Genomic DNA, 262,045 nt, shown 5'->3' on the forward strand with positions numbered 1-262,045 from the left:
AATAGTCAGAAACAAACCAGAAGAACTTATACTCACAACAACAGCAATGAGACACACATGCATGCTCTTCAGCTACCAACTAACGAGAACTGAATTCCTTTAAGCTGCTCCTGCTCATAATGAATTCATGCCAAAATCCCTTTCAGTCAAACAAGAGCGGTCCACATAGCATCACAGTCACTCTGCACCTTTCCCTGCTGAGGCAGTGTAGTGGGAAAGTTTAAAAGAGCCCACTAAAAGATTCAACGGTTTTTGACCGTTGACGACACAGTGATGCATACTTACCCCTGGCCACATATGACAAACAGCTAAGGGAACAATTCAATTGGTTCCTATGGCATCATTCAAGCTAGAGGACAAAAATCTTTTTAGGTTTCGGCATCATTTGAAAAGTCTCCTTTTGCTCTGGCGGGCTCATACATAGGCATATATGCAGTGTGAACTTGTGTACACTCCCTCACTTTCAAATACTTTTAAACACAAACACACACACTAGGTCATGCTTGTCCGTTGCCCACAGTCACAGGCAAACAATGTCCTCCTCTGCCTTCCACCGCCCCCTCCCATTAGCACTCTTGCTCCTCTTTGTTGCACCCTCTTCGATAGACAAATTCCTTTCTTGCTGAGCAAGCTGATGGGATGTGCAGCCAGTGGAATCCAAGATTTCTACAACATTCCACTTGTTCCCAAGTCAGAGAATCTGCAAGGTATCCATTTAGAGGTCCTGGTTGAGTTCCGTTTGATTCATAAGCTCCTGGCCTGGTGTATGAACTCTCCAGCTCTCCTGTTTCTCTTGTGCCAGACGGTTGGACAGCGGAGCACTCCCTCATTGCTGTCTATCCTTCCTTCCCTCCATCCATTGGCCCCTCCCCCAGTTTCTCTTTTGGTTCCCAAACTCCATGCTGCTTGTTGAGAAAAAAAGGAAAGCGAGAGAATCGGTCTATAAGACCCCAGGCTGCCCCCAAATATTCACATGTTAAGTGACAGCTGCCTCCCACCCTTCTTTTACCAGAGCTATTCTCTGTTTCTCCCTCACGCTGCAAGTGCACTGCTGACCAGGGCAGCCTACAATAGGAGAGACCCCCACTTATTCAACCCCAGACACAACCCCCTTTTCTATTCAAAGCCCTGTGGACTACCTCCACCAAAACTACAAAGAAGGCTAATTACTGTAAAACATCTCTGATTACTTTTCAACTCGCTTCCAATCAGCAAACTGCTGAATAATAATAAAATGCTAAAGGGAGAGTTTTTTAAAGGTTAGGTACATCTCGTCAGGTTTAAGATTTCCACCCAGTGTTCTTACAGAATCTCAGAAGAAAGGAAAGTTTGTGCAAGTACATGACCCTAATAATTTCCTTCTGTGAAAAGGGTGTCCTGTAGCATTTAGGGGGCTTTAAATAAAACCTTTGTTTCCTCCACAGGGAGGAGGGACTGTTATCACCACTCTAGCAAGGTGTCAGATCTCACATAAGCTTTGTGGGTATGAGAAAAAAAGAGAAATGGAGAAAGAGAGTGAAGAGCTTGTGGTGGGCAGGTGTACAAGCAGGTGCAATATAACCCTTGAGAGAAGGAGCACAGGTGCAACACACATACACAAATGCTTTTTTGTCTTCTCATAAACTCTCTAATGCCAGTGCGCTAACGCCACACCAATTATCTGTAGCTTATCTTTCACACACAGCCAAGCAGATGGGCTGTGCAGTTAATTGGCCATATAATTTCATGTAAAGCAGCTCTTTTAAGTCAGTAATTAACCATAGATATGTTGACTGATCTTGTAAATCACAGCTACAAAAAGCTGTCATTGCTATGCTCATGTTGTCACACATAAGATTATACACAGGATTTCTTCAAAGGGTGTTTATTTCTTTAACTCGCACCTCAATACCTTTTACATTTCCTGCCTTTGTCCTTTATTCTCACAGTGCATAGTGCAGGGTGGGACTCTACAGGAAAAAGCTGATGCACCTGTGTTGGGGGTGTCTATCACAAAACAATGAAACTATAGCTTAGTGCACTCTAAGACTGTGTCTACATACATATAGATATTTGGAATTCACAGCTTTGTCTGTGGATATATCTGTGGTTGTGGTCTTCTATCCACATATAAAGATCCAGATTTCAAGATCAGTCTGGCTGGTAAACAACCCTGTGGCTGTCGGTGAAAAACTTCATGCTACAAAAGCAGCCAAACTGTAATCAGTCCTGATCCTGCATGACCTATCTGCAGCCTTTAATAAAGTCAAATGGGTGGTACGGTGGCTCAGTGGGTAGCACTGTCGCCTCACAGCAAGAAGGTCCTGGGTTCGATCCCCAGGTGAGGTGGTCTGGGTCCTTTCTGTGTGGAGTTTGCTTGTTCGCCTCGTGTCTGCATGGGTTTCCTCCAGGAGCTCCGGTTTCCTCCTACAGTCCAAAGAGGGCGGCACAGTGTCTAAGTGGGTATCACTGTCGCCTCACAGCAAGAAGGTCCTGGGTTCGATTCCCAGGTGGGGCGGTCTGGGTCCTTTCTGTGTGGAGTTTGCATGTTCTCCCTGTGTCCGCATGGGTTTTCTTTGGGTGCTCCGTTTTCCTCCCACAGTCCAAAGACATGCAAGTGAGGCAAATTGGAGACACTAAATTGTCCAAGACTGTGTTCTATATAACCTTGTGAAGTAATTAACCTTTTGTGAAGAGTAACTACCATTCCTGTCATGAATGTAACCAAAGAGTGTAAAACTTGACGTTAAAATTCTAATAACTAAACAAACAAACAAACAGTCCAAAAATATGCAAGTGAGGTGAATTGGAGATACAAAATTGTCCATGACTGTGTTTGACAATAACCTTGTGAACTGATGAATCTTGTGTAACGGATAACTACCGTTTCTATCATGGATGTAACCAAGGTGTGTAAAACATAATGTTAAAATCCTAATAAATAAATAAGTAATAAAGTAAATCACATTATTTGCTTGTCCACCCTCTCCAACCTTGAATGGCTTCTTAATTGGAAGGCTGTTTCTACTAGGTGTCATGGGGGTATCGATATCCTCTAATGGCTTCTCTTACCATTTATATACAAATAATACTCAGCTCACTCTGTCATTCCTTCCTTCATATCTACATATCTCATATTTCAGCATGTTTGGCGGATATCTCGTTATGGATGTCAGGATGTCACCTGTAACTTTACCCCAGCAAGACTAAACTGATATGTATTCCTGGAGATCTGTCTTGATGCCAAGACCTAGTCATTTCTCTCAACGACTCACAGATTAAATTGTGTAATAATGTACAAAACATGGTGTTGTCCTGGACAGCCAGCTGTTCATGTTGCTAACATGACTAGGTCATACTGGTTCTTCCTTTACAACATCAGAAGGATTCGCCACTCAGATTCTTATCCGAAGACTAGTATTCTTGAGGCTGAACTAGTGCAGCTACCTCTTGACAGGTGCTCTAGTGTCCACTCTCAAACTCCTGCAACTGATACATAATGCATCTGTCTATCTGGTTTTCAACCAACCCAAACACCCCATTATTGTGCTCACTTCACTGGCTTCTTGTAGCTGCCAGCATTCATTTCAAAACAATGATGCTTGCCTACAAAACCAAAAATGGACCATCTTCAATCTACCTTAGAGAACCATAAAAACCTTGTTCGGTACCAGACTCCCTTCAAGCCACACGTCTAGCTTGGCTTGATCGATCAATCAGACATCGAGGAAGACAGGGATCAAGGATATTCTCTGTACTAGCACACAGGTGGTGGAATATACTTTCCCTGTCGTTTGAAGAGCCAAGTCTCTCGCCATCTATAAAAGATGATTAAAGACTTAAATCTTTACTAAGCACTTAAATGAAAACTAAAATGCTCTTATTTCTACATAATTAAAACACTTTGTACCTGTAACACTTTGTACATCTGTTCCAACAGGTTTTTAGCATGTGTTCTTAGACTGTTCTAAAATAGGAAATGTTTAATGAAGATGCCCTTCTGTAAGTTGCTCTGGATAAAAGCATCTGCTAAATGTTAAAAATCTAAATGTAATTATTATTTAGGTTATTAATAATAAAGAATTATCTGGCCGCTCAGGTGGTGCAGCGGTAAAAACACACACTGGAACCAGAGCTGGGATCTCGAATACATTGTATCGAGTCTCAGCTCTGTCTGCCTGCTGGGCTGAGCGGCCACATGAACAACAATTGGCCTGTTGTTCAGATAGGGGTTGGATATTAAAAGCCGGATAGGGACTCTCTTATAACTAATGCAATGACGACCTCTGTTGGCTGATTGATGGTGCCTGCACAGAGACGAGGAAAGAAAGTGCTGTCAGGGTGTGTCTCTCCATACACAGTACTGATCTACATTGCACTCATCAAAGTGTAGGTGACAAAATGCATACGGCTGCTGCCCATGTGTCAGAGGGGGCGTGGGTTAGCTTCGTTCTCCTCAGTCGGAATGGGGATCGGCACTGGTGGAGAGGAAGCATGACACAATCGGGCAGTTGGACTCACTAAAAAGGGAGAAAAAGTGGAGAAATGCATAAACAAAACATTAAAAAAATATTAAATTGTATTTTTCTTTTTTTTAAAGAAATGTTGGTTTCACATTAACTCGTTTTGTGGTCGCTAATATTGCATTTCACTTCATGTTATTATTTTAACATACCTTTACTCTATGCTTACACTATCAGGACACACTACAATGTGCTACACCTAGTACTACAACACTACACAACCTAATGACTTAAATTACACTATGCACTAGAACAGATTACAAAAGAGTACAGCAACCAATACAAAATAAGATTGTATATACTGGTGTATTAACATTAAAAGAAAAACCTAAATAAATTAGTGTAAAAACTTATCAGGTTCAAATACCTCAGATTTATAAAAACAAATTAGTCTTTTGAAAAGTATTAGAAAGCTTGAGTACATTCTCAGCTTTGATCTTAAAATTTTGTTCAATCCATTGGGACATCAATATCGCAGGGTTACACAGCGTGAACCTCTAATTTGAACTAAGAGGACCACCCCTGTGGGGGAGGCACCAGCACAGCAAAAAAAAAACAAGCAGCAGAAAAAGAGAGATTCAGGAATAAAAGCTCAGAACAGAGACCAAGTGCACATGTCCTCTTCACATGAATCTTTCATTCAAATCCTAAAGGAAGCTATGATGTATAAGAGGGCTCTCCAGCTACTACACACAGAACTTAAATTATTAACATCAATCCACCCACTGAAAAGGAACAGTAGACGATATAAAAGAGACAAAAGGAGGAAGAAAAAACAAGTGACAATGCCTGTTGTTCACACTGTCCTGGGAAAGAGAATTCTATTGAGGAAACCCAATGAGGTCAAGTAACTTAACCTTTCTTGGATCTGATTCAGAAACCGGGTATTCCTGTGTGTTTTGTTCAAAAGAGCTACTTTTTTTACTGTCCAGTGTATTTTTTACAAGTAATAAAACATTGTATTTTTGTTAAATACCAACGTTTTTTACGATAAAAATCACAATAAGGCAAAAGTGCAGAATGTAACCAGTGGAGTACCATTTGAGCAACAGATTTAATTAAAGTGTAAAGATCATTTTTGTGTTTTGAAGAACATACACATAATACTTGTTGTATAAATGTACAATGTGTACCATGGAACACTAAAAATTGCAACCTTGTCACACAAAATCTACTTATAAATAAAGGTATTTGTCTGTCATCAGCAATAAGTAACATATAAAGCCATACACGTAGTTAAAATAACATTTAAAATAGATTTCTATTCATGATGATGGTGTGAAAATGATAAACGTAACAGATATTGTCAATAATTAAAAAAAACAACAATAAAAAATTGGCTAGTTTTTAAAACTTCCTCGTTACATTCCTTATGTTATGTAAAGTGACCGCATATTCATTTTTAAGAGCAAATAAACTGATGCAATGAGTTATTATGAATAGAAAACAGATACGTGTAGCGTGACAAATGTTTAATACCTTATTTAACAAAACTGTATTTTCTATAATGTCTAGACATGTATTTCTGTATACAGTAGACCCTTGAGTTACAAACGGTTTGCCATACGAACATTTTGGGTTATGGACGATCTTTTTCAACAGAGAGAAGAAGAAAGTTATTCTTTCGTGAAATTACACCTACAAAATACAATGCTATTGAAATAAAGAAGGAAATAATAGAGAAATATGAGAGTTATTGTTGTTTCTGGTAGATACATTTTATAAAAAAAGAAGGAAATGTTTGATGGTGTATGGTACAGCACACATACTCAACTGTGTATTGTTGTTTATTATTGTTTATTACAGGAATGTCTATTCTATAATTTAAGATTAAGGGAAAATATAGTTGTATTTATAACAAAAAAGACCATGTAAGACATTAGAAAGGTTAGGTAAGGGGGTGGTTTGGGAGGTCTGGCACGGATTAATTCTATTTACATTATTTCCTATGAGAAAAATAGGTTTAACTAACGAACATTTTGACTTAAGAACAGCCCTTTGGAACCAATTAAATTCACAAGTCAAGGGTCTACCGTATTTTGAACTAGTCATAAGATGCTTGTGTGGTGCAGCAATTCATTATGTTAGTCCACCACTGCTTGAATCTCAGAGGTGCAATCAGGTTTCTACACAGGCATGATTGGCTAGAGGGATAGTATCCTAAGTATTACTGCCTTGAGTGTAACAATTCCCTCTGGAACAAGACCTGCTGTGACCCTGTCCAGGACCCCTGTCCAACTAGTCATTTTTTAAAATAAACATTGGTTATAAAATACTCTGGTTAAATAAATTAACTCTACATTTATGCACTTTAAAGCATCTGGAATTTTAATTGTTGCAAATATCATTTGCTAATCCTTCTTATTAAAGGACAAATGTTTATTTTAGGCATGCTATGGTACAGTTGGCTATCCAGTATTATTAAGTTTCTGAGATGTGTTTTTGTTTAACTCTTGCTCTTTTATTACAGTATAAAATGTTCTCATAGTAAAACTAGACAATACTTAGACTAGCTGGTTTGGGGCTATGAGTCTACATTAGCAGTAAACTGTAGGCATAGCTCCACTTTGTTCTTGCCAAAGGCTGCAGTCTACATGACACCTGATCCTTGCTCTGTAAACAACACCCTACTCACTGTGCTAACTGAATTGTTACTACTGACAAAGTCTTCCTCTGTCTACTGTGTCAGACCCAAGTTTTTATGGTTTATTACTACCACCTTACCCAAGCTGTGTAATTGAGGGTGATGGGAAATTTTTTTTAATTACTTTAAGTCACAAGAGTTTAAGTCACACTGCTGAAGACAAACAGGTAACAGCAGTTCCAGCATGACTGTGAATTTAAATGTTGATTGCAACAGTTGGCAAATGGCACAATTGACTGGGCAACAAATTCCTGCAGATACACTCAAAAAAGTAAAGACTGTTATAGTTGCAAAATGGTGGTGGGGTTCAACTTATATAATATAAATAATAATACAGCTGGTTTTGGAATGAGATGTTCAACAAGCTCATGGTTTGTTGTCCATGTACTTTTGGCCATACGGTGTATTAATAGATTGGCATTTGCAACTAACTGCATATAAGAAGATGGTTAATGTAACATCATATAGATTTGTATTTGGTGTATAAATATGCTAGTCAATGAATTGGTTAGTTTGTTTACAATGCAGAATGAGGGGGTAAATCAGTGAGTTGCGATATGGGCTGCAGATTTGATCAAACCCCATGTGTCTGAGGACCTGAGAGCACCAAAGTGGATTAATCCTACTAGTGTGTTACCCTCCCCCACTATTTCACTCTTTCCCCTGCCTTTAAATTCAATAAGACCATGATGGGTCGTACAAACCACCATAATTAGCACTTGAGCAGCCCATTCTCTTTCCGTGCATTTCACACAAGGCCTTTACTAAGTGATAAATGAACATGTACAAAAGGATCTCTTTCGAGCAGTGGGTCAAAACCAAAGCACCATTCGGCAAACACAGTAATTTATCACCCAAACGTTCACTTTCCAGAAAAGTGTGTGTGAGAATGAGTTCCTTTCTGCTGGGGTGACTGGGTTACTGGAAGTTGAGTCACTGAATGGGAAATAAAGGCTTTAAATACCTCCGGTTTTATCTACTGACCAAGTGTAAACCTGACTGCCTGAGCAGGGTTTTTTTTCTTACAATTCCCATGACAGACATACACAACATTTTACAGAAATGTAAACAAACACTGAGACCTATTTTAATTCAAATACTGGCTCCAGGACAATGGATTAAATTGAACCCCTGAACTTGAATTTACCTGTACTGGTTACTGACACATTTACTGAGGAAGCGCTTCTGTATGTTGCACTGTATAAAAGTGTCTGAAAATGATGTAAAAAGGTAAATGATGTAAAGGTAAAATGTAATGAAATGTAATTAAATAAAAGCTATTATAACAAATGCTGACGATAAATATAAAAAAGGACAGTATTTCTTTTCTTGGCTCAACTCTACCTGTTGTGCCACCATGCCACTCTTGTTGGATAGCACAGTGTGTGTAACAAATCAGCAATTAAAAATGCTATAGCTACTCTTATGTTCTTAGGTTTCTTAAATTGGAACCTTTGGTACCCAGGTGGTGCAGCGGGAAATTCCGCTAGCACACCAGCGCCGAGATTCTGAACTCCTCGGTTTGAAACTCGAGGTTGCCACCGGTCGGCTGGGCGCCATCTAGCGGGCATAATTGGCAGTGCCTGCAGCAGACATGATTCTGCTAGGGCGGGATGACTTCAAACGCTGTGTAAGGACCCTGATAAGCAGATAGAGAGGCACCTACGCAGAATGCATAGGTGAAAAGGGTTCCGCTAAGGGCTGCACGCGGGTCGGAGGAGACGTGAGCAGCAATATACCCACCTCGACTGCAATCAGGGATCCCCCAGCAGCAGAAGACAAATTGACTATGCTAAATTGGAAGAAAATGCATAAATAAAATAGACCAAATCGGCATTTAGCAGACGCCTTTTTCCAAAGCAACTTACAGTACTGTGACAGTATACTGTCTAAGCAGTTGAGGGCCCTTCCTCAAGGGCCCAACAGTGACAACCTGGCAGTGGTGGGGCTTGAACCAGCGACCTATTGATTACTAATCCAGTACCTTAACCGCTAGGCTACAACTGTTAATCAGTAACACATAGTAATATTTCAGAACATGTTTAATCTCTGATGGTTTAGTCACTTCCTATACATGTCACAGATTAAAAGAGGATTTGATACTTAAAATTACATTTACAGTATATGGAAAGTCAAAGTAAATCTTTGTCTCCAGGCCAATTCTAAACATATGCAGGCAGTGTAGTGCTAATTTAGGATGCAGACATTGCTTTACAGAGCTTAATGAAAAGAAAAACGTTTAAGTCACACTGCCTCTATCCATTTATTCAGCATCAGCAGGAAGTCAAAGGAAGGGGAAGAAGAGGTCCCCCATTGTAGTATGTGCGTATGTGGCTACACAAACATTACTGGGAATCATTGTGGTTGCAAAATATGGTTGTCACAATTAGACATGAACAGTGTATGGATGTTAGTGCAATTAAAACTCCAAACAGAAGTGTCCACCATATTTAGGTAATGTATAAAAAACGCTGAAGTGCATTTGTATACAGAGAGGTCAACAACAGTCCCTCCAGACTGTTAACTGAGGAGCAGACATGGGTTATTAGCATAACAAACGGAGTAGAGCAGGGTGAAAAGGGATAGAGATATCAGAACTGGCCAAAACAATGTGAATAGGGCAGTTGTAGACTAGTGGTTAAGGTAACCAAAAGGTTGCTGGTTCAAGCCCCACCACTCCCAGGTTGCCACTGTTGAACTCTTGAGCAAGGTCCTTAACCCTCAATTGCTGTAAGGGCTGTAAGTCACTTTGGATAAAAGCGTCTGCTAAATGCCAAAAATGTAAATGTAAATGCACTACAGCTTTCAATGTCATCCCATTAAAGATACAAATTGATTGACCTAAAGAAAGTAATTCCAATGACTACATCCATGTGCCATCCTAAATTTTAACATTTACATAAACAATCACTAAATGTTTATTACTAAAGTATTAATTTATTACAACTTTAGTTACAGGCATCATCACAGTGTGAGTGTCACACAGATGTAGGTTTCCATGGGCTTTAGGTTCAATACTCATCTCTGCTCCAAGTCTGTTGGCCCTGAATTCTGTAAAGTTGCTTTGAGACAATGTCCATTGTAAAAAGCGCTATATAAATAAATTTGACTTGACTTGACTCATTGTTGTGGAAAGGTTGCCATGTTGTCCCTGTGGGTTTTCTCCTGCAGTAGGTGGATTATGATTGAGTGTGATATGTCCTGCTATGGATTGGTCCCCTTATGTTTCCAGGTAAGATGAAGCAGTTAATACAGATAAATTAATGAATTATGATCCAGTTTAATTGAAGCCCACCTATTAGGAAACGGAAACTACAATCCAATCACTGTCAGCTAACAGAGAGGACGAGCTCTAGTGTGGGAAGATCACAGGACTCCCTCTGTAATATTAGATTTGTTGTCTCTCTCCTTCCTCATCCACCCATCTGTATCTAATGTGCTTTTTGTGTGCTCTCTCATGTGTAAAGAGGCCTCCAATGAAGTACTGCACCCCACTCTCCCAATCCACTCGCAGCACAAAAGAGCATGCCTGGACATGCCATCTCTTCAGAGGAATTGCACCTTACTCTGTCTTTCTGCGGTGCCAGGCTTCTAAGGTTATAATGTTAGGGTGTACTGCAACTGAAGAAATCCCGCCATCTATTTCATTCTGTGCCACAGGATCAGTGTGCCACACAACAGAGACACTGGCTTTCTTTTTTTCTTCCTCTTCTACCCTTTTTCCTTCTCATACACAAAAAGACTCAGTTGGTGGGCAGAGTTCAGGAAACGTTTAGGAGCCTGAAATTGCTTACAAAAATAGGGTGGACAAAATGACAGAAACAAAACATGACTTCTAAGTCATTAAGTCTCAATTACAGTTGCAAATGCAGGTTATGTTAGGCCATGTGTCAATTCATAGCATGGATCAGCTACATTTAAATTCATAAGTTTACATACACCTAAGCCACATTCATTTAAACTCCGAGAACACATTTCCTCTGTTAGGTCAGTTAGTATCACTGCTATATTTCAATGTAAAATGTCAGAATAATACTCGAGACAATGATTAATTTCAGGTTTTATTTCTTTTTTTTGTCACAGTCTGAGTGGCTCAGAAATGTACATACAGGTGGTTGGTAATTTGGTAGCTTTGCCTTTAAATTGTTCAAGTTGGGTCAAACATTTCATGTAGCCTTTCCACAAGCTTCTCACATCAGTTGCTGGAATTGTGGCCCATTCCACCCAACAGAACTGGTGTGAGTCAGGTTTGTAGGCCTTCCTGCTCGCACATGGTTTTTCAGTTCCGCCTTTAAGTTTTTTTTTAAGGGATTAAGGTCAGGGCTTTGTGATGGCCACTGCATTATGTTCACTTCGCTGACCTTAAGCCATTTTGACTGATGTTCTGAGATGTTCCTTCAATATCTCTGCATAAATTTCCTTCCTCATAATGCCATCTATTTTGTGAAGTGCTTCAGCCCCTCCTGCAGAACAGCACCACCACAACATAATGCTGCCATCTCTGTGCTTCATGGTTGGAGTGGTGTTGTTTGGCTTGGAAGTCTCCCCCTTTTTCCTTCATACATAACAATAAGTTCCATTTTTGTTCCATCAGACCAAAGGACTGGCTTTTTTATGGCGGTTCTGAAGTAGTGGCCTCTTCCTTGCTGAGCGGCCTTTCAGGCCACGTCAATATAGGTCACGTTTTAATGTTATTGTTGATATAGATTTTTTTGTACCTTTTTCTTCCAGCATCTTTACAAAAATGTTTGCTTTGGTTCTTGGATTGATCTGTATTTTTCTCACCAAAGTACCAAGTACTCTGGGAGAAGGAATGCGTCTCCATCCTGAATGGAATGATGGCTTTGTGGCATTATGTATAGAGTGAACACTGGTTCAAAGGGTCAAATGATGCTGCACCGGGTCTTGTTCGGGGACTTGTTCTCTCCTTTTTTTGCATCACTTAATACCAGAGACATTTTGACCCCTGTTCAGAGGCCATGGAAGAGGAACTGTCACCTCCCAAGACACTGTAGGTTTGCTGCCAAGTAACCTATGGGGGCAATGAGGCATTGATAGGAAAGTGTGTAGTTCTGTAAATAGTGTGTATTGTTTGTAAGGAGCCTGTTGGAAATGTCCATGTACCTTGTTCTGTTAGTAAGTATGTGGGTTTTGTCTGGGGGCAGAGTTTCGGGGAGAACCTTCCGTTTGTGTGTTCATTTTAGTTAGGCTGTTGCCATTTTACATATTTTCATGGTTTGCTTTAGGGTTGAATTTTGCTTTGGTTAATAAGTGACCTCTGGTTATGAATCCAAATCTTGACTGCTTCTTGTTGATCCATCTCAACGCTACAACATAAATATATTCTGTTTCCCCTATGGGTACACTCATCCCTTAACCTCTACCTTTTCATTTTTTTTGTTTTAAAGACTGCATGAGTTAAGATGCAACTATACAATAAATGACCAACTTACAGCAGGATCCATAGACGGCAGCATCATCTCCATCCTCTTTAACCAGTGGCGAAGTGCCCGTATCTGCCCTCGAAACTCGTTCTGCCACTGGCTCCACTCCTCTGAGTCCATCCTGGGAAGGTGTCAGGAGGCATGCACTGCACCTTCTGTTATGCAGTAAGGCTCTAATTCCATCATCTTATAAATCTTATACACTATATGGCCAAAACTGTGTGGACAGTTGACCAAGCCCTTCAGCTGGCACCCCTTTCAGGTATAACCGTTTTTTTTTTACCTCTTTGGAAAGGTTTTCCACTATATTTTAGTATATGCCCGTGAGAATATGTGCCCATTCAGTCAAGTGCCACTAATGTTGAATAAGAAGGCCTGACTCACATTTGACATTCCAATTATCCCAACGGTGTGCAGAGGAGTTAAGGTCAGGGCTCTGAAAAAGGCTTTTTTAAACTGTTGCCACAAAGTTCATTTTTAATTTCATTTTCCTGAATTGCTTTATCTTGGTTGGGGTTGCAGCAAGTTTGATTTCACTGGTAAAGCACAAAGCAGGCATACCCTGGACAGGGTACTAATCATAGCTTTGGCAAATCCCCCCCACCCTCAGACATAACCCATTATGTCTTTGTAGACACCCTGGATCTCAGCGGTGGTGAGCTAGCATAATAGAGGGTCTTGCCACAAAGTTGAAAACATATTATTATATATAATTGATTACCTTGACCAATTAATTGACCTCTACATAACTTTGGCCATATAGTGTACTCTCTCTTTAATAAACTACACAATCCATTTACATAAAAATGCCTAGTATGTACAGTGGTACCTTGTAACTCAACGTCCCCTAAACTCAAAACCTTTGAAACTCAACGCCCTTTGTGGAGACATTTGTACCCTTAAACTCAACGTGTTCAGTGTGTTTTTAAAAAATGTATTTATTTCATTTTAAACTATCAATGAACAATCGCTTTGTTTAGCGCTCGGCTTGAGCGGTGAGGTAACACGTCATCAAAGTGTGAATATGAGATGAAACTGCATTTGTTTGAAATAACCGTCAAATCCAGTCTGAAAGCATTCACATGTATCTGTGTTTATCTGGATTTTCCTCACTGTTTCACTTTTAAACTTGTATAGCTTGAGGTTCTGAGAAATCAGCTGTTTATTTCAGTGTTTTTATATTATATTTGTGTTCAGTGTATAAGTGTCAAAAACAACACCATAATTTTACATAAGACTAAAATATATGTAAGTCCATGAGACCATGAAACGCATTAACAGGTTTCTCATACATCCTTATGGGAAAAAAAAAATTGAAACTTAACGTCTTTTAAACTTAACACCACTGCCAGAACCAATTGACGTTGAGTTGCTAGGTACCACTGTATATCAATCCTTCATTGGTCTTTTTGTCAACATGTATTAAATCACTGATCACTATGGTGAGTTTAAAACTACTTTAAAACATTTAATAGCTAAAGGAATTGTTGAACTGTTTACTGGACAAAAGCATGGCTTGCCTTACCCGTACTTTCTGCCTTTAAGTATGCCTGCTCCCTGAAATACACACATTTCTTGTATTACTTTTTTCCCTCTAATTACTTGCTTATTACTGTTTTGTAAATTTTTGTATTTGATTGTAAACTAAAAAAGAATTGTTGCTTGCAATCTTTCTTCTATAGATATTCCTACACCTTTTTGGGGACATACCTTATAATTTCCATCTTGGAAAGGTGAAAGTGATGGCATGGACAGAGTTATAGCAGAAATGCCAGCATGGCAGTCAGTGCTGTGAGCAGATAAAGCCAGTCCATCGGTGACTGTCATTACATTTGGACTCTCTCTCAATGCCTTTGAATATCCATGCCATATAGAGATTGGGCCATGAAATAAACAGAAATAATACTTATAGATTTTCATACTTTTCCCCACCAGATTTATAGTTCACTATAGTTCTTCAGCTAACTAGACTAAATAAATGCAAAAAGAAATTTAAAAAAATGAATTTTTCAAAAGCCTTTTATTTACATTACCAGGTGGTGTTATTAAAATGAAATGTAATTTCGTCCACCATTATATCTCTTCAGAAACATAGCACATGCAAAGATAAGTTGTATTCATACATATCAATTAGTCTAGCAATGCTGACACTTGTCATTGGGATTATATATATGCACTTCATCTTAATTTTTATAACATCTGATAAGTTAGAAAACCATGCAAAGAAAATATATTACAGAATATATCAAAAACAAGAAAAACTGAAAGAAAATTATGAAGATATACACAAATCAAGTACTTAAAAAAACAACATAAACATGGATTTGTGAACCAAAAAAAAAACACTGGCTGAAAACAAATCTTTGCTGATGATGGAAATTTAAAAACAACAAAAAAGCAAGCACACACATCTTATGGGTGGTATTTGTGTTAATTAATATTGATGACCTCAAATTGGTGTAGAATACAGTAGCACACACTGGGTAAATTAAGACAAGGGGAATGCATTTTAAATGAATCACACAACCTAATGATACAGTGAAACTGAAAATTAAAAAAGTTATAAGATATAAAACTTGAATGTCAAAATGTGTCTTAGTGACTGTATAGTCAGTCTTCAACATGAGTCCATTAAATGTGCTTTTTAACCCCAAAAATCCAAATTGTAGATGGTAACGGTAGAGAATGCCCATTCCATGACAGTCAGTTCCTGGTATGATATCCAAAGAAAACTTCAGGGTAACCCTAGCCTCAATTTTTGTGCAAATGATACAGCAGAAGCAACAGAAGAAAGGAGTGAAAACCTCACTGAAGATCTAAAATAAAAAAAAATAGAAAACTATGAGGTAACGAAAAGCAAAAAGATGGCAACAAAAACAAATGTTCAAAACAAAATGGGCACTAAAGATTCGTTCAACGGGAACTAAAAACCTACATACCTGAATGTCTGTAGATGAAGATTGCTGGTAAACTTCTGTTTTAATACTGTCTTCTATTGTTTCATGTTTGGTTCTGAATAATTTCTGTTAAAATATGAACAAAGAAGAGCAGAAAATTCATTGAATTTACTGCAGAATATTATCATTACAAAGCTTTTTCATTAAAGAGCCTGAAAAATATACATTTAATAAACTAATGCAACATACAGCATAAGTGTAAATGTCTGCAACTAAAAAACAGTAGACCTGTGGGCTAAGTGTCATTAAATAAAAGGAAGAAATTGGAATTAAAAAAATACTGTTAATAGAACTTACAAGTACCAACTGTTCAGCATCACATTTAGGTTCTTCCAGATGTTATGAGTGGAGGTAGGGTCAGACATCCTAAATCTTCTTGGAACAATACACCAGGACCACTTGAATGAAATTACTGTTTGTGACTGTTGGATTGTTTCATGGTGGCGAGGGCTGATGGTCAGTTTAACATATGAGGCATGTACCTTCATATCATGGCATTGACATGGCAGTGTAATGTAACAAAGGTCATGTTACATTAAGTGTGCTTTCCTAGTCCAGTGTTAACCTGAAATATCACTTAATGTTTTGCTTTCATACATTCTGCAATATTAACAATTTGCACATCACTACATTCCATGGCGGATAATTACAATTCTCTGTTACCATTAATATACATAAAATAAACATACATAAAAAATAAACATATAAACTTTTTAATAATGTTAGCAGTTGTGGCATATTTTTGGTGCATTGCCTTGATTAATTCAAATAAAGAAAAAAAACATAACATTTTAGTAGAATTGCAGGTTGTAGTAGTAAATTAAAGCATTAGCTGTATGGCTTTTAAATGTTTTATTACACAATTAGTGTTATTTACCATATTAAAAGGTCTTATAAAGTCAGCTGTGCTATTTAAGTTTGACATTATTCTTAAAATTGGAACTTATTTAAAGGCATAAACATTGTAGCAGAAAATAAATTAAATGATGAATTATTGCTGTGGTTAAGCATATATTGTATACTTTTAGGCACCCAAACTACATATATGAGGGGACCCTGCTACCAGTCCCCAATAAGAACATACCAGTAGATTTTGGAATGCACCTTTCTATAGCAAAAAAAAAAAAAAGCAAATCAGATTAATATATATATATATATATATATATATATATATATATATATATATATATATATATATATATATATAAGCTGTAGGGTTTTATATATGACTTTGAGTTAAGAGTCTTGGCAAGTGCATAGTGGGGGGGGGGGGGGGGGGGGGGGGGGGGTGTTGGTGGGTTTGGGTGGGTCAGTATTAAAATCTGCGAGAATAACCGGAGGATGTGTAGGAAGATGAGGAGAAATTCATGCTCAAGCCAGAGCCAGTGGCATCAAAACTGCCTCTTCTTGAGCCTGATCTAGATCCTGTCCTAGATCCAGATCTTGAACCAGCTGCAGACCCAGAACCACTGACATTGTAAGGACTGTAAAGGCCTTTACTAGACTGTGAGCAGGCTTCCAGCAGTCTCAGTCCTGTTCCCTCTTCAACCATGCTTCTGTCCATTGCATCCTTATAGGAAATCTTCAGTTTGGTTTTGGGGCATGTGATGTATTTAGAATAAGAACTTGCATCCCTTAGCTTTTGAGCTGTACGACCATCTATGATGCCTCTCTTGATAGCTTCCTCCAGAGAAACTCTTCCTTCAGCCTCTGGTTCAATAAGGCCACCAGTAAGATACTGCACCTCCAGAAAACGCTGACCAGCCTCATAATAGAGCCAGCCTTTCTTGAGGGCCTGAGCAGCAGACATTTTTGCTTTGGTTTTAGGATCCTCAAAGCCATTAAAGGCCTTCTGTGCTAGGTTGATTCTGTCAACCATTATCCTCTCTATAAGACCCTTGCTGGTTGCTTCTGCAACTGCAAACTTTTCTCCAGTTGTTGGGTCAATTATTCCACCAGTGCAAGCTTGTGCTTCTAGGAGTCTCTGGCCTGTAATACTGTCAACTAAGTTACGATGCATGGCTTCAGTGATTGAAACTTTCTCCAGAGTGTCTGTATCAAGAATTCCTGCCACAGGTCCAGTCTCTTCAGTTGGATCATTCCATATGGTTGTAGGCGTTTTGATTGAGGGTATGGGACTCATTGGATAGGATGAAGTGGATCCAAAGGATGACGAGCGGGAACGAAAGCCACCCATGTTTCCAGACAACATGTCAGCAAATTCGGTAATTGCAAGGTTGCCAGTACGATACTGCTCAAGTGTAGATTGATCAATTAGCCCTCTTGCCAGAGCATCAGCAATGTCATACTGGTGACCTGACCTTCTGTCAATGATTATAGACTTTTCCTCACCATCAGATGATGTAATTGTTATTTCCTCCCATTCACATTCCTGCTCTGCAAGTTCAAGATATGTTTGATGATCAATGAGCCCTTTGCGATAAGCCTCATACACAGACATTTCTCGGCCTGAGTCCGGATCAACAATAACGACTCTGCGTTTGCGAACTGAGGATTTGGATGATGTCTGTTTCTCTCTTTTCTTTTCTTTTAGTGGCAAAAGCAAAAGATTAGTCTCTGGGTCTCGAATACATCTGTCCTTTAGCTGCAGATAGGTTAGATTCTCCTCTGTATTTGGGTCGAAGAAGCCCTTGGTATCATCAGAAGGATCAGAGAGAATGTCATTCATCTCTTCATCAAAGTGGCCTCGGCTGTAGGCATCTTCCACAAGCAATCGGTGACTCTCCTCTGGGTCAATTATTCCTCCAGTGGCAATCTGAGCTTCAAGGAGACGAATGCCATGGTCCTTCAGAATAAGATCTTTTTTCATAGCCTGGAAGAGAGAGATGGTTTTACCGGAGTAAGGATCTTTGTAGCCAGTAACAGCCCGTTCTGCAGACAAGAGCTTGTCTTTGAACTCTGGACCCACAATTCCCATTTTGACAGCTTCAATGACAGTAAGTTTTAAGTTCTTGATCGGGTCAATGATGTATCCTGTAGCTGCTTGAGCCTCCAGCAATTCAAAGGCTGTTCCTGGCCTGATCATGTTCTTTTTCATTGCTTGATATATGGAATGCCGGTCTTTAGTTGTTTCCACAAACACACCAGCAATACATCCCGTTCCTTCAAGGTACTCCTTGAGCCTGGAGTTCATTTCTTCAACTGTCACCAAACCCTCATTAAGCTCTGAAGCTGTTTTTGCATCAATGATATGTGTGCGTAATAATTCTTCCAGTGAGACATCTTTTCTGAGACCCTTTAACACTAGTCTTTTTTCTGCTAAAGGTAGCAGATAAAATCCATCTGTTTCAAATCGGCATCTCTTGAGCAGCTGTGCATACGAGAGTTTTTCATCAGTGATAGGATCCACATATCCCTTAGTTTCATCAGAAAGTTTTTCATACGTTTCCTTGTTGATGTAGCCACGTTGTGTGGCAATATCTGCTGGCAGATGGAAATTATATTCTGGATCTATGATACCTCCCGTGGCTGCCTGAGCCTGAAGCAGCCTCATAGCATAGTCCTCTGGCACCAGATCTTTTTTCATTGCCTGAAAGAGGGATATTATTTTGCCACTGTATGGATCCTTGTATCCAGTGACAGCTCTTTCTGCTGATAAAAGTTTATCATGAAGTTCTGGTCCTACCACTCCTTTACGAACTGCTTCATCAACAGTGAGCATCTCATTTCTTACGGGATCGATGATAAAACCAGTGGCTGCCTGTGCTTCCAAGAGGGAAATGGCATCTTCTGGCTTTATTAGTCCTCTTTTCATTGCTTGGTAAATACTCGCTTTCGTTTTGGGATTAATTGCAACACCAGAAACACTGCCAGTACCATACAAATACTTTCTTACACTCTGCAATTCCATGACCTCACGTATTGTCATTTTCTCCTGCTTCAGCAGGTTGTAGGTATCCAGGTCAATGACACGGGCACTATAGAGTTCTTCAATAGTAATCCGACGTCTGATCGTATTGCACGTCTTAATGTTCTCACCTCTGATAATTTCTCTCTGCTCCATTATTTCAATGATTATAATTATCATTCGCTCTTTAGTAATTTTTCCTGAGCGATATTCATCCAATAGTTTTTTCCTTTCTTCCTCTGGTAGTAGGTTTGAGTTCATGATATCCCAGAGGGACATTGAGCCTTGAGTAAGACCTTCAATTGGGAGGTCAACTGGAGTACTGGATAGATCACTCTGGCTTTGTTCTTCGGTATAAAGGAAAGTCTTTTCCACCACTGTTGGTGACTGTGGTTTAGACAGACGCAAGATGTTTAAGCCTGTCTCTGGGTCAGTCATACATCTGTCTTTCAACTGTTTATATGACACACTTTCATCAGTTTCTGGGTCAAAAAAGGTCTTGTTTATATCTGAGGATTCAGCAATGCTAGTAGCCATTTCCTTGCTGAAATATCCCCGCTGGTATGCCACGTCAATAGGAATTCGATGACTATTGACAGGGTCGATAATGCCTCCAGTGGAAATCTGTGCCTGCAAGAGGGGCACTGCATGCTCTTTGGGTATGAGCTCTTTTTGCATGGCTTGGAACAAGGAGATGATTTTACCGGTGAATGGGTCTTTGTAGCCAGTAACAGCTTTTTCAGCAGTGAGAAGTTTTTCATGAAGCTCGGGTCCCACAAGACCTGCTTTAACTGCATCATCAACCGTGAGAAACTGATTTCTTACAGGATCCACAATGAAACCTGTAGCAGCTTGGGCTTCAAGCAAAGCAATCCCTGTGTTCTGTCTCAAGAGTTTATTTTTCATTGCTTGATAGATGCTAAGTTTCTCCTTTGTAGGTTCATGGTATATTCCAGCAATGCTTTCTGAGCCTTGCAGATACTTATTAACAAAGTTGTTTTTGCTGACTTCATTTGGAGACTTCTTACCTTGTTGAAGCAAGCCATATGTATCTTTATCAATTATGTTAGATTCAAACAGAGACTTAGCTGGGACAGGTGCCCTGAGACCTTTGAAAGCGAACTGCTCTTGTTTCTTGGATTCTTTCTCATCCACAATTGTAATTAAAATCTTTATAATCTTCTCAATTGTCACCTTTCCAGACCTGTACTGCCTCAGCAAATCAAGTCTTTGCTCCTCAGTGAGATATTCAGAGTTGATAATCTCCCAGATGGTAACTTTTCTTCCTTTGAATGGTCCACTTTGAACCTCTACTGTTCCCTGGGTCATGGCTTCCTTGGTCTGTGCCTCAGTGAACTTCTGTTCTTGTTTAGCTTTAATTGCTTGTTCAGACAGGGGTAGAAGCTGAAGTCCAGTCTTTTTGTCAGTGATACATCTCTTTTGAAGCTGCAGATATGTGACATACTCCTGTGTGTTTGGGTCATAGAAACCCTTGATGTCATCTGTTGGGGTACTCAAGACCTTAAGTGTTTCATCATCTAAGTAACCTCGCTTACAGGCGATGTCCTGTGGAATGTGATAGCTTTTAACAGGGTCTATGATGCCTCCTGTGGCCAACTGTGCATCAAGGAATCTGACTCCCTGGTCTTTGTTAATCAATTCTTTTTTCATAGCCTCAAATAAAGAAACGTTTTTTCCAGTGTAAGGATCTCTGTACCCTGTGATAGCTCTCTCTGCAGATAACAGTTTTTCGTGTAACTCAGGACCAACAAGACCTGCCTTTACTGCTTCGTCTACTGTAAGCTTCTGTTTTTTGACAGGGTCAATGATATATCCAGTTGCAGCTTGAGCTTCTAACAGACTTAGGGCAGGCTCTGGTCTCATCATCTCTTTTTTCATAGCCTGGTAGAAGGACATTGTTTCTTTGGTTGAGTCAATGACTACACCTGCAATGCAGTTCGAGCCTTTCAGGGCTTTATGCACAGGCTCAATTTCAGACACCTCTTTGACAGTTGTATTTCCTTTGTGTAGCTTGTTATAGAGGTCTTTGTCAATAACCTTGGATTCAAGTAGCTCTGCTGCAGGAACAGGTGCTCTAATGCCATCAAATTCAAGCTCGTTCTTTTTCTCTTTTTCCTCAGCAACACTGATTATAATCTTGATAATCCTTTCAACTGTAATCTTGCCTGTTTTGTACTGGCGAATTAGATCTTTTCTTTGGTCCTCTGTAAAGTACTCAGAATTAATTATTTCCCAGATTGTAACAGTCTTTCCTTTGAATTTTCCAAACGGCACAGACACAGTTGTCTTACTAAATATGTCTTTGGTTTCTTCATCAGTGAATGTTTTGGCATTCAAAGCAGACTTCTCTGAAATTGGTAGAAGGAGAAATCCTGTTTCAGGATCATTAATGCATCTTTTCATTAACTGCAAGTAGGTGAGATTTTCTTGGGTGTTTGGATCAAAGAATCCTTTTGTGTCATCTGAGGGGTCCTCGAGAACTTTCTTAATCGCGGCATCAAACAGACCTTGCTTATAGGCCGTTTCAACAGTTACACGGTGACTATGGACTGGGTCAATGATTCCTCCGGTTGCAATCTGAGCTTCGAGCAGTCTGATGGCATGGTCTTCCGTAATTAGACCTTTCTTCATGGCTTCAAAGAGTGAAATCTTTGCCTCTGTGTAAGGGTCCTTGTAACCAGTAACAGCTCTCTCAGCAGACAACATTTTGTTATGCAGTTCAGGCCCAATGAGACCCTCCTTCACTGCCTCATTGACAGTTAGCTTCTTGTTATTCATAGGGTCAACAATGTATCCAGAGGCTGCCTGTGCCTCAAGTAATATTAAACCAGTGCCTGATGCAATTTTTTTCTCTTTTATGGCTTGATAGATAGGCATTTTACGGTTGGGATGAACAAGCAAGCCACTAATGCAGTTTCCACCCTTTAAAAATGTCTTAAGCTTTTCTGTCTGGCTAAGCTCTTGCGCTGTGATCTTCCCTTTGGTTAAGCTGTCATAATCCATTTTGCTCAAGAGGCCTACATCTAACAGACGGCTTGCAGGAACCTTTTCACGGATGCCATCAAAAAGTAAGGCAGAGTCTCCATTTCTGCTGTCAACTTCGACACTTTGGCCATTGAAGCCAACAGGTTGGCTCACAATTTCCTGAGTGCGAGATATTTGTTGTTGATGAACGACTTCAAGCTGCTCAAGTTTTTCACGTAGTTTCTTGTTTTCCTCAGCAAGGTGTTTCTCCTGATCAAGCTTTTTTCGTTCTAGGTCTTGCATCTCTTTCAGTCTTCTGCGCATTTCTTCTTCGGCTTCTTGTTGTTTCTTAAGAGCAGCATCCATGGTGGCCTGAAGTTTCTTTTTCTCTGCTTCCATCTGTTTTTGCTGACGCTCTTGTTCGTCCTTAAGAGCTCTGGATTTTTTTACTTCTTCTTCAAACTGGTTTTCCAGCTTCTTTTTATCATCTTCAATTTGCTTTTCCTTCTTTAACAGCATTTCTTTTTCCAAGGTAAATGTTTGATGAAGGATTGTTTTTTCTTGTTCAATTTGTTCCTGCTTAGCATTAACCATCTAGAAAGGAAGAAAAAGATCATTATTATTTCAAATGCAAATTAAATAGATCACCAAAACATTCAAGTAAATGTTCAATCTAATTGTAAATAATAGATTTTTACTAAAAATAACAGTGACAAATAATATAATTTAATTTTTGATTTAGCAATGTTAGTTTTTAGGAAAGGGATTAATGACATAAGCTGCATATTTATACCATGTTTAATTTAATACCTCTTTAGACTTTTTCTGCAAATCTTCAGCGTCTTTTTTCAATTTAGCCTTTTCTCTTTCAAGATCAGCAATTGCTTTGCGTAGATCATCCGCTTCTCTGTCACTGCTTAATCGCTGCACTTCCAGTTTTTCAACAATAGTCATTTTCTCTGTTGTGGCAAGCTTAGTCTCATGAAGACAGGCACTGATTTCATCTGCCTGCTTTTTAAATTTCCTTGCCTCTTTTTCAGCCTTTGTATGGGCATCACTTAACTGAGACACCTGGAGCTTAAGTTTCTCGGCTTCGGCGGCTATCTCTAATTGTCTTCTGCGCTCAGCTTCTAATGATTTTTGGAAGCCCTCTGTTTCTGCTTCGAGTCGTTGCTGCATTAGCTGTTTGTCTTCAAGCAGCTTTTGAGCCTGCTCTTGAGCAAGGTCTTTTTGTCTCTGAAGCATCTCTGCCTCAGCTCTCAGTTTGGACGCTTCCTGAATAGCTTGCATCTTTTCCTTGAGCATTTTTTCAGCAAGGGCCCTTTGCTGAGCAAGGTCAGACTCTGCTATCAGTCTCATGCGTGCTGCCTCCTGAGCCTCTACACTGAGTCTAGCAGCTTCTTCTGCTAACTTTTTCATGTTTTCAGCCTCCTCGGCCAAGAACTTTTGAGTGCTATCTTTGTCCTTTCGCATAAGACGCTGATTTTCTTCTTCAATTTTATACTTGAGTTTGATTAGCTCCTCCATTTGAATCTTTACCTTGAATAGTTCGTCTTCCACTTGGGCCTTCTGTTTAACAGCCTCACTGACCTCATCCTTAAGGCGATGAAGCTCCACATCCAAAAGGGATTTTTGTTTGTCAGTTTCATCCAGCTGAAGTTTTACCTTGGTAAGCTCTTGCTCCACTTGCGACTTCTGCTTAAGAGTATGCTCTACTAATGATTTGTGCTTTGTCATTTCTGCATCAGCTTGTTGCTTTTGTTTCAGGGCAGCAGCCTCTGCCTGAGCACGTATGGTTGCCTCTATCTCAGCCTCCTTTCTCAGTCTCTCAGCATCTTCCTGGGCCTTTGCCTGGCGTGCAGCTTCAACTTCGGCAGCTTGGCGCTGATGTTCAGCGTCCTCTGCTTGTTGACGAAGAAGGGCAGCTTCTTTTTCAGCCTTTTCTTTGGCTTTATTTGCTTCATCTGCAAGTTTTTTAGCTTTTTCATACTCTTCTTGTAGTTTCTTCTGTACAAGACTATCTTCCTTCTGTTGGACAAGGACACTCTGGACTTGCATTTGGGCAGCAGAACATTTCTGAGCTGCCTCTTGTGCAACAAAAATTTGCCTCTCAGCTTCTTTATCAGCATCCTCCTTTTGCTTTTTGGCTTCTTCTGCCTTCTTTTTGAGACGCTCCACCTCCTCCTGGGCAGCCTGTCGTTGTCGTGCTGCTTCCTGCTCTGCCGCAGCAATCTTTTTGACCATTTCCTCAGCTTCTCTCCTCCTGTTCTCTTCCTGCAAGGCCAGTCTACGGAATTTTTCTGCTTCCCCTTCAGCTTGTAGCTTGCTCTTCTGAGTTTCATCTGCAATATTCTTTAGTTTATTTAATTCTAGCTCCAAATCAAGTTTGCCAGACGATGCCTTTTCGAAATTAAGTTTTAAAATGCGAATCTCCTCTTCAACAATTCTTCTTTGTTTGAGAGTTTCATCTACAATTGTTTTCTGTCTTTCTAATTCCATATCAGAAGATTTTTTAAGCAGGTTGATTTTCTCTTCAATGTCTTGTTTGTGTTGGCTAGCCTGATCTTCAAGAGCCTTCCTTTGGTATGCCTCATCTTCTGCTTGCCTTCGGAGGCGCTCATTTTCTGCTTCTTTTTCCTTAAGTGCTATTTCTGCCTCTGTTTTAAGGCGAGTAGCCTCATTGATTGCAGCAAGTTTTTCCTTTAATATTCTTTCAGCTTCTGCTCTTTGTCTGGCAGCTTCCTCTTCAGCTACCTGCCTCTGTCTTTTTGCTTCTTCAGCAATTGCGCGAAGCTTGGCTGCCTCCTCTGCAAGATCCCTCATTTTAGCAGCTTCAGCTTCAATAAGCTGCTTACTTTTTTCAGTGTTAGACATACTCTCCTTCTCAGCTTTGGATTTAAGCTGTATAAGTATGTCCATTTCACTTCTGACTTTTGCCAGTTCATCTTCAAGTTGTTTCCGTTGTTGCACAGCAGCATTTACCTCATTTTTCAAGCGATAAAGCTCATCGTCAAGAAGAGATCTCTGCTGTTCTGCATGTTCAAAGTCAGCCCTTAAACGAATAAGCTCCTGTTCAGCTGAGAGCTTCTGCTGAGCTGTATATTCAGCTAGTTTCCTCTGCCTCTCCAATTCTTCCTCTGCCATATCCTTTTGCTTCAGCGCAGACTCTTCAGCTTTAGCCCGTTTCTTGGTCTCCCGTTCAGCCTCCTCTTTCTGTTTTTCTGCCTCTTCCTGGGCAAGAGACTTTTTGTGAGCTTCTTCCTCAGCCTGAAGCCTTAAGCGAAGGGCCTCATTGGCTTTTTGCCTCCATTTTTCTAGTTCCCTTTCAGCGTCTTCTCTTGCTTTGTCTGCTTCAACCTGCTGCTTTTTCAGGCGTTCTGCTTCCTCTTGCAGTTGGATGACAGTTCCATGCTTCTCTTTAAGTGATTCTTCCAGTTTTGATGTCTTGTCAACAAAAGACATGCGCTTGCTCTCAAGCTCGGCAGTAGCACTTTTCTGTGCCACTTCATGGGCAAGCTTGATCTGTTTGTCTTTCTCAACCTCGGCCTGCTTCATGCGCCTGTCTGCTTCTTCCGCTTGCTTTTGAAGTTGATCAAGGTCCTCCAAGGCCTTCTGCTTTTGTTTAGCAGCCTCTCTTTCTGCTTCAAACTTAAGCTTTAGCTCCTCCTCTGCTTTGCGCTTCTTTAGAGATTCTTCATTCACCTGTTTGCGAAGCTTCTCCGCCTCTTCTTGAGCTGCTTTACGAAGTCTCTCAGCCTCAGCGGCATTGTCCCTGAGCTGCTTTAGCTCCATCTCTGCAGTAGATTTTTGCATTAATGTTGTTTCCAATTGCAGCCTAATAACACGAATCTCCTCTTCTATTTTGACTCTACTCTGAAGGGCCTCCTCCACCTGTTGACTCTTAGCATTGATCTGCTGCTCTGAAAGGGTTTTAAGTTCGTGCAACTCTTGCTGAATATTGTGCTTTTGCTTCTTGGCATCCACAGCAACAAACTCTCTTTTGCTAACTTCTTCTTGCATCATGAGTTTGAGTTCCTGTGCCTCTTTCTCTGCTTTGGCAATGGCTTTCGCATGGGCCTCAGCTAGCTGCTTCTGTTTCTCTAACTCGGCTTGCATTTCAGCCATTTTTTTCCTCTCCTCCTCTTTAAGTTTCTCAGCAGCTTTCTGTATTAGTGAAAGCAAATGGTAAAGAAAATTATGACAATGAGCAAGCATGACAGGATGTTATGGTTAAGGTAGTTTTTAGTTTAAAGAAAGAAATACATACATGACAAATGTTAGGATGAGTTTTTTGTCAAACAAAATGCAATCACAAGGTATAGCAATGTGATACTGTTAATGTATGGATTAATGTATGGAGACCCAAGACAGTTTTTTTCACAACCCCACACAATTTAAAATTTCATGCCGACAAAACATTAGCTTCATGTAAAGACTTGATGTAGTATTTCATAGTTGTACTGATATGTAGTGTAAATCTGAAAATAAAGTAAGTGTAATTGTGTGATGTGTAATTTATGAATATTTTTCGAACATGTAATAACGGTCTTGTGACAATTTAGAATACTTTAGGATACAGAACACATAGTAATTAGTTTATAGATGTGTGTATAAGAAATTACTACAGCATTTACATTTCATCAGGTGCATTATCTAGCTGGAAGTAGCCATAATATGATGGGCAATTTGTGGCTAAAAGGGATGCACACCAGAGACAATACTAGACTTGGAATTTAAACAATTACTAAGGATTTGTAGTATGTAAAGAATACATTCCATAACAATACCAGCCTGAACTACTGACACAAGTCAACAAAATTCATGCTGTTTACACCAAACTAAAAAATCTCTATATATCTGTTTTTTCATTCTTTAACTGCTTAGTTACAGTGTTCCTGTGCCCACTACAGGTAATAAAAATGGAATTTAATGTGGTCTTTTGCTGTTGTAGACCATCTGGTACAATTTATGAGTAAATTTTCTGCCTACCAAGGTTAATGTTGCCTTCCTATTGACTCAAACCAGACTGGCCAGAGGCATTTGCAGACTGCTGTGTATACAAGTTTGTTCCATGTAAAGTTAAGTTATCTTATTTGTACTTAATAACATCAACAAATCATAAGCTAATACTTTTTATAATTCATTACTGTTGTATGCTGATGAGTAAAGCTCAGAACATTTATGGGCATTTCTGCATGTTAATAAATAGTATCATAAAGAATAAGAAAACCCTGGAAAAAGTCCCAAAACACCCTAAATTGTAGGACTAACCCTATTGAAAAGACTGTAACACTGTAGATGATGTAAAGATTATACTACACAACATAGCTGAGTAATTTTAAGATATATTACCTTTAAACACAAGTGAATATGATATGTAAAAGTAAATAATAAAATTTTATACAATCTTCTTATCTTTTTATAAGCTTTATCTGCCAAAAGAGGCAATACAGTACAATTATTCTAAGCCTAATATGATCTTGATGATTTTATAGAATATATTGTGCTCCAGTAAAAGTACCGATTAGGGTATGGATCTAGAACACATTTACACTTTATTTTTTATTCAATTTTAATTTGTAGTTTAAAATATTTTATACATATCATGAATAAGGTAATGTAAGGTAACACTGAAAGAACTACAAATACAGCACACTGTGTTCCATATCCTAAAGTGTTAGAAAGGTCATTGTATTATGGTAACAATTACAGTAAATAAAACCCCTTATGAAAGGTATAACTGTGAAGGTAAAGAAAATAAGGATAGTAAAGGAATAAGGTGTAGAAAATGGAAAAAGTATTATTTGAAAGATTGCGTGTTGAATTAAACTGAGCAAGTCTAACAAGAACCATATTTCCTAACCAATGCAGGAAAGCAGAATAGCCAGTGAAATAAAAAAGGTGAACTAAGGTGTCTAATTCTTAGTCTTTTATTCAAAAAATTAATGTTATTTACTGATATTTTACTTTAAAATTCTGTGTTTCTTTCTTTTTAATTGTCAAATCTGTATGAAAGGCAGTTCTTTAGACACCAAAATATAAAGATAAGGATTAGACAATTGCAGGAAAAGTTTAATAAAGACGTATATAAAAAGTGTTCAAATACATGAAGCATAAAATACATAAGCAGAGTGAAAGTTTTACCTCTTTAGTGCCCAAACAAGATAAGTAATCATCATGACAAAGCACTGGCAAGCAGTTAGGAAGCAAAGAAATAAAAAGGTTAGGGTTAGAAAAACAGGGGAAAGAAATCTGTTATTCAGTGAAGGGTAAGAAACTGAATAAGATCATGGCTTTGACTGAGACAGAGTGAGAAGTGTGTAAAGGGAAAAAAGAATAATCAAAAATATTTGTATATAAACAATTTTGAGGTTTTAAGATTTTAAGGTTTTATTTGGATATATGGATAGGAAATGAAATGTGACCTTTAAGATTTTAAGGTTTGATTTGGATATATGGATAGGACATGTGCACTACATTGTAAATATTAAAGCTGCAAAACAATAATTAAAGTCATATACCATGGAATTAAGACAAAAAGTGAATGAATCTTTAAATTAGAATTTAACACCATCTACTTAACTGTATAATTAAACCAAATGATACAATTTCTACTTTAGAAATAAATAAAAATTGTATCAAATCAGAATTAAGGTCATTTAGGGTTGATTTCCCAGACAGGGATTAAGGCTAGTCCAGGACTACATTTTGCTTTAAATGGAGAATCTCCATTCAAAATGCTGTGTAGTCTAGGACTAGGCTTAGTGTCTAAACAAGGTAACCTTAAGGTGAATGTTGGTTTTTAAAATTTTCATATACTGTATATATACAGGGGTTGGACAAAATAACTGAAACACCTGGTTTTAGACCACAATAATTTATTAGTATGGTGTAGGGCCTCCTTTTGCGGCCAATACAGCGTCAATTCGTCTTGGAAATGACATATACAAGTCCTGCACAGTGGTCAGAGGGATTTTAAGCCATTCTTCTTGCAGGATAGTGGCCAGGTCACTACGTGATGCTGGTGGAGGAAAACGTTTCCTGACTCGCTTCTCCAAAACACCCCAAAGTGGCTCAATAATATTTAGATCTGGTGACTGTGCAGGCCATGGGAGATGTTCAACTTCACTTTCATGTTCATCAAACCAATCTTTCACCAGTCTTGCTGTGTGTATTGGTGCATTGTCATCCTGATACACGGCACCGCCATTGGATGCACATGGTCCTCCAGAGTGGTTCGGTAGTCCTTGGCAGTGACGCGCCCATCTAGCACAAGTATTGGGCCAAGGGAATGCCATGATATGGCAGCCCAAACCATCACTGATCCACCCCCATGCTTCACTCTGGGCATGCAACAGTCTGGGTGGTACGCTTCTTTGGGGCTTCTCCACACCGTAACTCTCCCGGATGTGGGGAAAACAGTAAAGGTGGACTCATCAGAGAACAATACATGTTTCACATTGTCCACAGCCCAAGATTTGCACTCCTTGCACCATTGAAACCGACGTTTGGCATTGGCACGAGTGACCAAAGGTTTGGCTATAGCAGCCCGGCCGTGTATATTGACCCTGTGGAGCTCCCGACGGACAGTTCTGGTGGAAACAGGAGAGTTGAGGTGCACATTTAATTCTGCCGTGATTTGGGCAGCCGTGGTTTTATGTTTTTTGGATACAATCCGGGTTAGCACCCGAACATCCCTTTCAGACAGCTTCCTCTTGCGTCCACAGTTAATCCTGTTGGATGTGGTTTGTCCTTCTTGGTGGTATGCTGACATTACCCTGGATACCGTGGCTCTTGATACATCACAAAGACTTGCTGTCTTGGTCACAGATGCGCCAGCAAGACGTGCACCAACAATTTGTCCTCTTTTGAACTCTGGTATGTCACCCATAATGTTGTGTGCATTGCAATATTTTGAGCAAAACTGTGCTCTTACCCTGCTAATTGAACCTTCACACTCTGCTCTTACTGGTGCAATGTGCAATTAATGAAGATTGGCCACCAGACTGGTCCAATTTAGCCATGAAACCTCCCACACTAAAATGACAGGTGTTTCAGTTATTTTGTCCAACCCCTGTATATATATATATATACAGTACAGGCCAAAAGTTTGGACACACCTTCTCATTCCTGTGGTTTTTCTTAATTTTTTTTAAATTTTCTACATTGTAGATTAATACTAAAGACATCCAAACTATGAAGGAACACATATGGAATTATGTAGTGTTAAAAAAAAGTGTTAAACAAACCAGAATGTGTTTTATATTTTAGATTCTTCAAAGTAGCCATATTTTGCTTTAATGACAGATTTGCACACTCTTTGAAATTTTCTCAACCAGCTTTATTAGGTTTCCACCTGGACTGGTTTTCAATGAATGTTTGTGCCTTGTCTAGAGTGAATATTTGGAATTTGTTGCTTTTTTAATGTGTTTGAGACCATCAGTTGGGTTGTGCAGAGGTAGAGTTGGTAAAATATAAAACATATTCTGGTTTGTTTAACACTTTTTGGTTCACTACATAATTCTTCATAGTTTGGATGTCTTCAGTATTAATCTACAATGTAGAAAATAAAAATAATCAAGAAAAAACATTGAAGAGAAGGTGTGTCCAAACTTTTGACTGGTGTGTCCAAACTTTTGGCCTGTACTATATATATATATATATATATATATATATATATATATATATATATGGTTTGTTAAATTTTTTTAATCTATTTTTATTCTTATAATGACATGACATTTAATGTATGAATGTGTTTATTGCTCTGTTAAACCTGAGATTACTGTCCAGTCATCCATACATTAAGTATGTACATTTATGCCATTCTGTTGGTAAGTGCTTTGGGTTAGTGTGTTGGTTTTGATTAGTACAATTCAAGCCCCTTGAAATGTCACGCACCTCCTCGTCCTGTAGGCGGCTCTGCGTGTCTGTGATGAACTTGATGTACTGGCTGGTCAAAGTCATCAACTCACTATACCGAGTTCTCAGAGTAACGTACTATTAGGAAAAAACAAATATTAAATCATTTTTAAAGGCATTCATCAATAATATACAATAACAGAGTCTAGATGCTGGTGTAATTTAAAAATAATTACTTTAAAAAATGATGTTTTTAAGATGTACAGTGTATCACAAAAGTGAGTACACCCCTCACATTTCTGCAGATATTTAAGTATATCTTTTCATGGGACAACACTGACAAAATGACACTTTGACACAATGAAAAGTAGTCTGTGTGCAGCTTATATAACAGTGTAAATTTATTCTTCCCTTAAAATAACTCAATATACAGCCATTAATGTCTAAACCACCGGCAACAAAAGTGAGTACACCCCTAAGAGACTACACCCCTAAATGTCCAAATTGAGCACTGCTTGTCATTTTCCCTCCAAAATGTCATGTGATTTGTTAGTGTTACTAGGTCTCAGGTGTGCATAGGGAGCAGGTGTGTTCAATTTAGTAGTACAGCTCTCACACTCTCTCATACTGGTCACTGAAAGTTCCAACATGGCACCTCATGGCAAAGAACTTTCTGAGGATCTTAAAAGACGAATTGTTGCGCTACATGAAGATGGCCAAGGCTACAAGAAGATTGCCAACACCCTGAAACTGAGCTGCAGCACAGTGGCCAAGATCATCCAGCGTTTTAAAAGAGCAGGGTCCACTCAGAACAGACCTCGCGTTGGTCGTCCAAAGAAGCTGAGTGCACGTGCTCAGCGTCACATCCAACTGCTGTCTTTGAAATATAGGCGCAGGAGTGCTGTCAGCATTGCTGCAGAGATTGAAAAGGTGGGGGGTCAGCCTGTCAGTGCTCAGACCATACGCCGCACACTACATCAAATTGGTCTGCATGGCTGTCACCCCAGAAGGAAGCCTCTTCTGAAGTCTCTACACAAGAAAGCCCGCAAACAGTTTGCTGAAGACATGTCAACAAAGGACATGGATTACTGGAACCATGTCCTATGGTCTGATGAGACCAAGATTAATTTGTTTGGTTCAGATGGTCTCAAGCATGTGTGGCGGCAATCAGGTGAGGAGTACAAAGATAAGTGTGTCATGCCTACAATCAAGCATGGTGGTGGGAATGCCATGGTCTGGGGCTGCATGAGTGCAGCAGGTGTTGGGGAGTTACATTTCATTGAGGGACACATGAACTCCAATATGTACTGTGAAATACTGAAGCAGAGCATGATCCCCTCCCTCCGGAAACTGGGTCGCAGGGCAGTGTTCCAGCATGATAATGACCCCAAACACACCTCTAAGACGACCACTGCTTTATTGAAGAGGCTGAGGGTAAAGGTGATGGACTGGCCAAGCATGTCTCCAGACCTAAACCCAATAGAACATCTTTGGGGCATCCTCAAGCGGAAGGTGGAGGAGCGCAAAGTCTCGAATATCCGCCAGCTCCGTGATGTCGTCATGGAGGAGTGGAAAAGCATTCCAGTGGCAACCTGTGAAGCTCTGGTAAACTCCATGCCCAGGAGAGTTAAGGCAGTTCTGGGAAATAATGGTGGCCACACAAAATATTGACCCTTCAGGAACTTTCACTTAGGGGTGTACTCACTTTTGTTGCCGGTGGTTTAGACATTAATGGCTGTATATTGAGTTATTTTAAGGGAAGAATAAATTTACACTGTTATATAAGCTGCACACAGACTACTTTTCATTGTGTCAGAGTTTCATTTTGTCAGTGTTGTCCCATGAAAAGATATACTTAAATATCTGCAGAAATGTGAGGGGTGTACTCACTTTTGTGATACACTGTATGTCAAAAATAAATACACACAATTTCTGATTAATTAAAACATAATATTACACAAGGGAAACTTGAGTAAAAAAAAAATAATTTTATGTATTTCAAGTTCAGAAAGTTCCAGGATGAGTTTTCGCTGAGCCATTGGGGAAAAACTCATAGGTTTTTTCCATTTAATGATAATGGATTTAGGTTCTCTAAGAACTTCACTAAGAACTTAATACATTTTGATATTTAACTTTTGTTGCTCTACTGTATTTGTCTTCATCAAATATTGTTCCCTTACGACTAAGGTCAGACTCTCTAAGATTAGGGCAGACATAGATCCTACATGTGATCGATGCAGACAGGCTCCGGCCACTCTACTGGCGTACAATCTTTGAAACCTTCTCTAAAATATTTGAGAGAGTAATTGACCCATCCCCGTTTGTTGCCCTGTTTGGTGTAGCACTGGAGAGTGGAACCGTCAGCAGAAACCCATTTCTTGCACATGTTGGGAAGGCGGGGGCTAACAGCAGGACAATATAATTAATATATGTATCTTCAATTCAAATATTGTTCCTTTAGAAACTTCACTGATGAGGTTGAATGAAATTAAACCTGGCTATGTTCAAATAAATTTATTTACTGTTTATGTTAATAAGGTATATATATATACAGTGTATCACAAAAGTGAGTACACCCCTCACATTTCTGCAAATATTTTATTATATCTTTTCATGGGACAACACTATAGAACTAAAACTTGGATATAACTTAGAGTAGTCAGTGTACAGCTTGTATAGCAGTGTAGATTTACTGTCTTCTGAAAATAACTCAACACACAGCCATTAATGTCTAAATGGCTGGCAACATAAGTGAGTACACCCCACAGTGAACATGTCCAAATTGTGCCCAAAGTGTCAATATTTTGTGTGACCACCATTATTATCCAGCACTGCCTTAACCCTCCTGGGCATGGAATTCACCAGAGCTGCACAGGTTGCTACTGGAATCCTCTTCCACTCCTCCATGATGACATCACGGAGCTGGTGGATGTTAGACACCTTGAACTCCTCCACCTTCCACTTGAGGATGCGCCACAGGTGCTCAATTGGGTTTAGTCCATCACCTTTACCTTCAGCTTCCTCAGCAAGGCAGTTGTCATCTTAGAGGTTGTGTTTGGGGTCGTTATCGTGTTGGAAAACTGCCATGAGGCCCAGTTTTCGAAGGGAGGGGATCATGCTCTGTTTCCGAATGTCACAGTACATGTTGGAATTCATGTTTCCCTCAATGAACTGCAGCTCCCCAGTGCCAGCAACACTCATGCAGCCCAAGACTATGATGCTACCACCACCATGCTTGACTGTAGGCAAGATACAGTTGTCTTGGTACTTCTCACCAGGGCGCCGCCACACATGCTGGACACCATCTGAGCCAAACAAGTTTATCTTGGTCTCGTCAGACCACAGGGCATTCCAGTAATCCATGTTCTTGGACTGCTTGTCTTCAGCAAACTGTTTGCGGGCTTTCTTGTGCGTCAGCTTCCTTCTGGGATGACGACCATGCAGACCGAGTTGATGCAGTGTGCGGCGTATGGTCTGAGCACTGACAGGCTGACCTCCCACGTCTTCAACCTCTGCAGTAATGCTGGCAGCACTCATGTGTCTATCTTTTAAAGCCAACCTCTGGATATGACGCCGAACACGTGGACTCAACTTCTTTGGTCGACCCTGGCGAAGCCTGTTCCGAGTGGAACCTGTCCTGGAAAACCGCTGTATGACCTTGGCCACCATGCTGTAGCTCAGTTTCAGGGTGTTAGCAATCTTCTTATAGCCCAGGCCATCTTTGTGGAGAGCAACAATTCTATTTCTCACATCCTCAGAGAGTTCTTTGCCATGAGGTGCCATGTTGTATATCCAGTGGCCAGTATGAGAGAATTGTACCCAAAACACCAAATTTAACAGCCCTGCTCCCCATTTACACCTGGGACCTTGACACATGACACCAGGGAGGGACAACGACACATTTGGGCACAATTTGGACATGTTCACTGTGGGGTGTACTCACTTATGTTGCCAGCCATTTAGACATTAATGGCTGTGTGTTGAGTTATTTTCAGAAGACAGTAAATCTACACTGCTATACAAGTTGTACACTGACTACTCTAAGTTATATCCAAGTTTCATGTCTATAGTGTTGTCCCATGAAAAGATATAATGAAATATTTGCAGAAATGTGAGGGGTGTACTCACTTTTGTGATACACTGTATATATATATATATATATATATATATATATATATATATAAGTGACATAGGTGTTTTTAATGTGTTCTTACTCAAGCTCCATTAAGATTCCAGATTTATAAGTATTATTTATTTGACTAAAAGTTTACTAACTTCCTGAATGATGTCATCAGAGGCAGAATCCATCTTGGTCTTCTTTACTGGTGAGGTGAGGGGTTCCACCTGGGCCTTGTAAGCAACCAGCTGCAGTTCATAGTCCTTCAAAAAGGGTTATAAATATATTAAGGATTTGATACTATTTAATCAACAGCTTATAAGTACAGTACATGCATGTGTATTTGTCACAGTTACCTTAATGGTATCAATGTAAGTCTTGGCATATTTCTGACATTCGTCAACTTTATCTTTGTTTTTTTCAATCTCCTCCAAAAGCCTCTGTGAAGTAGATATCACACCAAGAATGTTTTGAGCAAAGTGCAACTGAATCGCAAACCATAGTACAGAATTTACTAGATTAGAATGATGAGACTATAATCTGGTGTTCTTACCTTCTCCTGAGCCAGTTGTTCCTTTAATGTCTTGCTGTCAATAATGGGCACAGCCTGGATCTTCTCCTGCCTCTGTCTTGCGTCTGCGATCCAGCGGATGAGCCAGTCATAGCTCTCACGGTAATAGCCAAGTTGCCTGCCGAGCTGCTCCAGTTCACGTTGGCGCAGGTCGATTTGGGTGAAGATCGCATGCCAGCGCTCCTGCAGGTTGGAAATGAGCTGCTTGTAGTGGTCCAGCTCAATGTCCCTCTCTCTGTGTACCTGGGTCATGCGCTCGCTCACGGAAGTGGCCTTGGTCAACTCTTCCTCAAGGGCGTCAAAGACAGGCTTCTGGCCCTCAGCTTCACTTCGCATTTTCTATAAATAATAAAGAATAAGGTTTAACATAAATAAAAAACTACATTATTTTATTATTAGTTATTGTTAATTCTATGGTTTTTGTACAGTTCATGCACTGGTTTTCTTAACACAGAGTAAACAGGCAATATAAAAGCTGAAATCTCAGTTAACCTTGAGCTCAGTCCGATGGGTTTCTACTTCCTTGATATCTGTTGGGACAGTGTAAACTGTGCGGAGGCGATCTTCATACTTCTTGAGAATGTCTTCAGCCCCTTGTGTATTGCGAATCACCAGTTCAATTGTCTTCAGCCTAGAGCAAAGAAAGTACTAATAAGTATCATTTATTCATTTTTACTAAATGCTTTGCCCTTGTCAAACCTGCATCAGATCAAATGTCAGAGAAGCTGCCCTTACTAAATATATATACAATTCTGAGAAGAGTATTTGCCCAATTTATTCATTCAGTTTTTATATATTCATTATGGACAAAGATAACTCATGTTAACAATGATTATTTTATTTATTGTAGAAAAATGCTGTTCTTATGCTGGTCTTGTGTGACAAACTAACTGTCCCTTTGGCTACTAAATAAACCAGTTAACTAAATGTAGTTTATAATTGACACCCAGGCATATTTACTGCCAGACCTGTTAATCTAAACACCACTTAAATAGAACCTGTCTGCCAATGTGAAGCAGGCTTGGTCTCAAATTAGCAGCACATGATGCCACATTCCAAAAAGACTGAAATACAGAACAATGTCACTGAAATTCACCAGTCTGGAAAGTGTTACAAAGCTATTGCTAAAGCTCTGGGACTCCAGCAAACCACACTGAGAGCTTATTAACAAATAGAGAAAACTTGGAATAGTGGTTACAGTATAAATATATATATTTTTAATTAGTAAAATACCCTTTAAACAGAAGTGTCAAACACAATAGAATGTTAAAAATAACAAACTGCACTGTTCCTAATAAAATGACTTGCATTCTTAATGAATAAAATTGATTCTTACTTGTCGAGGTAAACTGAGGACAGGTTGTATGTATTGCTCATCTTCTGAATGGTGATATCCAGCTCAGACCGCAAGACTGGAGTGCTGGACTGCTCGGGAGAAGCTATTACCTCTTCTGCCTTCTGAGTCACCTTATCCAGGTTCTTCTTAATGCCATCCAGTTCGACATGTACCTTCTGCAAGAGTAAGATGGAAATGTAACAATTATTGCACTACTCTGTTTATGCCATCTTGCTAAAAAAATGGAATTAGTAACTACATAAATGAATAAAATGAAAAAAAAAAAAAGTCCTTACTCTCTGGTCAGTGGCTTTTTGAAGGCAATCCTTGAGTGGGTCCTTTTCCACTGGCTGGCGAATGCGGGCTACAGTTCGTGCCTCACAATCCTCAATCTTTAAGCGCAGGTCTTTGATTTGTGTGATGTAGGTCTTACACACAGACTCATCCTGTTCACCTGTGAAAAGTATCAACTAATTATTACTTATCTGTAAACAACGCTGACTGATGCATGCCCATCTGAAGATGTGTTGAATGATTTATGTGCAGCAATAAACATGCACACACGTGACTTCTCAGCTCATTAATCATTCAAAAAAGCATTTACTTGCTTTAAAAAAAGAATTATTCAGTTCTCCAGATCTGGAAACGCAAATCCATGAATAAGACGTGTTTTGAATGTATTCAGGATCAAAATCACATGGTGATATTGCAATGGGACGAGTCATGTCTCGCTACTGAGTTGCCAGGTGTAGCCAATGAATCCAATTTGCTCCGGAAAGGGCCAAGATACTGGCCAATTTCCTCAGAAAGGATAAAGCATACTGGCATCTGGATCGGCGGAAAATCAGACCAGATTAAGCATTAAGGTTTCAGAGAAAAGCAGGTGGCGAACAGAGGCATCTGTAAGTAAGGCACCAGTATAGACAAAAACACTCAACAAGGTGCAGGTGACTGTCAGTTAAGAGGATTTGACACATCAATCATCTGCACCTCCATGTCCCCTCTGCTGGCCATAAATAGAATGGCAGATGGACAAGATTACTTCTATAAATTGTGGTCCAAATATTAGATATTTATTGTGACTAAATTTAGTCTGAGTAAATGTTTTACCTATTTTTAATTTAAATTTTACCTTGAGCAATGCAAAGGATGTGTTAAAAATTAGACAGAACGAGTGCCAATGCTGATGTATTATATATTGTTCAGTCCTAATATATGTTTTTTGTGACCTTGTGAAGCAGCATACACTTTGTCAGCAGAAAAGCACATCCGTGACTGAATAACAAGCTGCTAAGTGATATGAAAAATAATATAACATGCGCTCACTTTAATCAAAAGCTAAGCAGAATAAAATCTGCAAGCAGATGAAGTAAACTAATGAAAAGCTTCACAAGCTATGTTTTTTTATTTATTCTTAGCACTGCCTGCAAAAACAACCTACAGTTAACTCACCCTTAGGTCTAAAAACTGGTCCTGTAGGGTAAATTTTACAGTTACCACTTGATTTACACTAATATTACCGTTACTGTCATATGTTCTTTTTTAACTACTTCATTTAGTTACAATGTCGAAAGGATTTAACAGGTCGTACCTTTTTCCAAAGTATGGAGCAGGTCCTCATAGTACTGTGTTGTGGTTTTGTATTCTTTCTCAGTCTGCATGCGTTCATTTGGATTGAAGATTTGAGAGTTCTGAGTGTCGCGCAGGAAGTCCTGGTAGTGAAGCTCCAAATTCCGCAAAATCTGCCTATACTCATCCACCTTCATGGTCTTTAGCTGAAAAAAATCAGATTAACCAAAATTCATTGTCTGTTTTACCACCACTTTATCCTATTCAGGGTTGTGGTGGGTACAATTCACTTAGCGAAAGGCAGAACACACCCTAAACAGTACATCACAGGGCGAACCTACTCACACACACACTCATACCTAGGGGCAATTTAGTATCTCCAGTTAACCTGACTGCATGTCTTTGGACTGTGGGAGGAAACGAGAGCTCCTGGAAGAGAACATGCAAACTCACACACAGAAAGGACTTTTTTGCTGTAAGGCAAAACAGATCGAGCCACTGTGCTACCAATCAAAATTCAGAAAATTCCAAAGATTATTCAGGAGTTAATATAGATCACAAAACAACCAGTTCTCTGAATTTCAAAGAAACCACAACAACTTCGTTTGCATTTAGCTACAATATTTTAACCTCAAAAAAGTTCTGGTTTGAAAAAGAACAAACACAAACACTATGAGTTCACCGTAGAGTTTGAAGTGTAAAATTTGTGGTCGGCCACTCTAATGGCACCATTATAGAGAATGAGAATGGATATGAAAATCATGCCTATAACATCCAAAACATAGCAATATGTCAATATGAATTAAATGCATAATAAACATATAAATGTGTGAAAAATGTGTAAAAACTGACCATGGTAATGTTCCAGGAACGGATAAGCTGGATATCCCTTATTAGGTACTGCCAGGACAGCAGACTCTTCATATCACCATGCAGTCTCTGCCACAGCAACGTCATCTGCTGAACACCAGCATCCATACTAAACAACAGAGGAAAAAGGTTATTAGAAATTAGGCTAAAAACATGAGGGCACCTCTCCTAATTATTAAGCTTAAGAGTTTAGCCACACCTACTGCTAACAGAAAAAAGTTCAAAGGTTGTGTTGATGGTTCGGCAGAGACCCTTTCCTATTCTAGTGTGACTATTCCCCTTGTGCACGAAGCAAGCATTCAGACATGAACTCAAGTGGTCTGCACACAGCTCTGACCTCAAGCCCACAGAACACCTTGGGGATACCCTGGCAACACCCAGGACCTTCACATTTTACATTAATGTCTGATGTCAGAAATGTTCTTTTAACTAAATGAGCACAAATTTCCACAGACAATCACATAAAAAGCCTTTCCCAAAAAAATGGAGGTTGTTACATTATATTTTATATGTTTTTGGAATGAGATTATCTTCTCATCACATGCATAGCTGTACATATCCACACTACTCAGAAATCCATTTCAAATCAGTAGTATCAAAAGTATGAGGGCTCACCAAGCTTGTCAAACCATGTCCTTATGGAACCTGCCTTGGCCAGTCATGCTGGACCAGCTGTTTGCAACAGGTGTGGCTGAGACATCTATATATCTACATACTTTGAAGTGACTAACACTTACTTAGACACACTCTCTACAGCATCTTTGTTCACTGGTGGCACAATAAAGCACACAGAAGGTACGCTGGCCTCATTGCCGGACTGGTTCAGCACCTTCCACCTTTGGGGCTGTGAGTTGTTAAGGAGCGCACATTCATCTCCCTTGTGCACGGTGATCTATACAGAAACAAGGAAACAAAATAAATGAATTAAGCAAAAAGGACAGGGTTAAAAATGTAACATAAAAGCAAGTGGGTTGGTTTACTAACCTCCATTTGTTTGAAGTCACACACTGCTTGAACGGGCAGTTTGCCTTTGATGGGAGTGGTGGGGTTGCGGGGTTTAAGCTGGATGATGCTCTTGGCTCTCTTGTTCAGGCCAGCCACGCAAGTCTTCAGCTCATTCAGCTGTTCATTCTCATCCTGACAGAAATGACAGAGTGTAAGAAAGGCTTGTGTACCCTAGATAAACTTGAAGGTAAACAAAATGGTATAGTGATACAGAAGTGTCCATGCAGGAGGTATTAACCATAGCGTCTTGAAGCAGGTCTTCTAGACGGGTTGCTGTGGTAGAACGATCGCATGTGTACTTTTTCTTCATGGCATCCTGCATCTTCTTAATCCTCTCGTCTGTCTCTTTGACGTCAGCAAAGAACTGCATGGATTGAGTTAGATATATGGTTATTTTTACATATATAATTTAATGTTCAGTGCTTAGGGTACTAAACTGGTTTAAGCCCCACTGGTCATTGGTCATATTTATAAGTTGCTTTAGATCAAAGCAGTAACATTTCATATGCAAAACAACATTTTGATGTTGCACACTTTTTGGTAAAATACTATGGGGAGGTTTCTATGTCCTCAAGTCTAGAACCAATGATCTACTGTATTATTTGATACAAAATATGTGTTTAATAATGCAGCATGAAATGTTAAAAAATGGATTGTTAAAGGTCATCATCCAATGTTTATTTCCACTACAGCCAAAGCCTTAGATTGCAGGGATAACACAGGTTTAATTCTATACATATCTGGCAAGAGTCAAAATTTCAAGTCAAAATTTCAAACTTAAGGGTATTCCATGTTATACTTGGAATGTTTATGATACTGTGATACTACACATACTACTTCATCCAAGTGTATGTACATCTACTTTCTTTGTATGTTCTATGTTGAGCTAGCGGAAATAAGCTTTTTGTTTTGTGAAATCACTACATATATTATATGTTTTTATGTTTTTATACATCACTACATAAATTAAAAGGAGCTAAAAGACCAACCTGGTAGTATGCAGTGTTCTCCTTGAGATGAGCTTCAATACAGCAGCAAAGCTGGAGGATCCAACTCCACTGAGTCTGCAGGGCTGCAGTAAAAGCCTGAGACATAAAAAAACACAAATAACAATATACACATGCACACTTACACTTGTACAGACTTGCCCACATGTGCATTGTGAAAATAACATAATCAAACCTATACCTCTACGGTCTTTTTGCCTGGATGGCCCTCTTTAATGAGTCTGTCCCCAGTCGCCTGGATGTCAGAAATCTTCTTCTCTTTAAGCTCCAGCTCTCGCATCAGCCCCTAAAGTATCACCAAAAAATCAAATCTAAACTTTCTATACAAAATAAAGTCCTACTACCATTCACTAGAAACACAAACTAAAAATCAGTGAACTGTATCTCTCTTACTGAGTAGTTCTCTTTCTTTGCAGTCATGTTGGTGTTACGTTCGCTCCAGTCATAGTTGACCTCCTCTTCTTCCTTATCATTCAGCCACATTAGCTCTTTAGTGGCGGCAGTAACAAAAGCATGGAGCTGCTCAAGGTGCCTCAGGCGTGATTTAGATGAATTCTGAAAAGTAGAAGTATCGGTTTACTGATAATCTCTGCAGATTATTATGCATTTAACCAATGACAGCAGATTGTAAGAACAGTGTGAGCTGTGTTTACCAAGAGCTTAGCATACTGAAGATCCAGTTTGCCAAGGTACTCTCTGTAAGTGTTCTTGCTTACAGGAGAGAGCTGATTCTGAAATACACAAGACATAAAAAATACTTTAAGATTTAAGATGAAAGACTTAAACATAATTAAATGTCAGTACTGCTAATATTATTTTATTATTTTTAAGCAAAAACATATTTAAAAATGTGGTAAAAGACATAGATACAAGCTTGTGCATGTGCTATGTTTTAAAAACAATAGGGGGAATTAACTTTAGGTGCTGAATTATGTTCTCAAATCAGGTTTCCTTCAACAAAGGGCTTTTAAAAGGTTTTGTAATTACAGCATTTTATGTAGCTTGTGTGCATATACTGTATTGTTTAATATGACATTTTTAGATTTTTGCCTTGATTGATATTGAATAAGCTTGGCTAATAATGAATTAATTAGCTAGCCAGCATAATAAACCAAACAGATCCAAAACCACTGAAAAATTGGGCAGAGGCAATGTTGAGCTCTGTACGTCTGGGATAACATGGTTATAGTAATGTGAACTTTAGTGATTAGTGGCTTTCTCTAGGTTTTTTTATTATTATGGAGACAGTTGTTTTTTGTTTTTCCTTCTCTTTTAATTAGATAATGCTGGACTAATTTTCTTGATGCTTTCAATCATCTACCAAATTAACAAATAATAACTAATAAGTAATAGCATTTTACCTCATCAGCTCGAGCACGGTCAATCTTTGATTTGAAGTCTTCCACTGTCTGGTGGAGGCCTCTGTGGCTGCCCAAATTCGACTCTACAGTGGGTAGGTCTGAGCCCCACTCAGCAGTTTCAATCCTGCGCTGGTTCTCCTCCACCCAAGCCAAAAGGTCCTGTGCGTAGCGCAGTGTCACCTCATCCAGCTCAGGCCGCAGACGTGAACTCTGTGCCTGACTTTGAGAAACTTGAGCAGCCACGAGTCCTGATTTTAGTCTCAGGTTATAGTCACTGCGCAGGTTCACCAGACGGTCATGAAGACGATAAACCCTAGATGAAGACATTTTACAGTTATTATAGTTACCTGAGAATGAGAGGATGGCAAGATCCAAAAAAATGGAAAGCTTTCTAAACTATTCTGTTAGATGTGTGCTATCCAGATTAAATTGTTTACCATCGTATATTTCAACACATACTAATAAAGTGTTGGAAATATAATGACGTAAACTGAGACTCCAATACAGAAATCAATACCCATAACCAACAAGAGCTGAACTAATTAGCAGTAAGGACCAATGACCTTAACACTCGACAATGGCTTAATGTGATTATTTATTAGCATACAAAATGATATCTCACATAAAAAGGTATGAAATGTCTTATACCTGCGGTACATCTGTTCGGCTTGAATATGGTGGCCATCTTTAAGAATCTGCACGTCATTGAAGAGGAGACGAATCAATTCTTCAGATTTGTTTAAGCCTCTGTCCAGCTCGACAGCATGCTGGGCTGTCTTGCCTGCGTTTAGGAGTCTGATATCCTAGAGCATAATGAAAACAGTGAAATTATTAAATTGTTGTGTTATTCACTCATTGACCGATATGACAACAGCATGATAAACAGATATATTGTTTATTCTTGGGTTTAAAATCAGAGTTATAACAGAATGTGCCTTAGAGTGAGTCAGAAGCACAAGTAACCATATTAAGATTAGATTTGCTGAATGCCAGCTCAAGTTGTATCCTAAATGTTTGGGAAATAGGTTGTTTGTGTGCCTATTTAATGACTGGTTACTGAGGTGACTAATCTATTTTACAGCTAAAAGGAATTAAAACAAAGGGCATTGTTTATTTCAGGATGTCGTGTAATGAAGAACTGATGCTAGAATAGTCCATGGCTCTGGTATTTAGACGTAGTTCTGTCAGCAAAGTAGGTTCAATGAACATTTTAATGTTCAGTTTTAATACTAGTGATGATGTGAACTTTTCCTAACAATTTTATTAATTAAATCCTTAACGTTTTTTAAAGTTTTTTGGGGGTAGATAGACTTAATACGTCGAACAAGCAGAGCAGCAGAGATACAGACAACATTTGTTATATACTATTAATTTTTTTCAAAGCTATAGTCAAGTGTGTGTGAATAGAATTGTCCATAAATAGTCCATACCACTGGGACAGTGGTAGCCTAGTGGGTAGGGATTTGGGCTATCAACTTAAAGGTTGAGAGTTTGAATTCCAGCTCTGCCATGGAGCCACTGTTGGACCCTTGAACAGGGCCCTAAACCCTCTCTGCTCCAGTGGCGCCGTACAATGGCTGACACTGCGCTCTGACCCCAGCTTTCAAAAAAAAAAAAAAAGCTAGGATATGCGAAGAAAGAATTTCCTAGTACTGTACACATGTACTGTATATGTATATATGACAAATGAAGGCACTCTAAAGTCCAAGAATCAAATTATAAAATTAGATGAGATAAAATAAAATAGATGTCTCGAATCAACTATAGGCTCATATCTAGTGGCACATGCTGGGAAGCAATGATTGGGGTCTGGGTATGAAAAGCCTGTGTTTCACAGTCCTAGCTCACCCCCTGTAAGAGGAGTTTGTGATATTGCCCACTGAACAGTGCTATCAGACGAAATCAAGATCTGTTTAGAAACTCATCTAATCCACCAGCCACAACAATAAACAACTCTGTCAGAGCGATTGATGTGATTGCTTTGAAGCAGAACTTTCTGGTCTGTTTTGTTATTTTTTAAAATACGTTATGTCTGGTTTTCTGTGATTGTTTTTAACATATGCTCGCAATTTATATTTCACATGTGGGATAAAAGAGAATCAACTGATATATTGATTAACTTACCGACTGCAGGAGAGTCTCTAGCTGGTTCAGTTGCTCCTCACACACGCCGGACTCCAACTGCACTTTACTGACTATCCGCTGTAGACGCTCCAACCTGATTCATACAGAGTGACGTGTCCCATTAAATAATCTTTTAATTTTTTTATTGTTTTTACCATTATCACATTTAATGAACAAATTTAATTTACATGAAAAATAACTTAAATAGAGAAAAAAGACAAAAAGTACTTTTTAGGTACAAGCCTACATATTTTTTACCTCCCTGGATGAAGCAAGTATTCGAAGCCATACGGGTCTGTCACGAATGCCATAACAGAATGTCCAAAAGCTTACAAGTTTTCATTTAAAACAGACACACCCTTCCCTAAGAGTCCCTCAGAGACTTGTTGGCACTCTGCAGCACCAACCTGCACATCTGACCGAGCTAAGTGTCTATGGTGCTTGGTCAGCCATTCTATTTTATGAATTGAGCCACATATTACATTACTTACTTATCTAGAAGCTAAAACCCTGCCTTGTGACAGGGATGAGCCATTCCCACTATGACCTATTCTTCTCCATTTTTTATCCCTCCATAGCAGGCAAATACACAGGACAGGCAAATACACAGGATATTTTATAACGTATAACAAAATACCTATATTCTCTTTATTCCCCCTGTTATTTTCACTTGTAAAAAAGAGAAGCAGCCTTTAAGAGCTTGCTTTAAAGTTATTTATGTGAAATATAGAATTTCCTTTTCTAAAAACCATAAAAACACACCCTTATCTTACAATCTAGTCATTTCCAGTTCCCAATTGTGATTGTGTCCCAATTGCTGCCTGCAAATCCCCTGATCTGATCAAGAAGAGTGTGATACACCACATGTCGCCTCCAACTGGTCCAATCTTTAGCCGCTTCTTTCACCTGCCAGTGTTGGGTTCTTACTTCTTCTTCTTCTTTCGGCTTTTCCCTTTTTCAGGGGTCGCCACAGCGAGTCATCCTCATGATCGCTCATTGATTTGGCACAATTTTTACGCCGGATGCCCTTCCTGACACAACCCTCCCTAATTTATCCGGGCTTGGGACCGGCACTACAATGCACTAGTGCATCTAGCGGCTAGGTATCTATAGGACAATTCAGTGTTTCCAATTAACCTGGTGGCATGTTTTTGGACTGTGGGAGGAAACCGGAGTACCCGGAGGAAACCCACGCGGACACGGGGGTGAACATGCAAACTCCGCACAGAAAGGACCCGGACCGCCCCACCTGGGGATTGAACCCAGGACCTTCTTGTTGTGAGGCGACAGTGCTACCCACTAAGCCACCGTGCTTATTAAGTATGGAGAGCCACGCTAGGCTCCATGTGACGCAGCCCCCACCCCCTCCCCCACACACTCATACAGGTGCCCCAATCTGTCCCAGAGATTGACCGTCCCTCCTTCACACAAGGACTGTGTTTGAGTGAATGCCCGGCCAGGTCGGTGGCTCTGCTGACATTTAAACATGCAAGTTCAAACACTCTGCAGTGGTATGCTAGCGTGTTAGACTGCTGTGTCTCCCACACACCTCAAAAAACACTGTTAAGTGCATGTATCCAAGACAAAAAAGACAATTTCCAACAGATGTCGGTAAATATAAGGCATATTAAGACAAAGTTATTTTTAGTCTACATTGAAACCTTTAAATATGTGAACATTCCAGATGTACATTTTGCAGACTCTACGGTATCACTCACCTCTCAAACTCAGTTCTAAGCAGCCTCTCCCTTTCTAGGATGGCGACGTGAAGTCGCCCCCATTCTTTTTCAACATCTATGGGGTGGTAACCAGGTGGCACTTTGATCTGACGAGCTTGAACTGCACTCTGTGTTCAGGCAACACAAATAAAAAAAAGTTAACTCACTTTCAGCATTGTACCGAACTTAAAGAAAGCAGTCTTAGGCACAACTTATAATTTAAGGGAATCCATAACGCTTGGAAAGGTGACACAAACCTCAAAGGATTGGTAGATGAGTTTGGAGCGGTTCTTGTCTGACTCCTTGGCTGGAAGTTCAGTCTCTTTAAATCTCAAAAACTGACGCCAGAGGATCTGTAATTCAGAAAACAAATGATTTCATCGTCTAATACTTTGAGTTCAATTTAAGTATGAATATAAAAAGCATGAACTCAATCATTCATCAAACAGCCTATTAGTGGTCTTGACTGTGACTAGTCTAGTTTTTTAAAACTACACACTACGTGTTTATTTATAGTCAAGAGGTCAACAAAATTCTGGACCACTTATTGGGATAACTACTGACAATTTATTGTATCATTATACTTATAAAATAGTTAGAGAGTTGGTGACCCTGAACTGAATTTAGTGAACAAAAAGCAGTTATACACTACATTTCATTAACCATTCCACTGATTAATTTAAAATTTTTAATTCACATTTATTAAAAGAGTTATTTATGAAACATAAATGAAATTTAAAAGTCAACACTTAATAGGAAAAGTTTGGTAAAAACACTACTTGTTGCTGTAGTTTAAGCTGTATGATATGAAATCACTAATTATTATAATTTTAGGCTATTTGGTAAAACTGTTATAGTTATTTATATGATTAGGCAAAACATTATAAACAGCACTACTGATGAAAGAAGTAGTAGTTAAAGTAACTATTATGCTTAAGGGAGTGACCAAACTTTGCATGTGCTTTAGACAAAATGACTGTGAAAAGAAATGAATTATAACCAACCAGACAACTGGTGCAGGATTCACCAGATGTTTCTTTATTGTCAAAAATAATAGAAATGATCAAAGTGTATGCAGATATTCATAATAAAAGAATCAAACTATCAGTTTAAATCATGTCCTTTACCTATATAAAAATGTTCTCTGATTTACATAAACACTTCATCTAAGTAACTCTTTTTGGCCTTTGGATTCTCTTAAATGTAATGGTTTCTTCCAATTCTTTTAAACATTCTGGTTTAAATATTTTTATTCTGTTTTCTGTCTTCTTCAATCAGGATTCAAGTTCCATGAACATGGTTATAGAAATCTGTTTTGTTCATTTGGCTTTTTACATTGTATTGGATTGTGGTCTTAGAAAATACACATAACTTTTATTTTTTTAGATAAGGAAGGTAAACCCTTTTCAGTGACTAAGTCTTACATAACTATGGTATTAGTTTTCCAGTAGGGAGTGGCATGGAGTCTGTTTCAGCAAGAATAAAACCTGCCTTGAGGTTGATTTTTCACTATAGAGCTGCCACACCCTTATGTGGGTGGATTATTCGACTTCCTACAATAAAGCATGCAAAAGCCAAAGCCTACATTGTTTAATACACTATTGAATAACATGATTCATTTATTTACCACAGAGACTGCTCTCCTGTGCTAACATTTCATGAGATTCTTACTGGAAATTTTTACTTTATACGTTTATTATTGTTCTCATAGGACAACATTATGTAGCTATAAACAAAGGCACTTGGTAACTACTATTTATCTCTTCTGGGACAGAGAAAACACATCAGATAATAAAGAAAGTCCTGTTCTAAATGTGCATGTTGCCAGAACATGACTGCCAGTGGCACAGAAACAACACACTATGTGGAAATGTAACATACACTGCTAAAAACAACATTATAAAAAATAAACTTACCTCAATCTCCTCATAGCTGGCTGGAAACTTTCTTTCCTCAAAGATGACAATATGGTGTCTGATCCACTGAAGAAGGATGGTGATCAGTTCATAGTACTCCTTCCAGCGCAGCTCCAGCTCCTGCACACAAACATATAGCCATATAAAACAAACAAAAACCTATCGGTCCCAACATAAACTCACTACGACATCACACTGACATAATTCAGTGAGAACAGTCTTGCCTTTACCACAATCACAGAAAGGGAGAGATATAGTTATAGTCAGAATCTATCTGTAGCTTAACAAGGGCATGATTAAATTGTAATGGGTGGACAGTAAGAGAAACAGAGACAATAGCCACCCAAATCAACCAAATTAATCAAGTTTACATGATAAGATTCATCTTGAAAAAAGAGAAATTATTTTAATAACTGGTTTAAATGCCCCTTTATTGTGGTAGTTAAGGTACTGGCCTAGTAATCAAAAGGTTATGATATGGCTCAGTTCAGCTTTTTTCACTCTGCACTAATTCTGTACACAAAAGTGATGTTGAATTTCTAAGATGATGGCTTTGCTTTAAATAAAATGTTTGGTTATGCTGTTCACAAGTAAAATGTCTATAAATAAAATCTAATAATAATTACATAATTACCATTCATGTAAACTTACATTGATCCTGACACCACCGTGAGCTTCAAGTGAGCGAGGCATGGCATCATAGAGAGATGAAACATATGTGATGATGGACTTCTCATCAGGATGAGCCACATCGACATCTAAAAAACATCAAGCATCAAGATTCTTAAACTGAAAGTCAGACCATATGAATGTATAAATGAATCTAAAGTTGACTTAAAGTTGAGTTCTTTGATAGCTACAAACTTATCAAAACGTTTCTCTGTAGGTGTGTGTGTTAAAAATGATTTAAAATAATGCAGTGTTTTAAATACTGTGCAGTAATAGAAGACAAATAACATGAAGCTTAGAACTTACCCTCTGGGTCGAGCAGACGTGTGACACCGAGCTCTCTCTCAGCCACGCTGAAGGCCTGCTCCAGGTTCTCCAAGTTTGTCTGGCGGTACACTTTTGACATGTCGATGAGTTTGGGTCTGGACAAGAGCAAGCAAGAGTGGCCAATCAGAAGCTGTGTAAGTTAAATTAGGGCACTAGGGCTAATAGTTAATGCCACAGGCCAAAGATTCTATATGTTCTTTCATACTTATGTTCTCCTCTACCACCTAGTAAAGGGATATTTTAAATTCAGAATGAATGACAAACCCTCTTTCTGTTGTGCAAGGAACCTGTTGGAACATTTAGCTGTTATGAAATGATTGCTTACCACAATAACCATTAACAATCCAAGAATTCTTGAAGATCATTTACCTAATACAGCTGTATACTAAGTATATAAAGGTGGCATACAAAATTTCTAGGACGGTAGAATACAATTATTTACAATTCTAAATTTAAAACACTGTCATACCATAAATCCTGACTCTTAACTTATCATATCTACTGAAGTCAAACATAATCCACCCTGCAACAGTATGTGTCACTGAACATTTGTACACCACACACTGCTATTTTCCCCCAAATCATCAGCAATGAAAAAAAAAAAAATAAAGCTACCAAAAAATTTGCAATCCAGAAAACACCATACATGGATGCTGATAGTTAATTAGTGGACATTTTTACAATAAGGACGACTCATAGACCATACTCCTGGCAGTAACAGTTTCAATGGATGCAGTCATTAATAGGCAGATTCGTGTTTTTAGTCCTGATATAGATATGAATTTGACTAATGCTTCAGCATTCAGTTTGGGTAAATATTGAATACTGATTGTAAGTTATTAGTTATATATAGTTATTATTTTAGTTATATTTATTTATTGTCTGTTTTCCCACCACTTAATCCTATTTTAGTAATAATTAATGTGTTATTTTTTTAATTGATATAATATTTGTAAACGAGTTTATCCAAAGGTGGTAAAAGTTTAATGTTAAAACAACTTAAAATTATGATCATTTACATGTCAAATGCTATATATGCATAAACAAATTTGACTTTGAATAATTACAATAATACACTTTTTAATTGATTTTGTACATGTCAAATTAAACAGCAGATCCTTATTTTGTATGTAACTCAGTCAGCCCACTACCGCTGGGATCCAGGATTTGAATCCCTAGTGGTGCTAATAGCTTATTGGCTGATTGGGCGTCTACATACAGACATGATTGGCTATGACTGAGGGGAGATGGCCGAGGCCCCACAATGGATGCCGCCCTGTCAGGGGTGTGTTGCGCGTAGTGAATCCAGGGAAACCAGATCCACTGCAAGCCTGACCAGGATAAAGTGGTGGTAAAAACTTATCCCAATCAAACAACACTCTACTGCTTAAAATGACTCATATCTTAAAAATAAGGTGAACAAAAGTACACTCTAAACATGACTCACTCTAAACAAATCTTTGAATTCAAACCACACACTAATCACGCTAGGTAAAATGGTGTAAAAGGTGGATCTAAAAGGTCAGACCGGTACAGCTCTTTAACGTGTAGAGTGGAACGCACGGCGTAGTGATCTCCTGGGTTGGGTGCGGAGACAGAACCAGTTATATCATCTTCTGTCCGGAGCGAATACTTGTGGGTAAGGCTGCCGGAGCTCCAGCCCAATCCAGTATCAGCATCACATACTGAGGAATCTTGACTGGAGCGAGTCCCTGGGCTTTGGGAGCCTCTGCCCGAGTCTGCAGAGTACTCAGACGGGATCTCCTCACACACCATGATCACACGGTCTTCGGCATCACTCACTGAGTTACTGCTGCTACTTCTTCTATTCTTCCTAAATGATAGCTTCCTCTTCTTAAATCCGAACATTATGCAGGTAGGGATATCAAAAATGTCCAAAATATTGATCACTTATTTTTTTCTCAGAACTTTTGAACCATTGCTGGTGTGGTTTGTAGTCTTTATAACATCAGAGTTTTAAATATCAAAATGTCTTGTTATGAAGACATAAAAGTGTTTTGGTTGTCCTCCTGCTGTATTCCTTTCTCCCACGTGCATACAGTTCCAAACCTATTAACTGTGTGTCATGTGTAGGCGTCATTCACCATCGCTCCCTTGTACTTGCATAAAAACCATTAACCAGATCTTCCAAATTCCAGAAGTATACAAATAAATCATAGAAAAACAATGCCAGCCTCTATTGGCACAAACAACCACGAGACAGAAAAAAAGTCAAATATTTCCATCAGGTCGACCGTTTTCGCAGTTCAGTGGAAAAATGTTCCAGCTCTTTTCCGTAGCACTTTGAGCTTCGCTGTTTCGATCTGAGCAAAAGCTCTGCTGCTTTTGCTCTGAAAGAGTAAGCAGGGCGTACCCAAGCTTTGCAGGTACATGTTAATGCTTCATAAAAGGCTCCCTGCGGGGATGCCTGTTTTTGCTTTTTAAATGACACCCAATGTGCCACACCCAAAAGTTTTTCATTCTTTAACTCTCTGTCCTGCTTAGCCTTAAACAAATCTTTTATTCCAGCTAAATCCACCGCTCCCTCTTTTATTTTCCTTTGCTCTTAAGAATAATAACAATTTACTGTTAGCTTAGAGTTAGCTTAGAGTGAAAATATGGATTTACGCATGACTGCCTTTTCCCATGCCAGGCACTTGGCTCAGCCAGGTAGTTAGCTCACCTGTTTACACATTATTATCCTGAATAAACTCTTTTAATAACTCTTAATTAAAAAAAACATGGCTAGATTTTCAGACATTACATCTCTGCTGACTTAATATACTCCACCTAATAAATACTTCAGTGCTGGCAGACCAGGCTTGGGGCAATACTTCAAAATATTTTGCTTCTCATAAAGGAATTTTACTCATTTGGATTAAAGACAAGTCTCATCAAGTATAAGGCAGATGTGCCCAATATGTCTTGCATATTTACTTTACAATGATTTAGACAATTAGGACATATTTTGTGTTGATAATACAACTCAATAAAATAAAGGAGACACACTTTACATCATTTACTCTTTTCATTTGTACTATACCATTTTATACCAATTAATAAATTGCACAAAAAGAATACGGACACAAAAAATACCCAATGCCATACAGCTGTGCTGTTAAACATCCTTCCACAAGAAGTTTACATGTCATAATGACAATAAGATAATAAAATACCAACACATTGAATTGACCTGTTTTAAAGCAACCAGTGCATTTTCTTTATACAAACTAACTTTTGTATTGTTGGATAATGGAGTAGGAAAGTTGCTTTACTACATGCAAGTAACAGAAATGGAGCATTTCAGTGAAACAATCGGCTTCATTAATATGCTTTTACCAAGAATAAGTAAATAGAACAGTGGTACCCAACCTTTTTTGCACCATGGACCGGTTTCATATAAGATATAATTTCACGGACCAGTGGGGGAATTTAAAATAGAATAACTATAGAATGGAAAATCAGTGTGAATCCTGAGCTTTTTTTGCTGCAACGAGACGCTGCTTCCACCTATTGGGGACAATAACACCCGAAAGGTATTGGAAATTTAATTGCTCTTGTAGCAATCTCTAATTATTTGTTATTTCTGTGATAGTAATATCTGTAATAAATGACCCACGGACCGGTACCGGTCCATGGCCCGGTGGTTGGGGACCACTGGAATAGAATCTGCAGCAATCTGTATCAACTGTCAGATTTGCTAAAATATTTAGAAAAAGTTTATCAGATTTTTATAAGTTTGTAAGATTTTCTCGATGTTCAGTGGAAGATCAAATCAAATTGATCAAGTTTGTTCTGTGAGAGGCTCCACACTCATTAGTATGAGTTCATAAAGGTTCTCAGTATTTAACAAGAGTACTTACTCATGTTTGTGAATAACAGCATTGAAGAGCTTGCCATCCCTCCAGCTGGTGGTGAAGTTGTCACAGCGCAAACCTTGGTAGCCGTCCACCATTCTCTGGGACCAGAGCAGCAGCTTTTCCTTGGCTGACATGTCCTCAGACTGTCCATTTACCTGGATGTCTGAAATCTATTAAGTACCAAAAGATGTCAAGAGAATGAATGAGAATCCAAATATATACTCTACGCATGCATGTGCGTTAAAGCACTATGTGATGAAAAAAGTTCCAGCAAATACCATTGACCTCCTGACTTTGAAGTTGAGAACCATAATAAAACTTAAATTACTAGTTTTAGGGGATGCTGGGTAGATGATGTAACGCAGTGTTGGTAAGAAGATCTAGGTGACTTATGTTGTTGCCAACGCTTAGGTACTGAAACTCCACCCAAGGAACAATGTGTAATTTCTTTTTTGGCATTTTGAGCCAAGGGTCATGTGACTTTTAGCCCAATTCTTCATTTAAATCTGCTCTATTGATCAATAAATCTCACCCTAATACTGGTCCTGCTTCGTGCAGGCAATACTTCACTTATCACTGTCTTAGAAAAGCCTATTAAAACATCAGTTTTTTGTTTCTCCTTACAATTTAGTCATGTCCAAATCCTCAATTGCAACTTATTCTGCCACTGCACCACCCCAATACAGGGAGAGCCGAAGACTATCGTGCACCTCCTCTGACATGTGTGCAGTCGCCATCTGGTACTGTTCACCTGCCAGAGGTGGAGTCTTACAGAGAATCGTACCATGTATGGGTAGTCACACACTGCTGTCAGTGAATCATCCATCTCTTGTGCAGGTGCCTCGACTAGCTCGAGAGCACTGCTTAAGACTTTTAACCACCAGATTTTACTCATGGTGTGCTAGCGCATTAAACCATTGTGTCATCCGAGCACTTATTCATTAGGTTTTTTTAAATAAAGCATAGTGAAAAAAATTCTGTTCTTAGCTGCCAAACTAATTTCCTAACAGGCTGGAACTGCATACCAGTACATTAAATGTTTGTTGATAGTAAAAAAAAATCAGCAGTAAAATCTTTCCATTATGAAAAGTTCAGTTCATTTAGACAGACCAAACAGAACTGGAAAGTAGAACAAGGCTTTTAAAAGTGCCTTCTTAACATAGCTGTACACATTATACTTGATTTATTTTTAGATAGATTTGGTTATATTTTTATGACAGTGAACAGACCCATGATTTAACCATGTTTAGAAGAGGAAAAAGAAATTAATTAGTGGTAATTAATTAGTAGTAATTAGCTTGATTGGGACCATTATGACCCAAACCACCAAAAGAATTGAGTGAATTCCAGCTGACAACCCCGGACTGGACAGAGCGACGAAGGAGGTAAATGGTAAGGGAACTTAACACTGACAGAGCTTGAAACCTGGAAGTGAAGGATGATGGTCCATATGAGCCCAAGTGTAAGCTTGGGGTTGCCGTCTGCTATGTCATCATTCCTAATGTTCACCAGCTTGACCTGTTGTGATAGATAAAAATATTTTAAAATTGTATTTATTTATATTAAAAAAAAATTTGTTTATGCATTTTCTCCCTATTTTCCTCCCGATTTAGTGCAGTCAATTTGTCTTCCGCTGCTGAGAGATACCCGATTGCATCCGAGGAGAGCACGTCACTGTACACGCCTCTTCCGACACGTGCACAGCCCTCCTCTTCTCGCTCCTGCATTCTGCACAGGCGTCTCTTCCCCCAATCAGGGTCCTTACACAGTGTATGAAGATCCCACCCCCCACATAGTCCAACCCCCACCCTGCAGATACGGTGGCCAATTAGTATCTGCTGCAGGCACTGCCAATTGTGCCCGCCAGATGGTGCCCAGCCGACCAGTTTCGAACCGAGGAGTTCTCGGCGCTCAGAATCTCGGCGCTAGTGTGCTAGCAGAATATCCCGCTGCGCCACCTGGGCGCCTTAAAAATTTATTTAAATTTTAAGAAGATTTTATAAACTTTCTTAACATTTATTGTTATTCTGTGTTCAGTTCAGTTCAGTTTAGTTCAGTTCATCTTACCTGCCGGTGTTTGAGAAAATCCAGTGCTATCTGTACATTTTGAAGTTTGTGGAATCGCATGCGTCCTTTTTCCCTTGGCTAAAAAAATAGCAAAAGTTAGAGAGATCATTAAAAAACAGCACAAAGAAAATGCAGAAAAAAACTATGCAACAAACAAGTGAAACAAATAAGAGAAGTTCACAACAACAACAATACTGAAGTTCTTTCAGTTTCCGAAATGTTAATCCATGTCAGATGTCCGTGTGATTAAATACAATGATAATGTACATAATGAACATCTGAGTGGAACATTTATCAGTATTCAGGCCAAACAGTGCTACAAAAACTAATGTCTGATACATATGCCACATTGGTTACACACCCAAAACATGATTTTAAGGTTCAGATAGATGAGAACAGAATGAGAAAAAGCATTAATATTCATGCAATGGGCAAGCTAAATATCCAGTTAGTGGCAAATCATGTAGGCAGGCTCTTTCACCAAACCAATTCATCTAAAAGATGAATAGTTGTAATTTGGTAACCGTACTTGACTTTACTAACTTTATGCTTTTATTTCTGTTCTTTTTTGGCTGCTTTCACACTGGATCTTTACACTGGTCTGTTTTGAAGCAACCCTTCAGATTTTTTCGAGCTTGGGCACTGAGAGGGCACTGAGAGTGCACTGACGAGTACATCTCCAAATGGCTAGGCTGTTCAGCCACCCACCCATCATACATAGCCAATCATGTCTGTGTAGAGGTCTGACCAGTCGACAGCACCACCTAGATTTAAACCCAAGATCTTAGTAATAGTGGGCTAGCATGATTTACCACTGCACCACCAAGACACTGTAGGCTTTTAATAAGCAAGTATCTATAAAAACATACTCTTTTAAATGCTTTGAGCTCTCTGGCAAAAATATGGTATTTCAAACAACTTGCTGAGGAATGTTTTGTATATTCTGTATTACTGCCCACCCCTTCTCTTGTTTTTTGACCCAGTGTATGCACAGGGCAAACAAATACATCTTTAAGAAGTACTTAAGTAGTGTTTTAGGCTTTGTGGCCAATATAATATCCTAAGAAACTCAAAATGCGACCAGACAGCCTACTTTATTTTGATACTATTTTAAAAATAATTTATTTAAAGCACTTCTTATATATGATTTAAAATCAAACATATGGTAGATTTGAAATAATAACTTTTTTTACTTTTTTTTGTTAATTTAGATCATATTAAATGACACATTATTATGAAATCATAAAGTTTTATAGTAAAAAAAAATATGCCAATTTTACCCCCAACACCAAATCTTTTTGCCCACTGACATCAAATCTCTTTTATCCCAAGCCTAACAGAGACCTAATACCTGTTGTCATTACCTTTCAAGCAAAGTCAACAGTAATGTTGACTACAATGACAAGACCGACCCGCTAATGCGCCCATGCTATTAGAAAAGAGGAATAATCTCAATGACAAACCCACTCACCAACCGCAAGTTCCGCACAACGTCCCTCTCTCTCGCCTAGCCCCAGCAAAAGCGGTACAAAGAGAGGTCAGCAAACACAGGTAGGAAGGAATAAAAGGAGATAGAGGCAGATAAGGAAGATAAGGAGTCACACAGGTACCACACAGTTCAATGAGAAAAAGGCATAGAGTGTGAGGTTATGATTGTGTTACCACAGCCAAGAGAAAAAGCAGTACTATGGCTTGGCATCATGCCAGCAGAAAATAATTTATTGCGGTAGCAGTAGGTATCTGAATCCCAGTGTTTTGGGTGTGATTCAGTATTAAACTTAGAAATCAATTTTTTGTCTTTTGTTTTGGATAAAATACCTTTCTGATCGAATAAAATCAAAGAAATAGAATAAAATGATTGCGATCTCTTAAGGAACCACTTATCATGTTTATTATTTAAAGAAACAAATTAGTCCAATGATCAGGATTAGTTTAAGCTCAATAAATGAACAATCTAACGATAACACGACTGATCTGTACAAGATGATGAGTAGCTTTCTAATCCTGAACATGTCTGACAAGTACTTCATCTTTTCTTCAAGCCTGGGGTCAAGACTTTGGGTAAACGTTAAGTGCTGCTGGTTGTTGAGTTGGGCTGCAAACATTAAAAGGGTCACTCAGAGTTACACTCACCAGTGTTTCCCCGGAGAGAACCTCCAGCAGAGAGATCAGGTTATGTCCATCTCGCAGGTCTTCATACAGATCAGTCACGTGCCGTTGTGCCTAGGGGCGGACAGAACAAAGAAAACAATTCAGACCATGCCGGGAAAAGTCATTCATTCATTTTCATCAACAGCTTTATTCTTTTCAAGGTTGCAGTGGGTCAGATTTCACAGGGAGACAATGAACGCAAGAAAAGAATGCCAATGCATCGCAGGTCTTCGGCCATCTTCCCCCGGCCAGACATGTCTGTGTAGACGCCTGGCTGGCTGACAGCACCGCTGTGATTCATACCCCAATCTCAGCCGTGGTGGGCTAGCTTAACAGAAAGCTGCACCACCCGAGCTGCCAGAAAAAGTTATATGTTTATTAATCTTACTACTTCTTTCTGAGGGTAATGAACTAAGTCACAGTAAAGCTCCCTTGCATACACATGGAGCAGGAATGTATGCCTTGATGCAAAAAAGCAACCCTGCAACCCTGAATTTAGTACTGACACACCTGCTAATGTACCAGGTGTCATACTTTGACGTTTGATTTATTATTTATTTATTGGAAATTATAAAACACAAAAACAACCATTTTACTTTGGTTTAAAATTGCACACATAGACAACTGTGCATCAGGTCTACAGGCATAGAGTGAAATCAAACTGTGCTTGTAAGCCTTTATTACTTGCATTAATAATCTTTAAAGCATTTTAGCCAACCACAACAGCTCACACACGTGATGGAAGAGTGAAGGTGCTGAGAGCTAAATGGCAAGAAGCACATTCCTCATACTTTGTCAGTGACAGCATAAAACACTGAAGCAAAAAGCTGTAAGGCATGTAGTAACTCATGCAAAACAGAAAGTGGAGTGGATTCCAGTCCTGCTGGGGCCTGTGTGCAGATGTTACCTACCTCTGCTTTCCCGTGCTGCATGAGGAGAAACATGAGATGAACAAAGACAAATTACAATGCAAAGAATTAAACAGGAGAAATGATGGCAATGAAGCAACGATTGTATCAAGAGGAAGACACATTTCTGAACAGAATGAATCTCATTCATTTTTCATTTCTTTTTTCATCAATTGCTTTATCTTGGTCAGGTTTGGAGCAGATCCAGTTTAACTGGGAAACACTGGGAGCCAGGCAGGAATACCCTGGATTGGACATTTATCCATCACAGCTCAGACTTAACCAATCATGCCTGCAGAGATGGCCGGTCGGACAACGGCAGCCTAACAGACCGCTGCTCCACCCGAGCACCCCAATCACATTCAGTAATTATAATAAGTGTTTATATGAAGTTTTCCATTTCATAACTTATACAAGGTTGAATTGTTTCTGTGTTATAATCCTTATTCTGCATTGTTTGGCTGATTTTTATTTTTTATTTTATTTATTGCTTGTTTTGATTGATTTAAGTAATATTATAAATAAATGATTTTAATTACACTACTGTTTACTTAATGTTAATGTTGGATATCTTAATTTCTAAGTCCTAAATTTAAAATGATTGCAATTGTAATAAAATGCAATCTGGCTTATTCAATTGAAATTGTATGCAAGAAAATTACACTTGATGTTTGATATACTAAAAAATCCCACCCCTAAAATAAATAAATAAATAAATAAATACAATTATTTGTACTTTTTATGTACAATAAGGACATTTTTTCTATCCATTCGTGCATGAATCAATAATATATTTTTAAAATATATAGCACTGATGATCAGCATAATTATACTGATTGTCAGTATAGTTTCGATGCATATCTTCGCTATCTCAAAATAATAACTAAATCAGAACTGAAGTTGGTACATTAAATAATATAAATAATAATCTATTGTGCAAAATGTTAAAGAAGTCATAGCTTAAATCAGAATTACTCTCACAGTTGGAAACGCCTCTGCTGTTCTGAAAGTTGAAGGCAGAAGCAGTGAGGAGATTTAACCACTAGAGTTCACTGTTGCCACACATGTTTTCTTCTATCTGTAGCATTACATAAGAAGTTTCTCTACAGCGCAGGCTCTGACAACAGCTTAATTTAAACCAGTGAAATATTAGCTGAACTGGATACAAGTAGGTGTGAAAAGTAAACCACAATACAGAGGCTTTTTCTGTTCTCATCTGTCTACAATGACGTGGCTTTTACACAGTCTCCATACTTAATCAAACCCTTCAGTCAGCACCGGGCAATACAGCCCTTAAGGTTGAGACAGTGGGGAAAACTACACATCATCCTATTGTGTTCATTTAAAGCTGTCGACAGGTTAAAAACACAGTGTATCACTAGCACACTGGCTTTTTTACCATTTGCTCTTTGTTTGACTAAAATTACCGCAAACGGGCAGGAGAGTGGTGCGGTGGGGACCGCTGAGTGACCAGGGTGCTTTCTGTGTGGAGTTTGCATGTTCTCCCTGTGTCTGCGTGGGTTTCCTCCCAGTGCTCTGGTTTTCTCCCACAAGTCCAAAGACATGCTGTCAGGCTAACTGGAACTACTACAAATTTCTCTGAGTGTAAGTGTGTGTGAATGTGTGTGTTTGCCCTGTGGTAGACTGGCAAACTGTCCTGGGTGTTTCCTCCCCTTTTTGCCTATTGATTTAGACCCACCACAACTCTGACCAGGATAAAGCAGTGGTAAAACAAACAGTGAATGAAAATACCACAAATAGTGTTTATTGCCTGAGGGTTTGTGAACATTTTGCATTGTTGGTGTGATTTATGTTTAGAATTGTGTATACAGTGTATAACCTGTTTATACTCCTAACTGTGTAAAATGGCAAAATATATGTATTATCATTAGCATTTTCAATTTACTTCATTTTCTTAAACCACTTTATCCTGGTCAGGGTCAAGCGTGTCCGGTTCCACTGGGAAATACTATGAAGGTGAGTAATGGATACTGTATAATGCAATAGTTTGACCTCGGGACAATTCCCTGTTTTGGTAATTTACTAAATGGAAATTAATTTCACATCACACATGATCTACAGGGAACAACCTATTTTTAATGCACAGTTAGAGTTTAATAGGGCTGGACACGCCTCATTACTGAAGCACAACGTGAATCCACACGCCTGGAAGAATAAAAATAGAGCTCATGTGCAGATGTTTTAACCAATACTGTGGCTACAAAGCCACCAACAAAAGGATTTACGCAACAAATGAAAAACACCATAACATCCGCAGCCTGCAACGAGAAAGTAGATAAAACCGGGATTATGACGGGCTGCCCCGGCCATCTGTGACAACTCAGTTATTGGAAAAAATTAATAGATAGGGAACCCTCAGAACTAGCCGGTTCTGGCAATGTACAAGTGGCTCCCTAGTCTGACAAATTTGGCATGCCCCATGCATAACATGGATTTATGGGCGGAGTTCGCTCCTGAGAAGGCATGTCACATCACCTCTGGGGCGATCTGCTTTTCCGGGGCGGTTCCATCGTGAGGCCCAAAATGCAACAACACTAGGGTGAGTCCCCAGAAAGATACAAAATAACTACTAAATAATGACTAGACCAGGCAGCCTGGCACCACCGTTTCAGAGTAAAGCTTTCACCTGAAGTGATTTACATGGTGCAGGTGGTCAATTAAGAGAAACTGACACATCAATCATCTGCAACTTCGTGCCCCCTTTGCCAGCCAAAATGACAGTGCAGAAGGACATGACTCTTAATGTGGCTAACTGCCGAACCCATTCAGCAGCTGCCATGTTACATAGAGTGTTTTTGCTTTATTATTCTATAGGTGCTGGCTAAAGATTAAGCCTGGAGGACCAATGATTTATACAAATACATTTTTGGCCCTCTTATTATTTTGGACAGAGGATGGCCAGCAACAGCATGGATGGGGACGATTAGCAGAATAACAAATGAGCCACTAGAGAATAAGGACCCAAACATGTCAGGATTTGGATTTGAGGCACCTAATAATAATAATACATAAAACTTTGGTTTGTAATTGTTCAATACATTTTATAATATATAATGTTAATGCACATCTTTTTAATCAGTTGCAGATGATTCTGAGTTTGATAAATAATTTAAAAAATAATTTAAAAATGTATTAGGGTAAGATGCTGAGTGATATAATAGTTTGGTAGTATTTATTAAATCTAATATATCTTGGTTTGGTTGTGTCAAAAAAATGAACTGAATTGAATACAGCCAAGTCACTATGACAACAAATTTGTGTTTGATTAAAACCCTCGTTTTACTACCACTGTAAAGATCGTAATCAAAGCAGTGGCATTTTTGAAGGAAATTGGTATATTTGTAAGAACTAAGAGGTAGCAGACTGCTACTGCAAGCAGACAGACACCCGCAGTCAAACACACGCTACCGGAGGCCAGTCTGACTCCCGAAATGTGAAAACTGAATCCAGATGTTGGTGACTCACCCTCACATTCACAGAGCCAAGAACTTTCAAAAACGATCGTTAGTCCAGCACTGAGTATGTTACTACACTGGCCTTTTGGAGAATAGCCTATTGTACTGCAGGATCTTTTTTTTCTTGGGTTAATGAATGGACCTCTTTATTTCTTGAGAGTTTAAGCAGTAAAAATACAAACTCTTCGCTGTTACCTTTTACTTTGTAGTAGGTTTGCCTTTGTAGTCTAAGTAGAATGATAAATTAGCTGGTTAAAAATGAGTCTTTGTTACATTATTAGAACAGAGAGTAAGGTTCATCCCCGGATTTTCACTTACACTATATACAAGGATTGTATTCAAGAATTCTAATAAAGTATCTATCTATCTATCTATCTATCTATCTATCTATCTATCTATCTATCTATCTATCTATCTATCTATCTATCTATCTACTATCTATCTATCTATCTATCTATCTATCTATCTATCTATCTATCTATCTATCTATCTATCTATCTATCTATCCTTGCACATATTGTCTTTATTTGCACAACACCACATACAGTATTACAACACTATATACAGTAATACATATTACATTTAATACTATTTCTGGACATTCTGGAAATTTTGCAGTATGTGCATATATTGCATGTACTTTAATTTTGTATGTAAAAGTATATACAGTATAGTGTATTTTATTTTACAAGCTTCTTTATCCCTGCACTGAAATAATAGCTGGACATCATTTCATTATACTGTTTAACTTTGTACTAGCATAATTACAATAAAGCTCAACTCAATGAAATTGAATTAAGCCAGATGTGTTATGGAGAAGATGTTACATTTTCTTGGCCAAGCAGAGGTTTATACTATGACACCTGAAAGATTCTGATAGACATCCAGCAGATACTGGAATCTGAAGCAGTTTACAAGTAAGACATTGTACAATCAAATACCTATCTGCATTGCAAATTATTTGGGGCTGTTTGTTCCTTAAATGCAGAATCACCAGAGAAACAATTCACCTATTTATTTAGTAAGTGGTGTTGCTGTGGTATCAGGTGCTGGTCACTTACATTCCAGACTGACTGAGACAAAACACTCATGATTAGGAAATCTGTTCCAAATCTGAGCAGTTATTTATTAATAATAAAATAAAATAATGAATATAATATTAATATTATATATAAATGCTGATTAAAAAAAATAAAAAAATAAACAACATTGCTTGCTTTGTGGTTGGGCTTATTTCCTAATGTTACTTGACAAGCATAAGTGGAGCAAAATTATACCTTGGTAATCTTACAATGCACTAAAACCTAAATATAACCATTTTTACTTTTACAGCATGATCCCTCAAGCATAATCCTGTAATCCTGTAAAAATAAGTGCCTGAACCCTCCTTCTAAACTGTATGTTTTGCTTTTACCTGACTCAAATTTCTGTGTGCAAGACTTAATAATATCCCCCAGTATGCCATCCTTAAATTTTTTTTTAAAAGACTATAAGGTATCTATTTAAAAAAGTCAATTTTATATATATAAAAAAACTTGCAGTAAAATAGAAACAAACCAAATGTTTTTAGAATTAATAACAAATAGAAAAACAGAAATAATTACCTTTATCAGATGTTTGTTCACCCATTTTGTGAAAGTCTTCTTCTGCACTCGGTCCCTTTCATCTGCAAAAAAACCCAACACTTATAATCAATAACATCATTCAATACAACATCCAACACTAGAGCTGGAGCATCACTGTTTATGAAGACAAGTGATGACATCAATAGGCAGGGCTCTTCAAATAGGAAAAAAAATCAGCTGAATGGAAAAGAACATTCAGCTTGACCAAGTTCTCTTAATGCCAAGATGACTATTTAATATCTTCTCTTTGTACAGACATGTTCACCTCATGCCACTATACAAGCACAAACTGGCTCCTGGCACAGCATTTAAAAATGATGTTAAAGTGGTACATCACTAAGGCATTTGTGCATACCGCTGTGATTATAAAATGCCCAGAGCAAAACACACACATCCAGGCAGAATGTGAGAAGGTGTAACGTTATACACCCATAAAAAATACAGAATGGACAATATACACCCCTTATGAATTCACTAAAAATACTGCTAGCTATATATAATAGACAAACAAATGAACTATATTACGTATACATTTTCATATATTTATAATTGAAACAGCTGAAAGTGGAAGACAACTGGAGGTAGTTTGGACCAGTAAGTAAAGCCAAGTGTCATTATAATGAAGGTTACGCCGTTGTCCTACATGATTTATAGGTATGATCCCATATGATTGATGCATCATGTGGTCTACAATGTGAGCAGTAAAGTGAGTGATTTATGTGATCTGTGCTTGCTCTTCTCCTGACCAAGGCACATTCTGAGATAGCAGGCACAATCTACTAGATGCTACAAACACTTAATACTTAGGTGAGAAAATACTAAATATATAATTTCCAGGTCAACAAATGAGCTTTGGAATAAAAGACTTGAATAAATTGGTACTGCTACATTTATAGACATTTTAAATTAGATAGCACAAAGCTAGTAAGTCACAATATAAGCAAACTACACATTGCATCACATACTATTGAGAAATGTTGTCAGTTGCACTGCTTACTAATGGAATGAACAGGAAATTACAGTACACTTTTTGACTAAAACTTGTGATCTTTTTACTTATTTCCTTTTAGGTTTCAGCAAAGACCTAGATACTCAGACCATGTATATTAGCCCCTATTGATATTTACATCTAAGCTCTTTAATGAGTATCACTCAGAAGTCATCAGTGGAATGATGAACGATGAGTAATGGTGACTTGTGTTCACATTGGCTGCAGTACATGACAGAAACCAGTACGTTTCAAAATGGTAAATCAAAGCTATAGGCTATAGTTAAGTTGCATAAGTGAGAAGAAACATTACCCAGAGCCATTAAAATCCACTTATCTAGGGCCACCAATGACACACCCACAGGCTATACTTTCTACTGGGTGGAGTGAGGATCAAGTGTTATGATTGAGAGTTGCCATGGTGAGTACCCATTGAACTTTGACCATATAGATAGAGTGAAGTAATCCACCCTCATCAATAAATGACTTCCTGTTTGGTGCTTCCCATTTCAGGGAAAGTATGTAGATCATAAAATCTTGCTTCTTAGATACTTAAAGCTACTGACTTTAGTCATCAAATGTACTTTGTACTTACAGGTTTCTGCAATTACCTTTAGAAAGGACACCACCCTCTAGGCAATGTGAGGTCAAACAGTGCTTATCAGAGCCGAGTTAAATAGCCAACTATTAAGTCATTATAAGCTGCACTACTGAATACTGCAATAATGAACCATAAATGACATGATACAATCATTAGTGCATAGAAAAAACATACACATTAGAAGTTTATGGTACTGTTATAAGAAACATTACTCGTTTAGGATTGTTATATGTTTGTTCATCTAATAACAACCAAAATTCAACAACAGCAGCAAAATGCTACAAGGATATAGGGTCAAGGTTGTCTTTTTGTGCTAACCTTTTACAATAAATATGTACCTGATATAACTGATTTCAGGGGTTATATGACATTCTAATGCAGTACACTGTAAACTTTCCTTTTAAAACTAAGAAAAACCTTCAGATACAAGGTACAAAGCATTGTCTGCTGACAATGTATATATTTTTTTGGTCCTAAAGAGACATTTTATGATTGTTTGTAGTGACACTGGATCAAAAGTACAACTCTGGACCTTCAGCAAAGCACCCAAACATGCGTCTGTGATCAATAGAGAGTGGAAGACTTTCTCTCTCCAAGAGAAAACCACAAGCTATGCAGAAAGCCTTCAAATTATAAACTAGCCATTCATATGTTGGACAACCTCACAGATGAAGTAGGAACATCTAGGCCTTAATGGCTAAGTACTATAACTATTCTTTAACATAACTTTTGTAAAAAAATAAATAAAAAAAAACACCCAGCCAGCAGGCTGTCACCCAGGTACCTTTTCTGCCATCCATGGCTTTGAGCATGCCCTGATAGTAGCCATCCTCTGAGGGTGTCCGAGCTCTGCCATTGCTGTCAGTGGAGTAGTTCCTCTGTTTCTGAGTAGCGCTCATATTCTTCGTGTCAGGCTTATAAAAGTAAAGTCAGTCTACTCTTTCTGTGAGTCCAAACCAGAGCTGACGTCCTCTGTACAAAAATCTCCTTAAGTCTAAGGTAGTTTGCAGCAACGTGGTCGTACTCCAGCTAAAACTCACTTCCTCCTGGTATCACTTTGGTTTTGTTCTCTCGCTCTGGTAGCTCAGGTTACCTTACTGCTTTGCTTTCTCTCAGCATAAATGATGCCTACAGGCTACAGTGTCTGGGCCTGTCCCAGTGCTGCTCTGACTGTGCTTTGACTAAGCGTTCGGAGGACATTGCAAGCCTGGCTCTGCCCACCTCTTCTATGCCACAGCAGGAAAAGAGGGTGGGGCTAGGAAACCATGCACACAGGGTGTGGCTACCAGCATGCTTCATGTATCACCAACATTTACTCTGTGCACACACACCTCAGCAGAATTATAAAAAGACGTTAATGAGAATCGAGGTCAAGAGAAAGTAAGCTAGGGTGAACTTAAACAAACTATTACAATGAACTTCAAAATTCTTATAAAAATTTATTTGTTGTGTTGTTGTTTTTTTAACCAGAATGTACAGGTTATAATTTTGATCATACTTCATACGATCTTACTTCATACTTTGAATACAAGCACAAGCATGAAGATCTTTCATGATTAGGTCTGCATAAAATTCCACAGCAGTTGTTAATCATGAGTTACTCATAGTGCCAGAAAGGGTGGAATAAAAGGAGTGCCACTCAAATGTCCACAGGTTGGTACAATTAGTCAACCACCCAACCCAAGCATGCCTCACACACTAGTGCACCAAATATAAAATGAAGAAATATTAACTTCCATAGTTGTACTTCCTGGTAAATTAAAAAACATAAAAAACAAGTATAAACAGATCATTCAATTACAATATGTACACATTTTCCATCTCTATGACAACAAAACCACAAAGCTTCCTGTATATGTGGTTAGTCATCACCACTATTTTCAGGTCTGTTGGCACAACAAGAACAAAACTATTTTGATTTGAGTAACATGGACACTATGCAGCACCCAAACACAATCTACATCAGTTAAAATAATTAGGCAAGCAGTAGCCAAGTGGTTAAGGTACTGGACTAGTAATCAGATGGTTGCTGGTTCAAGCCCCACTGCTGCCAGGTTGCTGCTGTTGGGCCCTTGAGAAAGGCCCTTAAACCTCAATTGCTCAGTCTGTATACTGTATACTGTATAATGTAAGTTGCTTCGGATAAGGACATCTGCTAAATGCCGAAAATGTAAATGTATGCCTAATCACCATTACACATCAGTAACCCAAAAAGTTTAATTTAGAACCAAATAAATTAAACATACAAACTTCAGCTACATTGAGGGGAAAATTGCCCACCTGGTTTGTGTTAATTTGTTCCCTGAGAAGGAAGGATTACTGCAAACAAATATAAATTAATTAAGAATCATTACCCTAGCCATTAATATATAATATATTTTATTTCCATCTTGATGTAGAAGTGGTCTCCTGCAGGATTACCAACCTCCATACGTAGGTCAAAGGGGTACAAGGGGTCACCAAATGGTTTAATAATTATAATAATGTAAACCATATGCTTGGTCTTTCTTTATTAGCAGATCTCAACACACTTGTTGAACACTTGTAGGTGACTTTTTTTTTCTTCAGTCACTTATCCACACTGAAGTCAACTGTGTTTGTTGAGGAGTCACATGTTCATATAATTTTTAGCAGGTCCTACAGAGCATTTCAGGAAAATGGAGAGGTTTCTTATTGATAACTGGGCCAATATTATTAAAATCAATGTGGCATCACAATAAAGTCATAATTCTTAATTAAGGTCTTTGGATCTTTAGATAAAAAATGCATATAAGCCAATATTGGTTAAAACTAGCTGTAAATGGTGCAGCCTATTTTGATACAATATTTATTAGTTTGTGCTATAGACCATTGTCTATTGTTCTTTATGTATTTCAGTAGTATGTTTCATTTATGCCCTGCGTCCAGGGTGTTACTGTGTGCCTTGCACCCACCGAAAAGCTGGGATAGGCTCCAGGAACCCAACGTGACCCTAATTGGATAAATGGTTAAGAAAGTGAGTGTTTCATTTATCGTTTAATCATCTGAGGGATTTCTGTGGGCAGTTGTAGCCTAGTGATTAGAGTACTGGACTAGTAAGCAGAAGGTTGCTTGTTCAAACCCCACCACTGCCAGGTTGCCACTGTTGGGTCCTGGAGCAAGGCCCTTAACCCTCAATTGCTTAGACTGTATAATGTAAGTAGCGTTGGATAAAAGTGTCTGCTAAATGCTGAAAATGTTAATGTAAATTTCTAAGGCAGACAAGGTCAATGTGGCTGGAAGCTTTATATGTTCTTTGTACATATTTGCATTTTTACACTGAATTATATGTGTTGTACTAGAAAGACAAATCATATTTGCATTTTTACACTGAATTATATTAATGTCATACAGGAAAGACAAATCATTGAATCATTCCAGTGGTTATTCACGATGACTAACATGACAATCATCAAGGTGACAAATCAAGGATTAGGGTTAGAGTTAGGCATGCCTAGTCGGTTACTACAACACAAAATACCCCTGCAATAGAACACCTATGTAACATTACATGTAGTACATGCAGTAAAAGTATTCCACCACTTTCTCCATGAAGTCTAGCCTTTAGGTGTGTTTAACATCACAGATAGTGCTCATTATACTACCTGTTCAGGCATGACTTCTGCACAGTATGCACAGAATGTGTGTGTTTATTTTATGATGTTCGCCTCTGCAACAGAAGTGGAGGAACACACCTCAAATAATGACTTTAGTACTTCCACGCATGTGTCCCTACAAGTGCTGGAATTAAGGAGTGGCGGATGAAATTCAAACCTTATCCCCAGGAGCGTTTGAGCTCCATTGATATAACAGAGCTTCTGGCTTAACTGATCAAACCATTGTAACTTTCTTAATGCCACTGTGTGTTTGGAAAAAAGGCACAGCTAGCATTTAAATCACATCTAGGAGACACTTTAAAGGTCCCACTACTCATCCTGTCACAAGAATAAAGACCTGTCTTATTATATAGCTGTGTGAGGTTATGATATAATCCTACCAACAGCTGAGCTCAGATAATGGTTAACCATTAAATCAACCAACAGTGGATATGTGCTGTGAAAACGCAGTAGTAAGTCAGTTTATATAGAATAATGAGTTTCATGGAAAACAAAAAGGATTAAATAATTTAGCTTCTATAATAACCACAAGCAGAGTACCCAGTCCACCTTCTACATGTCTTTTGTCAGATGGGAGTAAACCTGGAGTTTCTGGAGACTACCATATCAACAGAAACTGAAGGTGAGATGTGAACCCAGGTCCGCAAGCGGGTGCTAATCTAACGTTAATAATAATTCACTGAGTTCATGCATAACCCTCTCGTAGAGCACTGGCTAAGGCAGCAGCATGGCACAGTTCGGGTGGAAAACAGGTATCCGAGCCTTATATGGCGATTCTACTCAGCCTTAAAGAATGTGATGGCCAAGCATTAACTACAGGCTCTCCATCCAAAGTCTGCCTCTAGAGATGGATTCACACAGAGACTGTGGAACAACTTGGTCATAAAACCATTTCTGCAATGGCCTGCAATGGAAACGTCCCATTACGTGAAGCAAAAGTGCTTATTATGTTACTTAAAGGCCAGATGGTACTTTTTTTTTAACAATTAAGGCTTTCATGTCGGTAGTTAGCCAGTCCCATGGTGTCTCCCTCATTTGTCAGTTGCTTGCGTCGTGTGGTTGGAAACTGGGGAAACCCCAAACTGCTATTTTGGAAGTGTATTTTTAACTTTTTCTAGGGCTTAAGCCAAGAATCCTACTGCTACAGACGTGTTTGTACACTAGCTAACGAATGTAGGATTTGTTTTAAGGAAAAAAACACATACAAGCAGGTCCCTACCCAATGACACCTTTAAATATATTAATATTCATAAAAACTGGTTATTCTAGCAATAAAATAAAGTTTTTAAGGTGTTTTAATGAAAAGAACAATATCACATTCGCTCCCAGTTTAGCATGTGCAAAAACGTATGTTACCAGATGTAGCTTCAGAATTTAAATACAACTAAATCAGAATAAAGAAATCTGGGTAAATTGTAGGTATGCAGGCAACTGAGACATGGAAAGAAACCAAACACTCATGAAACTTCAGACAAGAAACTGATTAAAAGGGTACCATTCACATTCCTTAGCAGGGCGTAACCCAATTCCTCCCCCACCACAGGTGAAACCCATCCTAACGCATTACTGCCTTGTCTCTCTCTCCCTTCTTTACTTGTGGGAGCTTGTGCTGAGCTGCCTGCCACACCCACATGATGTGGAATGTTAATAAAATAAGAAAGAATTAACAGTTTTAGCACAGAATCTAACTACATCCTCTAGCTTTACAGACACACCCTAAACCTTCTTCCTGTTTTTTTGCTTTTCCACTGAACGAGAGTAAAAATGATCTGACTTTTTAACTACACAGGGTTTGGTCCTAAAGATCAAGTGTGAAAGTATATCCTTCAGTTCAGGCATGTGAGGGCATGCACATGTCCTTTATTATATAACCTGAAGGGCCATTTTAATGGATCATATTTTTTAATACTAATAGCCAGCTAAATCCTCGGATCAGATGTTGGTGTATCAAAACTGAATCTATGAAGCAAATTCTTTGAAAAGGCAGCACAGGCACCGGCAGCTGGAATTTCAGGTCTTTTTACAGCTTAGAGTTTCTGCTAGCAAATACTTTTAAGATGAAAACCATAAGGTAAAAAATGGGTTAACTAATCTGCTGTCTCCCTCTAATGGACATGTTTAAAAAGAACATTCATAAGGTTTGCCCCTTCAAAAGTACATGAATAAACATATTGTCAACCCTTCTTATCAGAAATCAATGCCATGAATTGAACATTGAGGGGAACCAAATCTACCTGGAAGGAAGGGGGGGGTCCCTGGGTTTCTGCCAATCAACTTTCCTGCCATGTTAGCATTTTTACATCAGTATATTGGGGTGGGGGCAATATATTGTGATTACGGCACAGTCAGGAATAACTGTTATTTTGAATATATTATTTATTGATTGATTCATTTCACTGTCTACTTCATCATCACCAGGCTCAGTCAGTCCGGCACCACACTGGGAACAGGGTAAGAATACATTCTGGATGGGGTGCCAATCCAAATTTAGAGGAGCAAGTTTACCCTAAGGAGGGAAACTGGAGTAGCCAGAGAAAACGCACATAAAAACTGGAAGAACTTGCAAAACTCCTCTCAGACAGTGAATGGAAGCAGGGATCGAACTGTTTTAGCTGAATAATGCAATATTTTGTAGCTTGTTACGAAATGTAGAAATGACAATAAACCAGTCCATACATTTATAACATCTATTTTTTCTTTATTACGTGATTAAAACAGAACATTTAACGTATTATTATTATTATTATTATAAATATAACAGCAACAATACTAAAATGTTTAAATGAAAATATATTTCCTCTGCAGTTCCCATAAGCACCAAAAGGGCTCGAACAAATTTCTATACAACTGGGCTGGAATAAGAGCTCTTCACTTGATTCATTTTATTTCATTATCAACCGCTCTAGGTCAGGGTCGCGGCAGGTAAATACTGGGCGCAAACCCTAAACAGGACGCCAATCCATCACAGGACTAAGACCATCTTATTTATTTATTAGGATTTTAACGTCATGTTTTACACAATTTGGTTGGGCGGCACGGTGGCTAAGTAGGTAGCACTGTCGCCTCACAGCAAGAAGGTCCTGGTTTAGATCCCCAGGTGGGGCGGTCCGGGTCCTTTCTGTGCGGAGTTTGCATGTACTCCCCATGTCCGCGTGGGTTTCCTCTGGGTGCTCCGGGTTCCTTCCACAGTCCAAAAAACATGCCACCAGGCTAATTGGAAACACTGAATTGTCCTATAGATACCTAGCCGCTAGATGCACAAACCAGTGCATTGTAGTGCCGGTCCCAAGCCCGGATGGAATAGGGAGGGTTGTGTCAGGAAGGGCATCCGGCATAAAAATTGTGCCAAATCAATGCGGATCATGATCCGCCGAGGGCTGACCCCGCAACTGAACAGGACAAAGGCCGAGGAAGAAGAAGATGTTTTACACATTTTGGTTACATTCATGACTATCAAACACAGTCATGGACAATTTTGTATCTCCAGTTCACCTCACTTGCATGTCTGTGGGAGGAAACCCAGGGAGAACATGCAAACTCCACACAGAAAGGACCCGGACCAGGCACCTCAGGACCAGGATCGAACCCAGGACCTTCTTGCTGTAAAGCGACAAGTGCTAAGTCTTTACCGTCAGACACAGCCAATCATGTTTGTGTAGATGGCCGGGCAACCGACAGCACATTGAAATAATTTCAGTGAGTAGTGTAATAGACTGCTGCACCACCTGAGTGTTCATTAAATAATGCTAAAAATATAATCATCTTCCTGTGGATTTAATCATCGACCTGTGAGCTAAACAGTAGATAAAAACATGACATTTCTTTTTAATCCCTATGACTAGTTCACAAATGGAAGGGTGAACTGTAAACCATGTCAAATATCCCTCTACCAAATAAAGTCTGATTTACAAAAAACATATTTAGTAATAATTGTATTTTATTCCAGTTTATCAATCTTGTTTTTTTAACGGTTGTATAAAAGTTTTTAAATCCACCACTAGATGGCGACAACACAAAATGAAGCCAAGGAGCATTGCGTACGCAGTACTGATTAACAAAGCAGAACTAAACAGCACATTATGCCAGTTCTGTAACTAATAATTACTTGAAAATATGCCAAATATGTACATTTTTACTTAAATAATATCTCACATAGCATTCTAAGGGTGATTTTAAATTATGAAGTAGCAAATTGTATTATTGGCCAGGCTCTTAGCATTCCTGACTAGCGTGTGCACTACCTACCAAGTTCGTTTCATTTTTCTGCCAACTGTTTGGACCCGACGGCATATCCCCCCCCCAATGTTTTTGTAAAGTCATATCTGTATCATGAATATATTCAGTTTTGGTAAATAAGGTAGCAGGTGAAAGCTTAGAATATACACTTTTCAGCAATGTTAATTATTTTAGCTCATTGTATTTGATACCTTACCAACAAAACTAATTTCTGGTGTATTATAACATTTATTTATATATATTTTTAAAATTTTGGATCACTGTATTTGGATCAGGCTGGCACGGTGGCTCGGTGAGTATCGCTGTCGCCTCACGGCAAGAAGGTCCTGGGTTCGATCCCCGGACGGGGCGGTCCGGGTCCTTTCTGTGTGGAGTTTGCATGTTCTCCCCGTGTCTACGTGGGTTTCCTCCGGGAGCTCCGGTTTCCTCCCACAGTCCAAAAACGTGCAGTCAGGTTAATTGGAGACACTGAATTGCCCTATAGATGAATGGTGTGTATTTGTGTGTCTGCCCTGTCCTGGACTGGTGCCCCGTCCAGGGTGCCCTGTCCACGGTCTTGGACTGGTTTGTAGCTGAGGCTCTAGGCCATCCAAGAATTCGTCAATCAACTCTGACCAATCAGGAGGTGCATGCAGTAGAGGTTGCATAGCCATTGAGGTCACAAAGGTTTCATATAATGACACCAGTGTGCAATATAGTTTGGTTTTTTGTTGTTGGAAAGGTTTTGGTTAATTTTGAGATGATCAGGAGACCAATATACTCTTATTTAAATAATCCCAGATCACCATAAGTTATCCACAACTTGTATCACTGAAATCTAGATTTCGAAACTAAATGCTTTAGGGATTTCCTGTAACATGAGATTGTTTCTTATGTACATTCTGAAAGAACAGCCTTAAGTGCTGGGCATGTTATTTAGGTAGTTTTTACGAGTCAACACTAAATCCTGGAATAAATGAATCCTGGACCTTTGAACCAGGCTGAATTAACAATTTTGGAATCAATAGAAAATATAAGACAGAACTTTGTCTTACCTTTGCAGCACATTTTATTGTACAAAAACATGGATCTCTCGCCATCACTTATCTCATGCAAATATTTTATCTGCTTATAAAAACAATGGACACCGCACATTTCCAACACACTGTCCTGAAACCCTGTCGCCATCAAAGTTGTTCGTACTATCGTTTTGCAAGCGTGCTGTGTTCACTGAGACAGTGTCACACACAAAGAGACACACACCCAAATTTCATTCGTCACTGGAAAACAACGAATAAAATTGTCCAATGGAGTAACAGTATAAGTCCTTTAAAGTTAGAGTACATATTTGAAATCCTTTTCCAATAAGAGTTTAATCACAAAAAAGTATTGAAACTTCTGATATAATGCTACTCAATTCCAAAAAACTTATTTCAAAACAAATGAACAATAAGTATTATGATATGTAGGAAATGTTACATCAGTATGGGAGGTTTTGGATTATTGGTGGAACAGACATAAAAAGTGCACATGTACATACACACACAGGCAGAAAAGGATGCAAGAAACGAAATAAATTTATGCAGGTGTGTGCATGCTTTTGGTTTTTCTGGAATCTTGCCTAGCCAGGGGGGACGGGGGAGGCGGGGGAGGCATGGATGACAGTTTTAATGCGCTAATTTAATACAACCCTGGGACAATTGTGTCCCAAGAATTATAAAGTACCTCTGTCATAATGGCAGTTGAGACATGTCATGAAAATATGAGACATCATGAAAATATTTTCTCATATCTAAGTTTAAATGAGCATGGAATTCACATATCCAAGGAAACATCCAAGGAAAGTATGAGCGCAAAAGCAGGACACATCATTTTTAGTTTTCAACAAAATGTGCTGCACAGGTCAGGTAAAGTTCTTTATTTTTACATATGCAAACCCCTTTTCCAGAAAAGTTGGGATACTTCTGGCATTTAGGATTCAAGACTGAGCGTAAAAGGAGTTCCACCATAGTCATTGCAAACAAGGATAAGTTGTGGTTCAACCCTTCTCAGTGCAAGACTGCAAAAATTATGTATTTCAGCATTTACAGTTCATAATAAAGTGGTACCTTGTAACTCAACAACCCCTAAACTCAAAATCTTTGAAACTCAACAATCTTTGAAGAGAAATTTGTACCCTTAAACTCAACGTTTCCATTAAACTCAACATGTTCGACAAGTTTAAAAAAAAAATGTATTTATTTAATTTCAAATTAACAATGAACAGTCGCTTTGTTCAGCGCTCGGCTTGAGCGGTGCGGTAATACATCATCAAAGTGTGCATATGAGACGAATCTGCATTTGTGTGGAATAACCGTCAAATCCACTCTGAAAGCTCCACATGTATCTGTGTTTAGGATTTTCTTCACTGTTTCACTTTTAAACTTGTGTTACAGCTCAGGGTACTAAAATCAGCTTTTTATTTCAGTGTTTTTATATTATATTTGTGTTATTTTCAGTTAATGGAGCGCATTAACAGGTTTCCCTTACATCCTTATGGGAAAAAAATACGCCTTTTAAACACAACACCACTCCCAGAACCAACTGATGTTGAGTTTCAAGGTACCACTGTATAATAAAAAGATTCAGGAGATCAGGTGAAATCTCAGTGCATTAGGGCCAAGGACGGAAACTGCTGCTGCACTGAGCCATCAGGTGATATTATTAGAAGAACCATCATGCTACTGTGATGAACATAGCCAATTCTATATTTTGTACTTAAAATTGCTTTATTAATACATTTCATTATGATGCACCAAAATGTGATTACTTTGAATCATTCATTGGTGTTCATCCAACCCTATATACAGATTTTATCTGCTTCATTTTCCTCAACTGCTTTATCAGGAAGCAGAGCAGTAATACCCTGAACAGGGGGCCAATCTACTGCAGAGTTTCGGCCACCTCCCCTCAGACTAACCAATCATGTCTGTCAGGATGCCCGGTCAGATAACAGCAATGCCGGGCTAGCATTATAGACCACTATGCCACCCGAGAATATATTCTTATGCATTCTGAACAAAGTAGCATGGTATAGTTTCATTTTTTTATACTTTTTAAATAATGCCTGATTGAAACGTTATGCAAACCAAGATGTAGCGCTCTACATTTATTTATTTATGTAAAGTTGTACAATTTGATATTTCCTGTGTGATTAAATAAATGGTTCTGTGTAAATATATCTCTATTTAATATCATTATTACATTTAATTAAATTACATTTACATTTAATCAAATCTTGATTTTCTGTTTGTACATGCAGACGATGTAAACTGTGGGAATATGTACTTAAACAGCCTTAGGCAAACAAAAGCCACAGGTGTCATAATAATGAATGCTGTGAAGACATTATATTTTATTCAAATTGAGCTGAATTACAAGCCTTAACCTGTATCGAGCGTTGCCCTTCTACACATAAAAAACTAGTTGGCGCATCTATCAATCTGTGCCAACAGCATGGAGGACTTATAAGTGCTCAAATATATACAATATTAACCCTAATCTTAAGCTTCTACCATGGCCTTAGATCTGTTTAGCAGGCAAGTAAGTATTCATTCTTAAGAAAGGAACAGATTCTTTGTAGATCTAGTCAAAAGGTTCATCATAGTTCCATATTATTTCACCCGACCAATTATAACCATGTTGGGATGCAATAATTACAACAAGCATAAAACAAGGATGTTAGATCATATTCTTGTAGCAGTTGTAGCCTAGTGGTTAAGGTAATGGACTAGTAATCAAAAGGTTGCTGGTTCAAGCCCCACCACTGCCAGGTTGTCACTGTTGGGCCCTCGAGCAACTCTTAATTGCTTAGACAATATACTGTCACAGTACTGGTAAGTCGCTTTGGATAAAAAGTGTCTGCTAAATGTAAAAAATGTAAATGTAAATTTGGAAATCAAACACTTGAGAGGAATGTTAGCAGACAAGTGAGCATTTAGAATCCTGACAGAACAACAACAACATGAATTTAACCAGGAAAGAAAGCAATAAGCTAGAAGACCAGAAGTGTAACATTCCTAAATGTTGTACCTATTCATGAGTTATTTATTTATCTGCACTATTAATAGGCTACAGAATGAAAGTAAAAAACTCAAGCTGTTGATGCTGTTGATTACCAGGGCAACCACCACGCAGAAGCCAGGTTAAGGTTGTGGGACTTAAAACTTGTCTGACTGAAATAATTCCTTTTACGTAATTACAGGAAAGAAAAACGTACAAAACATATTTAGACTGGCAAACAGGAATGGGACGGTGCAGTGGGTAGCACTGTCGCCTCACGGTCCGGGTCCTTTCTGTGTGGCGTTTGCATGTTCTCCTCATGTCTATGTGGGTTTCCTCCTGGTGCTCTGGTTTCCTCCCACAGTCCAAAGTCATGCAGTCAGGTTAAATGGAGCTACAAAAATTACAACTGTTTTTGCTGTGGTTTTCTTTCTTTTAGTTGTAAATAGCGGAAAGGCAAGTAAACAACTTTACTATGGTGACACTAGGTTCCCCCGCCCATCGGTTGCTTCAGTGACATATTTGCTGGCTGACAACCTGTGATTTTGTGGTATAAAAGTTTGCCACCAGTGCTGGAACCATGCCAGTATAAAAGTGCTATTTCTGTCTTGCTTTCACATGATTGTTTTTATTTAATTAGATATGTGAGTAGTTAAAAATAAAAATCAATTTTAGAACTACCAGCTGAGGCTATCCAAATTTTGGATTCTATACACAGTAAACATACTCTGAATGTATTCTCATTTTTTCCACATGGGTTGATAGCTCTTCTTGTTTAATCACTGGACAGTTGCATTAAAACCCTGCACAAAGATGACAAATGATTTGTACTTATGATTATGCTGTAGCCACAATTTTTACACATGTGCAGAAATAATCTTCTATCAGTAACCAACTTATTCTGCTGGCAGGTGGCTCAGTGGGTAGCACTGTCACCTCACAGCAAGAAGGTCCTGGGTTCAATACCCAGGTGGGGCCTTTCTGTGTGGAGTTTGCATGTTCTCCCCGTGTCTGTGTGGGTTTCCTCTGGGTGCTCTGGTTTCCTCCCACAGTCCAAAGACATGCAAGTGAGGTGCACTGAAGATACAAAATTGTCCATAACTGTGTTCTATATAACCTTGTGAATCGATGAATCTTGTGTATGGAGTAACTACCATGTCTGTCATGAATGTAACCAAAGAGTGTAAAACATCCAAATAAACATTTAAATTCTGATCTAAACTGTGGTGGGTCTGGAGCTGTGGTGGGTATTTATTTTCTCAGGCTTTTGATTAGTATAGACAAAGGCGCAGAGCTTGGGGGTTCTTGGTCATAGAAACTTGTGGTGATCAGGGATGTTGGGTTGCTGTCGTTCTGCCTCTCTTGTCCGATCACTCAGGTTTGGTGACGGTGGGGAGATGGGCGCTGATGTCCAGTGAAAGCCTTCATGACCTTGTTACCTGCTCGCTCTCCCTTTTAGTTATGCTGTAATAATTAGGGCTGCCGGAGTCTAAAACTCTCTGTAAAACTGTTTGTCAACTAGCATTGTACATTATTAACTACATTCTCTGTTGTTTTACCCCGAGGGCATTCTGATGGAAACCTGTTTACCCGCCGAGGTTAAGGATTAAAGTCGAGACTGCCGGGACAACGATGCTGCTCCTGTCAGATGTGACGGGTCTGGAGTAATTGCAACGACAAGAAATCACTACAGACTTTATTGAAGACTAGAGCGGATAACAACTATTATTATTTAATTGTTTATTTATCTATTTATTACCAGTTATAACTTTTAGATCATTTAATTCTGTGTTTGTATGATTTGTGTAAATCGTGTATTCATTTAAAGTATCCTCCAGGCCACCCAAGAAGGATGGGCCCTGCTGAGTCTGGTTCCTCTCAAGGTTTCTTCCTGTAATTTTCAGGGAGTTTTTCCTTGCCACAGTCGCCCTCGGCTTGCTCAACAGGGGTTTTTGTATCTGTTGGTCCTGGATTTTGTAAAGTTGCTTTGAGACAATGTCTATTGTAAAAAGCGCTATATAAATAAAGTTGACTTGACTTGACTTGGAGCCCATTCCAGAAACTCTGGACAAAAGGTAGGGACACACCCTGGAAAGAAAGCCTATCGCATCTACCTCATTTCCATCTAACGGCAATATTAGATAACCAGTTTAACTGGAATGTTTGGGTGTAAAGAAACTGGAGTATCCATAGAAAATGGACACAAGGTGACATGGAAAATTCTGCTAAGACAACAACTTGTGCACATGTCAGCACATTTGGACCAGTTTAAAACTGATCTGAAATTCTACAGTTCGGTGACACCAGTATACCAGGCCAGTTAATCTGACACACTCAGTCATTCAGAAAGAATTTTAGGGACAGCTTAGCAATATCCTTTGTACAAAGCTTATTTAATGACCTCTTTAATGCAAGACAACTGAGAAAGGGGCATCCAAAACAAATAAAACACACCAGTCTAGGGGGGTTTCCAGTCATGCTTACTCACTGGGCTTCAACTGTTACAATTACTGGAACTTTCTGTCGTCCCTGTTCTTTTTCTGGGGAAATGAGTCACCTTATGGATTAAATAACTAAACAGTAAGAACCTGGTTACTCTATATAAAAGCAAAGCAGAATGAAAGAGAAATGATTGCTTTCAGGACACATAAAACTCTTAGGCTGACCATGACTAGACTGGCTCAAAACCACTTCTCTGTTTCATTTAACCCAGAATAACTGTTTCTAAATCATTTCTCATTCGAAACCTAAAACTGTACTTATTTACATTGATGTACAGATCACTCTGGGCAACGACCTACCCAACACAACCTTGTTTAGAATGAACTGGTTACTGAAAATGATCAAAGCATGAAAGTATAGCAGATAAAGTCGCATTTTAGTCTATTTTTAGTCCAAGTCACGCAATTTGGTTGAATGGCTTAGTCATTCAAGCCTGACATTTGAAGTCACCCGAACATGGGAAAGTCATCAGTAGGACTGTTAGTGAAACTGGACTTTCATGGCATGCTTGATTAACATTCCAAGTGTTGGCCAGTGGTGGTCATCAAATCTATTTCCCATCATTAACTGTGACTACTTCTTACATTCATACTTTCTGGTCATTTCTTAACATTAAATGGACTTCAAATGCTATTCTGTTTAATGCAGTAACTTTTTAATGTGACATTAATGCGAATATAATAATCATGACATAAATTGGCAGTAAAATAATTGGTGTACAATAAGCTCTTTAAACAAAGCATTGCCTTTGAGAGGGAACCAGCTGCCAGGGCATAACACTAGCCAAATTAGTCATATTTGAATTCATAAAACGTCCCTGAGCAAAGTTTCTCTTTCACTGAGAGAACAGATACCATCATAGTAAAACAAATACTTTATGTGGAAACCCCCAGAGTGAAAGCTTAGACATGAAGAGATGTAACAGTAGAAAGTGAAAGTAAATATAAGTTCACACCTCATTTAAGATCTTAAAATCTCTTCCACTCAATCTTTATTCATGCTGAACGTGTCCATGGCTCTCAGGCATTAACAAATGACATATTTTACTATCAAACATGAACACAACACATTACTACTGCTTATCTTGCGTGTAAGGGTTTGGAGGGGGAATAAATTTGTAAGCAGAATGCCATTCCAACAAGGGCACTTAACTCAAAGGTGACAACCTTTAGTGCTACTAAAATACTAACACGTACTCTGTGTACATTTTCTTTACACTGAAGGCTGTACAATGGTATGACCCACCCATGCATTCTGGGAATAACAAAGTGTAAAGTCATTTCCAGCAGCTTAAAGATTAATTAATACCACTATTCACAAATACACTATTCAGCCATAACATTAAAACCACCTCCTTGTTTCTACACTCACTGTTCATTTTATCAGCTCCACTTACTATATAGAAGCACTTTGTAGTTCTACACACATTCTCTACATACTTTTTTAGCCTGCTTTCACCCTGTTCTTCAGTGTCCAGGACCCACACAGAACCACCACAGAGTAGGTATTATTTAGGTGGTGGATCATTCTCAGCACTGCAGTGACATTGACATGGTGGTGGTGTGTTTGTGTGTGTTGTGCTGTATGAGTGGATAAGACACAGCAGTGCTGCTGGAGTTTTTAAATACCGTGACCCCTCACTGTCCAGGACACTGCCTATGGGGTGCTGTTGGCTGGATACTTAGTCCATAAGTGACAGTGAGGTGTTTTAAAACTCCGATCTCTGATCCACTCATACCAGCACAACACACACTAACACACCACCACCATGTCAGTGTCACTGCAGTGCTGAGAATGACCCACCACCCAAATAATATCTACTCTGTAGTGGTCCATAGCATATGTGGTCCTGACCATTGAAGAACAGCATGAAACGGGGCTAACAAAGTATGCAGAGAAACAGATAGACTACAGTCCGTAATTGTAGAACTACAAAGTGCTTCTGTATGAAGGTGGAGCTGATGAAATGGACAGTGAGTGTAGAAACAAGGAGGCGGTTTTAATGTTATGGCTGATCAGTGTACATTTACAGCACACTTGTACACATTTTGTTTGTATTTTTTTTTAATAAAATGCACAGTTATTCATGTTTTCCACCATTTTTTTTTTCTGATCTGACTTGTGTTGGATCAACATCCTATCCCTAGACACAATGGGAAAGAACCTTGGACAAGAAGCCAGATTATCCTTGAGAATTACACAATCATTCACTTTAGAGCAGCTGTGTTACAAAGACAACCACTAATAACCAAAAATGTATTATACAATAGACAATGTATAGACAATACACCTCAGGAGGACTAGGTTGTGATGCTGGAATTGTGTTTGTATGATTTGTGTAAATCCTATGTATTTAAAGTATCCTCCAGGCCACCCAAAGAGGATGGGTTCCTGCTGAGTCTGGTTCCTCTCAAGGTTTCTTCCTGTAATTTTAAGGGAGTTTTTCCTTGCCACCGTCGCCCTCGGCTTGCTTAATTGGGGTTTTGGTCTGTTGGTCCTAGATTCTGTAAAGTTGCTTTGAGACAATGTCCATTGTAAAAAGCACTATATAAATAAATTTGACTTGACTGGAATTTCACTTTTGGTGATGCTGATATTTTACCTGTGATTAAAACCTAACTGTGCCTAAAATGCTTGTTTTGTAAGATTTTCAGATCTGTAAATTGATTGTGATAATTGTACTGGGGTAAAATATATCTTATAAGTGTGTATTTCAATGTAAATAGTACTACACTCTGGCAGATGGTGAATATGAATCCACGTTTGGCAGCCACACCCTAGACAACTGTCTGCTCTCATTTATTTTAACATGTATGCTCTCATGGAATTAAAAACAGCATCATATAAACAAGAAAACAAAAAAGACAGTAGGAAGACATGGGTGCATGCCTATGCAAACTAGATCTTTTGAGCTTTGAGTAGACAAATGTAAAGAAGCTTTTCTTGAGGGTCTTTTTATCTGTAACCTCAACTTATGAGCAATTGTCAAATTCTCTGAACTCTGATCCTGAGGGGACTAGCTGGTATTAAAAGAAAGATTAGTCTAGCACAAGTTGGGCAGCAACAGGTGGAGGAGTATCGGGTAAGGTGGGAGGGGGTCTAACAACAAGAACAAGATCAGGTCTGCTTTAAAGAAAAAAGCCTGAGGGAAACTATTAGGAAAGTTCTACAGGTGACTGGATATTGTTAGATATGTGCTACTCCCAATGTTTGACATTCCACAACCTTTTCTTTCTCAACCCTTCCTTAGAACTTTCAATTTAAAATGCGCAACACTTTGTTCTGTGATATGAAATCTCAGTAGAATGTAAAACATGCAGGACCTGACACAAAACCTTGATCTTTGAAGCATTTACATATAATATATCCACAGTCCAGTAGAAATATAAACATGATTGTAAAATAGACTAGCAAGCATAGGTTAGTGAACTGAGAGCAGATAAGTATACGTTTTATGACATTATTAGGTAAGACATTTAATCTCATTGACTGACTTTCTAGTCTTTTACTGTTGTTGAAGACCTGTTGTTTACTAGTGCTTCTCTACAAGTTATATTTGGTATGTTGCACAACCCAGCCCATTACTCTGCTGCACTTTAGGTGGTACAAATACATCCTTAGTAAAATAGTAGGATAGATACTGAGGATCTTGGGGGAAAATCAGGTAAACAAAATACCAAAAAAAAAAAGGCATCCGAGAGCAATCAAGACAAGAAAAAAAGTCACATACACTGAAAAACTATAGAAATGATACTTGACACTCGTCTCCTCTGGCCTGGCTCCCTCTATATATATAATGGTAAGTTTAGAAAGCGTCTAACAACAAAAAAAGAAACATAACAATTCAAGCCAAGCATTAGTGTTGGGTTTAAAAATGGAATAGAATTTTAGCTAAAGGTCGTGCATGCATTTCCCCTCCTCCCATGACCATAACAACACAACTGTCCGGCTTTGCCAGAAACACCCAGACACAGACAACCTGTGTCGACACAAAGACAAACTTGGACGATAGTCCAGACGTGCTAACCTACCAGGTATGACCTTCATGGAGCAGGCTGCTTGGAAGCCAAGGACGACGAAGAGCGCAAGAATGTAGGGCTGAGGGGAAGGGAAGAAGCACCAGTTTGTTTGGTTTGTGCTGCCTTGTTTCTCTGCCTCCTTAGGTTTGACAGCACATGCCTGCTGCTTGGATATGTCAGCCTTTCCCCTAGTGTTTTGCTATTAGGTGGGAGGGTAGTTGGGCACACGAGAGAGGGCGGTGGGCTTGGTGAGGGTCCAATGAGCAAGTAAGCATTAGTGACTGCTCTGGATATAAATACCGAGCGAGAAGAGTGCTCATTATGGCACAGATAGAAACTGACGAAAGTGTGTCCTCTTAGCTTCCAAGGGCCATAGAGAGATCAAACTAGACTTGCATGATGAAAGAGCTATTTTGTAAGATTATGTTACAAATAACCGGATTAAATATGGTAACCTGACACATGAATCACCCCTCTTTATCCCAGAATTTCTCAGAAACTAAATGCCTAACACCTATCCATCTTATTTTTAGTGTCTTTGTAATCATAAGCTTTAAACATGATATCATACAATTAAGTATCTGCTAGTGGATCTGCAGTAGGACCAGGTCAAGATTTTATTTTTAATTTGATTTCATTTTAATTCCTTATGTAGATCTGGTGTAATGTACTTCATACATGAAGTATGAAAAGGGAAAGAAAATGATAAAATTATGCTTTTCTTTGTAGTTACTTTCAATCACAGATAAGCTAGAGCATCTAAATAAATCTTGTAAATGTTAATTCTACTACAATTAACAATGCAATGCTTAAATGCCAGGAATGGTCAGAGATCTCCATCCCTCTCAGTGGGTGCCCTGATGCCTTACAGACCTCCCATGGGGTAAAACAGACCCTAAATATAGCGTGCTTTAATAGACTCTAAAACCAACATATGGCATTGTAAATAATGCTGCTGAAAGATCTTTCTTTTAACCACCCTTATTATCCTGTTAGAGTTTACTTAAATAAATACTGTACATGCTTCATGGGCAATCTTGTCTGTGTTTAAAAGAATGTTTTAGTCTGCAGCTATCAGGGCTTACAATAACATACAGATCCTATAACCTGTGACCATTCATCAGACTCTCAATAACAGTTTTTCTATTCAGTTACCAAAATAAGTGCAATACAAAGATGCAATAACATATATGTATAAATAATGTAATATACAGTATTACACATATTATATGTGTATATAGTATATTTATAATAATATATAACAAACAAAATACATTACAGTGGTACCTTGTAAATCAACGTCTCCTAAACTCAAAATCTTTGAAACTCCACACCCTTCGTCAAGAAATTTGTACCCTTAAACTCAACGTTTCCCTTAAACTCAACATGTGTGCAAATTCCGCTTTTTTGTTCAGCGCTCGGCTTGAGCGGTGAGGTAAAATGTCATCAAAGTGCGAATATGAGACGAATCTGCATTTGTGTGGAATAGCCGTCAAATGTATCTGTGTTTATCTACACATGGAAACACTAAAACTCTTTTAATTATTACTGCTCATAAGTTCTCTCAAGTAATTAAAAAGCGTAAGGAAACAATAAAGAAGTCAAAATAAAGTGCAGGTTTTATTGTATTTTTTATTGATTTTTAACTGTTTTTTAAAATGTATTTTAGTGGTTTTTATATAACACTTGTGTTATTTTTACTGTATACGTGTCAAAAACAACCCCATTATTTTACATTAGCCTAAAATATATGCAGTTTCACGGGACCATGGAACGCATTAACAGGTTTTCCACACATCTTAATGGGAAAAAAATACCTTCAAACTCAACACCTTATGAACATAACGCCACTCCCAGAACCAATTTCAAGCTGGTTTCAAGGTACCACTGTACTTGTTTTTAAAAAAGTCTGTATTTTATGCTTTCCTTTCTGCTCGTTACCACCCTTTTCTTGTATTGCTGTAACAAGTTAATTTCTTTAGTCAATAAAGTCTTATCCTATCGTATCTCTTTACAATTACTTTGTAATTAGCAAAGCATTTATTTAATTGCATTTTAATGCACATCTTATGCTTAAGTAATAAAAAGTCAACCCAGCAAACTAAACAGGATTTGTCTTTCTGTTCATTTGAGGCATTTACATTTGCTTTTCACCCAAAGCAACTTACAAGTACAACTAAATACAATTTGAACAATTGAGGGTCTTGCTCATGGGCCTAACAAGGCAGTCTGGCGATGGTGGACCTTGAACTGGCAACCTTCTGATAGTTTCATTACCTTAACCACTGAGCTACAACTGCCCTTTTTATTTACTTACAGTAACCATATTGTCCAGATCAGGGTTGCATCAGGTCTGAAGTCTGGCTCAAGCCCCAATACTGGCAAGTTGCTCCTGTTGAGCCCTTTAGCAAACAGGCAGGCCAGTCAAACACTCACACACTCGTAGTATAGTTGTAGTACGCAGAATAAGGCCTGGCATTGTCTTATTGAAATAACCATGGACTTCCTAGAAAAATGTGTTGCCTTGATGGCAGCTTATGTCTCCCTAAAATCTTAATATATACCCTCATGTCAATGGCACATTCTTACATATGCAAGTCACCCATGCCATGGGCATTGCCACACCACAGAAGATGACAGAAGATTGATCTTTTGTCAATAACAGTATGAATTGTTCCTTTCATCTTTACTAAAGATAACTCAGTGTCCCAAAAGATAAGTGTCAGTTGTCCCCCCAAAAAACAGTTGAAACTAAGACTCATTTGGCCACAGCACAAATTTCCACTGCCTTTCAGTCCATCTGAGTTGAGCTTGGGCACAGAGAACCTGGCTGTGTCATTGCATAAAACTGATGTGTGTATTTCTTTTTGCATAATTTTAGTTTGCATTTCATGATGCAGTAGTGGACTGTGTCAAGTGACAACAGCTTTCTGAAGTACCCACAAGCCCATGTGGCTTTACTTATCACAGTAACATAACAGTTTTACATGCAACAGTATTTGACTCGTATATTTACCTACATTACATACATTTAACAGTACTGTCCAGCCTTGCTCTACACAAACTAAGATTTTTGTAGGTTTTATTATAATATTATGGACGGTAGATGATGAACAAACCTGCACTGAGAAAATAATTTGTTTAACAACAGTTCTTAGGTTTTGCACACAGTGGTGAGCCACAACCCTTCTGTTTGCAAATACTGAAACTGGATCCTCCTTTTATACCAAATCATGATACCACCTGTTAACAATCCACCCGCCTGCCTATTATGGAGTGTTTAATATCAGTGTAACTTTATATTATAAAAACTTTTTATTCTTATTCTGCTCTTTTTAAACTGTGTCAAAGGCATGTAAAATTTGTTTATACGTATAAAATACAATCGAGTGTGTCAGTCAAAACATTAAAAGTCATTTTTTCGTACTTTTGTCAGTTACATAAAGGTTCAAAAGAATTCAAGAGAAACCAAACAACAAATTCTTGTTTTTAATGTATTTTATAAAATGTCCCAACTTTTTAGGAAATGCGGTTTGTAGTAACTTTCCTTGTCTGCAAAAGTTCAAACACCCCAAGTTAAAATAGAAATTTAAGATGTAGTATTGTAACCTCTGCAGCAAACTCACTCACTTTTTTATCCGCTTATCCAATTAGGGTCGCGGGGGGTGCTGGAGCCTATCCCAGCTTTTTAATGGGCGCAAGGCACACAGTAACACCCTGGATGGGGCGCCAGTACATGGCAGGGCAGACACACAAACACACACACACACTTATTCACCTATAGGGCAATTCAGTGTATCCAGTTAACCTGACTGCATGTTCTTGGACTGTGGGAGGAAACCAGAGCTCCCGGAGGAAACCTACGCAGGCACGGGGAGAACATGCAAACTCCACACAGAAAGGACCCAGACCGCTCTGCCTGGGGATCGAACCCAGGACCTTTTTGCTGTGAGGCGACAGTGCTACCCACCAAACCACCGTGCCGCCCCTGCAGCAAATTATTCTTAAAAAATCTGCATTTCCTGCAAATAATAATCTAATAATATTAATATTTGATTTACCTACGAATAATGATGCACATACAAAATGTTGGTAATTATTTCGATGTAGTATTAGAGGCGGCACAGTGGCTTAGTGGGTAGCACTGTCGCCTCACAGCAAGAAGGTCCTGGGTTCGATCCCCAGGTGGGGCAGTCCGGGTCCTTTCTGTGCAGAGTTTGCATGTTCTCCCCGTGTCCGTGTGGGTTTCCTCCGGGTTTCCTCTGGTTTCCTCCCACAGTCCAAAAACATGCCACCAGGCTAATTGGAAACACTGAATTGTCCTATAGATACCTAGCCGCTAGATGCACAAACCAGTGCACTGTAGTGCCGGTCCCAAGCCCGGATAAAATAGGGAGGGTTGTGTCAGGAAGGGCATCTGGCGTAAAAATTGTGCCAAATCAATGCAGATCATGCGCAACCGAACGGGACAAAGGCAGAGGAAGAAGAAGGAGAAGAAGATTTCGATGTAGTATTAGCCTAGTAGTTAAGGTACTGGCCTAATGATTAGTAGGTTGCTGGTTCAAGCTCCAACACTGCTAAGTTGACACTATTGAACCCTTGAGCAATGTCCCTAACCTTCAATTACTTAAACTGTATTTAGTCAAACATTTAAGTTGTTCGGGATTAAAGTGTCTGCTAAATGCCATCAATCTAAATGTCTACTATGCATCCTAAAAGTTACCAAAATAATAATTCCCACTGTCTAAAGTTTTATTTCAAAATAGCAGTTAGGAAAACATGTGCCAGTCAAGGTAAAATGGGAGAGACAAAGTAATGAGTAAAAGTGGATACAACTGTTTGCATGCTGGTCAGTAGGTCAAAACAAAACCCCCATATGACAGCAAAGTATTTACAGGAAGGCTAAGTCAAGTTTTTACACATCAGTTGGCTCAATGTTAAAATAATAATGCAATGAGGTACATTTAGGTTGCTACACATCCATGGATTGCTTGCCTGGAGGTATGAGCATTAAGCTGGTAAAGGCCTTTGTTCATTACATAAAGACAACGCCCACCTTTCCAAGCTCATCACAATGAATACAGAGCCTTTGAATTACACTTTTAAATAAATGGACAATGATTTCTTTTGTATGTGCTATGTAGAATGATTTGCAGACTGTGGGCCAACTTTCGGATTCATGACCACTTACATTACAAATGTAACTTACCTATGTTAAAATGACAGATTTTAAACAATGTGGCAAGTTAGCCAAGAAGTTACCAATCTTCCTGCACACAGTTTACTAACTCCTCCTTGTGATTTTCTCCTTGTGAAGGTAATGCACTGGCAACATTCCTGCTTCTCAACTGGCTGATAGGTCACATCACAATCTATCTTAATATAGTTCAGCTGACCCTTCATGCAAGCCACCCACTATGTAAATCTAATAACAGAATATAACAGACTTTAACTAGCTCACTTTCTGAAATTGAATTGCGTTGTACCAACACGTTGAATCTCTTTCATTAGATTCAAAATCAATGTAGATAGAACTGAAACGTAGAAAGCAAATAAAAGATGATATCATGGTATCAAGGTGATCAGAGAAACATGAAGCAACCTGAACAACCTTAAAAAGGTTACCAAATCTTAGTTTTCAGCCTTACTGATAGAAGCACTTTGTAGCTCTACAATTACTGACTGTAGTCCATCTGTTTCTCTACATACTTTTTTAGCCTGCTTTCACCCTGTTCTTCAATGGTCAGGACCCCCACAGGACCACCACAAAGTAGGTATTATTTGGGTGGTGGGTCATTCTCAGCACTGCAGTAACAATGACATGGTGGTGGTGTGTTCGTGTGTGTTGTGCTGGTATGAGTGGATAAGACAGCAGCGCTGCTGGAGTTTTTAAACACCTCACTGTCACTGCTGGACTGAGAATAGTCCACCAACCAAAAATATCCAGCCAACAACGCACCATGGGTCTTAAAGATCTTAAAGATGACCAACTCAAACAGCAGCAATAGATGAGCGATCATCTCTGACTTTACATCTACAAGGTGGACCAACTAGGACAGCAAGTGGACATGGTATTTAAAAACTCCAGCAGCGCTGCTGTGTCTGATCCACTCATACCAGCACAACACACACTAACACACCACCACCAAGTCAGTGTCACTGCAGTGCTGAGAATCATCCACCACCTAAATAATACCTGCTCTGTAGTGGTCCTGGGAGAGTCCTGACCATTGAAGAACAGCATTCAAGTGGGCTAACAAAGCATGCAGAGAAACAGATGGACTACAGTCAGTAATTGTAGAACTACAAAGTGCTTCTATATGGTAAGTGGAGCTGATAAAATGGACAGTGTGTGCAGATCAGTTTATTTTCTCTTGTTTAAATTTGAATAGAAAAAAACGGCACAAAATGACTATAAGGATTTAAAGGGAATAAATGGTTTTTTTCCACATTTCAATGCATAACAATTTTATTAACACTATACTGGACTATGGGTGTGATGCACTGATCCTTCTGGCAAAACAACATTTCCTGCATGACTTTGGGTAGCCATTTGCTGGAAAGAATTTTTACAAGCTATTGATAGTGTTCCTGACAGAACATAACTTCTTAAAGACCAGGCTCTTACTGGCCACTGTGAATTCAGGCCTGAATGACTCATCTCCTGTACCACAGTCATGTGGCATGAAAGAAGGAGCTGTCATTCCACCCATGTCTCTCTGTTTTCAAACGTTTAGGAATTTAGCAAACGGGCAGACATTGAGAATCATAATGACCTTTCTAAGAAGCGACAGACAGTGATTCTCTGTTTGCATGTAGGAGGGCGTCAATACGCTTTCAATACGGTTCAGTCGCTGTAGTAATGTACACTGTACGAACAAAAAACCAACAATACCTATGAAACCTAAAAGGAAAATCAAAGTTCTAAAGAGTGACTTCATGAAAATGCTGCCATATGAGATCTGTCTAGCTAGTTTAGCTAGAACTAGATTTCCCAGTGTGCTTACCCAACAACAAACTAGACTTTCTGCTGATCCACCAAATTCAGGTAATATTCAGAAAAAGAGATCGAATATTCTCTTCTCAGTCTGACCATTGAAGATTAACCCTAGTGGTGATAAAGCAGGGGGTAGTAAATTGTGATCAAGCTTTAAATCCCTATTTTTTTTAAACAGGCCATCTGTATAACAGTACAAATATTAAAAACTGATTACAAATACTGCATATATCACCTACTTTTGCTGAAATCACTAAAATACTCAAGGCACGTTTGTTTAATTTAAATATTCAAAGCACTAAAAAACGGCTGACTTGTCAAATTGTGGACATACTGTAGGTTTGACTCCAAATAAACACACCCAAAGTGATGTGCCAACTATTAACACTCAAAACGTTTGCACCACCCAGAATCTGTAAGGGCATGAAACTCATTATGCAATAAATATTAATCCGGTACTAACTAAGAAAAAAGTTCCAGTGAGCTCTATTGCACAACGTGTTGACAGACGGTTTTATGGTAATAATTGGATCAGTATTCTGCTCAGATGCATGGATATCATTAAATGAAATCATGCAGGGCAGACCACTAGACAGAAACCAGAAGCCCCTTATCACAGACCACATGACGGAGCCAAACACACATGCTTCCTGCAACAGGGTCCCAGTCTGCTGAAAGCACAACACCCCTCTCCTAAACTGATCATTCCACAGCAGATCTGAAACACAGGACTCACACCTTTCTGCTGAATGCCTGAAGGATTGGATCATTTCTGATAAAGGAAGGAATGTTTGCAGTAAACATTTGCAGAGCTTTGAAGCTGTGTAGCACCAACATGTCCTGTTTAATTTAATAATTCAAATGATTTATGATCTAAAGCATATGATCTAACTGAGTTATATTCTATACAATATGTTCATATGCAATCCACTGAGTCACTTGATGGTGATATATCAAACTGATGTTTTGGGTGTGGATGTGGTATGTGGTATGGATCATTGCCAAAGATTTTAATTAAATTCTGTGTCTCTACTGAGGAGACGCTAAACCAGACGACCAGGATGGTTCAGGCTTTCAAAAAGTAATCAAGTTATATTATAAAAGACTTTTAAATGAGAATAAGTGGCAAACATACAAAGATTTAAACTTTAAATACTACATTTCATTCAGGCATTATGCACAAACTAACAGTAGGCAGTTCTGCTTTAAATTCTGCATGTTGATTTAAGAATTACAGGCTTTTTTATATATAAAAACAGGACTGCATTAGGATGAAAGTGAATATAAAAATTTGAGTGTATTTTCTCCCCAAAATATGTTAAGCATAGACAGCACATTTAAATAAATATGAATAAATTACAAAAAGCATTTTGCATAAGTGCACAAAGTTCAGGCTTCTTATGTCACACAGGTTATGAAGGAAACTCAGCACCTCTCATGTCACACCACTGCCCCTGACCCTCCCACATTGCAAACACAAACACAAACCCCATCACCAGTGACATCACAGATGATGGGCAAAGAGGAAAGGTACTTAAAAAAGCAATCATACCTTCTATGAAGTTGAATAATTTGGGGTCTGGCTCGTTAAGAGAGTGGTCCCAGGTGACCTCTTGGATAGGTTCCTGCACGAGGCCGCGATCCTTTGCCAGATCCTCCAGGACATCATAGTCCAAATCATCTCCTGCTATCTGGGGTATAGGGGGCGGCACAGTTTGGCTTCCATCTGCACCCGGAGTAGGAACCTGTTGCTGGACCTCTATCACCTCCTCCACCACAACAATTTTCTTCCGCATGGCGGCTTCGTCCTTTGACAAGAATCGTGTGTTACAAATGATCTCCTGATGAGTGGAGAGAGGGCCAGTTGTGACAGGCTGTTTGTTTGCCTTGCTCACTGAAAGCCCTTTTTGCTTCTCCTCGCTGCTCTGTGCTTTAGGAGCGGCTAAAAGTTGTGCAACAATGGGAGGCTCCCCCTGCTCAGGGTAGGGGCTGGCCTGGGCTGAGGCTGCCTGTGACGCTTGGGCTGTGTGTGCTTCCCTCAGCTGCAGTGAGAATGTATTTCCTTCCAGATCCTCCCGTTTTGTTTTCACAGCACGGAGCTGAGCAGGCTCCACCTCCTCTTTATGTCCAGGGGCCTCGTTCTGTACAGCTGCTGCCCTTCTGCTTTCTGCACTACACGCTATTTCAGGAGACATCTCCTGCAGCTCGTGTGCTAAAGGTGGTTTAGAACCATGTTGGGGCTGAGTTTTACTATCAGCCTGGGTTGTCACAGTCACCTCAAGGTCTTTGATTTCTGCCTTTTCTAAATGAGCTGGTGATATTTCTGGTTCATCAGCGGAAGTCGACCGCTTTTTCCCTTTCCGTTTTGAAGGCTTTGGTGCAACGTTAATTTTTTTCTTATCCAGATCTTTATCTGAGCTTTCTATTAGCGTTTCTTCGGCTGATGTTAGCTCAGGTTTGGTTACCTCAATTGCTTTTGTTGATGTTGTGGTTTGTTCCACAATGGTTATTTTCTTATGGATGGTAACTTTTTTCTGAGTAACGTTAGCCACGTCTGAGATTTCAGGAGCTAGACTGAGATCAGACTCCTTGGTTGCAATGGTAGATGTTACCTCATATGGAATTTCTTCTAATGTCACTTGGGTGTCTTTTATTTCTTTAATGGTTGTGGTCTTCTGAGACTTCTTACTCTTAAGAACAATGCTGGTTTCCAGAGTCAAAGTTTCTGTGGGTGGTTTTTCTGATTCAGTCCCAGGCTTGGTAGCAATTTCCTCCAAAGATGTTTTAGATGTTTGCTGTACAATATTTACCACAGCTTTTTCTTTAACCGTCTCAGCCACATCAGTAATTTCTGTGGTACCTTCATTCTTTTTTGGTGCAGGTGGCACTGCAGAGTCTTTTTCTTGCAAATGCTTGGAACTAGAACCTAAATAACTGACATCTTTAGACTTTGCCTTTAATTCCATGGGCGTAACATTCGATGTTAAGATTGTTTCTGTGTTTTTGATCATTTCATTCTGTAATGAACTGTCTTGAACATTCTTGGTCTTTTCTTCAGAGGAAGAAGGCACATGTGTATCCTTGTATTGTTTGCTAATGGTGAGTTCCTGTTGGCCCACAGTGGACGACTCCTCTTCATGTTTACTTGCTTCGCTGGGAAGATTGGCGCTTGGCACTGCAGCCACATCCTTCATCCCAGTTTTAGTCTTCTTCTTCTTTTTGGATACAGGTGGTTCCATGCTTGGCTTCTCTTCCACTGGCTGAATAGCAGACATTGTTGGTGTGGTTTCTATATTTATTTCTATATTTTTCGTAGTTTCCTCCTTAACTGGATGCTCCTGAATGATGGGTGTTTCCTTCACTTCTTTTTGAGGTGAAGAAGACATATTGGTCTCCACTGCTGACTTGATCATGGTGAGTTCCTGTTGAACTGTTGCACATACCTCTTTGCAGGGGGGAATAGCTGTTGACTCTGCAACTGTATTATTTACCAGGGTTTTGTCATTATTCTTTTCGGTAACAGCTGAATCTAAGAAGCCCGAAGATCTGCAAGACTTCTTTATTTCCATTGTCTTTTTACATTTCTCTAGGCCTACGTCAGTAATGTCAGAGGCTGATGAGGTGGTGATTGATCCAGTATTTTGAGGCATTTCATTCTTATCTGATTGCTTCTGAGCAGTCTTGTTCTCAATGGTATTTAATGTCTCTTGTTTCTGTTCTTCAGAAGAAGAATGTGGAGATGTGTCCTCGCTTGTCTGGCTAACACAGGTTTCTTGCTGGACATTTGCAGGAATCTCTTCTTCAAGTACATCTGATTTTCTGAAGGGCAAAAGTGACCCAACCACACCTGCTTCCTTCATCACTGTTGTCCCCTTGTTCTTTTTGGATACAGGAGCCACTTTGCTTGGCTTCTCTTCCACTGACTGAATAGCAGACATTGTTGGTGTGGTTTCTACATTTTTGGTATTTTCCACCTTAACTGGATGCTCCTGAGCAACCCTGGTCTCTGTGTTTTTTGGTGTTTCCTCCACTTCTTTTTGAGGTGAAGAAGACATATTGGTCTCCACTGCTGACTTGATTATAGGGATAGTTTCTGACTGTGGCTTCAGTTCTGTTTTCTGAACATCAGAAGTTGATGTGGGGATGATTTCTGCGTCATTGCTGGTTTCCTTTTCGACTGGACGCTCCTGAACATTCTTGGTCTCTTTAGTTTTTGGTGTCTTTTTCTTTTGTTTTTTACTGGAAAGAGGCACATTTGTTTCCGTGACTGATGTGCTAACCATGAGTTCTTGTTGAACTGTAGTAGAACCATCATTGCTGGAGGACACGGTTGTCGTCACTGCAACTGTATCACTTTTCTCGGTTTTGTCCTTGTTCTCATCGATTACAGGTGCCCCTGAAGATCCACTGATGTCCTCTATTTTCTTGGTGTTTTTGCTTTTTTCCAGGTCTACATCAGTAACGACTTTAGCCTTTGGTTGCAGCTCTAGTTGCTGAACAGAAGAGGCTGATGAGATGGTGATTGATTCTGTATTTTGAGGCATTTCATTCTTATCTGATTGCTTCTGAACAGTCTTGTTCTCATTGGTATTTGATGTCTCTTGTTTCTGTTCTTCAGAAGAAGAATGTGGAGATGTGTCCTCACTTGTCTGGCTAACACATGTGTCCTGTTGGACATTTGGAGAAATCTCTTCTTTAGGTATATCTGATGTTCTGGAAGGCGAAAGTGTCGCAACCACACCTGCTTCCTTTATCACTGTTGTCCCCTTGTTCTTTTTGTATACAGGTGCCACTTTGCTTGGCTTCTCTTCCACTGACTGAATAGCAGACGTTGTTGATGTGGTTTCTATATTTTTGGTCGTTTCCTCCTTAACTGGATGCTCCTGAGCATCCCTGGTCTCTGTGTTTTTTGGTGTTTTCTCCACTTCTTTTTGAGGTGAAGAAGACATATTGGTCTCCACTGCTGACTTGATTACGGTGATAGTTTTTGACTGTGTCTTCAGTTCCGTTTTCTGAACATCAGAAGTTGATGTCGAGATGATTTCTGCGTCGTTGCTGATTTCCTTTTCGACTGGACGCTCCTGAACATTCTTGGTCTCTTTAGTTTTTGGTGTCTTTTTCTTTTGTTTTTTAGTGGAAGGAGGCACATTTGTTTCCATGACTGATGTGCTAACGATGAGTTCTTGTTGAACTGTAGTAGAACCATCATTGCTGGAGGACACGGTTGTCGTCACTGCAACTGTATCACTTTTCTCGGTTTTGTCCTTGTTCTCATCGATTACAGGTGCCCCTGAAGATCCACTGATGTCATTTATTTTCTTGGTGTTTTTGCTTTTTTCCAGGTCTACATCAGTAACGACTTTAGCCTTTGGTTGCAGCTCTAGTTGCTGAACAGAAGAGGCTGATGAGATGGTGATTGATTCTGTATTTTGAGGCATTTCATTCTTATCTGATTGCTTCTGAACAGTCTTGTTCTCAGTGGTATTTGATGTCTCTTGTTTCTGTTCTTCAGAAGAAGAATGTGGAGATGTGTCCTCACTTGTCTGGCTAACACATGTGTCCTGTTGGACATTTGGAGAAATCTCTTCTTTAGGTATATCTGATGTTCTGGAAGGCGAAAGTGTCGCAACCACACCTGCTTCCTTTATCACTGTTGTCCCCTTGTTCTTTTTGTATACAGGTGCCACTTTGCTTGGCTTCTCTTCCACTGACTGAATAGCAGACGTTGTTGATGTGGTTTCTATATTTTTGGTCGTTTCCTCCTTAACTGGATGCTCCTGAGCATCCCTGGTCTCTGTGTTTTTTGGTGTTTTCTCCAATTCTTTTTGAAGTGAAGAAGACATATTGGTCTCCACTGCTGACTTGATTACGGTGATAGTTTTTGACTGTGGCTTCAGTTCTGTTTTCTGAACATCAGAAGTTGATGTCGAGATGATTTCTGCGTCATTGCTGATTTCCTTTTCGACTGGACGCTCCTGAACATTCTTGGTCTCTTTAGTTTTTGGTGTCTTTTTCTTTTGTTTATTAGTGGAAGGAGGCACATTTGTTTCCATGACTGATGTGCTAACGATGAGTTCTTGTTGAACTGTAGTAGAACCATCATTGCTGGAGGACACGTTTGACGTCACTGCAACTGTATCACTTTTTTCAGTTTTGTCCTTGTTCTCTTCGATTACAGGTGCCCCTGAAGATCCACTGATGTCCTCTATTTTCTTGGTGTTTTTGCTTTTTTCCAGGTCTACATCAGTAATGTCTGCAGTCTTTGGTTGTAGCTCTTTCTGCTGAACAGAAGAGGCTGATGAGATGGTGATTGATTCTGTACTTTGAGGTATTTCATTCTTATCTGATTGCTTCTGAACAGTCTTGTTCTCAGTGGTATTTGATATCTCTTGTTTCTGTTCTTCAGACGAAAAATGTGGAGATGTGTCCTCGCTTGTCTGGCTAACACAGGTGTCCTGTTGGACATTTGCAGAAATCCCTTCTTTAGGTATATCTGATGTTCTGGAAGGCAAAAGTGTCCCAACCACACCTGCTTCTTTTATCACTGTTGTCTCCTTGTTCTTTTTGGATACAGGCACCACTTTGCTTGGCTTCTCTTCCACTGACTGAATAGCAGACATTGTTGATTTGGTTGCTACATTTTTGGTAGTTTCCACCATAACTGGATGCTCCTGAGAAACCCTGGTCTCTGTGTTTTTTGGTGTTTCCTCCACTTCTTTTTGAGGTGAAGAAGACATATTGGTCTCCACTGCTGTCTTGATTATAGGAATAGCTTCTGACTGTGGCTTCAGTTCTGTTTTCTGAACATCAGAAGTTAATGTGCGGACGATTTCTGCGTCATTGCTGGTTTCCTTTTCGACTGGATGCTCCTGAACATTCTTGGTCTCTTTAGTTTTTGGTGTCTTTTTCTTTTGTTTTTTAGTGGAAGGAGGCACATTTGTTTCCATGACTGATGTGCTAATGATGAGTTCTTGTTGAACTGTAGTAGAACCATCACTGCTGGAGGACACGATTGACGTCACTGCAAGTGTATCACTTTTCTCGGTTTTGTCTTTGATCTCTTCGATTACAGGAGCCCCTGAGAATCCACTGATGTCCTCTATTTTCTTGGTGTTTTTGCTTTTTTCCAGGTCTACATCAGTAATGTCTGCAGTCTTTGGTTGTAGCTCTATTTGCTGAACAGCAGAGGCTGATGAGGTGAAGATTGATTGTGTATTTTGAGACATTTCATTCTTCTCTGATTGCTTCTGAACAGTCTTGTTCTCAGTGGCATTTGTTGTTTCTTGTTTCTGTTCTTCAGAAGCAGAATGTGGAGATGTGTCCTCGCTTGTCTGGCTAACACAGGTGTCCTGTTGGACATTTGCAGAAATCTCTTCTTTAGGTATATCTGATTCCCTGGAAGGCAAAAGTGTCCCAACCACACCTGCTTCTTTTTTCACTGTTGTCTCCTTGTTCTTTTTGGACACAGGCGGCACTGCAGAGTCGACAGATGCGCTAACCTGATCTTTAGTCTTTTTGTCCTTGTTGTCTACATCAGGGATAGCTTCTGACTGTGGCTTCAGTTCCGTTTTCTGAACATCAGAAGTTGATGTCGAGATGATTTCAGCGTCATTGCTGGATTCCTTTTTGACTGGATGCTCATGAACATTCTTGGTCTCTTTAGTTTTTGGTGCCTTTTTCTTTTGTTTTTTACTGGAAGAAAGCACATTTGTTTCCATGACTGATGTGCTAACCATGAGTTCTTGTTGAACTGTAGGAGAACCATCATTGCTGGAGGACACGGTTGACGTCACTGCAACTGTATCACTTTTCTTGGTTTTGTCCTTGTTCTCCTCGATTACAGGTGCCCCTGAGAATCCACTGATGTCCTCTATTTTCTTGGTGTTTTTGCTTTTTTCCAGGTCTACATCAGTAACGACTTTAGCTTTTGGTTGCAGCTCTATTTGCTGAACAGAAGAGGCTGATGAGATGGTGATTGAGTCTATATTTTGAGGCGTTTCATTCTTATCTGATTGCTTCTGAACAGTCTTGTTCTCAGTGGTATTTGATGTCTCTTGTTTCTGTTCTTCAGAAGAAGAATGTGGAGATGTGTCCTCGCTTGTCTGGCTAACACAGGTGTCCTGTTGGACATTTGCAAAAATCCCTTCTTCAAGTATATCTGATGTTCTGGAAGCCAAAAGTGTCCCAACCACACCTGCTTCCTTCATCACTGTTGTCCCCTTGTTCTTTTTGGATACAGGAGCCACTTTGCTTGGCTTCTCTTCCACTGACTGATAAGCAGACATTGTTGGTGTGGTTTCTATATTTTTGGTAGTTCCTTCTTTAACTGGATGCTCCTGAGGAACCCTGGTCTCTGTGTTTTTTGGTGTTTCCTCCACTTCTTTTTGAGGTGAAGAAGACATATTGGTCTCCACTGCTGACTTGATTACGGTGATAGTTTTTGACTGTGGCTTCAGTTCCGTTTTCTGAACATCAGAAGTTAATGTGGGGATGATTTCTGCATCTTTGCTTATTTCCTGTTCGACTGGATGCTCCTGAACATTCTTGGTCTCTTTAATTTTTGGTGTCTTTTTCTTTTGTTTATTAGTGGAAGGAGGCACATTTGTTTCCATGACTGATGTGCTAACGATGAGTTCTTGTTGAACTGTAGTAGAACCATCATTGCTGGAGGACATGGTTGACGTCACTGCAACTGTATCACTTTTCTCGGTTTTGTCTTTGTTCTCTTCAATTACAGGTGCCCCTGAGAATCCACTGATGTCCTTTATTTTCTTGGTGTTTTTGCTTTTTTCCAGGTCTACATCAGTAACGACTTTAGCTTTTGGTTTTAGTTCTATATGCTGAATAGCGGAAGCTGATGAGGTGAAGATTGTTTCTGTATTTTTACACATCTCATCCTTGACTTGATGCTCGTCAGCATTATTTTTCTCAGTGGCTTTCAGCGGATCTATCACCTGTGGACAGGGTTCCTTTTGGACCTTAGCAGAAACCACTTCTATAAGTTCAGGTGCATCTTTGTTTACTTGTTTACTTGTCGTCGGTTTTAATTCCACAGACTGACTATGAGAAGCTGTTGATGTGGAAATTGTTTCTGTTGAAACGCCCTTGCTTTTAGTGTATTTTAGTGTATCTTCCACTTGTTTTTTAGGAAAGGAAGGGACAGAGCTGCCCTTAGTTTCCTGTTTAGTGATGAGCTCTTGTTGAATCACAGCAGTGAATTCTTCTTTTGGTTTACCCTCTTTGCTGGGAGGAATGGTGGCCTCTAGCGCAACTGCGTCACTTATTGCTGTTTTATCTTCATTCGTTTTGTCTTCAGATACTCGTGCCAATGTGGAGCCTGCAGATTTACTGAGAGGTTCTTTCTTTTTCATTTCCTCAATACTTTTATCCACACTTTTCTCAGCATCAATTATTATTTTTGACTTTGGCTTCACTTCCACTGGTTGAACAGTAGAATCTTTCAGGGTCTTTTCTTCCAGTTTCGTCGTGGTAGAAGGCACAGAGGCAGTCCTGCTTGGTTCCCTAATGGAAAGTTCGTCCTTGAGTTTCCCTGCATTGGTGGCTGCTACTGCAACTTCCTTCTTTATCACCGTTGTGTCCGTGTTCTTTTTTAATACATGTGATCCAGCAGAGGTTGAAGATGTAATAAGCAATTCATTCTCCATTTTAACCTTGACATTCTCACTTTTTTCCAGATCCAGAGTAATTGCTTTTGATTTTGGCTTCACTTCCTCCAGAAGTGCAGAATATGCCTTAGCTGATGATGTACTTTCATCCTTGACTAAATGCTCCACAACATTTTTCGTCTCTGCAGTTTTCATTGTTCTTTTTACTTGTTTCTTAGAGGAAGAAAGCAGAAAACCATCACTGGTAAGTTCCTGGTGAATTGTAGCAGAAGCTTTTTCTTTGAGTTTAGGAGTTTCATGTTGAGACATGGCGACCATCATTGCACCTGTAGCTGCTACGCTAGCAGCTGCAATTTGTGCTGGGATTTTAGCACTTAGCATAGCTTTTGGTGTATCTGCTTTTAAAGCTGTCTCACCACTCACAGTGTAGTTCTGAGACACCATCTTCATCTGAGACTGTGCATTGCTGGGTTTACCAGATGTCCAATAGGATGTCGTATCTGTTGTTGTTTTCCTCACAGCACTATAGGTCACTTCTTGACTATAGTGAGACATGCCCCTGACTTGATCTTTTGATTCCCATGATGCACTTGATTTGATATGATCACCAGCAATTGGACGACCTCTAAATCTAGATGTTTTATCACTAGGCATAGCCTCCTCCTCAGTGTGCGTCCTTCTGCGGCGGTACTCTTGCCTTTCCTGGTTTTCAGCACTTTCTCTACCTACTTTGGGGACATAAGACGTCGGGCCCTCTACCGTCTGCACTTTTGCAGCCCTCTGCACAATGGACAGAGTAGCAGCTGGTCGGCGAACTCTTTGCAGCGGAGTGGGCACAATCTCGGCTGGCAGATGTAGGTAGTCACGCAGGTAGACGATGCCTTCATTAGTAAGGTACCAATAAAAATGTCTCCAGGCAAAAGTCTCCCTTACAAGCCCTCTGGACTTCAGGGAACCCATCACCCTAATCACCTGTAGGTTTTGAACCCCAGGTATCTCAGGGTGCATTGTCTGGGGACGCTTGTCTTTTTTGGCCACCATGACACCATCACGGAATAGGCGCTCATAAATGGCCCTCAGGTGGTTGAGGGGCATCAGCATTCCAGCAACCATTCTGATTCCTTGATTTGTCTCAAAGAGTTGAAATATACAAGAAAAATACACCAACTGCTAAGTCAAAGAAGAACAAATTACTGAATGACTCACTCCTCTCTCTAAAAGGGTCCAATAGCAGAGCCGGCTACCACGTGATCCTAACTGAATGAAAAATTAAGTCCTCCTCGATGTGCGTCCTTTCTCTTCTTCTTTTAATCCTTAGAGAGTTAGAGTGTTTGCCAGATTCTTCAAAAAAAGCAACTATAAAACCTCCAGAAACAAAAGCAAAAGGGCAATCTTTTCCTTCGCTTGCCCAGCCTTGCTTGGAAGTGAAAGGAACTGGACTGGCAGACCAGCAATGACTGAGAGGGGGTGTGTGCAGCACAGAGTGAGAGAGCGCTAAACTCAACTCTGCCCCTCCTACCCAATTCAACAGAAGAAACACTATGAGCAAATAAGTTCCACAGGATAATTATTAACAGTTGTGCTAAGATTGCAAAATAAAACATAAAATAAAATGTAGAGCTTTTTAAAAGGAAAGAAAATATTAAAAGGTTAAATGACACTAGCTAGAAATACTTCTCAGTCTTGCCTGACCGCATGTAAGGCAGTGACTAAGAGCACACAGCCACACACTCATGCATGCACTATACACACTCCCTGGTGTGTCATATTTTCTTACACTAGCAAAGAGGGCTGACCAATGAGGAATTAGGCTAAGAAAAGGGAGGCACCCCTTGGGCAAAGTATATGGGAAAGGTACACCAGTCATTCACACCCACTTTTTTTCAAGTTGACTTGACACACTTCATATCCTGTGACAGAAGACTTTTGCCCTAGAGACACTCTAGAGTTCTTTCACTACATTAAATAAATAAATACAAACTGTTAAATACAAATGGCTGCATGTGAGCTTGGAGTATCAAAAACAATAAAGGATGTACAAATGCACTTATACCTCTTAAAGCCCACTGGTTAGCAATTAAAATGATGCAATGAGCTGAAAGAACGACTAAAGAATTTCACGAAGGTCCATGACTCAATATAGCAAGGGCACTCGCCTGTGAGACACACTACTAAATAAAGAGCTGTATGTTACGCTTAACCTTTCTTAGCAGGCACAAAAAAAGATATTCAGTTTCACATCACATGATAATTTCTGCCTCTCACATCTGTCTCTTCATATATCTGTCAGTCTGAATGGTGGTAAGAGAGAGTCCGGAAAAAGAGAATGAAACTGGAATAAGTATTTATAGCCCATTGAACAAACTTACTAAAGCCTGCCTACCAAATCCCCAGCAATATCAAGCAATGATTTTCCTCTTTATGTTTATGGAATAGGACAGTTCCAAGAAAATTAGATTCATTCAGCTATAGGCTTTAACATATAATGCACTGCACAGCTACAGAAAAATGCAGCACCACCTAACAACAGCTGTGTAGAACCAAACAAAACTAAGTTACACAATGACACTAATATGGTATAATGTACACAATAGCTCAATCAAACACTCAAAAACTAAATAACCTAGGTTCTACACTGCAGCTCTATAACAACCACCTGCTTATACTTATTATAGTCTTCAACATGTCCAGCCATGCAACCGGCAATTTTGTTTTTTAATGACTAGATATATTATTATATATTTTAGCATTCAGAGAGAAAATACAGACTCAGTAAAAAGAACCTTTACAGTCATACAATAAGAAAATAAAGGCAATCTTTTTCTTTTATATCCTCTGCCATCAGACTCTACAGTGAGTCTCTTTACAGTCAAGCAGGCAGACCTGATGTTGTTAGACATTTTTTAGAACTTTTTTTGTTTTTTTTTAGAACTTACACCACTTATACACTGACGTCACTTTATTTTCTAGACCCCTAATTTGCTCAAGTATTATTATTATTAATAATCTAATAATAATAATAAATGTGTATATTGATACCTTACATTACACTGTATTTTACTCCATATTTGTAAATAGCAGTGCCTCTGTATATTCCTCCTTTACTGTTGTTTCTATATTGTATGGTTGTGCAATATGTGTAGAGTTCTGTGTTTCTGCTGTTGTAATGAAACAATTTCCTTCAGGATCAATAAAGTTCTAACTATCTGTCTATCTGTCTATCTGTCTATCTATCTATCTATCTATCTATCTATCTATCTATCTATCATCTGTCTGTCTATCTGTCTATCTATTTATCTGTCTGTCTCTCTATTTATCTGTCTGTCTATCTATCTATCTGTCTCTCTCTCCGTCTGTCGGTCTATCTCTCTCTCTCGGTCTGTCTGTCTGTCTGTCTGTCTGTCTGTCTGTCTGTCTGTCTGTCTATCTATCTATCTATCTATCTATCTATCTATCTATCTATCTATCTATCTATCTATCTAATACATTAGGGTTCTAATCATGGAACTTTAACAAAGCTATTATAGGTACAATAAATTCAGGGTTTATAAATATTATCCAGTCTTTGTCATCTTACAAAAAGTGGGCACGAAGCACCTGGCAGGAAATAGGATACATTCTATAAATAGTACCGTTTTATATGGCAAGCCTTTATAATTTATTAATATATACTTAAAATTGTTATTAAGATATAGCCAAAGTTAGATATGTCATTTAAAAACACCTAAATACAACTTAAATCAAATATTACATTAGTTCTATGTTAGTAACTTTCACCTACATAGTAACTTTCACTTTTTATCATACCATTATTTGACAACCAGAAAGAAACTTTAATTAAAAACAATCAATTAATACTTGCAAAATAAATTTTTACAACTAAATAGTTCAGTCCTTTCTCATGTTCATTGTAAACTGCCTGTAATCCCAGAAAGAAAAAGACCTGCTTGCAAATCCTTCTATTCTTTAAAAACTGATTAACTTTTTAATGCACTGAATAGAAACATATTAACATAAAACTGGTCTCACAAGTGAGCAGGGTTGTGCAACACACCTAAAAGGTATTTTCCACATTCCACACCTGACAGCACCTAACTGAAGTCATTCAGAACCATTTTACAAGACTGGTGTTAAAATGTCAAGGAACCCAATTATACAGATACATTTACTGAAGCTTACATTTTTCAACCCGAGGCATGTTTGCGGTTGGGCGTATCAGAGGAGTGTGATGAAATGTAGACAATAAAGAGCGTGATACTAGTAAAGAGAGCATGACAGAAGAAAAATAAAAAGCTATAAAATTTGCCACAGTCACAGCTTTTAAAATTATAATTCAAATTTAATCTGCCTATTTTATCTACACATACATACATACACCGATCAGGCATAACATTATGACCACCATCCTAATTATGTGTTGGCCCCCCTTTTGCTGCCAAAACAGCGCTGACTCGTCGAGGCATGGACTCCACTAGACCCCTGAGGGTGTGCTGTGGTATCTGGCACCAAGATGTTAGTAGCAGATCCTTTAACTCCTGTAAGTTGTGACGTGGGTCCTCCATGGATCGGACTTGTTTGTCCAGCACATCCCACAGATGCTCGATTGGATTAAGATCTGGGGAATTTGGAGGCCAAGTCAACACCTCAAACTCGTTGTTGTGTGGCAGGGCGCATTATCCTGCTGAAAGAGGCCACCACCATCAGTGAATACCGTTTCCATTATAGGGTGTACATGGTCTGCAACGATGCATAGGTAGGTGGTACGTGTCAAAGTAACATCCACATGGATGGCAGGACCCAAGGTTTCCCAGCAGAACATTGCCCAAAGCATCACAATGCCTCCGCCGGCTTGCCTTCTTACCATAGTGCATCCTGGTGCCATGTGTTCCCCAGGTAAGCGACGCACACACACCCGGCCATCCACGTAATGTAAGAGAAAACGTGATACGAGTATGTATGTGTGTGTGTGTGCTTTAAGGAGCACAACACTTTACATTACATTTATGCCATTAGTAGCTGCTTTCATCTGAGGTGACTTAACACTGTGACTGAATATAATGCATGCAATTGAGGTTTAAGGGACTTGCTCAAGGGCCCAACATTGACAGTTTGGCAGTAATGGGGCTTGAACAAGCAAACCTTTAATTACTACTGCTTTACATTCCCACGTCCATCATGATCTTTTGATTTCAGACTTGTATTCTACTTAAATGTTCTCAGACAAAAGGTCGACGTGATTAAGATCAGGGTGAGGCTCGAGATGAGCTGTCAGAACATTGTTTTCACTAGTAAGGATTTGTACACTGTTTTGCATAAACTGAGGTTGCACAAATCCTGATCCAACAATCAGTTGTTAAAGAGTATCAGTGAAATTTTTCTTAATGTAGTATTGCAGTGAGCATGATAGCCCTGATTGCCCAGAATAGACGTGTCAGGGCTGCGTCTGGAGGACTGGCACTCTGCCTACTGTAAACGCTCTATGGTGGCCCTGATTGAGACAGCTGGAAAAGGTCACCGTTTCTCCAAGATTAGTTTAGTGTGCAGCCATGACAACTGAGGGATTTCACCAGCTGGAATCAAACGCAAGTTTAAGTCTGCTTATGTTAGCATGAATTATTCCATATGTTTTCACTGACTGGTCGAGGGGAACAGGAAAGTACATAGGTGAATTGTAACTTGCTTGGTATTTTTATTTACATGACTTAATGTTTTGTGCAAATAAGCATTTAAATGTTTGTGTTGACATAAAAATAATAGCATTAGAAGACGTGATTGTAATTCATTCATAAATAAATGTTTAACTGTCTAAATGTAACCTTATTGAAACACTAAAGCTAAAAAAAAACGTAACCGCACCCAGGTGGAGCTGCGAGATATTCTGCTAGCACACCAGTGCCAAGATTCTAAACTCCACCGTTAGGCTGGGCGCCATCTAGCGAGCATAACTGGCAGTGCCTGCAGCAGACACTGACTGGCTACTGTTTCTGCTATAGGGCGGGATGACCGAACTATGTGGGTGGGGTCTTCAAACGCTGTGTAAGGTCCCTGGTTGAGAGGCGCCTGGGCAGAATGCATGGGTGAAAAAGGGTTCCGCTAAGGGCTGTGCATGGGTCGGAGGAGCTGTGAGCAGCAATATACCCACATCGACTGCAATCAGGGATCCCCCAGTAGCAGAAGACAAACTGACTATGCTAAATTGGGAGAAATGGGAGAAAATGCATAAATAAAACAAACAAACAAAAAATACTTAAACACATGATCACAGGGAGATTTGCAGAGACTAATTGGATTGGAATTAATATGTTTTTGATTGGGGAGGTTCAGCACTATCTGGAAACACTAGACACCATCTAGAAAGACACCCAAGACAGGGCTAGTTTAAAACAAAGCAGCATGCACTGACAACTACAGGTCTTGTAGAGCACTGTAACATAATGTACAAACAATAATACAGTATTAGAGGTGGGTTAACTCAGGTCCCTGACGCTCTACCTGCTGCACCATCCTGACATAGATTTGCAAGAACTGATTTGCAAATAAACCCAACATGCAAATCATCATGCATTCAGCTCTTACTTTCACTTTGCCCTATTACTCAGTGGCCAACATCCAACAACTGTTGGTTTGTACTTAACACATTTCATTAACATTTAATACATTTACCTTCATTAGTAAATAAGCCTAATTCTTGGAAGGTAGACTTGCAAAACATTTGGAACAGCTTAATCTGATCTTATTCTTTAAAAGAGATGTGTATCACTTTAAGGCAACACACATCTGTAAACAATCTGCATGCTGTCTGTAATTTGTTATTTTCTCAAACCCTTATTTAACTGACAAAAGGACAAAGAGAAGATTTCCCATGTTTTCACTGACCAACTTCATTCTATTTTGCAAATATAAACTAATTCAGAATTTGATGACTCCAAAAAACTCAGAACAAGTTGGGACAGAGGCATGTTTAACACTGTTTTCCTTTACTTGTCCTATAAACTACAATTTTATTGCTTGGGAACGGAGGATACTAATTATTACAGCTTTGCAAGTGGAATTTTTGCCCATTCTAGCTTGATATGTTTTTGTTTATTAGGATTTTAATGTCATGTTTTACACTTTGGTTACATTCATGACAGAAACGGTAGTTACTCATTACACAAGATTCATCAGTTCACAAGGTTATATCGAACACAGACATGGACATGGACAATTTTGTATCTCCAATTCACCTCACTTGCATGTCTTTGGACTGTGGGAGGAAACCGGAGCTCCTGGAGGCAGACGGGGAGAACATGCAAACTCCACACAGAAAGGACTCAAACCGCTCAACCTGGGAATCAAACCCAGGACCTTCTTGCTGTGAGGTGACAGTGCTACCCACCAAGCCACCATGCCAAAATGGAAGATGCTCTGCAGTTAGTGGTCGCCGTTGCCTCTTCTTGATGTGCTATACTGCAGGCAGGTCAGTTAAGCAAGCATATTCTTTGGGTCTGCCTGAAAACCTAGTGAGTTGCCTTGCTGCCTACTGCCTACCTAGGCAGATGCCGAAGTAGAGAGGATTCTAATAAGACATCAAACTCATAAGGCAGATTATTTAGATGCACTACTTGCGATTATGCCACCGCAGTTTTTGCTTACCAAGCTAACACAGTTAGCCTCAGGCAATTCAAATCAATGGGCTGGGGTGGCTCAACCCACTGGCATTCCAGCTAACATCTCCCTCAGTGTACCAAAAACAGTTAAATTGTCACTGATAAATTTAACTGAATTTGCAAATAAATCACACTTGTACACATGTATACAAGTTAAAAATCAATGAAAATATAGTAACATTTGAAAAGAACTCCATATACCGCCATATATGTATTTCTTTTTGTGAGAAACGTTGTGCAGCACTAAATGCTGGGAATTCCTTTACCGCTAAGGACATATTGGATGCTTCCTCGTTATTCAGTCAGAATTAGGGCACCTCAGTAGGCAGCCTTTTAAGGTATCTAGCAATTTGGACAGTTTTCTTTACTGGAGCATAAGTAGGATGACTGACTATATACATTTTCAGCATTTAGCAGACACTTTTATTCAAAGCAACTTACAGTACTGTGACAGTATACAGTCTGAGCAATTGAGGGTTAACGGTCTTGCTCAAGGGCCCAACAGTGGCAACCTGGCAGTGGTGGGGCTTGAACCAGCAAAATTTTCGATTACTAGTCCAGTACCTTAACCACTAGGCTACAACTGACCTATATAGAGAGCTTACTTGGTTTTCAGACAGACCTTTGTATAATGCCACTTTGTTATAGTCCATGCAGAATGTGGCCTGCCATTGTCTTGCTGAAATTATCACAAACTTTTCAGGAAAAGATGTCGCCTTAATGGCAGCATGTCTCTCTTTAAAATCCCAGTATATACATCAGTGTCTATGGGATCTTCAGACATATGCAAGTCACCCATGCTGTGGACACTGATGCATCTTCCACCAACTTATTTAAATGTAACTGTTAGTTAATATGTTACATTACTAAACGACCTATTAAAATGTCTATTTTATTTAGTTTGTGAACAAATAACGTGTGGAAATAGATAAAATGAATAAAATACAAAGACTTTAAAATAGCAACTTTTGTAGCATGGCATCTGGAGTTTGTATCACTGGTAAACAAAAATGTGGTGGCTTTGTAAAATTTGTTTATATAAACAAAAGTGAAGGATCTGTTTCCCACCCCCACCAGAGCCTGAGGTGAATGCCTGACTGTCCATGTACTAACATCTTCCATGGCTGGTTCTGACCTCAGTTTAAGACCTACTGACCTTTCCACTTTTGGTCATGCTCTCCTGCTTGGTAGCTAAGTAAAACCAGAGGGTCACCAAGAAATATCCCAAGCAGATTGTCACTGTTGACTTGAACACCTACACTGAACTTAAAAACAGATAGCAATACTAGGGTTATCTTTTCCCATCATGCTAACCAATTTACATAGGTTTGGCTCCAGGGTGTGGTTGGGCAAGTGTAACCAGTTAGCACTCTGATTGCTTCAGGGTTTATGCTAAGCTGGTAACAGTCAGGGTGATAGAATACCTCTGAACAGGGCTGAACAAGGGGGTATAGGCATGCGAAGTGGATGAAATTACAGGGAGAGAAAAGCATGCATTACTGCACTCAAAAACCTAGTCATTACCTCTCATTATGGTATAAAGTAAATTATTCAGAGAGGGTAAGCCATGGAAAAGCTGACACTTTTTTCTCTCTTTAGAAATGTACTCACAGAACAAATGGGTAAGGTTATAGAAGATTTCATTCAAATTAAATAACCTAAATCAGTGCAGTTCTTATAAAAATAAAAAGTGTCGTTGCTTTTGCTAATAGCCGTAAGCTCTGTATGTAATCACAGTTAACTACAAAGTCATTTTCATATTTTTCTTCTACAAATTTATCTTCCCTTTGCATAATTTTGTATAAGAAGACAAACCACTCTTTTATTAGATTTGAATGGGAATGGGATTTTTATAAAAAAAAAAATAAATAAAAAATAAAAAAAAAAAAACGTTGCTTCATGTATTTTTTCCTTTTTAACACAAAATTACTATAAATTATAATAACAAATTAGAAAAAACAAATTCATCTATTAATAAATGTTCACACTACAGCATAGAAATCTACAACTTAAAAATATAATCATTGGCTCACTTACAATGAAAATATTCGACCTAAAAATAAACAGCTTTTTTGAGACCAGTGCCAACAGCCAGTTTGAACTGGATTGGAGGGAGGGGTTTGCATAGTCCAGGAATAGCACAACACCTAACTAACTGCTCAGGCAACAGACTGTATTTTTTATTTTTTAAATAAAATCGGTTTGACTAAAATGCTTGTTAAATGCTGTCCAACGTAATTCAGGGTTTTCAACAGTTGGAATCAAATCACCACTTAAGGGGGAGGCACAATGAATGAATATTTTGGATTAAACACACATCAACGGTTTATGCAAATCAGTAACAAATGACCTAGTCACTAGTAATGAATCATACATTCACTTTGTTCTGTTAAGTACTAATAACAAATCCACTACTGGCCATTTGTGACAAATAATATATATACACTGATCAGCCATAACATTAAAACCACCTCCTTGTTTCTACACTCACTGTCCATTTTATCAGCTTGAATTACCATATAGGAGCACATTGTAATTCTACAATTACTGGTTGTAGTCCATCTATTTCTCTACATACTTTGTTAGCCCCTTTTCATGCTGTTCTTCAATGGTCAGGACCACCACAGAGCAGGTATTATTTAGGTGGTGGATCATTCTCAGCACTGCAGTGACAATGACATGGTGGTGGTGTGTTAGTGTGTGTTGTGCTGGTATGAGTGGATAAGACACAGCAGCGCTGATGGAGTTTTTAAACACCTCACTGTCACTGCTGGACTGAGAATAGTCCACCAACCAAAAACATCCAGCCAACAGCGCCCCGTGGGCAGCATCCTGTGACCACTGATGATGGTCTAGAAGATGACCAACTCAAACAGCAGCAATAGATGAGCGATCATCTCTGACTTACATCTACAAGGTGAACCAACTAGGTAGGAGTGTCTAATAGAGTGGACAGTGAGTGGACACGGTATTTAAAAACTCCAGCAGCGCTGCTGTGTCTGATCCACTCAAACCAGCACTAGTCACTGCAGTGCTGAGAATGATCCACCACCTAAATAATACCTGCTCTGTGGTGGTCCTGTGGGGGTCCTGACCATTAAAGCAGGCTAAAAAAGTGGAGCTGATCAAATGGACAGTGAGTGTAGAAACAGGGAGGTGGTTTTAATGTTATGGCTGATCAGTGTATATATTCTAGCACTTGAGCACTTGAGAGGCCTCTACAAGTTTACATCCAGCATGGGAAGACAGACATTGTAATTATTATTTTCAGCTCTCCAGTAATGATTAACATATACAGAGAAAACGGAAAAATGAAGTCATGCCGTAAGTAAAAATCATAAGCCTCACTTGTGTTCTCCTCAACATGAGTCACGTTTACTTCCCCTTTTCCATACTGGAAAGAAAAAGAATAAGTACATTTGTTTTTAATGAACACTTCCATCTCTAACTAACCCTCACTTACTCAGCACTTTCCTTCACGGCTTCTCTTCGTCCTTACTGTATAATATCTACGCTCTCCCTCAAACCTTTCACCAGTTAATACTTTTGTTAGATGATGATGTCTAAACAGCAAAGTCCCCTATAGCTCCTTCCATATTTTACTGCATGATTAAGAAAAAACTCATGGTTTTATTATTGCTGAACACACATTTATACATTCTTGGCTATTCCAAGGTTACTACTGAATCTAGGCAACAAACACACACACACACACACATAAAGAAAGAGCTATACAAGTAGGACCATAAATGAGGTTGGCAGCAACAATGTGGAACAGCTCTGACTTTTCCAGCCCCTCACAATGAAGCCTCAGAAAGACTCCATACTAAGTGCAGGCCAAACTATAGTGGAAAAGATGTGGCGCACCACTCACTCAGACTAACCAGCAAGAGAAATCTGGTCCCAATCACAGTCTGGATCCAGGCCTCCTAACAATCCAATCTAATGCCTCTGCACTTGAGTGGAAGCTAAAACTACAGAAAGTTCCCACATCACACAGAGAAAATGATCGATGACAATGTCAAAGCAAATGAAATGGAATCAATTTTATTTGAACAGCTCTAAACAATAAACATTTTTAGAATGCAGCTTACCAATGAGCAAGTCAATGCTCGGTTTTAGGCAAGAATAAATACAACCCCAAATCAGAAAAAGTTGGGACAGTATGGAAAATGCAAATTAAATAAAAATGCAGTGTTCCTTACATTTACTTTGACTTTTATAGATATTCAATAGATATAGATAAATATAGACTTTCAAGATATTTCATGTTTTATCTGCTCAACTCATTTTATTTGTTAATATACCTTCATTCCTGCATTTTAGGCCTGCAACACATTCCAAAAAAAGTTGGGACGAGGGCAATTTAGGGCTTGTAACGAGGTGAAAAAACTAAATAATGACGTGATTCCAAACAGGTGATGTCAACAGGTGATTGTAATCATGGTTTGATACAAAAGCAGCATTCAAGAAAGGCTGATTGATGAGCAAAGATGATCAGAGGATCTCCAGTTTGTCAACAAATGTGTGAGAAAATAATTAAAATGTTTAAAAACAATGTACCTCAAAGGAAGATTGGAAGGGATTTGCATATTTCTCCCTCTACAGTGCATAATATCATTAAACCATTCAATGAATCAGGGGTAATTTCAGTGCGCAAAGGCCAAGGGCGCAAGCTTAAGCTGAACACCCGAGATCTTCAATCCCTCAGACGGCCCTGCAAAATGCTTTACTGTCCCAACTTATTTTGGAATGTGTTGCAGATCTGAAATGCAGGAATGGATGTTTATTAATCAATGAAATGAAGTTGACCAAACAAAACATAAAATATCTCAGGTTCATCCTGCCTGCAATCAAATAAAAGTCAAAGTAAACGTAAGAAACTCTGTTGTATTATTATTTGCATTTTTTATTGTCCCAACTTTTTCTAATTTGGGGTTGTAGTTCTTGTTTTTGAAGGGTGTGGACTCTACTCTCAAAGAGATCCTAGCACTAGAAAGAAAGACACACATTTAACGATGACTCCTTAGATAACAAAGTTAACACTGATCCTTAGATAACAAAGCAAACCACTCATCATTATTTAACTAGAAGTCTCTAAAAGTCAATAACAGACCAGCTCCACATTGTCCTCCTACCTTTTTTGCTGCTGCGCCAGAAACGGTCACCCAGAATATCACCCATCCTCTGAAAATCAAACTATCCAAACAAACTCTTGTTCCACTCCAACACCACCACCACCACTGGTGCCCTGCATGGACAGAACCAATCTGCACTTACTGGCCCATTGAAATCTATCAGATATGAGAAGAACGAGAATGGGGGCAGGTCGGGGTGAACAGAAAGCGATGCTTGAAAGGAACAAGAGCTTGTTTTTTCCTCCTTTGTCCACAAGCACAAAACTGTATGCACTCTATAAATCTTTCCAGGTCAAAACAATCCCTCTGTCACCCACTTTTCACCCGTAGTCCATATATCTGTTAGCTACTGTTCCAAAAACACTGACTGCCTTGTTTAGTGGCACCAACAAATTTGGCGTGTAAGGAATGAGAAAAGGAGGAAAAGAATGAGAAAGAGGACAAGCACAAAGGGAAAAGATCTTAGAGTTTGGCTCCATGATACTTAGCAACCCAGCGAGAAGTCGGACATAAAACATGAACAGAAGTGGCTGAAAAGAAGAAGCTTGTGGACTCGTAAAGTCAGATCATTTATTCTTATCAAATTACAAATGTATCCACTGGGTTTGTGACCTATGCCGGAAACACTTGATGCAGGGCTTTCACAATCACATTTCATCACACATTCCATGGAACCTGACACTGATATGAAAAATGTCTTTGTACTATGCACTAGCACTCACATGCAGACATTTTTCTCCAGACAGTACTGCAACAGTATATATTGTCGAAGCAATTGAAGGTTAAATGCCTTGCTCTAGGGCCCAACAGTGGCAACTTGGCAGAGGTAGGGCTTGAACCAGCGACCCTTCAATTACTAGTTTGGTACCGTAACCGCAAGGCTACAAGTACCCTATAATTACTTGATCTAATTAAAAGAAACTCCATTCATATTTATTGCACTTGACAGAACTTACATGTTATCCACCATGTATAATAACTGAAACGATTGACAGATGACAGCTCGGTGATGCCAGGACTTGAACCTTTAACCTTAACCAATAAAAGTGCCCATCACCACAGAGCTATTACTCATTTATTCAACTATTTCTTGATTGTCTGTTTTATCACCACTTTATCCTATTCTGGGTCGCGGTGGGTCCGATTCACTGGGCGAAAGTCAGGAAACACCCCGGACAGGTTGCCAATCTATTACAGGGCAAACACACACATTCACATCTGGTGCAAATTTAGTATCTCCAGTTAGCCTGGCTACATGATTTGGACTGTGGGAAGAAACCAGAGACCCGAAAGGAAAGCCATGCAGACACGACCACTTGCTGTGAGGCGACAGTGCTACCCACCAAGCCGTCAGTACCATTATTTAGGTATTAAAATACAAAACAGCCCCCGAACTGGCATGCAAACAAGAAATCTAACTAACGGAGGAGAGTGCTAGGTGGCAACCAAGCAAGCTACTCGGTCCACCATCCACCTGATGCTTCTCTCCCATAGCTGAACTGAAAAAAGAACAGACAGCGAGAGGAATGATATGGGGAAGTCGGTTTTAATAACCGATTTATACTGAAGATCCAAAATGTAAGCAACGGCATCCAAAAAATGTTGAAGTGGTTTGCAGTGTTTACAATAAGCACCTGAAACGGTGAGAATAGAGAGCTCTAGTAGTCTGTTTTGGACTAGGAGGGGCCAATCTATGCTTCTTGCCGCAATCTGAAGCAGACAAAGGTAATCGACTTATTACACTGGGCGTTGTTTATATAACACATTACAGCTGAAGCCAATTAAAGGCGTATAATTAATTTTAATGGTTTAATCATGTTGTAACCCAACTTTATATAACTGTGACGTGGCAGTATTAACAACATACCCTGTTACTCTAACATAGAATAGAATGTAGAATGTCTTTATTTGTCATATATACATATACAGATGTACAGTACAATGAAATTCTTTTTTCACGTCTCTGCTCATCTGAGCACGGGGTCAGACATTGTACTGTGCCCCTGGAGCAGTAAGGGTTAAGGCCCTTGCTCAAGGGCCCAACAAGCTGGGATTCAAACTCTCATCGTTTTAATAGATGAGAGAGACTGAAGAAGTCATTCGGATTGAGTGACGAAATGTATCTCTACAACAAACTTGTGTCCAGATGAACTGATTCAACTTTGTGGATTTGTGTACCTGGATTATTGAGCATGCATCAACAGATTATGTCACAACAACATAAAAGATTCAACAGTGTAACAGACATCAACATGGAGAACTTCAGGAAGAAACCAGATGATATTCTGATTGAACATCTCTGTCAGTGCTGCTGGGCTCAGTGTCCATTCTGTAAAGCCATCTGCACCAACACAATGGAGAATCATGATGGAGATCACAGTGTCCCCTTCCACAGAGTAGATGGAATTATAGGATGGTACTACAGAAATACAACAAATCTCAGTGCTGATATTTGTACAACTTTAGTTCAACGTGATAAAGGTTTTTACACCAGTCATGATTCAGATGTGTCAGTACCCTACAAAATCTACAGAACAGCAGGAGGAAAATATGCTGAGTGGAGCATCACTCCTGATAATTCAGAGCTCCCATACTGGAAGTGGTTTGTGTGCAGATTGCAAACAGACCTGGAAAAGCACTATGGGAAAACATTTCAGGGACACAGAGAGATTCCCACTGAATGGAGACAATACACAAAAAAAGAAGCTATTGAGAGTTTGGATGAATACATCTGAAGAAGTACACACACAAACACTACACACATCTATTTAACATCTAATAACTGTTTATTAAAATATTTATGTGTTTTTATTAAGTTTTATGGGCAAGCCGTAGCCTAGTGGTTAAGGCACAGACAAGTAATCCAAAGGTTGCTGGTTCAAGCCCCACCACTGCTAGGTTGCTGTTGTTGGGCCCTTGAGCAAGGCCCTTAACCCTCAATTGCTCAGAATGTATACTGTAACTGTAATGTAAGTCGCTTTGGATAAAGGCGTCTGCTAAATGCTGAAAATGTAAAATGTAAATGTAATAAATAGTCCAAAGCTATACCTATAATATAATGCACATAGTAGATTATTCATTTTGTATGTTCATTTGCTGCATCATTCAGCTGATAAAATCTAGTTCTAGAGAAATGTTTAGTAATAAATCCTTATTTAACTGTTGATTTTAAAAGCTACATATCTTTATGACCACTGGAGTAATACTGGCTATTATAGTAGATAAAGTTGTAAAGATTTAAACGTTTACACCATAGCAACCACATAGTCAGGCTGCTTTTTACTACTGTAGTAGTTTATGCTTCAATGAAGTGTGTTGCTTTCTTTTCCAGGAGTAAAGGCCAACACTGTGAGTGAAAAAATTCTTCATAAGAAAAGAAATCTGCACACCATGTGTTGCTAATGCGGTATGCTTTAAACATCTGTGCTATGCAGCTAGAATTTTCACTTAAACCTGGTCTTGCTTGAACATGTGGTCAGGGTTGGAGCTTGTTTAACCATTTCCACCTAATATTCTACGAAACGCATAATAAATAAAGCTGAAAGATTACAGCAAAACTACACAGATTCTGGTAAGTGGTACCAAGGTAAAGCATACAGATGTGCAGTACAGTTAATGCAGGATATTCGTTGTGATTTAGCATTGATAAACAAAATATAAGCCGAATCAGACACAACGAATGACTGGCAGGGAAGACAATGTCAGGTGACTGGTGTGGGATCAAGCCATTTGTGCCACCCAGAAACACACGCCAGTGATGTTTACACAGCACTAAATCAACAGGTTCAAATATCACATGAAGATAAACATCAGAACACAACAGTACCAATGAAAAACAGCGATCATTAAAACTGAAATAAAAGTTGCAAAACTCAAAACATGCAGGAGACTGGAGAAGCGGTGGTGTGGGAGAAACATCGTAAAACACTTTACATGTTTGGCCGATGAGTCAGAAAGTGAAAAGCCACAGCAGGGCGTGTTCAGGCGGCTCCAGGGGTTGCTAGGGGAACATGTGAGACGGTAACTGTCGGTAGGGCAAATACACGGCCTGCGCTGGACTGTGGTGGGAGGAACACTGTTGTTACTCCTGGCAACGGCATAGCAAAACTGACACTGGATAGCCGGACTCTGTAAATGAGCTCCTAAAGCTGTGATGTCTATTTTTAAATGAGCATTCTGATAATCAGTAAGCAGCTTTCTCACCTTCCTCGGACAAGCTGACTGCTTACTATGAAGTACGTACAAGTACACGTGAGAATGTGCACATGTACGTTCTTAAAAATAAATGGGCTAAATGACACCACGAAAACGTGGCTATATATTATTTCACACTGTAACAATATACACTGATCAGCTATAACATTAAAACCACCTCCTTGTTTCTACTCACTGTCTATTTTTCTCTACATATTTTTAGCCTGCTTTCACCCTGTTCTTTAATGGTCAGGACCCCCACAGAGCAGGTATTATTTAGGTGGTGGATCATTCTCAGCACTGCAGTGACACTGACATGGTGGTGGTGTGTTAGTGTGTGTTGTGCTGGTATGAGTGGACCAGACACAGCAGCACTGCTGGAGTTTTTAAATACCGTGTCCACTCACTGTCCACTCTACTAGACACTCCTACCTAGTTGGTCCACCTTGTAGACGCAAAGTCAGAGACGATTGCTCATCTGTTGCTTCTGTTTGAGTTGGTCATCTTCTAGACCTTCACCACTGGTCACAGGGCGCTGCCCACGGGGTGCTGTTGGCAGGATATTTTTGGTTGGTGGACTGTTCTCAGGTGTTTAAAAACTCCAGCAGCGCTGCTGTGTCTTATCCACTCATACCAGCACAACACACACTAACACACCACCACCATGCCAGTGTCAATGCAGTGCTGAGAATGACCCACCATCCAAATAACACCTACTCTGTAGTGGTCCTGGGAGAGTCCTGACCATTGAAGAAAAGTATGAAAGGGGGCTAACAAAGCGTGCGGAGAAACAGATGGACTACAGTCAGTAATTGTAGAACTACAAAGTGCTTCTATATGGTAAGTGGAGCTGATAAAATGGACAATGAAACAAGGTGGTTTTAATGTTATGTATATTTTGTACCATTAATACAATTTATTTAGGACTATAGACATAAAGATTCTTTATTCTTTAAATTAAAAATGACATTTGACATTTCTATACAACCTTTTTGGCACCTTGACTTTAAGGGAGTTTGAATGCACATATACCACTCGAATGAGAAAGAACTGCTGATTCTCTCTCACAACCACACAGACTGTACATACTGTCCACATGAGAATGAACTGCACACACACACATTCGCAGAGTGATTTATGGAAAAACTACCCATAAAGTGCCCCCATCTGGAGAAAATCATTCAGTTGCATTCTTTTACCTTGGGCGGGTTGCAATTTGAAACAAAGCCTTGTTGATTTGCAGCCTCCCACTCTGTTTCTCATGAATAAAGAAAACTTCTATGCTCTTATCACAATGAGCATTCTCTTCATTGTATTTCTGTATTACTCAATCTTACAAGTACTCTCAGGCTAGTGAGTCCACCAGAGGGCTGCCTGCTATGGGCACTACAGTACAATAAATCTAAGCTACGTATATTTAGTCTTTTTGCCCTGTGATGGACCTACCTTTAAAGTTAAGTCAAATTTATTTGTATAGCGCTTTTTACAATAGACATTGTCTCAAACCAGCTTTACAGAATCCAGGACCCACAGACCAAAAACCCTGTTGAGCAAGCCGAGGGCGACAGTGGCAATAAAAAACTCCCTTAAAATTACAGAAAGAAACCTTGAGAGGAATCCATCCTCCTTCAACCAGTGAACTGCACCCACCATGACCCTGACCAGGAGTGGTAAAACAGACAATGAATGAATAAACATATTTAGTCTTATTTATTTATTCTTTATTTGTCTGCATTTTTTTTCTCCTTTCCTCAGATTTTTCCCACAATCGCCATGTACACAGAGAGTCACACCCTGATCAGCATTATCCCCCAACTCTGCGCAGGCGCCATCAATTAGCCAACAGAGGACGTAATTGCACCAGTTATAAGGAACCCTGGTTCGGCTCATCCCACCCTGTGAACAACAGCCAATCGTTGTTCATGTAGCAGGCCAGCCCAGACGGATGGCAGAGCTGAGATTCGATACGGTGTATTCGAAATCACAGCTCTGGTGTGCTAGCGTATTTTTCTGCAGCGCCACCTGAGCGGCTATTTGTAATATTCAATCCAGTGTCTGACAGCTAAACCTGACACTAATTTATAACCTGACAATATTCTATTGTTAGAAATCAAATAACAAATTTGTCATGGCACTACACCGTCATCACTTTGCAATGGTTGGCTGCGCAGATGGGTCAGCTTTCTCCAATGTCCTTGTATCGCTTGTAGCAGACTAGCTCCTGATAATGCAATCCACATAGTTATGTCAATAGGGCAGTTGTAGTCTAGAGTTAAGGTACTGGACTAGTAATCAAAAGGTCCTTGGTTCAAGCCCCACCACTGCCAGGTTGCCACTGTTGGACCCTTGAGCAAGGCCCTTAACCCTCAATTGCTTAGACAAGATACTGTCAAAGTACTGTAAGTCGCTTTGGATAAAAGTGTCTTCTAAAATGCAGAAAATGTAAATGTCAGACCAGCTTATTCTTGGTCTTCCTCATCATCTGAGTTTCTCAGATCTGTCATAACACTGCCTTCAATGTTGTCATGAGGCTGCCTCATCACATTCCCAAAGTAACATAACTGACAGGGTTTAATGTGGTAATTACTCATAAGCTTTTTAGCAGTTTTTTGATAACTTTGTTTTCAAAAGTCTGAATGCGTCTGTCTTCCTCTTTCTTCAGTGTCCAGGCTTCACATCCATACGTGGCTACTGGCCAGACCAAGGCTTATATTAATCATAGCTTGATGATGGTGCTAATTGACTTGATATTCCATTTCCATCACAATTTGATTATCGCTGCCTTGCCTATTGCCATGCTTGACAATAATTAGGGATCCTGTGCCATACTCTGCACATCTGACATTTATCATATCTTCTGTTTTTTTAACCACAAGGTATTTTAAACGTGTACCTTTACATCCATCAGAGGCCGACTGCACTGGACAACAGCCAGAAAGTGATCATTAGTCTTTTTAGTCTAAACTAAAGGATGATGATCTCTCATTACTTTCCTTAGGTTTTTATTCATAATAACTTTGTTTATAATTACTTTTCTTTTTACCTATATATTAAATGATCTTTCGTCTAATATAAACTTGAAATATCAAAATATCCTCTATGCCACACAGAAAGAATGGATCCCAGTTGGATCTGGTTCCTCCCAAAGTCTCTTCTTTGTAATATTTAGGGAGTTTTTCATGCTACTGTTGCACTTGGCTTACTTATCAGGGTTTTTTGGACCTGAAATATGTTAAGTTGCTTTGAGACAATGTTCATTGATCAAAATACAATTAAATCTGACCTGACTCTAAACATTCATCTTTGGTAGTTTTAGGGCCTTTTCCCCTATTCCTGCTTCATATCTGCAAAATGAATTTAACATTAAGCAGTTACATGGATCCTAGTTTCTGCAGGGTAAATATATTCAGGAACAGTACTTTCAACAGTTGTGTCACTTGTGTAAGCTAAACTTTGTGCCAAAAACAGGTCACAGTTTCATTTCTCATCTGGGACTAGCATGGATTGTATGCTTTCTGTTTAAAGCTCTGCCAAACATAATCTTTCCAAAACCTCGCCCTTACCAAAGAATGAGGAGTTTATAATGCACGACCCAGCCCAGCAAATTCCAAATAAATCTGCTTTATGGGTTTTATTATAAAACACAGCTTACTTTTTACACACAGTTATCACTGAAACTCTTAGGAATTAAAAACAAACATCTCCACCCTGTGTCACTTGACTAAAGAAATAAAGGTCATATTACTTCGCCTGTTGTATAATACAGTACAGGGGTGTGGTGAGGATCCTCATTCATCAGGTCCAGTGGACAAACTTAATCCCTCTCCTTTCATGTCAGGATAAGCTGCACCATGAATAAGGTTTTATAAACACTGAGTATTTATTTCCTAATAGTTTATTACAGGGTGAATCAAATTTCTTTCTATTCTTAGAGCCTTTTCATTGAATTATCTCCCAGTTTATTTCCTCCATGGAGGTAGGAAAGAAAAAGGAGTTGAATCAATGCCAGAAATGGCAAATGACTGCTCAATAAAGTGTCACTTTAAAACGAAATGACTTAGTAATGCTTTACTTTAACCTAGCTTTGTGTGTACTGTTAACAAACTCTAAAATAAAAGTAAACATTTACACTGTAGCATTTAGTCCACGCTTTTATCCAAAGTGACTTACAATTATTACTGAATACATTTTCAGCAGTTAAGTTTAAGGGGCCCAACAGTGGCAACTTAATGATGGTGTGGCTCGAACCAGCAACCTTACAATTACTAGTCGAGTACCTTTAACTCTGAGCTACAACATTAATGCTTACGCACTTAATTTGCTCAAATAATAATATTTTTGTATTGAACCTCAGCTCTGCCATCCGGCTGGTCTGGGTGGCTACATGAACAGACATCCCAAGTTGCAAAAACTCATTTCCGGGAGGTACCCCCATGTCTGCATGAACAACGATTGGCTGTTCAGGGTGGGAAGAGCCAGAACAGGGTTTCTCATAACTGGTGCAATTACGACCTCTGCTGGCTGATTGATGACGCCTGCACAGAGTCGAGGAATAATGCTGATCAGGGTGTGGCTCTCCGTGCACAAGGCTGATCCGCATATGAACTAGCCTCGTGCAGGTAAAAAAAGACAGTCGGTACAGAGCACATGTCAGAGGGGGTGTGTGTCTCCTCAGTCAGCAGTGGAGGGTTGTATCAGTAGAGGTGAAGCATGACACAATCGGGGTGATTGGATACGACTAGATAAGTGGAGAAAATTGGGGGGAAAATGTCTATACTTCCATACTTACACTGTCTATCAAATAAATTCTTAGATCTGGGATATATATTTGGATCTGTTATATTTATGGTTGTGAGTTTGTGAGTTGTTGTAAGTTCTGGAGATTCGAATCCCAGGCTGGGCCCACAAATACAGAAGGTGCATGGTGGTACAAGGTTGCATCAGAAAGGGCATCTGGTGTAAAACCTGTGTCTGTATCAAATATGCAGCTAAGCAATCCATTGTGGTGACCCCTAACAGGAGCAGCCGAAAGAACTCATCCTTATATTTATTTAATTACGGTTGATACGACATCTGTAATATGGACTTTGCATTTACTGTAATATCACAATAAAGACATATTATTTTTTGAGTTAAGTATTTAAACCAAACCCTAGTAGGATTAAATGAACCAACCCACGTTTTGACAGATTTGCAGTCCTGTGAATATAGATAAGATAATAGAATAATCATACACAGTTTTAAATGCAGACCAGGATTAGTCTCTGGTTTGTTTAGCTAGTCAAACCATGCCAGCATTTGGCAGCACGAGAGAACACCATAAATGTGAAAAGCAGAACATCTAGTACAAACCAGCTGTATTGAGGTGCGTTGCATTCCAGAAAAGAACAAGTCAAGGCTTCCTATTCCTCAGCAAAAAACACTTTTAAGTCTAGCCAGTAATCCTTTTTTTAAAAAAAATACACAAGTAAAGTGGGTGTGTATGGATATGCGTGTGTGTGTACATGTGCATACGTGTACTTTGTGTGAGACGAACAACCTTTCTGGAACCAGGTGCACCACAGTTCCACCTACCGGTTCTCTTGTTCATGTGATTCACTCCCACCGGATTAGTTCCAGATGACTTACCTTACTGCTCCAGTTCTACTCTCAGAGTTATTCACTGAGAGATATCTGGCTGGCAGGATACAAAGTCATCCGACATCTGCAAATGTGTTCGTCATTGATTTGGTAATGTAAATCATATCCGGGCACAAAGCAGGAAATATGGAAAACACACGAGGTGTGCATTGTGTGTGTGATGGTAGTTTGTGTGAGATGGTTCTGGGTGTGTGAAGGTGCTGTGTGTGAGATGGTTGTCTATATAGGAACATATGTAAGAACAATATTCACATTTTTATTATAAATGCATGCAGTCAGCAAACACTTTTATTAAAGGATACCTACAATCTAGACAAGATGCATTATAATCAAGTTGGGATTACTAGAATGTAGGTAGTAGGTTGGCCACTCCTGATTGTCCTGATTATTAGTCTAGTACCTAAACAGCTTAGTCACCACTGCCCAACATGGTTCTGGTGTGGGAGTGAGGTGGTGCTGTGTATGTGATGGTTCTGGAAATAAAATGCTTTTGGGTGGATGACAGTGCTGTGTGTGATGGTTCCTGCTGTGCAGTGGTGATGTTTGTATTATGATTATGGAGATGATTCTGTATGTAAGGTGGTTCTGTATTGTGTCTGTTGTGGACGTCAGAAGGTGCCTAAAATAAAATGGATCTAAATGTGAGATAGTTCTGACTATAAGATGCTTTCGGGTCAGTGACAGTGATGTATGTGATAGTTCTGAGTGTCAGATGGTTCTAGCTGTGCAGTGGTGATGTTTGTATTATGATTATGGATGTGAGATGGTTCTATATGTAAGATGAGTCGGTATGTTTGTTATGAATGTCAGAAGGTGCTTAATGTAAAATAAATCTAAATGTTGGATAGTTCTGGATATAAGATGCTTTCGGGTGGGTGACAGTGCTGGTTCTATGTATCAGATGGTTCTGGCTGTGCAGTGGTGATGTTTGTATAATGATTATGAATGTAAGATGATTCTGTATGTAAGATGGTTTTGTATTGTGTCTGTTGTAGACGTCAAAAGGTTCTTGATGTAAAATGGATCTAAATGTTGGATAGTTCTGGATATAAGATGCTTTCGGGTCGGTGACAGTGATGTATGTGATAGCTCTGAGTGTCAGATGGTTCTAGCTGTGCAGTGGTAATGTTTATATTATGATTATGTGCGTGTGATGGTTCTGTATGTAAGGTGGTTCTGTATGTGTGTCAGTTGGGGACGTCAGAAGGTTCTTAATGTAAAATGGTTCTAAATGTGGGATGGTTTTGGAAATAAAATGCTTTTGGTTGGATGGCAGTTCTGGCTGTGCAGTAGTGATGTTTGTATAATGACTATGCATGTAAGATGGTTCTGAATGTAAGATTGTTCAGTATGTGTGTTAGTTCTGGAAATCAGATGGTTCTAAATGTGAGATGGTTCTGAATATAAGATGCTTTTGGGTGGGTGACAGTACTGTGTGTGATGGTTCTGGCTGTGCAGTGGTGATGTTTGCATTATGATTAAGTGTGTGAGATGGTACTGAATGTAAGACAGTTTTGTACGTGTGTTAGTTGTGGAAATCAGATGATTCTAAATGTGAGATGGTTCTGAATATAAGATGCTGTTGGGTGGGTGACATTACTGTGTGTGATGGTTCTGGCTGTGCAGTGGTGATGGTGAGACGATTCTGAATGTAAGATAGTTCTGCATGTGTATCGGTTGTGAACATCAGATGGTTCCTAATGTAAAATAATTATTAATGTGACATGGTTCCAGGTGTGTGATGACTTTGGCTGTGCAGTGGTGCTAAATATGGGTAAAAGTTGGTTCGAAGTGAGTGAGATGAGTTCTGGGATCAAAATGCTTTTATGTAGCTGAATGTCTGTGTGTTATGGTTCATGTTTTGGGATGCTTCTGAATGTGAGATGGTTTTAGCTGTGCTGATTATGGATGTAAGTTGGTTTAAATTGAGTGAGATGAGTTCTGAGATTAAAATGCTTTTATGTGGATAAAATTCTGTGTATTATGGTTCTGGTTGTGGAAAGCTTCACAACGTGAGATGGTTCTGTCCGATGGTTCTGGTTGTGGAAAGCTTCACAACATGAGATGGTTCAGGCTGTGCAGTGGCTTGTTTGTGCAGTGATTAAGGGTGTGAGATGGTTAAGGGTGTGTGATGATTTTGGCTGTGCAGTGGTGCTGATTTTGGATGTAAGTTTGTTTGAAGTGAGTAAGATGAGTTCTGGAATTTAACTGCTTTTATGTAGCTGAAATTCTGGGTGTGTTATGGTTCTGGGTGTGGGATGCTTCTAAATGTGAGATGGTTCTGGCCGATGATTCTGGTGCTGTTTGTTAAGTGATTATGTGTGTGAGATAGTTCTGTATGTAAAATAGCTGGTTCTGGCTGTGTGTGTGACATGTTTAAAGGTGTGTGATAAGTGCTCACAAGGCTGGTGTTATGGCTAGACGAGACGTCTGCATACCTTCAGGACATTTTAGGACAATACAGTTGTACGAAGAAACAGCAACTCACCTGCAAAATACAAACACAATGATAATATTAGTGCACAGTTAATATGAGCCCTCTATTAAACATTTTATTATATATAAAGTCTATGAATTAAAGGTGGAGCTCTCAAAGAGCTGTACTGGGAGGAAACCATGCTATAGATAATAATGCTACGTGCCTTTATCCCAATATGTAAAGGGGACAAATTGGCAAACAGTGCCATCTGCTGAATATTTAGCTACTTAGCTGATTGTTCCCTGGAAATAAAATCCCATTTGACAGTCAGGTAAAACTGCTTCCTTACAAAAAGCAGGCAAAAGCTAAATGGTTATCTAAATTTGGAGAAACACTATCTGTATTTGGTTGTCAGGAGTTGAAATAGGCTTGACGGCACATAATAATATTAATAATAATACTAATAATAATACTACTAATATTAAATGTTACAATGTATTGTAGATAGAGTCAATTCCTGACATTTCTTTGCATATACTATCGGTAATAAACGGATAATTCAACAGTATATTACTATTTTTTAGGGGTCGTGTAGTTTGTTACCTGCCCCCTTAGACGAGCTATATTAAAAAAAGTCTTTTATTTAGTCTTATGGTCAGTATGGTCTTATCTGAACATTGTTTCATGTTAGCTAATGTCGCTTATTAATTAAACCTTAGGACGCAGGATTTATCTGTTGGTGTTACCTAATATTAAATTAGCCAACAGGGCGCCAATTCATCACAGAGCCTCAGTCATTCCCCCTTACTCAAACACAGCCAATCATGTCTGTAGGTAGATGCCTGACTGGCTGTTAGCACCGCTAGGGATTCAAACCTTGTATAATTTACTGCTGTGCCACCTGGGCGCCCAAACCTTATATAAATTTAAAATTAAAAAAATTGAGTACGATACAGTCATTGAAAATTAATACACCAAAACATTGTCTTTGTAGTAGGGTCACCAGTGTACTGATGTAAATGAATGAAAACACCCAGATCACTTGATAATTGCACCATAACTGCAATATTATATTTGCACCACACACAAACACACATATTTATACAAGCGCACCTCCCAATGGCTAGGCTGTTCGGCCACCCAAGCCCAAATTTTACTGGAGGAGACCATTCCTAAATATCCTGCAGTACTCTAATAGCTCCATAATTATAGTCAAGTAGCAAGTTTTGCTACAACTGCACACACACTAGTTATACACACTAAAATAAGTGGTGTAAACATTTACAACATTTCTAAACAAAGCCTGCAGTTGCTGACTTGGACTTCCATTCAGAAGCAAACGTTTCACTCCTTCACTCAGTAAGTGCGAACAGATTTGGGAAAATAAACATGTGCAAACTGTTCATCAAATGTACCAGAGAATGATCAGTAGCACAGAGGAGGAATGGTGTATATCAAGAAAGAAAAGAAGGCTGTCATGTCTGTCAGACCTCAGACACAATTCATCCCTAATGATTCAGTAAGAGGGGGAAAGAATTTAGATATGCACCACCAAGAGCTCTTGACAATGTATAACAAGGAGCATGCTTATCCCTGCAATAAGCAGTGATTAATCAGAGTCCAAAAGGATGGTGTTACATGCCTGGCTAAACTTCCACTGTATGACATCTTTGTTTTAGTAGCCAATAACAAATGGGTTTTTTTGGTTTGTTTTTCTCCAATTCCCCCACCCCAATTTTCTCCCCTAACCTAGTCGTATTCAATGACCCTGATTGCGTTATGATTCACCTCCACCGATACAACCCTCCACTGCTGACTGAGGAGCTTCGCAATTGACACACGCCCCCTCCGACACGTGTGCAGTACCGACTGCATCTTTTCACCTGCACGACGAGTTCATAAGTGGATAAGCCATGTGCACGGAGAGCCACACCCTGATCGGCAATATTCTCCAACTCTGCGCAGGCGCCATCAGTCAGTCAGCAGAGCACCAGTTATGAGGAACCCTGGTCCGGCTTGTCCCACCCCTGTGAACAACAGCCAATCGTTGTTCATGTAGCCGTGGTAGCAATGGATCCCTTGATGCCGTGCGGCCACGGACGAAACATTGATAATGTTGATAATGTTAAAACGGGTTAATGGTCTAAAGGTTGTAAAAGTGTTCATGCTTATTAAGATGTGTTCAAAATGATGCAGCACATAGCGCATTTTGTGTTCATGTTTATGTGAGTTTGTAAAGTTGCTGATGCCACTATATTCTAACATCACTCAGATTCCAAACCTATTTTAGTGGTACCTTGTAACTCAATGTTCCCTAAACTCGAAATCCTTGAAACTCAACGCCCTTCTTCAAGAAATTTGTACCCTTAAACTCGACGTGTGTGTGACTGCCGCTTTGTTCAGTGCTCGCCTTGAGCAATGTGGTGAAACGCCATCAAAGTGCGAATCTGAGATTAATCTGCATTTGTGTGGAATAACGGTCAAATTCACTCTGAAAGCTCCACATGTATCTGTGTTTAGCTGGATTTTCCTCCTGTTTCACTTTTAAACTTGTGTTATAGCTCAGAGTTCTGAGAAATTGTAAGAATCAGCTTTTTTCGAGAGTCTAAAACACATAATTAAAAAGCTTAATGTGACAATGTATTAAAAGAACGACACAGAAACACTAAACCTCTCTTAATTATTACTGCTCATAAGTTCTCTCCACTAATGAAATTCCTTGCTTGTTGTTTTAGTACAATAAGTCACTTTAAGCTTTGTGCACCATCACACTGACTAGGAAATAATGGCACAGCCAGTGCAAAAGCTGTTTTGCCACTTCTCATGTGAATGTGCCTTTATTGAACTCGCTAACGAATACAGTATTCCAAGATCAAGCATCTCCATGATTAAGAAGCATAAGGAAACAATAAATAAGTAACGGTAAAGAGCAGGTTTTATTGTATTTTATTTTGTTAATTTTTAACTGTTTTTCAATTGTATTTTAGTGTTTTCATATTATATTTGTGTTATTTTAAGTGTATTCCCATGGGACCATGGAACACATAAACAGGTTTCCCATACATCCTTATGGGAAAAAATACCTTGAAACTCAACACCTTTTAAACTTGACACCACACCCAGAACCAATTGATGTCAAGTTTCAAGGTACCACTGTACTGTATATACTTGATGGGAAAACCTGTTTCTTCTGGTTATTGTCATATAAAGAGTGCACAATCAAAATATGACTATGTTAAAACAGAGACCGTTGGCTGTGAAAAATAGAAAATATGCTAACATAGCAGTTTTTGTTTTTGACAGTGGAAGCCTAGTGGGTAGAGCTTTGGGCTATCAATAGAAAGACTGTGGGTTTAAATCCCAGCTCTGCCATTCAACCTCTGTTGGAGCCCTGTGCAAGGCTGTTAACCTTTTCTGCTTCAGAGGCGCCATACAATTGCTGACCCTGCACTCTAATCCCAGCTGGGATATGCAGAAAAAGAATTACATTGTACTATACATGTCTGTATGTATACATGACAAATAAAGGCATTCTATCTACAGGTACTCTATAAATTCAGGCATGTTTTGGGCAGAATGATTTGCAGCCACACTCAAAATTCCTGACAAACTGCTGGGCGTACCTAATGCTGAATGCCAAAACAAGCATTCTGGACGTTCTCGAACCAAGATCAAGCAGCAGGAGATAAAAACAGAATAGCGCTCCAGATGGAGTCCATTATGGAAAATATGCCCACCATCCACCAGTGCTCATACACAATAGTGTTAAACATGCACCCACACAAGCAGTCTCGCACAGACACACAGCTCCAGCCTTTTTACTGCTGAATAGCTGAGCATAGACGGGCAGAAGCCATGGACAAACTGATTCAAAGCTTCTGTGTGGATTCAGGGAGCTGACACTGTCTGCAAGCATCCGGATAACTATTTTAACATTTCCCAGCAATGCAGTACTGATGGCCTTTTAATGGCAATAAAATCCAAAGGGTCAAATCATAGATCGTTCAGCTGAACAGAGTGAGCATTTATGCTGGCTAATAACTTCTATATTCAAGAGCATGAAGTCTCAAGCTCTGCATGTAAGACTGCTTTCAACAAAGACTGCTTTCTTCTTGAAGTGTCATGGAAAATGAGGGGAAAAATTGATGTATTCTCTGCTTTTTAAGGCATAAAAGCCCAGACATTGGAAATGAGATTCTTTATACATCAGAGCAAAAATCAACGTCTTAATTTAGAAATACAATTTAGCCCACATACGTTTGAATAACGTACCAAAGAAGACAAGTGTCAACTTAAAAGTGGAGTTTGGAGTTTCTAAACACATTTTTGAAACACATTTTTAGGTTTATTTATTTATTAGGATTTTAACAGTTTTATGGGTACATTCATGACAGGACAGGTAATTACTGGTTACACAAGATTAATCAGTTCAAGTTCAATGTCAAACACAGTCATGGACAATTTTGTATCTCCAGTTCACCTAACTTACATGTCTTTGTACTGTAGGAGGAAAGAGCTTTTATAGCTAAAAAAGTGCAGTTAGTATTACATGTTCTTCTTGTATATGTGTACCTCCAGGTACTTTGGTTACCTCCAACACCTAAACAAGCAAATAACTTGCCAGCCTAAGAGTGAGACCAAAATTGTTGCATTTTATGTTAAGTGAGTTTTTATAGCTTAAAGCAAAAAAAAAAAATTGCAGCTAGTATGTCATGCTCTCCTTGTATAGGTGTACCTCCAGGTACCTTTACTACCTAAAACATGCAAAGGTGGACTGGCTATTTTTAATTGACCCTTAATGGACAAGTGTGTGATACAGCAGCAATGAACTGCCATCCCTTCTATGGCTTATTCCTTTTCTCCTGTACAATGCCCCGGAGGAGCCAAAGCAGAGAGACACTCCAGTATTTATTGGAAAAGCTTCCTAGGAGACTACACACTGTTATAGCTGCAAGGGGAGGGGTAGAATGTAGAGCAATTCTTGGTAATTCTTATTGTTTTGGCATGGAGGGTCCAGCAAAGCTCATGCCCATGTGTCCCCATACTTTTGGTTGTATATACTGGATAGTGGTATTATAAACTTAAAACGTGGAAAGCGTGTTTGTGCCATAGGGTGCACTTACTTCTGTAAAATGTCCTCATATTTATTTCTCAGTAAATGGTACTTGCCAATACATGATGATATTTTAGCGATCATCCTAAATACCTCACCTTAAATTAAATAAGTTAAATTAAATTAATGCAAGCAAAATTCATATGATAGATGAACTACATTATTAGGACCATCCGCAGAGACATGGACTCTACAAGACATCTGAAAGAGAGATAGGATCCACATTAGCCTGTTCTGTTGGTCTGTACCTGATGCTATAGCCTTCATGTCCTCTAGCATCAATGAGTCTTGGCTAGCCAACCTTGTCCACTGTCTCCCCACAGCTGCCTGTGAGCACTCTCGTTGTTTCAGAGATCCTTCAATCCAGTAGTTTGGTCATAACCATTTGGTCCTTATCAAAGTCGCTCAGGTATTTTTGCTGAACATAGCTGCTGCATTCAGCATGTGTACTGGTCATAATATACTAGGGTGACTATACGTTCTCTCTTTCATGGACATGTCTTCTTTTTTTGGACCTAAAAATGCATCCAGTCAGGATTTGTAAATCACCAAAAATGTTGGCTTTTTTAGTCTGCACACGCTATAGTTTGTGTTTTTGCACTGATTTCACCTTTCTATTTAGGTCCCGCCTTCTCGCACGTCTTAAAAATGCCCAAGCACAAATGAAAATTCACAGACGAAACAGAATGCATGACCTGCAAGTGTCAAATTAAGATGCCAGTTCAGCAAAACACAAAACTGCAGCCAAAGGAAAGAGATCGTCAGGTAAAGACAAGGTAACACATAAGATGCTGTTACTGCTGCAGAGGAAGTTTTTGCAATTTCATACCACGAAGCATCACAACAGCTACAGATCAATGGACTGCATGTCTGCCTTTTTTAAAAGTCTTTCCTTGATCCTGAAACAGTGTAAACATTTACAAGTGTGCGTACTAAGATAGAGATAATTGTCAATGGCAAGATAGCGCCAAATTCTGTCAAAATAGCTCTACTGGTCTTCTTCTTCCTCGGCCTTTGTCCCGTTCGGTTGCGGGGTCGGCTCTCGGCAGATCATGATCCGCGTTGATTTGGCAGAATTTTTACGTCGTATGCCCTTCCTGACACAACCCTCCCTATTTAATCCGGGCTTGCACTGGTTTCTGCATCTAGTGGGTAGGTATCTATAGGACAATTCAGTGTTTCCAATTAACCTGGCTGCATGTTTTTGGACTGTGGGAGGAACCCGGAGCACCCGGGGGAAACCCACACGGACATGGGGAGAACATGCAAACTCTGTACAGAAAGGACCTGGACCGCCCCACCTGGGGATCGAACCCAGGACCTTTTTGCTGTGAGGCGACAGTGCTACCCACTAAGCCACCGTGCCCCCCCCCCCCCCCCATTGAAAAATGAGTGATATTACACAAAGTGCAAAGTTTTAGTTCACACTGGCAGATTTTCAAATGCATTTTAGGGGTTCTCTTAGCCAAAATCAGTGATTTATAACAACAGTAGTAACTACTTGGGTTGATGCAATTTAAGATGCATGACTGAACAGTAATTATAGTAATGCAAACTTCCCATGGTGCATCAGCTTGCCAAGTGGATCTTTCACTGTGTCCTGGAGAAATGAGAACAAGCTGTGAAAAACACTAGGGAGAAAACTCTGGAGTCACAGATGGAACATCCCAAGGTGAGTTACTGCACTGGAAACGCCTTCGTATTCCAGAGATGTTTAATAGCTGTTTAAAGTTTAACCCCCTAATCTAAGCACGCTTGCTTAATGCACTGATAAACAAATGAATCTCTTTACATTTACAAATCTTGGCACAACCAAGTTACCGGACAATACTGAACGACGTAACATGACATTATATACGTAACTCTTCTCTTTTTGTTCACTCTGGTGAACGCACACAACCACACCTGTAAATCTGCTTGCTGTGAGGCACCAGATGTCTTACACCTGTTTGCTCTTTGCATTACGTTCATTCTGCTCCGGTTTCTCATGCTGCTCTCATGCTATTGTGCACTTTGTGCTGCAAACACAATAATGTCTTACCTTTAGCTGAGTAGTACGCGTCCAGCATTCTGTACAGTCAACACAGCAGTGAAAGCAAATAGACTTAAGTCTACGTTTTGCGCTCTATCCCCTCTGTTTCTTTTTCTTTTTCTCTCCAGGCTTCTATATCCCTTCCACTTCTGCCCACACTAAAGTACGTCATGGCTCACTGTGCTACAAAGTTACAGAGTTCCTCCCTCCGGTTATCAAAGCCCTTCCCATAACCTAATACCCACACGATGATTAGAACACAAATACTACAAAAGGGTCTTCCCACCATAATACTGCATGTTTCACAATGCCACTAAAGGCAGGACCAAAAATGTACATTTTTTTAGCAAAGTGTAACACTAGCACAGGTCTGAGTGAGTGTTAAAGGAAAAGCACCTTCAGAGAGTAAATTATTAACCAGTGCACAGACATGTTGCTAACATCAGTACAGTGCACAAGTCTGATGTAGAGGGTAATACTAGTATATTTGGGTTACTGGGTATTTTGTTTTCCCTCAGAGTGTACTGGAATTCTAGCTAGCTCTACTGGTTACAAAGTGAACTACAGCAACAGACTATCTAATCACCTGTAGTCATTGTGTTGAAAAATGCTATTCTGCTTTTTAATGCTAACGATAATAATAATAATAATAATAATAATAATAATAAATCAACAATAATTAAATAAATAATATTTCACATACACCGATCAGCCATAACATTAAAACCACCTCCTTGTTTCTACACTCACTGTCCATTTTATCAGCTCCACTTACCATATAGGAGCACTTTGTAGTTCTACAATTACTGACTGTAGTCCATCTATTTCTCTGCATGCTTTGTTAGCCCCCTTTCATGCTGTGCTTCAATGGTCAGGACTCTCCCAGGACCACTACAGAGCAGATATTATTTGGGTGATGGATCATTCTCAGCACTGCAGTGACACTGACATGGTGGTGGTGTGTTAGTGTGTGTTGTGCTGGTATGAGTGGATCAGACACAGCAGCGCTGCTGGAGTTTTTAAACACCTCACTGTCACTGCTGGATTGAGAATAGTCCACCAACCAAAAATATCCAGCCAACAGCGCCCTGTGGGCAGCGTCCTGTGACCACTGATGAAGGTCTAGAAGATGACCAACTCAAACAGCAGCAATAGATGAGCGATCGTCACTGACTTTACATCTACAAGGTGGACCAACTAGGTAGAAGTGTCTAATAGAGTGGACAGTGAGTGGACACGGTATTTAAAAACTCCAGCAGCGCTGTGTCTGATCCACTCATATCAGCACAACACACACACACACCACCACCATGTCAATGTCACTGCAGTGCTGAGAATGATCCACCACCTAAATAATACCTGCTCTGTAGTGGTCCTGTGGGGGTCCTGACCATTGAAGAACAGGGTGAACTTTTAAAATGACTATTTTCATTAAAATCAACTATTAAATCTTAAATTATGTTATTTTAAAATATATTTATAAATAGGCATTCGGGTGGAGCAGCAGTCTATTATGCTAGCCCACCACCATTGAGACCTGGGTTTGAATCTCTGCGGTGCTATTACTGGGCCTGGTCTACACACACATAATTGGCTATGTCTGATGGAAGGATAGCTAAAGGCCTGAGATGGATTGGCGCCCTGTTTAAGATATATACATACATATACAGGTGTAAGGTACAACAAAATTCTTTCTTCGCATATCCCAGCTTGTTTGAAATATGGGATCAGAGCGCAGGGTCAGCCATTGTACGGTGCCCCTGGGGCAGAGAGAGTTAAGGGCCTTGCTCAAGGGCCCAACAGTGGCTGCATGGCATAGCTGGGATTCAAACTCTCAACCTTTCAGTTGATAGCCCATAGCCCTACCCATTAGGCTACCACTGTCCCTAATAATATTCCTGCCTTGCGTCCAGTGTTTTCCAGTGGAACATGCAACCCTGACCAGGATGAAGCGGTTGAAATAATATTCGTAAATTCTAAAACATTGTTGCAAATAACTGCTCTGATAACTTCCATACACTAGAATTGATATACAGGTTTGAGGTAACAGTCACAGTGTAAGCAAGACCCCGCCCCCTTTTCTGTCTGATCAGCCGAATAAGTGGCCAATTTTGTCTGCTGCAGGCACTCCCGCCTGGTATCAGAGCTGAGATTCGAACTTGAGGAGTTAAGACTCCCAGTGCTGATGTGCTAGCGGAATATCCTGGGCCACCTGGGAACCCAGGTAATGCTTTTCTCAATTGGAAATCCAACAAAAAGACAGATATAAATAAAAAAAGACAGATATAGGGACAGATATGGCCTAGTGGTTAAGGTACTGGACTAGTAAGCGAAAGGTCCTTGGTTCAAGCCCCACCACTGCCAGGCTGACACTGTTGGGCCCCTGAGCAAGGACCTTAACCCTCAATTGCTTAGACTGTATACTGTCACAGTACTGTTAGTCGCTTTGGATAAAAGCGTCTGCAAATGCTGAAAATGTAAATATAAATTACGCTGCCTGTCTGAACACAGCCACATTGTACATTTTCAAGTCAACGTATGGGTCTGTCAGTTAATATGGGCAAAGCCTGGAGAAATCTTGTTAATGGTACTGAGAAAGTAAATAATAACTACATTTCAGAAGAATGTGTGCAGAAACAGTATTTAGTGTATTTAACAAGCAACAGATTAGGTTTGAGAAAGAAGAATGTTCCCATAAGCACTGTGTTTAGCTTGATGGCACTCTGCAATTATCCTGCAAATCCTGCTTGTTAATGTGAGTTGAGATTAACTGCAAACACATGAATAAGCAGTCTCAGATTAGTCGTCATACAGCAGCTCCGCGTGTTTGTTTTTTTAAAGCATTTTCTCCCCTTTTCCCCTGATTTTTAGGGCGTCCAATTTTTACCCAATTGCATTATGCTTCCTCTCTACTGGTGCTGACCCCCGCCTATGATTGAGGAGAGCGAGACTGACACACGCCCCCTCCGACACGTGTGCAGTAGCCGACTGCATTTTTTCACCTGCATAAGTCAAGTTCACTTTGTGCATGGAGAGCCACACTCTGATCCGCATTATTCCTCTACTCTGTGCAGACGCCATCAATCAGCCAGCAGAGGTTGTAATTGCATCAGCTATGAGATCCCTATCCAAACGTTGTTCATATAGCCCCCCAACCAAATATGACTTTTTATTAGTTATAACTCACATATGGATACTGAAATACATCCAAATATCAATATATTGTCTTCATTGTGTTAGTACAAAACCAAAACAGCAGATATTCATGACCAAATATTTCAAGACCCAAGGTAGGACTACACCCAGGACAGAATGTCCATTCATTGTAGGGCAACACACACTGACCTTTTGACTCACTTAGACCTCTGGGCAATTTATAGCAGCCAAAAAGTGAAAGCAAACCAAAGTACCCAAAGGAAATCAACACAAACATGAGGACGTGTTCCCTTGAACAAGCATTTCTTTATTCCAAATTGTGCCAGTTCAAAGTACTAAATAAAATATATCACCACATGATAATGCTGTTTCCAATGTATTATTATTACTAACAATTGTTGGTCTATTATGCTAGCTTACCAACTCTAGGATTCAAACCCGCTATTGGCCGATTGGGCATCTACCAACCCTGCAATGGATTGGAGCCATTTCCAGGGTATTCCTGCCTTAAGACCAATGTTTTCCGGTGGAACCGGGCCTCAATGACCCTGACTGGGGTCAAAAGTATTGATTAGACTTGCACCTTATGATCTGCAGACTATACATTTAAAAATTACATGCACATTTATCAAAAAACAACATCTTGTATGTACATTGTGTTCCAAAACAAGTAACAAAACTTTTCATGTTCATGTTTTACCACCTATTTATCCTAATTAGGGTCGTGGTGGGTCTGGTTTTCCCAGAAACACTGGCGCAATGCTGTAACCCATCCCAGACCAAACTTCAATTTATTGCAGGGCCTTAGCCACCCCCCTCAGACATAGGCAATCATGCGTGTATGTAGACACCTCACATTTAAACCCTGGATCCCAGTGGTAGTGGGCTACTGCAATTTACTGCTGCTCTACCCAAGCACACATAACTAATCATGGAAATAAAATACATTCTCATTTAAATTTTCATTTAAAAATATGATTAATTCAACATTAAACCAGTTAAAAATAATCTGAATTAATAACACTGATAAAAGCACCAAGGTGGTGCAGCGGGATATTCTGCTAGCACACCAGTGCCGAGATTCTGAACTACTCGGTTTAAAACACAGCGATGCCACCGGTCGGCTGGGCGGCATCTAGCGGTCGGCATTTTTGGCAGTGCCTGCAGCAGACATGGTTCTGCTAGGGCGGGATGACCGGACTATGTGGGTGGGGTCATCAAACGCTGTATAAGGACCCTGAATAGAGAGGTGCCTGTGCAGAATGCATGGGTGAAAAACGGTTCCGCTAAGGGCTACGCATGGGTCAGAGGAGGATTGAGCAGCAATATACCCACCTCGACTGCAATCAGGGATCCCCCAGCAGCAGAAGACAAATTGACTAGGCTAAATTGGGAGAAAATGCATAAATAAAATAGAAAAAAAAAACAAACATTAATACAATTAAAATGACAGGGTGGGCACATTTACTACAGTCTAGTAGTGATCATAATAGTAAACACAATCAACCTACTTCCTGAGCGTAGAATTAACCAGGATGCACCCTGCTCCAACTATAAATAGTACAAAGCATAAATAGAAAGAACGTTTGTTTTTAGAGGACCCCGGCCTATCCCATTAGCACACATCCTGACTTGTTGGAACAGATCCAGCCGGTTTTAATGGGATTCCCAGAAAGAGAAACAGGAGATCTCGGCTCCATCCACTACACGCTAGAGAACAATGGCAGGCAGTCCAAAGTCATGCAAACAATGCCTATTGTCTCTTATTGCTTAACGTTACAGTTAGATTTCACATCACTGAATCCTGTAAGGAAGAGACATGCATGTACACTCGGCCCAGGCTGTTTGCCAGAGTTGTACAAAAGAGACAACGGTTATCTGATTATGATTTAAACAATTGCTCTGTGATGTGATGTAGCAGTAGCTGTACAGTGTCAGTCTCATTTCCTGTCTTTGTTTAAAGCGCCTCTCAGCCGAAACAACAACGCACAGACGCACATGGAGCCATTCATTTAGACACGCACAAATACACGTGACTGTGCACACAATTCCCATCATTCCAACTTCACATTTGTCACTATAGTGGTTTTAGCCAGTCATAATGCTGCAGGTAATGCTGATGAATGGTATAGACGTGCTGGTAATCAGCAGCAGAGGGCAGTGCACAGCAGGCCAGAAAAACAGAAGAAACAGAAGAACCAAAGTGAGATGGGCCAGACTACAAATGACAGCTCTAATATCATAATATGGACATAATAAATATGTGGTGCTGATAGTATAAAAAAGGTTTAATTTGATCTCAGATTTACCTTCTCACAATTTCAAAGTTAGATTTGGGAATGGCTTACCCTATGCTCTGACCCCAGTTTTCCTCCCAAACTAGTTGTATCCAATTACACGATTGCATTACGCTTCCCCTGTACACTAACACACGCCCCCTCCGACACATGTGCCACCTGCACAAGGCGAGTTCATATGCGGATCAGCTTTGCACATGGAGAGTGACGCACTATCCCCATTATCTCTCGACTCAGGTGCCATTAATCAGCCAGAATCAATAATTGCATGAGTTATGAGCATGTAGGCACCAGCTGAGATTTGAACCAACGAGGCCTTGACCAGCTGTGAATTAACTGGAAGCAAAGACACTGTGACAAAGTTGGCTTTTTGCCAACAACAGCTTTGAAAAGAATCGTTCACAGAGGTATGTGGTACCAAACAGTTACATAGTTTGTAAACATACATTAAGTGCAACCATGCACTAATAAACAAACCATGCAATCAGTTCACTTACTGCATGACTCTCCTCAGTCACTGTCCAGCTAATTTTTGGGTCGTGCAAAAGAAGCTTGCCGTGCAACCAAATGACTCTCATATGCCTAATTTTTCTGCTCATATTGTTCCTTGCAGTGGTATAATTTGCGAGTTTGGTGTGATGTCTTTCAGTATTGCTTTAGAAGGGCAAAGGCTTATACACAAATTATATTGTAAAAACATGACCCTTAAACACTAGAACCTCTATTTTCTAGAATATATTTTCAAGTGTCAGATAAATATACCCCTGTAATAATAAATCTTTATTGTGATTTACTTATTTACTTTCTTAAAATTTGAAGTTACAATCTCTTTATTTATATAAACATCAATAGCAATATTTGAAAGAAAAAAATCCATTTAAAATAAATTGATTTAATTTTACCCACACAAACAACAAGTCAATGTTTTTTTTTTTTTTACTATATACTACAGTAACCATGACTAACCCCTGTAGTTGTACTAATAAATAAGTCAAGAAATTAATTGTACATGTTTAGCTAAAATGTTTTTCAAAATAACATCAAAACAATTCATGAGTAATGAGTATGAGACATACTCACATCCTGACAATGCAAAAAACAAAAACACATCTGCGTAACTCAGACGTACACAGTCTGTGACGCATTCACTGCCCTAATGGCACTTCGACAACAATTACTGTGGAAAAATGGAAAAAAGAGGTTATGGCATGGGTCGTCTCGGTCTCAGGAGACCAGCAAACAGGAAGGCATGGAATGCAGACAATTTTATGAGCTACCACAAGCAGGAAGGTTGGGGATTCCTTCCTAGGCTAATGGCTTGTTTTTCCTTAGCCTGAGAAAAAACTGATTCAACAAAATGATTACTTATAGACAACTATCAGACTAAACTATCAAATCCAGTGTAGTGTAACAGGCTTACTGTTACCGCTCTACAGTAATAAAACAGCTAACATTGACGGTTTTACATTAATTAACCCTGCAAACACAGTGAAAATTTTAATCACTACATAATACATGATACATTACCTATACATCCATCCATTCATCCATTCATCTATCTAGATTGATAGAGCCCAACAAGAGCCAAGCCCAACATGAGCTTATCTATCTATCTATCTATCTATCTATCTATCTATCTATCTATCTATCTATCTATCTATCTATCTATCTATCTATCTATCTATCTATCGAGCTTACCTACCTACCTACCTATCTACCTACCTATCTATCTAGATTAATAGAGCACAACAAGAGCCAAGCCCAACATGAGCCTGCCTACCTACTACCTACCTACCTACCTACCTACCTACCTACCTACCTACCTACCTACCTACCTACCTACCTACCTACCTACCTACCTACCTACCTACCTACCTACCTACCTACCTACCTACCTACCTACCTACCTACCTACCTACCTACCTACCTAGATCAATAGAGCCAAACTAGAGCCAAACATGAATACAGGGGACAGGGCACCAATCCATTACGGGGTTTCAACCATAACCTGTGTTATGTTCCATTTATTTATTCATTCACTGTCTGTTTTACCACTGTTTTATCCTGATCAGTGTTGCAGTGGGTCTGATTAAATAGCCTACAGTAATTCGAAGGTTGCTGGTCCAAGCCCAACAGCCACCAAGCTGCCCCTGTTGGGACCTTGAGCAAGGGACTTGTATTTAGTCACATTTGTAAGTAGCTTTTGATTAAAGCATATGCTAAATGCTATAAAAGTAGATTCAAACCATAAACAGGAAAACAGGGAGCATGGTGGCCCTGTGATGGACTGAAGACCTGTCTGGAATATTTCCTGCCTTTCGCCCAATGAATTGGACCCACTGTGCCCCTGACCAGAATAAAGTGGTAGTACAACAGGCAGTGAATAAATGAATAAATGTTAACGTCTTACAGATTTCTAAGGAGATGTCATGTGATCTGTCCTAAATGAAACAGCAATATCACCAAAACCCTGCAAAACAGGTCACTGCTGGACCTTATCTTCTGCAACTGATGGGAAAAAGCGAGGGCAAGGAGAAACCCTACAATATGTGTTTTTACAGAGGAGAGTTCAATCTAACACTGTCATGTGACTTAGTATCCGAGTTATGAGATTAGCACTCAAGTGCTAGACTTCACAGCCTGGTTACTGCAACTGCCTGATGGAGCCAGAGTTATAAACCTAACAGGACATAGTGACTGGACCAAACTCGTCTTACTGCTAGAATGTTCCCACGGATCAGTGATATTTCAGCTGAAGAGAATGCACTAACCTTTTAGCGATACAGTGATGACACCATAACAAATGACTTCACATCCAGAGGAGAAATGACATCTTTCAGAGTGGAGGCCAACCTGTGCTGAAACCACTGTATCAGACATGCCAAGGTATTCCCATATAGCGTATTACTATATACTACGATCATTACCAATTATTACCTTCTCAGGGTGCCCAAAATGTACTGATAACTCCAGAATTGCACTATTTTTAAACTGCATGTCAGAAAGACAGCTTAAAATAGCTAAAAGTTATAGTAAACAAGATTTCAATTAATTTCACTTGATGTTTTACCATCTCTTTATCCTGGTCAGTGTTAGGGAGGTCTGGCATCCACACACATCCTAGACAGGACGCCAATCCATCGTGGTGCTTCAACCACTTCTCTCCCTCAGACACAGCCAATTATGTCTGAATGTAGACCCCAACTGTCCAATAACACCAGGGATTAGAACCCTGAATTCTAGCAGTAGCCGCTTCCTTTGGGGGTGGCATGGTGGCTAAGTGGGTAGCGTTGTCGCCTCACAGCAAGAAGGTCCTGGGATCGATCCCTAGGTGGGGCGCGCCGGGTCCTTTCTGTGTGGCGTTTCTGTGCATGTTCTCCCCGTGTCTCCCCGTCTTTACTCCGGGTGCTCTGGTTTCCTCCCACAGGAGATACTAAATTGTCCAGGACTGTGTTCGATATAACCTTGTGAACTGATGAACCTTGTGTAATGAGTAACTACCGTTCCTGTCATAAATGTAACCAAAGTATAAAACATGACGTTAAAATCCTAATAAACAAACAAACAAACAAACAAAGCTGCTTCATTTGCTACTTACAGGAATCCTGCTGTTATATGGCTGGTTTTGATACCCTATTATTAGTAAGGCCCTACCTAATTTACGGCTGTGAAAATCGTGTTACAGACCGTGGAATGAGCCGTTTCTAGTGTAATATGCAATTTGCTGTAAAATTCAAAATTCAAGGTTTGTGTTTAGTGATTAAACATTTTTCATTCACGTAGCATATGAAATATGAGGCGCAATATGCAATAAGAGGTGGTCCTAGCAATCATACAGCAATTACGTTAGTGTAACAGACTCTTCTGTGGTGTAGTGTGCTCACAACGTTTAATGTGTTTACATATTGAGTGCATTTCATAATCAATGGAAAAGTATGCTTCTCTACACACATGATCATCTCTGTGCTGTGCATCAAAAGAACAAGTCAGTAAAGGATTATGCTCCTGATAGTTTGTCTATGTACGGTTTATTTCTGACTTTATAAACTCAGCAAACTCTAAAAACGCTCAGTTACACTAGCAATCTGTTAAACAAAATGTCTAAAAGTCTAAGGCAGCTAAAAACACGACTCAGGTAACTAAGTTTGGAAAACTCCCAACCGATTCTGTGGATGCTGAGGAGGGGTGTGTCAAAACATGGACATGTATTTTTTTTTTCTATTTTATTTATGCATTTTCTCCCATTTTCTCCCAATTTAGCGTAGTCAATCAGGGTCCATACACAGCGTTTGAAGACCCCACACACATCCGGTCATCCCGACATAGCAGAGCCGTATCTGCTGCACTGCACTGCCAATTATGCCCACTAGATGGCACGTTTCGAACCGAGGAGTTCAGAATCTCGGCGCTGGTGTGCTAGTGGAATATCCCACTGCACCACCTGGGCGCCTAATGGACAAGTATTTTAAGGTAGGCTGGCTGTGTAGCTTCTATTGATTTTATAATTCAATTTATGAGTGTAATTTAATGACTGCCATGAAATGTGCCGCTTTTGTTTAAAAATCAGTGATTTTTGAAAAACGAGGTCCGTGAAATTAAGCACATTTACCTGTGAATTTAGTAGGGCGTTAGTTATAAGCCATAACGTATTTTTTAATCAACTGCTTGCTATGCATAGATAAGAGGAATTCGCTGGCCAGGTATTTGCTCTCTGGTTTGCAAGGTAAATGTGAGGTTTGACTGCTTTGAAAAGAGAAGACCAAGCATTATGTGCTAACCTGTCTTATTACAAACCCCATTTCCAGAAAAGTTGGGACATTTTGTAAAACACAATAAAATAAAGAACCTGTGACATGTTAATTATCTTGAATTTTTAGTTAACTGATAAAAAACAATGATTTTTTTTTCATTCTCTTAATACTAATCAACATGAGTGTATTTTGTATTCATGTATGATGAAACATGAAGAGGAGAATCAGGTGACTTTTAAGCAGCTGAAGTCTCATATCAAGCAAGAATGAACAAAAATTCCACTTGTAAACTACAACAGTTAGTGTCCTCAGTTCCCAAACCATTAAAAAGTCTCATTAAAGCTCCCAGGTGGCACAGCGGGATATTCTGAACTCCTCGGTTCGAAACTCGGCATGGCCACCGGTTGGCTGGGTGCCATCTAGCATGCATAATTGGCAGTGCCTGGAGCAGACACGTTTCTGCTAGGGCGGTATGACCGGACTATGTGGGTGGGGTCTTCAAACGCTGTGTAAGGACCCAGATTAGCAGATAGAGGGTTTGCAAATTGGCAACTAGAGTTATTAATCACTATAAGAATATCTGCATTCAGCAAGGACTGAAATTGACAGAGCTCCTAAAAAGCTTTCACACAACCACATAGACACACACACACGTTCACACAAAACTTCTGTCTGTCTACCAGGGCTTCCGCTAACTCTGCAAACAATGCCACGGCCGGACACCCCTCCCCAAACACGCGATGCCATGCTGTGCTGTGCCTTGCTGTGCCGTAAAAACAATTCCTATTTGTACACACATTCTCGCTCTGAGTTCTCTAGTTCTTTCCACCAATAATATAATACAATAAAATAATATTTAAAAAGCTTAAATGAAAGAGTGTTCAATCTTCTCTCAGGCAGTACCATGAGTAGGTATAAGTTAAGGCACATGGAGAGAATAAAGCAAAACAAGCCGAAAACACACAAGAGTACACACAACTGGATGCAGATGTGCAGCAGACAGAGCGGAATGAAACGGAGCGTGTACCTTTAAGAGTAGTGATCTCTTTCTGGATGCATCTGGTTTCCATGGCTGGATCTGGAGGTAACGTGTTCTCTAAGTATCCTTGATATTTATGCTGCTTCTCTCTCTAAAGCATCTATAATCAGGCGAATGTGAACTCACACCTGCTGCAGGACTACACCACTCTCTCCTCCTTCTTATTTATCTTGTTCTCTTTAAAGTCTATCGATAGTTAACAGAACTTGTAGCTCTAACAGATCTTCTCTTATAGCCTGTCGTCCTCAAACATATGCTCACATGCCAGTACTCACTTACTCATTCACAGAGTGTTAATGGGAAGGAGCGTGCTCCTCCCTATGATTCTTCACTACACAGAGCCGACACTCACATGGAGCATCCTGTCTGAGCCAATCAGAGCTTTCACATTCACACAGGACAACCTTTTTACTACAACGTTTTAAGAAATATATTATAAGCTTAGTCAAAAAGGGAAAAACATGTTTTCTGCTTTAAATATTTCATTAACATGAACACATTTCTATCCAAAAAAAATTAAAAATTAAAAAACCAACTAAAAATGTTCTTATTTGAAAAGTATAAACACAAAGCTTGGATTCATACTTACAAACATTATACTTACTCTTCTCTCTTTTATTATAATTGTATAATTGTTTAGTTATATGTAAAATCCACATTTAAAATACAGTGGTACCTTGAAATTCAACTTCAATTGGTTCTGGGAGTGGCACTGAGTTTAAAAAATGTTGATTTTTAAGGTATTTTTTCCCATAAGGATGTATGGGAAACGTTGAGCAAAGACCAGTTCAGCAGGGCTGAACCCAAGAGACTCCTGTTTTGCATCTCTGATGGCAAAGAGAACCAAGGGGATGCCGTTATCCCAGTTTGTACCAGCTTCTAAACAGACTTCAAAGTCTGGTGCCAGCGCTCAAGTGCACCCTGTGACTGGGAATGATGGGGACTGGATACAGCATGTGAAATACCCAAAGATTGAAAAGTCTGTTTAAAAGTTTTGGACAGAAAATTGGTTCCCTGATCTGTCTGAACCTTTTTAAGTAGACCAAAGGTGGTAAAGAACTTTTTCAAAGCTTTTGTGATGTTGTTTTGGGTAAAGGTCCCACACAGTCTACAATGACATGATCAAAAGGTTCACCAACCGCTGGGATAGGACAAAGAGGTATTTGATGCACTATTTGGTTTGGTTTTCCCACAATTTGTGTTGGGGCAAGTTTTACAATAATGTGACACATCAGTCTGCATTCCTGGCCAAAAGAAATGCTGAAGTATCCTATTATATGTCTTAGTGACACCCAAATGCCCCCAAACACCCAAAAGAGGAGGGGGTAAAATTGTGTGTTATAACACAATTATAACAAAAAATAATCAACAAAAATACACTTTACCTCTACTTCTTTATTGTTTTCTTATGCTTCGCAATTAGTGAAGTGAACAAATAAGCAATAATAATTAAAAGAAGTTTAGTGTTCCTGAGTCGTTCTTTTAATACATTGTCACATCATTATTATTTTTTTATGATAAGTGTTTTAGAATCTCTCAGAAAAGCTGATTCTTACAATTTCTCAGAACCCCGAGCTGTAACACAAGTTTAAAAGTGAAACAGGAGAAAAATCCAGCTGAACACAGATACATGTGGAGCTTTCAGAGTAAATTTGATGGTTATTCCACACAAATGCAGATTCGTCTCATGTTTCCATGACATTTTAGCGCATCGCTAAAGCCGAGCACTGAGCAAAGCAGCAGTCGCACACACGTTGAGTTTAAGGGAACAAATTTCTCAATGAAGGGCATTGAATTTTAAAGTTTAGGGGACGTTGAGTTACAAGGTTGAGTTACAAGGTACCACATATTTAGTTTAAAAAAAAAATCTTTCTGTGTGACAAACTAACAACTAGTCTAGTGGTTAAGGTACTGGACTAGTAATCAAAAGGTCACTGGTTCAAGCCCCACCACAAACAGGTTGTCACTGTTTGGCCATTAAGCAAGGCCCTTAACCCTTAATTGCTTAGACCATATTCTGTCACAGTACTGTGATAAAAGCGTCTGCTACATGCCAAAATTGTAAAAAAAAAATAAAAAATGGGACATTACGTAAAATGAAATAAAAAGAAGAATCTGTCATTTGTTAATTATCTTGAATCTTTATTTAACTGCTGAACTTCATTGAATTTTGTGGTTATAAACACATTTTAATTTTAATGTCTGCAACGTTCAAAATAAAGAATATTGAAGATGCAGGATTTCGAAACATTGCGCAATAAGCAGGTGATTTGTTAACAGGTGAGAGAATCATGATTGAGTATAAAGGAAAGATCCACCAAAAGCTCAGGCAGTGCAAGCACGGATGAGTTGTGGCTTACTACTATGTGCCAAACTTCATAAGAGAATTGTCAATCACTTTAGCAAATACTTGGAAAATGTATTTAAATGTATGTAATGCCAAATCAAGTGTTCATTTCTTGTCTGGTTTACCACCACTTTATCCTACTCAAGGTCGTGGTGGGTACGATTCACTGGGCGAAGGGTAGGAAACACCCTGTACAGGTCGCAGTCCATCACAAGGCAAACACACTCACATTCGCACATACACTCATACCTAGGGGAACTTAGCCTGACTGCATGTCTTTGGACTGTGGGAGGAAACCCACACGGAAATGGGGAGAAAATGCAAACTTCACACAGAAAGGACCCAGACCGCTCCACATGGAAATAAAACCCAGAACCGTCTTGCTGTAAGGTGACAGTGCTACCTAACGAGCCACCGTGCTGCCTCACCGTGCCGCTATATTTCAGGTGTTAGTTTGTATGAGTACAAGGATTTAAAAGTATGTCGTTTTAAAACCTTTTTTATAGACACTGTTTCAAGGAGAGCCGTTGCTATCAAAAAGCTGAATCTATTACTGACCTTATATAACCTGTGTAAACTGTGGCTTATGCAAATGTTTAGGATGGTATTCCATGAGTAGATAGTTCACCGGTGCTCACTGTGTGCATTGTTCACACATTAGCATCTCTGGAAATGCTCTCAAATAAGTTCCCTCTTATCTCTTCTCAACACCGTTGACTCTTGATTATGATGTCCTAATCTACCAGTGACTCACTGCTGTTTTTCCAATGTAATCGTCTCCCAATTTTCCATTTCTATTCCTTAGCTACATGCATTACACCCTGTAACTGCAGGTTAACCCTAGCACATGCCCATCATCATTTGACACACATTAGCACATTTGATTACACATTAGGGCACATTAGCACTTCCCTAAGCGTACTTCCCTAGTACTACACACTACTGCCACATTGGTCTCACGATTTTTGAGCTTGCCATGGCGCTTCAAGTTTGACCCAGTCTGCCGCTGACCTTTGTAAAGCACCTCCAATGAGACCAACTGTTTGATATAACGCGGTAAAACCAACAGACAGAATGAACACAGACAGAACAAACAACGCTTAACGTGAACAAAGCTTAACATGACTTATTGTATTTAAACAACAAGCAAGAAATTGCATTAGTGGAAAAAACTTATGACCAGTAATAATTATGGGAGGTTTAGTGTTCCTGTGTTGAACACTGAGCTATAAACACAAGTTTAAAAGTGAAACAGTGAGGAAAATACAGTTAAACACAGACACATGTTGATACTTTCTGAGTGGATTTGATGGTTATTCAACACAAATGCAGATTTGTCCCATATTCGCACTTCCCTCTTCTTGTCTGGATGGATGGATGGATGGATGGATGGATGGATGGATGGATGGATGGATGGATGGATGGATGGATGGATGGATGGATGGATGGATGGATGGATGATAGATAGATAGATAGATAGATAGATAGATAGATAGATAGATAGATAGATAGATAGATACTTTATTGATCCCAAAGGAAATTAGATTTAGATTCGATCCATCCATCCATCCATCCATCTATCATGTGAATGCACCCTAGGGCCTGCAAATGCCCAGTAACACTAACCAGTAAAGGATTCCTCCAAAGCTTCATTACATACAGGGGATCCTGCTATGCTCTCTGTATTTCTCCAGTATTTGCTGGAACCTTAACTGAGTCGCTGACGCAGTGCTAAGGACATCATTTTCCATCCCAGTAGGCCAATTATGTCTGTCGTGTAGCCATTTTTCAGTGACAATCATATCAATTTAATTCAATTTGTTACAGACTTGATCAAAGAGCAATGTCATATGCCAAGCAGAGAAAGCAGACCCCACCCATGTTGTTTTTTGATGCTGGGTGTTAACGGTCATGGACCAGTGCCGTCCAATTGCTCAATTTTAGACGTCCAGGCTAACATTCCAACCATCTGAGGTCAGTTACCCCCATAAATCTCTAGAAATGGTAATGGCAACTTAGCACAGAGGACAAACAGAATGACCACCCTGCCTCTACCCAGCAGAGAGGGAGTGCAGTCATGAATGTACAAACACGCCCCACATACAGTTAAGGTGCCACATGCTTGAAGACATGCTTCAGTGAGGGTAAGAAACTTTATCATTTATGGACAACTGTAACAAATTTCACAGCAAGGTGAAATGTGTCAAAGGTGTGTGTGTGTTTAGGGACATGGAACACACCTAATCACTTCTCTTCGTCCCTACCCATTGTTAGCGCTCTAAAGCATTCCACCAGATGTGAGTATGAATTTTCTGTGACGGCATCTCATCCCTAGTTGGTTGGATAATTTTTCCCTACTTGATGTTTACCTACTCTCCAAACACATTCAAAATAAGTAATACTCTTATAAACATGCTTGTATATTAAAAGTAAAAAAATAGATTTTCTACATAAACAAGAATTCTACGTACAGCCTTATGTGAAGCAGCTGTTGAAGAATTAGGTTTTAAAACTAAAGAAGAACATGTTTTCAAGTTTTCTCAGGATAAAAGAGTGTGGTTACTAGGGGAAGTACTAAGAAAGTATCCTCACATAAATAAATTTGGCTGGAAAATCCCCTACCTGGCAGCTTTGTGACGTGCAGTCAACCAGTCAAGGTGAATAGTGCCAGTGCCCTCTGCTGTCTAAAGTGAATATCGATTCATCCTTAATGAATAACCGATTCGAATCATGGCACACCGTCTTGTGGTGCATCGTTACATCCTTACTGGTTACTGTAAACTGCGTCTAAGACTTATCAAAAGTAAGTCTCCACAGGTACTTGGTTGGCACAGCGGTCTAATGTGCTAGTCCACCACCAATGAGATCTAAGTTCAAATCTCATTTTTGGTTTAATTTGTATTAAGTTTGTGAAGTAACCATTTTAATTAATTGTAAGTGGGAGGGATCTGCCATATATCAGATTTGGCCTCTTTCTCTATGCCCTTGCAATTCAAACAAAAGCTTATTTTTCCTAAATAAAAGGGCTATTCTTCTTAATAAAAGAGCGTCATGTTTCCTTACCGCATGTACAGTGTATCACAAAAGTGAGTACACCCCTCACATTTCTGCAGATATTTAAGTATATCTTTTCATGGGACAACACTGACAAAATGACACTTTGACACAATGAAAAGTAGTCTGTGTGCAGCTTATATAACAGTGTAAATTTATTCTTCCCTCAAAATAACTCAATATACAGCCATTAATGTCTAAACCACCGGCAACAAAAGTAAGTACACCCCTAAGAGACTACACCCCTAAATGTCCAAATTGAGCACTGCTTGTCATTTTCCCTCTAAAATGTCATGTGATTTGTTAGTGTTACTAGGTCTCAGGTGTGCATAGGGAGCAGGTGTGTTCAATTTAGTAGTACAGCTCTCACACTCTCTCATACTGGTCACTGAAAGTTCCAACATGGCACCTCATGGCAAAGAACTCTCTGAGGATCTTAAAAGACTAATTGTTGCGCTACATGAAGATGGCCAAGGCTGCAAGAAGATTGCCAACACCCTGAAACTGAGCTGCAGCACAGTGGCCAAGATCATCCAGCGTTTTAAAAGAGCAGGGTCCACTCAGAACAGACCTCGCGTTGGTCGTCCAAAGAAGCTGAGTGCACGTGCTCAGCGTCACATCCAACTGCTGTCTTTGAAAGATAGGCGCAGGAGTGCTGTCAGCATTGCTGCAGAGATTGAAAAGGTGGGGGGTCAGCCTGTCAGTGCTCAGACCATACGCCGCACACTACATCAAATTGGTCTGCATGGCTGTCACCCCAGAAGGAAGCCTCTTCTGAAGTCTCTACACAAGCAAGCCCGCAAACAGTTTGCTGAAGACATGTCAACAAAGGACATGGATTACTGGAACCATGTCCTATGGTCTGATGAGACCAAGATTAATTTGTTTGGTTCAGATGGTCTCAAGCATGTGTGGCGGCAATCAGGTGAGGAGTACAAAGATAAGTGTGTCATGCCTACAGTCAAGCATGGTGGTGGGAATGCCATGGTCTGGTGCTGCATGAGTGCAGCAGGTGTTGGGGAGTTACATTTCATTGAGGGACACATGAACTCCAATATGTACTGTGAAATACTGAAGCAGAGCATGATCCCCTCCCTCCGGAAACTGGGTCGCAGGGCAGTGTTCCAGCATGATAATGACCCCAAACACACCTCTAAGACGACCACTGCTTTATTGAAGAGGCTGAGGGTAAAGGTGATGGACTGGCCAAGCATGTCTCCAGACCTAAACCCAATAGAACATCTTTGGGGCATCCTCAAGCGGAAGGTGGAGGAGCGCAAAGTCTCGAATATCCGCCAGCTCCGTGATGTCGTCATGGAGGAGTGGAAAAGCATTCCAGTGGCAACCTGTGAAGCTCTGGTAAACTGCATGCCCAGGAGAGTTAAGGCAGTTCTGGGAAATAATGGTGGCCACACAAAATATTGTCACTTCAGGAACTTTCACTAAGGGGTGTACTCACTTTTGTTGCCGGTGGTTTAGACATTAATGGCTGTATATTGAGTTATTTTGAGGGAAGAATAAATTTACACTGTTATATAAGCTGCACACAGACTACTTTTCATTGTGTCAAAGTGTCATTTTGTCAGTGTTGTCCCATGAAAAGATATACTTAAATATCTGCAGAAATGTGAGGGGTGTACTCACTTTTGTGATACACTGTATATGCATGTGTGTATAATTAAATTCTTATTAATGATGCCGTGGATGTCACAGCTATAGTTAAAATCTCAGGTCTGCTACTGGCAAGCCGTGCATCTATACAGACTGATTGGCTCGTGTAAAGAGTGGGATTGCTGTAGGGGATTTCTCATAACTACTGCAATTGTGACCTCTGCTGACTGGTCAATGATGCCTGCACAGAGACGGGGAATAATAGAGATCGGTGCGTGACTCTCCATGCGTGATACAGATCTCCATATCAACTCGCCTCATGCAGGTGCAAAAGAAGCGGTCAGCTGCAGCACATGTGTCAGAGGGGGCGAGTGCTAGGTCAGGAGTGGATGTCAGTGGCAATAGGGGGAGGTAGCGAAATGTGAAAAATATATATTACATTATTATATTATTAATAATTTGATAGTTTTTCATTTTGTTAGTGTTCGGGTAAGCATTTTATATAGTATATTGTAGGGCTGTGTTACTATTTGGTTTATTGATGATTCCTCAGACAATATTGAAAGATATTGACAAAACTTTCCCGCTGTGTCTTACTGTTTATACTATATGGCCAGAAATATAACTAACAAGTATAAAATCAACTTCATAAAATAATTATATCCTCTTAAAATTGTGGCCTAAGTTCGGGAAAGGTAAATTTCTGTTCTAGCATGCTTCTGCCTCTGCTGACAAAGCGAGGGCCATAAAACATGGTTTGATGAGTTTAGCGTCCTTCTCAGAACCCTGATCTCAACACTAACATATTTGGAATAACTGGAAAAATGACTGAAAGCAGACCTTCTCATACAACAACAGTACCTAACCCCAAAAATGTGCTTTAGAGGTAAGGCACTGAATTCCACACAGACACTCCTGTGGTCAAGATTTCCAGAAGACTGGGGGCTGGTATGCACACAAAAAGTGGGGACTTATATTAAGTTATATTATATTAAATTTATGGTAAAGTGTCCACATACATTTGACCTTGTAATGTAGCACAGGCTTGAGGCTTTTACAGAAACATTTAAGAGTAGTGTTATTGTCATACACACACAAGGCCACTAGAGGATGTGCTTACCCAGTTCATTGTAATAATCTTTGCAAGCATGTCAAACTTCACCACTGTGTAATAAACCAAAAGCACCTCTGTCAAAACAAACAGAACCAGTTCACACACTAAACCAGTTTACACCTTATTCATTCCAAATCTACAGACAAGCTAGATTAAAAAAAATAAGAGGTAATACAGGTTACACCAGTTATAGGTCTATGAGTTCAATCTTTTTGCCATCTAAAATCTTAATATAAGTCATTCAAGCAGTCCGTTATGCTAGTGGACCATTGCTGAGATCCAGGTTTAAATGTCAACAGTACTATCAGCCGACTGGGTGACTACACAGGCTATTTTGAACTCATGCCCTCCTGCCATGCTATTAATGGACAAGAAGGCACAGATGATGTCGGTCAAATGTGTCATTTTCTCTGGCTCATTGACGGTCACCTGCGCCTCACTGAGCAATCATTTGCTCCAGATGAAAGTGTATCTATTTATCATGGTTTCTACCTCACAGAGTTGCCAGCTCCTCTATTGGGAAACCATTGCTCTATGGCTGCGTCCAAAATCGCATACTTAAACAGTACATTCTAGATTCGAGGAAGTATGCACTGCACAGCCGGTAAAGCAGTAAGCTTTTTCAGTATACAAGTATGCAGCTTCAGACGTACTACGTCCGCCATCTTACCAACGTCACGTGATGCATGACGTTACATCGCCGCAGTTATAAAAATTTTAAAAACAGACAAAATTTATTCTGTAGTTCTCCACAAAGCTATTAATAACGTTACACAGGGTGGCACGCAATAATAACATTTTTAATTTTTGTCTTACTTTACACTTGTAAACAGCCAACTCTGCTTTTCACAATCTATCAGCTCCAGTTGAATTATGGGATACATTAGCGAACCGCAAGTGTGCATCGTTTGCATACTCAAAAATGGCTGCCCATGGAGTAGGTCATTCGGGTACTTTTCGCGTACTCTTTAATGTATACTACCTATTCGGACATACTAATCGCTCTCGAGTACTGCTTTCGCGTACTGTTCAGTATGAAAGTATGTGATTTCGGACGCAGCTTATATCTTTTTCTGGGAATTCAGCCAGCATCACGGCCCTTCCTGAACAGTTCCACATCTGGACCCATGTTAAAGACGGGCAACGGCAGGGTGGGGTGCTGCTCGTTTATTGCTATCCCTGGCTTGCTCTGGGTTTACTTACTTTATTCTAATTCCAAGAACTTGGTTGTCACAGGTGCTCTGAGTAGCTTGCCATATTGTCACAACCAGTTTTCCAGAAAGAACATGGACCACTTCACCTGGAAATCAAACCCAGGACCTTCTGGCTGTAAAGCGCCAGTGCTACCCACTGAGCCACTGTGCCACCAACAACTGCATTTTGAAGAGGATCCTTACATAGTCAGCAAATGCTGTTGTTTACATTCATCTGCCTCCATCCCACCTAAATAAATAAAAATAAATAAATAATCATCTATTTTATAGTTTTGGAAGGCATTTGAAGGCTGATTTATTTATTCTGCTTTTTAGCCCATCCACTAACACCCCAGGTCAATGTTTACATGCAGCATAAGACTCTGGAAGTGCTTTCATTTGTAGACGTGAAAACATGAAAAAAGCCCATCAAAGAATGAAGTGGTTTCATGAAACTTTATTGTTTCATTAATCTAAGGTTGAATGAAATCATATTAAAGAGCTACGAAGCCAAAACAAGTGATTCCAGAATGAGGAAAATTGCATGAGGAAATCTGAAAAGCAAACCCCGAGGAAAGTGGAAGACAACACTTCAGAGTTTTGTAAAACAGCTAGAATCAATTTCTCTCAGACACATCTGCGCTTTGCTTCTGTCTACACCATACAAACAATTTGTCTAATTAGCGGCGCTTTGAAGAGGTCAGCAGTAAACTGGGTCAAAGTTCTATTAGACTAAACTACGAGCGCAGTGACAAGTAGTAAAAACTGAGAGTCCAAGCAGCAAATCTGCATAACGCGCCATGCTAGGTAGCACAGTGGCAAAGTAAGTGGCACCGCCCAACTCCATAGGTAATAAAAGTACAGTCCACAAAAGTGGTTTTTCTAGTGTCATGTGATTGCAGCCTAACTCTGAATTATTTGCCCTTTTACACATAGGACTACTTTTCCCCTAGTTTGACTTTAATCCACAGATTGGTTTTACAACTGAATGTTGGGTAAAAGTACAAAGCAGATTGTGTAAGACATTCTGTCATGTCTGTCTCATTCAGACAATGTCATAACTCTAGTTCAGAACTATACAGCTGCATATTTTAAAAGTTTACTAACAGCCATAGCTGCCACAGACAGTCAATGATAGCTTCACTTTTATTTAGTACAGAAACAAGTAAATCAAGTTCAGTTCTTACATATGACATAAGATACAGCATGTAATAATGCATTAATGTATCATCAATTCTGGTGGTGCAGTGGGTAGTGATGTTGCCTCACAGCAGGAAAGGCTTGGATTTGATTCTTCAGCCGGTCAGACAGGGTCCTTTCTGTGTGGTGTTTGCGTGTTCTTCCTGTGTCCATGTGGGTTTCCCCCGGGAGCTCCGGCTTCCTCCCACAGTCCAAAGACATGCAGTCAGGTTAATTGGAGATACAAAAATTGCCCAAAGTGTGTGTGTGTGTGTGTTTGTATGTGACACAACAAAGTTTTATTCTTATTATTACCCAATAAGGTATTAGTCACTGTTACTATTTTAGTTGTTACTATTTTCACTGTTTATTATTTTTACTTTATTATTATTTTTTACGTCTGTAACTATGTTGTATATATTGTACTACTTTATAGTTATTTTCTTCTTCTTCTTTTTCTTCTTTTTTCCTAAAACTGTAACCAGCTTTGGCAATACGAATGTCCTGATTTGTCATGCCAATAAAACTTCCTTTGAATTTGAATGTGTGTTCCATGTGACGGACTGGCAACCTGTCCGAGGTGTTTCCTGCCTTTCTCTCAATGAATCAGACCCACCATGTATTTGATCAATGAATCAATGAATGAATGTAACTAAGAAGCCCAGGCCAAATACATAAAATACACTTAGACCAACCTTACTTCTCTGCTAAACTCAATTCAGTTAGCTAGTTGACTGCCATTCTATGATTTTTATATTAGATGGTGTGAGATTCATCAATACCAGTAAACATACTGGTAACGTTCAGCATTGTGAGTGGTGATTTTAAGCATTTACTGTTTGGCTGCTTAGCTTTTCATTAATTCATTCATTCAATAATGATCTGTTTTACCACTGCTTAGTCCTATTTATTGAGGTCGCTGTGGGTCTAATTCGCTGGGCGAAAGGTAGGAACCACACACGAAAGGTCGCCAGTCCATTGTCTTTTGCTGCTCCAAAGACTACTTGAAACTTAGTACTGACACTAGGCACATCAATGATTAACTGGTTAATCAAAAGCTGTTAAAAATGTCATTTATTTATTTATTTAGTTGTTTTACGCCATGTTTACCCAGCGGTTATACAGTATTTATGGCAGAGAGGGTAGGTCATTCCCACCTGCCCAACTATAGTCCTTGTCATGCACTGTTGTAATATGTTGCTGTCTAATTTTATCAAGTAATTGAGGACTATTTCCATTTGGGCTTGGCTGAAAATTTTCCCATAGTCCTTGGTGTGGCTAGAGATTGTCATTCCTGTAAGTATTCAGGACATTCAGTCATAAAGTATTTAAGACATTTAGGACATAAGGGGCCTCTTTCCTTACAAGATATGAGTGTGATAAGTGTGTGCGTCCGATGGGCATCTGGTATAGACCACCAAATCAATATGTTTCATAAGGTTTTTATTCTCTTTGTGTGTTCCATTCTATTTGCCACATATTTTAACGTATGTGACTGTGGTAGCTTAGTGGGTGGAGCTTTGGCTATCAATTGAAGATCCAAGGTTCAAATCCAGCCTCTGCTATACAGCCACTGTTGGGCCCTTGAACAAGGTCTTTAACCCTGTCTGCTTTAGGGAGGCCGTACAATGGCTGACCCTGCGCTCTGACCCCAGCTTCCAAACAAGCTGGAATATGCAAAAAATAAGGATTTCATCTTACTGTACAGGTGTCTATGCATATATGACAAATAAAGGCTTTCTTCTGTAGACAGATATTAGTAGTTTGGCATCTAAATAGTCATTTAAATAAATTTCCAAGAGCTAAGGCTTGATTCCAGTTTAGAGCGGAGCTGCAGTCTGTACAGAGTAATAGTGCTGATTTGAATCACACACTCACCCATTTGATTTCTTTACTTTTTTTTTTTATACAGTAAGACAGTAAGTGAAAATATGATACAATATAATACAGTAGAACTACTTCTTGCTTTATCATAAATGTCACATTTTAATATAGACTTCAATCATAAATCAGATTTATCAGTGTAGTCAGTATTTAATTTTAATAAGATGAATGCATTTTACAATTCATAGCTTCTGACTCTGCATGCAGTATTTTTAGACCGGACAGCACAACCCTCGGGAGCTGTACACTCGATCCAAGCATATGACGGAAATCTTGACAAAGCTGGACCAGGGAACTTGAGTCTTTGGGAATGTCCCAAAATGACTGCCCGGAAAAGTATGGTAGGAAATCCACACGAAATGGAAAATCCCTTAATGAGGACAAAGAAAATCCCTATGAGCATTTTTACTGGCACTGCTGTCCTTGACTGTGTGCACATCAGAAACAGCCCACATTCTCCCAAAAGACAGTACATGCCGCCTGTATTATCTCTAGTGAAAAGGAAGAGCCAACACCCATCTGACAAGGCTTTTCCTCTGTACACACTAAATGCAAACACAAACATACCACAGTCTAAACCACAGCATGATTTAAAGCCTTCAAAGCTAAATCAGCAGGTAAAAGACACCCAAAATGCTGACTGTAAATAAAGGTGAAGCATGAAGCTGGATTCACATGTGCAGAAATGTGTTTATTGTATTAAGGATTCATTTGCAGCTGTACTGGTGCAGGGTGTCATTGCAGCAGGTTAGTTTTTCTGCTGTAAATATTTTATTGAAGAATAGGAGTCTCCCCAATTTAGTCATTTCCAATTCCCAATTGTGAATCGGCTACCGAGTGCATGAGCCAGTTCACCACACGCCCCCTGTAACACGTGTCCAATCTGCGGATGCTTCTTATCACCTGCCAGTAATGAATTCCCAGAGTCGTGCTAGGCTTTACGAAACTCCCAGTCCGGGGATTGCATATCGCAGCGGGATGAGACCCCGTCCAAACTTCCTTCCCTCAAACTCAATTGTGTTTGTGTGGATGCCCGGCCGGTCATGGCTCTGCTGGGATTCAAACTCACCCCCTCACGCCCCTCGCGAGCTACCATATTAAGGATTTACATTTTTAGCATGAACACATATGGTAAAAACTAGATGTGAAGGTATCTCATTTGTATCAGATGTGGTCAAATTATGTTTTCTATATGCTCTGTAGAGACTAGCCAAAAAAGTACACTCTACCACCATGGCATTCCATTTTTTTTGCTTGGCTATAGTGAAACCATGGCAACAAAAGGTCAGCTCGAGTTTTGGCCACAGGCGATGATCACACTGCCGGTGTAAATGCATGGTGACAAAAGGCAAGAAGTTGGGCACCCAGGTGGCGCAGCGGGATATTCTGCTAGCACACCAGCACCGAAATTCTAACACCCTCGGTTCGAACCTCGGCGTTGCCACCGGTCGGCTGGGTGCCATCTGGCGGCCATAATTGGCAGTGCAAGCAGCAGATACTAATTGGCCATCGTATCTGCTAGGGTGGGACGACCGGGCTATGTGGGGGTGGGTCTTCATACGCTGTGTAAGGACCCTGATTGGTGGAAAAGCCGCCTGTGCAGAATGCAGGGGCAAGAAGAGCAGTAATGTGTGTCTGAAGAGGCGTGGGCAGTGACATGCTCTTCTCTGATGCAATTGGGTATCCCTCAGCAGCTGAAGACAAATTGACTGTTGTTAAATCAGGAGGAAAATCGTTAAAAAAAACGAAGGCTAATGGTTAAAAAGTCAATGGTTACGGCTCTAATCTCCTTGGATACAGCGGCTAATAAACATAAAATAAAAAGAAACTTGGTTAAATTCAGCAGGCACTGTGCACCAACATTTGCGTGAAAGAAAATCTATATTTTAGTTTGATTTCTATGAATGAAACATGCAATTTTACCAGAGGTGTCTAAACATTTACTTTTTTAATTTCATTTCACACATAAATCCATATATTCCATAATCCATCCTGTTACCATGCTCTGTTATAAATGTCTATTAATAGTGCACAATGTGGATCTGTATTCAAATAAAATGATAAAATGATAAAATGATAAATTCTTTCATTTCATTTCATTTTCATCGATCGCTTTATCGATTTGCTTTATCCTGGTCAGAGTCACAGCAAGTCTGGTCACCAGACAATAAAATCAAGAAAGGTTGCCAATACATAGCAGGGCAAAAAATAAATAAGTAAATAAATAATAATAAAATTTACAACCCCCAAATCAGAAAAAGAAAATAATAATAAAACAAACACAGAGTTTCTTAGAATTACTGTGACTTTTATTTGATTGCAGACAGGATGAACCTGAGATATTTCATATTTTGTCTGCTCAACTTCATTTCATTTATTAATAAACATCCATTCCTGCATTTCAGAAATGCTGATTCATCTGACCACAACACACGTTTCCACTGTGTGATGGTCCATACTAGATGCGTCAGAGTTTTAAGTGGCATTTGTACATGTGACTCTGTATTGTAGCGCTTGACAAAGGTTTGCCAAAGTAATCCCTCACCCATGTGGTTATAGGGTGTAGGGCAGTTGTAGCCTAGTGGTTAAAGTACTGGACTAGTAGTCAGAAAGTTGCTGGTTCAAGCCCCACCTATGCCAGGTTGCCACTGTTGGGCCCTTGAGCAAGGCCCTTAACCCTCAATTGCTTACAATGTATACTGTCATAACTGTAAGTCGCTTTGGATAAAAGCGTCTGCTAAATGCTAAAAATGTAAATGTAAATGGTTATATCAGCTATTGTTGAGTGGCGGTTCTTGATGCAGTGCCGTCTGAGGGATCGAAGATCACGGGTGTTCAGCTTAAGCTTGCTCCCTTGGCTTTTACGCACTGAAATTCCTTTTGTTTCCTTGAATGGTTTAATGATATTATGCACCGTAGAGGGAGAAATATGCAAATCCCTTCCAATCTTTCTTTGAGGTACATTGTTTTTAAACATTTCAGTCATTTTCTCACACATTTGTTGACAAACTGGAGATCCTCTGATGATCTTGGCTCATCAAAGACTCAGCCTTTCCTGGATGCTGCTTTTATACCAAACCATGGTTACAATCACCTGTTGACATCACCTAATTGGAATCGCATCATTATTAAATTTTTACACCTCATTAATAGCCCTAAATAGCACCCGGCCGAACTTTTTTTGGAATGTGTTGCAGGCCTGAAATGCAGGAATGGAGGTTTATTAACAAATGAAATAAAGTTAAGGAGATAAAACATGAAATATCTTGGGTTCAAACTGTCTGCAATCAAATAAAAGTCAAAGTAAATGTAAGGAACACTGCATTTTCCATACTGTCCCAACTTTTTCTGATTTGGGGTTGTAAATCACACAAATGACAGAACTTCTCATGGTAATTAAAAGAGTTCTGAAATGATAGCATGTTGCATAATAACTTCCCCTGTGGTTATTCTGTAAATATCACCCAGATGTGGTTACTACAGGAAGTTTCATATTAGCTGCTAACATATTTGCAGCAGCGAGCTAAAAGAATAAATGAATGTGGTCGGACTGAGGTAGTGAGAGAACCAAACAGCACCTCAGATAAGAATAGAGATGACCATGGCACAAAGCCAGCTGTTTTTACAAGTCTATCACGGTGCATATTACAGCTGACGGTTGGCCTTTTAGTCCTTATCACACGACAGATACTGACAGCTACACACATCACATTATACACGAAGCCCTGCAGTGCATTGCTAGTGAGATGCACAACACAGTTATTCAAAAATGTTCCAGAATGTTAATGGCCATCTTATTCAGTCCATCATATATAAAAACCACGGCATGTTAATGCATTCTTTTACTGACACTCCACACAGGAACCTATCCAACCAGATAGAGCAATAAATAATGGGGACATTACTTCCCATGATTTGGGGGCAGTGAAAGCCTAGTGGGTAGAGTTTAGGGCCATAAATCAGAAGGTTGTATGTTCAAATCTTCAAATCTAGCTCTGTCAGGCAGCCACTGTTGGGCCCCTAACCCTTTTAGCTCAGTGAACGCCACCAAATGGCTGCCCTGCGCTCTGACCACCAGGCAGTTGTAGCCTCGTGGTTAAGGTACTGGACTAGTAATCAGAAGGTTTCTGGTTCAAGCCTCACTGTTGCCAGGTTGCTACTGCTGGGCCCTTGAGCAAGGCCCTTAATCCTCAATTGCTCAGACAATATACGGTCACACTACTGTAAGTTGCATTGGATAAATGTGTCTGCTAAATGCTGAAAATGACCACAGCTTCCAAACAAGCTGGGATGTGCTAAAAACTAATTTATTGTACTGTACATGTGTACTGCATGTGTAAATATGACAAATAAAGGAGGGTGGCATGTTGGCTAAATGGGTAGCACTGTGGCCTCACAGCAAGAAGGCCCTGGGTTCGATCCCCAGGTGGGGCGGTCTGGGTCCTTTCTGTGTGGAGTTTGCATGTTCTCCGTGTCTTCGTGGGTTTGCTCCGGTTTCCTCCCACAGTCCAAAGACATGCAAGTGAGGTGTATTGGAGATACTAAATTGTTTATGACGATCTAGTTTATGTTCGATATAATCTTGTGAACTGATTAAACTTGTGTGTAATGAGTAACTACCGTTCCTGTCATGAATGTAACCAAAGTGTAAAACATGATGTTAAAATCCTAATAAACAAACAAACAAACAAATAAAGGCATCCCATCTGGTTTATGTTAACTCATTTAATGGTATAAATTAATAGTCTTTATAGAGTCTTCAAGTCTGCTTCTCTCTTGGAAGAAACAAAAAGGGATACTGGGAAAATAAAAGCAGACAAATAAACTAAAACAAACAAAGTAACAAATGAAAGACACAAAAACATCTGCAGCCTGCAACAAAAAAAATGGATTGAATAGAGAGAGAGCAGAATTGAAAGATGGTTGTCTCAATATGGCAAGCTAATCAGAGCGCCTGTGACAACCCAGTTCTCTGGTTATGAACAAACAAGCAGCCCACTCTACTAAGTGGTGCAGCCCACAATCAGTGTGGGTCCAAACGTGGGGATCACACCACCTCTGGGGCTGTTCGCTCATGAAAAAGTGCCACAACACCAACTAAGTTTCCAGAAAAAAAACAGCAGAAAACTGGACCGGATTAAACCTGGAATCATAGTTTTAAGAAAAAGGCAGATTTCCCAACAGAGGATCTGGCAACCCTGTAAGGAAGAAGCCATGAAATATAGAAACACTTCCACCTGGAGATAATTACTGCTCAACGAGGAGTAGGTGACTATAAGTTAATGCTAATTTTACACTACACGACTTTCAAAGTGTTCAGATTGCTGTACAGTTCACACTACACAACGTAATCTATCTGGGAGTCTTTTAAGTTGTGGTTTTCACACTACACGATTGATCGGTGATAGGTGGTTACACACTATACGATCTATCACCAAAAGGAATCGCAGATGAGTCTGTCTGGTCTCCCAAACTATGCTTTATCATGAAAACACACGAGACGTTAAAAGGAGTATAATGATACCATGTCCAAAAATGCATGTCAGAATGAAGCGAGCGATCAAAGTTGTTTGTGAGCTGATATGTAACGTAAAATCAAGGAAGAAAAAAGAAATAAATCTGGGCGAAGAAGTGGATTTGGCTACGTGACAGTTGGAGGTAAATAAATATTTTAGCAATGTAACATTGGTATTATGGTTTGGTGAACGATAAGGTCACACATACTGTAAAGCTTGTGTGTGTGCTGATGTATTCTAACAGAAACTATATTATGCCCCTGACCGACACATTCAAATCGGCTTCCCGGGTTTCCGATCACTCCATACTTTGCGTTCTCATTGGCTGTACCTCGATAGCACACTCACTGCCAGTCACAACCTGATTGCAACACTCACATAAGAGGTACCAAGATTACAACACTTGCCTAAAAGGAACCAAAAAGTCAATCATGTCCCCTCTGCTGACCATAATTGACAACTATAAAAAAAGTGATTCTGTAACTGAGTCCACTAGCTGGTTTCCACGACTGGTGGGACTCTTATATGAATTAACAGGCTCAAATACACTTTAAAACAAAAAAGGATACCACTCTACATCTCCCTCACTTCACACAGAGTGTATATGCATTCTTCTGATGTCTGCGCCTCAAGACGTTCTTGATATCTGTGCTTTAAATAGATAAGTCTCCCACTGGTATGAATTGAAAATAATTACGCAGTTGCTGTAGTGTCCTTGACCTTGAGTAATGAGCTCAGGTTTAGTGAAAAGTGTTTAACATTTTTTAGAGACGGACAGAACTGCTGCTTACAGAAAATAATTTAACGACAGGCATCTGAAGGCCTCCCGGAAGACTTCAGAGAATGAACTGGTTGACTGTGTCTACAGCTATGCAGTCTTGTGCTGGTGTAGAGATTTGTGTGTGTCCTGAACAACAGCTGTGGGGGGTGACCTGCTGTGACATTCGGGGTCGTTTGGTGACTCAGTCACTCCAGCTCGAGTTGCGTGACGTGCCACTGTGCTGTAGTAAGCTGCTAATTCCTGCTTTCTCTCTGTATTCTCGCTTGTCTGCATGCTATGCATCTCCCACAGCAACAGAACCCTGGTCTCTAACACTGTATGAAATATTTTGATTCCACAGTGTCCTGGGAATCTTTTGTTCTTCTATAATGGTTTGTTCCACCATAAAGTCGCCTTTATTATATTCGCTTCATCTATATATAGACAGAAGCATGGGGACAATGTCTGGTCTTTCACAGCAAGGACTTTCACAGACTCAGACTTCCACTACTGTCTCTGAGTAGAAAATTGACATTTCTGTAAATCAGGTTTGCAGAGGGTTCGAGAGCATCTGGAAATGCAGGGCATCACACACTCATTCTCACCCATTTACTTAACACCGCTGCGACGTCTAACTAAAAGCACCATACCTGTTTGACCTACTAATACATAGAAATGCAGGGCGCTGGTCATCTGATCACAGCCACCAAAAAAATCAACTAATTATTTGCACTCATAAATTCCAGGACCCTCCTTTTAAAAATGTCGGTTTTATCACCTAGCATGCAACAATTTTCAATACACATCAATACAAGGTAGTTTAAATCATTTTTGCTCTTATTTGTGTCATATTGCCTTTAGCCTTGCGTGTGACCGTATTATTTCCTGCCTTTCACAGCTTTTAGGTTGACACAGGTAAACCCAGCATGGCACTTCTTGTGGTAATAAGACACATTGGGGGCGCCCAGGTGGCACAGTGGATTATTCCATTAGCACACCAGCGCTGAGATTCTGAACACCTCGATTGGGCGCCATCTAGCAGGCACAATTGGCAGTGCCTGCAGCAGACTATAATTGGCCACCTTGTCTGCTGGGTGGGATGACCAGAATAAGTGGGTGAGGTCTTTAACACTGTGTAAGGACCCTGGTTAGCAGATAGAGGCACCTGTGCAGAAAGCATGGGCAAAAAGAATGGGTCTGCTAGGACTGCGCACAGGTCATAGAAGGCATGAGCAGCAATATACCCTCCTCCAATGCAATCAGGGATCCCCAGCAGCAGAAGACAAATTGACTACGGTAAATCAGGAGGAAAAAGGGGAGAAAATGCATAAATAAATAAAAAGATAAATAAATAAAAATAAATAAAATAAGACACATTACAGCTTGGTAATGGCCTGCAGAGTTCTGTGACAGTTTTATAGAGTGATGAATCAAAACTGTTCGGCCACATCAGTGGTTTGTCTGGTGCAAGAAAGACCAGAAGAACACTATACCCATGGTCAAGCATGGAGGTGGGTCAGTGATGATGTAGGGATGTTTGTTTTTATCTAAAAGGGGTTAAATATTTACAATTGCAGCTGTATACTGTTATCTCTGATACAGTCTCTGAAACCACTACCAGTGGTGGCATGGGATGCATCGCCAATAATACTAGAAAACTGCTTTGTCAACAGTGTTGCTAAGTTTAAAGGTTTACTCCAAACACTACTTTTCACCAGCTTATCAGTTATTCTGAGTCTAAAACAGTATGTTTTTGCTAATGTGTTTGCAGTTAATACATTAGATTAATTACATTAATAAATTTATACTATATCAAATGCATGTTTACTTCTTTTTAACTTTTCTATTTTATTAATTTGTCTATGTTAGAACCAGTAAATCAATCTAAAAAATACAGAGTTATTATTACAACACATTTTCCAATAATGGGCATGATGTCACTTTAAAAAACTACTTTAAGTGCTACTTTTACAGTATAAGCTACTCAGTTATCCAATCTTTAGTACTAATAACAACAATAAAGCTACAAGAACACAAATTGCTCAGTAAGCACTTAACAAATAATTCATAAGCTTGAAAATCCAGTTGGACATGTTTCAAAACACAGCATAAAGGATCATTGTTAACACTATATATAGATCAGTTATGAGCAGGACTCTAAACTGTGTGAAATGTGATATCTTCTCTACAGCTTGATGAGATGTGTCATTATGACACTGGACAGTTTTGTCCAAACTGGGTTTATTTGAAAAATCGTAGTTTTAAGCATATAAAAGCTGGTCAATAAAAAGCAGGACAGGAAGAACATTAGTGCTTTTGAACTTTGGTGCTGGCAGTCTTGAGAGAACCTTGGACGGCAAAAAAGACAAAACAAATGGATTCTCAATCGAATCAAATCTAACCTCTAACTTGACACCCAAAGAACTATTTTGGACACATTCAATTTTTCAGAATGACTTACAGAAGTGCTTCCACAGTAAACATTTCTTTACTCAGGTTTAAGTAAACAAAATAAACAAATTTATTGAAAAAGACAATTATGCTTGAAAGAGTTCTAGGTTAAAAAAAAGGCATTAGCCAAATAGCAACAAGATGTATGGACAGCATTTGAGGAGTAATGAACGAGCCATTAAAATCCTAAAGACTCAAACAAAAGACAGAATGTTCAGGGGAAATACTGTGTTTTTGGTAAGGATTTACACTGTCGAGTCACATTATCATGACCACTAGCTAATATCCAGAGTAACCGCCGTGTGCAGCACAGAGAGCAGCTAGACGGGTTAGTAGTGACTCAATAAGGTCCTGGTAGGTTGTCACAGGTATCTGGAGCCATGCTGACAGAAGTGCATCCTACAGCTGAGAGACAGCAAACACGACGATTGAGGTGGTCCCGCAGATGCTCAACTGATTTCAAGTCTGGGGAATTAAGGGGTCAGGGTAGTACTTGGAAGTCTACGTGATTTGCAAGGATGGATTCATACCCAAATTGGTTGAGAATGCCTTTCACATGGATGCATGGGCCCAAAAAATGCCAAAAAAGACTGTGGCAGACCATAACGCTGCCACAGTCATTGAAAGTAGGCAGTAGTCATAATAATATGACACGACAGTGTAATATCTGGAATTGTTTTTCGCCTATTGTTAGTTAAGTAAATACAACTACAATAGACCTGCTAACTGCTTTTGGAAGGAAAATCTCTCTTGTCTGTTTCATCCTTAAGACGTCTTTACTCCAGAAACTTGCCATTCATATCACTTTACAATGTTATGCATGTTATTTTTACCTAAGTAGTAATTTAGGAATTCCTTATGATTTTGCAAGCTTCATAACTACAATGTAATGTTACAAAATAACATTGTGCACAAAACTAGTTTCTGTACAAAGCTGTAATGGGGTGGGGCTGGTCACACCTTGTTACAGAGGCGTCAGATAGAAGCCCTGTACCTGTAAGGTGGAAAGATATCAACCCAACTGCAGCCAAGGTAGATCAATCAATACTGTGGCTAAACAGCCACAATCTTAAAGGAACTAGTGGAGAAAATAACAGAAAATAAAACAAAAAACAAAACAAAAGTGGAGAGTCATTAGAACACACAGAACACACATGTAAAGTAAGGAATATCACACTCCAAAAGCTCAAACGTAACAGTAAAGGAGGACGTTCTTCCCACAGGAAGATAAGCCTAAGCCGCCCCCAGTGACCGTCAGAAATGGCAGGAAGCCCTGCACTCGCTTACCAGCGTTATCTGTGATAACCCCAAGCAACACACAAGACCACTAAGACAAACCGGAAAGCAAAGATACAAGGAACAGAACACATCAACACTAATACCAGCTGCTCAATCCACCAGTTTAGCATCTCAGGCTCTTAAGAAAAAAGACCAAAGGCAAGGAACTCGGCAGCGACTAAACAAAGAACAAAGATATCCTGAAACCCCTATGCCTGATGCTCCCCGTGACCAGAAGGGATATTGAGTGGCAGCCAGCTCTAATGACATGAACAACTAAGTTAAAAAAGAAAAAAAAAATAAGAATGCCGGCATAAGAAACAGAGAAAAAGAAAGCTGAGCCTAGGGTGGCCCAGCATACCGGCCTAGAAGATTATGCAGAAGAGGACAAAACAATGTACCAGAATCAGGCTGTTCCGCAATGTTGACAATTAACAACATGTGACTCCTTAAGTCCTCTACACCTACACGGTCCTGATGGATGACAGGTAGAGATGCATGAGTACTGATACTGGTATCGGGTATTTGCCCGATACCGCGCTCATTAACTTGTACTCATACTCGCAAACGAGGCTCTGATACTAAACATCCGATACCGTGTGCCTAGTGCACGTTGCTGCGTTATGCCTAGTTCACACTACACGAACTTTGCCCTGATTTTCGCTTGGCGACTGGTCGGCGCTAGATTTGCCGGCTCGGTAGCAACTCGGCGTTCGCTCGGCGATCAAAACTCGGCTCTCGATCGCTAAGTGTGAACTATCCAACAACTCGATCCGACCGGCTCGCCGAGCGCTCACCGACCAGATCGAGTTTTCTAGCATGTCAGATATCTGATCCAATAGGTATTGGTATCGGTATCGGTATCAGCAAGTACAAAAATACATGTACTTGTACTTGTACTCGGTTGGGAAAAAATGGTATTGATGCATCCCTAATGACAGGTGACCCTGATAGTGTAACAACTACAATCCCTATAATGCTCTACACAACTGGTCAGCTCACCCTTCCCTCATCACCTGATCTTTCCCCAACTCGGCTCACGACACCTTCTATAAATAGCCTTCCCTTCACAGACTCCTAGCACAGCATTGTGGGTAATCGATGTGCTCATGATCAGCTGGTACTCCTTGCTCCTGCGATTTCTTATTGTTTCTTTTATTTTGCTTTACTGATGATTATTAATTCTATAGTTTCTTTCTCTGTTTATTTGTTTTGCATTTAGTTTAGTCTGTATTTAGTATTTGGTTGGAGGTCTTGTTGGTATTAGCATTGTTTCATTTAGCATAGCATTTAGCCTAAGGTTTGTCATTTATTGCAGGGACGTGCAAAAGTTTTGGCTCACGGGCCAAACTGGGTTGTAAAATTTGACAGACGGGCCAGGCCAGTAGCAGATGGGGGGATGAACTTAACTAAATTACATGTGAAAGTCATTACCTAAGAATTTAAAATTACCTACCTACCTTATTCAATTCCAGTTGGTAGTGTTTAGAGCAGTGTTTCCCAACCACTGTGCCGCGGCACATAAGTGTGCCATGAGAAATCTTCAGGTGTGCCGTGGAAGATCATCCAATTTCACCTGATTGTTACTGCGGTGTGTAGTTACAGGCAGAACAATTACATTCTCTTCCACTAGAGGGCAGTACCTTAGTATTTGCCTTCCTTCTTGTTTTAGTCTAGTCATTAGCACTGGCACTTAGTGTTTCTATTATCATATGGTGGTGGGTTTACTGCATTTGTATTTGTGAGTGTATATGTGTTTATATAAATGTCATATACGTATGTATATATATATATATATATATATACAGGGGTTGGACAAAATAACTGAAACACCTGTCATTTTAGTGTGGGAGGTTTCATGGCTAAATTAAACCAGTCTGGTGGCCAATCTTCATTAATTGCACATTGCACCAGTAAGAGCAGAGTGTGAAGGTTCAATTAGCAGGGTAAGAGCACAGTTTTGCTCAAAATATTGCAATGCACACAACATTATGGGTGACATACCAGAGTTCAAAAGAGGACAAATTGTTGGTGCACGTCTTGCTGGCGCATCTGTGACCAAGACAGCAAGTCTTTGTGATGTATCAAGAGCCACGGTATCCAGGGTAATGTCAGCATACCACCAAGAAGGACAAACCACATCCAACAGGATTAACTGTGGACGCAAGAGGAAGCTGTCTGAAAGGGATGTTCGGGTGCTAACCCGGATTGTATCCAAAAAACATAAAACCACGGCTGCCCAAATCACGGCAGAATTAAATGTGCACCTCAACTCTCCTGTTTCCACCAGAACTGTCCGTCGGGAGCTCCACAGGGTCAATATACACAGCCGGGCTGCTATAGCCAAACCTTTGGTCACTCGTGCCAATGCCAAACGTCGGTTTCAATGGTGCAAGGAGCGCAAATCTTGGGCTGTGGACAAGGTGAAACATGTATTGTTCTCTGATGAGTCCACCTTTACTGTTTTCCCCACATCCGGGAGAGTTACGGTGTGGAGAAGCCCCAAAGAAGCGTACCACCCAGACTGTTGCATGCCCAGAGTGAAGCATGGGGGTGGATCAGTGATGGTTTGGGCTGCCATATCATGGCATTCCCTTGGCCCAATACTTGTGCTAGATGGGCGCGTCACTGCCAAGGACTACCGAACCATTCTGGAGGACCATGTGCATCCAATGGCGGTGCCGTGTATCAGGATGACAATGCACCAATACACACAGCAAGACTGGTGAAAGATTGGTTTGATGAACATGAAAGTGAAGTTGAACACCTCCCATGGCCTGCACAGTCACCAGATCTAAATATTATTGAGCCACTTTGGGGTGTTTTGGAGAAGCGAGTCAGGAAACGTTTTCCTCCACCAGCATCACGTAGTGACCTGGCCACTATCCTGCAAGAAGAATGGCTTAAAATCCCTCTGACCACTGTGCAGGACTTGTATATGTCATTTCCAAGACGAATTGACGCTGTATTGGCCGCAAAAGGAGGCCCTACACCATACTAATAAATTATTGTGGTCTAAAACCAGGTGTTTCAGTTATTTTGTCCAACCCCTGTATATACAGTGTATCACAAAAATGAGTACACCCCTCACATTTCTGCAGATATTTAAGTATATCTTTTCATGGGACAACACTGACAAAATGACACTTTGACACAATGAAAAGTAGTCTGTGTGCAGCTTATATAACAGTGTAAATTTATTCTTCCCTCAAAATAACTCAATATACAGCCATTAATGTCTAAACCACCGGCAACAAAAGTGAGTACACCCCTTAGTGAAAGTTTCTGAAGTGTCAATATTTTGTGTGGCCATCATTATTTCCCAGAACTGCCTTAACTCTCCTGGGCATGGAGTTTACCAGAGCTTCACAGGTTGCCACTGGAATGCTTTTCCACTCCTCCATGACGACATCACGGAGCTGGCGGATATTCGAGACTTTGCGCTCCTCCACCTTCCACTTGAGGATGCCCCAAAGATGTTCTATTGGGTTTAGGTCTAGAGACATGCTTGGCCAGTCCATCACCTTTACCCTCAGCCTCTTCAATAAAGCAGTGGTCGTCTTAGAGGTGTGTTTGGGGTCATTATCATGCTGGAACACTGCCCTGCGACCCAGTTTCCGGAGGGAGGGGATCATGCTCTGCTTCAGTATTTCACAGTACATATTGGAGTTCATGTGTCCCTCAATGAAATGTAACTCCCCAACACCTGCTGCACTCATGCAGCCCCAGACCATGGCATTCCCACCACCATGCTTGACTGTAGGCATGACACACTTATCTTTGTACTCCTCACCTGATTGCCACCACACATGCTTGAGACCATCTGAATCAAACAAATTAATCTTGGTCTCATCAGACCATAGGACATGGTTCCAGTAATCCATGTCCTTTGTTGACATGTCTTCAGCAAACTGTTTGCGGGCTTTCTTGTGTAGAGACTTCAGAAGAGGCTTCCTTCTGGGGTGACAGCCATGCAGACCAATTTGATGTAGTGTGCGGCGTATGGTCTGAACACTGACAGGCTGACCCCCCACCTTTTCAATCTCTGCAGCAATGCTGACAGCACTCCTGCGCCTATCTTTCAAAGACAGCAGTTGGATGTGACGCTGAGCACGTGCACTCAGCTTCTTTGGACGACCAACGCGAGGTCTGTTCTGAGTGGACCCTGCTCTTTTAAAACGCTGGATGATCTTGGCCACTGTGCTGCAGCTCAGTTTCAGGGTGTTGGCAATCTTCTTGTAGCCTTGGCCATCTTCATGTAGCGCAACAATTCGTCTTTTAAGATCCTCAGAGAGTTCTTTGCCATGAGGTGCCATGTTGGAACTTTCAGTGACCAGTATGAGAGAGTGTGAGAGCTGTACTACTAAATTGAACACACCTGCTCCCTATGCACACCTGAGACCTAGTAACACTAACAAATCACATGATATTTTGGAGGGAAAATGACAAGCAGTGCTCAATTTGGACATTTAGGGGTGTAGTCTCTTAGGGGTGTACTCACTTTTGTTGCTGGTGGTTTAGACATTAATGGCTGTATATTGAGTTATTTTGAGGGAAGAATAAATTTACACTGTTATATAAGCTGCACACAGACTACTTTTCATTGTGTCAAAGTGTCATTTTGTCAGTGTTGTCCCATGAAAAGATATACTTAAATATCTGCAGAAATGTGAGGGGTGTACTCACTTTTGTGATACACTGTATATATATATATATATATATATATATATATATATATATATATATATATATATATATATATATATATATATATACATATATACAGTATATATATATATATATATATATACTGTATATATTCATGAATTTTTTTTCATAAATAAATATTTTCTCTAGAATTCACCAAGCTATGTTTGAGTATTCCATTTGTTACAGATACTGCAATCTGCTCTACATGGCAGGTGGTCTGGTTACACAAAGCTTCACACATTTGGAGTTGCCCCACCTGTTTGGAGTTGCAGTTAGCAAACAAGCTAACAACCCCCGCAAACAATAATAACACAGCAAAAATAAATTTCTATGGGGATCTTCAAAAAGTTTCCGCACTTTTATATTTTGGTTAAAAAATTGTGGGGGGGTGGGGAGTAGTAATTGGTCGTGTCTGAGAAACTGAGAGAGAGCTTATAGTCTAGAATTAGCGCCATCTGATTTTCACCTTTTTGGACGCTCAAAGAAGCTTAAAGGGGAAGAAGATTTTCATCTGATGATGATGTGAAAGCAGCAGCGCATCAGTCGCAAAACGCACAACCAAAAACACTTTTTGCTGATGGCATTAAAAAGTTGGTACGTCGCTGGGAAAAATGCATCGGAAGGTGACTATGTAGAAAAGTGATGTCTTTTGTTTTTGAAATTCTTAATAAATATAGTAAAAAAGTGTGGAAACTTTTTGAAGAACCCTCGTACATTCTAATTTAATTTAGACTCCAAGTTGATTGTGAACCATTGAATAATTCAAGTAGGGTGTTACTGTGATGTATCTCAAATAAATAGTAAGCACATCTGGCATTTTGGATCAACCGTGTGACTCCTCAAGGGTCAACCTAACACTTCCTTTAACTACCTGAGTCACCACCTTTATATAAAGCTTATAGCCTGGTGGATGAGTGGGTGGATATAATAGGTAGCACATGCTTCCAGAAAAACTCATAAAGTCAGCCACTGCCACATGCACCATGACTGAGCAAATCCTGACTGACAGAGTACAGCGACATGCCTCCTACCTTACCCAAGGCTGATTGTGCTCTCTAGTACTCCTGACCCAATAGCTCAGCACAAAAGCTGTATGGAAACTGTTTCCTGTTTCCATACAGAGAAGCATAAGTATGCGCATAGAGCAGTGATCCCCAAACACCGGGCCACATTTATTACCAGGCCGCACAGAAAGAATAAATAATTAGAGATTGCTACAAAAGCAATGAAAACACTGCTTCCATTTCCAACATCCTATCTTTGTGAGATGGGATTTTCTGCAGTGATGGCAACCAAAACAAAGTTACGGAGTAGGTGGGAGTGTCTCGTTGCAGCAAAAAAAGGGTTCCCACTGATTTTCCGTCATTGCTGAGTAGTATTGTTATGCACTTTGTGTTTTTTATTATTCTTGTCATATAATTTTTTAAAAATCCACCCACCCCAGCCAGTCCATGAAATTATATCTTATATGAAACCGGTCTCTAGTGCAAAAAAGGGGGCAGCTGGCATAGAGGTTTTCAGTAGAGGGACATGTGTGGGCGGCTGTAATATGAAAGCCTTTATTTGTCATATATACATATACGCATGTACAGTACAATGCCATTTTGCCGCATGTCCCAGCATGTTTGGAAGCTGGGGTCAGAGCATAGGGTCAGAGCGTTGTACAGCACCCCTGGAGCAGACAGAGTTAAGGGCCTTGCTCAAGGGCCCAACAGTGGCTGCATGGCAGAGCCTTGATTTAAACCAACAATCTTCCGACTGATAGCTCAAAGCTCCACCCACTAGGCCACCAAGTGGATCCATTATATCCACCTTTATTTGCCATACATACATACATGTGTACAGTACAATAAATTCTTTTTCCACATATCCCAACTTGTTTGGAAGCTGGGGTCAGAGCACAGGGTCAGCCACTGTCTGGTGCCCCTGGAGCAGACTAAGTTAAGGGCCTTGCTCAAGAGCCCAACAGTGGCTGCATGGCAGAGCCAGGATTTGAACTCACAATCTTCTGACTGAAAGCTTAAAGCTCTACCCAGTAGGCTACCACTGTCTCTAGCATGAACGATTAGGTTCAAAATAGCAGAAATAGATCTCCAAGTGACATGTGCACACTCCAACACACGCATGCTCTGTGGTGATTTTATGGGTATGTGAGTGGGTAGGGCGCAGCTGGGAAATGTGGAGGAGGGAATGTTCTAACCAGCAGAGTTGATGACTTCAGAGACAGTTCTACTGGTCTGTCTCTTCCATATTCAAGTGTACCGTGTGTGTGTGTGTTTTTGTGCTTGTGTGAAGGTCAAGGTAAGAGTTGAAGCTGTTATTTCATGTTTAAAACAAAAGTTTGTACATGTGTTTGTGGATTTTGCTTCAGGGCACACATTCCAGCAGTGTTTTACACCTGGGAACAATCCCAACAAACTAGGGAAAATTTGCCAATATCTTTTAACCAATAAGCAACCGAAATGAGACATCAACCAGTAGCCAACAAGTTTATAGAATCCTATTAAAATATAAAAAAACATCATTAAGTTTCATATCAACAAGTCTCGTATTCTTTAATTTTTTGATTTTCTATTAATTGGTTACTCGCTTTTCCACCCAGTCTAGTCGTATCCAACTGCTACCCTGCTCCCTGGGATCTCACAGACTATAGTTTCGCATACAGCGAGCAACACACAGCAATCCGTGATCAACCACCCTTTGAGCAAGCGTCTCTCCTTTCAGCAGACACACAGACAATTGTGTGTCCATGTAGGTGCCAAATTGGTCGATAGCACAGCTGAGATTCAGACTTGGATCTCAAAGCAAGCAGGCTAGCACATTAGACTGTGATGGCAGCATTAATGCAGAAAAGTACATTAAGATCTTACAGCAACATATGCTGCCTTCAAGACGTCATCTTTTACAGGGTCGTTCATGCATTTTTCAACAAGACAATGCAAACCCACCTGCTGCACACATTACAAAGGCATGGCTGCAGAAGAAGAGGGTAAGGGTACTGGACTGGCCTGCCTGCAGTCCTGACCTGTCCCCAATAGAGAATGTGTGGAGAATTTTAAACGTAAAATGCGACAACGATGAGCCCGTACTGTTGCACATCTTAAGACGTGTTTGCAGGAAGAACGGGACAAAATAAAAGCTGAAACACTAAATCACTTGGTCTCCTCGGTGCCAAAACGTCTTTTAAGTGTGGTGAAAAGGAATAGCAACATTACAAAGTTGCCGGCCTGAAATGCAGGAATGGATGGTTATTTAAAATGAAATGAAGTTGACCAGACAAAACATGAAATATGTTCATCCTGTCTGCAATCAAATAAAAGTCAAAGAAACTTCTGGGCAGGAACCTCGGCCTGCTAACCAGGGTCCATGCAGAGCGTTTGAAGACCCCACCCACTTTAACTTTTACCAGACCAACAGACTCGATGGCCTGCTGCAGGCACTGCCAATTGTGCCTGCTAGATGGCGCTAGATTAATCGAACAATGAAATCTTTGGGATATCGGTAAACCACAATCATTGACAACCCTACAACAAACATTAACCAACCTTCCCATAAGCCTGCAAGGCCACAGTCAGGGAGGAAGGCACCCACATGGGTTACCTGTCTGTTACTCTAGTTAAACATAAACCCTGTTCATTCCTCACCTTTAGTGGACTTTTTCAGTGTGTCGCCTCACAGCAAGAAAGAAACATGTGAAAATTCCTTTCAAAATGCTGTGTACCAGAAGCACAAACAGAAGTCGTGGAAAAACAGCTTGGAGAAGCTCAGAACGGAAGTGCACAATCAGTGCTGCAGGTCAAGTAAGTTACACACAACGCTGTTACAAAACTTTTGGAATGGTAAAAGCTGAGGCCTGACGCTCAGACCTCGCATGCTATTCTGACACTTCAGAGGCTTAAACACAGCAGCTAAGCAATCACTTAAATACTTTGGTCTACAGCCCTCTCTCCCTCTTTCTCTCTTTTTCTCTATGGGAGTACATAATAAATGTCACAGTAGCAGCTTATCTGTGTAACAGTGAGCACACACTTACTGAGCAATTAAATATGAAGGTATGAGGGAGTCCTTTCAGAAATTCCTTATAAGGCTGTTGAAATCAAAGCCAGAGATCTTTTGAAAGTAAGCTTTGATCTCAATTATTATTAGAAAGTCAAGATAGCATTAGCATTCACAGTTAAACTGGTTTAACTCTCTCTTTTAATCTGGTGCTACACAGGTTCTAAAGCAGCCTAGTGACATGCAAACATTCTATGCAAAACTGAATAAAAATGTGGACACCCAGGGTCAAAATCTAGCTGCTTATATGAGATTTATTTCTGCAAACGTAAGTGTACACTTCTTATTTATTTGCTGAACTGAATATCTTTTAACAAAAATATACATACCATAGTAATTGTGACTAACATTTTGCACATGCAACAATTTATAGCATGTTTTTCTTACTATGGATAATGCAGCCTGTAACTTGTACAATAAATCTGCAAAACGTACTGTTGCTTCAAACTTCCACAAAATATAGACTTTTTTACTTCAAGTAAAACTGTCAAAACATTGAATAAAGTTTTGCTGTTATTATAGTAGCAGTCTAAAGAAATCAACTCAAAGTAAAAGGTATAATTTCCCAATCTAAAACTGTTGTATTGTAGCAGGAATGATGGACTAATTAATGAGCAGCGTTCTTTTTTAGAACACTTAGTCTTAATCTTGAATTAGACTAGCTCCCAGTCTTGGTCTTGCCCAATTCTTAAACCCCACCAATGGTCTCGAAAGACCTTATATCCAGCCTTGATCATAAAACAGTTGTAAGTCCACCAATCACCAAACTACAGTAGATACTGTATCAATTGGACTTCAGTTGCCAGTATTAAACTCAATACCAGGCAAATTTACACCAGTCATGTTTCCTTTTTTCAATGACAGATGCATCACACAAGAAAAAAACATGCTTTAACATGAAGAAACATTTTAATCCATAATGGCTGCATTTGACAAGCTTAGAATATGCATCATATATAACTGTGTGTCTTAAAACCTCTCTGTTTTAGTTTATAATGATAATAATAATAATAACAATAATATCAACTAAAAATAAAAATAGCATTGGCTTTGGAATGACCCAACATTAAGTATATAAATGCATTTTAATATTACATTGGACTGCCAAAGACTGCATGAGCAGATCTGCTGTCTGCTTAATAACTACTAAATGTACAAACTGTTAAGGCAACTACATTGTTTTGACATCATTACATTTATCTGGCTTCTCACTGAAACTAAAAGAGTCTGTTTTAAATCCCTGTCAAGTTCCAAATTTTGTCCAGTTTAGTTATGAATACGCACTACAGAAGATAGAATCCACTGGTGCTTAAGTGTACTTGATCTTTATCAGAATGACAGTTGAGCTACAGCTACAGAGAGTGTGACAATCCATGACATAATACAATTTTACTTTATAAATGTTTTAAACTTCATTTCATTTGTATTTGTATGGTGGAATAATTGTTTTTCATGGCAACATGGCAGAACAAAATGAACGTATATTGTCTCATTGTCTTTTGTCAGGTTTTAAGGGGAACTGCTTGTAATATTGTTATATTAGCCAGTAGCACCTATAGCACAGCTAAGAGTGGATTGACTTCTTTTGCTTTCTAACATGCCAAAGTTTAACGGTTAACCCAAGTATGTTTAGTCAGTGCTAAACACTCCAATTCCCAGCCTTGATCTCAACTTTATGTAATCTCAGTAATCTCTAGTCTTAGCCCAAATTTAGAAAAAAAACATCCACTGGCTTGTCATAACAATAAGAAACCCAATCCAGAGCCTTAATCCTAAATTTTTAAATCCACTAACTGACTAAGATGACAACTACAACAACACACAATCATCCCCAGAAAAAAAAAAAAAAAAACTAGCAGTCTATTATGCTCACACATCACCGCTGAGACCAGGGTTTTAATCCCAGTGGTGCTATTGGCTAGCCGGTTGTCCATCGTCTACACAGACATGATCGGCTATGTCTGGAGAGAGGGGATGGCTCAAGTCCTGCAATAGATTGGCACCCTGTCCAAGATATTCCCGCCATGTGCTCAGCGTCTCCTGATAGAACCAGTCCCATTGAAACCCTGACAAGGATAAAGTGATGGCTCTCCAAAGTCAGGAGAGGAAGTCAGCATCAGTAGAGAGGAAGCATAATGCAATCAGGTAATTGGATACGACTAGATTGGGAGTAAAATTTGGGGGAAAATGCAGAAGAAAAAATGAAAAAGGGCTTAGATGACCACTATTGAAGTGTGTATAAATTTTTCTAGGACCTTCTGAATGGACGTTTTAAAGCAGCACTAGTCCACCTTTACTCTTCAGATAGTACTAAGCTAGCATTTCTATTGTACCTGTGTTTATGGAAAGTATACTATACAAAGTGTAAAACAATAATGGTCCTTTTACACCTACTGGTCTTGCATGGCAGATTATATCCACTTGAGTTTTAAACACTAGGGCATGCCGCTTACATAATTACTTGATGCTGATAGACAAGTCCATTCCTGCCAGTTAAAAACAATCCAAGCCTGATAAACTATACCAGTAAATAAACAGTTACCAAAGACACTTGAGCATTTAAATTCTCCCAACAATTGACAAGTATTCCTCAGATCTCAAAATATCCCTGACATTGGCAGGCCGAATAAGGCAGGGGGTATTTATAGATGTGGATTTTAAACGCCATAGGGCAGAAAAAGGCCCACATGGTGAAATCACCAGGGAAAATGAAAATGAACAAGGAAGGAAAGGGTGTGTCCCTATCAGACCAGGTTATTCGCCCATGAAACCACCTAATGAGACATACAACACCTGTTGCTTCCAACATCATTTAATAATGTTAGGAATTTAAGCTGCATAAGTGTCAGAGAGACACAGAAAGAAACTCAGATAGGGTCAGAGCAAACTAGCAAAGCAGCTTTACCACAATGATCTACTGTACATCCATCAACTTTTAATTTTAATGTTTTACCACTGCTACATCTGGCCCCTAGAATTACTGGTCACCATGCTGTAACACACCCCAGAAAAGACGCCAATCTATGCTACATGGCCGAAAGTATTTGAACACCTGACCATGAGCTTGTTGCACATCCCATTCAAAAACAAATGGTTTTACAATAGATTGACCTCTTGTGATCTTTTCAGCTATAACAACAGTCGCTCCTCAGAGAAGATTTCTCACACATTCTTAAAGTATGTCTGTCAGAATTTGTGCCTCTCCAGTCAAAAAAAGATTGTACGGCTAGGCACTAAGGTTGATCAGGAAAGAATCAACTGATGTTCCAGTTCATTCCAAGGACTGGCAGGCTACTGGAGTTTCTTTAAAGCAAGCTTTTCTTGATGTCTTTATAGACCTTGCTTTGTGCACAGGGGCACAATAATGCTGGAACAGGAAAGTGCCTTCCCCAAAGCTGTTCCTGCAACATAGGAATCATATTATTTTCTTTATATAATTGATTTATTACATCTGTTAGTAATTGCTGTGGCCAAAACACATGTTTCTATAATTAAAATGAAATTTTGTCCATATACTTCATTTATAACGGAAAAAGGCCCACAACAAACACTCAGACACAGCTATTCATATGTATGTATGCTGATAGCACCACTGAGGATTCGAACCCTGGACCCCAGCAGTAAAGTAATCAACCAGTGTACCACCAGAGCACCAAGTTTAATGTTTAAAACTGCTTGTTCTTTTAACTATACTACATATGCTACACATTGTCCACTGGGGACAGTGATAGTCTAGTGGGCAAGGCTTTGGGCTATCAACTGAATGGTTGAGAGTTCGAATCCCAGCTCTGCCATGCAGCCTCTGTTGGGCCCTTGAGCAAGGCCCATAACCCTCTCTGCTCCAGGGGCACCAAACAAAGGCTGGGATATGCAAAGAAAGAATTTCACTGTACTGTACACCTGTATAAGTATATGTGAGAAATAAAGACATTCTATTCTATTCTATTCATTAATGCAAAACCTAAGTTCAATCATTCTGATAAAGAGACATAAAAGATTTATTAAGAATAAACATCGCATAAGTGTATACCTTAGTATAACTGTACCTCGATAAACAGGAAAGAAGCAACACTGTTAGTGCCAGAGGTGGTTTGTGGGCAAGTTTTACAAAACTAGGATAAAATTACAGTATTTTCCAGTTATAAAAATACTAATTTGTGCTACCTGGCAAAGACGGTAAGAAACAGCCAAAACTGCTACATTTAATCTGATGGCTCAGTTAAATGGACCACCTTTCATTTGTAATGGCCTGGTAAAACCAGGCAGTGTACCATAACCATTCAGCACAAAATAAAACACAGATGTTTACACCATGTTTGATGTTCTAATCACAGAAAAAAAAATTCCAAAAGCGCAATTACACTGTGGCAGGAATTCAAGTGATGTTTATCACAAGGTTCAAGAACAGAATAGCACGGCTTTATTTGTCATTAATACATACACTGATCTGCCATAACGTTAAAACCACCTCCTTGTTTCTACTCACACATATAAAAGCACTTTGTAGTTCTACAATTACTGACTGTAGTCCATCTGTTTCTCTGCATGCTTTGTTAGCCCCTGTTCATGCCGTCCTTCAATGGTCAGGACTCTCCCAGGACCACTACAGAGTAGGTATTATTTGGGTGGTGGATCATTCTCAGCACTGCAGTGAAACTGACATGGTGGTGGTGTGTTAGTGTGTGTTGTGCTGGTATGAGTGGATAAAACACAGCAATGCTGATGGAGTTTTTAAACACCTCACTGTCACTGCTGGACTGAGAACAGTCCACCAACCAAAAATACATCCAGCCAACAGCGCCCCGTGGGCAGCGTCCTGTGACCACTGATGAAGGTCTAGAAGATGACCAACTCAAACAGCAGCAATAGATGAGCGATCATCTCTGACTTTACATGTACAAGGTAAACCAACTAGGTAGGAGTGTCTAATAGAGTGGACAGGGAGTGGACACAGTATTTAAAAACTCCAGCAGCACTGATATGTCTGATCCACTCATACCAGAACAACACACACTAACACACCACCACCATGTCATTGTCACTGCAGTGCTGAGAATAATCCACCACCTAAATAATACCTACTCTGTGGGGGTCCTGACCATTGAAGAACAGCATGAAAGCAGGCTAAAAAAGTATGCGGAGAAACAGATGGACCACAGGCAGTAATTGTAGAACTACAAAGTGCTTCTATATGGTAAGTGGAGCTGATAAAATGGACAGTGAGTGTAGAAACAAGGAGGTGGTTTTAATGTTATGGCTGATCAGTGTACACATGTACAGTAGAGTGAAATTCTTTTTCCATATATCCCAGTTTGTTTGGAAGCTGGGATCAGAGCGCAGGGTCAGCCAGTGTACGGTGCCCAGAGAGAATTAAGGGCCTTGCTCAGAGGCTCAACAGTGGCTGCATAACAGAGCCGGAATTCAAACCCACAGAAGCATGAACAATGGGATCATGCAAAGTGATGGGATACAATGGGATTATATCATGGGATATAAACACAGAAAAGCAATGTTTAAATGAACTAGGGCAGGTGAGAAAAGGGGTCATGTCAGAAGAGGCATATGTTAGTTATGACCCTCCTTGGTCAGGAGTAGAGTTCTGCAGCAGTTGAGGTGAACTACCTTCATACATCAATACATGTGATTGGATATGACTGGATTGGGAGAAAAATTGGGTAGGGCTGCACAGAAGAGCACATTTGAGATTAATTAATAAGTCTAGGCAAAGCATGGCAAAGGTATAATTTCCGAAACATTGTCGTGTCATGACTCCACTCACCTTCTACAGCTTCTACCACTGATTGTAAAGCTCCCATTAAAAATGAACTTCCATTAAACAACTTCAATGAACAACTTCAATGTTCAGTTTTGAGCCCAGTGGATTTCATTAAAAACTAACTGGACAGTCTGGGTGTGAGTCAGAGGGCCTGAATAAAATGCATCCTCAATAACCTGTCAAGCTCTAGGATCTAAATAGAGCTAGCTCAACAGAGCTCTTTGGGTCTGAGTCTTTGGGTGACTCAGAGAATCAAAATAAAACCCAGTCTTGCTGGTAAGTTACATACTAGGTCAGGGGGGTCAAATTAGAATGTGTTGAGTCATGTTTTGTTTAACTTTGCTAAAAAACCCACAATTACTTACGTCCCATTTATTTATGTTGTTAACATAATATATATAACCAATTTGAAAGCTTGCTGACCCCTGTCCACTGCCGAAAGCCCCAACAATGGGCACATGAGCATCGAAACTGGACCACGGAGCAATAGAAGAAGATGGCCTGGTCTGATGAATCACGTTTTCTTTTACATCACGAGGATGGCCGGGTGCTTTTGCGTCGCTTATCTGGGGAACAGCTTTGGGCAATGTTCTGCAGGGAGACCTTGGGTCCTGCCATCCATGTGGATGTTACTTTGACACATACCACCTACCTAATCAAACATGTACACCCTTTCATGGAAACGTGTTCTTTCAGCAGGATAATGCACCCTGCCACAAAGCAAAATGCTTCAGGAATGGTTTGAGGAGCACAACAACGAGTTTGATGTGTTGACTTGGCCTCCTAATTCCCCAGACCTCAATCCAATCAAGCATCTGTGGGATGTGCTGGACAAACAAGTCTGATTCATGGAGGCCCCACCTCACAACTTACAGGAGTTAAAGGATCTGCTGCTAACATCTTGGTGCCAGATACCACAGCACACCTTCAGGGGTGTAGTGGAGTCCATGCCTCGACCAGTCAGGGCTGTTTTGGCAGCAAAAAAAGGGACCAACTCAATATTAGGAAGTGTACCATGACCGGAGTAAATAAACAGACCATTAAATGTGTTATGATGGTGTGTTTAAGACACTTAAACACACAGATGCTCACATTAACTGTGACGTATTGGTCAACGTCTATGACCTAAAAATCTTTGACCTAAAATGGTGTCAATTTTGATATTGGAAAATATTTTAAACCTGATCTGAACTAGACAGAGTTGCATTGATATTTATACTCACTGTAAGATTTCCTTCTGAGGGAACTTACAGTATGATTTTTTTAAGGTACCAGCTGAGCCATGAGTCAGGGGGTTTAATTAAAACTCACTAGATGTTTTCTGGTGTGAGTCAGATGGACACAGAAGGAGACTGACCAGAATGGGAAAAGTAAATTGGCAGACTGAAAGAGGCAACTACAAGGCAGACAGGATAAATAAGTAATGGATTACTGTTACATCAGCAATAGAAACAGCAACTACAGATCAACAAAAGAGAGAAGGACTGCCAGAGATTGCCGGCTTCTAACTGCTTTGCCTTAATAAGGAAAACTGGAAGCATCTGCAGCAAAAGAATGCCTCTTATGTAAACTATTTCTTTCCTGACAAATGTACACATACATATTTACACTCCAGAACACAGCAGTGATCAAGCACAGACCCCTCGGTCTGATGAAAACAAAAGTGGGACGATATTTATAGAGAAGGTCTAAATACTCGGTCTTTCCTGACATCACCCAGAAAAGCAGAGAAGGACATACAGGTAGAACCAGAGAAAGAACGTTGAAGTCATTTTATCAGGGTAATTATCATGCTACAGCCTTACCCTATCTGTCATTTGCTAATCTAGATTATTTTATGACACTGATATCATGCAAAACCTAATTGTAAAAACCAGCAGTTAAGCTGGGTGTGGTAATATATTATAAAAATGTATTCAAATTACCCCATAAAAGTCAAATCTTGACCCTTACAAATGTGACCATTGTGCAACTGAACTAAAAGACAGATGAAAAGGTAGCGTAGTGTAATTTACCCAAATATTTTATGCACTAGAAATAGAATTCACTGTGTTCATTCAGCATGACGTTAATTCTGTATGCAATCAGATAAAAGCCATTACAAGCAGTGGGATCATTTAGGATAACTGCATTCATTAGCAGTGACCCTTCTCCTCAATGGGTCAAGCTGACCCAATAATACCTACACAGCATCACAGAGTCATATTTCACTTTGTTTCTCCATCCAGTTATTTAGGTTGTCTTTATTTTTTTCCTGAATGTGTATTTTTATTTCTGCACACGTTTGTTTGTTTGTTTATTAGGATTTTAAAGTCATGTTTTACACTTTGGTTACATTCATGACAGGAACGGTAGTTACTCATTACCCAAGATTCATCAGTACACATGGTTATATCTAAGTGTTCTTTTGGAATAATACATGTGCAGGGGTGGCACGGTGGCTAAGTGGGTAGCACTGTCGCCTCACAGCAAGAAGGTCCTGGGTGTGGAGTTTGCATGTTCTCCCCGTGTCTGCGTGGGTTTACTCCGAGTGCTCCAGTTTCCTCCCACAGTCCAAAGAGATGCAAGTGAGGTGAATTGGAGATACAAAATTGTCCATGACTGTGTTCAATATAACCTTGTGAACTGATGAATCTTGTGTAATGAGTAACTACCGTAACTGTCATGAATGTAACCAAAGTGTAAAACATGATGTTAAAATCCTAATAAACAAACAAACATTTGATTTTTAGCTGTTTTTTTATATTACACTTGTGCTATTCTTAGTGTATGAGTGTCCAAATGTTTAAGTGTCCGGATGTTTACCCTCCCGAGGTTGATGACTGCGGATTGAGACTGCAGGGCCAACGGTGCTGTTCCTATTAGATGGGACAAGGAACCTGGTGTGCTCCTACAAGATGGGACGGGAAGCTGGAGTGCCCCTACTAGATGGGATGGGAACCTGGCGTGCCCCTACTAGATGGGACGGGAATCTGGCATGTTGCAACAAAATCGTCCAGAACTTATAATGTCCAGAGCTGCGTCCGGAATCGTATACTTACAGAGTACGTACTAGATTGGAGGAAGTACGCACTACTCGGCCGGTAAAAAAGTACATACTTTCAGTACAGAAGTGTGCAGTATGCACACAACACCACTACGTACTACATCCGCCATCTTACCAACGTCAAGTGATGACGTGGGGACGTGATGACGTAATATCACCATAGTTACAGACTCATTACAAACCCCACTCGCCAAAAATTTTGATATTTATTGTCTTTTTGTTATTTATTTGTCTTTAAAATTTTTATTTTATTTATCTTACTTACACTTGTGAACAGAGGACTCTCCGTTTTCCGCTATCTTTCTTGTTTCTTATTCCGCTTCGAACGCCTACGCAGCTCCAGTTGCATTATGGGATACATCAGCGGACCACAAGTGTGCATCGCTTGCATACTCAAACATGGCTGCCCAAGAAGTAGGTCATCTGGGTACTTCTCGCGTACCTTTTTGAGTATACTATGTATTCGGACATACTAACCGCTCTCGCGTACTCATTTCGCGTACTATTGAGTATGGAAGTATGCGATTCCGGACGCAGCTCAGGTCTTCTTCAAAGACTGGATTGAGTATGGAAGTATGCGATTCCGGACGCAGCTCAGGTCTTCTTCAAAGACTGAATTAAAAATAAATAACTCCTCCAGGCCACCCAAGGGGGATGGGTCCCTGCTGAGTCTGGTTCCCCTTTCTTCCTGTAATTTTTAAGGGAGTTTTTCCTTGCCACTGTCGCCCTCGGCTTGCTGAACGGGGGAAAAGTTGATGTTCATTGTAAGAAGCATTATATAAATGAGTCTGACTTAACTTGACTGATACACATAACTTATCTACCTCACCATTATTTACTCAGTACCATGTACTGACCAACACTTGTCTCTAGTCTTGTCTTCCTTTATTTATTTTAGGCATTCTTGTATTTATTGTAATGTTGTCTACCTGCACGGTACTGTACTGTCTTGTACTTTTTGTTGCACCTTGGACCGGGAGGAACATTGTTTCGTTTCAATATGTACTCGTATATAGCTGAAATGACAATAAAACCTCTCTTGACTCTCTCTTGAAAAACAACCCCATTATTGTACATTAGTCCAAAATATATGTAGTTTCACGGGACCATGGAACACATTAACAGGTTTCCTATACATCCTTATGGGAAAATACCTTGAAACTCAACGCCTTTAAAACTCAACACCAGTCCCAGAACCAATTGACAAGGTTTAAGTTTCAAGGTACCACTGTATAGAATAACATACATTTCTGGACAACACCTAGATTAGAGCAAAAATTCAGCACTTCTTTGAAATTGAAGCACTACTTTTCTCTGCTTTCTTTTTTAAAATAGTTTTCATCCATTTTCTCCCAATTTAGTGTAGTCAATTTGTCTTCCGCTGCTGGGGATCTCCGATTTCTTACAGTCGAGGAGGGTATATTGTTGCTCACGCCTCCTCCGACCTGCACGCAGCACTTAACAGAACCCTTTTCCACCCATGCACTCTGCACAGTTGCCTCTATCCGCCAATCAGGGTCCTTACACAGCGTTTGAAGACCCTGCCAACATATTCTGGTCATCCCTCCCTGCAGGCACTGCCAATCATGCCCGCTAGATGGCGCCCAGCCGACCGGTGGCAACGCCGAGTTTCGAACCGAGGAGTTCAGAATCTCGGCGCTGGTGCGTTAATGGAATATCCTGCTGCGCCACCTCTTTGCTTTCTTTGTTGCACCACCAAGTGATAAAGGACAGAGTGTAAATATAAATAAAATAACAAGTCTTCTACCTATTCCTACCTGTTAGTTCTAACAGGGTTCAGCAGATTGGTATCCTTTGGCTGTTGTCTACTTAAACTATAGTGGGAAATGATTAATGAAGAAGCACTTCTTTAAGTCGATCTGGATAAGAGCGTCTGCTAAATGCCAAAAACGTAAATGTAATGTAAACAATAGTTAGCCATTAAAGCTGTTAGCCAGCAATAACTTACTGATAGCTTCTCTGGTTGACTGACAGTATAGGAAAAACAGTGGTTATCACCAGTGGTTTTCGAATGGACATTTATGATTATATTATGGATAGCGCAATAACATAATCTGCTGGTTCTGGAATCATTGACAACTGATTTGATAAAGCACTAACATTTAATTTGTATCATACCTTGAGTTAGTACAACAAGATAAGCATTCATCCGGTGTATCAAAAAGTCTGAAGTGGCCAGAGATTCAAGCTCCAAGTTTAAAGTTTTAAAAATCAGAGGCCAAGTTACGGTAGCTTACGTTAGGAACACATGACTACCACATTGAAGCCATCAAATACACCTACACATAAATATTGAAATTTTGCAGAACTGGGTTTCGTTGATTTTAACATTTAACAGAGACCTCACATTTAGTGCCGAGAACAGAAACAATGAGCAAGAAAGAGTGCATTGCCAGATGACCTGACGACTTCCGGAATGGAAACTGCAACCACCATGATTTACAGATGAACTGCTAAGTCTATTACAGATGAACCGAATCGGTCTATAATAAGGAGTCGAAGCAATGAACTGATACATTAATCAGTGAAATTATGCTGCTGTGGATGATGAGTGGTCAGATGACTGATGTTGGTCGAGAAAGCCTCAACTAATGTTCCGGTTAATTCCAGAGCTGTTTAGAGCGGCTGAGGCCAGGGCTCTGTGCAGGTCACTGGAGTTTCTTTAAACCAAGCTTTTCTTCATGACTTCATAAACCTTGCTTTGTGCACAGGAACACAGTCATGCTGGAACAGAAAGGGCCTCTTTAACTGTTGCTGCAAAGTTTGAAACATGTTGTGGCATCGGCGAAACATTTCTGCCCTTTGACTGTAGCAGTTGCTCTCGTGTGAATTAAAGGGTATAAAAATAAGACCAGATCTGATATACAACAGGTCCCTCCCGCTATGCTGAACAAGTGAACACAACAAACAAGTCACCGAACGCAACACACTTAACGAAAATGGTAACTTACAAATTCAACATAAACAAGAACACAAAATGCATCATAACAAACATAACTATTTACATGAAAGCTGTCCTCACTAATCCAACCATTCAAACTGTTTTAACCCTTATTAATGTTTCAGCCGTGGGCCCAGCCGTTCACCACATTATACATTTACATTTTCGGCATTTAGCAGACGCTTTTATCCAAAGTGACTTACATCACAGTGCACAGCTTGAGCAATTGAAGGTTAAGGGCCTTGCTTAAGGGCCCAACAGCAGCAACCTGGCGGTGGTGGGGCTTGAACCAGCGACCCTCTGGTTACTAGTCCAGTGCCTTAACCACTAGGCTACTGCTTGCCCTTATACGAGGGATCTTCAAAAAGTTCCCACACTTTTATAGTATTTTGGTTGGAAATGGTGAGGGCGAGAGGAGTAGTAATAGGTCATGTCTGAGAGACTGAGAGAGCTTAAAGCCTGGATTTAGTGCCATCTGATTTCCACCTTCTTGGACGCTCAAAGAAGCTTTAGGGGTAAGAAGATTCTCATGTGAAAGCAGCCGTGCATCAGTGGCTACACGCTCAACTAAAAACATATTTTGCTGATGGTGTTAAAATGGTACAACACTGGGAAAAAGATCACAAAGAAAGGTGACTATTTAGAAAAGTGATGTAATTTGTTTTTGAAATTCTAGATAAAGAGAGTTTAAAAAGTGCAGAAACTTTTTGAAGAGCCCTTGTAAAATTAGAAGAGATGTCCCAATACTTTTGTGCATAGTGCAATATGAATGAATGATTTCTTCCGGCTGGTCTGGTTAGAGGTTGCCAGAGCGGATCATTCAACTATATATTCGATTTGGCGCAGTTTTTACCACAGATGCCGTTCCTCATGCAACCTTCATATATATCCAGACCTGAAACCACCACTAATGGTGCAATGGCTAGGTTCTTGTATTTGTGAGCCCAGTCTGGGATTCAAATCCCTATAACAAGTGTGCTGTCTAATTAAACATGTCCATTTACAAGGGTTGAGGTACAGAACCTTAGGTACAGTTCTTAGTTCATAGCAATGATGCATAGATGGGTTCAGTTGTGTAGCATGCAATGCATTCTGCTCAGAGTAGTCAAATGCCATTTTTATAATGCTGGAAATGTATCCAATATTTTAACAAGTCGGTCTCAACACCGCTTTTATAATTTTTTATGCATTTTCTCCCCTTTCCCTCCCGTTTTTTTAGCGCATCCAATTGCCCAATTGCATAATGCTTCCTCTCCACCAATGCCGATCCCTGCTCCGATTGAGGAGAACGAAGCTGACCCACGCCCCCTCCGACACGTGGGTAGCATGCCGTATGCATCTTATCACCTACACTTTGACGAGTGCAGTGCAGTGCAGCTTAGCGTTGTGTACGGAGAGACACACCCTGAGAGCACTCTTTTCTCATCTCTGTGCAGGCGCCACCAATCAGCCAGCAGAGGTCGTAATTGCACCAGTCATGAGAGAGAGACCCCATTCGGCTTAGTCCCGCCCATCTGAACAACAGGCCAATCGTTGTTCATGTGGTCGCTCAGCCTCAGCCGACAGGCAGAGATGAGATTTGATACAATGTATTCGAGATTCCAGCTCTGGTTCCAGCATGTGTTTTTACCGCTGCGCCACCTGAGCGGCTTGTGTTTAGCGATTTAACATGTTCCATTTGCGTAGCCTATAAAATATATGGTGCAATATGAGGCGGTCCTAGCCCAGTGCAACAGACTTTTCTGTGGTGTAGTGTGCTGACAATGTTTGATGTATGTGTTTACATGTTGAGTGCATTTTGTCCCATTTGGGGATTCTATAATCAGTGTAAAAGTGTGCTTCTCTACACACGTGATCATCAATGCTGCACTACGCTGCGCTTCAAAAGAACAAGCCAGTAAAGTATTCTGCTCCCGATAGTTTGACTATGTACAGTTTATTTCCTTCTTTATAAACTCTAAAGACACTCGGTTACACCAGCAATCGGTTAGACAAAACTCCCAACCAAGTCTGTGGACGCAGAGGGGGTGTGTCAAAGCACAGACGAGTATTTATGTACTGTATGCGTTAAGGTAGGCTGTGCTGATTATTGTAACTTCTATTAATTCTATTATTCAATTTATTAGTGTAATTTAATGACTGCCGTGAAATGTGGCCCTTTCCAACAAGGTCCGTGAAGTTAAGCACATTTTCCTGTGAATTTGGTAGGACCCTAATTATACACCAGATCAACCATGACATCTCCAACAGAAGCGCTCCAGCAATTCCACTCTGAACCCACCAAACCCCTTTTAAAATACCTGGAGACAGAATGACAACCAACCAGTGTGCTAATCAATACATAAAAGCACTCAGCACCGAGCAGCCGGCAGCCTGAGCTCAACCACGTGTCTCTCTCACTCACACACACACACACACAGCTGTCACCACCATCACCTTCCTGTCTCTCCTCTTTACCTTTGTATTTCTCTCGGACATTCTCGTACGCCTGCACAAAGTCCTGCTCGTCTGCGTTAGGTGGAAGGCAGATGGGTTCATACATGGCCATGACCAGTCTCTTCTCTCTCTCTTCTCTTCTCTTCTTTCCTCTGCCCTGCAGTGAATGTGTGTCTGTCTGTGTGTGAGAGTGTGTGAGAGTGAGTGAGTCTGGGTCAGTGTGGCTCCTCTGGCTCCCTAATGCTTTCTAAACTTCATTCCCAAACCGGTGGCAGCCACACCCCCTCCCCAACCCTGGCTAGAAAATAGCAGCTACTGCAGCTGAGACCGCCTTTTAAAGACCCACAAACCCTGCAGCCAATGCCCTGAGGTGTGTCTACACACGTTTCAACACACTGGAGCACCAATTCAATGCATAGTTTAAGTGAGAAACCAGACACCAAGACGACACACACGGGAAGCTATTCTTTGTATATTTATATTTATTTATATTTATATTTTCAGCATTTAGCAGATGCTTTCATCCAAAGTGACTTGCAGTACTGTAACAGTATACTGTCTAAGCAATAAAGGTTTAAGGGCCTTGCTTAGGGCCTGAACCAGTGACCTTTTGATTACTAGTCCAGTACCTTAACCACTAGGCTACAACTTTAAAAAATAAGCATTTTTAAATTTAAGCTTTTAGGGTTTATTAGAATATTTGCTTAGAACTACCAGCCTAAAACAGACTTTTTCCCTTTGTTATTAATGAAATGAGCAGCGTTCAAGAATTTTTTGCTTGTGTACTTTTTTATTGGGACATTTGGAACAAGTCCTGACCAGTTGCTAATGAGAACTTAGAGATCTTCAATCTAAAAGAGTGATACAACATACAGTATATGTATATAACAACATACACCGATCAGCCATAACATTAAAACCACCTACTGGTTTCTACATACATTGTCCATTTTATCGGCTTCACTTACCATATAGAAGCACTTTATAGTTCTACAATTACTGACTGTAGTCCATCTGTTTCTCTACATACTTTTTTAGCCTGCTTTCACCCTGTTCTTCAATAGTCAGAACCCCAACAGGACCACCACAGAGCAGGTATTATTTGGGTCATTCCCAGCACTGCAGTAACACTGACATGGTGGTGGTGTGTTAGTGGGTGTTGTGCTGGTATGACAACCAACCAAAAATATATCCAGCCAACAGCGCCCTGTGGGTAGCATCCTGTGACCACTGATGAAGGTCTAGAAGATGACCAACTCAAACAGCAGCAATAGATGAGCGATAGTCTCTGACTTTACATCTACAAGGTAAACCAACCAGGTAGGAGTGTCTAATAGAGTGGACAGTGAGTGGACACGGTATTTAAAAACTCCAGCAGTGCTGCTGTGTCTGATCCACTCATACCAGCACAACACACACTAACACACCACCACCATGTCAGTGTCACTGCAGTGCTGAGAATGATCCACCACCTAAATAATACCTGCTCTGTGGTGGTCCTGTGGGGGTCCTGGCCATTGAAGAACAGGGTGAAAGCAGGCTAAAAAGATATGTAGAGAAATAAATGGACTACAGTCAGTAATTGTAGCACTACAAAGTGCCTCTATATGGTAAGTGGAGCTGATTAAATAGACAGTGGGTGTAGAAACAAAAAGGTGGTATTAATGTTATGGCTGATCAGTGTATATTAGCTTAAACATGTCACCTGGTGGGCGGATCGGTGGCTCAGTGGGTAGCACTGTTGCCTTACAGCAACAAGGTACTGGGTTTTATTGTTAGGTGGAGTGGTCTGGGTTCTTTCTGTGTGGATTTTGCATGTTCTTCCCGTGTTAGTGTGGGCTTTCCCAAGTAAAGCTGTCAGGGTCCATTCTGTGTGGATTTTGCATGTTCTTCCCATGTTAGTGTGGGTTTTCCCAGGTGGAGCAGTCTGGGTCCTTTCTGTGTGGATTTTGCATATTCTTCCCATATTAATGTGGGTTTTCCACGGGTGCTCCGGTTTCCTCCCACAGTCCAAAGACATGCAGTCAGATTAACTGGAGATACCAAAGTCCATCTAGTTATGAGTGTGTGTGAATGTGTGTGTTTGTCCTTTGTTGGACTGGTGACCTGTCTGGGGTGTTTCCTGCCTTTTGCCCAGTGAATCTGACCCACCGCGATCCAACAGACAATGAATGAATGTCAGCTGGTTGTAGTGTGTCGGTGTCACTCAGGATTAGCTATTTAGCCTCCTACAGGACACCATAAGTAGCAAAATGCCTTCAAATGAGTGCAAATTTGAAATGAATATAATAAACCAAGTGTTATGCATGAACTGAGCTAGAGTCCGTATGCTATGACATAAGCGTCCTTTACTGTTTTCCCTCGCCAGTCCTTATGCTTCTACAGAGCTTCCACAAAGTTAATTTACAACAATGGCACAACTTTGCACCATTTCTCTGCTGGCAATAAAAGCAGCTCTGACAATTTCCTGGACGGAAATATAAGTGAAAGGAGGTCAGGAATTGGGGGGCAAACATACTGCTTCTATGGGTATGAATAGAAATCACATCCATTGCCAAGAGCAACAGTTACTGGAAAAACCTTAATCAGCACAATTTAGTTTAATGGAGTTCACAGGCAAAATAAATCAAAATCAAGCAGTGCGGTGATTATAAGAGTGTTTGTGATGGTGTTTCCAGTAACATATGTTCATGTGAGAAAAAGAAAGCCTTTATTTGTCATGTATACAAATACATGTGTACAGTACAATGGAATTCCCTTTGCACGTACCCCAGCGGTATGTGAAAGCTGGGGTCAGAGCGCAGGGTCAGCTATTGTACAGCGCCTCTGGAGCAGACAGGGTTAAGAGCCTTGCTCAATGGCCCAACAGTGGCTACATAGCAGAGCCTAGATTCTATTTATTAGGATTTTAACATCATGTTTTACACACTTTGGTTACATTCATGACAAAAGCGGTAGTTATTCATCAGAAGATTCATCAGTCAATTAGTATCTCCAGTTCACCTCACTTGCATGTCTTTGGACTGTGGGAGGAAACCCACGCAGACACAGGGAGAACATGCAAACTCCACATAGAAAGGACCCAGACCACCCCACCTGGGGATCAAACCCAGGACCTTCTTGCTGTAAGGCAACAGTGCTACCCACTGAACCACCGTGCCGCCCGAGCCTAGATTCAAACCGACAATCTTCCAATTGATAGCCAAAGCTCTACCCACTAGGCTTCCACCATCCATATATGTGCACACTGACCACAATACACAATCTATCAATTCCTTCCATTAACAGAGATAACAAAGTCCAAAACAATTCATTCTTATGCATTTTTTGATATATCCAAATATTTCATGTTCATGTTTTACCACTGCTTTATTCTAGTCAGGGTTGCAGTGGGTCCTGCACAATGCAGTAACACATCCCAGGGGTTTTGGTCTGTTGGTCCTGGATTCTGTAAAGCTGCTTTGAGACCATGTCTATTGTAATAAGTGCTATACAAATAAATTTGACTTGACTTGATCCCAGACAGGACGCCAATCCGTCACGGGGCTTCACTTTGAGGTATAGTCAATCTTATCTGTATGTAGTCGCCCAATTGGCCGATAGCACTCCATACACGATGCGAGTCTGTGTAGGAACCCAACACTGGCAGGTGATAAGAAGTGGCTACAGATTGGACACATGTCGGAGGAGGCGTGTGGTGATTTGACTCTCTAAGGGATCGAGGGTTGTGCATGCAGCAGCTGATTCACAACTGGGAATAGGAAATGACTAAATTAGGATATAAAGAGGAAAAATCTAGAAAAAAGGAAAGTTAACAGAAACATAAAATGATCTTTGTAAATAATTAACCATCAGCTAAATTTAATCACTGTGACATGTCTAGTTAAAATATTTATTTCACAGCTACATACATATGTACACACTTTTGTAAGCCCATTCATGACTTTTGAAGTGAAAGACTACACCAGCTAAAGTGATGTGTGAAGTGGTGGCTAATCTGAGTGAATCAGAACCTGAGAAGGTCCCTAATGACATGCTGTCTGGCATTCCTTCCTCGATAACAGGTGGATGTTCTAGTGATTAGGTTACATACTGTATAGCCCATACTGTACAGGATGTGTAACTGTGCCTGTGGGTCCTGATGTGTGCATTACTGCATGGTGGGAGGAATGTGGGTTTAGTGGTGTAAAGCTTTAAAAGACAAGAACATGGCTAAGATTGCATACTGGCAAAGTCTGATAAAATCTTTAACAAGCATTGTAATGTTTAAATCTGTTTAAAACTAATAGAAAAAGTATAATGTAGATGCTGTCTGTAATGTGACATTTAGGATGATTAAAAAAAAAGATGGGACAGAGAACTGCCAAAAAGTTACTAGAAGTGTGTCGAAATAAAACTGAAAGAAGCTTCATTACCATCAGTCACAAACATACAGAGAGAACGAGCGCCCCCAACCGTCAAACTCCTGAAATAGCACACCAAGGGGTTCAAACCCTGGATATTACAAACTGCACTGCAAAATGTCCCAACACACAAGAAGCCTTGTTTAATTCATGAGCCTGATCACTGTTTCAAAAATAGTTTGATCACTGTTTGTTGTTTCTTTCAACAAAAAACCTGTGCGTTCTACACAAATCTCATGAGTAGACAAAAAAGTGTACATTTTGAATTGGGACATTTTGTCAAACTTGGTACTAGACATTTTGAATTGGGACATTTTGAATGGGGACATTTTGCATTAGACATTTTGTCAAATGCAAAAAAAACAAGAATCTTAACATGATTTAAATCTGATGCCTGCAACACAAGAGTATAAAACAGAGTGTAAAAAAGAGTGTTTACCTCTGTGTTGCATTACCTTTCCAATTAATGAGGACACAAGTGTTTCAGTTTTGCAACTGTAATTGTTGTGTAACTTAAATATTTTACAAATTTTTCTGTCTTCTTATTTTCTCTGTCCCATTTTTCGTGTTGCAGGAATCAAATTCTATATCTATTTATATTTACAAACTACGATCAAGTCGACAATCTAAAACAATAAGTCTTTTCTTAGTACTTATGTCAGTTCTTCTTTCACTGCATTTTACAAAATGTCCCAACTTTTTACAGAAATGGGGTTTGTACGATGTGTGTGTGTGTGTTTGTGTGGAATAAATAAGAGGTACCTCATATAGCCACAATCTTTTATGTTTTATGTAATTTTATATTACAGTAACATAGTTAATAGTTATTGAGTCTGGGTGTTTAGTACAGACTCATTGCTAACAGGTGAATTTGAAAAAATCAATAAAATTATTTATGTGTATGTTTGGGGAACACCCTTTGCACAAAACAATGTCCATGAAGACATCGGACCTGTAGCGCACTGAACACTGTTCACTGAAATGAAGTAAGTTGTAAGCCAGGCTTCTCGTCCAGCACCAGTGCGTGACCTTACATTTACTCTTTAGACTGGACACATACACACTATAAGACAGTAGTAGCTTAGTGTTTATGGTACTGAACCAGACATTGGGGGGGATCACTGGTTGTATCCCCACCACTGACAGGTTGCCACTGTTGGCAAATAAGTCATATCCAGTTTCTTTCGATTGCTTTTTCTTGGACACCTAGAGGGAGAAAGGTTGCAGAGGTTGTCTTAGGGCCTCCTTTTCACTTTCACAGGCAGAGAAAATATTAGGAAATTCTTCCTTATAACAAATGTGACACTGTGTATAATATTAAAACCTGTTTAAAGTTCTCAGCATGATTGTAGCATGAATTTTTTCAAATATGTAGGAAAAACAATTTAAACAACTATGAAATATGCTATAATCACATAAATTACATATTTTAAGGCATAGTATTTATTACATTCAGGCGGCACGGTGGCTAAGTGGGTAGCACTGTCACCTCACAGCAAGAAGGTCCTGGGTTCGATCCCCAGGTGGGGCTGTCCGGGTCCTGTCTGTGCGGAGTTCGCATTTTCTCCCTGTGTCTGCACGGGTTTCCTCCGGGTGCTCTGGTTTCCTCCCACAGTCCAAAAACATGCAACCAGGCTAATTGGAGACACTGAATTGTCCTTTAGGTACCTAGGTACACCCAGTTGCTGTAGGTTCGTCCTTTGTTTCTCACGCTTCCTCTGATTCGTTTTAAATACTCCTTCTGCTCCGTTTCATCCTTGTTGTGCACTGTTTGAAAGTTAGATTGTTCCTAGTTCTAATCCATGCCTCCATATTCCTGAGAATTCCTGTTTGATAATCCTCATTTTCATATTTATTTATTTATTAGGATTTTAACATCATGTTTTACACTTTGGTTACAATGACAGATATGGTAGTTACTTGTTACACAAGATTCATCACAAGTTTAATATCAAACAAGTTTGTATCTGCAATTCACCTGACTTGCATGTCTTTGGACTGTGGGAGGAAACCATTCAAGTGGGTCAGTACTCAAGACAGTACTGTGAATTTTAATTTCCATTTTAGATTTTAATGCACATTTTACTTCTCCTTACTACTATTCCAACAGATGTGTCGCATTTTAGTCTATTTACTTAAGGTTAACTGTGTTTGGTTTGTTTAATTCTAATTAATGGATCACAACCAGCTCAACTGTACATATTTGTTTTGAGCACACATAGTTGAGCAGGTTGTAATGATTAAGCACACCAGTGCACATAAATGTTACATATTATACAACAGTTAGTTCCGACCTTACAATCGACGGCGTTCTAGCCGTGCTGATATTCATGACAACAGCACGGTCTTTTCACACCACAATGGTATTACTCCGCTGACGCGTTGCCATTAACGACAAGCTTCATGCACACAAACTTTTTTTTCCCGGTCACGTTTTAAATTCGTTATCTGATATACAATCTAGCGCACTGTGTAGGGAACATAACCAATTGTCTAATTCACTATCTAGTGCACTATGTAGGGAACATATATCCATAATCTGATACACAATCTAGTGCACTATGTAGGGAACATTAATGTGTTTGTAACGCGAACAGCCCTGTTAGCAGCATCTAGAAGTTCTGTTTTCACCTATATCCTTTGGTGTGTGCGAGAGGTTTTTTTATTTCTTTTTTTTCCCTTCGGAGGTTCTTGACTTTTTCTTCTTCTTGTTCTTACCTCCCTGAAATGAGTTTTTGCAACTTGGGATGTCTGCTTTGTAGTGTTAAACTTTATATTCATTGTGGAACTACTTTTTGGCGGAAGGTATTGTCAATATTAAAGCATATTTATTATGAAATTCAGGGCTTCTTTGATTTATTTTCTTTCTTTATTTTGTAAAAACTGTTGTATAAAAGCAATAGAACACTCGAGGTCGTGTGTTATCGCGAATAACATCACGGCTGTGATGATCTACGGCACTCACCTTCGGTCCGTGCCTGCAACCAAATCACAGCCGTGATGTTATTCGCGATAACACACTCCCTCTTGTGTTCTATTGCTTAAGTCTTCACTATCACAAGTTGGGTTTAGTTGCATGGTGTCAGATTTTAAGAACAGAACTGCATTAATGCAACAGATCTAGTTCATCTCGCAATAACAAACTCTAATCATATTTAGATATAGTTTCTGTTTGAATAGCTCTTCTCTGTTATACATCTCATCAAACTTATGCCAAGTTCACTTCACACTACATGAATTTCGGATCTGTCAGATCGCTGTACAGTTCACACTACACAACCGGATCTCTTGCAGTCGGGAGTCTTTTAAGTTGTTGTGGATTTTACACTACACGACTGCCATCAGGTGGAATCGCAGATGAGTCTGTTTGGTCTCCCAAACTCCATTTCTTTCACGAAAACACACAAGAGAAGTGATGAGGGGTTTAATGATACCATGTCTAAAAATGCATGTCAACAATTAGCTGTTGATGTAGATGTAGATGTGCGGCGTAAAAAAATTAATGAATCCGACTGAATTTAGCTATGTGGCCAGCAGGCATTGTTCTGTTCTGTAGTGAGTTGGAGGTAAATAAATATTTTTTACAATGCAACGTTGGTTTGGCGTGGACGAGAGGGTCACAAATACTGTAAAGCTTGTGTGTGCGCTGATGTATTCTGATATAAACTATATTACGCCCCTGTCCCATGTTTGTACAACTCCTTCCCTGGGTTTCCCCTCACCCTGTATCTTGCGTTCTCATTGGCTGTAGTTCGACACAGCACTCGCTGCCACTCACAACCTGCTCGCAACACCTTTCACACTACATGATTGGAGTCGCCGACTGGTGAAGATATTTAACATGCTAGATGTTTTTTTCGGATCAAATCATTGAACAGTTCACACCGGAAACAAATTTAAAACAAAGTTGAGACCAGGGCAAAAGTGAAAAGTTCAATATTCAAGTTACACTGTTTTCAATCATTCCACAATAAGCAGGTAAATTAGTAACAGGTAAGGGTATCATGATTTCTACAAGCTGAACCTTTGGTGGATCATCCTTCTATACCCAATGATGGGTCATGGCTTATCACTTTGTGCCAAAGTTCATGAGAGAATTGTCAGTCAGTTCCAAAAGACTCTACAGTACATTATATTGTGTAAATAATTCAGGGAGATCGGAGAAATCTCAATGAGAACAAAAACAGTGAGGCCATGGGGCATCACCAGCTCATCTAAGTTATCTGAGGATTGGTGTTGCCTGTTGGACAGAACATCAGAGCTCCTCGTACAGCTTATAACAGAGCAAACAGCACACCAAGACATAATCTGGCCGCATCTGAACATACTTTACAAAGCTGTCTAGATGACCAAAGACTATTTAGCAGTGTCTGTCATCACCAGAGAAGACCACGCAGCCCCGTTTCCTCCTAGAACACATCCTGCACCCATATAACACCAGCAGCATTATTTTGACACCCTTAACAATGTGTTATACCATCACAGGTGTACCCACTCACTTAGTAGCTATTTTACTCTACCCCCAACTCCCTCTCTTGCTTCAGTGCATATTAAAACCACACCCCACCTGCTACAGTGACCTTTAAGTCCTCAGATGGTATAGCATAAAAACCATTATGCTGCTGTTATATTGTCACATGAGCTTGAGAGTACTTTGTCAATTAACACAGCCTACAGCTGCATCAAGAAATGCAACCTGAAACTGCAAGTAATGGATGCAACAAAGTAATGGATGTTACATCCCCCAGTCCCAATGTGTCTGAGCTACACCACTGGAATTAATACATTTCACATTGGAAGTGTTACTCATATTGCTTCTTACTGCATTTTTATAATTAATAACGTTACCCTTACAAACACCCTAGCTTTTACAACAAATGCGAAAGACAAAATATTTGTTTGTTTTGAATTATTATTTAACTGGGCCAGTCCGGGTTAGCATTCATGAATAAACATAAGGTATAAGGTAAGGTAAACAACGCTCACCTGCGATACGAATGACAGCCCGTTCTGCAGGATCCAGCACCTCTGCTGAAGTGGACTTGGAACGTTTAACCCTGTGGTGCTTGGGAAGGTTCCAAGGCAATGTGTCTCCAGGACTCCGATCAGGGGAGCTCTCCTCGTCCCTCAGAGAGAGCATCCTGTGCTTCTCCCTGTGTCCTGCAGCCATCACCTTGTAAAACAAATGAGAAAGTAATGTCAGTAAGATACACAAGGATGTCTACATTGTTACGGAATGCTACTTTTGTTTATTTGTTCAATTCTTAACGCCCTGTCAGCAGCTATGGCTATTATCATGGCTGAATAAAAGATTCCATCTTTAAAAAGTCAAAGTTGGGGGCAATACATTTCTTTATAGGAATTAAGGGTGCTGTTTAAGCAACTGAAGGTAACGTAACGTTACTTAATGTTACTATCTAAAGTATTTAATCAGCTTGCTTGGAGACGTCAATGCCTGCACATGTCCAGATCAGTGTTTACATCTTAAAATAAGTAAATAAGTACATAAATAAATTTCCTTGTAAAGAACATTTTCTACTGTTTATATTTTTGTTTATGCATTTTCTCACCTTTTTCTCCCAACTTTAGCACATCAAATTACCCAATTGCGTTATGCTTCCTCTCTACTGATGCCGATCCCTGTCCTGATTGAGGAGAGCGAGACTGAAACACTGGATAAGGGTGCTGTTTGAGCAACTGAGGGTAACAGAATGTTACTTAACGTTACTATCAGTTGTAGCCTAGCGGTTAATGTTCTGGACTAGTAAGTAGAAGGATGCTGGTTCAAACCTTACCAGGTTGCCACTGTTGGGCAAGGCCTTTAACCTTCAATTGCTTAATTGCTCAAGTGTATGACTGTCCAAAGTCACTTTGGATTAAAGCGTCTGCTAAATGCCGAAAATGTAAATGGATCAAAGGTATATACTCTTGGAGACGTTCATGCATGCATGTGTCCAGAACAGTGTTTACATCATAAATTTTACTGTCACACCAGAGCAGAGATTCTCCTCGGTTCGAAACTCGGCATTGCCACCGGACGGCTGGGCATGCTCCCTCTGACACGTGTGCAATAGCCAACTGCATCTTTTCAACTGCACGAGGCGAGTTCATATGCGGATCAGATTTGTGTACGGAGAGCCACACCCTGATCAACGCATTATCCCTCAACTCTGTGCAGATGGCATCAATCAGCCAGCAGAGGTCGTAATTGCATCAGTTATGAGGAGTTCCCTTGTCCGGCTCCCACCCTGTATGAACAACAGCCAATTGTTGTTCATGTAGGCGTCCAGCCCAGACGGCTGGCAGAGCTGAGATTTAATACGATGTATTCACAATCCCAGCTCTGGTGTGCTAGCGTATTTTTACAGCTGCGCCACCTGAGCGGCCTTACAGTGATGCTTTTAAAGTCATCTGAGGTGAAGTCACATCACCATCTCTCTAGGGTGATATATTAGTCAAAGTGAAATGGAATCTCTAGAGGTTGATTTAGCTGTTCATATCCCAAAGTTTACAAGTGCAGCCTGAGACTGCAAAACAGCACATAAAATGTCATGTTTTTGTGGGTTATTTTTTTTTGTTTTATGTTTTTGGAGGGAGGTGTTACAGATAATACCAAGGTGACTAAAGGTACAATGCAAGAGGTTTCTGATTAACTCCAGCCTTGCTAGACTATTTGAATGATAACATTTGCATAATTCTAGGGTTATAGTGAGTATAAGCAAAGCATGCTTGATATGAGATATGAAAAGGACAGAGACATGAACGGTCTTTAGTTATATATGACATTAGGCAAAATATTTTATCAGTGACCATAAGTAAAGCTTTGAAACCTAAAATGCAACCACTAACTACCTAGAACCTCACTAGATAAAGAGATGCATAAAGAGTAGTAATATCTAACTGAAATCTAGCTTATGCAAGGTGACAAAAGAGCAACATGGTTACACAGCAGGTGTGGGTGTCGTGGAGCTCTAGGGTCTTTGAAACCCGGGTTTAAATCTCCCATAGTTCACAAAGTTTTATGCATAATTTTAATATCCACAACTGTTTCCCCATTATTTTTTTTCCCTACAAACATATGATACCCTGCTACGGATTGACATACTGTCTGTGTATCCCTGCCTCCACAACCCCCTGCAACCCTAATAAGGACAAAGCAGATATTGGAGGTAATATTAGCAGATATTATACGTAAAGCTTCGAAACCTAAAACGCAACCACTAACTACCTAGGACCACACTAGATAAAGAGATGCACAAAGAGTAGTAATATCTAACTGAAATCTAGCTCATACAAGTTGACAGAAAAGCAACATAGGTAGGGTGGGTGCTGTACTGATCTATGGTCTTTGAAACCTGGGTTTAAATCTCCCTCAGCTCACAGTCTTTTCCTACAAACATGGGATGTCCTGCGACAGATTGGCACTCTATCCAGAGTGTATCCCGGCCTCCAGAACCCCTGCAACCCTAATAGGGGTTTAGGTTGTGTGAGAGGTTGAGGTTGTGTGAAACCTTTTTATGATGTAAAGCACTAAATGGTTCTGTCATGAAACTTGCTCCTTCACATACTTACTCATGGTAAGCAAAAGAAAATTTCTCCACAAGAGGAAGCATTTTACTGGGAGGTTACTGAGTGGTTATTTTAGCAAGACTATGCCAAGCCTTATTCAGGGCTACTTCACTTTACAAATGCATGGCCTCTTAAACAAAGACTGCATGTGTTCGACTGGCCTGCCAGCAGGCCTGACCTGTCTTATATTAAAATGTAAGGGGAGAAGAATCAGGCAACAGCAAAAACACAAACTGTTGAGCAGCTAAAGCACTGAATCAAGCAAAAATGGTAAAAAATAAACAATGGTTGCAAATTGGACATCTATCGACGGGGGTGTGTGGTGATCTCATTATCCTTGATCAGATCGGGGCTTACGCAAGCAGCAGCGGGATTCACAGTAAGGAATTCGAAATGATTCGTTTGGGAGATGAATTGGGGGAAATTCAGGAAATTATCTAAAATAAAGATTTATTTAATTTATTTAGTAGTACAGGACAGGTAGTTACTGGTTACACCAAAGATTAATGTCAAACACAGTCATGGACAATTTTGTATCTCCAATTCACCTCACTTGCATGTCTTTGGATTGTGGGAGGAAACCGGAGCTCCCGGAGAAAACCCACACAGACAAGGGGAGAGCATGCAAACTCCACACAGAAAGGACCCGAACCGCTCCACCTAGGAATTAAACTCAGGACCTTCTTGCTGTGAGGCGACAGTGCTACCCACCAAGCCACCGTGCCGCCCTGTTTAGAATAAAAAAGAACGTAATATATTTTAATATTTTAATATAATTGACTTTAAAGTTACATTAATGAAGCTACCTTAAACATTAGTGAAATGACTTTTGAAGAAAACCAGGTTGCTTAAATTGGAGTACACAGGAAAACTCATGTCGACACAGGATGACACTTGGACATGACAAAGTCCAAAGAAAAGCTTGATAAGGATCAAATGCATAAACCCTAAAGCTACGTGACAACACTACCTATTGCACCCATATGCAGCCCCTTCACAAATATATTTGGTTAATGACCATTTGATCATTTTTATTTTGTTGACCCCTAAAGCATATACTGACTGAATAAGAGAAGTGACCGATATTAGGCAGAAGTCATTACTCGTCGGGTTGACAATTCTTATATGAACGTAATATCAAAAGTGTTGTTTTGATATACAGTGTATCACAAAAGTGAGTACACCCCTTACATTTCTGCAGATATTTAAGTATATCTTTTCATGGGACAACACTGACAAAATGACACTTTGACACAATGAAAAGTAGTCTGTGTGCAGCTTATATAACAGTGTAAATTTATTCTTCCCTCAAAATAACTCAATATACAGCCATTAATGTCTAAACCACCGGCAACAAAAGTGAGTACACCCCTTAGTGAAAGTTCCTGAAGTGTCAATATTTTGTGTGGCCACCATTATTTCTTAGAACTGCCTTAACTCTCCTGGGCATGGAGTTTACCAGAGCTTCACAGGTTGCCACTGGAATGCTTTTCCACTCCTCCATGACGACATCACAGAGCTGGCGGATATTCGAGACTTTGCGCTCCTCCACCTTCCGCTTGAGGATGCCCCAAAGATGTTCTATTGGGTTTAGGTCTGGAGACATGCTTGGCCAGTCCATCACCTTTACCCTCAGCCTCTTCAATAAAGCAGTGGTCGTCTTAGAGGTGTGTTTGGGGTCATTATCATGCTGGAACACTGCCCTGCGACCCAGTTTCCGGAGGGAGATGATCATTCTCTGCTTCAGTATTTCACAGTACATATTGGAGTTCATGTGTCCCTCAATGAAATGTAACTCCCCAACACCTGCTGCACCCATGCAGCCCCAGACCATGGCATTCCCACCACCATGCTTGACTGTAGGCATGACACACTTATCTTTGTACTCCTCACCTGATTGCCGCCACACATGCTTGAGACCATCTGAACCAAACAAATTAATCTTGGTCTCATCAGACCATAGGACATGGTTCCAGTAATCCATGTCCTTTGTTGACATGTCTTCAGCAAACTGTTTGTGGGCTTTCTTGTGTAGAGACTTCAGAAGAGGCTTCCTTCTGGGGTGACAGCCACGCAGACCAATTTGATGTAGTGTGCGGCGTATGGTCTGAGCACTGACAGGCTGACCCCCCACCTTTGCACGTGCACTCAGCTTCTTTGGACGACCAACGCGAGGTCTGTTCTGAGTGGACCCTGCTCTTTTAAAACGCTGGATGATCTTGGCCACTGTGCTGCAGCTCAGTTTCAGGGTGTTGGCAATCTTCTTGTAGCCTTGGCCATCTTCATGTAGCGCAACAATTCGTCTTTTAAGATCCTTAGAGAGTTCTTTGCCATGAGGTGCCATGTTGGAACTTTCAGTGACCAGTATGAGAGAGTGTGAGAGCTGTACTACTAAATTGAACACACCTGCTCCCTATGCACACCTGAGACCTAGTAACACTAACAAATCACATGACATTTTGGAGGGAAAATGACAAGCAGTGCTCAATTTGGACATTTAGGGGTGTAGTCTCTTAGGGGTATACTCACTTTTGTTGCCGGTGGTTTAGACATTAATGGCTGTATATTGAGTTATTTTGAGGGAAGAATAAATTTACACTGTTATATAAGCTGCACACAGACTACTTTTCATTGTGTCAAAGTGTCATTTTGTCAGTGTTGTCCCATGAAAAGATATACTTAAATATCTGCAGAAATGTGAGGGGTGTACTCACTTTTGTGATACACTGTATGTATGTTGCTTTTTAGGATGTGTCTTAGACTTACCGGCCTGTGCTTGTTTTGTCTTTGCCGCTGTGACTGGCTGAAGGACACTGAGGTGTTGAATTATGAGCAGGATTTCCCTACCCTCTTTATCATGCATATTTAATTACTGTTACTACACTGTTAAACATGGCTGGATGATCCTTTTTAAGAAGAGTGCTACAAACTAACAGGGTGTGGTTTTCCCCAAGATGGGAACAGATCATAATAGTAGTGTAGTAGATGAATAAACAAAAGTACAGAAAAACAATAATGTAAGAAAAACAGAATAACTGTGAACATGGCAGCTGTACCGGCTGCCATGTTCACAGTTATTCTGTTTTTCTTACAGTATTCGGTGTTTCCAACAGTAGTTGGAAACACCGTCCATTCATTTAAATAAAATTAAATGTGGTAATTTAACACAACATGTGAAACTCATGACATATGTACTGTAGATTGAACACTTGATTACAGTTTATAGTAGATCACTCATTCTTTTCCATGAGCAGTTTGTTAGTGGAGAATCTCCCCTAATGCATCACTGTTGACTATAATTTGTATATATTTAGTTGGCAGACTATTCACAACCCAGCTCTTATGATAAAATGCAAAAGATCCCAGCAACTCTTTACTGCTGATAACCTAGCCATGTGATTATTGTTCATGTACCTAATTAAACTGACAATTCAAGGCATATCATGCCTGGAGCAGATAAATGATGAGATTTTGTGTTAATGTTGTGTTGTGTTACTGCTTTGGAAACCCAGGTTTGAATCTCATCTCCAGTTATAAAACTGCCTGTTTATAGCTTGCACATCTAGGTGCTCTGATTTCGTCTCACCTCCCAAAAATATGCCACTAGGTGAACTACCTACAAAAAACTGCTAGTAGTTGGCAGTAAGTCTCCCTTTGTTTAATTATGGTGATGAAATTTACAGACTGACTTGTAAAAGTGCTCTTGAGAACCTTGATGTTCTCTAGCATTCAGCTCTTCGTTTTATTATAAATACCCTGTTTAGAAGACATCACTGCTCTCTTTATTCTCTGGTCAGCTGGCGCTCTTTACACACTTGTCACAATATATATTGGATTACAAAGAACATTCAATGATGGTTGTCCATCCAACACATTCTCTCATCTCTGCACAGGACATGTGGAGCTCTTTTAGATTGACTGTTGGGTTCTTTCTTGTCTCCGTAAACAAGGCATTTCTTCACCTGATGTGTGCCACAGCAGATGGTCTGATTAATTTAGTAAATAATTATAATTACTTATTTTTGAATTTTTTTCCCCCAAGCCTTCTCTTGCTACTGCATACCCCACCCTGATCAAGGTGAGCCACAGACTGTCACACGACCCCTCTGACATGCACACAGCCACCAATCGCTTCTTTTCATCTGCCAGAGATGAGGACTCTCAGAGCACAGAACTGTGCACGGCGAACCAGGCACTGCCATCCGTAATCAACCATGCCTCTTGCATGGACCTCAACCAGCCAGCAGAGGCTGTAATGACAGAAATGAGAATTCCCCTGCTCCTCCCTAAAACACAGCCAATAATGTCGGTCTTGGCTCCTCACCAGTCAATATCACAGGTGGAATTTGAACTCTGTGGAATGAGCTATGGTGGGCTAGTGCTGAGTGCCTCATCATTACCTCATCATTATGGGTGACTTCGTAGATTAATGAGTAAAATGGTAAATATATCAATACACCTAAAATCAATTCCACTACACAGTAAAATGTGCATGAATTCAAGGGGTATGAAAACCTTCCAAATTTACTGTGTATATATCAAATACATTATTTCTACAACCGCAAATCAGAAAAAGTTGGGACAGTATGGAAAATGTAAATAAAATAAAAACACAGAGTTTCTTACATTTACTTTGACTTTTATTTGATTGCAGACAGTTTAAACCTGAGATATTTCATGTTTTTTTCTGCTCAACTTCATTTAATTTGTTAATATACCTCCATTCCTGCATTTCAGGCCTGCAACACATTCCAAAAAAGTTGGGACGGGGGCAATTTAGGGCTAGTAATGAGGTGAAAAAACTAAATTGAAAAAGTGATTTAAAGTGATTCCAAACAGGTGATGTCAACAGGTGATTGTAATCATGGTTTGGTACAAATTTGCATATTTGCATATTTCTCCCTCTACAGTGCATAATATCATTAAACAATTCAAGGAATCAGGAGGAATTTCAGTGCGTAAAGGCCAAGAGCGCAAGCTTAAGCTAAACGCCTGTGATCTTCCATCCCTCAGATGCCACTGCATCAAGAACCCTTGGCAAAGGTCATTTACACTTCTGTGATGCAGCATTAATGCAGAAAAGTACATTGAGATCTTAAAGAAACATGTGCTGCCTTCAAGACATGATCTTTTCCAGGGACGTCCAGCATTTTTCAACAAGACAGTGCAAAATCACATGCTGCACACATTACAAAGGCGTGGCTGTGGAAGAAGAGGGTATGGGTACTGGACTGGCCTGTCTGCAGTCCTGACCTGTCCTTAATAGAGAATCTGGGAGAATTTTGAAACAACGACGACCCCGTACTGTTGCACATCTTAAGACGTGTTTGCAGGAAGAACGGGACAAAATAAAACCTGAAACACTAAATCACTTGGTATCCTCTGTGCCAAAACGTCTTTTAAGTGTGGTGAAAAGGAAATGTAAGAAACTCTGTGGTTTTTTTTATTATTTGCATTTTCCATGCTGTCCCAACTTTTATTTGATTTGGGGTTGTATATATGTGGATCATACAGAGCTTTGTTTTTGGGGTACTTTTGCAAAAGTACATTTTGTATGGCTGCGGTTAGGAATGTGGGGCAATTGCTTGTAACCATTGACTTAAGCTGGTATAAGGAATCAACCCCAAAAGAAGCGGTATGAAAGGCAATCTCTGGCGGCAAAGATTTCTACTGAAGTGTAATGAAGGTCATGTCCTTACCTACTTTTACTCACATCTACACACAGAAGAGTAAAATTAAAAGCACCTACTCTATTTTAATTATCTCCAAACATATTTCATATTCTATTATAAAACTGTTTTTGCTATTTGTCTATACAGTTTTAGGACTAAAATATTAAAACTTGAGTTTATATGTTTAAACAGTGATACTGTTACAGAACATGTCCTGTACATAACTGGTTTATTTATCATTCAGATGACATACAAAATCAACAATTGAACAGTATTGACACAAGGGCACAGCCTTTTCTACTACTGCATCCTTTAGTGTAAACATTTGAGTTGCAAATATCCGAGTCATCATAATTTACCTATGCTTGATGGCTGATAAAAGAAGCCCATACACTTTCACTACACATACATGTACTTATCCACTGCACTTAGTAATAAAAAAGCAGGATTTCTGAACCTTCTGATACTTAAGGATGGGAGCCACTATAAACCAAAGACTCGTGGCAGATAGGCACTGCACCAGAAACATGACAACATGGCATATAATAGTGCACCATCCTTACATGCTATAAAAGTAATCCCAGACTTGCATGCACATAAATTGTCCACCTGTCAATGCAGAACTGAGTCATGACTAGGGATTTTTGTTTACATTCTGCTTATTCTAAACTGGTAATACTAGCCAGACTTTTCCTTAGGTTACACTAGTGCACCTGCCAGCTGAATAAGCATTAGCGTACAGGGTAATAAAATAAGCTGACACTGGGCTAGATTATGAAACTGAAACTGCGTCCGATTCGTGCAGTGCAATAATTAGACTAAATAAAAACCACCCGGATATTAAACAGCGGACTTGTATCTTGTATCTTACCGTTGTGTATAATGCAGTATGGCAGCTCTCTCTCTGTGCTGTCAGTACAGTACCGGTGCAGCTCTCTCTCCCCCTCAGTGAAACGCAGGTACCGGTGCGGCGTGATAAAGCTCTCAGTGCTTCTTATTACAGCCATCCACATCCAAACCGCTAACTCCGTTTCTACCTTACCTACATCGGCCTGTTTTTCAGTATGCGGAGTGACTGGGCGGGTTTGTGTTGAATTTAATTGGCATTGGTGAAGTGCAGAATCCGCAGTGCTGTGTGTTTCCTGTACTAACACACTCAGTTAGTCGGTCATTGATTAACTGTGGGGAGTGAGTGGTAATGGTTATACTGTTTACTACATGATACTGGAGAGCAGAGCAGAAAAATGTCTGCATAAGCAAAATGTTAAACCCCGCATAAAACCCCACGATGATGGGATTTTATAGCAATTAAAACCCTATTTTATATTGCTAACTAAAACTTTACATAATAAATGTTTTTTAGCTAAATTAATATATTTCTGAAGTTGCCACAAACCTAAAAAAGAATGCTAAAACGTTTGAGGTGATTGTACTCAGTGTGGGAGATTAAATGTTGACTAGCACAAAATATTTCAGTAAGCTAAATCGCTTAATAAAGCAATAAGCCACGAGAGACCTTGCGTTACCGCGATTTTATCACGGGGAAGGATGTTTTGGCACGACGCGAAGCAGAGTGCCTAAAACGTCTTTACCCGTGATAAAATCATAGCAGTAACGCACGGTCTCGAGTGGCTTACTGCTTTTATAAAACGGCGGTCAACATAAAGTATAATAAAATACAACAATGTTCAATTTATAAATGTTTTTTACAAAAACACTTACAAAAAGCATTCATCAGCGAAATCAGGTAGTCCGTTAACAGTGTTGCTAGGCAACATGAGGGCGAACATAACATTCGCAATAAAGATTCCTCCACAAACATTATTACACTATTTCTTGGACGAAACACCCGCTTAATGATTAGGATTACTGTTTATATTCATCTGGACATTTCCATGTATAGTACATGACTTAAAATAGTGTTCAACCAAGTTTGTACTTTTTCTTTTCAGTGGCGTATTAATATGGAATGATGTGAGGTGGTCACAGGTGTGCGTATATCGGGGATTTTATAACGGCTTCGAACGCGGCTCAGCCAATAAGATTTTAGGACCGGAACTATCCGTTTTATAAACCTAATTTTATAATCCCTAGCCACCAGCATTTAGGTGTCTCGCTGGTTGTTGAGTAACATGCTATAATACACCGATCAGCCATAACATTAAAACCACCTTGTTTCTACACTCACTGTCCATTTTATCAGCTCCACTTATCAAATAGAAGCACTTCGTAGTTCTACAATTACTGACTGTAGTCCATCTGTTTCTCTGCATGCTTTGTTAGCCCCCTTTCATGCTGTTCTTCAATGGTCAGGACTCTCCCAGGACCACTACAGAGTAGGTATTATTTGGGTGGTGGATCATTCTCAGCACTGCAGTGACAATGACATGGTGGTGGTGTGTTAGTGTGTGTTGTGCTGGAAAAGATAAGATAGATAATATATACTTTATTTGTCATATATACATGTACAGTACAATGAAATTCTTTCTTCGCATATCCCAGCTTGTTTGGAAGCTGGGGTCAGAGCGCGGGGTCAGCCATCGTATGGCGCCCCTGGAGCAGACAGGGTTAAAGGCCTTGCTCAAGGACCCAACAGTGGCTGCATAGCAGAGCCTGGATATGAACCGCCAATCTTTCGGTTGATAGCCCAAAGCTCTACCCACTGGGAAGACACAGCAGCACTGATAGAGTTTTTAAACACCTCACTGTCACTGCTGTACTGAGAATAGTCCACCAACCAAAACTATCCAGCAGCGCCCTGTGGGCAGTGTCCTGTGACCACTGATGAAGGTCTTGAAGATGACCAACTCCAACAGCAGCAATAGATGAGTGATCGTCTCTGACTTTACATCTACAAGGTGGACCAACCAGGTAGAAGTGTCTAATAGAGTGGACAGTGAGTGGACACGGTATTTAAAAACTCCATCAGCGCTGCTGTGTCTGATCCACTCGTACCAGCACAACACACACTAACACACCACCACCATGTCAGTGTCACTGCAGGGCTCACTGCAGTCACTGCAGGGCTCAGTATCACTGCAGGGCCAGTGATAGCTCAGTGGTTAAGGTACTGGACTAGTAAACAGAAGGTTGCCGGTTCAAGCCCCGCCACCACCAAGTTGCCACTGTTGGGTCCCTGAGCAAGGCCCTTAACCCTCAGTTGCTCATTGTGTAAGTCGCTTTGGATAAAAGCGTCTGCTAAATGCTGAAAATGTAAATGTAAATGTGTCACTGCAGGGCTCAGTGTCACTGCAGGGCTCAGAATGCTCAGAATGATCCACCACCTAAATAATACTCCCACAGTCCAAAGACATGCAAGTGAGGTGAATTGGAGACACTAAATTGACTGTGTTCAATATAAACTTGTGAACTGATGAACCTTGTGTAATGAGTAACTACCGTTCCTGTCATGAATGTAACCAAAGAGTAAAACATGACGTTAAAATTGCAATAAAACAAAACAAAACAAAAAACATAATTGAACTGAAGCAATGTTGTAAGGGTGTGCCAAAATTTCCATAAAATTATGTAAGAGACTAAAACTCCTACAGAAAATGTTTATTTGAGGTACTTGTTACTAAAGCTGGCTTCATGTACAGTACAGTAAAAATCTATCACCTAAGTTTATTTGTTTGTTTGTAGACATTAGTAAAAACCACACAATTGTTATAGGCCCTTAAAATAATAAAAACAAAGCATTTAAAATAGTGCCCACAGGTATAAAAATGGCCTTGTGAAACAATGCATAGCTTTAGCTGCTACAGCACAATGATTGATTTTTGGTTTAATCTCAGTTAAGATATGACAGAGCTGTCTGATATAGAATGGTTAGTCAGACTGGAGCCTTGCTTCTCTCTGTCTCTTTATCTTTACCCTGTCCTTCCATTAACATGAGCAGTGGCGGTCCTTCAGCCTTTGGATTAAATGAAGGCTTTAGAGTGCCTGTACAAAATACAATAGAACTGTTTATACTATTAGTCATTTTTGGGGTTTTTGAAAATGACCCAGAAGCACACTTTAGATTTTAGACCTTTTTTTATTTACACATGGTCATAATGAACACATTTATCTATTTCTAACTAACGGCTGGATATAGCAGACCAGAAGAACATGTTACTGGTAATAAAAAAGTTTCCTACTACCTCAGATTGTTTTCTTTAGGCATTTTCAATATACAGTACATTTAATGTAAGCACATATATGTTGGGCATGTTTTGAGTTAGAAATTTTGAGAAACATGCATTTCTTAATTGTTAAACTAAATTACAATGTCTTCATTTTATCTGCTAGCTTAGGAACAGTTAAATAAATAGTATGAAGACTTATCCACCAAATTTGTATTTTTGCTTTAACACGCCATTTTGAGAGCCAGAGCAGCTAAATAACAGATCATGTATGTACAGAAGGTGGTTTATTTGCTTTACATAATTTTATGCAGGCTACAACAACAAATGCTTAATGCTTGTTTACATCAGTGCTATCAATACACAATGCAAAAGTGAACTTGATACTTGTTATGTAGGGAAATAGGTTACTGTGTAGCCACTTTTATCAGAAGACACCGAGCAAAACAGTTACAGTGCCCTCAGGTAGACAAATAGCAGCAACGCTCTATTAATCTCAAATTGTTCTTGTATGGGGTTCCAATACCCACTCTGTATACAAACTCAGAGTGTTTACATCCATCCCACTTACACATTTACAAAAATGAAGAAATGCCTCCTAAAGTGCAATGGCGACGTATGCATAAAGTCACAAAATATGAACATCTAAAGAACTGAAGGCCACATTCAGATGAGCCATTATAATTCCACTATAAAATTGAAAACTTTTATTCATGAAAGAGTTGTAGTTTGAAGGTGATAAGCAGAAGAGCAAATCCACATGTCAATGAATTTTAAAAGAGATTTTAAAGAGACCTAATTACAAAAAAAGTTCTGACTTGAACAGTTTTACATGCTGTGGTAACACCTTGAATGAGCAGTTTTAGCCTTTCAATGTGACTAATATAATCCAGTCTCGTAAAAAGAAAAAACTGATTTCCGTTGCAGTCATTGCTGCTAACGGTGGCACAACCAGGGTCAATTACTTTTTCCACATACTATAAGTGGTATAGTTGTTAAATAGCCTTTTCCTTAAAAAGAAATAATGATAAATAATAAATGAAATCATTTGAAAACTATGTTTTGACACTGTATAAGTGTACTTTTTGTAAACAGTATATTTTTGAACCAGTAAAACCACATTAAACTTATAAAAGAACTCAAATTTATGACAGTTTCAGTAATATATGAATCCTTTAAAATGCTGTCCAGTATCTGCATTTTCACCAATTAACAATTAGTACTTTATAATGCAAACATGCCTAACACATGCTAAATAAAATCAAAATAAATCTTATATGCAAATAATGTAAAATATAAAACAATAAAGTATTTTGTGTTTTTATGCCTGAAACTTAAATTGATCATTTGTTAAAATCTTTTTATATATTGATTTCACTTAGTGTCGTGTAGCACAGGGTTTTTCAAGGGTCCCAGAGGTCGCAAGCCTAAAAAAATGAGTCGCAGAGAAAATAATAATAATTAAATAAACAAATTTTAACAGGCACAAACATGAAATGCACTTGTCCACATACGCCCCCCCATGTGGAGGCTTTCCGTTACATCTTGTAAACCACAGTGGGACCAGATTGCCATCATTGCCACAAATTATGTATATTTCATTTTGATGCATTGTTTGTGTTGCCTGGATCGCATTAAAATCCGGAGGGGTACTCTCTCTCAAACTAGTGCAATTATGCCCTCTGCTGGCTGGTTGGTGGCGCCTGCATGGTGATGGGAAGGAGTGCGGCAGAGTGTGTGATCCTCCGTGCGCAGTACTCTGCCGCGCTGCACTCGTCAAGTGTAGGTGATAAAGACGGTCGATTGCTGTGCACGTGTCGGAGGAGGCGTGGAGCAGCCTCATCAGTCCCAATCAGGAGCAGGGACCAGCATTAGTGAGAGGATGATTGATGGGACGAAATTGGATGCGCTAAAGTGGGAGAAAAAAGGGTTAAAAAAATTAATTAATTAAAAAAATCATGGACAAAATGTGGGTCGCTTGAAAAACCCTGGTGTAGCAGAACCAGCACAAGACTTTTATTCTGGTGTGCTTCCAGAAGGAATGGGCAAAGCATTTCATTATAACACAGTTGTAAAAAACTGCAGGATTCGTTGCTATTTACTAAAATCAAATACAGTTTAATGCAGTGTCAAATGTTAAGTCATAAATTTGTATGCACTTGTAAGGTACATGCATATCATGTCAGTCTTAGGATTTTAATGATTTTTGTGACTGTTCTTTGATTGTGACTAAATGAAACACATACTTACATTCTTTATTTTAAAAACTTCATTGTATGTAAGTACTTTTTAGGGCTTTTAATCATGAACTAGCAGTTTAAGTTCTAGTCGCACTATGAATCATCCACTCCAAAACCCTAATTTGGACTTGCTGTTTTATAAATATGATTCTTGCCAAGTTTCTTTCTAATATTGGAATAATGATTGCTGATCTTAGGCAAGTGATGCCTGCAGTTTTTTATGTTAATTTGGATTCTTTTGTGACAGAAGTTGTCAGACGTAATATAATTTACTATCTTTTTCATCTCTTTTGTTTTTTAGCTATTTTTCCCCAATTTTCTTCCTAATCTTGTTGTATCCAATTACCCTGATTGCATTACACTTCCTCTGTACCGATACAACCCTCCACTGCTGACTGAAGACCACCGCAACTGACATGCCCTCTCCAACATGTGTGCAGTTCCAACTGCATCTTTTCAACTGCACAAGGCAAGTTCATATGCGAATCAGCTTTGTGTACAGAGAGCCACACCTTGGTCAACGCATTGTTCCTCGACAGGCGCCACCAATCAGCCAGCAGAGGTCGTAATTGCTTCAGTTATGAGGAACCCTGGTCCGGCTTTCCCACCATATATGAACAACAGCCAATCGTTGTTCATGTAGACGCCCAGCCCAGCCGGATGTGTTCGAAATCCCAGCGCTGGTGTGCTAGCGTATTTTACCGCTGCGCCACCTGAGCGGCAGAATAAATTTTAATTAGGCTAGTGTCCTGGTTGTTAAGACTTTTTTAGCCTTCTCTGCATTGCTGTAATGGTTTTATTTAAGTAATGTTTAGATTTAACAGCACTGGCAGTAATGTAGTTCCACTGAACAAAATTGTCAAATAAAGTTGGTTAATTGGTTGATTAAATAACACTAATCAATTACTTCATGCACTGGGCCAGTTGACAAATATTCCTGTGCAAAACAAGCCTCTTCTTTTTTGTCCAAGTCTTCAGCAACAAGTTTTAAGGTGCCAGACTTTCACCACTTTGTGCCAAACTTTGAACTTTCAATCAGTAGAAGACAATTATAATAAAATAAAATACAAATACAAAATAATGTATGTCTTTCACCATCTACTCTACATAATATTGTGAAAATATTCATGGAATCCTGAGAAATCTCATTCTGTGTAAGGCAGGGGTCTCAAACTCAATTTACCTGGGGGCCGCTGGAGGTAGAGTCTAGGAGCGGCTGGGCCGCATCAAGTATTCCACAAAAAAAGGGTTTCAGGTATTCCAAACAAAAGTACAACTGATCCAAACTTCTCAATCTTTATTAATAACAGTTCAGAACATGAACAATTTTTCAGAACATAGGCTTCTTTTACCTACTCTTTGCTGCCAGAAACCTAAAGATCCATTATTCCCAGAATTGTCTTACATCTTGAAGGTTTTCTTTGGGTCATTTAGTAAAAGTCACAACACTTGTAACCGTGACTTGTTTTGAGTTATGAGATTTGCAGTAGGATGTTGTTTGGTATTTGTTAGTGATGAAAAGAAGGCTGGTCTATAGAATCCACAATTAATGCCAACTTCAGTGGTTATACAGTTTGAAAATGTTTTATGGGATGTTCTGTACTAAAATGACACATTATATTATCCCTAAATGTTTTAAATGTTCTATCAACATGTTTTTTCTGTTATATTTTAATTAAAAACAACTATTGTGAGATACAGGGGTTGGACAAAATAACTGAAACACCTGTCATTTTAGTGTGGGAGGTTTCATGGCTAAATTGGACCAGTCTGGTGGCCAATCTTCATTAATTGCACATTGCACCAGTAAGAGCAGAGTGTGAAGGTTCAATTAGCAGGGTAAGAGCACAGTTTTGCTCAAAATATTGCAATGCACACAACATTATGGGTGACATACCAGAGTTCAAAAGAGGACAAATTGTTGGTGCACGTCTTGCTGGCGCATCTGTGACCAAGACAGCAAGTCTTTGTGATGTATCAAGAGCCACGGTATCCAGGGTAATGTCAGCATACCACCAAGAAGGACAAACCACATCCAACAGGATTAACTGTGGACGCAAGAGGAAGCTGTCTGAAAGGGATGTTCGGGTGCTAACCCGGATTGTATCCAAAAAACATAAAACCACGGCTGCCCAAATCACGGCAGAATTAAATGTGCACCTCGACTCTCCTGTTTCCACCAGAACTGTCCGTCGGGAGCTCCACAGGGTCAATATACACGGCCGGGCTGCTATAGCCAAACCTTTGGTCACTCGTGCCAATGCCAAACGTCGGTTTCAATGGTGCAAGGAGCGCAAATCTTGGGCTGTGGACAATGTGAAACATGTATTGTTCTCTGATGAGTCCACCTTTACTGTTTTCCCCACATCCGGGAGAGTTACGGTGTGGAGAAGCCCCAAAGAAGCGTACCACCCAGACTGTTGCATGCCCAGAGTGAAGCATGGGGGTGGATCAGTGATGGTTTGGGCTGCCATATCATGGCATTCCCTTGGCCCAATACTTGTGCTAGATGGGCGCGTCACTGCCAAGGACTACCGAACCATTCTGGAGGACCATGTGCATCCAATGGTTCAAACATTGTATCCTGAAGGCGGTGCCGGGCAATGCACCAATACACACAGCAAGACTGGTGAAAGATTGGTTTGATGAACATGAAAGTGAAGTTGAACATCTCCCATGGCCTGCACAGTCACCAGATCTAAATATTATTGAGCCACTTTGGGGTGTTTTGGAGAAGCGAGTCAGGAAACGTTTTCCTCCACCAGCATCACGTAGTGACCTGGCCACTATCCTGTAAGAAGAATGGCTTAAAATCCCTCTGACCACTGTGCAGGACTTGTATATGTCATTTCCAAGACGAATTGATGCTGTATTGGCCGCAAAAGGAGGCCCTACACCATACTAATAAATTATTGTGGTCTAAAACCAGGTGTTTCAGTTATTTTGTCCAACCCCTGTATATATCCACTTGTCCTGTTTGCATTACAAACAGTTAAGAAATTGTTAAGAAATTTTTTTTTTACTAACACAAGTAACGAAGTAACGTTTACTCTGAGTACGTTTTAAATGAGTTACTTTTTTACTTGAGTAGGTTTTTAGACTAGTAATTTTACTCGTATTTCAGTAAAAATTATTTAAAGTAGTAGTACTTTTACCTGAGTACAATATTTTAGTACTCTTTTCACCTCTGCCCAATACCTGAGTGTTTGGGATATTATTCAGAAAGCCCTTTCTATATATTCTGAGAGGAATTCATTGTTCATAGCTTTTTTGAGCACTTCGTTTTTCTTATCATTATTAAATTTATCTCTCAGGTGTTTATACATTTCACATTCATAAATAAAGTGATCTAGATTTTATTCTTTTTGTTTACATCCTACACATCCTTCTGCTCTACCAAATCTGTCCGCCACTGAGCTAACTCTGGTGTCCATGTTACTTCACCTCTCTTAATTCTTAATATCAAGTGCATTGTCTGTTTTATATATTTTAAATTCTTGCTCTTTTTGATTAAATTGTTCTTGGTAAATTTGTTTTCTTTTGCGATCGCACCTTTCTGTCCTCTGTATCTTGCACTGGCTGACAGGATATATTTTCCTTCCACTTGGTGTCGCTCTGAATCACGTTTCAGCCAAGTGACGTTGCTAATACGTTGCTAAGTGAAAAAAATAATAAAATGCAAAGGGTAAAGAGTTGCGCAACGACTCGGCAAAATAGGTGCGTGTGAGAAAACCGCGCGGCCCGCACTAACAATGAACTTTGACATTATGTCGGGGGCCACAAAATATCGGCCTGCAAGCCACAACTGGCCCGCGGGCCGCGAGTTTGAGACCCCTGGTGTAAGGCAAGGCTAGAGACCACTGTTGAATACTACTGTTTAGAGTGCGTGACCTTTAATCCCTTATATGGCATCAAATGAAAAAAATATGTCATGCTACTGTGATAAATAACACAGCCACAAGGGCTCAGGAGTACTTGGTAAATCGTTGTCACTTCACAAAAAATATCTACCACTGCTTCAAAAATGCAGAGTTGAACTTTATTATGCAAATAGTTATGCAAATAGTAAATAGGAAGCCACACGTCAGTTCTATGCAGAAATGAAGCAAAGGTCTCTGGGCCCAAGCTCATCGCACAGCATTGCTGTGTCTTATCCATTCATACCAGCACAACACACACTAACACACCACCACCATGTCAGTGTCACTGCAGTGCTGAGAATGATCCACCACCCAAATAATACCTGCTCTGTAGTGGTCCTGGGAGAGTCCTGACCATTGAAGAACAGCATGAAAGGGGGCTAACAAAGCATGCAGAGTAACAGATGGACTACAGTCAGTAACTGTAGAACTACAAAGTGCTTCTGTATGGTAAGTGGAGCTGATAACATGGACAGTGTGTGTAGAAACAAGGAGGTGGTTTTAATGTTATGGCTGATCGGTGTATGTTACTAATCTATCGAGAAAAATAAGCAGATGCGTTACACTGAGTTGAAATACTTGAGTTCACACTTGTGAAACAACTTGCAGCTGCTAAACATGAGTAAGTAAGTAAGGCAAGTACATGATGTGCTTTGCATCTACAAAATAAGATTAGACATTCAAGACCTAAACATACTGCCAGTATCAGACTAATCAGATCCACAATGAATCATTCATTTTAAAACAGTCAACCTGGTTCGGTTCAGGGTCGGTCTAGTGAAACCAGTAAACATGCAAGACTACACAGGGCTTACCTGGTGCCAATCCATTTAACCTTCTGCCAATCCTTCTGAGAGGTTGAAGAAAAGTGGAGAACCCATAGGAAATTCATACAGACACAGGAAGCCATAATCAGAGGTGAAAATTAAGCCCAGGTCCCCAGGACCCATGTTGCTTTGCAGTAACAACTCTTCCAGCTGTGCTACCATGCTGGCACAGTGAAAACACTGCTTTTACGGTCATAGCTAGCTGTTTAATTTCCTAATTCTGGTGTTTTTAGCAATGAACAACGAACGTGTGCGGACATTAAAAACAAACTAAACTCTAAAACTTTGCTTTTTTCCTCAGAATCAAATGGAGTGTTTCATTTTCAAGCCTGTCTTGAGTCTGACATACTTCCATACCGCAGTCACCCAAACCAAACCACACTTTACATAATGTACTGATGGAAACCTGGCAGTGCAAAAGTCTCTGTAATTTACATAAACCTTGAGTGGAAGAATAGAGCATTGCCTTACAGTGACTCACTGACTTGACAGTGTCATCTGAGTGTGCCTAACTTTAGCTGCAAGCTTAGGGTTTCAGTGTCAAACTGCAGCAAACTATCAATAAATCAATCTAAACCTTTATTTACATGGGGAATCCAAATCTCACACTCTCTTTCTGAAATGCTTGGGCCCATGAGAAATGCGATAGGCCACGTGGTTAAGAAGAGGGACTGAACTGGAGGGGGACATTGTTTCTATGCAAACAATAATAGGATGACGATAATAATAATTTATGAAGGTTATGTGCACCAGTCTCTAGTGTCAATGACTCAATTTTCTTTGCAAATGATACAGCCAGAGACGGTTTCTGATTGAACTCAGTGCTGCATTTTAAGTCACTAGTCATTCAGTAGTCATAAGTGCATTGTTTAAAATCAATCTTTCAATTCAACAAATTTAACAATTTAACAATCAATTCAGAACAGACTGCAGCCAATATATGTTCATTCGCCTAGTACAGACCATCCCTTTTAATGCCTACATTGGGTCACCATCTATGTTAACACTGAACAAACTTTGTAAACTGTGTAATAGCCTAGTTGGCTCATACACTGTACCTGAGACATATCAGTAACCATAATGAAGGTCAACACTCTAGGAATTTAGCCTCCATGGGGCAGAGCATGTATTACGTCTGGCTGGTATTCATATATCACCTTATGCTGAGAGGAAATTTGTCCAGATGGTTGGATGTAATCCAAAAACAACAAAGAAACAGGTCTGGCATGCATTAGAAGCTTCTGGAACACAGGTTTAAGTGTCCACTGTTAAGCAAGCTTTACATTACAATAGGCTTAGAGACAAACAAAACCCTTTTAATGTGTGTGGCTTTAATATTATGGAAATGTCTTGGTAGATAAATTTAAAAAAAGCCTGAAAGAGAATTTTGTGGATAAATAAAACATAAATTGAATTAGGCACTCGCTAGCCCACCACCTCCAAGGTCCGTGTTCGAATCTCAGCTGTGCTATCCGCTGACTGGGCATTTTGGTGCAATAGGGCCAAGCCCTGCAATGGATTGGCACCCTGTCCAAGGAATTTCTGCCTTGTGCCCAGTGTTTCTCAGTGGAACCAGATCAGCTGTAACCCAGACCAGGATAAAGTGGTTGATGGAAATGAAATGAAAAATGAATAAATTGAATTATGTGGCCACTCTGACCAGAAGTAAGATGAGACATTTAAACTCATTAACACTTCTTTGTTTTGTTCTATGTGGTTTATTGAAGATTTTTAATTAAATTGGCAACTTTTGAGACAATATAATTTAGTCTTGATTAGAAACATGGTGGCTCTCAAGTGACAATCTGTACAAGGCTAGAATACACTCTGGCTCACTATGGGTGGGATAAAACCAAAGTACCCTCAGAAAACCCTTAAAGAAAAAAGGCTGACATGCGTAACGTCTCACAGATAGTGACCTGATGTGAAATTGTAACCCAGATTCCTAGTTCATCACTAAATCTTTGGATTTGATTGGTTTCTGACACTTGAACACAAACTTCTTTGACATATCACAAGGTTAAACGATAAATGTTTCTTGGCAATCGTTACTAAAAGGAATAATGATACAGCTGATGACTTGTCTGTGCCCAGACACAGATGTATATACATTACGTTGCAGAAATCACTAAAATCTTAATACTGCCATGACATAACACTTATTGTGAGCTAGGCGTTCTAATCCAACATCACTGACCGACTCCACAATGCTTTAAATAGGGACAATTAAAACATTCCCATTACTGTTGTAGTAGTAAAGCTGTCTCTGAAGAGTGGAGGCTTTTATAGTGTTTTGGTGGGTATAGCAAACTCTATATTAATTCCTGTAATTCTGGAATGGGATGTTTCCAAACACACATTGGCCATACAATGTACATGGGTCCAACAAGTGCATGTACACTTTTGACTCCATCTGTACAGCTGTCCAACTGTGAATTCTGGCAGGGTGGCAACCCTTTACTACTGTTTTGTGTTTATTGCTATTATTGTTTTTAAATTACCACTATTTAAACAGGTGAATGGGTGGCACAGCTGGTAGAGATTACACTGGGCAGCAACATGAGTCCTGAAAACCTTATTTTGTTTCTTGCCCCGGCCCACTGTCTGTGGGAAGTTTTGCCTTTAAACCACCCCCCTCGTGTCTACACCTGCACCTTGCTCCAGTTTGCCGCCACCTCCCATACCATGATGAGGTGGATCGGCTGATGTATTTATTCATTTATATTCATTTGTATATATGTATATATTCATTTAAGATTTTAACGTCATGTTTTACACATTTTGGTTACATTCATGACAGAAACATTAGTTATTCGTTATGAACAATTTTGTGTCTCCAATTTACCTCACTTGCATGTCTTTGGAAACCGGAGCTCCCGGAAGAAACCCACACAGACACTGGGAGAACATACAAACTCCACACAGAAAGGACCCGGAGCTGCTCGATCAGCTGATGGAAACATAGGTGTCAGCGAGTGAGTAAATGTGTGCATATCTGTTGCCCTTAGATGGCTTGGTGCCCTATCCAAGGTGTTGCTGCTACGTTTCTAGTTGGTGCCAGACCCACACAATTAGGGTCTAATGTGCATTAGACTGCACATCTGCATTTATGCTAGGATTTTAGTTTACTATTTGACCACGAGATGGCGATAACAGTCTAGTGTAAAAGTCCCTAAATGTCCTGAGTGGAAGTGAGTTAAGTTTTGCCCTGCAATGGACTGGATCCTTGTTGAGGGTGTGTTCCCGCCTCGCACCCATTGTTTCTGGGTCGTGCTGGACTTTACACGAACTTAATCAAAATGAAGCATGTTGTTATAGATGTATGAAGGAATTACTTTTTCATTTAGGCACAAGTTTTGTTTGTTTGTTTATTAGGAGTTTAACGTCATGTTTTACACTCATGTTTTACATTCATTTTCATTTACATTTACATTTTCAGCATTTAGCAGACGCTTTTATCCAAAGCGACTTACACAGTGAGCGGAACACAATGAGCAATTAAGGGTTAAGGGCCTTGCTCAGGGACCCAACAGTGGCAACTTGGTGGTGGCGGGGCTTGAACCGGCAACCTTCTGTTTACTAGTCCAGCACCTTAACCACTGAGCTATCACTGGTCACATTTATTACAGAAACGGTAATTACTCATTACATAAGGTTCATCCGTGTACAAGGTTATATCGAACACAGTCATGGACAATTTTGTATCTCCAATTCACCTCACCTGCATGTCTTTGGACTGTGGGAGGAAACGGGTGCACCCGGAGGTAATCCCCACCCCACCTGGGGATCACCCCAGGACCTTCTTGCTGTAAGGCGACAGTGCTACCCACCGTGCTGCCCCATTTACCCAAGTAACACAGGGTTGCACAGTCACGTAGCAGTAGTCTCTGAGGAGTGTGTGATGTGTGATCTTTCTTTGTTTGTGTAGGTTTTCTCAGAGTATTCTGGTTTCTTCTTATCCCAACAAAAATGAGCTGGACTGGCTACCTATGTGTGTGAATTACTGCCCTGTACTGGTTGTATTTCTCCCAGCTTTGCTCCCAGCGTTTCCCACTGAGGCCTTGATTAGGATATAAAACATGACAATGCTGGTTTTACTGCTACTGATTATGTCGTTCTATCATGCTGTGCTGTATCTCTGACAGTCTGTGACACCAGAGAGACACTGTGTCGTATATAACTAGGAAAATAATTCATTTCTTTTACTTTATGGATAACATACATTTTATTATAATCATCTGTATGAGTAAAATGTTGCTGGAGCTCTGTGCAGTTGCAGACACAGGGGAGAAAAGCACAAAACTCCTCAATAAACAAAATAAGGATTCCAGAGTTCCTAGAATGGAATGGAATGGAATAGAATAGAATAGAATAGAATAGAATAGAATGCCTTTTTTTGTCACAAATACATACAGTGTATCACAAAAGTGAGTACACCCCTCACATTTCTGCAGATATTTAAGTATATCTTTTCATGGGACAACACTGACAAAATGACACTTTGACACAATGAAAAGTAGTCTGTGTGCAGCTTATATAACAGTGTAAATTTATTCTTCCCTCAAAATAACTCAATATACAGCCATTAATGTCTAAACCACCGGCAACAAAAGTGAGTACACCCCTAAGAGACTACACCCCTAAATGTCCAAATTGAGCACTGCTTGTCATTTTCCCTCCAAAATGTCATGTGATTTGTTAGTGTTACTAGGTCTCAGGTGTGCATAGTGAGCAGGTGTGTTCAATTTAGTAGTACAGCTCTCACACTCTCTCATACTGGTCACTGAAAGTTCCAACATGGCACCTCATGGCAAAGAACTCTCTGAGGATCTTAAAAGACGAATTGTTGCGCTACATGAAGATGGCCAAGGCTACAAGAAGATTGCCAACACCCTGAAACTGAGCTGCAGCACAGTGGCCAAGATCATCCAGCGTTTTAAAAAAGCAGGGTCCACTCAGAACAGACCTCGCGTTGGTCGTCCAAAGAAGCTGAGTGCACGTGCTCAGCGTCACATCCAACTGCTGTCTTTGAAAGATAGGCGCAGGAGTGCTGTCAGCATTGCTGCAGAGATTGAAAAGGTGGGGGGTCAGCCTGTCAGTGCTCAGACCATACGCCGCACACTACATCAAATTGGTCTGCATGGCTGTCACCCCAGAAGGAAGCCTCTTCTGAAGTCTCTACACAAGAAAGCCCGCAAACAGTTTGCTGAAGACATGTCAACAAAGGACATGGATTACTGGAACCATGTCCTATGGTCTGATGAGACCAAGATTAATTTGTTTGGTTCAGATGGTCTCAAGCATGTGTGGCAGCAATCAGGTGAGGAGTACAAAGATAAGTGTGTCATGCCTACAATCAAGCATGGTGGTGGGAATGCCATGGTCTGGGGCTGCATGAGTGCAGCAGGTGTTGGGGAGTTACATTTCATTGAGGGACACATGAACTCCAATATGTACTGTGAAATACTGAAGCAGAGCATGATCCCCTCCCTCCGGAAACTGGGTCGCAGGGCAGTGTTCCAGCATGATAATGACCCCAAACACACCTCTAAGACGACCACTGCTTTATTGAAGAGGCTGAGGGTAAAGGTGATGGACTGGCCAAGCATGTCTCCAGACCTAAACCCAATAGAACATCTTTGGGGCATCCTCAAGCGGAAGGTGGAGGAGTGCAAAGTCTCGAATATCCACCAGCTCCGTGATGTCGTCATGGAGGAGTGGAAAAGCATTCCAGTGGCAACCTGTGAAGCTCTGGTAAGCTCCATGCCCAGGAGAGTTAAGGCAGTTCTGGGAAATAATGGTGGCCACACAAAATATTGACACTTCAGGAACTTTCACTAAGGGGTGTACTCACTTTTGTTGCCGGTGGTTTAGACATTAATGGCTGTATATTGAGTTATTTTGAGGGAAGAATAAATTTACACTGTTATATAAGCTGCACACAGACTACTTTTCATTGTGTCAGAGTGTCATTTTGTCAGTGTTGTCCCATGAAAAGATATACTTAAATATCTGCAGAAATGTGAGGGGTGTACTCACTTTTGTGATACACTGTATACACGTGTGCAGTACATGAAATTCTTTCTTCACATATCCCAGCTTGTCTAGAAGCTAGGGTAATAGCGCAGTGTCAGCCATTGTAGGGCGCCCCTGGAGCAGAGAGGGTTAAGGACCTTGCTCAAGAACCCAACAGTGGCTGTATGTCAGAGATGGAATTTGAACCCTCAACCTTTCAATTTACAGCCCAACTATCTACCCACTAGGCTAACAATGTCCCCCACTGTACAATCCATTCACTTATTTAGTTAGGGATTCTATTTTATTTCTCTTCCTCTTTATGTTCTACCACCACTTCATCCTGGTCAGGGTTGTGGTGGGTCTGGCTTCCCCAGAATCACTGGGCTCAATTCAGTAATGTGCCTCAGACATAATGCCTATCCATTGCAGGGCCTTGGTGATTGGTCATCCCCTTCTCAAAGTCCCCCATCCCAGACACAGCCAAGCAAGTCTGTATGTCAAAGCTCAATCAGCCAATAGCACTGGTGGAGATTTGAATCCTGTATCCCAGTGGTGGTGGGCTAACCTAATTTATTGCTAGGCCAGCCAAGTGCCCCAGGGATAACATCATACTAAATATCTGTATGAGTAAGATGTTATAGTTCTTATATCATGCATAACTTCTTGTTGAATCAGGATAGCTTCCTAAAATATGCACGCACTTGTACAGACACTTGTATAAATGATTAAAATATAAGGTGCACAAGTGGAGCAGCAGACTATTACCCTAGCTTATTACAACTGAGATCGAATCCATTTTTTTCCATTTCCAAAAAAACAAAAAAAACAAACACTTTGGTTCTAACAGGTTCTTCGACTGTTGTTTACTTAAACTCGAGAAATGAAATGTTCACTATGGAAGCACTTCTGTAAGTCGCTCTGGATAAGAGCATCTGCTAAATGCAGAAAATGTAAATGTAAATTAATCAGTGGTGCTATCGGATGGCCTGGCATCTACACCGGCATGATTGGCTAGTGTGTGAGTGTGTGGGGTTGATGCCGTGCAATGTGTTAGTGCCCTGTCCAGAGTATTCCCACATTACATTTACATTTTCGGCATTTTGCAGACGCTTTTATCCAAAGCAACTTATAGTACTGTAGGGCAGTTGTAGCCTAGCGGTTAAGGTACTGGACTAGTAATCAAAAGGTCACTGGTTCAAGCCCCACCACTGCCATGTTTCTGCTGTTGGGCCCTTGAGCAAGGCCCTTAACCCTCAATTGCTCAAACTGTATACTGTCACACTACTGTAAGTCACTTTGGATAAAGGTGTCTGCTAAATGCCAAAAATGTAAGTATACTGTGACAGTATACAGTGTAAGAAACTGATGGTTAAGGGCCTTGTTCAAGGTGCCCAACAGTGACAACCTGGCAGTGGTGGGGCTTGAACCAGCGACCATTTGATTACTAGTCCTAATCAAATACTAGTTCTGCTGCAACCCTGACAGGGATAAAGCAGGGATTGACAATGAAAAGAAAATGAAAGTGAAAGGATGTTGATGGTGCTTGTGTTTTAATTATTTGCTTATAGACCTCACTCACACTCATTTACACTCAAGCAATTTAAAGTAGCCTATGCAAAAATCAAAGAGTTGAAGCATCAACAGTATCTGTTGTGCCACAATGCGGCAATCTTTATACTAAAATTAATACATACAGGCACACCAATTTTTAGTATAAAGTCCATGAGACTACAAGTTTTAACCACATCCTCTTATAAAGTTTTGTTGAAAAAAAAAAATCACGTTTTTACTGATGCAGGTATTCATGAACCATTAGTTTTGATGTTGATTTAAATCTAATTTGACATGGTATGTGGTGACTGTGAATAGGTTGAGTTGGAATAGATTCCATGACTTTAGGCTAATGCTATTACTGATCACAGTGCAATTTTGGAAGCACAGTATGTACAAGGTTGTAAAAGAAGTAGCCAGTTCAGCTACTGCATATTTTTTGGATGAGGAAATAATACTGACTGGGACATGCTAAAAACATGCCAACATTTTACTTACTGGACCAGAGGCCAGATTTGAATTCAGGTCTCTGTGACACTACATGCTGCACCACTGTGCTGCCCAGTGTTATTGGTATTGTTTGAAAAGTCTTAAACTTGATTTACAAACGCAGCATTTTTCCTCTTTAGTCAGCTGAGACACAACCTGCAAGACCTGATTCTGTGCCTGATCCAAAAGTCATAAATGTTGATGTATGCACTCATATGGTTAAATGAAGCTCTATGTCCTCAGATAGCCCTTCTGCCGGCAGGTCTCTTTTTTCACATGGGAAATTAGGGCTGTAAAACAAAAAACCTGTGCACCATGAATGAGATACAGTAGCAGTCCTGGGTCAAGTCACCACTATAACCTTTAAGAGGAATGCCTATTTTGTTGCACTGTTGGCTCCCCTGCCTCGAATTGGCATACATTCCTTGCTCTTGCTTTTGTTTGTTTGCTTGTTTGGATGGATGGCTGTTTGTTTGCTTGTTTGAATGAATGGTTGGTTGTTTGCTTGGATGGATGAATGGTTGGTTGTTTGGATGGATGGATGTTTGTTTGCTTGTTTGAATGGATGGTTGTTTGTTTGCTTGTTTGAATGAATGGATGGATGGATGGATGGTTGTTTGTTTGCTTGTTTGGATGGTTTTTGTTTGCTTGGATGGATGGACGGTTGTTTGTTTGCTTGGATGGATGGATGTTTGCTTGCTTGTTTGAATGGATGGTTGTTTGTTTGCTTGGATGGATGGATGGTTGTTTGTTTGCTTGTTTGGATGGATGGTTTTTGTTTGCTTGGATGGATGGATGGATGGTTGTTTGTTTGGATGGATGGATGGATGGATGGTTGGTTGTTTGCTTGGATGGATGGATGGTTGGTTGTTTGGATGGATGTTTGTTTGCTTGTTTGAATGGATGGTTGTTTGTTTGCCTGGATGGATAAATGGATGGTTGTATGTTTGCTTGTTTGGATGGATGGATGGTTGTTTGTTTGATTGGATGGATGGTTGTTTGCTTGCTTGTTTGGATGGATGGTTGTTTGCTTGCTTGGATGAATGGATGGATGGTTGTTTGTTTGGATGGATGGATGGATGGATGGATGCATAGATAGATACTTTATTTATCCTGAGAGAAATTATTGGATGAAAGGTGTGGAGTTGCTTTACGGCCACAGCTGTTCCTAAAGCACAGTTTCATTCCAGAATGCAAAATACTTTGTCACCGGAAGCTAATAACCATAAATAAACTCATATTTACACTGTTGTTTTTCTCATCAGTGCAAGTCAAGAGAGAGAGAAGTTACTACGTGTCAACAGTGGTGACTCTCCCTCACAGATTTGAGTAATTTCATGTTATTTGGATAACGAGTCCCTATTAACAATCCAGTAAATAATTTATCTCTGCAAATAAAATGATAAAATATGTATAATTACAAATGCAGTAACTGCAGGTTTTTGCCAAGGCGGGAAGATGCACAAACCTTTAAGACATGTTCCTCTGACTTACACACAGTCAAATAAAGTTTCCTTACTTTCATGAAATTCATTCATTCAATTATTTATTAATCTTTATCAACCACTTTATCCTGTGCTTTATCCTTAACTGTAATGGGTTTAGAAGCCTGCCCTAAAACACCCTAGACAGGGCTAGTCAATCACAGTACATCACTTACTATTTCAGAGTTATAAACATCTAGGGGCAAATATGAGCAGCCAAACAACATATTGGATATTTTAGGGTGTGTAAGGAAACAAATACTCAGAACAATGTAACATGCCAAATGTCACAGTTGTGACCGAAAACCATCTAAGTAATTGAGGTTAAAGGACTCAACAGTGGCAACTTGGCCAGAAACCGTGACACTACCACAGTAACTAAAAGCAGAGATCAACCCTGTATTGGTGAAGCTGTGTGCCATGCATACTTGATTTCATGAGGGTATTCCAACAGAACAATAACTCAAAACATACATCACAAGTGGTTTTGGAATTGCAAAGACAGGCTAACATTAAGCTTTTGCAATGGCTTTCCCCCAGTGTTCTCACCTCAACCCTACCAAGAATATGAAGTCTGTGCCAAAAAAAACAACCCATTTTCAGGATTACCTGAAAATATACCTATATTTTGCAATGAATATATCACAATACATTACCTTAAAATTAGTTCAGAGTGGATTGGATTAAGTTAAGCACAATCTGTTACTAAATTTAAACATAGCTGAACCTTTATGCGATGTTTTAGAGCAGAGTCAGAAAAGATATGGATAGATATCCATCTTCAGCCCTCAAAGAAATGACAAAGTTTGATCTTGATGAATGGTCCAAAACGTCACCACCCATCCTTCAGTGGGTTCATCATTCAGACTTGTATGGTGTTCTGGAGAAACACTATTCATATGGTCACCAGGGAGACAGGATCAACTTGATGGTGCTTGACAAAACTGAAGTGAATGCCATTAAACTAAGCCACAAGCACCACAATGAAAAATTTTGAGAAGCTCTGTACAGATATTAGATTTTCATGTCAAAAACATCTCTTGAAGCAATGTTTAAGCAACCTCTGGTGCCACGATCCTCTGAATATACAGCTTTCCTTAAGTACAAAATACATGGAGGTCCCTTGAATTTCAGTGGAATTTCACTGGTCTGGATGGTAAGATGTAATCCAAGATCCTGTTGAAACATAGCATACTTGAGAAGGAACGCTATGTATGCGAATGTGACGGAGTGGACGTTTGTTTACATTGCTCGACAACGCCACCTAGGGGAATTTCACCCCTAGGAAATATAACAGGCACTTAAGGCCCCAAAAGAAAGACACCAAGGTTCGAACACACTTGGAGACCAGAGACGTACTTCCAACACTTTTTTTCACAATTTTATTAGCAATTGTTTACAAAAGTTTCCACATGAGACAAGCCACGTTCTGAGACAGACACAATTAGTATAAAATGATTAGCCACATCACATTTAATACTCTATGGGTCCATTTACAATTTAAAAACAAGACCAAGGCAGGAAGGAACAGGGCTGAGGGCTTACCATAGCAGCGGAAAATATGGAAGTAAAGGAATCTCCTACACTACACACCACACGTGATCACACCGCACATCTCAATAACACCCAACGTGCTCTAGACTGCAGGGCAAGTGAAAGGGGTTCCACCACCAAAGTCCATCTGCCTCCCGCTTTGGCCCACAGCTCCTGTCCAGCCAGAGGAAAAGAGAACCAAATAATTATAAACACAACAGGTGGTGGAGGGGGGGAAACCAATGATAATAGCTCAAGAGGCAAAGGACACTTATCTCTCTCTCGCTTCTCTCTCTCAATGAGGTAAGCACAGGTCCCTAGTCTCTTGCAGCCCCCTTACACCACACAAACAAAAGACAAAAATAGAAAACACACATACAACAATAAAATAAACCACAAATCACAATAAATGGAATCAATAATATAAACAATGTATTTATACAAAACAATAAATCAAAATATGACAGACAAAACAGAAATACAAAAAAAGTAAAATGCAAAAAAACTGTAACCTCAGACAAACACTAATACAGAAATGGCAAAGTCTGACCAAACAGTAGCCGCAGGCAAAACAGTAGCTCCAGCAAAACACTAATGCAGGCAAAACAGCAGCACTCAGGGAACTGGAACCGAGCCAGCACGATCCGGGCTAAAGGACCTATAAAATACACAACAGCTAAAATGATCAACTCACCCGATAACCAATGTAAGAGTTGGTACAGCTCGTATACCTACCATAATACAGCAATGCAGTTTCCCCCGCAGTGAAAGTCAGAGTACAGACCAGCAGACACAGCAACTACCGCAGTCGCAGTAGTGCAGCGTGGCCGCTATGATCACTTTACTGAAAGCGAAACACGCCAACAGAACCGCAGAGAGAACCCGCAACATAGCACCGGTACTACAAACACAAGCCCACCTGGCTTTTAATCGTTGAGAAGTGATTCACTGGGAGACCCAAAGCCAAATTCGGCCATGCTGAACGCCGCCGGCACGGGAGCCGGAAGCCCCGGAAGAGGAAACAGGAAGTGCACCAGCAGGTAGCCAACCACTGCCCATACATATAGTACCTACAAATCATCCTCAGCTGGAGAGCAATTTAGATGCAATCAATACAAAACCCCACCCTGCTACAATAACATTGCCATGTCTATGAAGGCTTATGTGCAGAAAGGAAGGACATATTCTCCAAAAAGCACCTTAAAGCTTTAATGAGTGATTTTTGTGCTCAGATTAAACAACAAATGTGTTTCCATTAAGAACAGAACTACAGTGACAAGACATAACATTATGACCACTGACAGGTGAAGTAAGTAACACTGATTATCTCTTCATCACAGCACCTGTTAGTGGGTGGGATATATTAGGCAGCAAGGGAACATTTAATCCTCAAAGTTGATGTGTTAAAAGCAGGAAAAATGGGCAAGCGTAAGGATTTGAGTGAGTTTGACAAAGGCCAAACTGTGATGGCTAGACGACTGGGTCAGAGCATCTCCAAAACTGCAGCTCTTGTGGGGTGTTCCCAGTCTGCAGTGGTCACTATCTATCAAAAGTGGTCCAAGGAAGGAACAGTGGTAAACCAGCGACAGGGTCATGGGCAGCCAAGGCTCATTGATGCACGGGGGGAGCGAAGACTGGCCCGTGTGGTCCGATCCAACAGACGAGCTACTGTAGCTCAAACTAAGTCATGCACTAGGGTGTTTCAACAAGGCAATAACTCAAAACACACATCACAACTGGTTTTAAAATGGCAAAGACAGGCTTTCCTGATGTCCTCACCTCAACCCCACCAAGAATAGCAAGTCTTTGCTTAAAAATCCCCAACCAATTTGGTAGAACGCTACAAATTCTGCTAAGTAGAGTGGTCAAAGATCCAACCAGAGTTGTGCCAAGCAATATCTATCAAAAACTGATAACTGAGATTAAATGAGCTGTAGGACATACTGTATATCCAAAAATTAAGCATGCTGTATTATTGAAATTCCTTTTGTGGCTTACATGTTCCATACCACTGTGCATAAATGTTAGAACAAGTAGTCGCAGTTCAGCCAGAAGTGATACTTAAACATAATTCGCTTGGATTTGATGTGTGAAATGTTATCAGCAGTGATGCTTTGAAGGCCATAGATAAAAAGCCTGTACTGTATATGTTATATGTTGCTCCCTTAGCTCCAGTTCTACGTGCATTGTGGTATGTTTGAGTTTGGATGTAAAACTAGAAACACAGGCTTTCAGACACGAGCCGAAGAGAGGGGCTAGAGCAATCAATGAAACTCAGGCCAGCATAAGGCAAGACTTCAATAAAATACCTCCTGCCCACTTTTAAAAGCATTAGTCCGGGGCAAATTAAAAAGTAGGGTGCAATTAAAAGAAATAACTGTGTAAATGTTAGCATGTGGAAGTTTTTCTTTCCTTTTTTTCCATGTTAGGAAAGGGCCTGGGGGCTGGGTTGTGCAGCTGCTGAATATTACTACTTACATCTGGTTCTGATGTGGCACTATTTTTATCAAAATCATAAAAGTGTAATGTGGTCACCTTTACATAGAGATGTAGGAAACAGAGTACACACAAAGTTCATCTATTCATGCCACATATGAATAAATAAAAAAGATGAAGTCACCAAACTGCCTAACGACCAACAATTATTTGCATTATTTGTGACTGGTTTGAGTTATTTTACTAGCCATTAACAGATAATTTATTTGTAATTCATTCCAGCGGATACTATACAGAGGTAAAACGGTAAGTACACAGTAAGTATTGTAGGTACCACATGTAGCTGCACTGACTCCAATTTAGCCATCACATTTGTTTTACGGGAGCTTAGTAAATTCTCCCTGTATCTGTAAAGGTTTGCTCTGGGGAATTCTGATTTTCTTCCACCTTACAAAAGTTTGATTGGCCAGTCAAAATAGCTTTTTCTGTGAATATTTTTGTGATGCCCTTTGTTGGACTGTCACATATTTGCAATAAATTCTATACACATATAATTGCAAATATATGAATCTAATAAATTGCAACTAAATATGCATTCAGCTGCTCTTGAATTTAGGGGTAGTCACAGCAGATCATATTATATATCTATTTACAACCCCAAATCAATAAACGTTGGGACAATATGGAAAATGCAAATAAAATAAATATGCAGTGTTCCATAAATTTACCTTGACTTTTATTGGATTGCAGACAGTTTAAACCTGAGATATTTCATGTATTGTCTGCTCAACTTCATTTCATTTGTTAATACACCGATCAGCCATAACATTAAAACCTTGTTCCTACACACACTGTCCATTTTATCAGCTTCACTTACCATATAGGAGCACTTTGTAGTTCTACAATTACTGACTATAGTCCATCTGTTTCTCTACATGCTTTGTTAGCCCCCTTTCATGCTGTTCTTCAATGGTCAGGACTCTCCCAGGACCACTACAGAGCAGGTATTATTTGGATGGTGGATCATTCTCAGCACTGCAGTGACAATGACATGGTGGTGGTGTGTTAGTGTGTGTTGTGCTGGTATGAGTGGATAAGCAATGTTGATGAAGTTTTTAAACACCTCACTGTCACTGCTGGACTGAGAAGTCCACCAACCAAAAATATCCAGTCAACACCACTGATTTAGGTCTAGAAGATGACCAACTCAAGCAGCAGCAATAGATGAGCGATCGTTTCTGACTTTACATCTACAAGGTGGACCAACTATAGATAGGAGTGTCTAATAGAGTGGACAGTGAGTGGACACGGTACTTAAAAAACTCCAGCAGCGCTGCTGTATCTGATCCACTCATACCAGCACAACACACACTAACACACCACCACCATGTCAGTGTCACTGCAGCGCTGAGAATGATCCACCACCTAAATAATACCTGCTCTGTAGTGGTCCTGTGGTGGTCCTGACCATTGAAGAACAGGGTGAAAGCAGGCTAAAAAGCATGCAGAGAAACAGATGAACTACAGTCAGTAATTGTAGAACTACAAAGTGCTTCTATATGGTAAGTAGAGCTGATAAAATGGAAAGTGAGTGTAGAAACAAGGAGGTGGTTTTAATGTTATGACTGATCAGTGTATATACCGGGTGAGTCAAAATTATGTTAACACTAATAGATCCATTACCCGCAAAATGTGTGTCCGGGCCTTAAATGGTACTGTTGCTTGCTGGTTTTGTGTATGGAACATGATTGCGAACAGGTTGAGACTGTTTTGATCCATGTTGTGATGGTGTGACCACCAAATGTGATGATCCATGTTATCCCAGTATAATTCACAATATTCATTTTGTGATGTTTTGAATATTTGGGGTTCTCTTTCTTTTAAGTGCCCCCAGAACTGCTTGATGTGGTTTAAGTCAGATGACGGTCGACTAGTTTGTACAAGTCAGCACTACTTGATATTTTTTTTGGCCTTCAAGCAGTTGTAGCAAAGCTTTAAGGTTTATGATTTGTAGTTGAAAAACATTGTACGGAGCCCCTTAGGGGTCACTAAGGAAAAAAATATATATGAAGAGCGTAATCCGTACCCTCGGTTTAGTAAACCGTACCCTCGGTTTAGTAATCCGTACCCTCGGTTTAGTAAACCGTACACTCGGTTTAGTAATCCGTACCCTCGGTTTAGTAAACCGTACCCTCGGTTTAGTAATCCGTACCCTCGGTTTAGTAATCCGTACCCTCGGTTTAGTAATCCGTACCCTCGGTTTAGTAAACCGTACGCACGGATTGTCTGCGCTACAAGTTTTATTGTGCGCCCACACCCCGTTTTACGGTAATACAGTTGCGAAGCATTGAAGAGAATAAAGCATCTTTTTACAGCTGGGGTGATGGGATAGCAAACTTATTAAAAAGTCAAATCAAAATCTTATCAAATGCCACCCCACAATCATAAATAACACGAGTACCTAGCTTGTGATTTGAGAGTATTTTACCTTAGGAATTTTGAATAATAGGATTGCAAACTAACGTAAAGTGAAATGTACAGTATAAATGTCTGAGACTCATAAAGTCAGTAAGTAGAAGTATTCTTTAAGAGTCTGATGGGGTGATTTGATAATAATTTGATTTGCATTTTACTTTACGTTGGTTTGCAATCCTATTATTCTAAATTCCTAGGGTAAAATAGTCTCAAAATCACAAGATGAGTACTAGTGTTATTTATTGATTTATTTATTTATTGTTTATTTATTGTTATTGATTTGACTTTTTAATAAGCTTGCTATCCCATCACCCCAGATTACTACAGTAAAGATGTCTGAAATGTATTCCATTAATAAAAGAGTTAATGCTCTTAAAGAAAAAAGTGGAGTGCTCTGATAATAATTTGATTTGCTTATTTTAGACCTTTCAAATTGGTCTGTAACAATTCCACTTGTTTTAATGGAATTTTAAAATTTTACATTTGAATAATTTTACCATGGTATGTCTTTTGTTGCCTCTATATATATATATATATATATATATATATATATATATATATATACAGTATATGTGTGTGTGTGTGTGTGTGTGTGTGTGTTATTATATCTAATATATAGTATATTAAGCTGCAAAAAGATGCTTTATCCTCTTCAATGCTTCGCAACTATATATATACTGTATATATATATATATATATATATATATATACACAGTACAGGCCAAAAGTTTGGACACACCAGCCAAAAGTTTGGACACACCTTCTCTTCAATGTTTTTTCTTTATTATTTTTATTTTCTACATTGTAGATTAATACTGAAGACATCCAAACTATGAAGAATTATGTAGTGAACCAAAAAGTGTTAAACAAACCAGAATATGTTTTATATTTTACCAACTCTACCTCTGCACAACCCAACTGATGGTCTCAAACACATTAAAAAAGCAACAAATTCCAAAAATTCACTCTAGACAAGGCACAAACATTCATTGAAAACCATTCCAGGTGGAAACCTAATAAAGCTGGTTGAGAAAATTTCAAAGAGTGTGCAAATCTGTCATTAAAGCAAAAGATGGCTACTTTGAAGAATCTAAAATATAAAACATATTCTGGTTTGTTTAACACTTTTTTGTTTACTACATAATTCCATATGTGTTCCTTCATAGTTTGGACGTCTTTAGTATTAATCTACAATGTAGAAAATTTAAAAAAAATTAAGAAAAACCACAGGAATGAGAAGGTGTGTCCAAACTTTTGGCCTGTACTGTATATATATATAGAGGCAACAAAAGACATACCATGGTAAAATTATTCAAATGTAAAATTTTAAAATTCCATCAAAACAAGTGGAATTGTTACAGACCAATTTGAAAGACCAATCAAATTATTATCAGAGCACTCCACTTTTTTCTTTAAGAGCATTAACTCTTTTATTAATGGAATACATTTCAGACATCTTTACTGTAGTAATCTGGGGTGATGGGATAGCAAGCTTATTAAAAAGTCAAATCAATAACAATAAATAAACAATAAATAAATAAATCAATAAATAACACTAGTACTCATCTTGTGATTTTGAGACTATTTTACCCTAGGAATTTAGAATAATAGGATTGCAAACCAACGTAAAGTAAAATGCAAATCAAATTATTATCAAATCACCCCATCAGACTCTTAAAGAATACTTCTACTTACTGACTTTATGAGTCTCAGACATTTATACTGTACATTTCACTTTACGTTAGTTTGCAATCCTATTATTCAAAATTCCTAAGGTAAAATACTCTCAAATCACAAGCTAGGTACTCGTGTTATTTATGATTGTGGGGTGGCATTTGATAAGATTTTGATTTGACTTTTTAATAAGTTTGCTATCCCATCACCCCAGCTGTAAAAAGATGCTTTATTCTCTTCAATGCTTCGCAACTGTATTACCGTAAAACGGGGTGTGGGCGCACAATAAAACTTGTAGCGCAGACAATCCGTGCGTACGGTTTACTAAACCGAGGGTACGGATTACTAAACCGAGGGTACGGTTTACTAAACCGAGGGTACGGATTACTAAACCGAGGGTACGGATTACTAAACCGAGGGTACGGTTTACTAAACCGAGGGTACGGATTACTAAACCGAGGGTACGGTTTACTAAACCGAGGGTACGGATTACTAAACCGAGGGTACGGATTACTAAACCGAGGGTACGGATTACTAAACCGTGCGTACGGATTTTGTCTTCACATATTTTTTTTCCTTAGTGACCCCTAAGGGGCTCCGTAACATTGTATTAAACCAAAGAAAAATAAACAATAAAAGCATTTTCACTGGTGGTCTCAGACCCATTGTGTATATATCAGATTAGAGTCATGGAGAGTCCAGTGCCACCAATAAAAGCTTGATATACAGGGTACCTATCTATCACAGTTGCTGCATAATTACACATTTACCCACTCATCACACTTAAGTGTATTTTTAGTTTAAGTCCCACCTTTTCGTGTTTTTTGAAGGTCAGAGTCACAGCGGGCACATAAACTCCTTACTGACAGTGACCGGAGGCAAGGATCAAAAACAGATCCCCACGGCCCTGGTGCTGTACTGTGTAGCTTCTTCAGAAATGTACATTTGAGGAATCTAATTTTAATAAGCACATTTATAACACTAAAAAAACTTACCAACATTACCAAATATGGCTGTAAAGTACTAAAGTAATTTTTTAATGCATTTTCCCCGTGGAACCAATCTGCTGCTGGGGTCCCCAATTGCGTCCAAGGAGGGTGTACATCCACCTGACACACACTCCCTCCGATGTGTGCGCAGTCCACTAATCTTTTCTTATTCTCCGACATTTAAGTGGATTTGCACATGAGGTCAGCTTTGTGCACGCCTGATCCCTGTGCTCCTCCACTTCTGTACAGGTGCCCTGAGCAACCAAGGTCCTTACACAGCACTGATAACCCCCGTCCCTTATTAGTCCAGTCTTTTCCCACCCAGCAGACTAGTAGGCAATTTTGTCTGCTGCAGGCACTTGCCAATTGTGCCTCCTAGAGGGTGCCCAGCCGACCAGTAGCAGAGCTGAAATTTAAACTCAGGAGCTCAGAATCTCAGCACTGGTGAGCTAGTGGACCATCTCGCTCTGTACAAAAGTAATTTTAAAATGATTGATTTATAGTACTTATAGTTAAATCCAATATTTATACAGTAGAAAACTGTAAATGCAACTCTTGATGCCCAACCAATGAGTGAACACTTACTCACTCACTCACTGTCTTAACCACTTATCCAATCAGGGTCGCTTGGTGCTGGAGCCTATCCCAGCTTTTCAATGGGCACAAGGCACACAGTAATACCCTGGACGGGGTGCCAGTCCATCGCATGGCAGACACAAATACATACACACACACATACACACACCCATTCACCTATAGGGCAATTCAGTGTTTCCAATTTGCCTGACTGCATGTTCTTGGACTGTGGGAGGAAACCGGAGCTCCCGCAGGAAACCCATGCAGACACGGGGAGAACATGCAAACTCCGCACAAAAAGGACCTGGACCGCCCTGCCTGGGGATCGAACCCAGGACCTTCTTGCTGTGAGGTGACAGTGCCACCCACCAACCCACCAACCCACCGTGCCACCCACCAACCCACCGTGCCACCCATTGAGTGAACATGTTTATTCAAAGCAACTTAGAAATGGGACTAAATACAAGAGCAATTAAGGGTTAAGGGCCTAGCAGTAGGGCAGTGGTTAAACCAGTAACCCTTCTAAATACTAGTCCAGTAACTTTACTGTTGTGCTACCACTGCCCTTTGATTACTTAAATACAACTTAAAAATGGAACTGAATACAAGCAATTAAGGTTTAAGGGCCTTACAGTAGCAGTGGGGCAGTGGCTGAACTTCCAAAGACTGGTCTAGTACTTTCACCTTTGTGCTACCACTGTCCTTTGCTTACTAAAATCTAACTTAAAATGTGACTAAACACAAGCAATTGAGAGTTAAGGGTCTATCAGTAGCAGTGGGGCAGATGTTGAACCAGTGACCCTCTAAATGCTACTCCAATACCTTCATTGTTGTGCTCCCACTGTCCTTTACTTACAAGAATTAGAGAAAAGTTTATCCAACTGCCCATTTGACATGTTTGTTCTGTGTTTGTTAAGGAAAATAGTCAATATTTTATTATTATTAATTGATTAAAATAATATACAGTAAACATATTTTGTTTAGTAGTTTTTCAACTACATGAACACTATACTTTTTACTGTTTTTCCCTTACTCTGCATCTAGATTTTATCAATTATATTCACTTTCCAATACCATAAGCCAAATACAGTACAGTATTTCATGTAGTTCCAGATTTTTTTCTTGACTTTTTGGAAACTAAGCACCAGATTTCTTTTTGAGACACCACACATTAGGCAGAACGCCCTATGAGCTTCCCATGACCCTTACATACAGACTGCTGGAAGACCAGCAACCTGAAAGTAATAAAGATATCTAGGCAACCTAATCAGCAAAAGGCATTAGATGTTTATCTGACAGATGTTGATGGCATTTAGACTTGGGAACCTCCAAAGCCTCAAGGAGGAATGCTAAAGATATTTAAGAAGCAAGGAAATGACATGTAACTTAAAATATGTTTAGACAGCAGGAATCCTCCACACTTTTGTATGAATTGGCAAAAACCAGGCTTATCTCTGGTTATTTTTCACTGAACCTTTTTCTGTTTGAGGTGACAGAAGTCGCTCCATATTGGATGGGTCCTGCTATGTTGGGTTTCCACACACTAAAAAAGAGAATGTCTGGCCAGATTCTCTTGCATTACGGTTGATATTTCCGAGCTGTCAGGAGGGTGAAGTCTGGGTTTTGTGAATGTCTCCCTGGCAGAGTGCTTTATAACCCTCCGTATGCAGTGGCTGGTGTTTTCCTTATGGGTTTAAAGCCAGCACGACTCAGTCCATCATCTTACTTTTTACTCAACGGCACACAGTCATTTTGTGAGACCTGACACTTCTGCTGAGCCCACAATGCAATGTCTTTTTTCAGCTGAGAAAGTATATTGTTAGCTCTTTACAGTGTAATACTTGCCACATTACTTTATGAACGGAGTGTAAAGCAGCTATGAAATATATAAAGTTTTCTCCATGGGAGTCTTCAACAAGTGGAGAGAGATGATGTTTAGGCTGCCAATTTACTTAATAGTGCAAGAAAAAAAGCCCTCAATGAAGTCCTCAGGAATGAGGATTCCCAATACTGTGGTACAACAAAATAAGCTTTTTAATATTTTAATATACACTTTTTCGCCTAGTGAATCAGACCCACCGAGACAGATATGTAAGTAAACAGATATGAACTGGTCTCCTCAGTACACACTATATATACTGACCAGGCATAACATTGACCACTGACAGGTGAAGTGAATAACACTGATTATCTCTTAATCATGGCACCTCTTAATGGGTGGTATATATTATGCCAAGTTCATACTACACGACTTTCCAAGTCGTCAGGTCGCTGTACAGTTCACACTACATGACTGGATCTCTTGCAATCGGTAGTCTTTCAAGTCGGTGTGGCTTTCACACTACACGACTGATCAGCGATAGGGGGTTTCACACTACACGATCTATCACCAACTGGAATCGCAGGCGAGCTTCTCTGGTCTCCCAAACTACGTCTTGTCACGAAAACAAACGCGAGAAGTGACAAGGGGTTAAATAATACCACATCCAAAAATACACATCAACAAGTAGAGAGCGATCAAAGTTTGTGCGCTGATGTGCAGTAGGAAAAATAGGAAGTAGAAAAAATAGGAACAGCATGGATTGTTCTATAGTGAGTTGGAGGTTAATAAATATTTTTTGAAATGCAACGTTGGTGTTATGTTTTGTAGAGAACGATAAAGTCAGAAATACTGTAAAACTTGTGTGTGTGCCGATGTATTCTGATATAAACTATATTCCCCTGTCCCACCTTTTTACAACTTCTCCCCCTCATTGGCTGTTTGACATAGCACTCATTGCCAGTCGGGCAACTCATATCCAGATATCTCTCGTCTGTCGCTGAGCGCTCAGCGAGCCTCTCGGATCGAGTTGTTGAGTAGTTCACACATAGCGATTGAGAGCTAAGTTACTCCCGAGCCAACAAATCTAGCGCCAAGTGAAAATCAGGTCAAAAATCGTGTAGTGTGAACTAGGCATTACGCAGCAAGTGAACATTTTATCCTCAAAGTTGATGTGTTAAAAGCAGGAAAAATGGGCAAGTGTAAGGATTTGAGCGAGTTTGACAAGGGCCAAATTGTGATGACTAGACGACTGGGTCAGAGCATCTCCAAAACTGCAGCTCTTGTGGGGTGTTCCCAGTCTGCAGTGGTCAGTATCTATCAAAAATGGTCCAAGGAAGGAACTGTGGTAAACCAGCGTCAGGGTCATGGGTGGCCAAGGCTCATTGATGCACTTGGGGAGCGAAGGCTGGCCCGTGTGGTCCAATTCAACAGACGAGCTACTGTAGCTCAAATTGCTGAAGAAGTTATTGCTGGTTCTGATAGAAAGGTGTCAGTACCTAAGCATTGTTGCAGACCATGTACACCCTTTCATGGAAACGCTATTCCTTGGTGGCTGTGGCTTTTTCTTTCAGAAGGATAAGGTGGTTTGAGGAGCACAACAACGAGTTTGAGGTGTTGACTTGGCCTCCAAATTACCCAGATCTTAATCCAATCAAGCATCTGTGGGATGTGCTGGACAAACAAGTCTGATTCATGGAGGCCTCACCTCACAACTAACAGGAGTTAAAGGATCTGCTGCTAACATCTTGGTGCCAGATACCATAGGACAAGTTCAGGGGTCTAGTGGAGTCCATGCTCAACAGTGATAACTTGGCAGTGGTATGGCTTGAACCACCAGCTTTAAGTTACCAGTGTCCCTTAAAACCAAAGCTTTTTTTGCACTATTGCTACACCACTAATAAGCCAATCAAAAATAGTTTATTGAACTCCAATAATTTGCAATACTAGTGATTTTATTTTTACCATTAAAATGCAGAGTACAATACACAAAAAGTGGAGCAATGCATCAGCAACATATTTTTAACTTAACCCGAGTTGGATCTTTAATAATGGAACTTGTCCAATTTGCATTGCTCTTTCATTAGGGTTTAAGTGAAGTGTGTTTCTGAGGTGACGTAAAGCAATTTGAGGGGATTTTCACTTCACAAACATTTTTACAGCTCTGACAGTCTGTAACCCACCATGCCATGATTCACAGTTTACTTCCTTAACAACTACCTCAGAGCACCACATAAGACAGCTAAATATAACTACTTCCGTCTAAATCACCAGCAAAAGATCTGCACTCGCTTCTGGTTTGGTCGTTAGGATTAATTAACTGGCACAGGACACAGTCAATGCAAATTACAGAGCAACTTAATCTTCAGTAGAAGCTTGGATACATACACATGGTGGCCATAATGTGCCCGGTCACCGTATTCCATGTTTGGAATAACAACACACTGGGCAATCTGCCCAATCTGTTGAACAATCCTATTCATTCAAAGTTGGCATCACTGCCCAATATTATGCGACCACCATTCATATGGTAGCAATTTGGTTTGCCAACAAGCAATGGTGGCTAAATTCCTGACCCTCCTAGTGCCCCCTGTTTTTCCCCCAACCCTCTTTGAGTAACCACATCTATGGCTGAGGTTAGCGGAACGTGAAATAGCAGCCCTGGGCCATTAAATAAGGGCAACCAGGTCTGTGGAGATTCTGTTTGGTGGCAGAGGCCATTCCAGTCTTTTAAAGTAATGAGCAGGTCCCACATAAAACCTAAGTCACGCCACCTTCTATGCCAATTCCTATTTCAACTGAATAGATGAATGAGAGTAGGCAGCATTGACTATTTATATTTCACACATTTTTATGTCACATTTGATCTATTCAGATATTTAATGTAGTCTTATTATTTAACTGTATCTTTAATTCAGGATTATTCAACAATATAAAATGCACTGAATGACCCAAATTCCTATTCGGCTTTAATAACGCCCTTAGATTATAAAAAAAGCTGTTTCACATTTGCTTCGTTGGTAGCAGAAGACGTTTCTTGTTAGCACCAGTGCTCCCGTTAAACTCCTTCATTACCACACCAAGTGTGAGCCCTTTGACATGAAGGAGAAGACATCATCGGTTTACAAGACCTTATAATAAAAGTCATACTCACTGCAATAAGACCCGCTTTGTTTCCAATACATCCATGGTAAAACATTTATTAGACTAATTACAACAAGCTTTCATTGAATTTCTTTCCCTGTGCTACAGATGCCTTGGCCGAGTTCCAATACCGTGTCACAATGTCGTTTTATTCAGCGCCGTGGCACAGAGTGCAGCGCGGGAGAACAAATTGAGGCAGTATGGTGTGACTCATGAAATGAGGTCTCCCTAGGTCTCACACAGGGCTCAACATCCTGGCAAGGAGGCTTTATTACATTTAGGAATGTTAGTTCCATTTACAATATGAATATATGTTTAACCCGTATATGTCAAATGAAAGTGAACTTCCTGGACAAGGGTGTCTGTCAATCACGAGCTATTGCACACTCACATTTACACCTTGGGACAGGATAAAGTATCAAGGACTTTCAACAAAAGTATGTTGACACCTCTTCTAATTACTGAGATCAGGTGTTTGTCATACCTCAAATAAATTGTAGGATTTACTTTCCAGCATGACTGTCCATGTGTTTAAAGTGAGGTTTATATAGACATACAGTGTTGTCAGCAAACAAAATGGATACTCAAGACGTGTTATTCAAGCTCTTATAAAGAAATTTAATGAATCAGGAGAAATCAAGAACAAAAAAGTAATAAAAGGCCAAGATCTGATGAGAATTCTCAGAGTTTCTTCTTTAAAAGACCGGAGGAGGTCCAGCAGTGACCTGGCTCAGAATCTGGCAGCTACATCAGGATGCTAAGTTGACCCTTCTAGAGTCCGAAGATACTTGATCAGTAATGGTCTTTTTGGAAAGGGAATAGGGTGAAATAGATAAGATATGCTAAAGCTTACAAAGATTAGAATGAAGCTTTGTGGAGTATCACGAGAGACATGGAGTATCATGGAGACAAATCCATGTTTGAAATGTAAGGGTCCAGTCAGCGACAATATTACATATTACATTTCTTTATTCTATTTCTTCTACTACATATTATTGTACAGTAATACTTGTTTACTTTAATGTACCTTGAGCTGCTGTAATAACTGACTATGCATTTGGGATTATTTGGATTGCGTGATCTATCTGTCTTTCTGTGTGAGAAGAGTTGGAGAGAGATGGAAGAGTACATGCTTGTGGCCTTCAGTGAAAGATGGTGGAGGATCTGTCCTGGTTTGGGGCTGCATTTCTACCAGTAATGTTGACGATATTGTCTGAATTGATGGGATCAATCCCAAACACAATGATATTGCAGTGAAATCATATTTAAATAGAAAAAACAGCTAATAAAACACTGACAGTTGTGGACTGGCCTCCACAAAGTCCAGACCTGAATATTATAAAGGCCGTATGGGATCACTTGTACAGAGAAAGAGATAAAAGAAGTGCTGAAATAATAAGAAGAATCCTGGTATATCCAAATATATTTTAAACTTCTCCCCAAAAGAGTTCAAAATCTGCTTAGTACTGAGAAAGGTCACACTAAATACTACATTTTGGATGTAAAAGCCATTTTGTTTTGAAAATTGTGTTTTTTATTTTGTATTTTCTGTTTGTATCTTAATAAAGAGATGAAAAAACTTAACCAGTTCTCAGTTCTGCGCTATCTCTGTTCTATCCACTTTCTCCATTGTGTGCTGTGTTTTTTGTGTCTTTCGTGTGTTACTTTCTTTTTATTAATTTGACCACCTCTTCTTTTGTGATTGTCCTCCGTTTTGTTAGTGGTGTTATTCTACCTTGATTAAACATTTTGTCACTGTCCGATGAAAAACACGTATCTCCAAAACCCAACTTTTCAGGAAAAGGAAAAAACTTTTCCCCCTGACAGTAACGGTGCAAACAAAGCACAGAAAGCGCAATTTAGATACAATTCAGCACAGAAATAAAAATATATCTTTATCAGGTCGCCAGTCCGTCGGTTTCATAATATGTAAAATGGACTCACGTGTATTGTAGACAGCAAACGGGGACATACGCGGATTTCTTTAGGTGAATTTCAAAGAGCACGTCCAACTTCCTGCACAGACTGTTGTGTGTTCTTTTAAATACTGCCGGTATGAATGCATGTTTTAGCACGAGCAGAGTCTAATATTACTATACTAGACCATACCTGGTAAAAATCAGCACATTTAATCTAGCAGTCAATAGAGATACTCGTTAAAGAGATTCCATGATTTTTCATCTTTTCATTGGTCATTTTGATATTAGCTGCTATGGACAGGCAGAGATTTAAACCCACATTCAACACATGTAAAAAAGTGAAAACCGCTAAAAGTGGAGATACATGTTTTTTATCGGACAGCAATGATTTGCAACTTCGGTTCTATTTCAGCCTTGCTACAGATTGAGGAATAAAGCTCCATGAGTCACATGGTTTTTGCTCTTCGGTTCATTGACTCATACTTGTGTGTTAATGTAGTGGATCTCAAATTAAAGATGACAACTCCCATGAACCATACGTTTTTGGGTACACTTCACTTTAAAAAAAGAAACTGTCAAATTGCATGTGGTCAGTCATCAGAACTGAGGATTGAACCAAAGAACCTGAAGCTGAGCAGCACTATCTACTCTATCTATACTATCTACTCTATTCTATCTACTCTCATCATGTAAATTATAATGGCTCTTCAACCATTATGAGTAGGGCAGTCATTAAATTACACTCATAACTTGAATGATAGAATAAATGGAAACTACAATACACACCACAGCCTACATTAATAGTTGAATGAAAATCTAGAACATTTAGCAACGTTGCGAGGCTCCGTCTCAAATACAAAAATACCCATCCATGTTTCGACACCCCCCTTCTGCATCTACAAAATTGGTTGGGAGTGTTTTTAGCTGCTTTAGACCTTAGACATCTTGGACATTTTGACTAACAGATTGTAACTGAATTGCCGTAGGATTGCTAGGACCGCCTCATAGTGAAAATTAACCAGTAAACGTGACGCACTTGAGTTTGAATTTCACAGCAAATTGCATATTACACAGGAAAAAGCTCATTTCACGGCCTGTGACTCGATTTTCATGGTTGTGAATCAGGTGGGCCTTAATTATGGGAATTCAGTTACATAGAATATTTAGCGTTCTTTTAAAACGCTTTTCTGTCTATTACAGGGTTTTTCTCACTGCTTCTTTAAGCAAGCGTGACATGTTCCTTCATACAACTGTCTCCATGCCCGCTGTGTGGGCACTTCCCTCTTTAAGCCTCTGGTGTTTATAATCTTGTTTTGATTGGACATTAAATTCCCCTGCAGAGACTGGTGCCTCACAGCCGCACTCTTAGACAGAAGGGGCCTTGAGCTGCGAGCTCCCCCATGAAAAACACTCTTTTAAAGAAGAGCAGGGGAGCTGGGCAAGCTGCCATGCCTCACGCCTGGGCACATGTCCACTGTACATCCATGGCCCAGCATGGTCCAAAGCCACACAGGGAGACAGCAGCAAGTAGCCTGCTCTTCGCCTGCCTGTCTCCCATCCCCTACCATGTGCTTCATTTTTCTTTACAATGCATTCAGGCTGTAATTACCGCACTGGTGCTGATAGGCCATTCAATGCTTCCTTTGAAAGTATACAGTCTGTGAAAACGTCAACAGTAAAGTCTTTAATGCTTAGCACAGAGTGGGAATCCAAGAAGCCTTACAGGATGCGGATTCGCTGGTTCGAGTAACACACTCGCCATGCGCCCTAGATCTTTTCCTAACGGCAGTTAAGGTTATATGTAGCTGATTAGGAAAACACAACAGCAGCCCTCCCACTGAGCTCTGCTCCTGCTCTCTTACAGCTCAGCTTTTCAGCAGTTACTGTATCCTACTGCTTAATGGCTGTTACCCCAGACATGTTTAATATAGAGGCTAATCTCTTTTCCTACTTTTTCCCTTGAAATTCAGTGCATCATAAATATCTAATAGCCTCTCCCACGAGTCAGTGGGAATACTTACTCTATCCTAATGGCCTCTAAAAGATGTTGGGGAGTCTTATTTACTCCACAATACCAATTAAAAACCTACGTATTGAAAAATACAGATGTCTAGGCTGAATTTTGCAAACACACACATACACACGCGCGTAAACTACATATGCACAAGGGCACACTCAACACATAAACATGCATTGTAAACACAGGCTAAAGACACACTGTAGTAAAAGGTTTTGAATTAGAGACTGACACAGAACTCTAGCCACTAATCTAGAGGCCTGTGATAGCATGTATATGTTCTGCAAGTCTTTACTCACAGGCATCCATTGCCTGTCATTGCCTTAACACATGCTGATGAGAGGCAAGCATTTCTAATAAGGACATTGAAGTTTCGAGCAGTAAACATTTAGCCTCCAAATTTCCTAACTGCAGTTTTGATGGTATTCACCACACTACACGTGTATGAGGCAAAACAGGCTTAACAACAAAAAAGTTATTTATATACCCATAGTTTTTTTTTCTTATTAACTGATTAACAGTTTAATAAATAAAATCATTGATCAATGTTGTTATTTAAAAACTATACCATTTCCTTTCCGACAGCTTATAAGGAATGCCTGGGAGCTGAGAGTACATAAGTAAGGATATCACACATTAGCACCATAGTGAGAAAATAGAGCTCTGGAGTGGTGCCGTCATCCGACTTCCCAGAAGACTCTCTATTGAGTACACATGTTGGACTAAAAACCATAACATCAGTACTAGTAGAGCAGGTTCTGGCCACTGGTCCTAGTCATCAGATGGAATCTTATAGCTGGCTGGCTGGTCCGAACCAGCCAATCTTCGGCTGGCTGGTCCGAAGAAGAACCAGCCAGCCTGCCTCAATGACTTTCGCCCAGTGGCCCTGACATCAGTTGTGATGAAGTGCTTCGAGAGGATCATCAGAGACTTCATCACCTCATCACTTCCGGACTCTATGGACCCTTTACAGTTTGCATACCGCCACAACCGTTCCACAGATGATGCCATCACCTACCTCCTTCACACCACATTAACACACCTGGACGCTGGGAGGGGTAATTATGTTAAAATGCTGTTTGTTGACTACAGCTCAGCATTTAACACGATTATCCCCTCTACACTAACCATCAAGTTGGAGAACCTGGGACTTCATCCATCCTTGTGTCACTGGATCTCTAACTTTTTGACGGACAGAACACAAGCTGTGCGGGTAGGTAAACACATCTCACCCACACTCACCCTTAGCACTGGCGCCCCCCAGGGCTGTGTCCTGAGCCCCCTGCTGTACTCACTGTACACACATGACTGTGTGGCCACTTCCAGCTCTACCACCATTGTCAAGTTTGCTGACGACACTGTTGTGGTGGGCCTGATCTCTAACAACGATGAGAGGGCCTACCTAGAGGAGATTAAACACCTGGAGGACTGGTGCCAGGACAACAATCTCCTCCTCAACGTCAGCAAGACAAAGGAGCTGATAGTGGACTGCAGCAGAAAGCAGGAGAGGAACTATCACCCCGTTATGATCAGTGGCACCGCAGTGGAAAGAGTAGACAGTTTCAAGTACCTTGGAGTTCACATCTCTGAGGACCTGTCATGGTCCTGCCACACCACTGCGCTGGCAAAGAAGGCCCGTCAGCGTCTCTATCACCTCAGACGCTTAAGGGACTTCAAACTACCATCCAAGGTGCTTCGTAACTTCTACACCTGCACCATTGAATCCATCATAACGGGAAACATCACAACCTGGTTCGGAAACAGCACCAAGCAGGATAGGCAGGCTCTACAAAGGGTGGTGCGTTCAGCTGAGCGCATAATCCGGACTGAGCTTCCTGACCTGCAGTCCATATACAGGAAACGGTGCTGGACAAGGGCCAGGAGGATAGTAAAGGACCCCAGTCATCCCAGTAATGGACTGTTTTCTTTGTTACAGTCTGGGAGGCGTTTTCGTGCTCTAAAAGCCAAAACGGAGAGGATGAGAAGAAGCTTTTTCCCACAAGCTATTCGTGTCCTCAACGAAAACAGCATTTAGGACCATTTACACAATGTGCACAATCTAATTTATATGTGTATGTATGTGTATATATGTGGACATATGTATGTGTATATAAGTATATGCGTGTATACTGTTTTATGTGTATATGTATGTATATGTATAGATTAGTATTGTGTATTTATTATTTATCACATCTGTATAGCATTATGTAGCATCATGTTGCACAGTTTCTGCACTACTTGTCACTTTACACACTTGTTCACTTTAAACTGCCCCTTGTAATTATATTGTAATTCTTCTGATGTTCACTTTACTTTAAATTGCTCTTTTTAATTATATTGTTAATTTTTCTAATGTCCTAAACTCTTACTTTTAAAAACTTTTTATATTTTGTTGTATAATATATTTTTTAACTATTTTGTAGTTTTGTAATTACTGTGGCGGAGCAGTCACTAAAGCATTTCACTGCCAGTTGTACCGTGTATGACCATGTATGTGACAAATAAACCTTGATTTGATTTGATATAGGAGAGTTTAAAATGGCATTTTTTTTAAAGAACAGCATTTAAATAAGAACTATTTTAATCTGCTATTGGTTAACTGGTTAATTATTAACATCTCTACTCTGAACCCAATGTGACTTTAATCAGAATATTTTGGTAAGTGGGGGTGAATTAATAAATATAATCTAGGGAGCATGTGACAACTAAATAAAAAATACTAAAATAACTGATAGTTAGGTCACAGAGGACAACACTCAGAGCTGAGATTTACAACCAGACACTGTTGCACTAGACTAAATATTTCTCAAAAACAACTGCTGAGATGTTAGACAGCAAAGCTAAGCTTGATCTGGCCTATGCAACTAGACCTATTCTGCTTTAACTTTGGAAAAACACACTGCATTGCCATGATGATATACAACTACTGCCGTACTGTCTAGTTCCAGAAGTCCATAGCTGGGTCTAACTTTATTTATTTTTAATATAAGAATCATAGTATCTATTGATATTCAAGGTGTTACACCAAAAAGCTCTTCAAAGGGTTACCAAAACAATAAGGAGAAAAATAAATACAACATCCACTAAAAGACTCCAGCAAATTGGGTAAAATTCTTGAGGTATAATTACAAAAGTGAAGCCTTTTAATTTCAAATTCCAAGTGAGGTGTATGATGTAAATCTAACAGTCATGTAATTTCATAATCATAGTAGTGGTGGCATGATGTTTTTTGTCTGGAGATCCCTGTTAACAACGTTGCTGGCAGTCTGAGCATAGTAAATGGGAAACTAAATGGTGCACAGAACACTTAGACAAAGCAAAACAAAACACAGCACTGTTTTTGCTGTTTTTAACCTGAAGAAACACATCTGGCAATATATTGTATTGTTAAGAATTCAACTAACCTGAGAGAACTTTGTAAAGAGGAATGAGCCAACAAACAGACCAAAATGACCTAACATTTGTGAACACCTTACCATAATAATTAATATGGAATTGTTCCCACTCATCTGGGATAATTTTTCATTATATTGCCATTTGGTTACAGTTAAGGCCAATGGAGTTTCTCCAGATCAATGTGTTTAACCATTTGTGTGGACCTAGTTTTTGTGCAGAGGGCACAATCATGCTGAAACAATGTGAAGAATTCCCCAAACTATTGCCACATACCATATAATTTAACATAATTGATAGAAACCTACTGCTAGTTTGTATGACCTGAAGTTGGGTTACAACATGACTAAACCACTGAAGACTCAATAACAACCCTTTATTGCTTCAGCTGTGATTATGTAAACACACCGAGAGATGTTTTCAGTGTGTATAGCAACCATGGTAAAAAATAAGGAGCTGTCACAAAAGCTGAGAGAGCAGATCATTTCATTGCACCAAAATGGCAGTGGGTATAAGAAGATTTAGGACTCTAAACATTCCTAGAGACACCATTGGGATTACTGTCTAGAGTTCCACATATTTATGCCTAACTGTGGGAAAAGCAGATATTTTGTCCAGAGGCCTTAGCAATCTCATCAGGACGATAAAGTAAAACCTTAAAAGCTGTAAACAGTGCAAAAGAAGTACTAGATGACCTGAAGAAGGCTTAGACAAATGTATCAGTGGCTACCATAAAGTCACTTTATAGCATCAACCAACCTCATCGGACTCAATAAAGCACAGAAATGATTGACTGGAATATGACAGAAGGAATTTTGATAAGCCTGCATAATTCTGTGACAGTTTTACGGAGTGACTGTTTGGCCATATGGATCAGTGGTTTGTCTGCTCGAAAAATAACAAGGCTCAAAACCAGATACTGTCCCCACAGTCAAGCATGGAGGTGAGTCAGTGATGATGTGGGAATGTTTTTCTGCTGCAGGAACTGATATTCTTGACTGTGTGACTGGCATCATTCACAAAAATACCAACACATTACAGGAAGGAATGTTATGCCTTCTCTGGGGAAATTGTACTTTGGGGATTATTGGACTTTCAAGCCAGACAATGATTCCAAGCACACTTCCAAGTTAACCAAAGCTTGGTTAATGAATCAGTTCTGGAATATCCTGGAGTGGTCTTCGCAGTCTCCAGATTTAAATCCAATATAACATTTTTGGTGGGATTTAAAAAAAAAAGCAGTTGCAATACAAAAGACATACACTAGAGAGGGTCAAAAGCGTATCACTTAACGGAATCATTTATTATTAGAGGTTATCAAGGCAAAAGGATGTCTTACTAAAGATTGGGGCTGGGGGTTGAATAATAGTGCACATGGCCAAATTCATCATGACAATTAGAGGTTTTTCATTTACTCACAGAAATAAGTCAAAATTGCTTGCATTTATCAATGAATATTCTTACCCTGTGTACTGTGGCTACCTTTGGTATACATGCAGTATATTTTCATTCAATTCTACAACCTAAAATCTTTTAAGGTGAAAGGGGTTAAAAACTTCCAATTGCAACTGTACATCTAAAAGGGGTGTGTCTAAAACATCTGAACTCAATGATTAGGAGGGGTGTCCATATACCTTTGGCCATATAGTCATGTAACACTTTAAGGCACTGTGAATTTGAACATCATGAAACTGCATTCAAGAAAAAACTAACATGTTTTAATCACCAAATGGATACTGAATGTAGCTTTTATACAAAGCGACTTACAGTACTCTGACAGTATACACTGATCAGCCATAACATTAAAACCACCTCCTTGTTTCTACACTCAATGTCAATGGTCAGGACTCTCCCAGGACCACTACAGAGTATTATTTGGGTGTTGGGTGATTCTCAGCACTGCAGTGACACTGACATGTTGGTGGTGTGTTAGTGTGTGTTGTGCTGGTATGAGTGGATCAGACAAAGCAATGCTGATGACGTTTTTAAACACCTCACTGTCACTGCTGGACTGAGAATAGTCCACCAACCAAAAACATATAGCCGACAGCGCCCCTTGGGTAGCGTCCTGTGACCACTGATGAAGGTCTAGAAGATGACCAACTCAAACAGCAGCAATAGATGAGTGATCGTCTCTGACTTTACATCTACAAGGTGGATCAACTAGGTAGGAGTGTCTAATAGAGTGGACAATGAGTGGACACAGTATTTAAAAACTCCAGCAGCGCTGCTGTGTCTGATCCACTCATACTAGCACAACACACACTAACACACCACCACCATGTCAGTGTCACTGCAGTGCTGAGAATGATTCACCACCCAAATAATACCTGCTCTGTGGTGGTCCTGTGGGGGTTCTGACCATTGAAGAACAGGGTGAAAGCAGGCTAAAAAGGTATGTAGAGAAATAGATGGACTACAGTCAGTAATTGTAGAACTACAAAGTGCTTCTATATGGTAAGTGGAGCTGATAAAATGGACAGTGAGTGTAGAAACAAGGAGGTGGTTTTAATGTTATGGCTGATCAGTGTATATTGTCCAAGCAATTGAAGGTTAAGGGCCTTGCTCAAGGCCTAACATTAGCAACCTGGCAGTGGTGGTGCTTAAACCAGTGACCTTTTGATTACTAGTCTACAGGTACAACAAAGCAATCATGAAAAAGAAACCATTTAAACAATACTTAAAACACTCAAATGATACAACAATAAAATCCAAGCATTTCCCCTGTACTTGTTATATATTCTTTATACTGAACGTACTGTGGATTTTTAGGCCAACAAAGGACATAGGAGTACGGCAAAGCTTTAGCTGAGCCTCTGCCACACCGGAGGTGCAGAAGAGGTACACATTTCTAAAGTATGACAGTTTCATTACACCTTACTTCCACATACACCCATTCACCTCCCTTTAGAGCAGTGCTGCACGCCTTACATTGAGGCATTCTAATACCTCTCCCCTAGGACTCTAAACCAGCCCCCACCTACCACAAGCACAAATATGCACCTCTTCCTCCTCTGGGCCTTTTGGGTCAGCTATGAAATAGATGTTGCCCTTGTGGGTCCTCACTGGTAATATTATATTCATTAAGAATTCTCCTAGTGTGGTTTAATAAGCTCTGCTTTTGATTAATCCCCCCTTGAAACCTTTTGTTAATGTGGCTACTAGACCCATATAAAATCCAATAAATGGAAAACCAGTGCCAAACAAAAGAGAAAAAAGAGCAGCACTGATGGGTTTTTTTTATTTTCTTCCTAGCAGCTGGCTTGATAGGTTTGCCAAATGTGACTGTTGTGTCCGCACAGCACCGTCTGTCCATAAAGGGAATTCCGAGTTTCCGCTAATGTGTTTCGAGCATACTGTACTCAGCTCCACTTATAAAGACCATGTGTTACGAATTCGGCATGCTGAGCCAGAGCTGGATCCAAAGATGGGTGGTGATGGTGTGGTCGGCTTAGGGCTTTGACCTCTCATGTGATTACGAGACCCTGAGGCCTCTGGGGGAAGGAGAAAGGCCTTGTGCGGTTGTCTGACTGAAATAAAACAGGCTGCTCAGGTTGACTGCGCTGGAAGCCGCACTGGTGGTCACTAGCAGGGAAGCTAGCCATGGCAAAGGAAAAGATGTTAAAAGTAATATTAGTGAGAGTGAAAGCCCAGAATGACAAAGAACAGCCGCCAATATCTGTTTAAAAACTCATGCCAGTTCAATTCAGAAATCCCTTTTTTATTTAATATGGAGATTTATCTACTAGTGCACCTGATTTTATAGAACCCAGAGGGCTATAAAAATGAGGCCATATATTTGGTTTTATTCCTTTTTATTGAAATTAATTATTAAAAGGGAAATAAATGGCCAAAAAGGGAAACATGGTAAATGTTCCATGATAGATACACTGATCTACATTTACATTTTCAACATTTAGCAGACGCCTTTATCCAAAGCGACTCACATTATACTGTCTAAGCAATTGAGGGTTTGAACCAGCAACCTTCTGTTTTTTTTACAACTCAAAATTGTTTTGTAATATACACTGCCTGGCCAAAAAAAGGTCACCACCTGGATTTAACTAAGCAAATAGGTAAGAGCCTCCCATTGGATAATTACTGCATGGGTGATTATGTTTCAGCTGGCAACAAGTTATTTAACCCTAACTGATGCAGTGAGTAGCTTCTCATTTGTTAAACAACCATGTCGAAAGACACATCCTGTGGTCGTGGAAAAGATGTTAATCTGTTTCAGAAGGGTCAAATTATTGTCATGCATGAAGCAGAGAAAACATCTAAGGAGATTGCTGAAACTACTAAAATCGGGTTAAGAACTGTCCAACGCATTATTAAAAAGTGGAAGGACAGTGGGGAAACATCATCTTCAAGGAAGGAATGTGGTCGGAAAAAAATCTTGAATGATCGTGATCGCGATCACTTAAACGTTTGGTGAAATCAAATGGTAGAAAAACTACAGTAGAACTCAGGTATATGTTTAATAGTGAAAGTAAGAGCATTTCCACAAGCACAATGCGAAGGGAAATTAAGGGATTGGGACTAAACAGCTGTGTAGCCTTAAGAAAACCACTTGTAAGTGAGGAAAAAACAGCTAGGGAGCATAAAGATTGGACTCTGGAGCAATGGAAAGAGGTCATGTGGTCTGATGAGTCTAGATTTACCCTGTTCCAGAGTGATGGGCGCATCAGGGTAAGAAGAGAGGCGGCTGAAGTGATGCACCCATCATGCCTAGTGCCTACCGTACAAGCCTGTGGGGGCAGTGCTGTGATCTGGGGTTGCTGCAGTTGGTCAGGTCTAGGTTCAGCAACGTTATGTGCCCAAAGAATGAGGTCAGCTGACTACCTGAATATACTGAACGACCAGGTTATTCCATTAATGGATTTTTTCTTCCCTGATGGCATGGGCATATTCCAAGATGACAATGCCAGGATTCATCGGGCTCAGATTGTGAAAGAGTGGTTCAGGGAGCATGAGACATCATTTTCACACATGGATTGGCCACCACAGAATCCAGACCTGAGAATTGAGAATCTTTGGGATGTGCTGGAGAAGACTTGTGCAGTGGTCCAAATCTCCCATCATCAATACAAAAAATTAATGCAACTCTGGACAGAAATAAATGTTGTGACATTGCAGAAGCTTATGGAAACGATGCCACAGCGAATGCGAGCCGTAATCAAAGTTAAAGGCGGTCCAACGAAATATTAGAGTGTTTGACCTTTTTTTTGGCCAGGCAGTGTAATATAATAATACATTGAATAATACATTTTTTAATACTACAGTTCAGTGGCGATTTCTCTAAGACTGCAAGGGAAGCTCAGCTTCCCCTAAAATGTCAAAAATTAAATGGTCAAATATGTACAGTTGTGTTAACATTTCATTGACTACAAATGCGTTAGAACACGTTCATCTCGAAGACGAGTTCGTTCAGAATCAGCTACTTATCACAAATCGACTGACTTGAACTTCTCATACATTCCCTTAGCGTCAATGCATTTGCCCGCAGAAGCTGAGCGTCTATTCACTTCAATGGGGCTGCATGGAAGGGTTTTTTTCATTGCTTCGAAACTCTCCGGTCATTGGATAAATGCCACGATTTTGTCCCGCCCCCGGACGCTGAGCGTCTCTGGGCGTGAATGGAGCTGTGGGCGGGTCTGGATGCTGAGCTTCTGCAAGATGATTGGAGGATCAGTCGAAAGGCTGAATCCCGTTTTGATTGACAGCTATTTTGATCTCTACACCATCACTTAATCACTGGGAGCTTCAGTCCCATCGCGGATTGTGCGAGTGAAGTCGAAAGACAAACCGCAACCCATTTCAGGCCATTTTCTTGGAAAGGAACAGAGGGCAGAATTTATGTATAAATAAATTGACAAATTTTATGATGTAAGCCGACAATGAGCTTCCCCTCTTTGAAAGACCAGCAGCCGCCACTGCTACAGTTACACTTTTGGCATTTCGCAAATGCTTTTATCCAAACTTACAGTACTGTTGAAGTACTGTTGAAGCAGTTGAAGGTTAAAGGCCTTGCTCAAGGGCCCAACAGTGGCAACCTGGCAGTGGTGGGGTCTGAACCACCAACCATCTGTTTTTTTTTTTTTTTTTTACTACTCAAAATTGTATTGTAATATATTTACACTGGTAAACAGAGGTGGACAAAATAAGATAGACAGATGGATGGATGGATAGGTAGGTAGGTAGGTAGATAGATGATTTAATTAGTATTTATTTTTATTGATATATAATAATATAATAATACATTGAATAATACATTATTTAATACTACAGTTACACGTTTGGCATTTAGCAAATGCTTTTATCCAAACTTACAGTACAATTGAAGCAGTTGAAGGTTGGCAACCTGGCAGTGGTGGAGCTTGAACCAGAGACCTTTCAATTACTACTCCAGTACCTTAACTGCTAGGCTACAACTGCCTGTAGGCAATGGTGGTTTAGTCTTTTAGATACCTGCCACTGTTTGACCTTCGGGCAAAGCCTGTTTGGTCTTATCTAAAATACTTTTTGAATACAAGCATCTAAATGCCTATGTTTAGATGTAATACAAAAATAAAGCAATATATAACCATCAAGGAGCTAATGAGGCAAAGGGCCACACAATTCTTCCTGGAATGTCTTTATGAAATTGCTGAATGGTTTGTGGTGGGCTGCTGGACCATTTTCAGGGAAAAAATTCTCACTCTATGCTCCAGAATGTTTTTCATAAATGTTTAATGATGTTTTAATCTGGTGATTGAGGAGACCGTAAAAGATGCCTGACTTTATCCTGGTGTATATCAAACCACTCCTAATACAGATTAGCAGTATGTATAATGACAGTTTTATTCTAGAATGTAGAAGCAAAAAAGTTCTGTCCTATTTGTTAGTAGTTGTTAGTCATTGGACTAAAAATGGCTCCCTAACATTATGAATAGGGATGTCCAAAACTCTTTATATGTAAAGTTCCCTACTGGGGAACAGGCCATCCACAAGGGACCCCCAAGTTCTCAGTCGTTAGTTATCTTTTGATTCCAGGTACATCCTAGTCTCTTTGCAAGGTGTTCTTTGGACGTCCTCTCATCTTCTTTCCTAGAGGGTTCCATGTCAAAGCTTGTCTGATCTCAATTATTTAATTTCATTTACATTAACGGCTTTGTCCTGGTCAAAGTTGCGACAAGTCCGATTTCACTGGGAAACACTTGGCACAAGCCAGGAGAGAGGGTACCAGTCCATAACAGAATTTAGCCACTCCACACCCATCCACAGACATAGCCAGTCCTGTCTGTGTAGACACCCAGCCACAAAATAACATCGCTGAGATTCTAACCTGGATCTCTGCAGGGGTGGGATAGCACGCCACTCGATCGCCCCTCGTCTTGAAATTAAAATATAGGCTAATAACACCAGCTGACTTTTGTCTAAGTTGTATGCTTTCACTTCACTTTTCTGATTGTGTTGACAGTCTGGTTCCTCTCAAGGTTTCCTCCTGTATTTTTAAGGGAGTTTTTCCTTGCCACTGTCACCCTCAACTTGCTCAACAGGGGTTTTTGGTCTGTTGGTCCTGAATTCTGTAAAGTTGCTTTGAGACAATGTCCATTGTAAAGAGCGCTACGCAAATAAATTTGACTTGACTTGATAGTTATTGATGGTGTTGACAAGCAAGTGATATAGATGAAAACATTTAAAGTATTTACACATATTATACTAAAACTTATTAATATCAGGCACTTGGGTAGAGCAGCGTTCTATTACGCTAGCCCACCATCGCTGGGATTTGAACTGGTGCAGTTGGGCGTCTACACAGACATGATTGACTAGGTCTAAGGATGGGGCAGCGAATAAAGCCATGTGATGTTTAGGGTATTTCTGCCTTGCAACCCTGACCAGGACAACGCTGTCGATGAAAATGAAATAAAAATATTATCACTATTGGGTTTCTCAGGGGTCCAGAATTTGTGATCCTTACACCATTTATGGCCTACAACAAGGTTCTTGTTCAGCCCTGTCATAAATGTACAATATAGAGATTGAATTAAATACTGTAGCATTTAGCATCAGTCATGTAATGTGTCCATTTATCAATGTCAGTGATATGTTATTTGAGTTTTGATACTAGAATTAATAATAATTTTCTAGTCTTTGGTCCTATGCACCTTATAGAAAGATTATTTAGACTTTGGTCTTTGTGAAACTATTAGCTAAACCATAGTCAGTTAAGAGGCAGATAACATGCATGTGATGTTGCTATATTTTGGCAAACAAGGATGAATCCATGAACCCAACCTGCCTTGTGTCAACAGTAGGGATGTAACGATGCACCACAAGACTCGATTCACATGTGACATGATTCAAATCGGTTGACATGTACAATGAATCAATATTCACTTTAAACAGCAGAGGGCACTGGCGCTATTCACCTCGCCTGGTTGACATCACTACAGGGTTGCCAGGTTCGGAGTTTTCCAGCCAAATTTATTCATGTGAGGATATTTTCTTTATTTGTATTATTTATTTATTTATATAATGTGGGATTTGTTTTAAAATTTCATTTCAGTTTTTATTTTACACAAAACGGAAAATGTGCAGCATTGTTTTGCATAGTTTGTACCTACCTCAGAAATAAAAGGGCATTCATTATTTAGATGAATAAAAGATAAGCACAAATACAGTATTTTATTTAATTTTTTTGAAAAGAAATAATAAAAAGAAACTATCATTTGTCTTCAATTTCACTTTGTTTAAAAAAAAAAATCGGGAAAAAATCGTATCGTGAACCCAGTATCGTGAATTGCATCGTGGGTAGAGTGTATCGTTACATCCCTAGTCAACAGTGTAGACTGATGGCTGTGGTGTTATAGTATGAGGAGTGTTTTTCTTTTAAACACATGTTAGGTGTTCCTAATACCAATCATTGTTTACAAGCCATAGCCAATTCGAGTACTGTTGTTGACCACTTGGATTCAATTATTTATCTTACAATGGCTACTTTCAACCATTTTAATGCCAAAAAGCACATGTGCAGCAATTACATAATGCAATCATGTAAACACAGACTAAAATCTTAAATATTTCCAGCAGTCTATGCTATGCCACAAAAAATGGGTTGGAAGGGTATCAGTGAAGTCAGTGTTCTAAAAAAAGGGGCTGGTGTAAGTATGTTGATGCATGTAATCATACAGTTATGACGATTTTACCTGAGCAGCTGTGTTTGTAGTAGTGATTTAGTTATTAAAAAACAACTAAATGTGAGATATTTCCTTTTCTCCACACCCTGAACATAAAGAGGAGGTATTAAAGCAACATTTAACTGGAGGAAACCCTGAGATGGCAAGCTCCACTCGTTTTCCCATTATCCCTTAAACCGTTTCCCATTTATGCTCTGTATTACATAAGGTAGAGCAGGTCACACATAATTACCATTCATTGACGCCTGTATTTATGTGAGTAATAAATGTAACTTAGCAACTTTTATTCCTAAATGTGACCAATTTGCTAAAATGAGACGGACTCCGGATACAATCAGCAATTATGAGAATAGTTGTGCGTGTTATTCCTCTCTCTAATCTAGCACATGTTAGGTCTTGATAGCTGACATATGGTAAATCGGTACACTGCACTGGTCTTTGCTGGCCTGAAATGTTGGAAAAGCACAGGCTTCATTCACACTTTCTTCTGAAGCATGCCAAAATGTCATATTCAATAAGAGCTCTAATGATTGCTAATTTCCTGTGTGCCTGAGGGCAACCAATATTTCATTATATGGCTGTTAAAACAGCTAATTATTTTAATGTTTTATGTTCTGGGCAAAGTTGTTTGACCAACAGTGTCATAGCTTCCATCTCTGCCATCTGCTGTGGAGCAAATGTGTCATTCACATACAGCACTGGGTATGATGGCCTGGTGGCATGAAAGGAAAACATACACACACATACAGAAAGTGGTTACTCAGGCCTCACACTTCCTGTTTGTGGTTCCACTTGTTCAGTCTTTGATGCCTGCCATAATAATAGAACTGAATTGAGCTAATGAAAATGCACTCTGTCAGATTAAAGGAGCCTTTAAGAAAGCCTTTGACTTCATGAGACCCCCCCCCCCCCCCCCCCCCCCCCCCCCCCCCCCCCAACCCAGAAACACAGGGATCCTTAGTATGATCTACTGCCTTTAAGCTGCCACAGTTTACAGTAGTGGTTTTCTGATTAAAAGCAGGTTGGAGGATGCAGCAGGAAGCAGGGTTTTTAATTTCCAATTCTAGTTTCTAATGTGTGAATGGACATCTTCATGCTGAAAGATCTTCATTTATGCCAGTCTGTTCTGTCTCTCATTTATTTGCAAATGCACATGATTCAGTGTTTTATCATATTAATTAAAAAATTTGCAGTTTATCTAAAATATGAACAAAAAACAACTCCTTATGTCTTTTCCCGGTGGCTGGAGTAATTTTATTTACTTATTAATTACAGGCCTCTGGGAGGCGTTTCCATACCTCCTTAGATCTGTGACTCTCCATTATTAGATATTTAGATTATTAGACCAGTTAAATGCTCATTTGACTTTATTTTGGTTTGTTCCTTAGACAGTTTTTATAGTAATAAACTGGTAAACCTTCTTCTCACAAAGAGAGGATATTGTTAGTTGTTGAGCAATTAAAACATCTGATCAATTCATTTCTTAGACAGCAACATTAAATAATATTTTGCATAAACCCAAAATTCTTACTGATACTGTTGTGATGGGCCCAACTGATGTGAAGAGGGGGCCCATTTTTGAAAAAGCTAGGACATAATTGTAATATTAACAAGACTCTGATATTAATTCTCACTCACTTTCTCACTTTCTCAACCGCTTATCCAATTAGGGTCGCGGGAGGGTGCTGGAACCTATCCCAGCTTTTCAATGGGTGCAAGGCACACAGTAACACCCTGGACAGGGCGCCAGTTCATCACAGGGCACACACACACACACACACACACACACACACACACACACAAACAAACACACCTATACGGCAATTCATTTACATTTTAGGCATTTAGCAGACGCCTTTATCCAAAGCGACTTACATTACAGTTACAGTATACAGTCTAAGCAATTGAGGGTTAAGGGCTTTGCTCAAGGACCCAACAGCAGCAACCTGGCAGTGGTGAGGCTTAAACCAGCAACCTTTTGATTACTAGTCCAGTACTTTAACCACTAGGCTACGGCTTGCCCCAATTCAGTGTCTCCAGTTAACCTGACTGCATGTTTTTGGACTGTGGGAGGAGGAAACCCATGCAAACACAGGGAGAACATGCAAACTCTGCAAAGAAAGAACCCGAACCGCCCCGCCTGGGGATCGAACCCAGAACCTTCTTGCTGTGCGGCAACAGTGCTACCCACCAAATCACCCATATTACTTCTCATGAATGTTAATTTAACTGGCAGAAGTACAAAGAATGGATTTTTAATGTTTTCACTGACCAACAACATTGGTTTTTTTTGAAGTATAAACTAATTTTGCATGTGATGCATAAATAAACTCAAGGGAAGAAGTTGGGGCAAGGGCAAAATAATAGTGAAAATAATATTCAATTTACACCACTTTGTGCCACACTTTATGAAATAATCGTCAATCAGTTCAAAGAACCTTTCTCAGTGTTAGTATGCAAATAACTTAAAGGTTCAGGGTATCTCAAGAAATCTCATTCTGTGTAGGGCAAAGTCAGAAACCAGTGTTGAATGTGCCTGACTTTTAAGTCCTCAGACGACATTATATGAAAAACCATTAGGCTACTGTGATAAATAAACCCTCATGGGCTCAGGAGTACTTTATGCAAGCTGACACTCTTTTACACAAAGAGAAAGTCATACATCATTTCTATGCAGAAATGCTTCCAAGTCTTCTGGGCCCAAGTTCATGGACAGAGAGACAGTATAAACTAGTGCTGTGGTCAGATGAGTACACGTTCCAGTTGCTTTCGGGAAAAACAGACTTTGCACTCTCCATACATAAGACAAAAAGGACCATCAATACTGTTATTAGTAAAAGAGTAAAAGCCAGCATGTCATTGTATGGGGGTGCATTAATGCCCACATGATGGTTAACCTGCATATGTGCGAAGGTTCCACTGATGTGGAGGCATATACTGGGATTTGAAAGGCATATATGATGCCATCAGGTAAAAAAACTGACTTTTGAGAAGTCAGTTTTAGTAAGACAGCATGGCTTTGTAGACAGAGGGTGCATGTGCTTGACTGGGCTGCCTGCAGTCCAGATCTGTCTCCAGTTAAAAATATACAGTATAGTGCATTAAGAACAGAAGAATCAGACCATACTGGCCACAGACTTTTTAACTAAAGTCCTGTATCAAGTAAGAATTGACAAAAATTCCACCTGCAAAATGGAAACAATTAGTGTCCTCAGTTCCTAAACCAT

The 262,045-nt window shown here is 39.8% G+C and overlaps 2 protein-coding genes and 1 long non-coding RNA gene across 15 annotated transcripts; all 3 read right to left on the reverse strand.

Moving 5' to 3' along the window:
• Window positions 1–14,591: 14,591 nt before the first annotated feature.
• LOC134309895 (uncharacterized) lies at window positions 14,592–16,664 on the reverse strand. The gene is made up of 3 exons (XR_010011236.1): window positions 15,845–16,664; window positions 15,530–15,613; window positions 14,592–15,406 (listed from the first exon to the last, which is right to left on the reverse strand). It is a non-coding gene; the product is annotated as an uncharacterized LOC134309895 (long non-coding RNA).
• A 172-nt stretch (window positions 16,665–16,836) lies between these two features.
• LOC134309894 (plectin-like) lies at window positions 16,837–144,016 on the reverse strand. Of its 13 annotated transcripts, none has more exons than XM_062991319.1 (35): window positions 143,980–144,016; window positions 63,919–63,980; window positions 58,842–58,856; window positions 57,913–58,002; window positions 57,251–57,286; window positions 55,780–55,857; window positions 55,126–55,230; window positions 53,716–53,882; window positions 49,832–49,947; window positions 49,508–49,614; window positions 48,857–48,976; window positions 47,198–47,293; window positions 46,941–47,068; window positions 45,223–45,316; window positions 43,747–43,901; window positions 43,099–43,411; window positions 42,391–42,468; window positions 42,131–42,292; window positions 41,919–42,023; window positions 41,720–41,815; window positions 40,969–41,094; window positions 40,710–40,862; window positions 40,463–40,617; window positions 39,708–39,834; window positions 38,878–39,061; window positions 38,739–38,759; window positions 37,583–37,740; window positions 37,287–37,462; window positions 36,443–36,581; window positions 35,933–36,289; window positions 35,736–35,819; window positions 35,538–35,642; window positions 31,302–31,400; window positions 23,211–26,564; window positions 16,837–22,994 (listed from the first exon to the last, which is right to left on the reverse strand). In XM_062991319.1, exons 6-35 carry the CDS (start codon window positions 55,837–55,839, stop codon window positions 16,863–16,865), a joined length of 13,272 nt encoding a protein of 4,423 aa, XP_062847389.1. In that variant the 5' UTR covers window positions 55,840–55,857; window positions 57,251–57,286; window positions 57,913–58,002; window positions 58,842–58,856; window positions 63,919–63,980; window positions 143,980–144,016; the 3' UTR covers window positions 16,837–16,862. The 13 variants fall into 13 exon arrangements, with proteins under 13 accessions (XP_062847389.1, XP_062847390.1, XP_062847378.1 ...); XM_062991320.1 differs by lacking the exon at window positions 143,980–144,016 and adding an exon at window positions 113,351–113,384; XM_062991308.1 differs by lacking the exon at window positions 143,980–144,016 and adding an exon at window positions 92,490–93,362.
• Window positions 93,150–101,676, reverse strand: LOC134310681 (microtubule-associated protein futsch-like). The gene is made up of 2 exons (XM_062992309.1): window positions 93,284–101,676; window positions 93,150–93,195 (listed from the first exon to the last, which is right to left on the reverse strand). The coding sequence occupies exons 1-2, from the start codon at window positions 101,674–101,676 to the stop codon at window positions 93,150–93,152; spliced, it is 8,439 nt and encodes a 2,812-aa protein (XP_062848379.1).
• Window positions 144,017–262,045: the final 118,029 nt, after the last annotated feature.

This window comes from Trichomycterus rosablanca, chromosome 3, assembly GCF_030014385.1.
Source record: "Trichomycterus rosablanca isolate fTriRos1 chromosome 3, fTriRos1.hap1, whole genome shotgun sequence".
NCBI lineage: Eukaryota > Metazoa > Chordata > Actinopteri > Siluriformes > Trichomycteridae > Trichomycterus > Trichomycterus rosablanca.

What these genes read in the sequence shown, in the direction of transcription:
- LOC134310681 (XM_062992309.1), bottom strand. Translation starts at nt 101,676, where the DNA reads ATGGTTGCTGGAATGCTGATGCCCCTCAACCACCTGAGGGCCATTTAT. An exon ending in AAACGGAAAGGGAAAAAGCG is followed by an intron (nt 93,196 to 93,283) that starts GTCGACTTCCGC and finishes GTGACAACCCAG; the next exon opens with GCTGATAGTAAAACTCAGCC.
- LOC134309894 (XM_062991308.1), bottom strand. Translation starts at nt 93,132, where the DNA reads ATGTCTCCTGAAATAGCGTGTAGTGCAGAAAGCAGAAGGGCAGCAGCT. An exon ending in ACCGTGCTCGAGCTGATGAG is followed by an intron (nt 42,469 to 43,098) that starts GTAAAATGCTAT and finishes TGTGTATTTCAG; the next exon opens with AATCAGCTCTCTCCTGTAAG. An exon ending in ACCAGTTTTTAGACCTAAGG is followed by an intron (nt 37,741 to 38,738) that starts GTGAGTTAACTG and finishes TACTTTTCACAG; the next exon opens with GTGAACAGGATGAGTCTGTG.